General features: G+C 39.5%; 12 protein-coding genes across 21 annotated transcripts; 4 read left to right on the top strand and 8 right to left on the bottom strand.

Moving 5' to 3' along the window:
• Positions 1 to 539: 539 nt before the first annotated feature.
• On the bottom strand, positions 540 to 4,807 carry rdh1 (retinol dehydrogenase 1). Its single transcript, XM_058654080.1, has 6 exons — positions 4,705 to 4,807; positions 4,259 to 4,294; positions 3,841 to 4,171; positions 2,831 to 3,089; positions 1,108 to 1,271; positions 540 to 1,010 (listed from the first exon to the last, which is right to left on the bottom strand). Exons 1-6 carry the CDS (start codon positions 4,705 to 4,707, stop codon positions 784 to 786), a joined length of 1,020 nt encoding a protein of 339 aa, XP_058510063.1. The 5' UTR covers positions 4,708 to 4,807; the 3' UTR covers positions 540 to 783.
• A 2,244-nt stretch (positions 4,808 to 7,051) lies between these two features.
• On the top strand, positions 7,052 to 17,431 carry LOC131448107 (bile salt export pump-like). Of its 2 annotated transcripts, XM_058620226.1 has the most exons (28): positions 7,053 to 7,155; positions 8,791 to 8,883; positions 9,000 to 9,015; positions 9,123 to 9,168; positions 9,328 to 9,572; positions 9,658 to 9,742; positions 9,855 to 9,988; positions 10,074 to 10,245; positions 10,333 to 10,457; positions 10,572 to 10,746; positions 11,196 to 11,309; positions 11,433 to 11,543; positions 11,631 to 11,756; positions 11,846 to 12,049; positions 12,131 to 12,301; positions 12,403 to 12,592; positions 12,928 to 13,000; positions 13,103 to 13,208; positions 13,300 to 13,464; positions 13,560 to 13,664; positions 13,966 to 14,127; positions 14,230 to 14,433; positions 14,750 to 14,991; positions 15,088 to 15,244; positions 15,330 to 15,527; positions 15,625 to 15,831; positions 16,066 to 16,212; positions 16,399 to 17,431. In XM_058620226.1, exons 2-28 carry the CDS (start codon positions 8,832 to 8,834, stop codon positions 16,597 to 16,599), a joined length of 3,933 nt encoding a protein of 1,310 aa, XP_058476209.1. In that variant the 5' UTR covers positions 7,053 to 7,155; positions 8,791 to 8,831; the 3' UTR covers positions 16,600 to 17,431. The 2 variants fall into 2 exon arrangements, with proteins under 2 accessions (XP_058476218.1, XP_058476209.1); XM_058620235.1 differs by lacking the exons at positions 15,088 to 15,244; positions 15,330 to 15,527; positions 15,625 to 15,831; positions 16,066 to 16,212; positions 16,399 to 17,431 and having other exon boundaries at positions 7,052 to 7,155; positions 14,230 to 14,253; positions 14,360 to 14,433; positions 14,750 to 14,838.
• Positions 17,432 to 17,673: 242 nt separating this feature from the next.
• On the top strand, positions 17,674 to 21,454 carry spc25 (SPC25 component of NDC80 kinetochore complex). 3 transcript variants are annotated; one of them, XM_058620260.1, is made up of 7 exons: positions 17,674 to 17,827; positions 18,717 to 18,888; positions 19,275 to 19,340; positions 19,498 to 19,644; positions 19,740 to 19,865; positions 20,100 to 20,198; positions 20,787 to 21,454. In XM_058620260.1, exons 2-7 carry the CDS (start codon positions 18,738 to 18,740, stop codon positions 20,909 to 20,911), a joined length of 714 nt encoding a protein of 237 aa, XP_058476243.1. In that variant the 5' UTR covers positions 17,674 to 17,827; positions 18,717 to 18,737; the 3' UTR covers positions 20,912 to 21,454. The 3 variants fall into 3 exon arrangements, with proteins under 3 accessions (XP_058476243.1, XP_058476252.1, XP_058476260.1); XM_058620269.1 differs by having other exon boundaries at positions 17,763 to 17,862; XM_058620277.1 differs by lacking the exon at positions 17,674 to 17,827 and adding an exon at positions 17,884 to 18,019.
• A 299-nt stretch (positions 21,455 to 21,753) lies between these two features.
• On the bottom strand, positions 21,754 to 27,444 carry nostrin (nitric oxide synthase trafficking). Its single transcript, XM_058620248.1, has 16 exons — positions 27,355 to 27,444; positions 27,096 to 27,181; positions 26,886 to 26,969; positions 26,659 to 26,721; positions 26,466 to 26,547; positions 26,301 to 26,363; positions 25,446 to 25,544; positions 25,220 to 25,345; positions 24,744 to 24,842; positions 24,518 to 24,643; positions 24,079 to 24,187; positions 23,857 to 23,945; positions 23,157 to 23,282; positions 22,169 to 22,409; positions 21,973 to 22,065; positions 21,754 to 21,890 (listed from the first exon to the last, which is right to left on the bottom strand). Exons 1-16 carry the CDS (start codon positions 27,379 to 27,381, stop codon positions 21,754 to 21,756), a joined length of 1,650 nt encoding a protein of 549 aa, XP_058476231.1. The 5' UTR covers positions 27,382 to 27,444.
• A 698-nt stretch (positions 27,445 to 28,142) lies between these two features.
• Positions 28,143 to 45,577, bottom strand: cers6 (ceramide synthase 6). Its single transcript, XM_058653500.1, has 11 exons — positions 44,789 to 45,577; positions 43,201 to 43,306; positions 42,979 to 43,109; positions 38,194 to 38,251; positions 36,049 to 36,099; positions 35,832 to 35,924; positions 33,419 to 33,547; positions 33,089 to 33,195; positions 31,174 to 31,330; positions 30,977 to 31,000; positions 28,143 to 29,189 (listed from the first exon to the last, which is right to left on the bottom strand). Exons 1-11 carry the CDS (start codon positions 44,956 to 44,958, stop codon positions 29,031 to 29,033), a joined length of 1,185 nt encoding a protein of 394 aa, XP_058509483.1. The 5' UTR covers positions 44,959 to 45,577; the 3' UTR covers positions 28,143 to 29,030.
• A 1,479-nt stretch (positions 45,578 to 47,056) lies between these two features.
• On the top strand, positions 47,057 to 72,659 carry stk39 (serine threonine kinase 39). Of its 3 annotated transcripts, none has more exons than XM_058622719.1 (19): positions 47,057 to 47,879; positions 52,088 to 52,200; positions 52,419 to 52,527; positions 53,452 to 53,590; positions 53,866 to 53,921; positions 54,231 to 54,340; positions 54,881 to 54,982; positions 55,231 to 55,364; positions 55,474 to 55,522; positions 55,854 to 55,919; positions 58,216 to 58,290; positions 58,941 to 59,063; positions 60,180 to 60,209; positions 60,549 to 60,623; positions 61,471 to 61,532; positions 67,511 to 67,563; positions 67,763 to 67,831; positions 67,977 to 68,041; positions 70,855 to 72,659. In XM_058622719.1, exons 1-19 carry the CDS (start codon positions 47,498 to 47,500, stop codon positions 70,927 to 70,929), a joined length of 1,887 nt encoding a protein of 628 aa, XP_058478702.1. In that variant the 5' UTR covers positions 47,057 to 47,497; the 3' UTR covers positions 70,930 to 72,659. The 3 variants fall into 3 exon arrangements, with proteins under 3 accessions (XP_058478702.1, XP_058478701.1, XP_058478703.1); XM_058622718.1 differs by having other exon boundaries at positions 60,519 to 60,623; XM_058622720.1 differs by lacking the exon at positions 58,216 to 58,290 and having other exon boundaries at positions 47,060 to 47,879; positions 60,519 to 60,623.
• Positions 72,660 to 72,972: 313 nt separating this feature from the next.
• b3galt1b (UDP-Gal:betaGlcNAc beta 1,3-galactosyltransferase, polypeptide 1b) lies at positions 72,973 to 124,306 on the bottom strand. The gene is made up of 3 exons (XM_058654783.1): positions 124,216 to 124,306; positions 123,768 to 123,945; positions 72,973 to 75,862 (listed from the first exon to the last, which is right to left on the bottom strand). Exon 3 carries the CDS (start codon positions 75,632 to 75,634, stop codon positions 74,654 to 74,656), a length of 981 nt encoding a protein of 326 aa, XP_058510766.1. The 5' UTR covers positions 75,635 to 75,862; positions 123,768 to 123,945; positions 124,216 to 124,306; the 3' UTR covers positions 72,973 to 74,653.
• Positions 124,307 to 125,230: 924 nt separating this feature from the next.
• xirp2b (xin actin binding repeat containing 2b) lies at positions 125,231 to 141,664 on the bottom strand. The gene is made up of 9 exons (XM_058612479.1): positions 141,504 to 141,664; positions 139,218 to 139,384; positions 138,515 to 138,637; positions 137,937 to 138,026; positions 137,637 to 137,694; positions 137,462 to 137,553; positions 127,733 to 137,162; positions 126,709 to 126,839; positions 125,231 to 126,617 (listed from the first exon to the last, which is right to left on the bottom strand). The coding sequence occupies exons 2-8, from the start codon at positions 139,266 to 139,268 to the stop codon at positions 126,748 to 126,750; spliced, it is 9,936 nt and encodes a 3,311-aa protein (XP_058468462.1). The 5' UTR covers positions 139,269 to 139,384; positions 141,504 to 141,664; the 3' UTR covers positions 125,231 to 126,617; positions 126,709 to 126,747.
• A 14,050-nt stretch (positions 141,665 to 155,714) lies between these two features.
• On the top strand, positions 155,715 to 175,777 carry csrnp3 (cysteine-serine-rich nuclear protein 3). 3 transcript variants are annotated; one of them, XM_058623082.1, is made up of 7 exons: positions 155,716 to 156,110; positions 156,965 to 157,008; positions 165,583 to 166,003; positions 168,972 to 169,145; positions 172,539 to 172,798; positions 172,925 to 173,221; positions 173,493 to 175,777. In XM_058623082.1, exons 4-7 carry the CDS (start codon positions 168,995 to 168,997, stop codon positions 174,618 to 174,620), a joined length of 1,836 nt encoding a protein of 611 aa, XP_058479065.1. In that variant the 5' UTR covers positions 155,716 to 156,110; positions 156,965 to 157,008; positions 165,583 to 166,003; positions 168,972 to 168,994; the 3' UTR covers positions 174,621 to 175,777. The 3 variants fall into 3 exon arrangements, with proteins under 3 accessions (XP_058479063.1, XP_058479065.1, XP_058479062.1); XM_058623079.1 differs by having other exon boundaries at positions 165,580 to 166,003; XM_058623080.1 differs by lacking the exon at positions 165,583 to 166,003 and having other exon boundaries at positions 155,715 to 156,110.
• Positions 175,778 to 177,741: 1,964 nt separating this feature from the next.
• Positions 177,742 to 185,710, bottom strand: galnt3 (UDP-N-acetyl-alpha-D-galactosamine:polypeptide N-acetylgalactosaminyltransferase 3 (GalNAc-T3)). Its single transcript, XM_058622835.1, has 12 exons — positions 185,642 to 185,710; positions 184,870 to 185,150; positions 183,776 to 184,312; positions 182,910 to 183,082; positions 182,339 to 182,488; positions 181,911 to 182,145; positions 181,666 to 181,783; positions 181,376 to 181,576; positions 178,944 to 179,075; positions 178,612 to 178,713; positions 178,344 to 178,496; positions 177,742 to 178,243 (listed from the first exon to the last, which is right to left on the bottom strand). The coding sequence occupies exons 3-12, from the start codon at positions 184,270 to 184,272 to the stop codon at positions 178,130 to 178,132; spliced, it is 1,875 nt and encodes a 624-aa protein (XP_058478818.1). The 5' UTR covers positions 184,273 to 184,312; positions 184,870 to 185,150; positions 185,642 to 185,710; the 3' UTR covers positions 177,742 to 178,129.
• Positions 185,711 to 186,330: 620 nt separating this feature from the next.
• ttc21b (tetratricopeptide repeat domain 21B) lies at positions 186,331 to 199,704 on the bottom strand. The gene is made up of 29 exons (XM_058622834.1): positions 199,525 to 199,704; positions 199,058 to 199,187; positions 197,835 to 197,945; positions 197,574 to 197,740; positions 197,358 to 197,480; positions 196,736 to 196,893; positions 196,149 to 196,233; positions 195,884 to 195,982; positions 195,592 to 195,784; positions 195,411 to 195,508; positions 195,042 to 195,242; positions 194,779 to 194,908; positions 194,525 to 194,682; positions 193,908 to 194,132; positions 193,585 to 193,823; positions 193,190 to 193,262; positions 192,188 to 192,298; positions 191,969 to 192,107; positions 191,745 to 191,851; positions 190,145 to 190,333; positions 189,813 to 189,923; positions 189,636 to 189,717; positions 189,354 to 189,504; positions 189,123 to 189,284; positions 188,843 to 189,038; positions 188,259 to 188,483; positions 187,076 to 187,196; positions 186,919 to 186,986; positions 186,331 to 186,835 (listed from the first exon to the last, which is right to left on the bottom strand). Exons 1-29 carry the CDS (start codon positions 199,546 to 199,548, stop codon positions 186,758 to 186,760), a joined length of 3,954 nt encoding a protein of 1,317 aa, XP_058478817.1. The 5' UTR covers positions 199,549 to 199,704; the 3' UTR covers positions 186,331 to 186,757.
• Positions 199,705 to 204,732: 5,028 nt separating this feature from the next.
• Positions 204,733 to 228,639, bottom strand: scn1laa (sodium channel, voltage-gated, type I-like, alpha). 3 transcript variants are annotated; one of them, XM_058622831.1, is made up of 27 exons: positions 228,297 to 228,639; positions 223,070 to 223,383; positions 221,475 to 221,593; positions 221,199 to 221,288; positions 220,977 to 221,105; positions 219,500 to 219,591; positions 218,612 to 218,824; positions 218,450 to 218,513; positions 218,186 to 218,327; positions 216,314 to 216,520; positions 215,667 to 215,936; positions 214,679 to 215,050; positions 213,965 to 214,097; positions 213,644 to 213,882; positions 213,378 to 213,551; positions 212,939 to 213,295; positions 212,305 to 212,784; positions 210,976 to 211,108; positions 210,526 to 210,680; positions 209,676 to 209,849; positions 209,455 to 209,577; positions 208,474 to 208,743; positions 208,299 to 208,355; positions 207,673 to 207,810; positions 207,484 to 207,588; positions 207,106 to 207,376; positions 204,733 to 207,010 (listed from the first exon to the last, which is right to left on the bottom strand). In XM_058622831.1, exons 2-27 carry the CDS (start codon positions 223,328 to 223,330, stop codon positions 205,818 to 205,820), a joined length of 5,961 nt encoding a protein of 1,986 aa, XP_058478814.1. In that variant the 5' UTR covers positions 223,331 to 223,383; positions 228,297 to 228,639; the 3' UTR covers positions 204,733 to 205,817. The 3 variants fall into 3 exon arrangements, with proteins under 3 accessions (XP_058478814.1, XP_058478815.1, XP_058478816.1); XM_058622832.1 differs by lacking the exon at positions 228,297 to 228,639 and adding an exon at positions 227,489 to 227,568; XM_058622833.1 differs by lacking the exon at positions 214,679 to 215,050 and having other exon boundaries at positions 228,297 to 228,635.
• Between the last annotated feature and the right edge of the window lie 798 nt (positions 228,640 to 229,437).

Raw genomic sequence — 229,437 nt, 5'->3', positions numbered from 1 at the left:
TTTATGGCCTCTAAATAAGAGGTGTTCACTTTGACAGGAAGAAAGGCTAGAAGGGACCCAGTTAGTTTAGGTTTAAAGTCACGTAAAGTTCATGTCACTTTTGGTGTGGGTTTGATTTTCACTTCCCCTTTTATTTTGGTAAATGTCATGTCTTCCTGTCGCGTAGTTTCCTCAGTTGTTTTGACACATCGCCCCTAATTACCTCATGCACTTCACCTGGTGATCCTTTAGTAATCAATCGCACCTGCCCTTGATTCCCTCTTCCCTATATAGTGTCTGTCTCGTGCGTTTGGGTCCGCAGGTTGCAGACCCCTGTACTATACTGTAGGTCTACACCTGCCTCATTAAATTATGCCTGTTTTGCTTTAGATCAAGCATGTCCAAAGTCCAGCCAATCATTTTATACTATACTACACAGCTTTGGTTTTTTTAATGTGTCATTTATGCCCAGGGACGGACTGGGACTCAAGCGGCCCTGGCGTTTTCACCCTGACCAGACCAGATGTTTCCCTCATGAATGATAATCAAGTCATTTCATGTAATGTTCTAAATGAATGGATTTATTGATTCACATATCATACATAAACAAGAAACAAACATAGATTACGCAGCCTTTTTTTTATGATTCCAAGCTGGAGCCATGAATATGCTTATGTTGAAATGAATCTGAGATAAACAACCATAGACATGAATCATCATCCACTGCAGTATTACCAGTTTAAATGCAATTAAACGGCCCACCCAACACTGAAATCCTGGTGCCGTCCCTGTTACAAGTGTCTGCTACGTGTTTGTTTCACCTGTAGGTGGCGGAAGAATCACTTTTATGATAAAGTCTGAAATGAATGAAGGGCAGTAGGACAGAGGAATCCAGAGAAGCTTGGCATCCCAGCCTGCACTGTAACGTGTGCGAGGGAAACACGCTGTCAGCGCGTGCTGCATGCACCAGGTCACCTTGGAGATATCTGGACTGCACAAGACACCCAAGGAGAAGTTCTGAGCTTTCACATCTGAAGGGGGACGAGAAGAAACACATGAGACAAAGCGTTACCAAAAAAAAAGAGAAAAGAAAAAATGACACACAAATGAAATCAAAGTTCCACTGACAGTCTTCGAGGTACGTGGCTCCATATGAGGCTTTCACATCTTGAGGAAGGAGAGACCACAGTCGCCTCAAGTCAGCTTCAATCAGGTCCTGCTGCGTCACAGCTGTCTTAAAGAAACCGGGCTCAATGATGCTGACTTTGACACGAAAGGGCTTCATGTCTTTCCTACAGAGAAAGTTGCAGACAGTTACTGTATGTTTCCAGAAACATTTTAACATCTGTCAACAACTTCATTTCATGTTAAAGAGCCAGTGTGTAAGAAGGAGAGACTGCACAGTGCAGGGCCAGCTCAGATTTTCTTTGCATACATTTGGCTCATCCTTGCTTCTTACAGATGTCAAGAATCCACGCACTTGTCTTTCTTGGAAAGAAATTGTGCAAACCCTGGATGCCCAACCAGTAGATCTCTGACTAATTTAAAACTTTAAATAAACTTTAATATTTAATCAACCCTTTGGTCATATTTTCGCTGTACTGCGCCAACTCCACGCCCCCCCTCACTGTTGTGGCTGTCAGTGTCAGGTAGTTTGGAATCTCTGCCCGAGCCAGAACTCCCGTCTGTGCACTGAAGGTCTGGACTGGGAGCCCTAAAAAGTCACCACTGTGTTGCATTCATTGACGCTCGTAAAAAAAAAACCAGATTGTGCACGGGCTTGAGTCAGTTTGGATTGTTTTTTTTGTCATCTGTCACAGCTCCACACTGTCCCAGTGCTAGAGCACCAAGGTAGAAAAATATATACATTTCCATGTCAAGTATATCTTGATTTAAAAAAAGGTTGGTCACCCCGGACTCTCTCTCTCTCTCTATTCTACCTGCTGTTTCCCTTTTTGTTGGTTTCTGCATCAGATTTCTGTGGATGTTGTGCGTCCTTCTTTGTTTGTGTAGTAATCTCAGTTTCAGGTGAGCAGTCATGAGCTTTTTTTAATCAATGATTCTGGGTTGTCGGTTGATTTTTTTGGGGACGCCTGAGAAGATAAGATTGCCACGTTTGCAAGTCCGGAATAGTTTCTTTCATCATCTCTGTCCTTTCTTTTCGATTTTCTGCTAATCAGCCCCCTAAATGTCACACACTGGGCCTTTAAGTTGACTTTAAGGTTTGTAGCTGAATGCAGTGTCATAAATGGTGGTTCATATTATAATGAAAGTGACACTTTTGTCTCTCGTGGGTTATTAGTCATCTTAGAGCTAATAGTTGCTTTAAAAATAATGAAATAATTCTATAAAACATATTCAAAAATGTAATTGTGTGATTTCATGGATATGACACTTGAGCAGTTCTACAAAACTCTAAAATATCTCTAACTTCCAATCAGTTTGGAGCCCAAAGATATTTGACAAGACAAACACAACTGTTGTCTTAAGGAATGGTATGTTGTGTTGCCTCTAAAGTCCTCGCAGTATTTGTGTATGTATTACTTTAGTGCCTCTTTGCCTGAGGCTGTCAGAAAAGGCTTCCACAACCTTTTTTCTTTTTTCCATAAACATAATTCGATAAAACACATTGGACTACATAAGAATATATTACTGATTGAGTCATTTCATGGATATGAGACTTGAGCTGTTCTACAAAACACGAATATCCCTAACTTCCACGCAGTTGGGCCCCAAACAGTTTGGAGCCCAAAGGTATTTAACTCAACAAAAACAACTGTTGTCTAAAGGTGTTTATGTTTGTCGTTTGTTGTCCTCGCAGTATGTATGTATCACTTTAGTGCCTCTTTACCTGAGGCTGTCAGAAAAGGCTTCCACTCCATGTTTGGACAGGCTGTAGCCTCCACCGGTGAGGGCCAGTCTGCCCAGAATACTGGCCACATTCACCACCCTGCCCTGGGCTTTCTTTAGCAGAGGCAGACTCTGGAGAGTCACATCGACGACACCAATCAGGTTCACATTCAACACCTTGGTGAAATCCTCTATACACAGCCAATCTATTGGGCCGATGGGTGTGGACCTGCCAGCATTGTTCACCAACCCCCACAGACCTGCAGCGAGAAGAGGCAGGGAAACAATCAGCTGTCACTCTAAGTTGAATACATTATTTTAATGACTTTTCTTTATCTTTAGGTTAAATTACTCAACTGCTCAAATACAAACCTAAACTAAAAGAAGATAAACTCAATATTCCACATTGGTTTCACAATTGTTACATCAGGCCTTGGATTAGGGGAATGGTTAGATTAACACGGTGGGTGTTCAGCTACTTTACCAGAATCTGTATCAAAGGCTGAAAAAATACCATCACCTCTTCAATTCATAGCATTTCACATACTGTACATATTATTACATTTGATGTAGATAATGGCTCCCTTTTCGCCCCTGTGGATAAATGCATACATACTGTGCTGTGTGTGCATTTTATTTTTGCACAAAAGTGAAGAAGCCTCTTGGAGGAGAGAAGAAACATCTTCAAGAAACCTCAAGCGTGTTCATACCTTCACAGATATGTGGTTGTAGTTAAAACAATGATTTTTTTTCCTCGCATGTGTGATTAAGAAAATAATTCAAACTTTCAGGTTTGGAGAAGCACATAAATGGTGGCGTCTTATTTGAAATGATTCTTGTAAAACTCTTGTTTAAATTCTGAGAGTGGGAGAATGATGAGTTGATGATATGGTGCAGGTTGCCTTATCTCCCCAAGTGCCTCGCTCTGACTGGCACCCTATCTAAGTGTGTGTATGTGTGTGTGTGTGTGTGTGTGTGTGTGTGTGTGTGTGTGTGTGCGGCCCAGCTTGCCTCGCTCTCCAACCTCCCTGCTCACAAACTCCACTGCCCTCTTGATGCTCGCACTGTCTGTAACATTCAGCTGGATGGTCTTCAGTCTGGAGGAGGCCGCCGCAGACAAATCTGCTGCACCTTTCTCTGTCAGACAAGCGGCTATGACGCGGAAACCTTTGGCGTCCAGCTGTCGGGCCAGCAGATTCCCAAAGCCGCTGTCACAGCCGGTGATGAACACATGCTTCTGGCTGAAGCCACAAACCTTGTAGGAGTCTCTGATGTACCAAATGATGCGAGCGATGGTGAGCGCAAGTAAAGCAGAGGTTAGCACCGGGTGAGACAGGAATACCTAAAACCCACAGTTAACATTTAATAATTATTATATTCTTTTCCATACAACTGGAGGAAATAGAAGGGGAAAAAGACACTCACTGACCTCTGATAAATATATCATTAAATTATCAGTTGACACCTGAGAGGAGCAAAAAAAAAGAAGATGATGTTAAAACGTCAGAGCTTCCACACCGTTAAAGATTTACATGTAAATCCAGATGGTAATTCCATAATCAATATACATTAATGACCAGCAGCTTTCACTTCTCTACTGTATAACCTCTCCTCATGAACCTTTGTGAGATCTGCGGCATTAACACAGAAATGACAAATGTCTGCATTATTGTAATAATAATAATAATGATATATATACTGTAATACACCTTTTAACTGGTCGAGGATTTGAGTTCAGCTACGGTACAAGTTGTTTTATAAATGTCATCAGTCATGGTGCTTCCAATGAACACCAAACTAAAACTAGTAGTCATTTAAGCTGCGCAACTAACAACAACAACAACAGTAATAACACTAATAATGTCGCACACGTACCATCACTGCAGTGTGGAGTTGTTGGACGTGAGCCTGTCTTTGTCAGCACAGAAGGCACCACGAGAAATTATAACCGAGTTGCTGGGCGGACTGACTTTAACATACGGTCAGAGTCCATGGTGTCTATATCTGTTTACCTCATAACTGAGGCCACCCTTTCTCTTTTACCTCACATTACCTCTGTCACCATGTCTACAAGCCTGTTCTTCATTATTACACGTATACGTTCTGTCCTTAAAATGAAGTCAACTGCCAGGTATGTGACACATGTACATAAACAGAAAAGTACATGCTGTAAGGCTAAATTCAGGTTTAGTTTAATAGTGTCTTGGCGACTGAGTAGGTGGAAGTGGAGATAAATAAATTAAAAATTAAAAAATCACACACCGGAGACTTTGGTGCTTAATGATGAGGACAGATGAATTGGTGTTAATTCAGGTCCCTGAGTGAGTGAGAACGTTGAAACATTTGTGACCTTTGACCCATTTTGACTGATGCATTTTGTGTTTACATATTTTATTTTGTCAGCACTTTAATTGCTAAAGGTTTGCCTTTAATTAAAAACAATTCATGTGAGATTTGTGTCCCCTTGACCTTTTTGCACGACACAAGAAAGAACCCCAACCTTGTTAAAAAAGTAACTAGGTACCTTTTACTCTATTTTAAACAAGCTACTTTTAACTTTAAGGTGAGTAGATTTTTGGACATTTAAAACAAAATTACAATGATATACACAAATAAAATAGTCATGGTCCAACACAGCCACTCACTTTCTTCTCAAATTTATAAAACTTCAAAGGAAAAAGAAAAATATTCACATGGTTGTATATTTTCTTGGTTGCTTGATGGAAAGAGACGTGTGTGTGTGTATGTAGCCTCCTATTAATGCTTCCCCTGTACTTTGTAAATGTTTATCACCTTTTACAGCATAACTATCAGGTCACATGGGCCTATAGGTGTAACCGTGATAGACTCCCCTTTCACCTAATTTCAGCTGCTATTGCTTACACACTCAAAGGAAAACATGTCATGTGACCTTTATGTTACTTTACGATGCATTACAAAAAAAAACATAAAACAATAAAAAATGTATTAAAATATAAAATAAAAAAATGCATTAAAATAAGAATAAAAAAATACATAGAATTTCTTTTTTTATTTATCAACTATCACTGATTCACAAACAACATCTTTCAAGTGCACAATTTTTCAGCTCCTTTTGTAGCAAACGTTCTCTCTGGACAATCTGCGTCACAGAAATCCAGTCATTTTTCATAGTAGGTACAGAAAAAAACAGTGTTGTAATGTAACAAGGTACAAATACCTTGTTACTGTACTTAAGTACAGCAGTCACTTACCTGTACTTTACTGCGTTATTTATATTTCTGGCTACCTTTACTTTTACTCCACTACTTTTCCTCTAACTATCTTTGTTACCAAATAAAATCAGAAGAAGAGTCGGTCTGTATTTATATTGCGCTTTTCTAGTCTTGAGTGGCTGTGCACTACAGTTTTGCCATTCACACATTTCAACGTGGGGTTAAGTGTCTTGCTCAAGGGAACATAATAATAGACTAGCAGAGCCAGGAATTGAACCCACAACCAGTCCAGTTGAAAGACAAATCACCATACCACTGAGTTACCATGGCTCAATCCTTACTCCTCCCTTTTTTTTTTAAATACTTGTACTTTTACTTCTAAAACTTAAGTACATTTTATATCAGAAAATTACCTTAAGGACATACTTTTACTGAATAATATAATTTAAAAAAAGTGACTTGAACTTCATTTTCTGGTAAGATACTTGTACTTTTACTCAAGTTTCCCTTCTAGGTTCATTATACAAGACTGGGAAAAACACACAAAAAAACACTTTTTTCTTTGAGGGGTCGTGTACGAGGAGTACAGGAGTGCTGGATTATTTATGGATTATTTTTGTTCAGGACATTTCCCCAGCGAAATAAGAGGTTTGCGATATGAACTGATGACTCTTCCCTCTTACAGTCGTCAATTTCTAATAACTGTAATCATAACTTGTCTCGAGCAGGTAGAGAGAAGCAGCAATCTTGCCACCTAGTGCCATCTAGTGGCGATTGTCATAAAACCCCAGAGTTTCGGTACAGTTGTAGTTTTTTAAAATGTGATTATTTCACGATTTTACTAGCATCTTTTGCTACTGTTAGCATACGTTGTTGATAATATTAAAAAAAAAGGTTTGTTTTTATAGTTCTTAAAAAGCTTTCTCACCTTTGTGCTCGGTCGCCTGCAGTCTGCCCAGGAGGAGAAACGCCTGCTCTTAAACAAGAAGATGGTAAATATACCAAGAACAAACACAAATCATCTCCCATATACAAACCACTGGCAGCGCAAACCTCATAGTTTAAACCTCATAGTAGGAGCAGCTGCCAAGAGGAGGAACTGATTAATTGTTCATTCGTGTGTCTGCTGCTGGTGAGTACTACTGGTGTTCTTCTGTCGTTCATGTCATTGCAAACAGCATATGTGGGGATGAGAAAGGGCATCTTAATCTGCCAACAAAGCCTAATTTGGACTAAATTAGGGCTGAACAATCTCCGTTCTTCTCTCATTTGATGCGTGTGTCCTTATTGTATGTCTGCGTATATATTCCCCTCAGTGTGTGCAGTCTTGTATAAAGTACCTCAAAGGGACAATTGGTAAAAGTAAAAGTATCTTACCAGAAAATAACTTTGGTAGAAGTTAAAATCACTTTAATTTTTTTTTAAACAAATTGTAATACTTCTAATAATAATAATATTCCCTAAGTAAAAGTCTTAAAGTATATGACTATATGTACTTAAGTTGCAGAAGTGAAAGTATTAAAAAAGTGAGGAGTTATGACCATTACCAACTCTTTTCTGATTTTATTTGGTAGTAAAGATAGTGTTGTGGAGTAAAAGTAGCCTACGTACTGTAATTTATTTAGGAATTGTAGTGGAGTAAAAGTAAAAGTTGCTAGGAATATAAATAACAAAGTAAAGTTCAGATACGTGAATTACAGTAGCAAAGTGTTTGTACTCGTTGCATTACAACACTGAGTGTGTGTCTATCCCATGTCTGTCTCTTTGTGTATTTCCATTTAAATGTGTGTGTACATGTCTTTAGGATGCTGTTTGGACAATTTTGACCTTGAGAGGACATTGTGGATGGTCAACTGGCGTTTTGAGGGTTTAGGGTAAAGGTTAGAATTAGGCATTAAGTTGTGATGGTTAAGGTTAGGGTAAGGGGCTACGGAATGCATTAAGTCTATGAGAGTACACACAAATAATGCATAACCAGCATATGTGTGTGTGTGTGTGTAGCTGGTATTCCTTATGTTGTGGGGACCTAAATCGGTTTACACGGTCACATAACAATTTCCTTCGGGATAATAAAAGTATTCTGATTCTGATTCTGATTCTGATAACATAAATTTAAAATTAGGCTAAGGTCAGGGTTAGGTTAAAGGTAAGGTCGGTGTTAAGATTAGGCCAGTCTTAATGATGGTTAAGGTTAGAGTAAGTCTCCAGTAAATGTAAGTCAATGTATGTGTGTGTTAGGAGAGTAGAAAAAGACCTCGGCAGGCATCTGTCTGAATACTTTGAGTCTGGCAGACACTATTCAGAAACTCTGAAGTTAAACCAGCGATGTATATCACAAGTGAGTCACATCCCGAATTCTTGAAAACTTCATATTTGATTATGTCATACGTAGTACCTGCCTGGCTTGCTTGGAACCTCACCAGAGCAGGTACTAAAAAAAAGTACCTGGTACCAGGTACTATGCTAGTGGCAAGGTGACAAATGTGATGACAAATGTTTCCAGGGGACACAGAACATTGACATTTCATTCATAGCCCCGTTTATATGTGGCATCTGCTGTTATAATATACAGTATAGTACATTTTAAACTGCAGCAGAGGATTTTGTGGTTTCCAGTCAGTCACTTTGTGGCCTTCTACTGCTTACGAAGGATAAAAGTATATATGGACTAAAATAGGTCTACAAGGGGTTTATTTTTTGGAATTTTATTGAAATATTTAGCTCTCTACTGCTTAAATGTGTTAAAAGTGTTTACATTTTCCTGCAGTTGCTCGGTGAGACCTACCTGCCTGATTCAGGAAGGTGAATATGAAGAGGAAAGCCATCGGTCTTACCCCTATACCAGGGGAAAATGCAGAACGTGAGTTATCTTGTTTTCTGCACAACACTGACACATTATATACTGTAAGAATTTTGTATGAAAATATTTATAATTACATGCAACCCTAAATATCTTTGACCTTTTTTTTTTTTCAGTCAAGAATCAAGATGGGTAAGTTGTTGTTGGGAGATCTCGCATAACCCATAGTGTACTGTATGTCAGACCACAATATGTTTGCTGTTGCTATTTAGTCATTGTGTAATTTATATGTTTTCCAGAGATGAGAAGAAAAAAGAAAAAACGTCAGTTCCATTTTACAAGCTGGTAAATACAGTGATGTTGCTTATACTGTGTGAATACTGATTAGACTTTAACAGTATTGTGATCTAAATCTTGATTAATTTTCTCATATGTTAAAAGAAGTGATTCAACTCACCACTCCAGACTTCCGCTTTTCTGATCTTTATTGTTTTATGTTTCCAGTTTCAGTTTGCCACCAAAAAAGACATCGCAATGATGATTGTGGGGAGTTTGTGTGCCGTCCTACATGGTGCAGCCGCTCCTCTCATGTTAGTGGTGTTAGGCGCGCTGGCGGACACATTTGTGGCTTATGGTAATGAATTGAATGTACTCAGAGACTCAAACAAAGAATGCAGAAACAACACCATTTATTGGATAAATGGCTCTATGGTCTATGAACTAGACAGAAACAGTACTGTCCACTGTGGGTGAGTCATCAGTTTATTTTTTTAATATAATTGTTGTTACAGTATGCACGAGCTGTTGTTATAACCTGTTGTACTCTCTTGACAGGTTGAACATTGAGGCAGATATGGGCAAATTTGCAGTTTATTATGTAATATGTGGGATACTTGTGCAGATTCTCACTTATGGTCAGGTAAATAAGTTTGCTTTTCATATTCCGTTTTAACTGATGCCTCTCATTTGTAATTAGTTCTCATGACAGTGTAGAATAAACAAAATAACAAAAACATTTTTGTGCCAAATAGGTTATCTTGTGGTCGTCAGCAGCTGCAAGACAGATTGACTTTATCCGAAAGGTGTATTTCCGAAAAGTTTTGCAAATGGAGATTGGGTGGTTTGACTTAAACTCTGTTGGCGTACTAAACGCAAGGATTTCGGAGTAAGTTAACCTGCTGCTCATGTATCAATATATGGTTGAGAGAATGCTTTACATTAAATCAGGTTTCTGGTTTCTTCTTTTATAGAGACATTAACAAGATGAACAATGCCATGGGCAACCAGGTGTCCCTCTTCATTCAGAGGATGAGCGTATTTGTGTGTGGCTTTTTGGTTGGATTCATTGGCGGGTGGAAGCTGACTTTGGTGATGGTAGCCGTGAGCCCATTAATTGTTCTAGGCATTGGATTGCTATCTGTGGTAGGAGTCCAGTTGTAAATCACACCTTATGTTTGAACAAAAGAAAATTATTTGCTTTTAACGTTTTGTGTATTTTGGTTCCTGAAGGCTATGTCTATGCTGATTGATAAGGAAATGAAAGCCTATGCAAAGGCAGGGGCTGTGGCTAATGAGGTTCTGTCTACTGTCCGAACAATAGCAGCATTTGGTGGTGAAGAAAAAGCAAGTGAAAGGTATTTTTTTTATTTTTTTTTCATTTTAAGATCACAATAAGCTTTTGCAAATGATGATGCTGGGATATTGCTGATGTATTTTATAATAATGAAAACAATCTGAATAATCGACAGGTACGACAGGAACCTTGCAGATGCTCAGACCTGGGGGGTGAGAAAGGGCATAATCATAGCATCTTTCAATGGATACTTATGGATCATCATTTTTTTTTGCTATGCTCTGGCCTTGTGGTATGGATCTAAATTGGTTATTGACACCGGGGAGCTGTCTCCTGGTACCCTTCTTCAGGCATGTCAAATTAAATAAATTTGTCTTCTCATAGCTTATTCAGTTTAAATATTGTAAGGCCTGTACATAATCTGCAAGAACAGAGAAATGTGTTCTTTTTCTTGAGGTGGCAAGTACAAAGTTAGTTCTGGTGAGGACATTTTAGACTTCCTGAGAAACTCAAGCTCAGAACTCCTGGGAAGTTCTCATAGGGAATGATGTTTCTGCAGTAACCAATTTTCTGGCCACACAATAGTTGTCGAACACGACACAAGAAAAAAAAAAGTTGTTCTGCGCAGATGAACAAGCTGCATTAAATCCCAAACGAGGGCTCCAAAAAAAATAGTTAAGTCATTATTTTCTTGCAGTCCTGGGAATGAGAACAAATTCCTCTATTCTTGCGGAGCAGGTACAGGCCTTCAGAAACAGTGGCACTTGTTTAACTGTGTGGCTGTTGTGTTTGTTTGCAGGTATTTTTTGGTGTACTCAATGCAGCTATTAACCTGGGTGAAGGCATATCTTACCTGGAGGGTTTTGCTGCTGGTTGTACAGCTGCAAAGGTCATCTTTGACACAATTCATCGGGTAAAACCACTGATAGTCAGATACAGATTGCAGATACAATCCAAATTACAGTAGAACAAGAATATTTAAAGTGGCATAATGTTATTCACAATAAAATACATTTTTGTGCTGTTCTTTGCACAGGAACCAGAAATAGATTGTTTCTCAGAAGAAGGTCACAAATTAGACAAAGTAAAAGGTGACATTGAATTCCATAATGTCACTTTCCATTTCCCATCCCGGCCTAATGTCAAGGTAAAATTTCGAGCAGTTGATAGCAGCAGTTGATTAGTCCATCTCATTTTTCAAGGTTAAACTGATGAAAGTCAACTACTTTTTCAGATTATAAATGATCTGAGCATGCAGGTCAAATCAGGAGAAACCACTGCTTTTGTTGGACCAAGTGGCTCTGGGAAAAGCACCATAATCCAGCTCATCCAGAGATTTTATGACCCAGATGAAGGAATGGTAAGAATCAACTTCACCAAAGAAGACACATTACATTAGTTGAACATTTGAAACGTTCGGTGTTGCATCACATGGATTTTCATTCACAGGTGACTTTGGATGGCCATGACATCCGCACTTTAAACATAGGGTGGCTCCGTTCAATCATTGGTATTGTAGAGCAGGAGCCGGTGCTGTTTGCTACAACCATAGCTGAAAATATTAGGTATGGTCGACCTGGAGTTACCATGGAGGAAATTATCCAGGCAACGAAAAACGCTAATGCCTATAATTTCATTATGGAACTGCCACAGGTATGTTTCCATATTTAATAGCAACATAAAGGAATTCCAGTAAGAAGTCATAACAAGAGACAATAACTAAACATTCTGCAGAAGTTTAATACCTTGGTGGGTAAAGGTGGAGGCCAGATGAGTGGAGGACAGAAGCAGAGGATTGCTATAGCTCGAGCTCTGATCAGAAACCCCAAGATCCTTCTGCTTGATATGGCTACATCTGCCTTAGACAACGAGAGTGAAGCTGTTGTCCAGGAAGCACTAAATAAGGTGAGCAACACCATTAGTACGCCACATAACACAGCATGTTTCTTGACTTTATTACCACAGTGTGTTTTGTGGAATGACACCAATACCTACAATATCTACAGGTGCAAATGGGCAGAACAACAATTTCTATATCCCACCGTCTTTCCACAATTAAAACAGCAGATGTGATCATTGGTTTTGAGCATGGGCAGGCTGTGGAAAGGGGAACACACACTGAACTCTTGGAAAGAACAGGTGTTTACTACACCATGGCCACCCTGCAGAGCAAAGGCACTATGAGCAAAGTTCATGGTAAGATTTATGTGATTGCATTTCACATCCTCTGTCTGTGTTCACAAAAACAACATAACCGTTTTGGGGCTATTTTAAGTAAAGTGGGCCGTGAGTGTTTTTTTACGGGTTAAGTGGTCCTTGGTCTGAAAAAGTTTGAGAAACATTGGTCTAAACTCCTTGATCCTTAATCCTTGATGCCCTATGTCTACATATTCCTCCCAGTGCCAGAGGGAATTAATGATTGACAGAATCATTGCAGTTGAATGCACAGGCAGATCCTTAAGATGTACAGAAAGGACGCTTCAGTGACTTTTTAAATGGAATTAAAGATTTGTTATTTTTTTCCTTACCAGATGAAGTCAAACTAGTCCCTAAAGAGAGCTTTGAAATGAAAACGAGGAGTAGGAGCCATAGATCCAGAAAAGGGTACAGTAAATCCAGCTAATAAAGATCATGTCAGAGCAATGTAAGATCAAGTATTGTTTCAGCTTTAAGATAATGTGATTCTTCTTAATATTACTTTTGTAGGTCTGTGCGGCTGCGATCTCTAAGCTCACTGTCAACTGATTTTGTCCCTGATGTGATATCTGGGAACCTTGACGGCTTCTCATATCAGGAGCTTACATCAGAAAATGTACTTCTCTTATAGGTTTTATAATACACTTACTTTTTTCTACCAATTATCTTGAGAAAATTAAATGAACCTGATGCATATTTCTTAACAGGATGTTTTAAACGATGCAGATGAAGTAGAGAAGCCTGCCTCAGTAGCACGAATCTTTAAGTATAACCGACCAGAGTGGCTCTACTTACTGGTGGGCTCACTGGGAGCTGCAATTAATGGTGGTATCACCCCCATTTATTCGATGTTGTTCATTGAAATTACTGGTGTAAGTGCTGATTCCAATGCTTTCAACTAATTAACACAATTTTACCACTTTTGTCTCTTTTTAATGATTTGTTTTGATGATATTTGTGTTTTCAGACTTTTGTAATCCCTGACGTGAATGAACAAAGGCATCAAATCAACAACATATGTATTTGCCTTTGCCTTGTGGGTGTGGTTATACTCATCACTCAGCTAATGCAGGTTTGCATCATTATTCATATTTGGGACTTTTAGTGTACACTAGTAATGCAAGGGTCAACCCACCTCCCAAAGATGTCAGGTGGGTTCAGGTGGGTTCAGGTGGAAGAAAATACAGCAGGTGTGGGTGGTTCGGTCAAGTAGTTTTATAACAAGATAAATAGATATGTAAGAAGGTTCAGGCCATAATTAACATACAGTGTGGGTCATAAAAATCCCAGACTCATCTACACTAGTGAATACATATGGCAGAACAGAAGAGGTTACAATTTACATGTGGATTGACTCAGGTTAAATGTTCCAGAGAGTCTCTTTTTCGAAGTCTGGAGGAATACTGACCCGCCGCCTGAGGAAAATGGGCTTTCAGGCCATGTTGAGACAGGAGATTGGATGGTTTGATGATCCCAAAAATAGCACAGGAGTTCTGACCACCAGATTGGCTAACGATGCAACCATGATCCAGATGGTATGTATAACAATTTTACAGCCCTGTACCTCCATTTCACATTATTTGTAATACAGATTTGGCATCGTTTTTTTCCACATGTGTCTGGTGTAACTTCTGCAGGCAACAGGCTCTCAGGTTGGCATGGTACTGGACTCGATCACCAACATTGGAGTATCGTTAATTTTTTCGTTTTACTTCACCTGGAAGTTGACTTTGGTACTTCTGTGCTTCCTGCCGCTTATCGCATTAGGTGGGGTATTACAAGCTAAATTATTGACACGTTTTTCAAAAAGGGATAAAGAGACCATGGAAGAACTAGGGCAGGTAAGCAGCATCATTATATTATAATATTATAATATGAACATTTGTCGCTAAGGTTCATTGATAGTAGCACTGCAACTAAAAAGTATTTTGGTCGTCGACTAATGTGCTGATCTCTGTGTAGCGCATTGCTGTTACAAATAAATATTTGTGAGGTTTTATAATACAATGTGTCAACACTAAATCCTGTGTCAACAAAGTTTTATAATGTATGTTGTTGATTATGTTGACTGATCAATATTGATATCTTTATATTTCTGAATAAAACTATAATTATAGATGAAAGGCTACATTATAACACCTGCACTCTATTCCTCAGGTATCATGTGAAGCTTTTGCTAACATCAGAACTGTTGCAGGCTTGGGCAATGAGAGATTCTTTATAGAGTTATTTGAGCAGCAACTTATACTTCCATTTCAAACTGCCATGAAGAGGGGCCATATCTTTGGCTTCTGTTATGGTTTTTCTGAGATGGTTGTGCAATTGGCAAATGCCGCTGTATTTGGATACGGAGGCTATCTGGTGTACAGAGAGCATTTACACTTCATAATAGTTTTCAGGTTGGTAAGACTTTCATTTATAAGGGAAGTCAGACGTTCTTACATCCTATGTTGATATATATAATTTAACCTAGCAATCATATTTTATTCTCCTAGAGTGATTACATGCATACTGACTAGTGGGACAGCAATGACCAGAGCAATAACCCTCAGTCCAGATTACATCAAAGCCAAAGTTGCTGCTGCTCAGCTCTTCAAAGTAGTGGACAGAATTCCAAAAATCAGCATCAGACCTGAAGATGGAGAGAAATGGGTAATTGCATTCACTTAATTCACTTAAGATGAATATTCATTGCATATTCATTTATAATTTTTTTGAATTTCTTATTCATCTTTAGGAAAATTTCAGCGGTGGAATTGAGTTCCAAAATTGCATGTTTACCTATCCAACACGGCCAGATACCCAAGTGTTGAATGGCCTGACTGCGTCTGTGAAGCCTGGTCAGACTTTGGCATTTGTTGGATGCAGTGGTTGTGGTAAAAGCACCAGTATTCAACTCATGGAAAGGTTTTATGACCCAGACATGGGCCAAGTGGTGAGTATGCTGATTAAGAGAAACTGAAATGACTACAAAATAACAGTTATCTATGACAAAGCCATTAATGTTATGTTGATGATTTTTTTATTTTCAGTTGATTGATGGTCGCCCTTCTCAAGATATCAATGTGCCCTTCTTAAGAGCTCAGATTGGCATAGTGTCCCAAGAGCCAGTGCTGTTTGACTGCAGTGTGGCTGAGAACATACAATATGGTGATAACACACGCGTTGTGAGCATGGAAGAAGTTGTAGAAGCTGCTAAGAAAGCTTACCTTCATGACTTTGTGATGGCGTTACCAAATGTAAGTGTAAATACTCTACCACCACAATTTGATAATTTGATATGGCCCAAAGCTGTTCCAAGTTCAATTGTGATATTTCAATTTCTGCTATCAGGTAAAACCTAAAATAAGTGCATGGCCCATAATAGACAACTTATACAGATTTACTAGCATTACTACTGTGATAAAAGTGGCCCGAAGGATTGTAATTTCTAACCTTGTGACTTTTGGCTTTTTCCATTTACTAACTGGTAGACATATGAAACTCAAGTCGGTGCTCTGGGCTCCCAACTGTCCAGAGGAGAAAAACAACGTATTGCCATTGCCCGAGCCCTTGTCAGGAACCCCAAGATTCTGCTCTTAGACGAGGCTACCTCTGCCCTGGACACAGAGAGTGAAAAGGTGAAGTGTTTCTAAATTGATTATTAAACAGCATAAACATAAAGCAATGGTGGCCTATGCTGCGACAGGGGCAAAGGGCCTAAGTAAGTAATAAACATAAAGCAAATAAGACCATCTCCATATATTCGCATATGCATCAAAATGATTTACCTGAGAGTGGTTAAGATGATGCTTGTCTTCCCACAGGTTGTTCAGTCTGCTTTGGATAAGGCAAGAAAAGGACGAACCTGCATCGTTATCGCTCATCGATTGTCAACTATCCAGAATGCTGACTTGATTGCTGTGATGTCTAAAGGAGTTATTATAGAACAAGGCCCACATGAGCAACTCATGGCTGAGAGGGGCGCCTATTATAAACTGGTCACAACAGGGGCTCCTATCAGCTAGGAGCCTGCAGCTTCGTTTGAAGAGCATATGATGAAAACAAATTTTTTTTTGCATGCCATTACTGTATTGTCATGTTGAACTATTGCTTTTAAAGAGTCTTATGGGAATGGATTTGGAATGGATCAAATATGTGTTATTTATTTGATTTACCTTTTTAAATGAAAATGTGGTGTTTTCCCTAGCTTTCATTCAAAGTCAGTAAAAGAAATGTCTGAATATATTTAGCAGTTAATGTAGTTTTGTAATAACTAAAACTACATAACTATGCCCACTAATGTTTATGTTTTTGTATTATTGTAATGTTTTATACCTAAAAATAATGTACAGACAAAACATATTTAAAACACATGGCTCAGGATTTTTCAAGAACTATTGCTTTGTGAGAGAGGTGAGTTTTCTACATTTTTTAAGAACAACTGTGCTAAAAAGAGTTTTGCTCTAAAAAAAGTAATAGAACATCATATAGCTCTGTGATATGTGATACTGTGATATGTGATACTGTAAACTCAGTGCAAAGTTTCTAGACTAATCACGGTCCAAGGAAATTCAGTCGTGACACCTGTTTTGTATTTAATATTTCATTATTGCATGAACGTGTATGCCGTTTTTCTCTTTTATTCTCTTTTTTTTTTTTTTTACCACCTGAGGCTATTATACACTATACTATTCTACTCTTTGTGTAACGTGCTGGTCTGATTTGTCGGCAGTAGTCGGTACCAGAAGAATGCTGACCTGCCACCTGAGGAAAATGTATATATATGTATGTATATATGTTTATATATCTATGGTCGGTACAGTGTATAAATAAATAAAGCTTTCTTGATCGCTGCAAGTTATTGGCGTGGAGTAAATTATTGCCCCCTTGTGGACATACCTTAACAATACAGCCGTTTTACCGAACATGATTTGCTGATCCGTTTTGTCGCACTACTGGGTTTAATTTTGAATCAGCTTGAGGGAATTCATGAATATAAAATTTGTATTATATGATTGTTAGCTAGTCATTATAAGAACATGAGCTCTGTGAAAGAGCTGACCTGTATGCGGAAGCAAAACAACTAATCGTCATTTCCATTTCCGGCGACCAGACCCCGCCTCGCACTCACCCACATCGAAGGACCAACGAAGATACGCCTGAAGTTGGCCCCGCCTCTTGCACGCAGAGCGCCTGTTTTTTGAAAATAACGCCTGCCTCAAGTTGTAACACGGAAAGCAAAGTGGTGAAATTGTGAGTGTTGGGCTTTTGTATTACATCGACATAGGGTGAGATTGGTTAATTTAACGTCAGGTGTTGTTGTTTTATTTGCTGCGTACGTTACATAAACTGTAAAGAATATACAGCTATGTGCTAACGTTCCCTAGCTAACTTTAACGTCCCTGCTACTGCTGCTGACTGGGATTGTGTCCTTTTTTTATTTTGGTCAGTAACGTTCGAATACGAGTGTGCATGTTGAAGATAGCCCTTAACGTACAGGGTGGTGAGCTTGTATATAAGGTTAGGGTTAGTAAACTGGTCGTTTTGTTGTAGTTTTACCGGGGTAATTCCACAGACATTTTGACAGAGAAGTCGAAAGGAATCGATTAAGGTTGAGTTTCCTCAGTGTCAGTCTTCATGTTGCTGCCTAGCTGTCACACTGTCCATAGTGGTCACCCAACAACGCAATGACAAAACTGGTGAAGCCACCGTCTTGAGGAGAAAAGTTATTCTGCCTTCTTATGATGTTAAATGCTGTTTTTCTGACCAACGGTGTGACTGTCATGTGTTTGTGTGTGTGTGTGTGTGTGTGAAAGACGGGAAAACATGTTTATGCTGCTGTATACTAAAATATGTGACCTTTTCAAACACTTTTTCTGTTTTTCCACAAGGCTAATGTTTTTTTCTTTTTAAATCTCATGTGTGATTTTTCAAACGACAAATGTAAATTTGACATTACAGACTTGTACGCTTTACAAAGACAAATTATTTTTTTTTTTCACTTGAACACTATAAGCAAGTATACATGAACAAGGTTTATTAATAATCAGTTAAGTGTAGAAAATAAATTGGGTTGAGCATTGCCCAAATTGATACATATAAAGTGGGAATGATGGGTTATTTGTTTGTTTTATAATCACAGATTGTCTGACAGCTGGGCATCATGATGTCCATCACTGATCCAAATACGAGTGTCAACTTCACTGGTGCAGTGGAAGAAATCCATAACAAGCAGCTCAAAACGTACGAGGAGATAGTGGACACAACTACAGAGCTGTGCCAGTCCCATAGACAGTTTGTGAAGTCTGCAGTTGGTATGTTTGTTGTCCCTACTCTATATTTCATTTACCTTTTGTTTTGGTTCTGAGTTTGCTTAAATCATTCAGATATATAATCACCACTGTCCACTGTATTATGTGACCAGGTAGTCCCTTTGCAGATTGAGCTGTAGGTTTCCACAGGCAAATACAATTTGACAAAGTGTCAGGAATGGTTATTTAACTTTTGTCTTGTGGATCGTTTGTTAATTGTAACAGTGTCTGTATGTGAAACCAAATATGACTTCTAAGAAGGCTATAAGCTAGGTGATGATGTGCTTAGGAGTACGTTTTATCAATGATCAACTGTATGTATTCAAAGCTGCAAAAAGGAGCTCATTTGCATGGTTATTTATTGTTATATATTTTTTTCTTTCGTGCAGATACATGTTTAAAGAAATGTAAGGATGACAAGGTGCTGTTTGAGACAATACAGACATTCAACAAAGGTGAGTTGATGAACTCGGCCATAAAATATTGCATCTGTGTCTTACACTCACTTTTAACTCCATGTTTGACACATTATACAGCACTATACAGACTGTAATACAGCTTCAAAAGCTCAGTTGTTGATGACTTGGACTGATGCAAAGTTTGTCCCCTCAGATTTGCAACTGAAAAATGCGTCATTGAAAGAGAAACGTTGCGATATTTCTAAAGTGATATCTGAGATTCAGCAGAAGGAGATGCAGAAAGATGATATTATTCAGAAGATAGAACAACTTAAAGAGGAGCAAGCCAAGAGGAAAGAGTGTAAGTTATTTGGAAATGAATCTTAGATTGTAATTAAATCACTCAAGCATTTCAGTAATTGATGATGCACTTATTAATATTTTTTTCTTTTTCAGTAATTGAGTCTCAAAATAAAGCAAATAAAGCCAGACTGAGAAATCTCCAGAAAGCCAGACATGTCTTTCAGGATCATTTGGGGATGGAGATCCGAGCAGTCCTCTGCAAAACACAGCTGGTTAGAGGTACACAGACCACATCTTTTCATCTTCAGTATTTTGTATGCATAAAAATATGGATATTTTTGTGAATTTAAATATATCCCTAATAAAACACAATCACTGGTGTAGAAATATACTGTATTCCACTACACAAACACATTCACATTATTATTATACATTATTGTACCTTGTCCTGGCTCCTTTTTTTTTTTTTAAGTTAAAGTAAAAACTGACTTTAGAATTGTTTCCCCCATAAAGGTGAAAGAATGCAGTTTGTTTTCCGGAATATCAACCCGTCAGATCTGGACAGTGTCTTTGTTGTCACAATGGGCATTAAAGAAGATGGATCTTATGAGAGTAAGTTGAAATAGAAACATCTATACTCTATGCAGGAATAAGAAAAATAAATGTCTGCTCAGTATAATGAAATCATACCATTTATCAAATCAACTGGGGAAATTACAACACTTGTAATGCTGACCTTTTCATCTGTCAGTCAGCAACATTCACATTAGAAATAAAATCATGTTCCATGTGATTATATTACTTATTCAGATTTTTTTATTGGTGTCCCACACACTGTACCCTCTTAACAGCAATTGGAGCAACATTTATTAGAAACATGAGAAAGAAGCGCTGTATAAATGAGTGAAAAGTGAATATAAGGGCTGTCAGACTGCTATACTATTGGACACCATTAGTAATCTGCCTCTGTCACCATCAGTTATGTCGCTCCCTCTATAACATTTACTTTCCCATTAGAAACAATTAGTGTTGGTTTACATACGGGAATGTTAAAGAGTACAGTATTAGTACACATTAGTAATTCACTATTTTGGTCTTCTCAGGGGATTTGTCATGAAAAGAAAAACTAACCAAATTTCATCATTCAGCATTGTAGTTTGGTTCCATGAGATTTACCAAAGTCTTTTTTCCCCCCCACAGTTGTGTCTAGTGACCCAAAGCTTGAGTGTTTGCCCGTCTTGGAAAGTCGGCTTCGGGAGACCAATCACTTACCAGCGTTCTTGGCAAATGTTAGGAAGGAGTTTATCGCTCAGGCACGCAGCTAAGATTGAAACATTGGAAATGTAGCTGATTTCTTGTTGCAATGTGGACCAATATAAACGAGGACTGTATATTTAAACTTTGGTTCACATTCCTCTTATAAAACTAAAAATGTAAGTATGTTTTTAATTTGTATCGACAGCCCTACAAACAACACACAATCAATGCCACTGTAACGCATTATCAGGAGTAATGCATGTATATGTGGATATACAGTACACTTACAGGCAAAAATAAACAAGCCGTATTAAATATTCTGGTCTTCTAATCACATCATTAACTATCCAGTCTCATATTTTCAGAGCATGGTGATATTCTAAGCCACTTATTTAGATGGACAAAATTGCTCCCTCAACATGTTTTTCCAAAGTAAGGAGAAAAAAACAAAGCAATTTACATTGATGTAAACAGCTATTATTTATTTGTTACTAACTTTATTACTCATGTAAGTCAACCCTATCCCTGGACTCCATTTTAACTTGTGTTAATTCTATTCATCTATTACACATGTATTAAAATCTTGTAAAATGTCCAGCAGTTGGGCAGCACACAATGTATTAAATAATATTTCACCATTAAAAAGCCAAATATAAAGACAGAATTTATAAAATGTATGAATTCTATCATTATAAAATGACTGCAGAGACCAGTAACACAAATTGTACATCCTGTCAGTAGATAAGCACATGAAGTGAGTGATTATCAATCATTTTGGAAAAAAAAAAAATACATTACTATCATTATTCAGTTCATCGCAAATAATTTGTATTCATGTATGTTATGAGTCTTCCACTTTGTTTTTACATTGTTTTGTATGATATTTTTTGCTGTGCATGCATTGGTTAAGTCAGGTATCCGATGATGTGGCACTGCTTAGCCCAGACAGTTCCTCAACATAGGCTGATGGGAAATGTCCGGTCCGTCCATTTAGTTTACCAAACCACCACCCCTTCTCCTCTTTTTTGTAAATGTCCAAAATATCTCCTGTAAAATACAAACAAATCAGTATATCAGTCTGTATTCACCTCTGTAGTTTTAACTAATTTACCGCTCAGCAGCAACTTACCTTCTTTTAAAGTCAACTCATCATCTTGTTCAGGTTTGAAATTGTACAGGGCCTTGCATTTTCCTATACTGCAAAACACTTCTGTTGTTTGACCTATACAAAAAAATCATTATTTGTTATTGTGGTAAATTCATTGTAAATCTGCAGATGTGAGCAGAAATAAACACTTCTGTGTTTGTGTCTGGAAATATCTTACCTTCTTGATTATCATTGCCAGTGTGAGACGGGACTCTCTGCTCTGAAGCTTCTGTTTCATGTGTTGAATCCGTAGATGTGACCTGGTCACTGGCACTTTGTGGAGGCTCCACAGACGGTTGGGTCACAAACTGAGCAGGTCCTTTGTAAATGATGGAAGCTCTCAGTGACTGTCGGGACCTGAATGTTGTCCTCCTGAGTTTGACTTGACGAGTCAGTTGAACTACACTGTGCTCGCAGTCCTTTGAAAGAGTAACACTTTACAGGTTATGTTTTATCTAGCATTTAGATCATCAAAAATCTACCATTGAATGTATATCATTGGCTGATAGCATAAGGCATACCTTTTATTAACTGGATGCAAGTGGGGGTGGGATAAACAATTAATTAGACCACTTTAAAAGATAATTTACCACAGAATCAGGATATTTTACTTTAGGAACCAACAGCTAAACAGCAGTTGGAAGTTAATCTTTTAGTTTCCAAAGTGGCTTTATTCTAAGCATTTTAATCTGAAGGCTCACATTTGTGCTGTGTCCTGTTATTGTCCTTCTCTATTTTATGGACTAAAAGATTCAATAAACAATCAAATAAACAGATTGCAGAATCTCCTATAAGGACAATAATCGTCAGTTGCAGGAGTAGTCTGAATATAATTTGTAGCAAACCCGCTGAAAACATGTTGACCAATATGAAATATTGACAGTCTGTGTGTGTCTTAATAGTATTGATTAAAAGGTACTGGATCACGTCTGACGGAGCTGTGGTAGTAAATCATACGAAGAAGCTGAGAACCAATTATCTGATGTTCAGAACCCAGCAATTTAAATCACCTGACCTACTGTAGATCAATGGCACCACTTTAAATGCAGCCATTACATTAAGCTTACCATATGGCTGTTGCCGTTTCAAACCAGATGCATGACAATCGCAAACACCAATGGAAACCAAATATCACCACACACAAAGTAAAATAGATGTCGTCTTACCTTATCTTTCCATTTCACAATGCTGTCTCTAAATCGGTGAAAAGACTTAGGTTTTCCTTCTAATTCAGACAGTGATGACGAGAGTTTGTGAAATGTTGCCTCCAGGAGATCCAGTTTCAGTGAACACTAGAGGTAGAAAGCTGACATTAGCTGCGAGTCAAGCAAACCCCATTTATGATCAGTTTAAATATACGTCTGCACTGCATACACCACCCAGTCTACATTATTATGTGAGGCATTTCTGGGTCAAAATATCGATTTGGTGATATATCGTTGTCTATCCCTGTGCAATACAATAATCGATACAGCAGGGAAAATATCGATCAAGGCATTGCTACCTCATGTCTCCTCATGGTGGCACTGTTCAAATGAATGAGGGAAACTTGGGCAGAAGTTACCTGGCCGAAGAATAGGGGGTTCAGAGCAGGATAATGTCGGAGAAAGTTACTTTAAACAGATGCCCCGTCCACGTTCAATACATAGACTTAATGCACTTTGTGCTCTATGTTGTGAATAAACAGAGAAATCCTGCACATTTAGACAGATACCGTGATGTGTATGATTGTTTTGCAATATATTGATTATCACACAATCGTTGTATCGTGATATTATTGGTATCGTGGACCATGTATGTCATTCCCACCCCTAGTATAGGTTTGTCTCCATTTGAGCTGAATAAATCTTTTAGTGCAGTGTTTACCTCATCGAGCTGCTGTTCAGTTTCCTCAAGGTTCTTTTGGTTTGAGAATGAAGGATTTTCAGAGTACATTCTCATCAGTTTTTCAATTCCTGCAACAACAACAATGTCGAATGTGACCGTGAGAAGAAAATACCTAGTGCTGTGTGGATTGCAAGGTCGTACTGGATCTCAAATTATTAATATTGTGTCATTTGAATGAATAATTGACTGTATTCAACTCACCCTCACGGTCTTTCTTTGTTTTTGCAATGGTGTCCTCCAGACGCTGGAGTTTGAGTTTGATGGCCTCTCTTCGTCGCTCTTTGCCCATCAGTGATTTGCTGTCCTCCTCCTGTTTTACCAGAACACGTCATAATACGCATGAATCAATCACATCTGTAATTATAATCTTGGCGTTTACAAACACTTGCCCTGCAATCTGCACATTCACATAACCTTTATAAATTGGGTTGATTCCAATGAGATTATTATTGTATCTCCACTGTACAAGTGTGTATGGTTGTGTAATATTGTAAAAAAAACAAAAAAAAACTTTATACACATTAAAGCCCTCATAAAAGACGTCACATCAGCTGCTGACTTTAAATGACAAGTATATCTTTGCATGCGCAGCATATACAGCCTCGTCAAAAAGCCTTAAAGGAATACTTCATCGACTTACAAAATAATCAGCCATCAAAAACTCAAATTTGTTATCTGCAGCTGAGAATCTGTTCTCCTCCACCAGGGTCCGAATGTCTTTGTCCATGTCCACCCTTTGGACTAACAGTTCTATTTGTTTTTGGCCCTAGAGGAAGGACATAAATTAACAGCGTCCATCAAAGGCTTTTTAATATGTACAGTAATTGTGGGAGCGCGGCGTGACATGACATGTCAAGATGTCTCACGTGTTTGAGGGTCTGGCCAAAACCAGACATGTGGAGGCTGTATCTATTTAAGATGTTGCACAGAACTTCAATTCTCTCTTTCTCCAGCTCTTGTATGATCTGAAAAAAGCAGAACGTCGTCACGCTTTGAGGCTTGTTGTGTAGCATATTCAATCTTTGGTAAACAAGGTCATTGTGGCTGGACAGCCTACAAAGTAACTGCAAGATCATGGGTTAGAGCCAGAATCACAATGTCCTGCAGAAATGTCCTTGAACACAGTATGCTCCTGTGCACGTGTGTGTGTACCTCTGTTCCTCTCATACGTTCAGCACTTGAATGGCCGACTGACCTGGCGCTTATAAACCATTTTCTCCAACCAAAAGCTCACTGGTTATGACTCTGATCTCAAATGAGGTGTCCGTGAGCAAGCCTGAAACTTCCTGTTCTCTCAGAAAAAGAGGTAAAGCTCCTCCTAGAACTTTTTTTTTTCCATCACCTGGTAGCAGTTTTTCAGGGTGTTTTCCCACTTGAGTCTCATCTGATGTCCCTCCATGTTAATATTAAAGTACTCTTCATCCACCCGGGCCTGCATCTCCGCCGATTTAGTCAGTCTGTTAAGCATCTGTTGTCGAGAACAGGGAAAAAACTTTATTCTGACAGCCTCCCCCCCCCATTTATTCTATGTGAGAAAACACAGGGTAAAGCAGATCATGTAACTGTACCTTTTGCTTTTCCTTTTCTGTGCTAATGTGTTTGTTGTTCTCCACAAAGTTGAACAGAGCTTCATGTTCTCTCGTTAGTCCAACCAGTTTCTTCTTTATCTGATTTAGAAACGAGGAAACAGAAGCAAGTAAATCACAGAATTTTTACAGGCAAATAAACCAGACATGACTGAACCCTTCTCTAACCATGCCCACATATTAACATTTGAATCCAAATCCATATTTGAAACATTTCCGTTTATTAATTGTGGTGATATATCCTTTCTACATACAGATAAATACATCAGGGTTGACATAAGTACTATTATGTTCAAGCAACTTTGAACTGACAGACATGAAATATGACAAAATGACGTTCATTTATTTCATACTGTACTTCAATCCTTCAGTAAGTTCAACTTTTATTTAATATTTGCAAGTAAATATTAATTCAAGTGAAGACAAAAAATGATACGCGTGTATTTGTGTGCGAAAAACAAGTATGAAAATCAAAAGAAAGTATTTATTTGCCTTGTCATATGAGATGCATTCACAATTGTGTTGCTCCGAGACTTTATGAATGTAATAATACATTACAGTGGCTCGTGATCACTATGGTATGACAGGTTATAGAAACTGTTGTGAAGTGTTGTAACGGTTTAACACAACATAATGCATTATTGATTAAGTGTATGCTATTCCCTTTAATGCATCATGAATGCTTTGTACTGCATTATGTCGTTATTTATAGTCCATTATATATATATTGTATAAAGGTTACAATAACACAAACTGGTTTATGTTTGTCCCTGTTGCAGGTCCAGCTGTAAACAGCTGTTTATTTCTTGTGTCTGTGTGTTTTGGAAGAGCGTTCACCTTGAGCTGCTCACTCCAGTTTGCAGTAACAAGTTTTCCAGTCCTTTCAATGGCACTGTCAAGCTATTATAACATAGAAAAAAAGAGGCTTAAAGACACATTGAGGCTGGAGGCTACAACAGAGATAATAATAATAATGCTAAAAATAAATAAAGAATTACATACAGGCTTCTTCCTTTTACCGTGTTCATCTAAGACTTGACGTATTTCCAGAATTGCCTCTTGCTGAAATGCATTTCCTAATGATCTGGAATGAGAACAACAACGTCACAACGTCCCTTTTAAAAGCAAACCACCCTGACACTGGTTTAATGTGTGGACAGGCACATTTATGAGGTGAAGTCAGGCTGAAAACTACCTGTGGGCGTCTGCTCTTGAGTACATCTCATCTGACACATGACACCAGGCGCCGTAGGTGGAACTGAGCGGGGAGTCAGCAGGAAAATGTTAGAGCTGTGGACTAATGAGCGCGACACCTACCTGTGTTTCGCTCTTGTCTGAGAACACACATGCAGATGTGTCCACAGGAAGAGGTCACGTTCAACACAATACAGATAAAATATCATTCAGTACTGCGCCCCTTACTTGTTTGGCATTCCCTTTGAGGCCCTCATGAGTCTGCCAGCAAGTTTTTGTAGTCCTTTAGCATAAGTAAGGTCAAGCTCAGCCCTAGTAAACGTAAAAGGTGCAGCGTGGGGGCAGGAAAAACACGCACACACACACACACAAGTCAAACAGTAACTTATGTGGCCAGTAATATTTAGACTGAATGCTGTTGCTCTACCAAAAACCTACCTTTGCTGAAAAACTGTCATAAGTTCTTTGCAGAAGTACTCCCCATTTTTTGAAAATCTTTTCACGTTTTGATACAGCTGGTTATACTGGAAGACAGTGAGTATGACTCCATTAGTTGTTGGTTTGTTGTGCTATATAAAACTCAGAAGTTCAAAGTGATTAAAATGTCGATGTAACTGTAGTTGTGTCTCTGACAATATAATCCATTAAAAAAACATTACTCCAGTCAAGTCAAACATAATAAGAAAGAAATACTCACCGAGCAGCTGCTGATAGGATCCCTCATCTTAAGACTGTGGCTGTTTGTTGACTTTGGACCTGGAACTTTGACCACCTTACCCACGGAGTCACTAATGCGGAAATCACCTGAGCTTTAGTCAGTGTGCCGTGCAAAGGAAAATTCCAGTGAGGGAGAACAAAAAGGAAACCATAAATGTAAACTCAAGCCCCGGCGAAAGAGAGGGGAAGATAGAAACACAAAACAAGAGACCCATTCACACTCTCAACTTTCACTGCAGGCCTGTTACTGCATGGGGGCAAAATAAAATAGCTTTGCTTTTATTACTCACTGTGGAAAAAGGAGATAAACAAAAACGGCCACTTTCTAATGTATCCCCATTAACAAAGTGGCGTATGAACTAATTAGTAGTACTTTTAAAAATGGCCTTTGTTGTAAAACAGCTTTTGGGATGCAGTTAGAAACCCTGGTAATCTGAGATACCTGTGTTTAAACCAGCATCAAATTATGATTGTGTGCCACTTAGCTGGGAGATTAACTGTTAACACAACACTGACATGTGATAACCTGGAGCTGAGACTGCACATGCATGCAGAGGAGTTGTAGTGGAAAAAAGCAGGTGTGGCTTCGGTCTATTCCCATGTCCCAGTGTCCAAGTTCTTAAACTGAAACAGATAAATGGACTGTACCCATGATTTATTCATAGCACACATCTGTTTTTCAGAGTAACAAATGGATATGGTATTATTCAGTGCTAATTTGTGAAATCATTGTCTTTACGAAATTAGAGTCAGGCACCAGAGTTTGATCAAATCATTTGCAGTATTTATGTTTTTGTTTTTATTGAATAGTTCAAACAACTCATGTTTGCCTCATAGGAGAGAGCAAATGGAAAATGCTTACCAGAAACGTACCAGAATACTTAACAAAATGCTTCGAGAGAGAGAGAGAGAGAGAGAGAGAGAACAGCACCAAGCCATGTCTGATGCACACACATAATACTGTTATTGACATCTCATATAGTGTTGGAGTGGAGAATGTGTCGTGTTGTTGTTTCCCAAATGTGAGTAAACCTCATATATTACAATTCATCTAAGTGAAGACAAACTCGGTCGTCATTTCGGCAAATCTTTGGGAGTGTAGCATTAAAAAAGAAAAAAAAACCCGGTTCTTCAGCATTTCGCTAATAATAGTGACATGTGGGGAAAAAAAACAAATCTGCTTCCTGTCCGAGATTATTTCATCACTTATACTGACATTATAGTAGAATAGGTGTCCGACTAAACCGTCTGCAAACATATTTAGAAACAAAATAAATAACACAGAAAGAGACAAACATTGGGGAATCACACCCCTAGTATGCCAGACTATTGTATGTTAAATTAGCATGCTTACACCATAAAGTGGAATGCTGTCATTCAATTGGCTAAACAGAGAGTGGCTTGTACTGATATTAGTGCTTTAATATCTCACTGAAATTAGGCTTTGATGCAAATACACAGATGGAGGTTGCAAAGAAGGGCGATCGTAAAAGAATCAAACCGAGAACAAAACTACAATCACGTAATTGATGTATGCACTTTCAGTACCAGACCGGCGATGTTGTTCACGTGTCCACCCTACACTCAAATACGTACACGCACACAGATTGATGGACGGAGTCGGTAGAATGCTCCAGTGCTGTGATATAAGCTTAGTCAGTGTTCATCGGAGTACGGGACTCCGGTCAGGTAGCCGTTGGTCCCGTGATTTTTATTGGTCCCATTGGTGGCGCTGCTGTGGTGCTTCTGACTGGGTGGGGGGCTGTCATCCTCATCAGAGCTGGACTCAATGTCACTGCGGTCGTCTTTAGACACCTGTAGAAATGGGAAGGACGGTTAGAATTTTAATCGAAATTGCAATACTGGCTACTAGAATAGGGGTAGTCTTTCTGAAAAATCCTTCCCAACCTCAGTTTCCTCTGAGTTGAGAAATGTCTTCATTCTTTTCTTTGTTACGTGCCCACCAGTGACACTTGGTCCTGTTAGCAAAGATGGCGGACACTGTGTACATTCTGGAAATGAGGTCCGGTCCCCCTACAAGTGGCTCTAATAAGTGTGGAATTAGCCTTGCAGTTTCAAGCCTAAGACCAAGGCTCGACCCAAGTGTCACTGGTGGGCACGTAACAAAAAAAGAATGAAGATACAGTATTTCTAGACTCAGGAGAAACTGAGGTTGGGAAGCAAAATTTTTCAAAAAATACTACCCCTATTCTAGTAATACAAAGCTAAATGCAAAGTATTCCTTTAACACTCAAACTACCGGGAATGATGTACCTACTCGAAAGACCATAGAGGTCATTTTGACCTTTCATAGGTTAATATTTAATATAATTTCAATAAATAAAGTCCAATCTGAAAATGTTATATGAATATAGGTGATCGTAAACATGAGGAAACAAACGCAGCTGTTGATGGCTGAGGCTTTGAGGCTTTGAAGTAGAGCTAAGCTAACATAGATAAAACAACTCGTAATAGTCACAGTGATATGAGTCTTCAAAGGTTGAGGTCAGTATCATAAAATAGACATGTTACACCCTCTATAATGCATATGGTCAAATTGACCGCTATGGTAGTTAAATGTAGATATTACCAGAACGTTTTTGCATTTTGCCATTTTTATATATAACACTGTTAAAATGATAAATACACACATTTAGAAATGTTTCATGTGTTCAATTTCAACAAAGTTATCACCCTAAAAAAAATATGTTGTTCAAATGAGAATGAGAATAATTACACAAAGAATGACCATTCCCTCTCATTTCGCAATCAAAATAATCACAATTAGATATTTATTCTAAATGGTTCAGCCCTAATAGAGGTTAGATAGTTGTCATTGTCTGTGTTATGCGTGGCAGCGACTGTATGCATGACGGCGTTACAAATGTTGGTTATTTAACAACAAGCAGCAACAGCCATAAAATCAGTTTGCAACCTTACAATATTTTCAATTCATTAACACTGGACTTTACACATGTTACAATGCATTATTAAGATGCCACTATTTTATTCATCACTCATGAACACGTTTCAAAGACTCCATTTCAGGGAAATCAAGTCAACAACCATGCCGACTGTTATATGAGGCTGCACTTAAGCAGCGTGGTGATTTGAGCTAAATGCTAATGTCGGCAGACTAATGTGCTTTATTTACGGTTGTAGCGCGCTACCATTTACTAAATGGCACTAGGCACAAAGCACTGCGGAGGAGAATGTCACTAGTATTACATGTGTTTTAATGATAAACCAAAACAAATCAATCAATTCTCTGATGGTGGCATTGAACGGCAGATCTTCAAGATCAGTTATTAAGATCCTAAATGTTATGGAAATCTATTTTTAACATTTGCAGTGATATTTCAGATTGTGTCAACATGGGGAATCGATCATTGATAAGATTCAAGATTTGTCTATTTGTCAGATGAGATTGTACACGGTACATTGACGGTGAAATTTAAACTGCGACACACAATTCTGCTGAAAACAAGATAAAATCTTATTTAAATTTGAATTTAAATAAGTTAGAAATAAAGGTAAATGAAATAAAAAAAGGGAAGTAGATTAGAATATAAAGAAAACTGTAACCTATCAAGTCTACTTACATGTAAAGGATTCCATTTCCCCACCTTGAAGATCACATTTAGCAGAGACGACAGAGAGAGAGAGAGAGAGAGAGAGGAAAGTTAAAAGTGGCTGTGACACAGTATTTATAGATGTACAAGCAAAAAACCTTACCCCCAAAACATTAAACAAGGTTAGATGGTAACACACAGGACAGGATCGGTGTGTAATGACTCACCTTTCCTTTGGATATGGCTCGGCACGCTGTCTTCACTATGAGGTAGGACCAGAAGGAGTGAAGGAGCTGTAGCAGGATGAGCAGCAGGTTGAAGACCCACCAGGACGGGTAGGGCCCTACAATCTCCCAACTCTCAAACAAGGTGGTGTTTAAAATCCTTCCATAGCAACAGCAGGCAACAATGAAAGAGAGAGAGAGAGAGAGAGAGAATTAACTTTCCATTCAGAAAAACAAAGGATTAAGAGCACGTTCTTTAAATGGAGGAATTCACTATATGCACGGAGCGTCAGTTAACTTCCTTTCAGCTTTCACTAGGGGGAACTTGGTCTTTGCTAGGTAACATTAGTGATTAACACTCACAATATCTATCACTATTACCTTGTTTTTTTAGTGGTTGAATATAATTATCTCAACTTTAAACACGACGACGTCGGGATTGAACTGTAAATTTTGAGAATAAAGTTGGAATATCACGTCGACTTTAATCTTGACATTTCGTCTCCACGTGTCCATCAGAGAGCGACCACTCTGGAGAAGCTGCAACTGAATCACTGAAAGACGGTCAGGCTCAGACGTGGTTGGAATGTGTCGAGAGTTTCTGACCTGCTGAAACTCTTTTTCTTTGACTGGAAGCGGTAAAATATCGCAATATCCTAAATATCGTCTATCTCTTTAGTGACGTTACCGACCTCAGTCTTGGACTGACTGTCCGGATTCAGTGGCAGCTTCTTTGGAGCGGTCATTTCATGGACTCTCTTGGTAACTTCTCCGACTATAAAAAAACCCCCAAAAAAACTTCTCTGACTGTAGAACATCTCTGCATCCTTAAATGACATGATGCATAAATAGTATAAAAAGATGTGAGTATATGTTAAATAGTTTAAAGTTATAGTTCAATACATGCCGCTCCATAAATCCAAAGGTGCTGATGATATAATAATAATATTAATAATCATATTTTTAAGTATATGTGATAAATTTGTCAAGGGGCCAGTTCTCCCTAATGGCTGCCTGTGAATCATACTCCAGATTCTGTAGCCATGGCAACAGCTTTTACAGTAATGACAACTTCACCATCAGCATGGCCAGTGCTGACAAAAATCCAGTCATGTTACAGTGTGGAATCGACATCAGAGAACGAGGTGCCAGCTGAAACCTTTCAAACATAAATTGTTGCATAGACGAATCCCAAAGTGTTTCTTTAGATTACCCTTAACAATTAGAGACGACAAATTATAATCTGGATGCTGGAAATAGCATGTGTTGTGTTGTGTGCTGATCAAGTGTCATTGGTGGCTCAAAGAAAAACTGTGTCTGCCTGATTCAGAGATGAATCACCTCTCCCGTCACTTGTGAAAGGCGTGATAACACTGCTGCTGATGACTGTTGTACACTTTCAAGGCCTAAAACTGTTTAGTAGTAACGCTGCAATTATAATGATTAGAATTGTCTTTTACCAGCCACTGTAATTAAACATTTAGACCCCTAAAGATCTGGCTACAAAGAAAGCCATAACAAATAGTGTCCATCATCTTAGATGGATTAGCTACAATTAACGACTCAAAAAAAATGAAAAGCTGAAAGGCAAACACAATTGGAAAACAGTTTGATGTTAACCGTAAGGATCTGCTTTTCATTTGTTTATTTGCTTGGATTTCTGTCAGAGGTTAATGCTGCTGTATCCATAGTAACTATTTCTTAGCAACAAAATTCACAGAGATGTGTCTCAACTCCAAACTGTGGAAAGTAGTGGGGGGAAAAAAAAAGCACAGAGCCCTTCATTTCTGCTGAAATAACATATGCAGGACAAACAGACGTCTATTGCACAGATCCTTTCGCTGCGACTGCCTGTGAACACCACATCATTAAAACACAACGGTACAAAGGAGGTGCGGTAAATAAAAAAAACACTTACCACACAGGGTAAACCCCCAGTCTGGAACTTATGAAGAGAACTGCAAACATTGCAAACAGGAGGTTGCACAGAATCTGACATTTGGCATAGTTGGCCATCTTGGCAGCCTAGAAAAAAATAAATCAATAATTAATATTTTAAGCACTTATATAATTATAATTCTTGTGTTCAGTATTATAACCTTAAAGTATATGTCCAAAAAGCAATGTACCTGAATGATACTAACAGTTGTACAGTACTGGATAAAAAAAAAAAATACATATGTCCGTCCAAACACAACCAGTCAACCCTTGTATCCGTCATTTGAATCGTCTCAGCCGTCCTCCTCACCTCTATCAGCACGTCCGCCGCGTCATGCAGACACATGACCAGAGTTCCCACTCGTGCCATGTTGTTCACGTAGGAAAAGGTGATGAGTGAGATTGTTGCCACGTGGTGCAGGAACATGATCAAGAAGTCCTGGGGACACAGTTTGCCAGAGAAATGTCACACAACGTCATTGTCACTGCATGCAGGACAATCCCACAGCTTCTAGGACATTACAGGAATGTCATTTGGTAAAAGAAACGGAACGTGTGGAGTTTGAGTGTGTACTTGACACCAATGAAAACAGCACATTTTCACAATCACAAGGCAACTACTGCTCAATAACATAGAACAAATTTGTGGAACCGGATTGGAGCCTTTTGTAATTTCATGACCTTGAAATGCAACGTCCTTCAAAATAAAACATCTATTTTGGCCAGGCATGCTCATCATGTGCGTCTGAACATTATGACATGAGAGTGATTTATCGCAGCCGTCACAAAAATCACAATCCTCCGTGTCTGAGCAATACATTAAAAGTGTAATGTAACTGCTGCAACTGTATCGGATGTATCGGCACGATATCTGTATTGGCAGATATTGGCTTTAAAATGGGATATCAGCAAACACACCAAAATCTACCGATATGACTAATGACTACAACATTAGGCTGCTACTTCCTTGACTTCTATGATATTATTTTTTTTTTTAAGTTTATTTATTTTGCGGTAATCTGTCACGACATGTAGGCAAAATATTTTGTAAATGATTGACTATATGACCTCTGCAGTTGGGCGCAGGTCCAATATCCAAAAGTCCAATATCATGCATCCCTAGTTGCAACATATTTGTAAAAAAAATTGTAAAAAAAGTGATTTATTTAAAAGTAATTACAGATGTCAGATAAGAGTATTGGAATTAAAGTAATGCAAGTGTCAAATGGCAGCTAAAGCACACTTTTTCCACTTAATTAATAATCATTATCGGCAGTGCAGTTTTGGTCCGGACCATTTGCGTTTGCGCTTTCTATGAATGGGCCTAGAGGTGACTATGGGTGAATGAAACACTGCTCTAGCAAAACCTCAGCTGCTAGCTCCACGTCTCAGCTCAAAGCAACCACAACCAGTCCAACATAGCAAAAGAATGAGAAGGAGGACGAGAAGGAAAAGCAATGATGCAAGAAGATAGAGAATGAAAGCAAGGCAAGAGTGTGCAGGGACAACATACTGGAATTGGCAGGGGGTGCAGAGGACCTCCTCAGTGTAGTACTGTGCATGAAAAAACTGAAAGGAGAAACAAAAGCAGACAACATGCCAACAGTCAACAAAGAGATGACAGAGTGAAGGCATACACAGCATGGCATCATGGGGGCTGCTGTGAGTGCAGTGAGTGGAGTGTGTTTTTGAGAGGAGAGCTGAGCTGGGGATGGACTGGAGACAGGAGTGGGATTATGGCTGTAAGGCATGCAAATTGATATTTAATGAACCCTTAACTGAGTACGCGCAGCGCTTTACACCACTGGTCACATTCTCTCACACACACACACACACACACAGCTCCTATATATAGCGCTCCATTATGTTTCACTCACGCACCGGAACAATAGGGTTTAATTTTGGGGTTTAGCATCTTGTAAAAAGACACCGGAGAAGTCGCAGAAGAATCAGTGCAGGACAGCCTCCAGGTGCTGAGTTTCTAAAAGTGAGTTCAAGGCAAAATCAAGATGGACCTTTACATTTAATTTAGAGCACAAAAGTACATAGTATATTAGCAGTAAAACACTACTTAATAAATAATTTAACAGTAAGTTGTTATTTGTAACAAGTGGCGTGTGTATCTAACTATTAATCAGTTATTCGGTTATGGATTATTCTGTTCTACATTTGTCACTGTTACAGATTCAGTGCGTTACATTTTTATTTGGTAGAAACTGAAGATGAAATAATTACACTTTGTTATTTAATTTGTTGTTATATTTATATCAGGAGCTGGGTCAGCTCTTTGGACGCTGCCATTTTGGATCACCATTTAGCCCACAATGGACAAACTAAACAATCTTTTGAGTTTTAACGCTACTTTTTACACAATGTTCCTTGACGTATGGTAATAAAACTCAACACACTGTACTATTACAGACCTAATCTTAAACTGTTGATTTAACAAAATGAATGCTTATCGTCGCTATGGTTATGGCTATGGTCATGGAACGTACCAGTGAGATGATGCTGAGGCCAAAAGCACAAACTTCATAGAGTCATGGTGATGGTCAGAAAAGAGACGTTCAAACAACGCTAATGAAGCTTTGCAATTGCTTCTTTCAATGGCAAAAACAACACAAACATGGCTGTTTTCCACATAAATATGACTTAAAATGCCACATTTCCAGCTGTCAGCTGTTATTACAGATGTGTCTCGTGTGGCTTGCAATCATTCTTACCTTCCTCTTGATATCTGTAAATTGGGAAAAGAGTAGGGAGAGGTAGAACGACAGCTCCAGTATGTAATAGTAATGGATGTCCACAGTCAGTGGCTGAATGAACACACAAAAAGCAACAATGTTAAAAATAAACATTTGGGAGTTTTGGTATTGCAACACATGTGGCTGTGTAATGATAAGAGAGTGTGGGTGAAATGTGCTGTGTTGTGACATTTACCTGGTAAGGATAGTTGTACCAGCACTCTTTAGTGTTCCATAGCCAGGGAGTCTGCAGCAAATGAAATCAGCAAACATGAATCAATACGTTTGAATCCAATACACCCAGATTATAAAATAAAATATAAAACATCATCAATCATTAAACTGAGCTGAAACTCAGTGAAAGTGAAAACTCCACGGACAACAGTGAAAACGATGTCGAAGGGCCTGGGTTCGCGACCGGGTCTCCCACAGTCCACAGACATGCAGAGGTTAACTGGACACTCTAAACCAGGTGTGTCAAATGTACGGACCAGAACCTGTACAGCCCCCAGGATGGATTTGTGAAATACTCTATTTTTCAGTTCCAGACATCTGTAAATGGTTAAAGGAATACTTCCCTGATTTGCATTTAGCTTTGTAGCTATTACTAGAATAGGGGTAGTATTTTTAAAAAAAAATTGTGCTTCCCAACCTCAGTTTCCCCTGAGTTGAGAAATGTCCTGTTAGCATAACTGTTAGCAAAGATGGCGGGAACTGTTTACATTCTGAGGTCCCGCCCCCCCACGAGTGGGTCTAGAGCAGTGGTCACCAACGTGGTGCTATATACTACCCCTATTCTAGTAATACCGAGCTAAATGCAAATCAGTAAAGTATTCCTTTAACTAAGCCATCTTACTGTTTAAATTGCACCTATTTTTCTCAAGAAATTTCCAGTTGATCATAGTATGTTTTGTAAAATGATACTGAACTAGGTGTGAATGTGAGAGTGAATGGTTGTTTGTCTCTGTGTGTGGAGGATAAAGCAGTAGATAAACCCCAATGAAGGAATGAATGACTTTTATTATTATTGAAAACAAATAAAGCAACAGCAAAGATATTTAACACTACTACTACTACCACCTTTTAATAAAGCCTATAAAGACAATTTACTGTAGTATCAATGCGGTGTCATCCATACTATAGTTTATTTTCCTGTTATTACATGTTATGGATATAAACATATTATTGCCTTCATGAATTCTGGATCTGAATCAATGTTATTTAGCGATTATTTTATAGTGTGTAGCCAGAGTCAGGACATAGTGATATCAGGAGAGAAAAAGGGGGAATGATAACAGTGATACTGAAGAATACTTAGTGTATAAGCAAAGGGTAACTCATTGGTATGACTGTCTGTCTCTTGTACTCCTCCCTGGACATAATCTATTAATAAACTTCTTCCACAGAAAGAGGAGCCTGCATCACTGAAGGCAAATATTTAAATATTTTTTTCACGGAGCACTTTGTCACACAAATTCATACCTGTGAGTTTTCCCCCCCTCTTTTCTGCTATTTCCTATATTTTCCTTGCGATTTGACCACTCGTATACACTTTGTGTATAATATTACACTGATCCATCTTAACCACATATTTCAATTTCATATTGGCACAATGGCTATAATTTCTGGACTGTCATTACAAGAGCCAGTCATTCTTTGCGCTTAGTTTACCTTGAAAATAATGTATTTTAAAAGTACCGCGCTGTCATTGATGTGTGCTTGTTTTTTTGATTTACAAATGTGAAATAAGTCATGCAGTGTTTTCAATTAATGCGTCCAGCCATTTCCATTGTAACCTCACGTTCAGCTGGCTCTTTTACTTACATTACATTGTTGTGATTGGTATAATCTTGACTATACAGTATTTTTTCTATCTGTATTTGTGCTACTTTTTCTGAGTTTCGATAATGGGTGGATTTGATTGAGAAAAGCTCATGAAAAGCTATTTTGAACAGAGATCAATGGGAAGAATATGACTTTGTCAAACTGTTTATTTGAAAAAGTGTAAATCAGGCTTATGTGGCACATAGTGTAAAAGATCACATTCATGGCAAATCATTGACACATTAAATTTAATGGATAATATTATTATTTAACATTACATTTGCCAGCAACTTCTCCCTTCAGATCAATTATTATCCTGCACTTTTTACTCTTGGCGTTTTAATAAGCAAATGTAATCCCTTATACCATCATTTATTCTATTTTTAGCCCGCAGACTTAATTACCAGCCTATTCAGAAACCACAAGATTTTCATTCTCGCCATGCCTCAGTGACTCATGTCATCTTTAACCGTCACAGCAGAATACCAGTGCTTGTCTGTGTGTCTTTAACTGTTACCTTTTTAAGGAAACGAACTCCGTAGGTAAAAATGTACAGGTAGAATGTAAATCTCCACCTGAAATACAAAGAGGAAAAACACGTTAAAGTTATAAATGCAAGAATGGAAGGAGAAGCATTCAAATTCAAGGTTTTTTTTTTTTTTTTAGGTTACATAGAGAAATACAAACAAAGAACATTCCAGAATCCAACATTACCAGGTGAGGTGTGGGCTAAAGCCAACTGTACATGTGTGAAGCACTTATATAGATTGCTTCTTCGGTTCAGCACATTGCAGCATAATGTGGCAATGCCTGTGATCAGAATCCCCACATCTGCAGTCGAGGGTGAGTCACTAAAAATGGGACAGCGCTGACTTAACTGTGGTGAGGTCTGCAGAGGAATAAAAGATGCTCACACAGTGTCCTGCCCCAGCCTGCTCTGCTCTTTATATAATCCTGCACTGCATTTAGTGACCACAAGAACACAATGGCAGCTAAAGTGTTTATGAGCTCTGAGGCAGAGAAGACACGGCTCCAGTCGACACTCCAGTGATCAAAAACCTTCACAGTAGTTTATCTACACAACTCTGAAGTGTGGTTGGGAAACAAATTTGCAGTTAAGTCTGAGTAGGGGACTATTTTGTTGTGTGTTCTTGTGTACAGTACACTGTACTGTATGTGTAATATTTACATCTGAATACAGTGACAATGTGTAAAAGGAGAATCCTAAACAATCTGGTTTCTAATTGAAATCATGAAAAATCAATGTTAGAAACAATTAACATCCTAAGTTCTCAATATTGCATCTTTCTCCATCTTGTTTCAAATCTAAAACAAAATAAATATTGTTCTGAAGCTTGACTTAGAAATGATATCTATACTAGGGATGGGAATCGGTGCAATATTGGTTGGGACAGATAAAAATGCAAATATCTGATACAATCCAAAAATCCTATGTTAGTATATCGCATGCTTCACTATGCACGGACTGTAAACATGTAAATAAAAATCAGCAAAAGCATTTTAGCTGAGTCATGTTTGGGCTGTTTATTTCTTCACCTTTTTGGGAGAACAATATTTGTTACACAGTTGGAGAATTATGGTCTAAAATGACTGTATCGGACTCATATCGGTATCGGTAGATACTAAAGTTTGTGATAACAGTATTGGACACAGAAAATGCGGTAATCCCTAATCTAAACTCAAATCTCAATAATTACAACCCTTGCTGACCTATATGACCTTGAATTAAGCACATTTTGTGAGCCACAGCCTCCCAACTCAACAAGACACGCTCAAAAGAGTTTTCTTGTAATGCGAAATAAAACCAGTGAGTCCGTATTAGCTCCCCAGTTTATGAAGATCCCACAGAGCAAGAGCCTTTCACAAGGAAGCAGGCATTCTTTATTTAATACTGGGCAAATGTGGACACCGTCATTGGCTGCTTTTTGGTGCTTGATCAATAGAACTGTGCAACCAAATTGTCTGGACAATTCTACCTGACACGCAGTAAAATGTGTTGCATGGCAACTGCTGTTGAATCCCTTTGAAGTGCTGCCATATTTCTACAATCAGAACGACTCGCAGCAGCTTCTGCAAATACATCTTTTCTTTCTGAAATCGGATGATATGATTATTATTTTTTTTTTTTTGCCATTATGAGGTTTTTCCCCGATGTGGCGCTGATACAGAAGATGAAATTATTTTTAATTGAATTATCTAAGGGCCACTGTTTATTATCTGTACATGATGTGGCAGCATCTAGCCAATTACACGTGTACTTAATTACAGCTGGTTGGTAACAGCGGTTAAAAAGACTTACTGTAGGCTTATATTTTATGATGAACTCGCCCTCTATACATTGGAATCAAAACTCAACCGGTACAAAGCCCTGATACACCCATATTCCCTGTTCAATCAGAAGAAACACAGCTATCCTTTTTTCTTTATTTGTCTAATTTGGTTAAACTCCTAGGCATGATTAGCTACTTGTTTTAAAGTGGCATTTTATTGTCAACAAGCTATTTCTAGGGAGATGTCATTGACATTTCGGTTAGAATATTGGCAACAAATTAGAAGAATTTTTTCCTGCAGATGTTAAATTCATTTTTTTTTTTAGAATTTAAGCAGATTGTAATGAAAAGAGAAGGCAGTTTAAGAAAGCATAGACAAAATGACATTTGTTTTTAAGAAAAAGTGTTTTACGATGGCAACATATTTTAATAACGGTACAAATATTTCATCTTAACGTATCCTAGCCTAATATTTGCACTTGCAGCAGTTATGTCAGGTACAGTAAACCACTGTTCCCAGCCAATAAAAAAGAAGATAGAACCCTGCCAATCCCAGCTGTCATAGGGCAAAAGGTGGGGTACACCCTGGACAGGTCGCCAGTCCATCACAGGGTCACAAAGAGTCAAACAACAATCCACATTCACACCTACGGTCAATTTTAGAGTGTCCAATTTGCCTAATCCCCAAATTTGCATGTTTTTGGACTGTGGGAGGAAGCAGGAGTACCCGGAGCAAAACTAGTACTAGTGACATTGAATCTTAAAAATACCCCCATCTCTTTCTTTTTAGAAGCTGCCATTTGCATTGTTTGCTCATCATCATTTCTCCTTTCTCAGTGAAAGCAGAGCAGAGAAAGGAAGGGAGGAAAGTGAGATCATACAGTTAAGGAGTTATTGAAGCATAATCCTGCTCCAGTTTGTGTTAACCCAGGAAAACCAGACAGAAGAGGATTTTGCAGATAACACTACCCTGTTCCCCTTACTGTTTTTCTTGCTTAACTTAAAATATAATTGATCAACACATGCAGCTTCTGCCACTGTGGTGAAATAATAATAATAATCCAACATGTATCAAATTATCTTTTCGGTCTTTTTAGATGGTACAACTGCAGAAACATCTGTCTGCTGCAGGTTACTTGCTGAAAAAAGAAAAATCAATACTTGGATTTGCTGGAAAGGCTTTTTGCCGTACGTCCGGGGGAGGACGAGGACACAACAATGGCTGCTAAACAAACTTCATGCAGAGTCTCGGATATTACAGACCAAATGTGTTTGCTACATACTGTCTGCATAATGAACAGAGCAGACAACAGATCAGCCATCCTGACAACTGAGAGACAAAGAACGCTATCAGTCTGCGACAGCTGTGCACGAGAGCCTAATTAGAGCACAATCACTGCGTGGAGGACTGAAGCCAGCCCCCCATTTGGAAAACTGCATTGTAAGCAAACTCAGACAGACAACCTGAGCCAAACTACTGCAAAGCCCAGTGTCTTGTGCAGTCAATTACGCCGTATGCAGATAACAGCTTTGGCACAATTGTTGCTCTAACAGAACGAATGCCGGCTGAGCGCACCAAATAAAACCGCATTCTTAATTCCAGACGAGCACCAAACTGCTCTCTGCTTGTGTGTAAAGCCGGTGGACTGTTTCAGCTTCCTCTCAAAAGCTGCGATAGACGTCGAGTGGTCTAATCAGCCCAAACTGTACTCCTGAGTGAACAGCAGCCTCAGGCTGATCAGAAGCTGTGAGGCTCAGACTGCCAGACTCTGCTCTACTCGTGTCAGACATGACTCTGCTCTGACAGCCACGCTCACTTGACGGCCTTTAACATCACACTGCTAAGTAACTACAATCTCCCTGATGGCAAGTGCTCGGCTGCAGATTAGCCAGTTCTCTATAGCGCCCTGAGTGGGTTTTGTTGTTTCGCGCTGGGACACTTTTATCCCATAGCAGCACCAGCATGCATGTCGCAATCTTCAGAGACAATCACGGATGAATGAAAGTGATGATGCTTCATCATGGCAGCTAAATGACCATTCAATCGCTGATTAAATGGTTGTTGATTACTAATAAATACAATAAATATCACTGCAAATTCTGTGCATTTATATCTTTTTACAGTGTGTTACAATTGTCTTTGTATATATATACACATGGATCACCATATATGTTATATACAGTACTGTGCAAAAGTCTCAAGGCACCACCAACTTTGTTGTTTTTATGTCAAATTCTGTGATCGTTGGCATTTTGGATTGGAATGATGAGACTGAAAGTTAGTCTTATATATTCATACAACTAATACAACACATGTATTTAACCCTTAGTGCTCACACAGTACGGATCTGTGCCGCAGGTGCACCCTTATTTAATTGTTGTAGGAATAATACACGACTCCTTATGTGGACATCATGGGGGTGTGTGTTTTGCATAAGTCACAAAATAGTCCGTTTTAATTCTACTCCAGTTTTAACAGAGCCAGGGTCGTGACACTTGGACCTTTTTTCCCTAAAAATGTTATTTATTTTAAAACTGAATAAATGTTTCCCTCATTTTCTGGACATGTTTCAATAAAGTGATTGAGGAATAGTTATACTGTATGGTGATTTATATATCCCTTTAAAACCAACAAAGCTCCTAAAGTACAACATATTATCTTTGAGCTCCTGAGCAGCCACCGAGTTCCCCTCATTTCCCTACACTATGTAAATGAGAGTGAAACTTGCTGGGATGAAGGTAAACAACAGACCTGCTTTTACTAACGTCACTGTTGACTTACTAGTGAATGGTAATGCAGTATAGCCCGTTCAGATCTGTCTTCATTTGGCACAGAATTCCCAAACAACAATACGTTCACATTAACACAAGCAGACATGATTTGCTCTGTGGTCGATTCTTGCGTGAGGATCATAAATGTCAGCGTTAACGACATAAAGGGGTGGTGAAAGGGCTTGCAGCTAAGTAATGTAAGGTGTGCGCTGTGCTGTGTTTAATGTAATTTGCCTTACATGCTTTCACAGAATCGAGCGAGAGTGCTGGGCTTCTCCTGGTTGCGTCGCTGTCTGAACCAGCGCTGGATGGTCCGCACGTCCCAGTCGAGCTGCTTGGACAGGCCCTCCAGCCTCTTCTCATCTGGGTGCTGGCAGGACAAAAATAAATAGATATGTATGTGTGTTTGGATGAATTACAAAGGGGCATAACAGGAGGCCAATGAGAACAACATGCTCCACCTTGGTTATAGCGGTGAAAACCTTCTCGAGGATAGCGTTGGGTTGTGCTTTTTGAGGCCCGCTGGCTTGAATCTTCAGGCCCATCGCACATGGTCTTGCAATAAACCTGCACGTTTAAAAGATCAGAACACAACACTGTCATCAGCAGGGCGATTGTTTCATTACAAGAGGACGTCGAGAGTCAGGATGTAAATGTATAATTTCTCGGGGATGACTTGGTACCACCACTACAGATACCGATGTTACAACCCTGAGTATCTAACAATACAGATACTTTCTTACTGATGCATTTATCACCTGCACCACACATGCAGCCCTATCTCCTGTATTGGTCACATGATGCCTTGTTGCTTAGTGACACATTTATTAAGGTTTACAGATCATTTCTGGTTTAACTTTTTTATCTGATCCAGTACAGTACAGCTCATCTCCATTACTTTATTTGCAGGTGGTACGAGGACCCATGCAGTTCTCGCTACTTCTTTTGAGTCTACATGGACATAAGGGACATGGTTGCAACAGACAGGTCACTAGCGGGAGGACCACTTTTGGTTTATCGGTTGATATATTTGAGATATTTTTAGAGGGATAGCTAGCTTGACAGATAGACAGACAGAAACCTTATTAGTCCTAAATCTCCAGCAGGAGAGCACTATAGGAGTAAAATGCACAGTAAATGATAAAAAGAGATACTAAGATGTGATAATTATAAATGAGCCACTGTTGATTTGGACACAATCCGTATCGATATTGGTCAAAATCACTGGATCGGATATCGGACTATCTCTCTCTCTCTCTCTCTATATATATATATATATACATAAATGTAAATAAAAATCAGCAAAAGCATTTTAGCTGAGTCATGTTTGTGGGCTATTTACTTCTACTTTATGTCACACAGTTGGATAATTGAAATGGCTTAAAATGTGTTGTTAACAGCATTGGTCTGATATTGGTATCAGTAAGGTTGTGATATCGGTATCAGTATCGGACATAGGAGAAGTGGTATCGTGCCATGTTTGATTGCAGTGATATGAATGTGAAAAACTGGTTATTCAAGTAATCCAAAAATATGTACACACTTAACTTAATAGCAGGGTTCTTTACTGGAGGTAATTAAATAATATTATTTTTAAAAATGAGTGAAGGGCTTAGTGGAGAAGTTTAAATCACTGTCCCACATAATGCAGAACACTATTGTCCCACATAAAAATGCATGAGGAGGAGAAATGTTCTGACCATCATGACTGTGTGTTAGTCATGATGATGATTGTACAATCACAAGTGGGTCAGCAGCACACATTAGGATTAAAACTAGAAGCCTGTTGGGTTCGGACTGGGACCAGTACCGGGGGTTGGGACCGGTAAAGATGTGGAATCATGAATGTGCACTGACAGATGCATATAATGCAGACAGCGCGTATCGCTGCGGGCCTGCAGAGAGGATGACGATCAGCGCCGGTGATTTGTGCGATAAACAGAGATGCCATTGTTTAGGTAACAAACACGAGCCGCGGGATTGTGCTGCATAATTTCATCGACACAACAAACAGCCACCTGGATTATCTCGGCACTCACTCAGACCCACCTTTCAAAGACCAGCCGTATCATAAAGATGCAGAAAGCTAAAGGACACGCCAGATACAGATCCTCGGCTTGCGGGTACGTTGCCTCGTCAGTGTTTTTTAAGTCAGCCCATGTTACATTGTGCGGGAGCCAGAAGCGCTCGTTCCAAAACCACGCCAGAATACCGGCCATGTCCGCGGCACTGCAGACTCTCTGACCGGCTCCGAACACAAACGGATGTCCCGCTGAACCTCGGTGGTCTCTCGCCGCGCTCGGACCGCACAGACTCGGCTAAAGCTGGTGGTGATGGTGGTGGTGGTGGTGGACGTGGTGATGAGGATCCGTGTGTGAGACGCCGCCGTCCGTCCGTTTCGCCACAGCTCCTCCACTGTAGGGAAGTCGACTCAATCAGCTCCTCCGCAACTGATTGGTGCGTTGAAATGTCGCGCAGTGGAGTCGCCGTGTACGTTATCGCCGGCTTTAACACGCACGGTCTACGATGACACGGGTTTAGTACGAGCTCACTTTACGTGAAGAAGGAACGGGTGGTTTTTTTTATATATATATTATTATTTCCTTTTATTGCGTTTGTTGCACACAAACTATATCTCTTATATGGTGAGAGGAATCTCACAATAAACCACAAATCAGGGTGAAGGGTTCACTGTGACGGTTTTCTCTTCAAATGAGCGTTTGATAATTCCAGTAAAAACCAGGAAATCAGCACAAATAATATGGCAACAATGTGGGAACGGGCTTTGTCAGCGCACGGCTTGGTCAACTGCGCCACCTACTGACGGATGTGGTGTAGTACACAGTGGTGAATGCTGACCTTGTAACAGTACATGAATGGTACATGAATTAAGTGTCCCATGTAGGCTACTTCATTGAGATATATATACATATATATATATATATACATGTATATGTATATGTATATATACATATATATACAAACATGTATATGTAATTATTTATATATATATATATACATATGTTTTTTTTATTTGAAAATACTTTGAAAACAATTTGAAAATACTTTTATATTTTTAGATAGGTCGATAGTTACAGCACCAGCTAGCTTGACAGACATTAATCCCATAGCGAAATTCAATTCTCCAGCAGCAGAGGACAATAAATGCACAGTAAATAATAAAGAGATACTAAGATGTGATGATTTTAAATGAGCTACTGTTGATTTGGACACAATCCCATATAGTAATAAATGGGGATGAGCCAATTGGATATACAGTATCGCAAATTTGGATCCAAAATTGGATATCGGACAGATAAAAATGTAAAATCAGATACAATCCAAAAATACTATTCTCTAAATATCGCATGCTTTCACTATGCACAGACTGTAAAAATGAGAATAAAAATCAGCAAAAGCATTTTAGCTGAGTCATGTTAGGCCTGTTTATGTCTTCTTTTTTGGAGAGCAATATTTATGTTACACACATAAATGGTCTAAAATGACAAAAAAAGTGGTATTGTCTCATTACTAATTAAAATATGTGTACATACTACTGCTACGAATAATCACAATAATATACATTTATTATTATTATTATTGTATTTACTTCCAGCCTCTCACTTCCAGTCTCTTCAATTTCAAAGGTTTTATTGAAATGGGAAAAACACATTTACATTGTCAAAGCAAGTGTAAAAATAAAACAATATTGTGTGACAAAATGAAAACTAAAAAGAAAAAGAAAATATACAGTGCTTGACACATTTATAAGACCATCTGCCATAAAAATGAGAAAAAATAAATATTTTAGAAATCTTTGAAAAACTTGTCTAAAACAAAACATTTTTTTATAGTTATTTATTTGGCAAATAAAGTGAATTCACCTTTTTATATCCAAATTTGAGCCAACTCACTGGGCTTCTTCTCTGAGAAGTCAGAAATTGATCAAACATTCAACCACTAAAACTAATAAAACATTTTTTTCTGATCAGGAATGCAAATTAATATCTATAATTTGACATCTTAATCAAGAAATAATAATGTGCTTTACTATTTTTTTCCCTGTGTTTTTCTAAAACAGTACATTTTAAAATGGATCACAATAATAATTCTATTTTAGCATTAAAAATACATTGGTTAAAGAGCTTTTACATACTGGTGTCTTAACCATTACAGAAACTCTATCCTTGCTTCTCACTTTTTTTAATACCTTTACTTCTAAAAACGTACATCTTATATCAGAAAATTACTTTTGATACTTAAGTACAGTAAATGTCATATACTTTAAGACTTTTACTTTAAAAGTGACTTCAGTTTCTACCTAAGTCATTTTCTGGTAAGATTCTACTTTATACAACACTGCTATTAACAGATGAACCAGAAATCCTCTCATTATTCACATCATAAAAAAATGCAGTCAGATCACGTGTCTTCTCAAGTCGTGTAGAAATACGACGGCGCCATCTAGTGGCCAGTGTTCGCCCCCTCAGCTGCAGTGGTCCACCCTGCATGTGACAAGTTGAAATCGTCACAGATGTGTCACACACACACACAAAGCAGCGTGTCACTAAATCCAATTGTTGCTTGTCTTGTTTTTTTCTGTAACATTGTTAAATTAGTTGTGTAACACATGAACTAGTTTAAAAATGTAAGTCGCACGTTATATGTTTGTTTTTTCTTGGTTTTTTTCCCCCCTCTCGATGATCAATAACGATTCTAATCGATATCGCCATTCGGTGATTGACTCGTTCAGCTTGAATGTCACTGCGTTTGCACGTGCGTGTGCGTGCGCTCCGTTATTTTCCGGGTTGCGCTGAAGCTGCGCTGCCAGCTGACACTCTCACTGAGGAGGAGACACACACACACACACACACACACTATCTCTCTCTCTCTCTCTCTCTCTACACTCACTCCATCTCTCCCTCACTCTATCGTCCTCTCTCTCTGTGCGTGTGTGTGAGCGAGAGAGAGGCAGCTAACTCGCGCATCACCACCACCACCACTACCGTCATCATCCTCATCATCATCATCATGGCGGATCAAGGCGAATCTCAGGCTCCCGTCCACCACCCGCAGCCTGCGCCGCTGACAACTAGCTGGCCAATAACCAGGGAGTCGTACGAGCTGCAGGAAGTCATAGGTTAGTAACGAGAGAGAGAGAGAGCTGCGCGAGAGAGAGGCAGACACACACACACACACACACACACAGAGAGAGAGAAAGAGAGAGTGAGTGAGAGACTGGTATGGTTGAAACTCACGCGGCGGCGGTGGGTCATCAGCTGGGACTGACGACCAGGGCCTACCGGCTTTTTTAGCATGCAGCAGCCTCCCGCAAGTCTTTGCAATGCGGATGTTAGTGGAGACTACCGGTGTGTATGTGGGTGGGTGGGTGACAATCTGCAGTGCTGAACTGCAGTTGTTGACAATGTCACATTCCCACAGTGAGTCTAATAGTACACCGCTACTCTCTCTGTGTGTTTGTGTGTTTATGTGCGTGGGGCACGTGTCCAGTTCATTTGACAGTAGTGGTAAAAAAAGGGGGAAAAAAATCACAGGGGCTGTGGTCGTGTAAATGCTCGACTCGACCACACTGAGCTCGTGTAGTCATGCCTTGCAACAGGATGAATGAAGAGACTGAAGGGGCAACTTTTAAAAGTACAAGTAAATATTTTAACTGTATGTGAATACAGCCCATGGCTTTTAGATTTTCAGATCTGATCAATAAAATTAGATTAGATTAGATTAGATTAGGTTTTATTGATGCCACACTGGGGAAATTTTGTTCACATGTTGCAGCAGTGAAAGGACAGAGAATAGAAATACAACACAATCAAACATAATGAGAACAAAAACAAAAGAATAAATTACAACAAAAATTAACCTGGTTAAATGTTTTAAAATGTAATACTCTCTCTATAAAGTCGGCTGTTCAATCTTTGGGAAACTGATTTTCCGAACATGACAAGCAACTGTGTAGCCTCACTATTTAGGAGTGTAGGATATATACAAAAGAACACAAACACTGCACAGCATTAGAACCACTGTGTATTCTCTTCTCTGCCACCTCTGTTTTAAGCTATAAAACTATTGAGAACAACAAACATTATTAGAGTCATGTGCAACTACACAACGACACTGTTGAAGTGAAACAGAGCATTTATTGTCACTGCGCAGCAGGTATACAATGCAATTGCTGTGCGTCTCTGTGCACAACATGTACAATTGGACATACAGTATATACACACACACTACTTTCAGGATCCACACTGTCTTTGAGTTCTAAGTTCTTATGGCCCAGAGAAAGAAGCTTTTTAAGTTTAGGCACCTGTACTGTGGAAATGGAAGTTTCTGAATGAAAAATGTCCTTTTGATCAAATAATCGCCTCCACAATAACCTCTGTCAAAGTTGTGGCACACAAGCTCACACAAGTTCCTATTGTGTTGTTTGTATACTGCGTATACATGCTATCATGATTAATGTTTGGGTCTGTGTATGCCTGTGGTAGATTTATGGGAACCATTGACTTAATCCAGCAATGAAAACTTTGCCAGCATTTGGAAATTAATTTTTTTTAATCAACATCATTTTTTGTAATCAAGGTTTTTATTGAATTTTGTGTTTGAAAGCATCCCATCATACACATAACAATACACAAAACATTACCCCAATCATAACAATCAGTACAGGCTGGGCAAACGAAAAAAAATCAAATAAAGTTACATCACCAAAATGACTAATAATAAATTAGAGATAAATAAAAAGGGAGGAGTGGTGGTATTTTACTTGATTTTGACCTGCATTATTGACAACATACTTTCATTGTTGTAAATCACTGTGATTTAAAAGTATTATTCACGACAGAAATCTCAAATGTACTGAAAGTGCCAAAAAATGTGAACAAAAAAGAACATTTGGGGTAAACGCCTGTCGGCTGCAGATGAGCTGACAAGTCATATCGTCAGTGATAAGGAGCAGCACCACAGCTGTGTGAAGGAGGTAATGGAGACCCCCCCCCCCCCCCCCCCCTGTGTTCTCATAATCAGCTGGCAAGCACTCAGATCTTACGGCTTCTCTACGTCGTCTTATCTGTGAGTAACGCGTGCTTGTACAGTGTATTTTGCCGCTGCTGTGTCACAGCTTCTTGGTGTCAACACCTTTTGTGCAAGTAAACATTGTTGGAAACAAGTGCTGAGTCAGCTCATGTCATATTGACATAGCAATACTACAATGTAAATGCAGACTCACAAGAAGCACCTGGCCTGGTGAAGACATAAAAAGTCTTGTGTGTGTGATATTTCAGAGGGTTTATTGGCAGAAGTTAAACGAACTATCTATAGTCTGAATTTAGGGCTTTCTATGAACAGTTAGACTGATGACATTTACAAAAAAAATGCTGTTATTAACTTATCTTGACCAGAAACTTAAAAACTGATAATTTAGTTTCCGTAGAACAGGGGGCTGCAACCTTTAGGATGAGAAGAGCTATTTTTCATTTTTATGAAATTTAAGAACTGCAAAAAGAAAATTCGACATTTCATTGCTGTTTATACCCAACCTCTTAAAAAAAATAAATCACTGAATTATGTAGACCTAGTCCTTCCATTGTTTTTGGCAAATTAATGAAACTAAAATGAACCCAACTTTGAAATAAATGAAGCAATATTTAGATTGTATGTAGTTCATGCTTGAGAAAAAACGTATGTGGATCCAGATACTTCAAACACAAGTCTGTCAAGGCGGCTTTTTAATATTGCGTTTGACGTAGACATTAGGAGTGACACAAAGAATATTAAAACAGTTTTATTTGTCGCTTTGATTTCTAAATAAGAGGTGTTCACTTTGAAAGAAAAAAAAAATATTATTTTTTTAAAAGCTACTAGGGGCCACTGTAGAGGAGCTGAAGAGCCACATGTGGCTCCAGAGCCGCAGGTTGCAGACCCCTGCCGTAGAATGAGTCCTTTATACCACACAAGGAGTGGTTCGTCTTTCACACACAAGGTCAACCATGTTGTTTGTACATGTTTGTACAATAACACAGAATAGACGAGTCAAACACTGGTCCTAGGGCGGTCTTCTCCTGTTTTCATTTCTCACACACTTTAAGATGTGGTGTGTTTATTTTTATTTGCATTTAAAAAAAAAACATTGAGATCGAGATCTCATTGACAAGAGTTCAGTAGCACACGTCTTAATAAATATCACAAATACAAGAAACAGTTTATAAACAATGAATCACAATAAAACAGTGGTTTTAAAAAGTGCAAACAAATTGACAGTTAACCTTGTCGTCACTGACAGGATTTGGCATGCGTACTTCTCATTACCGTAACTCCTATAGACCGTTTGTGATATCTAGGAAATTCAAAAACTATCAGCTGAGATTGGCAGAGCACCCCCCACGACCCTCCTGTGGCAGATAAAGCGCTAGAAGACGGATGAATGGATACCGGAAAGCAGAGAACGAGAGCTTTGCGCCCATATACTTGTCATTACAGTAGCCCTCATGGTGTTTGTGGCGTCAGCTTAACGGTTGAATAACTGCCAGATACTGAAAATGAAAGTTATCCTTTGAAAAAGGGGCAGAAACACTCACTCATTGAACATTTTTTGACAATACTACAGCCACAAAATCAAAATAAATCCAGGCGGGCCTGATTATTATGATGGAGGAGGATTAAAGAGCAGGAATTGGGAACACAGTAACAATTTTAAGAACACAGGCACTGATCAATGAATTCCTGTTGTCAGATGTAAGGTACTTGTTTGCAAAATGCAACTTCACCCCTAGGTGGCATAAAATCCTGCATTTGGTCCATAAAATGTCAGAAAATGTTAAAAAATGTTGATCAGTGTTTCTCAAATCTGGAAATGATGATTTCTCAAATGTCTCGCTTTGTCCACAAACCAAAAAATTGCAATGTTTTAATGATTTCTCTGTTATATGGAGCAAAGAAACCAGACAATAATCACATTTAAGAAGCTGAGAACTTGTTTAAACACTCAAACTGACTCATCGATGATCAAAATAATTGACATTAATTTAGTACTTAATGTACTAACTTCAAGTCATGGCACCCTCATGATCGACTCATGGCCCTGGTATTGTCTCTCTATCACTGCTGCTTATTATTAGGAGAAAACTATTCTGCTCGCTTCATAATGTAATAACAGTTCAGAAGTTGTGTCGTCATGCACTCAGCATTTTGTTATATTACCGGCCAGTTGTTATTGTTACATTATCAGCTCTCGCAGGGCTGATGTTGACTTTAAGAGTCGTCTTCCAGCTGTGTTTGTCCCTCTTTGTTAGTGTCCACTTTGCCATTGCTCTGTTGTGGTTGTGATTCCAGGCAGCGGGGCCACAGCTGTGGTGCAGGCAGCCCTCTGTACCCCCAGACAGGAGCGTGTTGCCATAAAGAGAATCAACCTGGAAAAATGCCAGACCAGCATGGACGAGCTATTGGTGAGTACAACAAATGTGGGCTATTTTCTCAGTGTGTGTTCCCTCTGCCTCTAATCCTTATTGTTATTGTTCTCTTTGTTCTTGTTGAGACACATACACTGTAAATACACTGATGTTGCTATGTCGTCGTGAGAGTTTCTTACTTGAAGGGGAAACAAAGGTCATGACTATAAAGCTACGATGACCTAATCTCCTGTGATGTGTCTCTCGCACAACAGAAAGAAATTCAAGCCATGAGCCAGTGCAACCATCCGAATATTGTCACCTACTACACCTCCTTTGTGGTAAAGGATGAACTCTGGTTAGTCATGAAGCTTCTGAGCGGAGGTAAGCGTCACCGTCCAAGCTGCACCGAACTGAATCCCACCTCTCTGGTTTAATAATACATGAATTCTCAGTGAATGTGACGATACACACGAAATTACCTTTTTTTTTTGTTACCTAATGCATATGGCTAACCCTGCCGTACAAAATAGAATTAAATCATCAAGCAGACAAGTTAAGATAAGATAAGTTCTTTATTTGCAGTCTCGCAGTGGGGACATTTACATTTTCGCAGCAGCAAAGACACTAAAGAAAGAGATTATAAATAAGAAACAGGCATTTCCAAGAAAGTAGAATACAGAATGATATTAACAATATGGCTATATAATTTAATTTGCTGCTTCCTATCTTGTCCAGGACTGCCTTTAAAAAGTATTTTCCTGGTTAAATAAAGGTTAAATGAAATAAATAAATTAAATCAACATGTATTGTATATCAGAGGTTCTTAGTTTTTGGCCAAATGGCAATTTCAAATGAGAAAGTCGTGTTGTCATATTTAATATAATGCTTGGACAACCAAGCACACATTTTAGTCTCTGTTTGCACAACTAATGTCAACTCTAAGACCACAGAAAGCTGTTTTTCACTGCAGTATTTTGACTTTACTTGCCATTTTGGTTAAAGCAGCAGCAGCAGCAGCGGCAGCACACTGTTGGCTGTACGCCGTGCTAAATAACACCTGACGTTCCTTTGGACATCTTTATGATTGTCACTTGTAAGATGTTGAGTGATGTTAATCAATGTCCGGATTGAGTGTTTGAGGGAAAACTAACAATTATCACACGTTGTTAATAGATTGTGCCTCGTCATAGATATTGATCATGTAATGTTTCAGTGGAACACTGGGGGGATGATTTGTGTTGGGCATTTAAAATGTTCAAAATGAACGGATTGTCTTGTTTGTCTGCTGTGTCTGTCCTCTTTAAGGCTCCATGCTGGACATAATCAAGCACACAAGCAAAGACGAGGACAAAAGACGAGCCCTCGATGAGCCTATTATTGCTACTATATTAAAAGAAGTGCTGGAGGGTCTGGACTATCTGCACAGAAATGGACAGATCCACAGGTAACGCACGCTCACACGCTTGTTCAAATTGAAAATTAGAGCAAAAACAAATACGCGAACCGTTAAATGCAGTAAGTGCAATTATCGACCACCAGCTCACATGCTGTGTTCTGTCAACGTTCCTGGATTTCAAGGTCATTGAGAGGCAGGCCCTCAGGCAGAGAGATCCAGATAGTAATGGGGGGGCTGTGGGATTCGTTCACACGAACAGAAGAATCAATGCTGCACCACAGGTCTTTGATGTTTTCACTCTGTTTGTGTTTTGTTGACCTCAGGGATGTGAAAGCTGGAAACATACTTCTGGGAGAAGATGGATCTGTTCAGATTGCAGGTGCGTAGAACATGTCACAGTCTCCTTCAGTCTCTAGTTCAAAACTAATATCATAAAAAACACACACATGCACTGATTAAAGGAAAACTAAGCAATTATACTTCCTGAATAATAATAATAATAGAGCTGCACATTCAGTCCCTTTGTTGATGATTGAGTGTAATAGTACAGTTTACTGGACTGAGTAAAATGATACAATAATGACTTCCATTGTTCAATTTTAGAGATTATCTAAATCAATCTGCATGCCGATTCCTTCCAACACATTCCATAGATTTGAACCATGCATTACTTATGATTGTTTTTAAGATTTTGGCGTGAGTGCATTCCTAGCTGCAGGAGGCGATATGACTAGACACAAAGTACGGAAGACCTTTGTTGGCACACCATGTTGGATGGCACCGGAGGTGATGGAACAAGTGAGTCACTGAGTCTATCCTGTGTCACCTCTAAATTAAAGGAATACTTCACCGACTTGCATTTAGCTTTGTATTACTAGAATAGGGGTAGTATTTTTGCCAGAGTTGAGAAATATCTTCATTCTTTTCTTTGTTATGTGCCCACAAGTGACTCTTGGTCCTGTTAGCGTAACTGTTAGCAAAGATGGCGGACACTGTTTACATTCTGGGAACGAGGTCCCGTCCCCCTACAAGTGGGTCTAAAAAGTGCGGAATTAGCGTTGCAGTTTCAAGCCTAGGACAAAGGCTCGGACCAAGTGTCACTGGTGGGCACATAACAAAAAAAAACTCAGGGGAAACTGAGGTTGGGAAGCACAATTTTTCAAAAATACTACCCTATTCTAGTAATACAAAGCTAAATGCAAATCGGTGAAGTATGCCTTTAAATGTTAACTGTAGGAGACATTGTAAATTGTTCTATTTCATTTCAGTTTGTTAACTGTTTGCATTGTAAGTTTATGACATTAGAAGAGTTTATTCCTCCAATTCTGTGTGATTCAGGTACGAGGCTATGATTTCAAAGCAGATATATGGAGCTTTGGAATTACAGCGATAGAGTTAGCAACAGGCTCTGCACCCTATCATCGCTACCCTCCTATGAAGGTGAGTCTTCTGCATTTGTGAGTTGGTTGTTCTGTTAGTCTGGTGCTTTCACGAGCAGAAAACAACAATCAGTGTACATTAACTTCACTGAACTGTCTCTGCAAAGAAAAAACTATGTATTTAGCAGATATTTCTGCTTTTGCTGAAATCGACACAGTTTCCTGCGTCGAGTTTCTTTTCCTCAATCACTCGTATGTGTTGTGCTGCGTTGTGTGGGTGGTTCTGACCATTTTCCCCCGTCTTTTCAGGTTTTAATGCTTACCCTACAGAATGACCCACCCGCTCTAGAGACAGGTGTAGAGGACAAGGAAATGCTCAAAAAGTATGGCAAATCGTTTAGAAAGCTTATAACTATGTGCCTTCAGAAGGATCCTGCCAAAAGGTTTGCTCCACTTTCCATTCCATTCCATTCACATTATCCAGTGAGGAAAGCTGATGTAATAAAAATCACACGATTAACATTCAACAACCATGCTCTACTTTATCTCCAGGCCTACATCTGCAGAGCTTTTGAAGTGTAAATTCTTCCAGAAGGCTAAGGTATTTGTTTTATGTCAGATATCTGACTTACCATCTTTTCTTTTATTTTGTTTTTAAGTGTTATTATGGTTATATAAAATGAGTTACATTAGAACAAGTCCTCAAGGACATGTATTATTGTGGCAGAAAATAAAGAAAACATAAATCTTTTTATGTCATTGTCTATGTTCTGTGATAATTTATCATTTAAAATTTCTCCCAACCGAGTAGAATATTTTTAGGATGATTATTCAGATTTTTATGGCTCATTAATAGGTCACGGTTACATTCACCATTTATTATTGGTAGTTAGATTTTATTTAAATGTTTTTCTTTTCTCTCTCTCTCAAAGAACAAAGAACATCTGGTTGAAAAGCTTTTGTGTTGTGCACCAAAGATTTCTCAGCGAGCTAAGAAGGTATGTTTACACAAACCTCTCCTGTAAAATAACTCAGGTTATTGACTAAACATGAGAAATATTTTTGGCAGCGGGCGTGGATTGACCGAAGTATCTCTTTCCAACAGAGTGTTGCATTTAGAGTCAACAGTAGCTACTCACTGGAACTTTATTTGGCATCTCAAAAATCAAATATTAACACATTAATAGGGTCAAATGGTATAGATATAGTACTGTGTCGGTGTGCGTGTGACACAGAGAAACAGGATTTAATTCATTGTTAAGGGCAGGTTAAATGAAATGAGCACACACACACACACACTTTGCTCAGTTGCCCACAATTTATTGGGAGGAAGTGCAGTTTTCAGGTTTCAGCTGACACTGGCTGCACATGAAAGTCCGCGTGGATGTCCACAACAGAAATGGGAGCAGAGGATCATTTCCGAAAGGCACATTGGCCCCACAGTGTGATGGAAATTCACTGACCTGGTCCAGTGTAAATGGAGGGCATGGTGGATAGCCGGGCCTGTGAGTGTGTGTGACGTTAACATTACGCACAAACAGGGCAGAGTATCAATAAGGAGGGAGGCAACTGTTGAGGGAGTGGCAGGGTTTTGTTTAGGTCTGTTGATAACTCGTGGTAACTGTAGGTATGTGTCTTTAGCTGTAATAACAATTTCTAAACATCTGCACGGATTTTTGTCGGTTTTGTCAATACCGCATATTGCAGCTTCCACTTTCCCCAAATTGGAATGGATTAACAGTCACCTCCAAAAGATACTGCACAAGATTGGGGTCTGAGGTGACTCAACAGTATTTATGATTTTGCATAGAAAAGTCAACGTTCCGTGTGTGTGTCTAAATAAATAGTGTACAAAGTCAGGTAAAGTCAGATTCACTTGATACTGTCAGTGGATGAAATACATGAGCCACTGTAAGTCTTTGTAAGTTTTTGCTGATTTGACCTGCAGAGACAAACACTTTCTGCCACCTATCTATTTGAATTATTATTCAGTACAGTTTTATTCTGGTGTTTAAAAGTCTCCTCTCTTTACTCAACCACCTCACCGTATTTCCTTTGCCCTTTTGCACACGTCTCCTCCTTGGTTTTTGTTCTGTTCCTGTTCTGTTTTTTTTTTTTTTTTCTCTTCCCTGTGTGGTTTTCTGTGGTCACAGTAAACACACCATGCAATTCTGCTTCAAGGTAACATGCACTATAGGGGTCAAACAGGCGAGACTCGAGGCCAAATTGCTTATACAATACCTTCCTCTTTAAACAGGACTTAAAAGGGACTCTCCTTGAAATGACTCCAGTGAATGAGAAGGGGATGGCAGATCCTCCCGTCAGCTGTCACCAATATAGTAATTTGAACTTTAATCTAATGAAAAGAGAGAGAAATTCAAGAGTGATTTCCTTCATATAAAGAAGGACATTGTAGGGAAGGAGAAAATTCTTTCTTCCACACGCAACAAATGAGGCTACCAACAGTAATATGCTGTAGAGTCAAATAAACAGGTTATGTTAGGGTTTATCCCAGAAGCTGCAGTATCAGTCTGGTGAACAGTAACAGTTCAACTAAAGGTCACAGGCGTTTAGAATCTTCCCATCCTTGTGTCGACGTGAGACATCTGTGTTTAGATTTGTTTGTTGTGTTTTTGTATTTCAGAATCTGTATTTTAATAGCAGTGAGTATTTTACACTTGTCGGTGAATTTATTGTTTGTGCATCGTTTGCAGAAACGCTTACCTTTGAGGACAAATATACATTATTTTGAATAGAATTAAAGGCTTTTGTTATATCAGAATATATATTAATGGTCATACAATGAGAACAGTGGGCACAGGTAAGGTGAGTCACCAGCAGAGGGCGCCCTGACACCCACTGTTGAGCTTCCGCATGAGCTAATTTGAGGGTTTATTGATGAAAGATTAGATGTTAATGGGTAACAACCAAGGTGGCAGTGTGGTCTTAAATTGATGCATAAAAAAATGAGGGTAAATTGTAAAATTCTTAATTGATATTGGCTTTTAATTTGTGCTCCCCTGCACAAATGCTGACCGAATACTGATTAAGTTCTGCACAGATGCTTTTCTAGAGCCTTTTCTTAGCTGAATGTGCAATAATATACTGATGTGGCACATTCTTAGGTAATGAGGTCGATATTCATTGTCACATAATATACATTTGCATCGGGGTCATTTTGACAGTTGCATTTTTTTGTGTTCCCTGCATTAGCGTCTGTGAGTGCATGTTGATGTTGTCTGTGTGGTCTCGTGTGGCTGCACAGCACTTTGATCTGTGTCTGTTTTGCTGAAGGACCCTGGACTCAAATGGGAGAGCCTTTGTTTTGTGTCAGGCTCGGAAAATAAACCTGACACCACCACCAGACGGGTAGTGCTTCTTTAACTTTGACCTTGTCTAGAGCTGAGGACTTTATTGGAGGCTGGATTGAGTGGCTCACAGCAGTTGTGAGCTGCTGCCGCCTCTGTCTGTAACACTGCAGTGCTCTCATGTCTCACCCTCACTCTGCTACTCGTCTTCTCATGCTGCTTGTCTCACACACTCTGCCAGACTGTAGAGCTGCAGCCGCTTATATGCTTCCTCAGTGACTCTGCCTTATTCGTCTGCTTCATTATGCTGGTTACATTTTGCAGTTTAACCAAGTTTGAATTGTATTAATATCTCTTCTGTGTGGTTTTTTTTCCTTCTACTCTATTGTACTCATTGTGCTATACCCAGCCTAAAACTATGATACCAGGACACTGACATTTATTAACTCATATTAGTCCAACATTTTGACATAGACTACAACGTCTTCACCAGGCAAACAGGTTTATTACAGATGTGAGTTAAATGTATGCCAACATACAGCCATTATACTTTTAGGAACATCTATAATGTAAAGAAATAAAAAGACAAAAGGCATGCTTTTACATCTGAGCAGTGTCTCATGGGTAGAGCACGGTGTACAGTACAAATGCAACTGACTAACACGGTGTCTTTAATGTTACTGTGCCGGCTGTGCGTTGTCATCGCTCCAGGTGAGGAGAGTCCCAGGCTCCAGTGGTCACCTGCACAAAACGGAGGACGGAGACTGGGAGTGGAGCGACGATGAACTGGACGAGGGCAGCGAGGAGGGCAAGGCGGCAATAATTCAGGGGAGGGTAGGTGACGCGACGCCAAGACCTTGCATGTATCCTCAAATACACAGGAGTTTCATTATGGATGCATGTCATGTCTAACGTGCAAATCAAATAGCCATGCACGGCAACTTTCCCACCGTGTTTGACCCTGTGCATACCCTGCTTCCCTAATCATTTAGCTGTTTAGATAGCAGGTGGCAGATGCTATGTCTCTAAGAGGTGTCTGTAATGAGCGGGAAGAAAGCTGCAAGGATGTGAGGCTGGAGGAAGTAGACTGATCCGAGTAAAGGGCTTTTAAATGAACGATGAGATAAATAACAGTCAGTCAGTAAGATTTCATTTGTGTGATAGACTGCCGTGACCTCTCTCCAGGGTGTGCACCGCTTTTCACCCTATGTTAGCTGGAAGCAGATCCGTGGAGGATAAAGTGGTAGATGAATGAACAGTAGGTGATATCATGGGGGGATTAGTTGCACAATGTTGACCATCTGCATCCCCAGATCTACTGCTGTGGCAGTAGAGTTGTTGTTGTTTAGTCGAATAAGTAAAGTCTAGTGTAGTCTGACTTGTTGATATTTAAGCTGAATGATGTTTATGCCCCGACCATGGATCTAAAATATCAGCAACCTGTCTGTGCTGTGTTGATAAATCCATGTTGCTGCCTGTGCATTACACTGATATGTAGTGGAGCCTTTTTTCTCTGTCAGTTTCATATTGGATATGTTGGATAATGTTCTGTGTATTATAAACTTAAATTTTTTTTTTACTATGTTGTAGCTTTTATACTTCTTAGAATAATGCCACATTTATGATTCAAGTACCAACACATGCGAATATTCACTGAAGAGGGAGAGTAGTGTAGTGTCAGGCTGGATACTCAAACTGTATTCTTTTGATATTATAATAATATACTGGATGGTTGTTCCTGAAACACCACCTGCCCTCCATTTAAAAACATCACCTTTTGCTTAAAGTATTTCTACAGGGTTATATTTTCAGTTTAATTTCAGTGATTCACAGCTCGTTCCTTTCACCAGTTAAATTATTTTCTCATAAAGGTAAAACATAATGTGTATCTGGATGATTTTGGCAAAAAAATGATATTGATATGATTACGTTATGTATTTTCCCCTGCAGTCACGAAGGGTCAAAGATGAGGCCGAAGATGTAAGTTAGTTCTTCTTCTAATACACACTACAATTTATTGTGTAATTACAGTTGAACGTATCCTCTCGTTTGTGTCTTTATGATTTCTAACTCTGTACAATTTGATCATTTAAAATTAACTTGCCCACCTGACCTTGGTAATCAGTGTTTATTTCACACAAAAAACCCAAACCTGTTATCCAGTTTAATCAACACTGTTGTAACCTGTCAAACAAAGCCGGCATTGATTTTTTAGTGTTTGCAAGCTGAGCTTTTACCAAGAATGCAATAGCATTTTTGCAATTACGCCTCTCCTTTTATTCCTCCAAGGAGGAGGAGGAGGTGGTGGATGAGGAGGAGGAGGAGGAGGAGGAGGAGGAGGAGGAGCACACCAACAATGTTCCCATTGAAGGGTTGTCTATTCACCATCCCGAGGTGAGGGACTCAGCAGCAGCTCTAATTTGTCACGGTTGACCTTGAAACCACATGATAGTTTGTGTGTTTATGTAAAATGATGTTACTGCAGATGTTTGTGTCTGTGCTCCAGACATTACATATGCTGTGAGCGCCGAAATCTGTTTATGAAAGTCTGTAGACGAGACACAGAGTCCCTTTATGAGGACTTGTCTTTCTTATGTGGACATACAGCCAGTCCTTATGATGTAAAAGAGTACATTTTAAATTAAGGGGCCTTAAGGTCAGGGTTAGATAATTAATAGTTATGGTTAGAGCGTGTCCTCACAAAATGAATATAATTCAGTGTAATGTTCCCTGAATTCACGGAGACGTTGCTTTGTGTGTGTGTGCACATGTGAATGTCCAGGAGAGATGTTCTCATCAGCAATAACTCAGAGTTAATGATCGTCTGTCTGACTTTGCAGTTCAGGGCCTGGGTGTTTCTCGTCCATAGCCTCTCTGCAACCCATTTTCTCAGGCTACTGTCATTTTTGAAAATGAGGCAAAGCTTATTTGAGCTGCAGTCCTGTGCTCCCACCTGGCAGGAATCCACTCTGACAGCGGCTCAGCAGACATTTCTCATCATTCTCTGCTTTAGGAAGACAAATTTGTCGCGTGGTATTGAGAATGTTGAAGCAGAATGTGTAAATGCATTCTTCCCTTTCTTTACCCTTTACACATTTTCCACGTCTGCGATACATAGACACAGTTTATACTGCCCTGTGTACAAAGCTTCTACCCCCCCTTTTTCACAGAGAGTGTTTTTGTCTGATGTTTCCATCTATAATGCAAACTTCCTCATCATCAGTTCTGTTTTTTTATGCAGGTTGAACCGTATGAGGATACACCATACATTCAGGGTGCTGTTAACATGGTTCTACGGCTAAGGTGAGACCTGATGTCAGTCTAGTTTCCTTCATCATCATCATCATATGCCAACACTGACCTGCCAAAACAACTGACCTGGATCTCTCCAGAATCAAAAGCAGTTTAGAAATCACTATGTCTTTACCTGGTGCTTTACTTCCCAGCTGCTAATGGACATAATGATCTCTGCCTGCAACAGAGATCTGCCTTTGTCACGAATCTGTTCATGACACTTTCTCACCGGCCCTTTTATTCGGAGGAGAGTGGCTCTGCTCTGTCGTCTGGTTTTCTCTCTCTCTTGCATAGGTGTCATCATTTTGATTTGATTCGCAGTGTGCATGATCAGAATACATGTGTTTTTCTTTACCATTGTTTTTCTTTGCTTTTGGAATAACAATCTAGATAGTTTTTTTTTTACTAAGGTGGTGGAGGCTTGAAGTAGTGAAAATCTCATATAAGACACTGCATAGATCTAAGTGTGTGGGGTTTCTATGTCACTGTGTGTGTTTTAAACACCGGTGGTGTTTGAGCCTGTGAACTTTGCAACAACATTTACTTTTACTTGAGCTTGAGTTGTGTGTACTGATCCAGCCTCTGTCGACAAGAAACGCTGCCAAGTGTATCAAACGTAGCTGTTGCGGTCTCTGTTTTTGCTGTGACGTATTGTTAGGCTCTGGTGTTGGACATGCAGCGTTGTATAGATTGTGTTTAAATCTACTTGTGTTTAAAACTGTAATGGTAGAAGGTCTGTTTTGAAGTGCTCAGTGTCTTCACCAAGGACACTTCAGCATACTTACTATCTGTCTTCTATAAAGTAGTTAAAGATAGGTATCTTACCTGAAAATGACTTTGGTAGAAATTGAAGTCACTACTTAAGTAAAATTCTTAACATATATGACATTTACTGTACTTAAGTATCAAAAGTGATTTTCTGATATCAAATTTACAGAAGTTTTAGAAATAAAAGTATTAAAATAGTGAGGAATTATGATTAAACCATGGTGGTTCAGTGGTAGGGCAAGTTGTCTTTCAACTGGAAGGCTGTTGGTTCAATTCCTGGCTCTGCTAGTCTATATGTGTCCTTAAGCAAGACACTTAACCCCATGTTGAAACGTGTGAATGGGTGAATTGCAAAACTATAGTGTAATGCAGCTCATCGAGACTAGAAAAGTGCTATATAAATAAATACAGACTATTACCAACTCTTCTTCTTCTGATTATATTTGATAGTAAAGAGGAACAAAGATAGTTAGAGGAAATGTAGTGGAGTGAAAGTAAAAGTTGCTAGAAATATAAATAACAAAGTAAAGTACAGATATGTGCATTGCATTTTGTACTCAAGTACAGTAAAGAAGTATTTGCACTTTGTTACATTACATCACTGCATACTAGAGGAGCAAACTCTCAACTTTGTGGTTAGAATGCGTCTCCTTAGCTCTGCCCACAGCCATGAGAAGAGCGTTGGCACTTGTCACGTCTCTGCCACCTGCTTTGTGATTCCAGACAGGCTGTTTATGAACATTATAATGAGCTGGTGGAAGCTTGTGATTCAACAACAGCATGACCTTTGAGGACGAGTTGTTCTCCTCTCTCATCGACATTATATATAATCAAGGAAGTGCAGATTCATAACTGCTGAATAATTTACTCCCGCAGAGGTTCATTCAGTGAGAATAAAAAAGTAGGCGCAGCGAACTGGTCCACACTGTTGAAAGTCTGCCTGTGCTCCCTGATGGGCTCGTTGGAGAGAACTCTTTGTTGAGCAAACATGTGAAGGTCCCTCCCCAGGCAGTCAGCTCGCACCAGGAGATGACTAACTGGTTTGTGTCTGGTGAAGACTTATTTCCAACTGTGGCATGAAATTCATTAGATAGAGCACTTTGACGGTTTGACCTTGTAGGCGGTTTAGACGGGACGTTTTCTTTGAATTTGTGGTTTTTCCAGCTCAAACTCAACAGACAGACTCAATATGTCATTAGTAGTAGAGTTGCCACATACGTAGGCTTTATTGCATCTGTGGTAAATGGGTAATTGCTGTCCTATATGGATGTCCTGGGGGGTGTGTTTATAGGTCACATATTCAGGCTTTAAAGAATGTATATTTTTTTGTCTTCTTATGTGTTGTTGAGTCACAGCTAAGATTCACTTTATATCAAATTTTTTAGTAGTGATATAAAGTAGCGATAATTGTGCAGAAGTCACAAATTAGACTGTTTTTCTTTTCTTTTTGTTCATAATAATGAGCCAAGTGAACTTTGAACTGTGACATATTTCCAAATTTCACAAATTCAATCTCATTTTAAGTGGAAAAAAAGCAGCCGGAGTGCTCTGTGTTCTAAAGGTTAACATAAAAATACTGGTATCTATGTAACATTAGAGCAAGCGTGTATGAATCTGTCTTTACCAGAGAATCGTATCCACTGTGTTAAATCTAAGCAGCACTAGGCTGTCAGGTCATCTCTGTGGTTGACAGCTCGCACATTCAGTACGAGACGCACAAATATGTGATGGACGCCTTCTTAACTAAACCCCAAAAGCTTAACAGTATATTATTCCCCACAGAAACGCAAGGCTTTGAAATCCTCTTATATTATCTGGTAGATTACCAAGACCTTTCACTATACCCTCATCTTTGACATACTCTTCAGTATCCAAGCTCCCTCTCTCACCATCTGAACAGCAGCATTTAACTTTACTTTTGAATTTCAACTTTGAACAATGTGTGCATTTTAATCCTCCTGTCTGACTTCTTGTCTCATTTCTAATCTTCATGTTTTACTGGTGAGCAGGATTAGTTTTACGGTATGTTGTAAAGTGAAGAAAAATAAGATTACGGACTAGTATTAGTATTATTATTATAATAATAACATATCTATGTTAAAGTTGGTACATTTTGGTTAATTTGTATGTAGTATAAGACAACATTACTTTGTTTTTAAAGGACATCTGTAAAGCAATTACCAATTTCTTTTTTTATTATTATGTTTTACATAATTAACATTTCCAATAGTGTGAATGGGCCCTAACTCATTTGGGCGCACTCAAAGCAATTATGAGCCAAACCCTTTAATCTTCAATGACAGGAGTCTGATCAGTGGTGTGTCACAGCCAAATATTTAGAAGCCGTAATCAACCAGTGTCTTTTCGGTCGTCGTCGTCAAGAGCCTGAATCTTATCGGTTGTCAGCAGCAAGTGTTTCACTAAACCACGGAAATGTTGGCAAAGTACACGATCGTGAATGTGACACTTTGTCAAGGTTTAAAGACTTAAAGATACTTAATCCATGAATGTAATTTAGTTTGAGAGAAACACAAACACGCAGCAAATTGGTCTCCTTACTAAACTAATAAAGGAAATGAAGGTGATTAGTTTGAGTTTATGATATGGTTGTGTCAACAGTTTGGTTGGAACTGGTTCAATCTTTTTTTAACAGAGGCACTGAGGTCTCCCCGAGAACAGCACTGTCAGCAGTTTAAAGGGGAAGTAATGACTTGCATAATATGCCCGACGATTGGTGCAATGTCATTCGAGCCAAAGTGGCACAAATGCAGACTGATTTCACTGACTGGAGCCCAGATGTGACATTTCTCCAAGTTCTTGTTAATAAAGGGCATCTGTAGAAAAAGTGAAATGTCAGGTTCCCGCTCCTGAAACGCGTCCCTGTGAAGTTTTTGAAAACATCAATCTCTATCTGTGATATCAGCAATGTGGTTTCAACGTGAGATTATTTGAGGCCCGAAGCGCGTTTGTCATCTGCTCTTATCCTTTCAGTTGTTGTGGAGCCAAACAAGTCCAACATTTGTCAGATCCCATCCACCTCCACACAGGCATGTCAACTATAGCCCATAGATGTCACCAGTCTGTCACCAGTCTGTCACCAGCTCTCCCCCTCGGGATTCTTATACGGACTATTTTTAGGGTTGTTGACTTGTATTTGGACAAAACTGGAATGTGGCGTGTCGTTGCCTTTCACACAAAACTTCGGAAACTCCAAGATGTTGGTAGGAAAGCCACTTGTAGGTTAGTCCAAGATGCATTTAATTCAAATTCATTAAAAACAATACTTAGGGGTAGAAATAATGACTTAAAATTCTGCAGACAACATTATTTTCCTGTCATTTATATTAAGCCCCACTGTTTTTGTTTCATGATGTGACTGCCTGAAGTACTTGTATTTCTCTTGTGGATTCAGGTGTTTGCAATGCCTTTTATGAACTTTATATATTATTCCACTCATGACAGTGAATTCTATTATATGACTTATATTCTCATTATGGCTGTCGATAGATTAAAAAAACCGAAGTGACTGTTTCTCGGATAATTTCCGGCTTTCATGTCAGAGGTCAGCGCGCAGCAGAAGTAAACAAACTTGCGTTAATTGCGTTAATCTATTTCATGGCGTGATTCTCGGCTGTATTAATCGCAACGAAGCGTCATACATGCCTGCCATGTTCAAAAAAAACATTGACATCATCAGTAACAAATCGCTCTCAAGGTGAATCAACCACTCACCATTATGTTTGTTTAAGAACATCTGTAAAAGTGAAGCCTCCATTTTCCAGTGGGACTATGCGTCATACATCATCTCCCATACGCACACGTTCGCTCACACTGTGCCAGAAACAAACCTCGGCATTTGGCGTCGGTGTGTGAAAATGTTGATATTGAACTGAAAGCATAATATCCTCAGAGTGTTTTATAATAAGGTTCTGTTAACTCTCCCACAAACGTGATATACTTTATACCTGATCCCACACGGTCCTGATGTAATCTGTTGCTTTCTTATCACCCACTGCTGCCTGTCTGTCTGTGGAGAGTGGTGCTGTTTACGTCCATCTGCGTCATCAGAAAATCTATTAAATTTCTTACTGCATGAACTCCAGTTTCTCTCCTAACAAACTCGGTATGTAATATCTTTTTGTGCTTTGAATGATGGGTCTAATCTCACCTGAAATGAGGGCAGCTGTGTTCTTTATTGAGTCACATTGTAAACCTGCTCCCACCATAGTTCTCTTGGGTGACGGCACAAAGGTGTCCTACCTTTTCCCAGAAACCAGCGATTCCACTTGTGTCCTACACACACACACATTTTAAAGATATGTTCATTTTTACATTTAAGCATTTAGCAGACGCTTTTATCCAAAGCAACTTACAAAAGGGAAAGAAAGAAGCAATGTCCCGTGAGAGGGAGTGCTGTCCAACTGAATATCGGCACCACATCTTATAAAATATCTGCATCAATAGTTATTGGTTGAATATTAGAGGCAACAATTCCACAAGCAGACAGACTTGACTGTTGCCTATAGCAACATAAACAATGAGCATCTCCTGTAGGCTTCACCTTACAGCAGGTTATGCCCGCTACTGTGAATCGTGCACATTTATTTGTACATTTCTATTAATTGTGCAAGCTGGGAGTAAAAGTGTTTGCTGATAGTTGCTTTGGAGGCTTGTCGTTCATCACTTCCTGCTCTCAGTAGATGGTCGCCGCTAACTTTTTTTTAAATGAACGTGAACATCTGCAAGACGGAGCACATTTTTGAATGTAGTCTATATTTGTTTGTGTCTTTCACGGCGCATTACAAGTCATCATACTTCAGAACACGATAGAGCTCTCTACTGGTTCAGCATCATCCAGCTCCAGCAGAAGCTGGTGAAAATAATGTCTCTGCAGCTGAAGTGGTGGATGATTGAGAGCAAAGCAGAAACATTAGTTATTTATCCTGCTGTTTGTTATCATGTTTGCCAGGAAATGGTGACATGTTCATTTGAAGTCTTTAGCTTTTTTTTGCTGCCCCCAAGTGGCCAAAATCAACAAACATTTTGAAGGTGTGGATAGAATATCAATAACTTGACTCTCATTCTAATCCACATTTTGCCGAGCTCACCGTTGTGATCCTGCGGTATACATATGATGAAGAGAGCTGCAACAGATTTAAAGCTGACATTTTTGAGTACTTTTTTTTGTGCAATTACACCCACTCATCTTCTGCTTTTAGGAACTCTCGAAAGGAGCTGAATGACATCCGCTTTGAATTCACTCCAGGACGTGGTAAGAGAGATCAGCGTGGATTGATTTGTGTGCTATTCCCATTGTAACAACATTTACAGGCTTTCGAGACTTGTGTTGTGTATAATGAGTCAAGGCGGTATTTGCAGTGGGAACGCTCACGACAGTGTCTAATTCAGTTTATGACCTGATAAGTGGATTCTTACATACCCATTCATTTTTTTCATTATTCCCTCACAAGACACTGCTGATGGCGTTTCCCAGGAACTTTTCTCTGCCGGTCTGGTCAACGGGCATGATGTGGTCATCGGTAATGTTACACTTCTTTATTCACGTAAACTGCGTTGTCCGAAGACATACAGTAATTTAGCCTTAAAGACTTTACTTATAGAGTGTTATGTACAGAGTTGTGCACATTCTAGGATTTGTTTTGATGTTTTTTTTACTGTTCATAGTTGCTGCCAACCTTCAGAAGATAGTAGACGACCCAACTACCTACAAAGTATTGACCTTTAAGCTGGTGAGTCTTCAGTTGACTGATGGTTGACGACATATTTCTTGCCTGGAAATAAACTTGTAGGACGAAAGCTGCCACCAAGGGACAAAGAATTTATTTACGGCTGTTCTGTTGGTTCAGCAGACATTAACTGAGTGGCTGGCTCAAACTAAATGTGTACATTTCAACAGAAAAGGGGTATTTTTGACCCTCAGGTCCATATGACTGACAGCGTGCACTGCACATATTTTGTGAAGAAACAGCCTCAGCAGATAGGATTTGTGCAGGTGTCACTGAATTGTTGCTGTTTAAACCTTTAGTAATATTGATGAATTAATGAAAGTCGAAGGGCTCCTTGAATCAAGGTCCGTCTTAAGGGGCTCACCCCTCTAATTTATATTTATTATTACTATAATAATAGAAATTAAACTTTTAGAATAATAGCTTTTTTTCTCGTGTATATACCATATGATTTTTCTTGTTGATCTTACTATTCTGTGGCCTCTGTCAAGCAATACTATCAGACCCAGACGGATTGAGGAGAAGAAGAAGAAGCATTTATCCAGTCACAATTCTTTACAAGTGCAGAATTTACCTTTTAAACTGTTCACGCACGCTTCTTGTGAGTCAAACTCACACCAACCTATTTGCAGTTACCGGCTTTACTAGTGCAATGTTGAATGTCTATTTCTCTTAAATGAATCACCTGCCGTGCGCACTGCAGGAATACCGGCGGGGGGACACGAGATTTAAATACAGCAATACAGAGAAACACACACGGAGAGAGTTGTGTGGAACCAGGATTTTATTAACAACGGTTTATACGTAACAAATGGTTTTTTTATTTTTATTATTCAACACCTATACACTACATAAAAATGTACTTTAGTGCTGATCAGGTCTGCATCAGAAAAATCGGCCCTGTGAAACTAGTTTCTATTGTTCCTTTTCTTTGTGATATTCGTGGAAATACTAAATAAGTGACTGACAATGGTTTCTCACTCGAAGCATCAATCATTACTGACACTGCATGTATTTATCTTCACCTTGTACTTACAGTCACTGGTCACCAGTGATCCTTTAGTCATCTATAATCACAGCAGAGGAGTGGCTAACAGTAACTGCACATTACATATACATGTATACCACTTCAAGAGGTCGCCTTTGCAAAATTATTAGAGTAAAAAATTGTATTAGTGGGGGAAAAAAATCAGGCAGTAATATTAACCTTATTGGATTTGACAAAAACATGTCAACTATAGGTTTTACTGACCTTTCTGTTGTTGTGGGTAAACAAACAAACAGAGCTTTGCAGACCGACCTCTCTGCCATGTGGGAGGTAAATAACATGTCAGAGTGTGGGCAGTTCTGAGAAATACCATGTTCATATGTAAGCATTGCATACATTTCAGCAGTGATTCACTGCAGGGCGTAAAAACCCTCACTGAGGCTCTGCTGTTTCTCTCCAGCAGAAGAGTTACAAGTGCAGTGTGACAGGAAACCAGGAAGTGACAATAATTACCCTCGGTCGGGGAGCAATTCATGACATCTTGTGCAGACAATTTATAGCGTGGGTGGCACCCGAGCAGCTTTACGGCTTACAAAGAACACCGACCTGTTTTAATAAGAGTCCCACCATGTTGATCAGACAGCGGCAGGACTTGCAGATCCCCAGAGAGATGGAGTGCAGGGGTGAATCGATGGAGGATGGCAGGTTAAGTCCACCGTTTTCTGCAGAATTGCTGAACGAAAAACGAACAGTGAACACCGACAAATCTTTTTTAGCCGGTATAAAAATTGGAGACTCAGCTGTCAGTAGAATAAATACTGTGCTTTATCAGTGGGAGCTGTGATTATTTAACAACTTTCTCCAAAACAGTGGAAATAAATATACTGCCTTCATGGCATTTACTCCCTTAAGCTGTCCACTGTTTTAAACTCTGGCTTAAGGGATTTGCTCCCATTGAGCCACAAGAGCATTAGTGTGGTCGTGTGGACCGATGCTGGCAGATAAGGCATCATTTTCATTTTTCTGTTTTATCTCAAAGGTGTTAAATGGGCTTAATCTGTATTTATATAGCACTTTTTGGTGACCACTCAAAGCTGCTTTACACCACAGTTTTACCATTCAGCCACTCACTCACTCACACACCTGCCAGCACAGGCGTCAGCAGCAACGTCAGGGTTAAGTTGCCCGGGAATCAAACCCACAACCTTCGAGTTGAAAGAAGACTCGCCGAGCTACCCCAAGTTCAGCCAGTTATGTCCAGAACTACATTTGTACACATTTAAACTGTTGTGTAACTTGTTCCTGGAACTAGTGGGCCAAACTAAACCAGGTTATATCGATGTTTACAAACTGAAAAGAGATTAGGTTGAAGTAGTTTTTATTTAATTGTGTTTAATGTTGGAGGCAGGCACTTTTCTAGCTACATTTTGGCATTGCTCTTAAACTTGCTGGGCCTTTGTGTGATTCTTTAAGCTCTTCACTATCCCTTTGTGTTTGTACCTGTCCACCAAAATGGCATGTGAGTAGATGAGGCATAATTCCTCCTAATACTAGTCAGTGTGGCATCAAAAATAATTCTGATGTTGAGGAAGCACAAGCACAAACCCAGATTGTTGTCATAGTTATGAGAATAATGCAGAGAGACTTTATTTTGTGAATTATTGAGTGCACTAGCGGTTGCCCAGTTCCCCAGGTAATCCAGAGTTTGACACTACATCTGTTGTGGAGATTTTGCAGCATTAGCTTTGGTGATGATGACATTCCCAGTGTCCGGATGCAATGTAATGTTGCCCCACTGACACACTCAGTGTTTTCCCTTCTTGCTCAGGCGTCCGGCTGTGATGACACGGAGATCCCCGACGAGGTGAAGCTCATCGGCTTTGCACAGCTAAGTGTCAGCTGATGCTCTCTTTATGCCTGAACCAGGTGAGACCGTTCAGGGCAGACTGTGGAGAACGCGACCGCTTCCTGCAACAATCTCCCAAACACCCTTCCTTAAAAAAAAAATACTCTCTTCTTCCTCCTCCTCCTCCTCCTCCTTCACTCCTTTTCACCTTCCCTGAGGCTAAAACTTGGCACAGACTTCCCTGCTCACTGAACCCCCCCCCGCCCCCCCAATTTTACCTTAACAACATTCCACCGCACAGCACACAAGAGCAGGATCAGGATACAGCCTAGGAACCTAAAGATGTACTCAGGTGGTGAAAGATGTATTAAGATGTAGCTTTGAATGTTCTATTTATTTTTTATTTAGTTTTATTTTATATCCCATTACCTCTGTGTTCCACAAAGCTCTATTTATTGAAAATCAGAAGATATTTTTAATTTTACTGCTGTTTTGTTGCCTTTCTGCATGGAGTATGCATGTTCTCCTCGCGTGTGCGTGGGTTTTCTCCGGGTTCTCCGGTTTCCTCCCACAGTCCAAAAACATGCATATTTGGGGATTAGGTAAATTGGACACTCTAAAATTGACCGTATGTGTGAGAGTGAGCGTGGATGGTTGTTTGTCTCCTTGTGGCCCTGTGATGGACTGGCGACCTGTCCAGGGTGTGACTCTGCCTTTCGCCCTATGTCAGCTGGGATTGGCACCAGCGTCCCCCCCCGCGACCCTCATATGGAGGGTAAAGCAGTAGAAGATGAGTGATTGAGTGAGTGGTGTTTTGTTGTCACAATGAAAACAAATTTACTTTCACTCGCAACCCATGGACCCATTCATTTGTGATTGTCTGAGGTCTGTGTCACAATGTAAGATTTATTTAATCTAAAGAGGGCAAGCACACTTACATCATAACATAATGAATGTCTAAAAAGAAAAATAATTGTATTTCTTTGTCGAGATGTCTTTTACATTGAGAGGAAGAGAACCATTTGCTTTTAAGTGTGCATTAAAAAAAAAACGAGACCTGGATGTTACTGTGTATAATTTGTGTTAATGCTTCAAAATGCTAGAGGTGCCTTGTTCATTTTTCTGTGCCTAAGGAAGTAGTTAGTGATTGAGACCACACAAAGAAGAAAACCTGATTTCCATTTCAATACATTTATCACAGTCCACATAAAGTATCTTAATGAGACAAGCTACAACGCAGTTTTGGACTGAGTGTGTGTGACCCCAGACTCGAGAGTTGAGACAAACTAACGTGTGTGCTCTTGTCACCAGATGCATAAAATGTACCAGAAAACTTTGCTCATGTAATCCACTCTCTGTTTGACGTAGTTTCAGATTTCAGGCTACTAGACTAAACCACGACCGCTGAATCTCCTCACTCTGTCCTGCTGCACAACAAATCTCTTCTTTCTTTCTTTCTTTCTTTCTTTCTTTCTTTCTTTCTTTTTTGTTTTGTTCCCCAAAAATGTAGTAGTTACTAAACATGTACTGTACAACAAAGCATCTTGAGGATGAAACCAAAAGGGTGACGAGCCATGTGTTTGTTCAAACAAGTCAGATTTATTTAAGTATTAAGGTGGTTCATATGAACTTGTACTAAATTCTTTATTTTATGAAGTAATTTATTGTGTTTTCTATGTACAGTATGTGTACCATTTTAGCATATTATCCCTGTTCACTCTCTATAATCAGCCCATGTCAAATTTCTGATGAGGAGCTACAAATAAACTATTGCTATTATTTAAGAAGTTTGGAGTTTGGTGTTTTTTTAATATTAGTCAACGTAGAGTTAACCTGGTGTGGTCATGGTTTTGTTGTGCATGCAATATTCATTTGTGGCTTAAGTCTTATGTCTCCCTGTGCTACTTTTATATTACATTATAGTATCTCTAAATACCCTACACCCTACTCTAAGACTGTGGCGGCAACAGCGTACTCACTAAAATAAGCAAATATCATCTGCAAATTAAGGGACAACAAGTATAAAAGCAGTTGTTTAACTTTTTTTTAATATAAAATGTATTTATATTTTTGTATAACTTTTCATACAATATGCAACAACAACCCTTTGCAGGATAGATGTTTTCACAGTAGCTGTCACTATAGCTTAATCAAACTTGAAAAGGAAGGTTTTTGGACATGAATTCTTTTTAAACATTTTTTTTATTTTTATTATCTTTTGAGAAACAAAAATGTTGCCATCAGAAGCAGTGATTCCATGATTGCTATTACACCAAATGCATATCGTGATCCTACATCCAGTTTTACTGTAGCAGTGCAGATTAACGCATACATACAATTGTGACACCGAGGTTCGCTCTCAGAGGAACTGATGATCAGAAAATAATATCTGCAGACGTTCAACACAACCAACAGTAGCAGCTGGGCTAATGAGGAGCTGGTGGCTGAGAACAATAAAACAAAAAAAACAACAACAATATAAAAGAGAAAACACAGCAGAGGCAGGGTAATGCGTATAAATAAGTAAATATAAACATCAGGCAAATTCATGAAAAAGACCATGTGGTGAATCCAGCCATCTGTACCAAATACTAAGGGAAATTATTGATTTAATCTGTTCAGAGATTAATTATATACTATAATTTTCTGCCTCTTAATTAATATTTATTCATAACAAAGTGCAAAAAGGTGAGAGAGCAGCATTGGTGCAACACTAGTTTTATCTTATCAGATTAACATTTGTATTCTCATTAAATTGTAAATAATACTTGTTATAAAATGTGTAATATTATAGCTGTAATCATTGATACTGTGTTGTTTCCCGCACAGTAATACCCTTCTGGCTCACGCCGTACAGTAATATCAGGTGCTGAGTCATGGCGATTCAGTGTCTTGCCAAAGGACACTTTGCTGTTGTTAGCGAGAGAGCTTGAACCAAGGTCATCGCCGTGACTAAAACACTGTCGCTCCCCATTAGGCCACACTACTTAAAGGTCCAGTGTGTAAGAATTAGTGACATCTAATGAGGTGACAATACAGAGGGGACAAAAGGAGGACTCCTCCACTAATGGCACTTTCCTTGCTAAATGTTGTCGATAAATGCATGTTTTTTAGCATTTTTTTAAAGTTTTTAACTGATCTACAGTTCGGCATTGTTCCGTTGGATTCTTCTGTTGGACGTCGCGCTCATGACTCTTCCAGTGATTACACTTTCTGTCAATCAGTGGCCGACAGCTTGTCGACGTCACACTCAGTATCGGCCTGGCTTGCTGACGTGCAGAGCAGGTCCTAAAAAAAGTACCAGGTACTATCGTTACTGGAAAAACAAAAGCACATCAGGCCGATGTAGTCCACTCGTATCAGAAAGGATATAAACACTCCCTTCAAGTGAATGTAAAAGTCTTATTCTATGGCTACAAAAACCAAGAGTTTTAAAAGTGATTATACGCGTATACAACCATGGGTAGTATATTCATATTTAACCAGTAAACTCTCCTACATTTTACACACTAGACCTTTAATGCTCAATGCTGATAGATTTTGACTTTTTAACTACAGTATATGTGAGCGTAATGCACTTTACAAGCCCCATGCATTCACTAACAATCATGAGGTGCAATCAGCAGAAACAGACAGCTGTGGGTAGCGATGGGAACGTCTATCATGTAACGGAGACTTGGAGCAGCCCTCAATGGTTTACATTAATCAGTTCAACAAGGAACAAAGGCAAGAAAAAAAAAAATATATATATATGTATATTGTTCAGTTGTCCTTATGTCCACTAACATCTCAGGTGCTTCTTGCTGGTCATATCATTCCAAATGCGGTGAATCTCCTCCGGCGAGATCTGGTGGACCGTGATGACGCGTCGATACCTGCACAGACTGTAGGCCATTTTCCAGTGATTGAAGCCACTGTTCTGAAAAGGGTGTATATCCAGTTTACGCAAACACAATCCCACATACACGTCCTCCAGGTGCAACAGTCTCGTGTGAAGGGAAGTCTTGAAGATTAGCTCAGCCACGTCTGCCGAGAACACGTAGCCAGTGCCCGAACAGAAAGGTGGGTACTTATTGTCAGGATACAAGTCCCTGGACATGTACCACTTACTGCGCATGTCCCTAATGGGTCCATTGTTGATCACGTAGCCGGTGAAATATCGTCTTCTTGGTTTCGTGGTGGGCTTCAGGAGCTTGTAGATCAGGTTGTCCATGTTGACAAAGATGTCACTGTCTGTCTTCATGACATACTGTGCTTTGGGGCAGAAGGTAGCCACCCAGCGCATGCCCATCATGGTCTTGAGAGTGAGGTTGTGGTAAGAATCGATGAAGTTCTCGACCACAATGTCGTGAAAAATCTGACTCTCCTGCTCCACCATGCGGTTCAGGACGGAGTCGGTGTTCCAGCCGAGTAGGAAGATGGTGAGGACGCGAATGTCACTGAAGGTGCTCTCATCCCCCCAGGTTTCCCGGATGGCTTGCCTTGCATCAAACTCCTTGTGCGTGGTGCTGATGAGGATGACCAGGAAGGGAGTGACACTCTCGCACTTCTTGGGTTCGTTGATCACAAATTCGTAGGCGTGTGGGTTGAGGGGGCGGGCGCGGATGTTGCTGAAGGTGATATTTTTGTGGGGCTTGCGTACGGACACAGACATGTGGCCGAGGTAAGTGGACGTCGAACGAGGTATACTCAAGTACCAGAGAGCGCTCGCCCAGCAGACCACCGTCAGCAGGTATAAACATGACACCTTTAAGGGCATCATGCTGCATGTAGGTGAATTGTGACGAGTTGGATCTTATAGGGATTTCTTTCCATTAGCAATGTTTCACCCAGCAATGCAGCATTAAGCTGCTCCGGCGTGCAGTTTGACATTAATTGAGAGTAATATATTACTTTAGAGAGAAGCGATGCTGTTTCTGTTTCAAGGCAAAGGGCTTTAGAAGTGAATGTCCAGTTTGTCTTGGTGACACAGCAGGTTCTCCATTTACATCTGAAAGAGAGAGAGAAGGAATAAACCATGAATAGCCATGTCCGAAAATCATATTTCCCAGTTCAGTTAGTAGTGGCAACTCAAAATATGAACAGAAGCCATCTTAAACGTTGCTATCAGCAAGTCAAACAAACCATTAAAATGCTACTCTGATGACACAACAAATCAAACCACAGTCAGTGAGGAAACACAGAGAATGAATCGGTGTCTGAATATCAGAAATCCTCGCAGGGTCTTTTCTAACACTAAACTGTTCACTCAGAGTGAAATCTACAGTGAGAAAGAAAAGAACAGAAGGGAAATCGATATCTAATAAATTTCACCACTGAATGAAGCACGAGTGGGAAAGACCGGTGCCATCAGCCGTCTAGAACAAAAGCCAGACACATTTCTTTTATTCATTTGCAGAGGTTTAGTTATTATTCATGTGAGGATTGTCTGCATAGTGTCTAATCCCGGTATGGTTTGTAACGGGCCTGTATCAGTACTGTACATTCATTCATTCAGCTTAGTTTTCTTATCCCTCTCACTTTGAATGACAACAGAGAACATTTACAGTTTACTAAGGATGAGCTCTTCATAATGAATCTTTAATGAAATCTTATAAGGGAAACACAATAACTACAGTGATGTATTACTACAGCTTCAGGAGTTTTGGCTCCTGATTGGATAAAGTGCTGTGGAATACTCAAAAAGTGTCTCCTTACTGACCAAAAGAGTGATAGCTGTAGTTAATTAACATGTAGTTCAACAAAAGGATTTACAATAACTTTAACTAAAAGCACCAATAACATCGTGTAATACACTCGTGCCTATAGCCTCATAACATATACAGTAAAATGTTAACATTATTTCACTCTAAAAGTGAGTAAAATGAAGCCAAAGACACTGATTACTGTTTTTGTTACACATTCACATTGGTAATAAAGGGATAGTCCATGTTGTTTTTGAAGAGCAATATGAGTTACTGACATGCTAAATGACACAGGTTTTAGTCACGAAACAAAATACTATATATATGCCTATATATGGAAACTGCTCACTCTCCCTCAACATAGTCCACGGATACTTTTTTCAATATCGTCCCTAGTGTAACTTATATCACTTATATTTATCATAACTATCAACAGTGAGCGCTAATATCTGGCTTCCGGGCCGATCTATGGAAATGATGGCACATGATACCTCATACAGCCACACTTAAAAAAAACCCTAAACAAATCCCTTAAAAACCTTGGCAAAGTGAGTCGTAGCTAAAGCTGTCAAATATGTGTTGACAGTATTACAATCATGGCACAAAGGGAACACTAAGCCCTGATATGCTTCTCCCCTGAGGTTTTCCCTCTCCCCTCCGTTTGTTCAGTGCTGCACCGCTGGAACTTCTGCCTGTTCCTGAGCTGACAGACGTTTGGCATGTCTACTTTCTGAGCAGCCCATTCTGCAGCGTGCACACACTGACATTTTTGTCAGTGCTTCAGCACAGGTGGCTGAGCACCGAGTGTTAGCACTCAGATCATGTATCCAGGCTGTCTCTGACTTCTCTTTTCATCCTGGGAAGACAGATCACATGGTGCACTTCACAAGGGAATGGCCATAATGCAATGAATATCTACATTTGCATCTTCAAAGCTGAAGAGAAGTGACTGTGAATAGCTTCTACTCGGAGCAGACAAACCCAGCCATAATGACGGGAATTGAATTCCGTTTAGAGACCTGAAGTGCCACGATCTGTAGACTAGCAATTTTGTACACAAAGGTACTTGGTTGGACGACACACTGTGCCCTTAAGATACATACTGTATACAGTTCCTTTTTTTGTAGAGGTTGGCATGCAGACTATATGATGAACACTTATTGTGCATTGTGACTACATATGTAATGTTTTATTGTGGCAGCTTCAGAAATTATTGGAAACTGTTTTTTTTATACAGAACCATTTTCCCACCAAGTGCGAATTTCTAGTAGCAACACTTGAGTCCAATTTAAGACTTTCACAGACAAAAAAATACAGAAAGAAATAAAGAATAAAGAAAAATACTGTTTTCATTAAAACACAGTTTTTTTCACAGTAATTTTAGAAATGTTTCTGCAATAGTTTAACAACATAATATTATGTAAGTCAATTATTCAACCACAGCAGTTAACTCTATGTTTATTATAAATTATTCACAGCAGGTCATATTCAACATGAATTAGTGGGACAAGCACAGGTTTGATCAGGTAAAATAAACTCAAGCTTCTTCTTTTTTTTGCAAATTTTTAATCCACATGTAGATTCTTCAGCGTTGCAGTGCAAGCATCTCTTGTTGTTCTTCCGCGTTTCTTCTTCATGATATTATTCCACTTCCTCCAAAAGTTTGTCCCATAACTCCTCCCGGAGCTTTGAGAAAACACTCACTATGACATTTTTGCCAAATTTTGGACGACACCAAAATCGGATCTTGGGATTTTAGGTGATTTTATGCGACATACTATACTATGACTTTTTTTGACCAATTTTAGACGACATACTATACTATGACTTTTTTGAGGTGATTTTCGAAGACATACTATACTATGACTTTTTTTGACCAATTTTGGACGACATACTATACTATGACTTTTTTTGACCAATTTTGGACGGCATACTATACTATGACTTTTTTGACTGATTTTGGACGACATACTATACTATGACTTTTTTTGACCAATTTTGGACGGCATACTATACTATGACTTTTTTGGGTGATTTTGGACAACATACTATACTATGACTTTTTTGACCGATTTTAGACGACATACTATACTATGACTTTTTTAGGTGATTTTATACGACATACTATACTATGACTTTTTTTGACCAATTTTGGACGGCATACTATACTATGACTTTTTTAGGTGATTTTCGAAGACATACTATACTATGACTTTTTTGACTGATTTTGGACGACATACTATACTATGACTTTTTTGACCAATTTTGGACGGCATACTATACTATGACTTTTTTAGGTGATTTTGGACAACATACTATACTATGACTTTTTTTGACCAATTTTGGACGGCATACTATACTATGACTTTTTTAGGTGATTTTGGACGACATACTATACTATGACTTTTTTTGACCAATTTTGGACGACATACTATACTATGACTTTTTTGACCGATTTTGGACGACATACTATACTATTGACTTTTTTGACCGATTTTGGACGACATACTATACTATGACTTTTTTTGACCAATTTTAGACGACATACCCTACTATGACTTTTTTAGGTGATTTTATACGACATACTATACTATGACTTATTTCATCAATTTTTGACGACATACTATACCATGACTTTTTTGACCACTTTTGGACGACATACTATACTATGACTTTTTTTGACCGATTTTGGTTGACATACTATACTATGACTTTTTTTGACCGATTTTGGACGGCATACTATACTATGACTTTTTTTGACCAATTTTGGACGGCATACTATACTATGACTTTTTCAGGTGATTTTCGAAGACATACTATACTATGACTTTTTTTGACTGATTTTGGACGACATACTATACTATGACTTTTTTTGACCAATTTTGGACGGCATACTATACTATGACTTTTTTAGGTGATTTTGGACAACATTACATTACATTACATTACATGTCATTTAGCAGACGCTTTTATCCAAAGCGACTTACAATGGAATCAAGTACAATTAGCCAGGGGTGGAATCGAACTTGCGACCATGATGTCTTTGGTACACAAGGTAGGGTCTTAACCACTGAGCCACTCCACCCCCTACAACATACTATACTATGACTTTTTTGACCGATTTTAGACGACATACTATACTATGACTTTTTTAGGTGATTTTATACGACATACTATATACTATGACTTTTTTGACTGATTTTGGACGACATACTATACTATGACTTTTTTTGACCAATTTTGGACGGCATACTATACTATGACTTTTTTAGGTGATTTTGGACGACATACTATACTATGACTTTTTTTGACCAATTTTGGACGACATACTATACTATGACTTTTTTGACCGATTTTGGACGACATACTATACTATTGACTTTTTTGACCGATTTTGGACGACATACTATACTATGACTTTTTTTGACCAATTTTAGACGACATACCCTACTATGACTTTTTTAGGTGATTTTATACGACATACTATACTATGACTTATTTCATCGATTTTGGACGACATACTATACCATGACTTTTTTGACCACTTTTGGACGACATACTATACTATGACTTTTTTTGACCGATTTTGGTTGACATACTATACTATGACTTTTTTTGACCGATTTTGGACGGCATACTATACTATGACTTTTTTTGACCAATTTTGGACGGCATACTATACTATGACTTTTTCAGGTGATTTTCGAAGACATACTATACTATGACTTTTTTGACTGATTTTGGACGACATACTATACTATGACTTTTTTGACCAATTTTGGACGGCATACTATACTATGACTTTTTTAGGTGATTTTGGACAACATACTATACTATGACTTTTTTGACCGATTTTAGACGACATACTATACTATGACTTTTTTGACTGATTTTGGACGACATACTATACTATGACTTTTTTTGACCAATTTTGGACGGCATACTATACTATGACTTTTTTAGGTGATTTTGGACAACATACTATACTATGACTTTTTTGACCGATTTTAGACGACATACTATACTATGACTTTTTTAGGTGATTTTATACGACATACTATATACTATGACTTTTTTGACTGATTTTGGACGACATACTATACTATGACTTTTTTTGACCAATTTTGGACGGCATACTATACTATGACTTTTTTAGGTGATTTTGGACGACATACTATACTATGACTTTTTTTGACCAATTTTGGACGACATACTATACAATGACTTTTTTGACCGATTTTGGACGACATACTATACTATTGACTTTTTTGACCGATTTTGGACGACATACTATACTATGACTTTTTTTGACCAATTTTAGACGACATACCCTACTATGACTTTTTTAGGTGATTTTATACGACATACTATACTATGACTTATTTCATCGATTTTGGACGACATACTATACCATGACTTTTTTGACCACTTTTGGACGACATACTATACTATGACTTTTTTTGACCGATTTTGGACGGCATACTATACTATGACTTTTTTAGGTGATTTTGGACAACATACTATACTATGACTTTTTTGACCGATTTTAGACGACATACTTTACTATGACTTTTTTAGGTGATTTTATACGACATACTATACTATGACTTTTTTGACTGATTTTGGACGACATACTATACTATGACTTTTTTTGACCAATTTTGGACGGCATACTATACTATGACTTTTTTAGGTGATTTTGGACAACATACTATACTATGACTTTTTTGACCGATTTTAGACGACATACTTTACTATGACTTTTTTAGGTGATTTTGGACGGCATACTATACTATGACTTTTTTGACTGATTTTGGACGACATACTATACTATGACTTTTTTTGACCAATTTTGGACGGCATACTATACTATGACTTTTTTAGGTGATTTTGGACAACATACTATACTATGACTTTTTTGACCGATTTTAGACGACATACTATACTATGACTTTTTTGACTGATTTTGGACGACATACTATACTATGACTTTTTTTGACCAATTTTGGACGGCATACTATACTATGACTTTTTTGACTGATTTTGGACGACATACTATACTATGACTTTTTTTGACCAATTTTGGACGGCATACTATACTATGACTTTTTTAGGTGATTTTGGACAACATACTATACTATGACTTTTTTGACCGATTTTAGACGACATACTATACTATGACTTTTTTGACTGATTTTGGACGACATACTATACTATGACTTTTTTGACTGATGTTGGACGACATACTATACTATGACTTTTTTTGACCAATTTTGGACCGATTTTGGACGACATACTATACTATGACTTTTTTATGTGATTTTCGAAGACATACTATTCTATGACTTATTTCATCGATTTTGGACGACATACTATACTATGACTTTTTGACCGATTTTGGACGACATACTATACTATGACTTTTTTTTACCGATTTTGGACGACATACTATAGTATGACTGTTTTTGACCAATTTTAGACGACATACTATACTATGACTTTTTAGGTGATTTTGGACGACTTACTATACTATGACTTTTTGACCGATTTTGGACAACATACTATACTATTGACTTTTTTGACCGATTTTGGACGACATACTATACTATGACTTTTTTTGACCAATTTTAGACGACATACTATACTATGACTTTTTTAGGTGATTTTATACGACATACTATACTATGACTTTTTTGAATGATTTTTGACGACATACTTTACTATGACTTATTTCATCGATTTTGGACGACATACTATAATAGTATGACTTTTTTGATCGATTTTGGACGGCATACTATACTATGACTTTTTTAGGTGATTTTGGACAACATACTATACTATGACTTTTTTAGGTGATTTTGGACGACATACTGTACTATGACTTTTTTGACCAATTTTGGACGACATACTATACTATGACTTTTTTTGACCGATTTTGGACGACATACTATACTATGACTTTTTTGATCGATTTTGGACGACATACTATACTATGACTTTTTTAGGTGATTTTCGAAGACATACTGTACTATGACTTATTTGACCGATTCTGGACGACATACTATAGTATGACTTTTTTTGACCAATTTTAGACGACATACTATACTATGACTTTTTTTGACCAATTTTAGACGACATACTATAGTATGACTTTTTTTGACCAATTTTAGACGACATACTATACTATGACTTTTTAGGTGATTTTGGACGACTTACTATACTATGACTTTTTTGACCGATTTTGGACAACATACTATACTATTGACTTTTTTGACCGATTTTGGACGACATACTATACTATGACTTTTTTTGACCAATTTTAGACGACATACTATACTATGACTTTTTTAGGTGATTTTATACGACATACTATACTATGACTTTTTTGAACGATTTTTGACGACATACTTTACTATGACTTATTTCATCGATTTTGGACGACATACTATAATAGTATGACTTTTTTGATCGATTTTGGACGGCATACTATACTATGACTTTTTTAGGTGATTTTGGACAACATACTATACTATGACTTTTTTAGGTGATTTTGGACGACATACTGTACTATGACTTTTTTGACCAATTTTGGACGACATACTATACTATGACTTTTTTTGACCGATTTTGGACGACATACTATACTATGACTTTTTTGATCGATTTTGGACGACATACTATACTATGACTTTTTTAGGTGATTTTCGAAGACATACTGTACTATGACTTATTTGACCGATTCTGGACGACATACTATAGTATGACTTTTTTTGACCAATTTTAGACGACATACTATACTATGACTTTTTTTGACCAATTTTAGACGACGTACTATACTATGACTTTTTTAGGTGATTTTATACGACATACTTTACTATGACTATTTTGAGGTGATTTTCGAAGACATACTATACTACGACATTTTTCATCGATTTTGGACGACATACTATAGTATGACTTTTTTTGACCAATTTTAGACGACATACTATACTATGACTTTTTTGACCCATTTTGGACAACATACTATAATAGTATGACTTTTTTGATCGATTTTGGACGGCATACTATACTATGACTTTTTTAGGTGATTTTGGACCACATACTATACTATGACTTTTTTAGGTGATTTTGGACGACATACTGTACTATGACTTTTTTGACCAATTTTGGACGACATACTATACTATGACTTTTTTTGACCGATTTTGGACGACATACTATACTATGACTTTTTTGATCGATTTTGGACGGCATACTATACTATGACTTTTTTAGGTGATTTTGGACGACATACTATACTATGACTTTTTTGACCAATTTTGGACGACATACTATACTATGACTTTTTTAGGTGATTTTGGACGACATACTGTACTATGACTTTTTTGACCAATTTTGGACGACATACTATACTATGACTTTTTTTGACCGATTTTGGACGACATACTATACTATGACTTTTTGGTGTCATTTAGGAGGACATCTCATACAGTTGATCTAAGTTGTTAGTGTAGTGGTTAGTGCTCATGCCTTGGGATCAAGAAAGTCAGGGTTCAAACCCTCGTTGGAACATGTTCCTTTTGTATGCATTTTGGACAACATACTATACTATACTATGACTTTTTTTGACCGATTTTGGACGACATACTATACTATGACTTTTTTATGTGATGTTCGAAGACATACTATATGATGACTTATTTCATCGATTTTGGACGACATACTATACTATGACTTTTTTGACGGATTTTGGACGACATATTAGACTATGACTTCTTTGACCGATTTTGGATGACATATTATAGTATGACTTTTTTTGACCAACTTTAGACGACATACTGTACTATGACTTTTTTTGACCGATTTTGGTTGACATACTATACTATGACTTTTTTGACCGATTTTGGACGACATACTATACTATGACTTCTTTGACCGATTTTGGATGAGATACTATAGTATGACTTTTTTTGACCAACTTTAGACGACATACTATACTATGACTTTTTTAGGTGATTTTATATGACATACTATACTATGACTTTTTTAGGTGATTTTATACGACATACTATACTATGACTTTTTTGACCGATTTTGGACGACATACTATACTATGACTTTTTTAGGTGATTTTCGAAGACATACTATACTATGACTTTTTTGACTGATTTTGGACGACATACTATACTATGACTTCTTTGACTGATTTTGGATGAGATACTATAGTATGACTTTTTTTGACCGATTTTGGACGACATACTATACTATGACTTCTTTGACCGATTTTGGATGAGATACTATAGTATGACTTTTTTTGACCAACTTTAGACGACATACTATACTATGACTTTTTTAGGTGATTTTATATGACATACTATACTATGACTTTTTTAGGTGATTTTATACGACATACTATATACTATGACTTTTTTGACCGATTTTGGACGACATACTATACTATGACTTTTTTAGGTGATTTTCGAAGACATACTATACTATGACTTTTTTGACTGATTTTGGACGACATACTATACTATGACTTTTTTTGACCAATTTTGGACGGCATACTTTACTATGACTTTTTTAGGTGATTTTGGACGACATACTATACTATGACTTTTTTGACCGATTTTGGACGACTTACTATACTATTGACTTTTTTGATCGATTTTGGACGACATACTATACTATGACTTTTTTGACCGATTTTGGACGACATACTATACTATGACTTCTTTGACCGATTTTGGATGAGATACTATAGTATGACTTTTTTTGACCAACTTTAGACGACATACTATACTATGACTTTTTTAGGTGATTTTATATGACATACTATACTATGACTTTTTTAGGTGATTTTATACGACATACTATATACTATGACTTTTTTGACCGATTTTGGACGACATACTATACTATGACTTTTTTAGGTGATTTTCGAAGACATACTATACTATGACTTTTTTGACTGATTTTGGACGACATACTATACTATGACTTTTTTGACCGATTTTGGACGACATACTATACTATGACTTCTTTGACCGATTTTGGATGAGATACTATAGTATGACTTTTTTTGACCAACTTTAGACGACATACTATACTATGACTTTTTTAGGTGATTTTATATGACATACTATACTATGACTTTTTTAGGTGATTTTATACGACATACTATACTATGACTTTTTTGACCGATTTTGGACGACATACTATACTATGACTTTTTTAGGTGATTTTCGAAGACATACTATACTATGACTTTTTGACTGATTTTGGACGACATACTATACTATGACTTTTTTAGGTGATTTTCGAAGACATACTATACTATGACTTTTTTGACTGATTTTGGACGACATACTATACTATGACTTTTTTTGACCAATTTTGGACGGCATACTTTACTATGACTTTTTTAGGTGATTTTATAAGACATACTATACTATGACTTTTTTGACTGATTTTGGACGACATACTATACTATGACTTCTTTGACCGATTTTGGATGAGATACTATAGTATGACTTTTTTTGACCAACTTTAGACGACATACTATACTATGACTTTTTTAGGTGATTTTATATGACATACTATACTATGACTTTTTTAGGTGATTTTATACGACATACTATACTATGACTTTTTTGACCGATTTTGGACGACATACTATACTATGACTTTTTTAGGTGATTTTCGAAGACATACTATACTATGACTTTTTGACTGATTTTGGACGACATACTATACTATGACTTTTTTAGGTGATTTTCGAAGACATACTATACTATGACTTTTTGACTGATTTTGGACGACATACTATACTATGACTTTTTTAGGTGATTTTCTAAGACATACTATACTATGAATTTTTGACTGATTTTGGACGACATACTATACTATGACTTTTTTTGACCAATTTTGGACGGCATACTTTACTATGACTTTTTTAGGTGATTTTGGACGACATACTATACCATGACTTTTTTGACCGATTTGGACGACTTACTATACTATTGACTTTTTTGATCGATTTTGGACGACATACTATACTATGACTTTTTTGACCGATTTTGGACGACATACTATACTATGACTTTTTTTGACCGATTTTGGACGACATACTATACTATGACTTTTTTGATCGATTTTGGACGACATACTATACTATGACTTTTTTAGGTGATTTTATACGGCATACTATACTATGACTATTTTGAGGTGATTTTCGAAGACATACTATACTATGACTTTTTTCATCGATTTTGGACGACATACTATAGTATGACTTTTTTTGACCAATTTTAGACGACATACTATACTATAACTTTTTTGATCGATTTTGGACAGCATACTATACTATGACTTTTTTTGGCCGATTTTGGATGACATACTATACAATGACTTTTTTAGGTGATTTTATACGACATACTATACTATGACTTTTTGGTGTCATTTAGGAGGACATCTCATACAGTTGATCTGAGTTGTTAGTGTAGTGGTTAGCGCTCATGCCTTGGGATCAAGAAAGTCAGGTTTCGAACCCTGGTTGGAACATGTGCCTTTTGTATGCATTTTGGACGACATATTAGACTATGACTTCTTTGACCGATTTTGGATGACATACTATAGTATGACTTTTTTTGACCAACTTTAGATGACATACTATACTATGACTTTTTTATGTGATTTTATATGACAGACTATACTATGACTTTTTTAGGTGATTTTATACGACATACTATACTATGACTTTTTTGATCGATTTTGGACGGCATACTATACTATGACTTTTTTTGCTGATTTTGGACGACATACTGTAGTATGACTTTTTTGACCGATTTTGGACGACATACTATACTATGACTTTTTTTGACCAATTTTTGACGACATATATTAAGAATTTTTTAGGTGATTTTCGAAGACATACTATACTATGACTTTTGTGAATGATTTTTGACAACATACTATACTATGACTTATTTGATAGATTTTGGACGACATACTATAGTATGACTTTTTTAGGTGATTTTCGAAGACATACTATACTGTGACTTTTTTGACTGATTTTGGACGACATACTATACTATGACTTTTTTTGACCAATTTTGGACGGCATACTATACTATGACTTTTTTAGGTGATTTTGGACGACATACTATACGATGACTTTTTTGACCGATTTTGGACGACATACTATGCTATTGACTTTTTTGACCGATTTTGGATGACATACTATACTATGACTTTTTTGACCGATTTTGGACGACATACTATACTATGACTTCTTTGACCGATTTTGGATGAGATACTATAGTATGACTTTTTTTGACCAACTTTAGACGACATACTATACTATGACTTTTTTAGGTGATTTTATATGACATACTATACTATGACTTTTTTAGGTGATTTTATACGACATACTATACTAGGACTTTTTTGACCGATTTTGGACAACATACGATACTATGACTTTTTTAGGTGATTTTCGAAGACATACTATACTATGACTTTTTTGACTGATTTTGGACGACATACTATACTATGACTTTTTTTGACTGATTTTGGACGACATACTATACTATGACTTTTTTTGACCAATTTTGGACGGCATACTTTACTATGACTTTTTTAGGTGATTTTGGACGACATACTATACTATGACTTTTTTGACCGATTTTGGACGACATACTATACTATTGACTTTTTTGACGACTTACTATACTATGACTTTTTTGACCGATTTTGGACGACATACTATACTATTGACTTTTTTGATCGATTTTGGACGACATACTATACTATGACTTTATTGACCGATTTTGGACGACATACTATGCTATGACTTTTTTTGACCGATTTTGGACGACATACTATACTATGACTTTTTTGATCGATTTTGGACGACTTACTATACTATGACTTTTTTGACCGATTTTGGACGACATACTATACTATGACTTTTTTTGAACATTTTGGACGACATACTATACTACGAATTATTTAGGTGATTTTGGACAACATACTATACTATGACTTTTTTGACCGATTTTGGACGACATACTATACCATGACTTTTTTTGACCAATTTTAGACGACATACTATACTATGACTTTTTTAGGTAATTTATTACGACATACTATACTATGACGTTCTGGTGTCATTTAGGAAGACATCTCATATAGTTGATCTAAGTTGTTAGTGTAGTGGTTACCACTCATGCCTTCGAAGCAAGAAAGTTAGGGTTGGAACATGTGCCTTTCGTATGCATTTTGGACGACATACTATACTATGACTTTTTTGATCGATTTTGGACGACATACTATACTATGACTCTTTGACCGATTTTGGACGACATACTATACTATGACTTTTTTGACCGATTTTGGACGACATACAATACAATGACTTTTTTGACCGATATCATAATATAGTATGCCGTCTAAAATCGGTCAAAAAAGTCATAGTATAGTATGTCGTCCAAAATCGGTCAAAAAAGTCAAGTATAGTTTTTCATCCAAAATGCATATGAAAGAAACATGTTCCAACCAGGGTTTGAACCCTGACTTTCTTGATCCGAAGGCATGAGCACTAACCACTACACTAACAACTTAGATCAAGTGTATGAGATGTCCTCCTAAATGACACCAAAAAGTCATAGTATAGTATGTCGTCCAAAATCGGTCAAAAAAGTCATCGTATAGTATGTCTTCCAAAACTACCTAAAAAAGCCATAGTATAGTATGTCGTCCAAAATCGGTCAAAAAAGTCATAGTATAGTATGTCTTCGAAAATCCCCTACAAAAGTCATAGTATAGTTTGTCGTCCAAAATGACCTAAAACCAGTCGGTCAAAAAAGTCATAGGTATGTATGTCGTCCAAAATCGGTCAAAAAAGTCATAGTATAGTATGTTGTCCAAAATTGATCAAAAAAGTCATAGTATAGTATGTTGTCCAAAATCGGTCAAAAAAGTCATCGTATGTAAAGTTGTCCAAAATCGGTCCAAAAAGTCATCGTATAGTTTGTCGTCCAAAATCGTTCAAAAAAAGTCATAGTATAGTATGTTGTCCAAAATTGATCCAAAAAGTCATAGTAAAGTATGTCGTCCAAAAACATTCAAAAAAGTCATAGTATAGTAAGTCGTCGAAAATCGGTCAGAAAAGTCATAGTACAGTATGTTGTCCAAAATTGATCCAAAAAGTCATAGTATAGTATGTCGTCCAAAATCTGTCAAAAAAGTCATAGTAAAGTATGTCGTCCAAAAACATTCAAAAAAGTCATAGTATAGTAAGTCATCGAAAATCGGTCAAAAAAGTCATCGTATTTAACGTCGTCCAAAATCGGTCAAAAAAGTCATTGTATAGTATGTCTTCGAAAATTACCTAAAAAAGTCATAGTATAGTATGTCGTCCAAAATCACCTAAAAATGTCATAGTAAAGTATGCCGTCCAAAATTGGTCAAAAAAAGTCATAGTATAGTATGTCGTCCAAAATCAGTCAAAAAAGTCATAGTATATAGTATGTTGTCCAAAATCGGTCAAAAACAGTCATAGTATAGTATGTCGTTGAAAATCAGTCAATAAAGTCATAGTATAGTATGTTGTCCAAAATTGATCCAAAAAGTCATAGTAAAGTATGTCGTCCAAAAACATTTAAAAAAGTCATAGTATAGTAAGTCGTCGAAAATCAGTCAAAAAAGTCATTGTATAGTATGTCTTCGAAAATTACCAAAAAAGTCATAGTATAGTATGTCGTCCAAAATCGATCAAAAAAGTCATAGTATAGTATGTCTTCGAAAATCCCCTACAAAAGTCATAGTATAGTTTGTCGTCCAAAATCGTTCAAAAAAAGTCATAGTATAGTATGTTGTCCAAAATTGATCCAAAAAGTCATAGTAAAGTATGTCGTCCAAAAACATTCAAAAAAGTCATAGTATAGTAAGTCGTCCAAAATCGGTCAAAAAAGTCATTGTATAGTATGTCTTCGAAAATTACCTAAAAAAGTCATAGTATAGTATGTCGTCCAAAATCACCTAAAAATGTCATAGTATAGTATGTTGTCCAAAATCGGTCAAAAAAGTCATAGGTATGTATGTCGTCCAAAATCGGTCAAAAAAGTCATAGTATAGTATTTCGTCCAAAATCGGTCAAAAAAGTCATCATATGTAATGTTGTCCAAAATCGGTCAAAAAAGTCATAGGTATGTATGTCGTCCAAAATCGGTCAAAAAAGTCATAGTATAGTATTTCGTCCAAAATCGGTCAAAAAAGTAATCGTATGTAATGTTGTCCAAAATCGGTCCAAAAAGTCATTGTATAGTATGTCTTCGAAAATTACCTAAAAAAGTCATAGTATAGTATGTCGTCCAAAATCACCTAAAAATGTCATAGTATAGTATGTTGTCCAAAATCGGTCAAAAAAGTCATAGTATAGTATGTTGTCCAAAATCAGTCAAAAAAGTCATAGTATAGTATGTTGTCCAAAATCGGTCAAAAACAGTCATAGTATATAGTATGTCGTTCAAAATCGGTCAATAAAGTCATAGTATAGTATGTTGTCCAAAATTGATCCAAAAAGTCATAGTATAGTATGTCGTCCAAAATCTGTCAAAAAAGTCATAGAAAAGTATGTCGCCCAAAAACATTCAAAAAAGTCATAGTATAGTATGTCGTCCAAAAACATTCAAAAAAGTCATAGTATAGTAAGTCGTCGAAAATCGGTCAAAAAAGTCATTGTATAGTATGTCTTCGAAAATTACCTAAAAAAGTCATAGTATAGTATGTCGTCCAAAATCACCTAAAAATGTCTTAGTATAGTATGTTGTCCAAAATCGGTCAAAAAAGTCATAGTATAGTATGTCGTCCAAAATCGGTCAAAAAAGTCATTGTATAGTATGTCTTCGAAAATTACCTAAAAAAGTCATAGTATAGTATGTCGTCCAAAATCACCTAAAAATGTCATAGTATAGTATGTTGTCCAAAATCGGTCAAAAAAGTCATAGTATAGTATGTTGTCCAAAATCAGTCAAAAAAGTCATAGTATATAGTATGTTGTCCAAAATCGGTCAAAAACAGTCATAGTATAGTATGTCATCCAAAATCGTTCAAAAAAGTCATAGTATAGTATGTCGTTCAAAATCAGTCAATAAAGTCATAGTATAGTATGTTGTCCAAAATTGATCCAAAAACTCATAGTATAGTATGTCGTCCAAAATCTGTCCAAAAAGTCATAGTAAAGTATGTCGTCCAAAATCTGTCCAAAAAGTCATAGTAAAGTATGTCGTCCAAAAACATTCAAAAAAGTCATAGTATAGTAAGTCGTTGAAAATCAGTCAAAAAAGTCATTGTATAGTATGTCTTCGAAAATTACCAAAAAAGTCATAGTATAGTATGTTGTCCAAAATCGGTCAAAAAAGTCATAGTATAGTATGTCGTTCAAAATCGGTCAAAAAAATTCATAGTATAGTATGTCGTCCAAAATCGGTCAAAAAATTCATAGTATAGTATGTCGTCCAAAATCGATCAAAAAAGTCATAGTATAGTATGTCGTCCAAAATCGGTCAAAAAAGTCATAGTATAGTATATCGTTCATAATCGGTCAAAAACAGTCATAGTATATAGTATGTCGTTCAAAATCGGTCAATAAAGTCATAGTATAGTATGTTGTCCAAAATTTATCCAAAAAGTCATAGTATAGTATGTCGTCCAATATCTGTCAAAAAAGTCATAGTAAAGTATGTCGTCCAAAAACATTCAAAAAAGTCATAGTATAGTAAGTCGTCGAAAATCGGTCAAAAAGTCATCGTATGTAACGTCGTCCAAAATCGGTAAATAGTATGTCTTCGAAAATTACCTAAAAATGTCATAGTATAGTATGTTGTCCAAAATCGGTCAAAAAAGTCATAGTATAGTATGTCGTTCAAAATCGGTCAAAAAAGTCATAGTATAGTATGTCGTTTAAAATCGGTCAAAAAAAGTCATAGTATAGTATGTCGTCTGAAATCGGTCAAAAAAGTCATAGTATAGTATGTCATTTAAAATCGGTCAAAAAAAGTCATAGTATAGTATGTCGTCTAAAATCGGTCAAAAAAGTCATAGTATAGTATGTTGTCCAAAATCGGTCAAAAAAAGTCATAGTATAGGAGGTCATCCAAAAAGTCACTAAACTGTCATAGTTTAGTTTGTCGTCCAAAAAGTCACTAAAATGTCATTGTTAGATGACTCATTTTAATTAAACAGAGCATTTGTAAGTCTAAAAAGCTAAAACCTTCAATTTTTAAAGGTTCAATCCACCCAAAATCGGCAGCAAGAAACAGGAACGCTCGAAATTTCGCTGCAGAATTTTATAGTTTTGTATTGCTATTATTTTAGAGTTCATTTGATGTATTCATTCTTTTTTTTGCATTTGTGTTTGGTTTACAATTATCTTCTGTCATATTCTTGTAAAAAAATTGCTCTGCCTTTGTGGATGGACAAACATTGTCTGCATTCGAAGGAACCAACGATTCATGTGACATTGGGGAGAGCCAACATCGTGGTGCCGTGACACGTTTTGACAACATCGGCACGACAATTCCAGCCTTTGGATTGAGACACAGCTAATGAAAACAAAAACCTACACGCCCACCAAGTGCATGCAGTGTCTGTGTACATGTACACATGTTTAAATACTCAATAGCCAACACAAGCTGGTAGCAAAGCGCTCACTGTGTCCCATATTATGCCGAAAAGAGCATATCTACAAGACAGGACTGAGACAATGTTTATGTGACAGTTCATTTGCTCTGTAAAAAACAACCTCCTGTGACGTCATACATCGCTGGATGAAAGAGACTATTCACTTTGTCCTTGACTCTGATTGAAACAGAAGAAAGTTAATATCTATCATTAATTAGTTGGGAATGAGCTGACGATGCTTTATGCATAAGCAAAACTGGGAGCAGAAGACATTACTTACATTTAATGTCCTTTTGCTGTGTTGTCTGCAAAACACCAGTGCTAACAAAACATATTTTAATATATTGTTTATTATGAAGTAATAAAACCAGCTGATAAACTAAATCACTACTCTGTGTAATGAAAATGACTTCGGATTTAGTTTGTGGATTACACAGAGATATTGATGGGTGTATCCAAGTGGAAAACAAACAGGTGACAGTGATACAGTATATGAGTTTTAAAATAATGATATGACTGAAAAATAAAGTAAAATGAGTGAGAGAAAATGGGAACAGGGCTGAGTGATAGAACTGTGTAAAAGTCTAATTTAAAGAGACACTGATCAGCAGTTTCCAAAGCAAGAAAATATGTCAATGTAAAGATTTCCTACAGAAAATCTGCCACCCACTGTACTTTTTAAATAGTTAAATAGCAAAAACAACAACAGAAAAATAGAATTAAAGGCAATTGTTCAAGTGGAGTTATCATCAATCACTTTTAGTTGGTGATACTTATTCGCAAACCATCCGGAGGCTAGTGTGCAAGCAAACGCAGTCGGTTTCAACTTTAAAAAACTTTATTTAAAGCCACTCTATTGCTGTCAAAGAAGCTGGACATCAGTGAAAAGTGCATATTGCTGTGGTAAAAAAAATGTTCCCCACAACTTTAATGTTTGTATGTGTGGGAGCTGCTTGGCTCCATGTGACGGTCGCCTGATGTGACAGACCTTTGCAGAGCTTTTAGTTGCCACCAGAGTGGACGTCACACAGAGAGAGCCACCCAGATTTGCCCGGTGACCGGCCGAGCGGACATCACACAGCTCTATAAAGGGGAGAAGCAGGTGTACATGATATCACGCCTCTAAACACCAGACCTTTAGGACATGAAGCGCACTACATAAGCACAACGGGGAGGGGGAATGAAATAGGGAAATAATTAGCCCATACTCCCAACAGAGACCCGATTTATCATGATTTATTACATAGCAAGAGGTAAAGTTGCACAGGGAACAGAGCACAAAGACAGCCATTCATCAAGACATGACGGGTTTTTTTTTTCTCTGAGCCTGTGGGTTGACTCTTTGGTGGACTGCTTTCTAAAAAGGGCTATTACACTCTTCTCTGCACACAACAAAAATCTTTTTGATTCATACCCCCGTCTATGTGTATTGACAGGTCTCTAAAACGTTTTTCCAGCCACAACGTATCTGAACTAATAGATTGCCAGATTAAATTAAGTGCTTCATATAAAGCTTATTGTATATTGGAGAGAGCCTGCGCCCAAAACCTGAATTGATTACCTTGGCTTTCATCTGACACAACACTCTTATTCTCCTAATCACACAAAACTCACTAATGGGAGAACTTGAGATCACAATATTTAACTTCATGAGCTACTGCTGCATGATGTCTGAATGCACATGGAGTTATTATAGTCTTTATAGTCATTTCAAACATATCACTGCGCTGGACACACACATGCAGTGTGATGCGTGGACAAAAACATATGAAATACTGAAGCACGGCAAACGATAAAGTCATCAGCGCTGCGACTCGAAGCCACATTTGTGATTTCAAACAGCTGCAATGTTCTGTGACCTTGGAAATGTGTTCAAAACCTATTCAAAGAAGCCTTATTTGCTTGAGCCTCTCTGTATTTCATGATGCATTTCAGCTTGTCCCAGATTAAAAAACATAAATCAGACAAAGGACCGAAACGAAAAAAGACAAATTTCCCAACTATATCGCCTGATTCCTTGAACACAAACAGATCTATAAAGCTTCCCCATCACTCCGTCTGTGTAAACGCTCTACTCTTGTGTGATTGGGAAACACAGATGGCTTCCATATGTCATCTCATCAAACACACAATTTTAAATAATTTAGCGCCGCTCCCTTTTTAACAGCCCGGGTAGATAAACTGTGTATTGCACACATTCATTTTCTCTGAGCTGTGACCAGGGCCGTTGCTAGAATTTACTGGGGCACAGGCCCCCCCATGATTCAACGCCATTTACTAAACTCCATTTTTTATGCAAGAAGCACTGGGAGGTAAACATATAGAGCTATTCTTTATGACAATATTTACCTTCAACACACTCGACATGAGTCACAGCCCAAACGCATACATTGTTTATGCAAATAGCACCAAAACATAAACCTCCTCACATTTGCATATGGCTCTTCGACGCCTCTGCAGTGGCTTCCTGTAGCTTTGAAAAAAAAAAAAAATGTGTTTATCTTTATTTTCTTTTTTTCTTTCATTATTTCTTTCAAAGTGAACACAATTAAAGTGGTTTAATGTTTCGTCCAATAAAATATGCACCACGTCCTATGTCTACGTCGAATGTGGTATTGAAATGAAACCCCAGCACTTAAATCAAGTAGCATGAACTATATAAAATCCATGATTTGATACCAGATATAAAAATATAGATATAAAAAGAACATTGATATAGACTAGTATAATAAAAAGTATCGGTTTGTCTTTGCTCGACACATTCTCGACATTTTCTTGCTCCCTCACAAACATTAAGGAACATATTGTCATTTACATATTTTAGGCTTGAGGCTTGATCTGAATGTGTTCAGCTATTATACAGCAAGTCAAACAGTCTATACAGGCAGTTAAACGAGTGACGCTATAATAAACTGTGGTCGATTGAGAAATATAAAAAGTGAGATTGGCTGTTTATTCCACAGGGAGAGCTGAAATCCCCTGAGTACTGTCTTGTCTTGAGGGAAATTACTGAGTTAATAAATGTTGATACTCTACATACAGTTACTGTGAATCACTCATTCGATTTTTAATGCATATACATTAAATACAGAATTAGCTTCAACGTGAGGTGATAGCAGCAAGAGCAGGCTTTTGTTTACCAAAATGTCACTGAATTAGAGACCAGTTTATTCATACCCATACAGTGTAAGGGCAGCACATGACTAATTGACTCTCTCTCTGAAGTAAACGATAGTTTAGTGCTTAGTACCGTAGTTACCCGACAGTTTGTGCTATCGGACAAATACCAACGGTTTCTGAAAGCTGAGAAGTTGCACGTCAAAGCCAACGTGTGGTTATTACGGTAATTTCACTCACACTGTTGCAGGAAGCTGGCGAATCAGCGTCTTCTGCACCAGAGAAGAAAGAGTTGGAAAAGGCCTGCACATTTTTTGGCCTGTTTTTGGACATTGTGAGAATAACTCAAGGAAATGTTACTTAAAACATGTTGTATATTGTTCAAATTTCAAATTTAACACACACAATCTGGTGTTCATGTACAATTACAGTGTTCTTTTGAATAAAACTTTGATTTTCCTTCATTTTAAATTGTTAATACACCACTGCAGTAGATTGTAAATAACTGCCAGATATTGAAAGTTATTTTGGAAAAATGGACATAAGCACTTACTCACCAGACATTTTCTGGTCCTTTTATGGTTAAAATAAGCAAGTTCTTATGATACCACATCTCATAGATCATGTTGACAACCAAATAATGTGTTTATCTTGAGTCCAAAAATGACAACACTTCAGTTATCACAAGAATGGGACGTGGGGACTGATGGACAATCTGAATACATCATGTCTCTGGCTACAGATGTAGTGGAGTGCAGTGGAGGCGTAGCGCTCAGACAGATGTGACTAACCGAACTAAAAAAAATAAAATGTCCAGTTATGAAACCAGTCATGAAAGGTTTGCAAAACTTTCAAAACATTTATCCAGTGTGTGTCGAGACGTTTGAGGTACGGTGTGTCTTCTAGAATTTGCAAAACACAAAAGGTAAATTTAAGAGTGTGGGATGTCATGAATAATCAACATTTCTGATCACTTGATGGTATCTGCACATTGTCAAAAACGTTCACACACAAATGTGATTTGGTTGTGTTTCTATGGCTATGTCACATGACCTAGTTGAATGATGTCATCATTAAAATCCAAAAAAAATACAACGTAGCCTTAAGTTTCTACCTTAAAGTGGCCGTAAAGTGGACTTCACTATGAATCATAGAGAAACTGCAAATATACTATAACAGATATAAACAAACACAACAATAGACCTAAATTCATGTGGGGAAATAATATCTCTTATTGTCTTTGTTATTTGTTTAAGGAATTATAGTCAATTGTAATTTCATTTAATTTATCTTCTCATATTTACATTTATTTTTTTTATTCATTTTAGATTAAATCTATTTTAATCATACGATTTAAATTCTGCAACTAGAAAAACAAAACAGAAGAAATGACTTAGGGTTTGTAATATTTTCCCACAGGGGTACTAGGTGCTTGTTCCTCAGTCTTTTTCCAAAAATATTTGATTGTTCCTAAGCATTATATTATTATCCTCCGGCAAACCCCACTTCTATGAGACTCTACTGAACTTACTAACGAGCAGAATATTCAAGGGAATCTCACCCTGAGACACTGAAATGATTGTTGCATATTTTAAGCCTGGGTACAGCACAGTCTGCAAATAAATAATAAGCTTTGTCTGAAACAATAAGACTCATTTGCAGGTTTCACTAGGAGATGACAGGCAGGCAGGAGGCCCGTGCCAGGGGAGTAATAATGGCGACAGGTGTACAAGTGTGCAGACATACATCCTAACTCAATTGTTACTGTGGGGATTGGTTGCAGCTTTTTTTCTGCCAGCAAATGTTGCTGAAAAACATTATCCGTAGACAGCAGAGTGAGCCGAAAGCAGAGCTGCAGACAAACAAGAAGCCAGAACCTGCTGCGACGACAACGAGCATTCTTTTAAACCACAACAGACGCTGCCCAGTGTCCGCTGTCCTTTCTCTTCCATCTTCCTAAAGTGTTGCACGCTGCACGCTGAATAAAGATGTTCAACTTTGGTGCCAGTGAGGACGTGACCTACTTCCCCACCTCCTCCAGTTTTGATGAGCTACTTTGGGAAAGCGTAAATAACGAGAGCTACACTCTAAAGCCTGGGACATTGAGTCAATGACCTTCCATAGCCCTCAACTGGCCAGTGTTCCAGCTGATTCAGCGTGATGGATCGCTGTGATTGGCCGCTACGCTCCGGCCAATCGGGACACGTTGAAGGCACACAGACATGATGAAGCAAATAAATGACATCTACATCAAGAGTGAATCCGGAATTTCATCTGACGTGTGTAAAGCACGAGTGATGGATCACTGTTACAAACCGCTGCCTTGATGGATATCGAATGTTACAGCCCGAGATACAGAAGCTGGACAAAATGTTAAAGATTATGTGAAGCAAATTCAGCATTTCTTGTCTTCACACATTATATATTAGAGATGGGAATTGGTATTGGTCAGTATTGGCATCAGTCCGATACTGGTGAGTCTTTATGACTTCTCTTCTTTTCACACTTAGCTTCCTACTAAATGGTTGTTGTTCCGTTCGTATTGTTAAGAAATGATTTAAGTTGGACAGCAAGGCCTTAGTGTGGTACATAAACAAATGATGGACATTATATCACTCATGACACCATGTAGACATGGAAATGAATCGTGACATAAAACCAAATGATGCTAGACTAAACTAGACAAGTCTAAAAATGGCAAGCCCCAACTGCGTTAAAAGACAAAAAGATTGAGAAATCAAATCGTGACCTTGAAATCAAAAATAATTGAATCGATGATTTGGAAAACGGTGACACCCCTAGTTGTTAACAGCTTCATAGTATAAATGGTCTAAAATCACTGTATTTGACTAATATAGGTATCGGTAGATACTGGAGTTTGTGATATTGGTCTCAGACACAAAAAGTGGTATACGTCCCATCTTTATTATAGAAAATAGTGGCTGAGAACATGTGAAAAAAATGTAGGCTTGTCTTTTTCCCGTTGTATTTACATAATTATTTACTCAACAAAAACTCTCAGTCCCTTTAACTGCGGTCACCCGTTCACTTGTAAGTCTTTGTCCTGCAACTGTGTCTTATTAGGATGTAAAAACCTCACAGAAAAGCTCTGACACTTTGTCTAAATTTCCTAAAAGATGACGAAATAAAGACGGCTGATGTCAGTTTCCTCCCGAGCTGATGCAGAGTCAAGTTGAGCAAAACTGTGCTGGATGTTGCTGCATCATCCTTACAAACTGGCTCTGCGTGATGCATGAAGCGCTCCAGTTCCACGTATATTTCCTTTCAAAATAAATAAACAATATTGATCATCAGCCCAAGCCTACAGTGCCCACTTGAGTGGGTAAACCAGAAGAGTGTGTGAGTGTGAAGCTGAATTTTACATGATTTATAACCTCATTTTTAAACACTTGGCAACCTTTTAATCCTTCAAATTTGGTGGTTAGTTTCCTGTGGGGTGACAAAGTCAGAAGTGATATTTTTTTATCACTTTACTGGGACTTAAAGAGGTATAAAATGAAGCCTTTCCTTCAGTTCAACAGCCACAAAATGACAAAATGACCTAATAACTAACACTGATTTTCTAAGTTATGACACTGATGAGTATGAGCATGGATCACACCATTTTTCTCACGTAGCTCATCATATCCGAATGAAGTCCACTGCCACTGCGTCAACCAGCTCAACTGCTCTCTGTCTTAGAATGTGTTAGTGCCAACAGATCTCTGTTCAACTGCAGAAAACAGTGGATAATAGATCTGCTCATGGGCTGCTCATTCAAAACTGTGATACCAGTAACTTGGGAAATGTGCGGTGACACAGTAACGTCGTAGTAAGGAGAAGAAAATAAGTTGCAAAAAGAAAAACTGAAAAATATTCCTTTTGGTTGGTGTTTTTACTTTGAATTTCTCTAAAAATAACATTTCGACAAACAAAAAGGACCCTGCTTGAAAATTGAAGTATAAGAGAAGTATATATATATATATCCCATCATGCACTACATGTTTGTTTGTTCCTTAGAGGATTATTAAGGGCATGTGATGTTCCTGTTTGAGAAGAAGAAAATGTTCTCGATCTTTAAAAAGAAATTCAACCACATCTGCTAGTATTTTATGTAAAACAAAGCATGATGTTCAGAATCGGTGCGCCACACAGTAGGACTGCACAATTCATTGAAAATGAATCAAAATCACAACATGAACACCTGCAATATCCAAATAGACAGACGACGAGGAAATGCTCCAGTACAAATCTCGCTAAAATCACAATATCTGTATAAAACGACAAAAAAAACAATGATCATTTTGAATGATTTCACACAGTCATATCACACCGTTGCTCCTTCATTACTATGATCATCACTGTAGTTTATTTTGGCTCAATCCCTCTCCTACCATCCTCCTCCTGCCAAATATAACAACCACGGCATCAAATTAGTGTTAATCCACAGCTAAAAATAGTCTACAACAAATGGATTGTTTCAATTCATTAAATGATAAATCCCTCAGGTATTTTGACAATAAGTTTATTAATCATCCTTAAGATCTCCCTGGATAACGTTGTCACTGGAACACTTAAAGGTTGATGTATGAACAAAACATCATGCTCCGTGAAAGGAGGATGTTTAGAGCTCGTTGTTATGTAGATTATCTGCACGTACCATGCAAATGTTATTCTTTGAAAGTCAGGAAAGCACATAGAGTGATGTATTCAATGATACAGAGAGTGACCTGGATTTTTTTTTTTTTGGCATAAGCACACAGACAGAGGATGAATTAGATCGGGCACAGCTCAGCCCTGACATATCTGCCATGAGTGATCCGAGTGAGTGATAAAATGATTCACTCACACTTTTCCAATGTGAAAACAAAGTTTTCTGCAATCCTGGGAATGTGTCTCTCCACACAACCAAGACTCTCGACTCAAATTTCTCATTTCGTGGTTGCGTCTCCAGGGATGGACATAATGGATGCATAAAATGAGTTACTTAGCCATAAACCCCACTAATTAACACTCATATTCAGCACATAAACACTAAAACCACATTTTAATAGCTTGGGTTCACTACAAAAATATGTTCGGTATGCATGTCACGGTTCGGGGGAACGTGACTGTGATATGAACCAAACTGTGGATTTTGTGCGCCGTTCTATGCCAATTAATAACACAGATAGATATATGTTATACTCATTGATAGCTTACACCTGCTTAACAACTCCCTCATAGAGTATTTGCATGCGTAGCCATGGCAATACTGGTGCACAAACAGTGGATCACTCAAGTCGTTCACCTTAAAGATTCTCAGTGAAAGTTTACTGGGATCATTGGATGTTTGATGTGAAACTTCAAAAGCTCTTATTACCACTTCAAAAACAAAAAACGCCTACTGCCGCTCTAAAGACTGCGTATATGGAATATTTCACTAAGCAATCCAACCTCATCTGCTGCTTAATTCTACACGTTTCGGTGGAAATGTGTAATTTTAGTTTGACCATTCTATTATCAGGAGTTTCTCATATTGCGTCCTTCCCATTTCATCCACAAAAACCTTGCAGTATAAACTCTAACCTCAGACTTTAATATCCAATGTGGTTAAAGCACCAAATCACAACATACATGTACATCGCAAGGCAGAAACCTTTACAATATTAGAGAGAGAAGAGGTAACCCAACAACTCACACAATGAGCAAAAAAAATGAAGAAATCACTGACGGAACCGGACTCAAAAATGTGTGGCCATCTGCCTCGGCCGGTTGGGGTGAAAGGAAAAATGGGGGACAGAAAAGAGAAAGTGAAAGAGGGAGGTGAGGTAAAGACCAGGAGCAGATATCTAACAGCTGTGTCCAGTTATAGATAAATAAACACCTCTCTGAAACAAACAGGTAGGATTTATGGTCACATGTATGAAAGTTAACGGGTTTTAGCAAAGTGCACCAGATACATTCTGAAGTCTGATAGTCGAAAATTAAAAAGAAAAGTTGTTTGCTAATTACTTTATTTAACATGTCAATAAATATTTTCTTAATCACTCTATAATATAACAAATCCATATATCCAGCTGCTGGTTCTGAAACTATAGCGCATTATAGTGCATTCTAATTTTGTCAGACAAACGAGAAGATGCTTCTTTTTCTTTCTTTTTTCACTGTATGCATGAAAAATCCTCACCTCCTTCTCCACCGCAGAAGGAGCATGATAGAAGAAGATATATTGCGTCTAATCACATCTCATCAGTTGCACAGAGTCTGCTCGAAATGTCTTGATTTAATGAGAATGCTATGGAGCTTCTCCAGCCAACCATGTCACATCACAGAGCAGCCAGGTAGTCATTAGAGGGACAGATGGTGATGCAGCCCGATTAGTCTCCCTGCTGACCTATTTGAAGGTGTTTTGTGTCTTTGTGCCTCAGAGACAGAAATGTCTATAATCTGCATGATGCCTGTTACAGCATTGAGGTGTGGGAGATTGTGAATTACTCATGATTAAAAGCAAAAAGCGTTTCCTTTTTGCATAAAGCTGCACAACTCGCATTGCAAACATCCAAAAATGTTCCTTATAATTTGTTACTTTTAGCACAAAAATCAGCAACAGAGTCACGAGATGGACTACATGCCAAATAAAAATGTCAAAGCTGGATTGAACGAGAAAGTCGGGATGATTTTAGGTCGGTTTGCCACAAAAGGGATGTTCTGAAGGAAATATCAAATGTAGAGGCACGAGAGCGACAGGAAAGGCAAGAAACAGAGAATTCCACTTTCATCTGAAAACAGCATTTTTAGATGAAAACGATGTCAGCCCCGTGTGTGATCTGTACCCCAAAATTAATATTAATGTTACCATCCATTCACACACTGAATTACATGGGACCAACGACAATGTGAACGTGACATTTTACTCTTTCACAACTGATAGATGTATTTTTGTATAGTATACAACCTACCCTTGTTTCAACACATGTCAATTGCTGTAAGAAACATCTTTAAAATGAGGGAATTAATGATGTTAGAGTAACCAGCAACACACTTTACTGTTAAACAAACTGATCAACATTACTCCGTTTATCAACATATTTGACGAGGTGTCGGCAGCAAACAAGGGCTCATGCTGAGGGTCCTAAACTTCTCCAGTGTTTTGGTTGCTTTTGGGGTTTTAGAAATAAAGAAATCGAGAGTCATTGTTTACCCTATGTCATTTTTTGACCAGTGCTGACTCTTACAGCGCTGGTAACGGTCAACCAACAGTAAAATGAAATTTTGCGTTTTTAAAGCTCTTAATGGTTTGGCACCATCTCACCCCTTGGAACTTCTTTTTCTTCAGGCTCCATCTCGTGCTCTGAGGTCTAATAACATCTAATAACAGGCTGCTTCTAGATGTGCCAAAATCCCGCCACCATTGAACATTTTAAATCGCTTTTAAAGACCCACCTCTTGTCCTTGGCCTTCACTTCAGGATAAAAACAGTCAAGCCGGACACTTCTATGTAGCTTTTACCATTTTACTATTCTATTATGTCAACATTTTGTGTGCTGATGTCATCACGTTAGATAGTGGAAAGTAATAATTTAACATACTTTAAGCATATTTTAATATATTATCCGACAAAAAAAAAAAAAATCCAATTATTCACTTTCTGATTTAAAAAAGGGAGAAAAACAACCAAACTATTTAAATTCTGTGTGTTTCACTCATTGTCAGTCGGGGTGACACTTCCCACGCCCCTGGTCAGGAAGTGAATGTGGGTAAAAGTTCACTATATCAACCACAGAGTTTTCAAAAAAACTATATTCTGGCCACCAAACACCAAACATCTTAGTAGTTAAAAAAAATCCAGAAATGTAAAAGTTTGTCCATGTGGGGACAGAACAAAGGTCAAACATATTAGTGCAGGTAAAGCCGCTTCAGCTGAGTATTATTGCTAAGTTTGTTTCTTATTGGCAACATGGACACAGAAACCCAAGGTTTAAAACTGTCATTGCTGCTGGCGGTTTGACTGCACTGAAGCAGATCTCTGATGTCGTGCCTTCTGCTGCTGCCCTCTAATTTATGAATGTATTTTGCAGCTGAACAGAATTCTGTACAGATATAAACAGCATTTAATGCCAATATCCTCTCCTCTCCTTCCCAGATAAGTATGTACAAAATTATGCCTTAACACTGCTTCTGCATAAAGGTCAGAACGTGTCATAAGTGTCAGTTTTTTTTTTGTTTTTTTTTTGTTTGTTTTTAATACAGTGCTCAAAGTTGTTGTTGTTTTGCACTGTTTCCTGCTTAGTTTGGTCTGCTTGTGGAGAGCGAGAAGGTCAGAGTCTAGAAACCAACATATGCACATTCTCATGATAAACTATTTCTCATGTGAGTCAGTTAAAGTGAATGTTTTAAACTCTGCACGGCCGAACACTGACTATTTAGACACATTGAACAACACTGAGAAGCCTTTCTAACGAATCTTGAGTTTGAGCTGCCAGTGTTCATCAGAATGTCCTCGCAATCGATAAATAATAACAGGAGTTTAGTGGTAAATCCTCATAAGTGGTGTCTCTGTTCATGTAATGGACTGAAACAAATGCTCCTGTTCTCCCCACAAAACCCACGAAATTCACAACACTGTATGAAGACGGACGACACGAGTGTCTTGAAACCACACTTGAATACTGAAGGAGCTCAAACTGAGGATGTTAACTTGCAAACCACAGTTTTAGTGCAGCATTACTTACAAGACCTCGAAGTATGCAGAGACAATAAATGTCACCTTGTTGTGGGCAAATTATCTTGAAATGCATATGGATGAGCCAAGACAATACAAATTGTTTTCAGTGCTGATTTTGTGAGGATTCTTTTTTTTCCTTTGTGGTTTTGTTGTTGTTTTCCTCTCTGCCTTTTCATGCATGGTGTGTGTGTGTGTGTGTGTGTTTGTGAGGATGTGTGGCTGGCATCTCCTCTGGCAACTAACAAGGCACACCTGGTTCCACTGCCTTATCAACCTCCATTAAAAAAGCCTGGTCATCGCTGCTGTGTGATTCTTATCTTTGAGGATTTTCTTTCTTGTCCGTTTTCTTTCTCTTTTTGTAATTATTGGTTTCTTGTTTTTTTTTCTTGTCACACCTCCAGTCTTTTGTGTTCCTCGTGCCAATTCCTCAGCAAGCAAACCAGCCCCTGTCGCCTGCCAATAAACGTCCTGTCTCTCTGATTGTGCATGCCCTGATTTTTGTTATTTTGTTGTTTTTGTTAACAAATAATTTACATTTTACATTTTTGTTGCTCCAATGATCCAAGCACTCTTGCCTTTGCAGCAAGAAGACCCGGGTTCACCACCCGATCGCAACAAAGGCGTCGGGTTTGTGTGTGCATGGGTTTGCTCCGGGTTCTCGAGTTTCCTCCCACAGTTCAAAAACATGCTGATTTGGGAATTAAACAAATTGGACACTCTGGGTCTAGGTGTGAGAATTTAATTGTCACTTCATAACAAATGCATTAACTTCGGCGAAGTCAAAAACCAAAATCGAGTCGAAGCTGCAGCAGCAAACAGTGTTAGGATCAAACAATAGGCCGACAATTCACTTCCACCACAAGCAGGATTGATCTGATAAGAAGGGTATTGACAAAGTCCACAAAGCTGCTAATCAAACACTTTTGTATCAACTTTTGTAAAAATGTCTTTGTAATCACTACAGCCAGTCTCCTTCCTTCTCCACTGCTGCGGGAAAATCACTTTGTGGTTACAGGCGGTAAGAATTACCTGAATGAAAGGTCAGTCCTGTGTCTCTGAAACTGGCTGCACTTCAGGGAGCTTTGCAATTTTAGGTGTCAGAGGGAAACGAGATTGAACCCATGGCTGGAGTGACCAATTTGTGACCAAAATCAAATGTACTGTTCCACATAGAAACGAACGGCGACGAAATATCGCCTGTCGGGACATAATGGCTGCAACGCACACAGAAGGAAGATTACTGAAGTCAGCTGATCAATAAGCTATCGATCGAGAAGTGTGAATATAATCAAACAGATTTTTCAGCATCAAAAACTGAATCACTGAAAAAACTCACTGTCATGCCATCATATTTTCATTTGTATGCACATAGTGCACCTGTGCTTTATTGTTGTGCTCAACATTTCATGGAATGTGCACATGGTATGTATTTATACACCGACTGCATTTAAATATCACATTTTTCATTGTCAACAACGAGTTATATTTACACACTATTCATTCAGCAAAAAAAAAGTTATTTATACAGTGCACCAACCATGGTTTTAATGAGGTTCTCGTCTTTAGGTTAACATGGGGTCTGTCTGTAAATGTGCACTTTATGGAGCCTGGCATTGATGTATCGGCAGAGTACAGGCGGCTGTGCCACCTGCACATGTGACAGGAAGTAATTAAAGCTTCCATTACACAAAGTTAATCTCTGTACACCATTAACACATCCCACAGCTTTTCCTCTTGTCTCTACTGAGCACATGGCTGCAGTGAAACGTAAATAGCTGAGCACGACCCTGCAGTCACATATTCCCCTCGATGGTAACATCAGCATTAATGGTCATTATACAGCGGGGTCTGGCATTATCTGACAGGCTGTAGCTCCTCGACCCCAAAGACACCTCTCCTCTGTCTGAATCCTATTATCCCCGCCCCGACTTCCCCTTTTACCCAGTGGCAGTGTGAAGAGCACCTCCGAACCTTCTTCTGAAGCACTCTCACCGTGACACATGCTTGTGACCCACACTTACACTCAAGATGTGCTACACTTTAAATGTCTGTATAAAGAACATCACTGTGAACACAGAGCTCGGTGTAACAGCATGGCCACACAGACACAATCACACAGCACATAAAATGCAAGCCAGCGTTTTATTTTGTGATCGCATACACACACAAACACTATTATACTGTGCGTATGAGGCACAGGCTCGCTTCTCCCGAAGCCCTGTCATGAAACATGCATTCACGATCAACACGATGGGATCCATCCACACGACAACACGACAGGGAAAGGAAAAACCTATTCCCTTTGCGCCTTGCAGCTGTCTATTCTAGTTTCTATTCTCCCCCTCTTTTCATCATTTTGCTTTATGTGTGAATGGTTGCATCATACAACAAGCAGGGTATGCATTTGTGCAAGTATGATGCAGAGATGCCAGCAGAGGTGCTTGAAAGACTCAGCAGGACTAGAGGCAAGCAGTGGGGAAGGATATTGGAAAGCATTGGGCTCCTTTTACAGGTTGTCTAGGCTGCACTGATACAGTTTCTGTCAAGTGAAAAAGACAACAAAATAAACTGTTATATATCAAGTCAGACAGGGCAAGTCATCTTAGTTTAAAAACACAGATAAATTGCAGTTAAATAACCAGATAGACTTTCTGTATGCACTTGTTCAAGGCAAATTTGGCCCTATCCTGGGACACGGACATCACAAAAATCTGATATCCAAATGAATTCACAATGTCAATCTGATGAATATCATAGAACAGATATGATGCTATATTTTGTGTCATCTCTTCCATCATAAAATAAAAAAAAAAAACCCAGCAACGCCTATACAATGTAAAATAAAATCAATACTATCTTCATTCTTTGTGATGCGGCAGCAAAGTGATTTATGTCTACATTATCAGAGAAATAGCTCGAGCAATCTGAGCTGTTGTTCAAGGTGCATTCAGTCCAATGGACACAGTAGCTTAAGATGATGAATGAAAGCCACGGTGGAAAAAGACGTGGTAAATGTTGCACCAAATCCATGTGTTCGACTTCATTTTCTCAGTATTGAGGCACAAATGTGCACAAAGGCTTCAAATCACATTGGAAGTGACAAAACCCATTGAACGGATCCAGGCAAATCTTGTGTGTTTTGGCCTAGTTGGCGTTTAGGAACCTTTCCAGCTGTTGATATTTGGCGCTCCCAGCTGTTCGGGGACTGCAGTTATTACGCTTTAAGTTAAAAGTGCACATGCAGTTATAATCTGCATCCACTGAAGGTTTTGGCTGGTGGCCTTAAGTCTGCTAAGTGGTGTGCAAATATGGAAACTAAATTACCATAACACCACATTCCTAGTGGCAGTAAAAAAAAAACAAATATGTTAATGCACGGAGCCAGCCACTGAGATTAAACTTCAATCAGTAAAGCCATGACAATAACCTATAAATATAGAAATCATGAACTTCATTTCAGTGCATTTGATGAGTTGCACAGAATGATAATAGTGCCTGATGTCTTCACATTAACCAATCTTAGTTTATAAAACTCAAAACAGGGCTATAGCCAGCAGCTATTTCTGAAGCGTCACAGAAACACTGAAAACAGGACGATAAGCTCCTCTGCAGCTCACCGATGATCCCGAGTTGCATGATACATTGATTAAACTATTAATTTTTGTTGTCTCCACTGTTCCCCGAAGATTAAATGTAATGACTTTGATAATCATCTGACTCCTCCTCTGGCATCACTATCTGCTGTGTATGACTTAAAACAAGCCAATAAAAAAAAAAAAACTAATGACACTCTCAGTCATTTGAAGTCATTTTTAGCTCAAAGCTCCACAAAGCCAAACGGAACTACAATAGCTGAACACTATAGCCTTCGTTAAAGCTCCCCTGTGCACCTTCCACCACATAAACAAATCCTTATACTCTCTGTTCGTGTGGAAAGTCTGGATGCGGCGGGTACCTGACTTGACAGAGAAAATCTATATCCATCATGGCAGGGGGAAAGTTACATACTTTTCAAAAAGGAAACTACTTTGAAACTACTGGCAAGAAACAAATGACATGCAGAAATGCCATTCATCAAGAGTGCTGCTGGTTATTGTGGCTTAAAAATAGAGCAACTAACACGCGCACCACTGTGCAGAAGATCCACACCTCGAATCCTAACCGTGCGAGAGCAAAGCACGTTTCCAGATAAAAATAATGGCTCACTATTGTACTCCGCTGTTAAGAAACCTGCATGGACACATTTCCTTGTGTCTCTCTGCATGACTTTGTGTTCTTTGTTTACTAGAACATTCTTTACTTGAAAATACACTGCCATTTGTTTCCATTTGGCAGTTTGGCTGCACGTCCGCGCTCACCCACAGGAACAAGCTAAAATACACTTCTGTTGTGCACAAAGAATCTAAGGTTCCTCCGGGGAAGCTGTGCCGCTGAAACCCAGCATATGGTACTGTATTTATGAAGTATTCAGCTGATAATTGTGTAACGCCTGCTTTGATATACTCTTTGTCCTGAGCTGTTATTATACCATCAACATCAAACACTATTGTCCAGCTTAGAACTACAGTAGATATTTAATCACAAACGAAACAATATCCTCGGAACAGAGATAACATAAAATAAAAGGATCGTCTGTTTAGTTTATTTAGATTGTGGGGCAATGTTAAGCCAAAGCAGCTGGGCTTCCAGCTTCTCTGGCGTTGTTATGTATAATGGCTCCTCCTCATTAATACTGCACATGAGTGGGTACAGACTTTGCATGTAATAGAAGTTTTCCTTTTAAATAAACTGACACAAGTGCGCATGCATTGTCTGTTAACATACATATCTTACACGTGATGCTTAAATTTAACAACCGTTGTTTAGTAGAAGATTAATGAGTTGGTGGGTCAAACTTTACACGCATGCCTGCCTCTTTTACTTAACTTCCCCTTATACGCTCTTACTTACTCGTGCATCCATTTATTCATTGTTTTTCTTGACATCTAGTTAATAATCTGTCGATCACCTTCTTTGGCTTTTTTTTTTCAGCTCAGCCACATTTACTGTTACTGGGCTAGGCTATATGACAAAAACATCATCACATTTTTTTTATAAGTCAATATTACAGAGGTGAAGAAAAAGCGTGGCCACGTGTTACTAAGGCGTGGGAACGAGTTACTTATGTCATGGTCACAGGTTACTAAGGCGTGGGAACTAGTTACTTATGTCGTGGCCACAGGTTACTAAGGCGTGGGAACGAGTTACTTATGTCATGGTCACAGGTTACTAAGGCGTGGGAACGAGTTACTTATGTCGTGGCCACAGGTTACTAAGGCGTGGGAACGAGTTACTTATGTCATGGCCACAGGTTACTAAGGCTTGGGAACTAGTTACTTATATCGTGGCCACTGGTTACTAAGGCTTGGGAACTAGTTACTTATGTCGTGGCCACAGATTACTAAGGCTTGGTAACTAGTTACTTATGTCGTGGCCACAGGTTACTAAGGCGTGGGAACTAGTTACTTATGTCGTGGCCACAGGTTACTAAGGCGTGGGAACGCGTTACTTATGTCATGGTCACAGGTTACTAAGGCGTGGGAACGAGTTACTTATGTCATGGTCACAGGTTACTAAGGAGTGGGAACGAGTTACTTATGTCATGGTCACAGGTTACTAAGGAGTGGGAACTAGTTACTTATGTAGTGGCCACAGGTTACTAAGGCGTGGGAACGAGTTACTTATGTAGTGGCCACAGGTTACTAAGGCGTGGGAACGCGTTACTTATGTCATGGTCACAGGTTACTAAGGAGTGGGAACGAGTTACTTATGTCATGGTCACAGGTTACTAAGGAGTGGAAACTAGTTACTTATGTCATGGTCACAGGTTACTAAGGAGTGGAAACTAGTTACTTATGTCGTGGCCACAGGTTACTAAGGAGTGGGAACGCGTTACTTATGTCATGGTCACAGGTTACTAAGGAGTGGGAACGAGTTACTTTTAATTGTGTTTTTCTTCTATATTATTATATAAACTCTTTGGTATTTTATTTGTTTTACCACAGACAGGCAAGGAACCATATATGGTACCTTCATGGACCTTGATTTTCTACATGAAACACGTAACAAAAGGGGAAAAAGTCTTGTTATATCCTCCAATAACACTCTAGGGTTGACATTTTTAATTGTGTAAAGTGTTAAGGGTTAAAACCTATAAATATGATGAACTGAAATATTCATTTTACAATTTGACGGACACAAAACCACAGAGCACATCTCAAAAAGACATGAGCCAACACAAGTAAGTTATGATTATACAATTAAGCTTTCATGATTCATCTAAAGTGCTGCTATATACATTGTCCGTAACAGTCTCATTATGCAGATAATAATTGGTGCTGACAGTCAGTGGTGAATAAAACAGAACTGCAGAGTAATTACAGAACTAGATTCATCATAGTTACTGTCTGTAATTATGCCTTGGCAGTTTTAATGTCATTCAGTGATAAGGCAGACTGGAGTGACTGTGCACGACGCTGCAGAAAATCTAAAAGGAATTTTTTTTTTTTTTTTTTTCAACACATGCACCGTGTCCTGTCAGTCAATTTCTACAGCATGAAAATTGGCTCCTCTGTGTATGCTGCCATGTGTGAAATGAAAAATTATCACAAAACTTTTCTGGCATTTTTCAACATCAAAATCACTGACGTCTCACCGGTTTGCTTAAATCTTATTCTCTGAGTAGTAAATAGATGCTATCGCTATATCTCCCCTTAACCTCATAATATGGTTTATTGCGAACCGTGTGTGTCTGTGAACCAGAAAACAACCATAAAACAAAAGAAGTGGGTAATCCAGAGAGGGGAGCGGCTGATGTTTGGTTTTGGGTGAATGCTTTATTACGTATCTTCAAGGCCAAACTGCAATTAAACAAAGCAGACGAAAAACAAACCCACAAACAGCACTGTGTTCTGACAAAAACACACTCTATTGTGTTGTAAATGGATCTCTTCAGCTTTGTTTACTTTGATCTGCTTGTTCCAATAACAAGGGTGCAGACATTCAGGTTGATACCGCTGTATTTAAAATACTGCTGAATCAAACGTTTGTCTCTAAGGACTTTATGACTTCAGTCAGAAAGAATAAGGGCCCGGCTCATGCGCAGTATACCACCATTAAACGTTTGCAGACCTTGATGCTGTAACTCACTGAAGCCTTAAGAGTCTTTGGTGGTTCATGATGGCATTTCAATGAAATTACACTTCCTTTGACAAGACTGTGAGGTACAGGCAGTGTTAACATGGGCTGTGATAAACTTGTTCATCTATTCATTCATCCAAACCCTCAAGCCAGCTTTTCGTGTGTGGCAGAACTGGTGCTTTAACCCCTTACCACCTAAGGGCACAAAAGGGCCAGAAAATGTCCTGTAACTAAGTGCTTTTGCCCATTTTTCAATTATTTATTTTAATTTGCTGCATGTTAAAATGTTAAATTTGAAATTTGAACAGTATAAAACATATTTACAATAACATTTGTCTTTGTCTCTCAATGTGCAAAAACAAGCCATGAAATGGAAACAGGCGTTCTTCCAACTCTCTCTCCTCTATGGCAACAAAGACGCTGATCGCCGGCGAACTGCAACAGCGCGAGCGAAATTACCGTAATAACCACACGTTGGCTTTGATGTGTAACTTCTCAGATTTCAGAAACCACAGGAATTTTTTAAGATAGCACAAACCGTCGCGTAATTACGGTAATGCAAAGTGCGCTTGTGCAAACGCGTTTTCAGCGGTATGATCGCTGTTAAAGGGTTCATGTAACTCCTAAATGATAGGTAAGAAAAAGTTGGAAGCTTCTTCCTATTATTCATTATCTGTGCATTGTTTTTGTTTTTTTACGTCAAAGAAGCCAATAATCTCACTAATAAATCAGGCACAGGGGTGAACCGAGTATATTGCATGAAACACGTTTAACAAATATTTAAGATCCCTGACAATAAAATCCTCTGTTTAAGGACCAATAATGTCATTTTGCCTTCTCACTGGTACTCGATTCTGCTGCATATAACAAACCTGTTAAGAAAGATATATTTAACTTAATTTTTCTTTACCATTTACTAACTGTATTTATTATTATTTTTTTTTTTTTAATGCACATGATGACATTGCTATTTGTAGATGGGCTAATATACAGTACAGTAAGCAAGTGTCAGTATATGGGAGACTTTGGAGCAGAAAGCTTTACTGTACAAGCTGTTACAAGCACAACAAACATATCTTTTATAGCTACCCTGAAACGTCGCCTTTCTACAAAGCGATTACGGAGGAAAACGAGGGCGCCGTAGGTAATCATGCGGAATACAAAGGGAAGAAAGGATTTGAGTCTTTGAGCACTTCACTTAGACACCTTTATCGTGCACCGTGTCTCTGTCTGACATCATTAGCGAGAGGACCCTCACAAGAAAAGATGGCAGGAAACAAGTGGAAGCATTGTGTATGTACAGCTCCTTCACTTTGCCACGGAGATTTGCTTCACACAAACTGGTGGTATGCGCTGTGACACACTAACATAATCGTAGCAAAAAAAGCACAGGGCACTGATTTTCCTGCTGCACACTATGACTCCATAACATCATGGGCAGGCAGGTCCACACTAATGAGCAGGAGCGGGTGAATGCAATTTGTCCTCGTCCTGCTTTATCCCTTGGACTGGCTCATACGCTCAAGCAGAGCAAACAAGCTCTGAGAGAGGCCTCTTTCTTCAACTGACTAGTATGTGTTTTATACTGTAATTATAAAGTTATCCAGCATATAAAGCAGAAAAAAAGAAGACACGATTGGCGCTTTTCAACTATACAGTTCCAGGTCGACTCTACTTGGTTTGGTATCGTTTTCCATTAATGACGTCATTTTTTTTACACAAACTAGTGACTTGTTAGTTGTAAAGCAGTTGTTTTTTCGGCGTACTGAATCATTAGACTCAGGTAATTAAAAAGATTTGTTGATGTTGATTGTAGATTCTACATGGAACCACTGCACCATAAGACATTTACATCTACTAAAAAACGAATTCAGTTAAGTAACACATCTTAAAGGGAATACTTGACACTATTTTGTGCACAATTTTGTGGAAAAATTATTATTATTACATGTTATTTGTTTTTTTTTTTTAGCCATAGAATTTTTCGAACAACCTCAAAATGCTTTTGTCAACGAGCTGGCGCTTCGATTTCAAATAAATTGAAGTGACCTCAGTATTTACGACAGAAGGGCTGGCAGAGGATTCAGTGTGCGGCGCTGATCGAAACATAAACTACGCATCAGAGGATAAAAACAAAAAGTCTCTTTCGCCAACATTTTAAGATCACACAGGCACCCATTCAGATTAATATACAATGCAGGGAAGAAAAACACAACATAGATTATCTAAAAGAATATTACTGCTATTCATCTCACTGGTATATTGTTGTCTCCTGAATTGCAGAGAGAACACTGTCCAGTGACACAAAGCAATCCAAGGTTTCACTCATGTAATGAGTTGGCCTTATATAGTCGTGATGTAACATGCGTTTGATTGTGCTCTACTGCACGAGAGGTCACACGACACTGAGTTTCCACCGAGCGGTACAATCCACAGTTGGATTTGGAAAGGTAAACCCTGACTTCGCTTTTTCTACTTTTCACCATGGGGTGTGAAGATGATGCCAGACGTGATGCCAGACGGTGATCGCTGCGTCAGCTACCGTATGTAAATAGCTGGGCATCATACCAGCTGGACACAGTTTAACCCGCCAATAAATTCAATGAAGAAGATGAACATGACACATAAAACGTTACTCTTTAACGTTACTGGTTAAAAAGAACAACAAAGCTGCTTAAATCATAAAAATTGTGTGTTTTGAGGATTCCCCAATTTAGGATTTTCTTGGTTGATCATTGGTCGTAATTTTAAGGCCATTTTGTCACGTAATTTGAATGTAAATGAATTGAAAGGCAACAAAAAGGTTTCAGTTCCAAGTCCGAGAAAACACTGTTAACACTGTTCTGCACTACAGATATATACAAAACCAGATTGTTTCCTGTCACAACAATGATATATAAAGAGCAATTGAAATAATTTGCTATGCATGTGTCATTTATCCACTGATATCTTGAGGAAGGCTGTGGATAATATTATTGGGTGTTTTTGTGCAAAAGTGAAAATAAATGCATTGTACAATGTTCTGACTTTTGGTACTTTTTTGTTTTTTCCTGTCAAATTATTTTCAAAAAAAACAAACTATTCTCCCTAGTGACCTTCGGCTTACTCATGCTATTTTACATTTTAATGTGTTGAATATGTTAAGAGATCTGTCAAAGTTGTTTTTCTGCTTCCTGCAGTAGGAGAGTGGCCTGTATCGAAGGTTTTATAAAAACACCACAGGCTGGTGTGAAAATCAAGCCCCGCAACAAGCGACTAAGCTGTGACTCAAAATATTCTGCTTACAAAAGACATTTTCATTTAAAGCCCATTTAAGCGAGATGCATTTTCACACAAATGGTGTCTCCAGAAATGACCCCAGTTCAGCTTTTTAAGCAACTGTCTGCTTTCTTAATAATACTCACCATTGCAATTATATTTTGTAAAAATCTGGTACAGTGCTTTGTGTTTTATCATAATTAAGTAATACCGTTATATACAAGCATGAAAGACTTTAGAATTCTGTCTGTCAACCAACTTCATAACATTCTTTTGATTGAATTTTCTCATTCAACGCACCGTGTTGGTAAGACGTTTTCCATCTTTCTGTCACACCACTGAACATCTGCTCTTTCCGACTTGCAGAGAATTTGACCTTGACGTCTTGTGAAGGAGAACATTTCCTGGTTAAGGCCAATGAAAGTCGGAGAGCAAATTCACACCATACAAGGAGTACAAGGTTTTCATGAAGCAAAAAAAAAACCTTTCAGTACTAACTTCCCCACAGGTCTCCAGATGCATGTTGAAATAACAAGTGAAAAAACCCAGTGACAGCTCTGGTGCTTCAGGATATACAGAATTCAAAACAGAACCAAACAGAGAAATTAGAGTCCGAAATTGTTGCACTAAACCCATCGTGCCATATGTTGCAGGGCTAAAGTACTTGTATATTTTCTGCAGAGAAATATCAATTCCAGGAAGGCTGTTCTTGTTATACACAAGCCTCCAGTACAGAGTCACCTTCACAGACTGTCCTGTTGCTCTGGACATCTAAAAAAAAAAAAAAAAAGAGCCAGGAGAACACACACATGTCTCTCACTATGTTCTCTGCTCAGTGAACTGCCCTGGCTCATGTAAAAAGGACTCAGAAGTGGATTACTGTGATCACAATCTCGGGACCCATCAGATATATATCGTCTGGTGATGAATTAGCCTCTTGGGCCAAAAGCCAATATTTTTCGGGCCTTTTGGTGAAGACGGGACACCCTAGCCAAGACCTCTGTGTTGGGTTTGTTGTATACTGTTTACAAGTCAATAAACAACGTGAGATGCCAGAATGGAGTCGCAGTCGAGACAACTTTTACAACCTGATTCTTTTGGCTAATGTCTATTAACAGCTATCTGCATGTGAATGTAGATAAATAAAAAAATGAAACTATTGGTCAAACACAAAAACAGAACGCTCCTGAGGCTAAAAATCTCCTCTCTCACCTACAGATTCTGCATATTCACATGCAGAATCTGTTGATAGAGATTACTCCGATTACACTGCAGCATATACACGTAGGCACTCACATAAAGGTAGGGTGTGAGATCATTTTCTGGAGCATTTTTTTTAGTACATTGCTTAAAATCCTCTTCACAACCAATTAATTAATGCATTGTCACACAAATGAAAAACGCCAGTCAGCCTGTGGCACGGACAGGCCTGTAAAAACACCATCCAATCATATTGAACAGCCCAAACAAATTAATTGGATCGTGATGCATCGATCAAACTGCCATCTGCCCTCCCTCCCCCCTCCCCCCCTATGCGCGTGCCCCTATCTTCATGCACTAAATCCTTGCTAAATCCAAGGAGACAGTTGCAGCAACGTCATGACAGAAAAGGTGCCAACAACAGGTGTTGGTCGCAAACAAAAAAAAGTTTTTTGGGAAAAGCTACTGCCAAGAAAAAGGCTGATACAGAGCGATCCAAGACCAGAGTGAACATCGGTGATGTGGTGGCAACAACTGAAATCCCAGAAAGGACTGCAAAAGGATGCCATGGCGGCGCTGTTTCTACTGGACCGGTAGACAGAAGACGCCACGCCAAAAGGACATGAATCCACAGCTTACCCAGTTGCTCTTGAGTCACACTCAGCCAGAGATGAAACAGCTATCAAATGTGCAATGCAGATGAAAGCTTTTAAGACACAAAAACTACAGGTGAAGAAAAGGACCTCGACAGACGACCACCCTGTCTGGTGAACTTCTCAAATTAGATCATTTCGTTTCAACCTACCCCATTGTTAGAGCGGCACTTAACTATAAGAACAATCTGCTCTGCACGTTCTGCTACTCAGCTGTATCTCAGTACCATTTTTCTTTAGTTGCTCATATTACAGTTATGCCTGCATTATGCATGAGGTCCTGCTACAGCTTGTCTTGTCCTGCACTGTGCATCAACCAAGCTCAAAAGGTTTTATGGCCAAAAACCAACTCATCAGGCCAACTCATTCGACAGTTTTGGGGCAGCGACTGAAAATGCTTGTTCACCTCTAAGCTTCCTCTTGGTCTTAGGGGCGACTAACAGTGACTCATGTGAATCAGTCTCTTGAACTTAGTTGTAAAACACACTTTGCATGCATACATTTTGCATTTATATAAGTCGATCATACAATATTATCCATCCACAGCTTTACAGTCTCTCTCGCTGTGTAACAACCCGAGCAAACGTACGTGCTCGACGGCACTTTGATTCACTTTTAATGGAGAAAGGTTTTTGCATTTTACCTCAATAGAGCAATTTGTCATTGCTGAATGTACTAGGCAGTTTTGGAAGAATTCCGAAATGTCTGACCATGAGAGGAAGAAAAAAGAACCCTGATTTGAGCTGAGGTTGGAGACCGTTCAAGACTAGGACACTGCTCAGCTGAGACAGACTGTCATTCAGAGAGCATAAAAGATTACAGATCACAGTCTCCAGCTATGGTAGACTGGGGTACCTGACTAAACCAACTCTACTACATCCATCCATCTTCTACTGCTTGATTCTGTGCCAATCCCAGCTGACAAAGGGTGGTAGGCGGGGGAGTGCCCAATTTACCTAATCCCCATATTGCATGTTTTTGGACTGTGGGAAGAAGCCGGAGAAAACCCACGCACACACGGGGAGAGAACATGCAAACTCCATGCAGAAAGGCCAGAAAACAAAACCTGTTAACATAAAGGTATTATTTACTGTGCGCAATCATATAATAAAATACCGGCATGAACTCCATCTAATTACACTCAAGGCACTTTCACTTAATGTTGCATCACTGTAGTAGCTCAGCTCTCGCTGTTACACTCAGTTCAGTCAAGGTAAATAAGAGAACAGCATTATCAGTAAGAGCAACATCTGATTATGCCTCCAGCAAATTAACTGCTGACATCCCGTTAATCTACATTTTATTTTAAAGACAAACAAACAGATTGTATAACGAGACAAGCAAGTTGAACAAGAGGCTCCATGAGCCCTTAATATATACAGTATATGTATTTATATATAATATATAAATAAAGGCTGTTATCTTGAACTATTTCTGCGTTGTAGTTCGTACGAGCTTCGACTTTAATGAAAAGAGTCACAATGAGTTAGCTCGTGTCAGGAGCAGCAGCGGCGTCATTAAGGCAGCCTTTTTAAACTTTTCCTTTTTGCCTTTTCAGGGATACAGGCCTGTGCAGAACTTGTCCAAAGCCATTTTTGTCAGAGCAACAAAAAATGGTTAAGTCTGACGGTCACTGGGGAAATCAAGTCAAACTTCAAGAGCCCCTTGTTCAGACCCATTGCTCTAATAAAGTAGCCTGAAACTAGTCATGGGCTGGAATTGTTCCTCAATGCCTCCCAGTTAAATGTATTTCTTCAGCCTCAGACTTTGTACACAGGGGAAAATAGGCAAGAGGAAAAATGCCCTGCTCTCTTTGTGATAATGATGTTTTTTTTCACATCACTTCTTGAATTAATGTGACCATGATTGCCCGCATGCTTGACTCAGTGCTGTATGGGTCCAATAAACTTGTCAATATTGTCATTATATAAGCAAATCATTCATTCAGCCTTTCTGAATGTGCAATTCCAGATTACGCTTTTATATCAGGCCGATACTGTTGTAAATTAATATAAAAGGGCAAGAGAAGAGAGAGAGTGTTAAAATATCTATGCAATGGAACATATTTTTTTAGCCCAAGGCAAAAGCCATGAAAAGCAAAATATAAATACAGAAATTCAAACTGTGATGTCTTATACTGTTTGCACTGAAATCTCGTTATTAAAAAGAAAAAAAAAGAAAATGGAATTACCACCTTTTAATGATTTGTTATACATTTCTTCACATGCGTGGGATGGATGAGCATTCAGATGAACCTGTACGTACAATTAAAAACATTCACCACTTTAAAAGACTGAATATATGATCCAGAATGATAAGACTGGGATTATAATTGGACGGAAACACACAAAGAGGACATTTGAAAGTAGAATACATAAATAAATAATTATAATACATGATAAAAAGGGCCAGCATTGTGCATAATTACATGCAGCATTGTAGCTACATTTTTACCATCAAGTCTTTCCAATACAACCAGCAAAAATGAAGCAGCACACTGCACTAGTCATGTGACGTACTCCACAATCCTTCACCCTCCTCTGGTGGTCTATTTACCACTGCAGCATCCACCCACATGGCTCATGGCATCTCTGTGTGATCATTATGGGAGTGATGATACCGCAGCCTGGACAACAAACTCTGACTATGTTCCGGTGCAGGAATTACGTTTCAACGACGATGGTCATTTAGTTTCAGTGGAGCACAGAAATGTACAATAGCTTCTCTTTTTCCACAGAAGCACTGTAACTGTAATAAGGTAATATGTCAGACTCTCTATGAGCAGAACAGCAGTTTGGGTTTGACCATATCCAGTAAATAGTGATCGCCCGAGGTTCATCAAAATGAAAGTGACCTACAGCTGCAGGATAACACTTTAATAGAGTAGAGGACCTTAACGTGGGCACTAAGAGCAAAATCTGTTCAATGCAACATGAACAAGGTAAAGAGGTTTACAGAAATGTCAGAACAAGGGAATGTTAGCCATGTTAGGGTGTAAGACATTTAGGAGAACAAGTGCTCGCGTGTTCAAGAGGTTCATGGAGACAGAGTGAGACTCTGCTCCTGCTCTGGTAATGTTTGGCAGCTCCATCGACCATCAGGAAACAACACATGAGAACAGTCTCGGTTGTGAATGTTGTATGTGCAGGGATGGCCATACTAAACTATGCTCCCAGCAGTGGTGGTTGCTGATCTTTGAAACAGGGGATCAAGCTCATTTCAGGCCCAGTTATTTATACATAAATGCTGACATAAATCCTGCAAACAGACAACTGGAACAACGAAAGGCGATAATTATGTAAAACTGAGATGCTATAATAGTGTTTTTATGTACAAACGAGATGGAAAACACAACCACCAGCTATTTGTCTACAGACTTCCCTCGCAAAGTCCACACAGGCAGAAAAGTCCGCACCCGCTCACTGCTCCACTGACTCCGAGAGAAGCTGAGCTTCCCTGGAAGTGACAATTTTGCCACATTTGTCCTATCACCACTGACCTCACCGCAGTGGAAAAAAACCCTATTCTGTGTCGTCCCATAGAGAATTAGTGACGCATTCTAATCGCGTTCTAGCACAAGTTTAATATTGAAGTGTAAATACAACACAGTACATATTTGATGACAGCTGAGCTTCCCTTGCTGTCTTAGATTGCTCTAAGTCAGCACTGTTTCCCAGAAAAGCAGAGTGGCAAAGATGAGAGCCTGTATGACTCCAGGTTGATGGATGCAAAGTAGACCACAGACGTCTGTATGCAATCATTATTGATTTAAATTTGATTCAGATGGACATAGATAGCAGTGGAGGTGATGAGCAGCGAAGCGGCATGTGCCCATTTAGGCAGACAGACTGCACTCTGAGCCATCTTTAAGGGTTTCACGTCATATGAAGCGAGGATCATCAGACGGACATAATAGTAGTTATCAAGTGAATAAAAAGACAAACATATGCTCTGCCAAGAGCTGGGTGACATGCTGAATCAGGTAAGGACTGACGTATAGTGCAAAGGGAACATATTACAAATGCAAGAGGGTCAGAAAGTCTTAGATGTTGATATGAGACGAGACCTTTTTCCAAAGCATCACCACCAGATAAGCAGAGAAGACCACTTCTCGTCTTCTCTGCTTATCTAGTTAACCTGTCACCTTTGATTTGTCTTCTTTTTTCCCCACCCCAAACTCTATCCTCCTCCACTCCATCGTACCATTCTTCTCACATGTCTGGAACAAAAGACTGAACCCTCACAACAACCTCTCCGTTTCTAGCGTTCCACTCTTGTCCTCTGTCAACCTCACTTGTTTAATGGTACTCTTTCTTTTTCGGGACTATGGAAGCATGTGCAAAGTCAGCTTGATGAACACCACCCTTCCTGCTGTACATATGTGTTATTGCACCTGTTAAATGTGCATGAGTGACATTAAATCTTTAAAAGGGAAAGAATATTCTTCAAAGAGCATTTTTTTTTTTGCATTGGGATATACAAACATGACAACCTTATTTGTTTTGAATGGCTCCTAGCTTCAAATGCTTATTTTAAAATTGCTTTGGAGAATGTGTGAGAAGGCAAGGGAGAAATAGCCACATGTTATTATCTAGCCTAGCACAAGCTGATCTAGACAAGTAAATACTATGCTATTGTCTTGACTTGATACATCAGTGTTTATAGCCTAAACAGATGTACCACACGAATAAAAATAAAAAAATAATTCCCAGTGGTTTGCAAGAAATTGTCATATATAAAGTGCCTGTGTTACTTAATTTTAAAATCTACTAAAAAACATGTCAACAACGTCAAGCGACTGTTTTGTCTCAGATCTCAAAAAATGATTCAGTCTCTTTTATTTGCCTCCCATAAACGACTCATTTCAAAACCAGCGCTCAACACACAGACACCTGAGCAAAGTCTACATCAATGCTGTGAGCGTAAACCCGGAGTAACAACACCGACAAAGCAATGCAGCACATTTAAACCAGGCATTAAGGGTTCAGACTCTGTAGACTAATTACCCGTAGCAGAAACGTGATTAGGAGGAGCAGTCACACTGAGCAGGACACAGACAGAGTCGCAGTTCCGCTGTGAGCAAGATCAGCAGCAAACAAACAAACACAGAGAGGCGGTCTGGCACACATCTCTTCTCACTGTACTGACAAATGGACAAGTAATGGGAAAAATCATGTTGTTAGACGAGGAAGGGGTTGGTGTTTGGGGCAGATAATGATCTGAAATGTCCCAGCAACGGCAACAAGAAGAAACACATGTCCTCAAGACACCTAGCTCCCTCTGAGCCAAATTTGTACTTTTTAGATTATGTTCATCCAATTTATTTTTCTGCATGAGGCAAAACAGCATCTTACCAAAGATATGGAAACTAAAGCGAGAAATAAAAGTCTACAAGACACATTAACATCCCAGTAAGTAACTAAACATCTCGTCTCGTGTTCTCCTGCTGCATGTTTTAACCCAAACTTCCACCTCCATTCTGACACCATGACATTATCGAACCTTCTTCCCTCACAGAAATGTTCTTGTTAGGAATGAACTGATCGAACTGGTCAAAATCCCAGGATTGTATATCTGTGTAAAAACATAACTCTAGCACAATCAGTTGACCCTAACTATCACAAAAATGCTCCACTGAATGGCTGATTTAGTTCGGCTGCAACTACGTCAGCACAGATGTCTTGAACAGCTTGGTAAAAAAGACTGTATTAGGCAGATCTCCATATCAGTGGATACGCACGTTTGTGATGTTACTATCAGATACAAAAACGTGGTATTGAGCCATTCGCTGTTTGTGTAGTGGCCACTGCCTGAAACACTTTTTCAGATGTCAGATGATGTTTTTGATTTCATTTGGTAAGTCTGACTACCTGGGCAACAATATGGACCTACAACCAATAACACCTATCATTATTATTATTACTAGTATTATTATTATTATTGTTATTTATCCTTTATTTAGCCAGGAAGGTCCCATTGAGATACAAGATCTCTTCTTCCAGGGATTGCAGCATAGATAGTACAGCTAGTTACAGAGACAAAGACAATTCCAGATATACAAAGGTTAAAAGGAGGTAATTAAAAGAGTGTAAAAGAGAGAGAGAGAGATCATAAACTAAAGTAACAGAAGTATACAGGCCTTACCAACAAGAGCCACAATCCGAGCACCTCAAAAAGGTTATGCAAAACAACAACATGTTTCTTTCATGACGTCCATAAAGCAGCTCATTTCATGTCCATGGTGCATATCATTATATTATTATTATTATTATTATCATAAAGAATCATCCTACAAGCTGTCACCTAGATCTAAAGAGGCATTCTGGTCATTCTGTTGAAGGATGTAAAAGGGCTTTTATTTTTTTATTTATTTTCGACAATAAAATAATACAATAATAAAATGAAACTCACCAATATCTCACAAATCAAACCTTTTCATAGAGGTGGTCACTTTCAAAGTTCGATGGTCTGCACCACCCATCCATGTCCTACTGGACAACCTATACGCATGTCCAGGCGTGGGTGCAGAGGTGACATCCTTCATCCAAACAGGACGGAGATCAGTGAGTGAGCCAAAGTAGCTGCATCACTGTGGAGCCAGACAGACAGGTGAGCTATTACCGAAACGAAGTAAACTAAAGCTGTGATTAGAGCTCGCAGCAGCCGGGTCAGCCGGATGAGCTCACGGTAAATTTAAAAAGGGCAGATGATCATCTGGTATGACGCGAAACACCGCAGAAATCACAACATAAAAGTAGGAACGCGTCTACACAGGGTGGCTATCACGTTCTGTCATATAAGTGAGAATCAAGCTGCATGATTTGCAGGGAAGGAGAAAGAGCAGCGTTGTTGCGCCTACCTCACGCCGTGTCTCGTTCCATTCATCACACTCTAGACTTGTGGTCCTGATGAGGCGCTTTCAGCTCTGCTCCAGCTGCATCCTCCTCCAGCTCAGCACTGTTTTTAGACCAGCGAGCAGGAAACATGATGGTAGTGGAACTGAGCTGACGTGGCGCCTGACGACACACGGAGGGCCAATCACAATTTAATCCGATAGATTTCTAACCAATCCGCTTAAGGAGAGAAAGTGCCGAACGCGTGAACCCAGCGGCAGCACGGTAGATTGTCGCTGTGAGAGAATCTCCAGTCAACTCCTACAAATTGTACACTAAAACTCACACATAGCTCCACACACCCACGGGGAAAATAGCTGAAAGAACCAAACAGCTGTGCATTTATTCAGTGGTTTGTTTATTTACAGCTTATTTTATAGATTTAAATGAATGCATCTCCTCTTAAACATGTTCAGATGAAGGGGGAAGGTTTTAGTTAGAAAATGTAATAGAAAGCATAAAACAAAGACACATAATTATCTGATTATTATACATATGCAAAGTCTGGTTTTATAACAAATTCAATCATAAAATATAACGTTTCTATCGTTTTGCAGAAACCTGTATGTTTCCAGTTAGATGATAAGTGACTGATCATTGAATCATTTAAGTACTGTAAAATTCAATTAACCCCAGTGTGATTTCCTCTGCTGCTGTTTTTTAATGTTGCTTTTTAAGTTGCCTTTGCCTACGATCAGTTGCCTGGTGAAAGCATCCTGCAATCTGAGCTCCAAACCCCCCCCCCCCCCCCGCAGAGGTGGGGTTAGCTTCAAAAGGAGATTATAGAGGCAGTGTGAAAGGGATCTGCTGACCTGACCCTCTCTGCTGCAGGTGAATTCTATCAGATTCACCCCCCTGACAACCCTTGTGTTTAATATGGATGAACGCATGCAACACAGCCACAGATTCCCATTCAGATACAGTGCACTACTGCAAATACTGAAAACGGGCCATTTGCTTTCAAAGAGACAAAGGAAACAATACAATTCCACATTTTATTGCTCTTAGATCAGCAATAAAGAAAGTAAACCAGCCTGACAATGTGGCAAAATCAGGAATTCTCTTGTATAAAGCAAGGTATGACCATCTTATCTAAAAAATACAATTATCCATTGCAAAATAGTTGTTTTTTCAAAATAGGAAACAAATGTCCAAAACAAACATGATTATCACCAATCCACTTGTTTATATTATATACTTTCAATATTATAAATAAAATAATTCCAATGTGCTTTTAGTAGTCTGCACACCAGGTGCTAAAAAAAAAGGTAAATGTAAAAATGTTTATCTGTTGAAAAATAAAAGTCCTGACAAAAATAATACATCAGAAGAACAGCACCTCCATGTAATAGCCAAAAATGGACTGAATTGTACAATAAACCAATTAATGTGAGGAAAAACAACAGTGGTGAAAAGGAAAATGGGTCATAATACATGTGACTTTGATAGACTACCTACATTTCTGTGTGGGGTTTGTGAGCTTTAAATAGTCACTTTTACTTCATTTTATCGTTTTCTTTTTAATTTGACATTCATTTGACTTTATTTTCTCTCTTTCCCTGGAAAACTGTAGTTTTACAAGGCAAATGACAAATGTTCTATCAGTTGAAAGGTTTTTTTTCCAGATTAGATTTAATTATGACTAAAAATACTAAAAAGAAATTCACTGAATGGAAAATTACACATAATAACCCTATCAATTAAAAGCGCACCATCTCACGTCTACTTCCATTTTCCACACCTTCTCCACATCTTTCTGTCTAACACTTAACTTTTACAACCTGCCTTTTCCACACCATTTACAATAGCTTACGCTCATTTCTTACATTACTTGTTCCCAGTTTAAATCACTTAACTACATGACCTTCATCAAACGCTTCCTTAAATGCACCTATACAGGACATTTCTTTTTTAGTATTTCTCATGTCCATTCACTGTCGTGTGCTTTTTCTTTGCATTTCTTTGACTATAGAGAATATTTCAAAGGACACTTCTGGGAACAGCCTTTCTGTGTTGCTGTTTGGGTGACGTGGGGGAGTTGTCTGCAGGGGGCCACTGTGGTTTAGTGACCTGGATGTCTTCTTCTATTTTAAAGGCTTTCTTTGGGGGATCAGCCTGTGGAGGCCAGACTACAGATATTTTGTTACATTTTGTCATTTCGTTTTCACCGCTGTGTGTTTTGTCTACTGAACTTATGCTGCTCATGGAATATCTCCATTCAAGTTTCTCATCTGAGAGGATAGGACCTCCACTTCCTGAGGGAGGATTTTGCCCAAGTCCATTATCGTAGTTCCCTTTGGACTTGAGAAGTTGTTTGTAATGGTGCAGGCAGTAGAAGTGTCCATGGAGAGAGACATAATTTCCTAGGCTACGGAAAAAAAGGAAAAATCCTGTAAGAATACATCATTAATAAAAAATAATCTAGTGCGAACAATTACTTGAATGAGCACCATATTTACCTTAATTTAGTTTTGCAGTGCTCACAGCAGAAACAGGATTTATGGTACTTTTTTTTGTCCACTATCAGAGCATCCATTGGATAAGTTCTCTTCCGACATACTGCGCAGAGCTCCGACTTCGGAACTCGAACCTATTAGAAAGAAATCAAATACAAAATGTGGACTTTGTTTTTCTTTTTGGTTGCCGCACAATGCAACAATGAGCTACATCATTTATTTCTGTTTTCATGATTGTTAATCTCACTAATACAAAGCAGTACAGAATGTTTGCATTCAAAAGGTTCCATGGCATGCTCATGCATTTGTTTAATCGCTGACAGCTGTTGTCAGAGGGAATAGTTCATATCGTTTGTCAGGTTTTGGTATATTTACTTATGTACTCCAAATGCAGACACTCTAAAAGGTACATCATTACATGCTGGTTTCAGTCTGGTCAGCCAGTGGATAGCCCCTCATCATGATCACTAATTTTTTTGAGATTGACATCATCATGAACAGGGCCACATGGTGGTTAGCCTTGCAGCATAAAGACCCAGTACAAGGATAAAGGGATGATAAAGGATAAATTATCTTGAACACAAAATTAAAAAAAAAATATAAATAAAAATAATTGATGAACATATCTGATGCAGTTGTTATCAGATGATTATCAACGGTCACAAAAGAGAGGAGGATCATCTGTGTTCAATGTTGTTTGGCTTTCATTTGTATTTGCTTGAAAACTCCGTAAATTCAACATGCTGATGATGACGGCCATGAGATGTTTAAAAGCTTCAAAGAACAGGTTTTGTTTTTTGTTTTTAAAAGAGAGAATAGCATAGCTTTCATAAGCATGTTAATGTTCCCTTTTGCCGTTAATACAGTGTTCCACTTGTGCACAGCCTTGCAAGCATAGTTGAAAACCCATGGTGTTATTTCTTAGTACCTGAACGTTCATATTTTTACAAAAACATGAAATGCATTCAAACAAAACCCATCCACAGTCCATGCCACTTGTTTTGTTGTTTCATGCTGCAGTTTTTACCAGATGAGAAAGTCGTCTGTTGTGATATAACTTGCGATGTTGACTCCTCTGACACAGTGTAGCCAAGACTTTTGAAAACTGCCTCACTCTCTGACCAAGTCTGGTGGAAATTCCTCAGCAGCTTCTCAGTGGCATCTTCATCACACGTTTCTGTTCGCCTCACTGCCGAAGTTTTTTGTTTTACTGCATCGGCATAGGAGAAAGGCGCCTTTTGAGTTGAAACGCCCTCAGAGTGCATGGTCACAGCTGTCCTTGATCCAATGACCTGGTTACCAAACTCGTCAACATCTGAGAAATGTTCTGTGATTGATTTGGCTCCAGAGAAGGCTGATGGTTCTGCTGGCACAGCTTCTGCGTCATATTTCAATAGAGGGAGGGGTATGCTCTGCTGTGTGCCTCCCTTAGTCTCTTGGGGACTTTCCAGCTTTGAAGTGTCGACTGTTGTTTCACTCAGGCTTGACTTGGGCTCCTCCTGATCTTTTTCCTCCTCTCTGAATGAGAAACTTTGCTCACCCAGTTCAAAAACATTTTTAATTGCTTGGATGTCAAAAGTTGGCACTCCCTCTTCCAGGACATGTACTATCTCTTTGTCGCAATCTGTGCTTTCACTATCACTGTAAAGCCACTCTGTGGGTGGGATAATCTCATTTTTGATATAAATTTTCTCTTGTGGAGATTCAAATATGTTTACTAGACCCGACAGGTCTGCCCTGGGAAGCTCATCCTTTTCCTTTTTCAGATTTTCTGCAACACCCCCCTCCAGGTCTGGGCCCAGTCGTTCAGGTATAGCAATAGGCTCCTTTCGCACGTAGGCCTTTTTAATTTCAGCCTTTTGAGCCTCTTCAAAAAACTCTCTCTTTTCCTTGACAGATGCAGCTGATGGCTCTGACATATCTGAATCGTCAATGAGATCTGGATCATTTTGAAACAACAGCGAGTGATTCTCAGACTTGCTCTGTGTCTCGCTTGCATTTAAACCTTGAACAATATTAGCTAGCTCTTCTCCTACATGTGCCTCAGATAAACTCACTTTGGGCTTTTCAAATGACATCCCCGGAAACTCCAAAACTTGGGACTCAATTTTGATTTGCCGATGGAATGACGCCGGTGATTCTACAATCTCTGATTTCTTCTCCGAGATCTGTTGTGGAGAGAGAAGGGGCGGCGGGGTGACACCACGTGAGAGCTTGGCCATTGTGTCTTTCAGTCGAGCCAAATTTTCTGCTCTGTCAAAAGTTGGGGAAGGTGTGATTCTTGTGAGGCGTGATGTTGGGGTGTCACACCTGCGTGGTGGTGGTGTGGGAGGTGTGGGGGGCCGGTGCAGCAGGGTTGGTGAAGGAGTTACCCTCTGGGGTGAGTCGGTTCTTCGTGTGGATTCAATGGTGATAAATGTCGGCGATGGTGAACGCATCCTCAGTAATGGTGAGAGTGCACGGAAGTCAAAAGGCTTGCACTGACTGACATCTTCCGTTCTTTTTTCTTGAGATGTATTTTTAATTATTTGGTTCTCAATTTTGGCAGAACCAATACTGATCTTGGATATTCTTGCTGTGGCTCCACCACAAATGCCCTTCTCAGAAACCGACTCACATTCATGCTTCTCCATTGTCTCATAATCTTCTAGCTTAGGCTCTGCTGCTGTCATCACATGTGAGATAATTTCTTGATTTTCATGTGCATCACTTTTCACCACAGCAGATCCCTCCAGCTCACATTTTCTCTCTGGACTTATAAGCCAATCTGGGACATTATTGAGCAGAGTCTTTAAATATTTTGAATCATGTATCTCTGTGAAGATTTCTTTCTGAAGCGGAGATTCCTTGAGTGTTCCTGTTGTGGCCAACTTATTTTGTTCTGACTCGTCTGCCACTGTGATTGGGACAGCCCTACTTTCTTGTTGTGGTTCCTCTGTGCTCTGTTGAATAACTGTCCTTGCTTTCTTCTTTTCCGATGTCTTCATGTGTTTTGGAACTCCCTTTTGTTCCTGGCAACTTTGCTGCCCTTTGCTTTCTGTGAAAGTGACTTCTTTCATGACTTGAATGTGCTCTTCTTTTCTACTTTTGTGAATTTGGGAAATTGCAACTGTGTTCTGAGTTTGATGGGATTTTTCAGGCATTACCGTCTTGATCTCTGTAGCCTCTAACTTTGATTCTATGGAAATGTCTTTACCTTTACCTGGCGGTGAACTCCCTTTAGACTTTTTCGACTTCTTTTTCTTCTTTGTGGGAGTTGGAGTTTCTTGTTGACTTTCACTTATAATATCAGTAACAGCAAGAGCTGAGGTAGTAGCAGGAGAGGCAGTAACTTTCTTAATCCTCTGTAACTCAGTTTTTACATCTTCAGATTCCCTGATCACTTTTGTATCAGTTGTTTTCACCTTTAGATCTTCTGAAACTGTCTGTTTTTCACTCTCACTGGACAGTTTGGCCTCTAGTTGCTTTTCTTGTTTGTTGTTCTTTTTCACCTTTTGATTTGGTTTGCCTGTTTTACCATCTGTGTTGGCAGCTGTCATTTGCATTGGCTGATCAGAAACTCTCTCCTGACTCGTTGTAGGAGAATGATCATTTTTCTTTTTGCTTTCACGCTGCGGTGATTTAGACTCCTTTACATTTTTATCTGAAATGGCATTTGCTTTTTTGGAGGACTGAAGGTTATTGGGTAATTTGGATGCTTTGTCTGCAGTCTTCTTGCTCTCAGACTGTGATGTGCTTAATTTTACATTCACTTCAGCATTGACAGATATTTCAGGTTTTACTATTTGATTGGACATTTTGTCTTCCTTTTTATCTTCAGCTCTGTTGGGGCCCTTTGTTGTCTGAATTTGTGAGTCTTTCTTTCTATCTGCAGTAATGTTTCCTGCATTTGCCACATCAGTGTTTGAGGTGTGAACTTTATCAGTAATGACAGATGCACCAGACTGTTTGAAGGAATCTGTTTTCTGTAGTGTTGTATGCACGTGCTGTCTCACAGATGAGGCAGATGATGTCTTTTGAATCGAGATAACTTTAGACATCTCATTGGAGACAATTTCCTGTGAAGCAGTAGACATAATCGAAGAATCTGTGAACATTTTCTCATGACTGGCACCGTCGTGGGTGGTACTAACAGCATGCTTGGATAAATCATATAGTAGTGAGTCTGAATCAACATTGAAAGCTGTAATGTCAGCTCTTTGCTGTGTGATTTCTGCTATATTGTTGTTGGAAAGCATTTCAAGAGCAGCTGTAACTGAGTCATGTATATAAGTGGGAGTTGGAGTGGTTGGGGGGGTGTTTTCCTCTTTCTGCTTCCGGAATTTTTCTTCTGCTTTAATCAGAGGAGTGGTAAATTTACTCATTTTCCCTCTCATGAAGGGAGGGGGAGAGGGTGGAGGGGTGAATTTTACAGGTGAGAAGTAAACTTTCTTTAATGGCTGTGGTGACTCAGGCAGTGGAGGGATTTTACATGAAACAGTCTTTGAATGTGTTGTTGTCATCTCTGATTGGTTTTGGTTTATTTCAACTACTTTAGCTGATGTTGCTTTCATCTGTTGTGTCTTACTGAATTCCACTTTAGTCTCCAGTTTGGGGACAGGGTGTAAAGCAGGAGCCTTCACTTTCTTGACTGTCATCTTTTTTGCTTTTGCTGGATGAATTGCCTGTGCTGGCAGACTCTCCAATTCTTGTTGAGATGGAGGAGGTGGGAGGAAGTCCTCCTCACTGGTAAGTGGTGGGGGAGGAGGAGGAGGAGGAAGGTGATCAATGTCAGAATCAACAGTGGGAGGAGGGGGAGGGGGAGGAGGAGGAGGAAGCTCAGTATCTACGACAGGTGGAGGTGGGAGAGGCAGGTCAGGCTCTGGTACTTGTGATTGTAAAATGTAAACATCAGTTTTCACTTTGGTTTTCTTCATTCCCTTTGAACTAGATTTCAGATTACGAAACTCTGTTTTTACTGTTTTAATGTCATGTTTTTGGGTTATGGTTTTATGCTCCACCACTGTTGTTGATTGTTGAGAAGACTGCACCACCGTACTTGACTTGACTCCAGCAGTTTGAGTTTCATTCAAGGATTTATTTACTTTTGATGTCTCAACTGATTTAGCTGTTTTTATCTTTTGTATGTTCCTCTGTGTATCAACGTTGAGATTTTTAACAGGAGGGCTTTGTTTAACGCGAACTCTTCTGTGTGATCCAAGTCTGACTTTGGGAGTTTCACGCTGTGCTGTCTCCATAAGTGATTTAATAGTGCCTTTAACATCACCCTTTATCACTTCTTCTTTCCCAAGCTGGGTTTGCTCCTGTGTCTCATATAATGATTTGATTGACATCTTGACATCACCCTTCACTTCACCCTCGAGGCTTGGGCTCCTCCTCTGCATCGTTGGTGAAGATGGAGGCTCCATGAAGAGTTGAATTGTTCCTCTGACGTCTCCCTGCACATCTATTTCCTGCTGACACGTTATTCTTTCATTAGAAGCATCTTGTAGGTTTTGCATTGCTGTGTGAATATCACCCCTTACAATTTCCTCCTTTTCAACTTCCCTCACTGCTTGCTTTGCCAGCTCCAGAGATTTCAGCGAGGCCTTCACATCTCCAGCAACTAATTCCTCAACATCAACTTTAACTTTTGATGTTGCTGATTTCTCAAGAGATCTCAGAGTCCCCTTGATATTTCCCGGTATGATATCTGGCTTCTCCACATCTTTGGAACGCTTCTGACACTTCTCCAGACATAGTAGAGTTTTTGGTATATTGCCCTTTATCACCTCCTCTTTCTCCACAACAACTGTCTGATTTGCTGATTGAGAGAGTGAATTCAGAGCAGCTCTTAAATCTCCCCTGACAATCTCCTCCTTTTGTCTATCAAATGAGACAGTTGGCTCTGACATGAAGACTTTAACTGTGTTGTGAACATCACCAGGTATCACATCCTCTACTGTGCGCTCAATTTGCATTTGATTATGACTGAGGATGAGTTTTGTACCCTTGATGTCCCCTCCAACAATCTTTTCTTTTTCTACTATGTCAGCTGATGTATCATCAGGTCCTAAATGAAGCTGTTTGAGATACTCCATTGCACCAGATTCAATGCATGTGGAGTAAAAGTTGACATTTCCTTTTTCAGCGTCATCCACCTTTATTTTCACTGCCTGGCCTGTCTTGTCTGCACTGGACAGTCTCTGTAGAGCCCGCTTTATATCACCTCTCACAATGTCTTCTTTTTCAAGAGTAATATTCTGTTGCTGATTGAGAAGAGAATAAATTGTCATCTGTACATCTCCTTTTTCATCCTCTTGGATGAGTATTCCATGTTTTGCCAAACTGTCCGCACTGAAAAGGTTGTTAATGGCTTCCTGAATATCACCTCTTAATATTTCCTCCCTTTCAACACTGCTGTCTCTATCTTGATTGAATAGCTGCTGCACAGTTGTGCTAATATTACCCTTCTCCTCTGAATCTATGACTATCTGCTGCTCATTTCTTTCCTGTCTGTTTAGTAGATTCATCATAATAGTCTGTAGATCTCCCCTGATGACTTCCTCTCGCTGAATCTCTGGGGCCTGCGTATTCATAAGCTGAAATTTTGCCATCCTAACATCACCAATTTCATCACTTTCAATGAGTATTCCCTTTGACGTCACCATTTTCTGACTATAAAGCTCCTCAAGCGTTCCCTTGACACTCTTGCCGAGAATTTCAGTTTTTTCCATTTTTGTCTCATTAAAGTCATCAAATGGTGTAGTTTCAAAGAGACATCTTGTTGTCTTAACATCCGCTTTGGGAATCTCCTCTTGAGTGACAACAGTTTCCTCATTCTCGTCTGCCTCTTTGATGTGGTCAAGGGGATTTTTCTCGAAAAGCCAGACTGAATTTTTGACATCTCCCTTTGCGACCTCTTCCTTTTTAACAGATTCAATCAGATTTTCAGAGCTCATGCTTCTTATTTTATCAATAGACTGTGTTTCAAATCGCCATTTTGCAGTCCTAACATCACCTTTTTGTATTTCACTCACATTAACTGTTCTAACAGAATCCTGTGACAAGGCATCCGACTCAAAACGGTGTTTATTCATTCTTACATTTCCTCCTTGAATGTCATCAACAGTTTTTATCAAAGTCTTCTTCTCTTCAGCAATCCTATCAAGAGGTTGTGTCTCAAATTTCCACTTGGCAGAGGAGACGTCTCCTTTTTGCACATCCTGTTGTGTGACAGATTTGATTATATAAACCTCGTCTGTGTCCTTGATAGCATCAAGAGGCTTGGTTTCAAACAACCAACGGGTTCCCACTACATCTCCTCTTGTTACCTCTTCACTTGTGACGGTGGTAACCTCATGGTAATGGCCCTCTTTGTCCTGAATAGCATAAAGGGGCTGAGTTTCAAACATCATGGTATAATTTCTGACATCCCCCATCTCATCTTTATCACAAACAATTCTTTGCATTTTCATCAGCTCTGTGTCTGTCTCCTCGTGGATTTTATCCAATGAGTATGTCTCAAAAATTAAACGGCCCTTGTCTACATCTCCTCCTTGTACATCATTTACTGTGCGACTGCTCTTAGATTCCTCTTGAATATCATGTATTGTATCGATGGATTGGTTTTCAAAGAGCCATTTGCAGGTGCCCACATTTCCTTTTTGCATTTCCTCGGTCTGCACTCTTTTGAGCTTTTGCATCACTTCCTCAGATGTGGAAGTCATGATATCAGATGTTTGGTTTTCAAAAACATACTTCATCCTTGACACATCTCCTGATGCAATGTCTATCTGTGTGACCCGCTTAAAAGAGTCCGACTCCTCTCCCGTGAGGTTCTCCAGTTTCTCTGTCTCAAAGAGAAAACAAGCCGTTCTTACATCCTTTCCTGTAATGTCCTCTTGATTCACTGTGCATGTCTTCAGTACTGTCTCTGACTCATCATGGATCATATCAAGTGCTTGTGTTTCAAAGAGCCATGTGCAGGTTTTGACATCGCCCTTGCTCATTTCTTTAGATTCACTGTCACCCTTTATTTCGACTCTTTCATTTAGATCCTCCATCGGTTTAGTCTCAAATAGCCACTTACAGGTTTTCACATCGCCCCTCATGATATCGTGATTTGTACATGTGACCACATTTTCTTCATCTTCAATATTGCTGAAGTATTTAATTGCATCAAGTGGCTGTGTTTCAAACAACCACTTTGCAGTTTTAACATCACCAGATTCTATTTCTTGTTTGGAGATGCCCTTGATAATTTGGTATTTAGTCATGCTTTCATCAAACTGGTCTATTGGCCGTGTTTCAAACATCCACTTGCAGGTTGTCACATCTCCTTTAACCACCTCTTCACGCCGCACTGTTCTCACCTCATGGATATGGCCCGAGCTGTCTTCCATAGCATAAAGTTGAGTAGACTCAAATAGGTTTTTATTTGATTTCACAGAGCCAGATTTTACACCCTCTATGAGAATCTTTTGAGATTCATCTCTCGTGGTTAAATCTGTGCTCTCAAAGATTTGCTTGTAGTTTGAGACGTCCACTTTATCAATTTCTTCCAAGTCGATTGTTCGAATGACTTCTTTCTTTCTTTGAATGCCAACCAGGGGTTGGCATTCAAATCGCCATTTCTGATGTCTGACATCACCTTTTTCCTCATCTAGTGCTACTGATTTTTTAAGTTTGCCCACCTCTGCAAGTTCTTTCAGCTCATCAGTTGGAATTGTTTCAAAATAATTTCTGGCTGATCTCACATTACCTGCAATGATTTCCTCTTTCTGCGAAGACCGTGTATTTGAATCATCTTTTAAGGTATCCATTGGTTGTGTCTCAAATACCCAGCAATTCTTACGGACATCTGCCCTGCAGCTTGTGCCATCCTCCTGTGTGAGGTCTTCCTCAATATTCACAGTTCGTGTAATCTCTTTCTTCTCATCTCTTATGTACTCTAGAGGTTGACTCTCAAAGCGCCACTTTTGGTGACGCACATCCCCTTTTACTTCTTCATTTACTGTTGCCTTTTTAAGTTTTCCAACCTCAGGACAGTTCTTTCTGGCTACTTGAGGGCTGCTTTCAAAAAAATTCCGTGCAGATCTAACATTGCCTCCAATAATTTCTTCAAGACACTGAGATCTGGTGTTGGACTCATCCTTCAGAGAATCTATTGTTTGAGTTTCAAACACAAGGCAATGTTTGCGCACATCAGCTCCAGTTATCTCCTTTTTCTCCATTTCTGAGCATTCCCATTCACTGAGAGAATTTAATGTCTTTATCTCAAACAGCCACCTGCCCCAGTCTCCCTTGTTGCTGTCCTCCATGGAAAGACTACATACAAGTTTTAAAGGCGTAGGTTCTCTGTTTGCCATGTCCAGGGGTTGAGTATCGAAAAGCCAACGTGAGCCAATAGAGTTTTCCAGTTCAGTTTCAATTTTGCGCACAGACTTTATCTCTAACATCTGGCTTGATTGACCCATAAGGATGCATTTAAACTGAGTGTCAAAAGTACTTGTCACAGTTTTCACATCTTCATTAATTTCCTCCAACACAGCCCGTAGACTCAGCAGGTGGCTCTCATCAATGGTCTCAGTGTGTCCAAGGCTTTCCATGTATTTGCTGTCAATCATGTAAATGGTGGCATTTTCATCCTCTTCAGTGAACACAATCTCTTTTGTTAGATCCTCCTCCTTGTGGATTTTGTTGAGAGTATCCATAGTTTGGGTTTCAAACAACCATGCTGCAGCACGGACATCTCCTTTGTCTAATTTGTTAGATTTATTTTTATATTCTGTTGAGTTGGGGTTTTGTGAGCCCAGCTCCTTAATCGGCTTTGTCTCAAACATCCAAGCTGTGTGTCTCACATCTTTGCCAAGAATTATTTCCTGTTGAATTTTCTTGACATCATCATCATCATCGGGTGTTTCATTTCTGATCGTGTCCAGCGCCTTATTCTCAAACCTCCAACGCAATGCCTGCACCTCACCAGGAAGAACGTCTTCCCATTCCCCATATTCGTCATCATTCATCTCATCAGGACTTCCACCGTCATCCTCATACACGTACTCCTTGCTCTCAAACTGGTTGCTCTCAGTTTCATTGCTGTAATCTTTCTCAATATTCTTACGAACCTCAGGATGAATGTGTTTGTAAAGACGTTTCAGCTCATTCATACTCCTCTGCTTGAAGTGAGCATCTCTGTTGACAGGGTATATGGGATTTGGCATCTCTGGAGGCTCAGGTGAGTAACGGCTGTCTGGAATATCGTGATCTTCTAATGGCATCTGTAGTAAATCGGGGGGCGGGGGTGGAAGATAGTCAGAATCCTCGGCAGGTGGGGGTGGGAAGTCCGCATAATCCATCACTGCAGCTGTTGTGTCTTTTGATTCAGTACCAGATGCTTCATAGACCTCACAAGTGACAACATTGTTTTGTGTCACATTTGAGGACCACTTACTTCGATTGATGTCACGTCCGATCTTATAAGGAACAAAAATTATATCAATGGGTAAATAAAAATGAATTCATTAAAAAAAAAAAACTGAGTTTCAGAGAGATATGTACACTACTATTCACCTTGTTATTTTTATTATTTATGTATTGTGTTTGTTAAAATAATTAACATTAGTTTGGCTGCACTAAACATATACACCAGTTGATCTTCTGTTGTTTTTCTACAACATAAATTGTTTTAATTTATATTTATTACTTAAATACCTGAAATGGAATATCCACTATTTGTGCTGCTGCCTTTCTCAATGAAACGGAAAAAGCTTACCTTAACTGTTTTTTGTGGGGCAGCCTCTTCTATTGTTCTTTCAAACCGATCCCTCAGTTCTTTTGTAGTGTACCTGGGAAACTCATCCTCTTCTAAAAATCAGCATAGACAAAATAATAAAGAGAGGCCTTTCTCTTTCTTGATGCAAAGACAAACAAACAAAAAATCAAGCTACCTGTTTCATGTTGATGGTTTTCATAACCAGATGCTAGGTTACTGTTGCTGTAGGATACCTGGTGTATTTCAAGAAGAAAGAATAAAGGAAATAAGGAATTGTTAGCCAGTAGAAAGATTGAACTTGTCAGCCGTACACAGAGTTCTTAATTTCTGCCAAAGTGTCAACAAATACTACACAAACATTAATTACACCAATTGAATTGATTGCAATCTGTTACAGTTTTTGTTCAACAAGGCAAAGTGTTCAGCTCATTAGCAAAGCCTGTCTACACACAAAGTGACAGATTATATTCAGTACCATGGTTTCCTGGTTGAAGTCTAGATGCTGACTGCCTGGGACAACGTGACTGCTGCTGCTTGACACTGTCACCTCCGAGTTTGATGTTTCCTGTGACACAGGGAAATAATGTGTCTGTGTCACACAAAGCAGCACTCACAAAAAAAACCCATCATCCCCTGTCTTGTCTAGGTGTGTACTCCACCATCATGTACCACAGCAGCCAAAGCCTCATAGTACTGAACATGACTGAATACAATGTAGATGTGATGTTTGATTGCTCATTGCAGTTTGAAATGATTAACCACAGTTGGAAGCAGGATGACATAGCATATGATAAGCTGTTCTCACATTCAACCAAATCCTGAAATAGTGAATTATTTACTTTTGCTTTGTTCAGCTCTACAGAATGGAGCTTAGGTTGTTGTGACAAGAAGAACCGTTATATTGCAATGCAGATGAAAAGCTAAATGGAAGAGTGCAAATAGAAACAAGGTCAGGTAAAAAACAAACATAATTTAACATGTAACTTAACCAGTCTCTTTCATGCTTAGTATCAGCCTGATGAAGTGTTGTATACCGCCTTTGAACATGTGTACCTGCACAGTTCTGTGATGGAAATGGAACTGGGTTACATTTTGTGATGTTGTTCTTTCCTGGGTCTCAAATTGTTTCCTCACAATTCCCACAGGCAGGGAACAGACCTCTGACTCCTCCATGACCTAATGAAGCAGGAAATCACATTAGTGGTCTCAGATTCTACATGATCTGAAGTCACACAGATGCTTTGTGGGCTATTACTGTATATGTGATGTGCATGCAGCACAGGGGGCAGTCAAGCATGGTGCAGCTAATGCTACGTGTGGTTTGTTTTCTCTCACTGCAGATGAACAGATGCACACCTTCAATCATACATTCATATGTGAAATTTTCAAGTTGCGAGTGCCCTTTCAAAATAAACCTAAAACATATTTTATGCTTTATGTAACCTATATTCTGTCATGTGATGAAGGATTGTCTCATGTTTCCCCCTCTATTTATACATGTATTTGTAAGACTGCCGACCTCCTTTTTCCAGCTGCAAAACTGTCATCTCCTATGCTAATAACTGCATGACAGCACTAACAGTAATGGTGACACTTCGGCAAGATATTTAACCACATGACGACATACACACTAAAAACAAGCAAGCCAATATAACAAACAACAAAAGTATGCAAATGCTAGTTTCAGTGCAGGCAACTCTGGCAAGTACTGTAGCTACAGCTGAAAGAATACGTGTCCATGCACAAGCCAAAGTACCCCGCTGTGGATGGTGTTGTCGGCTCGCTTGGACACAGCTGCCTGGTACATGGCCTCGCTCACAGTTGGTCAGTGGGATGACCTCTGAGTCCACAGAGTGAATCCGGTTCCTCTGGTTGAAAAGCTTACAGGAGGTCCCGCCCTGGTTAAACCTGCGCTGCCAGCAGCTATCACACACATGACCAATACGCAATTAAAATGAATGGTTCTTATGTGAGCACACACTGTTTGGTGTTATAAAGAAATGCAATGAAAACATTGTGTCATAACTGTATATGTTTTATTGCTAGAATTGCTTACTATTTTAGAACAAATGCCTAGTGTAATGCAGATAAAGTAGGTCACATGGTTATTAGTTTACAATTGTGTTAAAATTAAATACGATTTTGAGATCTCTAGTCTCTAGTCTATATCTCAAGTTTATAGATATATTTAATTGGGCAACAAACTGAGAGCCACAGAGATGTTTTTATGGTGCTACCACAGTGCAGGTGGTGGTTTTGTCAGACATCACTTGTCCTCTGATGTAAGGTTAATGTAGGGGATTTATGAAAATGATGTTTTTAAATTTAAAGCTGTGCGAGTTGTGTACGAGATATTTGTTCAGTCATGATGTGCGATGGTAAGATTGTGGTTCGCACATTAACACTTGAAACTAAAGAAGACATGCTACTGGTGTTCGTCAGTCTCCTCGAGATGTCCACTTTGATTACACTGAGCTTTTGTGCACTTTTATCAGCGATATTATTCATCATTACTAAAGTGTGAGCTCCATTTACAATTAGACCGCAATGTTTCGTCAGATTTAGATGATCATTAAGGAAGTAGTTTTTGTCATGATTGAGATTTGCCTTTCAAGTTCAGACATATTTAGACTAAGTAAAAGTTTATGCCTGGAACAGCATGGACGAAAATTATGGTTTTGTTTATCTTACAATTTTTATGTGCTGCAAAAACAGTCAGTAAGATGATATCAACTTAAACCTAAAAAGGCATATGTTGTACTGTTGCAAATAAGAGAATTGGATTACATTTTTGATGTTTGAAAAAAAAGAAAAAGTATCTGTTTTCATTTGTTTATCTATTACTCTGTTCTGTGTGGAATTAACACTGTGTGAAACCACATTCAAACTAAAATCATGTAATATTTTGGCAGCAACGGGATTGGGTTAGTCACTGTAATTTATTTTTCAAGACAACACAACAAAAGTAAGTAGTAGGCTACACAAAAACCCAATCAAAACATCCCATTGTTTTTATAGTTGAATGTGATAAGCTATTAGATTTAACTAGAGTTTATACGCCTCTTTAAGTTGAAAACATACTTTAATGCTGCTTCATATCATGGCAAACACACCTTTGATGAGAGCTATTGGTGCATTATTTCCCCTACTGGCTGTTTTAGCTTCAATCAAATCTATTTTAACCTATTAGACAACTCCTAAATTTATACAGGTTTATTTCAGCAGTTACTTATGTCATTTAATCAAAATCTTAATTTCAGCTGTGAAATTTAACCAGTGGCAAACATGCAGTGCAGCAGATCTCAGTTCAGGTCTTGAGGGCATAGACTCACAGACTGTAAATTATTGTGGTAGGAACTAAAATGTGTAGCCAAAAGAAATCTGTCAACAGTCTGAGACTTCTCGTATGACACATTAGGTTGGGTTAAGAGCTCAAATAACAAGAAGGTGAAGTAATCTAGGCGCCATGCACCTGCAAAAATAAACCATGCCTATTTTAAACTTAACCTAGGAGGGTTGTGTTTCTCAGTGAAATAAAAAGGAAAACTAGAAGGCCAGGGTTTCCGTTTAAAAGGCTGTTAGATACCATGCATTGATAAACTTGAATTTGTGTGTATTTATACATATTTACTCTTTAGCTTTCTCATTTCATGGAAGTAGAGCAACATTATCCCTTGAGGTACTGTGTGTGGTTCAGACAGTTGAACAGCTCAGAACTCCATCTACTTGGAATTAGTGAATAGAATAAATCTTATGTCTCAAGCCAAAATTCAGTTAATTTAGTGTTTCGTTCACAGTTCATTTCCCAGCAGGCCTAATGTAAGATTTATTTGGTCCTTGTATTTTTTGTGGCTGTGCATTTGACATGAGGACGATGTTATTACATTTTTAGTAGAATCAAATATTTAGTGTCAGTCTTCCAGATAAGAAATTCTAAGCTGTATCACCACTACCCTTTTGCATGTAGAATTATTAATGTAAAAATACCAAAAACATATACATATTTATATGTTTTCAACAACACAGAGTATTTGTTACATACCAGGATATAGTGTTATCAAAAAATAAAAGCTCAGCAGGTAGAATCCCACAAGAAGGCCACTGCACCCCCGGCCTGCAGGGTCTTTCAGGTCCAAAAGCAAATCCCAGTCTGCGATGGAGACCAGCTCCAGAACTATGTGTTCATCTCTGTCCAACAAGCAGACAGTGACAGCTGATTTTATTTTAGACCCTCCGCCCACATCCAAAAAAATGCCTGGGTTGTTTTTTTTAGAGAGTGAGGCCTCAGTGCCACCCATGTCAAGTCCCCAGAAAATCTATATGGAAAGACTTCCTGTGACTCCTCTGCAGATGCTTGTGTACTAATAAGTCAAGTCACTCCGGTTTCATCATCACATCGTCCATCAGAGTGCACTGCATACCCCAGCAGCTGTTACCACCCAAGTTCACAAAACCAACAATCTCTCATTATTCACTTCCTCTGAAAAAATGGACGTTAGGCGGCAGCAAAGTTGACAGTGAATGTGTAGAAATGTGTTGGCCATGTGCTGTGCTTTGCATTTAGTCTGAAATGGGGTCAGTGATGTAATGGTATTTGTTAAAGAGGGGAGGGTAAAGGGGGCCGTAAATACTACAGGAGACACCTCTGAGTGTGGAGTAGCAAGCCAGCTCATCTTGTTTGGCCCCAGCTGGAGACAGCGGCGCCAGACTGACTCTGGTATCTCATGGAAGCTGGGCAAGTGTTTGGAGGGCAGCCATGCCTGCCAGGCATCTTCACAACCCTGTTCATCTGCAGCATGTGTAACTCATACCTGCATTTCCAAAGACCACCTATTCCAAAGCAACACTCTGGAATTCCTGTTCCCGCCAAACCACACAGTAGACTGACCAAAAGACCAAAGACCCAGTTCACCTGTTTTCCTGATCATCAAAAACTGATTAATGTGATCCTACTGTATCTAGTCTGGTCTATTAAGTCAAATGTCGACATATAAAAGAAAAGAATATTACAAATCCTCAAAATTCATGTTTTTCATGACGACTCAGCTTGAAGCCGGTTGTGATCCACAGTGCATTCCATTCATACAGTGAGGCTGAAAGGAAAGGAAATATTCCCCCTAGACAGAGAGTGAGAGAGAAGAAGAGGAAGATGGGGAGCATTGTTGACAGATAAAAGATGATTTCCATCAAATACCATTGGATTTTTTTAACAGTAGAAGAAACTTGCATATGGTGCAACACAAGAAGGACCAGTCTTGTCTGATATATGTAAGTATACAGACGTTTCATGCCACTTCAGAAAAAGAAACAGGCGTGAGCTTTTTTAAATCATCAATACACTTTGGTATGTTGAAGAAAATAACAATGATTTAAAATGAATAATTAAAGAGACCAATTTACAATGAAGGCCAACAGACTGGGTAACTAAATGCTCTTTGCGCTCTTGATACCTTTCAACATGCCCAAGAGCAAGGCATCAGCCTCTGGTTGCCCCCTCAAGAAACAAAATGGCTCATTGCTAAACAAAGTGTTTAATTCAGAGAGCCTGAAAGTGTGAATTTGTAATTTTTGCTCTGCAACAACAGATCCAGGCTGTGTCTATAAATATATGTGAGGTTTTTGTCATAGTGCCTGATTAAATAAGAGGGATGCCCTGAGGAGAAAACTGAGCTATTTACATTACAACATCTAATTAGGTTTCTGAAGAAACCAAGGAAATGACAAACCAAGGCCAGAAGACACATCTGCTGTATATACTCTGTGATGGCAGTATCGAAAATAAACATTTTTAGAGGCAATGAGAAGATTACAAGGAAATTATTTTGTAATCCAGTGACAGTTCTATTCTATTGATGAAGAGAAATTCTCTTTAAACACACATATCCTCTTTCAGTGAAGAAATCCTCAAAATGAAAACGTTAATGTCTCTAATTCTTTTAAGTAGATCAATCATCACAGAAATGTGCACTAATAAATAGATTTAAATTAAGTGACAGTTGATTGCTATCACCCCTCTGTTGCTGGATAAAATAATTTCAGTTGTGTTGTGTGGTTACATCCATAACTTGAGCCACAAAAAGAGAGCAAATATTTTAATACTCTTCATAAACTGTGAACAGTGGTTTCATTGTGATTCTCTCCCCAGCAGAGTCTTGGTGTAGAGATCACATCAGTGAGCACTGCATGTGGACCACAGGCAGATAGCACCATGGGGTGCATGACAATGAGCCACATCTCCGCCAGATGCCATTAGAAGTGAGGCTATGGATCACAAGAACTCTTGTAAGAATTTAGGGATTTAAAAAAACAAACTTAGCCTAACTTGTCAGGGTTTTTTTTTTGTTTGTTTTTAAATAGTGAACACTTGCCAGACATTATTATCTTTGTTTCTTAATGCTTTGGCTTTAAATCACACTGATCCACTGATATGTCATATTTTAAGATGTGGTATGAGGTAATCAAACATATGTGCACTGTGTCATCAGATAAAGAAGCAGCTACTTTAAGCTTCTTATTGACATGGCTCTGTGTGGTTGTCTCTGCTATACACGTTGTGCTTTTCACCACCTGGTAGAGCTTAGGTCAGCCTATATTATGCAAGTCAACCAAAAAACAAAATTTTTGGCATATGGAGGTTCCACAACAAGGGTAAAATAATACAATGTTGACTGGTATTACTAATGCAGACATACAAAACAAATATGTGAGGAAGGTATATGTACCTCCTCAGGAAGACCATTAGCTTTGACAAGTTGTCTCCTATGGTCCTCAGAATACATTACAAAGACCTAATGGCAGGCCTTTAGTAACCCACACCCAGAGGCTCACTAGTGCAATGATGACACTTCCCTCTGTTTGTCCTTACAGACTCAATGAACAATTCACAACCACTGGCACAATACAGTATTCATGCATTCATTGTCTACCGCTTTATCCTCCACATGATGGTTGCGGGGCCGCTGGATCACAAGACAGTATTTTACTTTTTAAAACCTATCACTTTTCCTCTGTAGCATCTTTGACAAAGACAGGAAGTTTACCCTTACTGAAGCTGCACTGTGATGTGACGTATATTTGGCACAGCAGTGATCATGCTTGTGCGTTGTAATTGTGTACATATACTGGAATGTTAATGTTGTTATGTTCACACTCTATGTCTGTTGCTGTATACTAACATTAGCAATTGGGCACTCAATACAAAGTAAAGCTTCAGTTTATGAAAAGTTAGCCAGTTTATATAATTCATCCTGACAGGAACACAGTCTGTTCCAAATGTCATTGCAGTTCCACATAAAAAGCTACTGAAGAAAAAGTCTGATGCGCAACTCTGGCTTTATCACCAGGGATTTAATTTAAAATCAATCAAGTCGGTGTCTGAAAGTAGCTGAGGTGTTTGGGGAACAAAGTTTATTTTCAAGTTAATTTATGAATAAATAATGTTTGTCTTCAAAATTAAAAAAGAAATACTACCACAACACTACTTAAATGATTAATATAGAGTGTGCACTACTTCTGCTGCTGCTGTTATTGCAGTTAACTGCTATGTTTATATGACATGATTCTGTGACGTTTTTCATTCCACTAGTTGCCATAGAGTCTTGGATAAACAGGGAATGATTTTCCCTGTTTGATTTTCAATGATTTTTTGTAAAACCTATTTACAACTAAGGCTTAGTACTGTAAAGGTCAGGAATCCTCATGACTAGCAACTATTAAGGGTTCAACACAAATGTTTTTACTGTACAATGTTCAAGTTGTAGAAAATGCTAACTAAACTAAAAACTAAACAGAATTTATGATAAAGTATCAGAAGATAATAATATTCACAATTCTTTATGCATTAGTAAGATAGCTTTGAGAATATAAACATTTAGCTACTAATCAGCATTGCAAGGCACAGAAAGGCCTTTTCTTTGATTTAAAAATTGTTTGCAAATTGAATAATCCCTGAGGGTGTTTTTTTCCAGCTGTTTGGGAAAATTGGGTTAAAGAAGCAAGACCGAAATCAGAATACTGCAAAAAGCCTGCAACATAAAACCGTACAAACCTCAAACACTTAGTGGGCTGAAATATCAATTCTGTAAGGGAAGAATTGCTAAACATGCATGTGAAAAACAAGAAACAGAATAGAGGGAAAAGATCCTTCAGATGTTTGCTTCAAAACATGTCTTTCTTAACTGTCTTTATCTATGCTCATTTCAAGACAGACACTGTGATCTTGCATCTCTCCCACAACCACTCACAAAAAAAATGCAGATGTTGTTGCTTGGGGACATGAATACATAAAATCTCACAGTGATGCCAACATGTCTATTTTTGACATTGTAGTGGTACTGTGCACAGATTGGATGCTCATTTTAGATCTGACATAGTTTTGAGTATTTACAAGGTAGATGAAGCTTTTGGACACTAAGTTTGTCCCTATTTTTAGTGAGGTGTTGGGTCAGTTGCTTCAGAAGAAATGTTGTTTGCAACAATATCATTGAATCACTGTGTACACACTACGTCCGTCAGGAAACCTCTTAGACATAATGCATTCCCTAGCCCCTTACCCTAACCTTAACCATCATTACTAAGTGCCTAACCCTAACCTAAACATAATTTCAACAATGACCCTAAAAGGCCCTAAAGAGGGAAGAAATACAAGAACACCACCCCACAAACACAGGTTTGTACAGCTATTCCTGTTTGGACACTGCATTGACTTCACTCATTTGGACAGTTCATTTGAAAGTGAAAATGTTTTTCTGTCTTTTTTTGGCATGGGGGTGGGGTGTCTTCATTTTGACAGACAGATGGACATGCTGGTCCACTGGGACTAAAAACCCACTGCTCAAGCCAATTTTCACCCATGTGGTTTGGTAAGTATCTTTTTGGACTGGATACGCTGCTCCCCTTCTTTCCAGTTTTTATGCCTATTAGCCTCCATGCTTCATTTGTCGACTAAGTCACACATTTAACAATTCCCTCCTAAACTAAACATCTCACAGGACTTTCTCACATTTTATTATTATAAGGAACTTAATCATACAAGAGTTTACATATTTTGTCCCTGCAGGATTATTTGCTCTTGCTAACTTCGTACCACAGAGCCAGACTGAGCACTGAGTGTTCATGCCTCATAAAGACACTGAGGGATTTCTGTGAAAGCTCCAATCTCTCCCTCCCAGCTGTCCAAAGCTGGCCTTCAGGAAATGCATAATTGGAGAATGCAGATGGACAGAATGGAAACAGCTCATGTGTAACTCTCTTGGAGAGGTGATGTGTGTTTATAATACAGCTCGCTCTCTCCTCTGGTATGTACTCATCATTTTTTGCATAATTGGCCTATTGTGCATTTCCTTTTCCCACTTTGATGTTTATCTCACCGTCTGGAAATAAATAACACGCACAAAAAAATGACTCAATCTGGCAAAAAATGTTCAAAAAAATGACAACGTTACAATGATGGCAAAATAATCAGACAGTTTATATTAGACTAAGGTCTTTAATGCACACAGGCAAGTGTGCTGTGGAGCAAAAGATCAATTCTTGCCGGTATTGTCTAACCACACATACAGGGACTCTGTGCTTTTAATCCTCCAGCCAGCCTTCAAAGCTGATACCACAGAACAAAAATGCAGGCAGCACTTTGTTCGTGTGCTCAGTAGGGCAAGAACTGCTTTTGCTCACACAAACACTGTCTGCGTTTGTGTGTGTATGTGTCCTTGGGTGTTTGAGTGTGATGTAACTTGATGTATGCTAATAAAACGGTGTGGCAGATCTGTTTTTCCTGACTGGAGTGAGGAACATGGAGATCTTACTTTGACACAAACACACACCTACACCTTAGGTGAGGTGACTGTCAATCAATATGCAAAAGGCATATCCAACATTAACTGAATAGAACAAGACAAAATTCACTGAGGATATACGAATCAATCAAAAACCTGCGATGACATCAATAAGGCTTCAGAACAACAAAAAGATTTTATCAGGTCTGTGTCTTGTCTTTTTTTTGATTGGGCTTACTATTTATTTCCCAGTGAGAGCATTCACTCTGAAATAAATATCTATTTTCTCACCTAGCTTTGTATCTCTCACAGAACTGCTTTGATTTTCTATCATTTAGCTTCGACATTTTGACATCAGTTAAGGTGGAAGCAACAGGTTTGAAAAAATTATAAATTTGTTTTACATAATTATCTACCAGTATTATATAGTATAATATTCTTTCATTATTAATTCTTCACAGAGATACTACTGTTTTACCGGGCAACCGGATAGAAGCTTACTGAATGGAGCACGTTTTTGAAATTAATAAAACCTTAATAGTGTGTGGATTTATAATTAAACAAGAACGATATGAAAAAAAGAGAAAATTCAAAGGTACATTGCAGCAGAATTGTAGACAATGGCTGGTGTATTGCCCTCTCACCTTCCTGCTGAACATGTGACTGGAATGCATGGAGGCATTTTAAATATTTTAACATGTGGACACCGGGGGCAAAGGGACTCACACTGGGATGACCTTTTTCAGAAACTAAAGAAAATCTTCACTAACCAGCTGCAGTGCTCAACACCTTCCCTCCCTCAGAAAATATAGTCATTACTGGTTACTACAGCAAAATAATGAAACAGTCAGGCCCTCTGTCTGACTTTTTATTTATAAATGACACAAACAAACAAAAGATGGAGAAGTCAAGTCAAGCACAAACCACTTATCACCTTAATTAGATATGTATCCAACAGATAATTATATGCTGTGACCTGATTTCTTTGGAAAAAATGTCCTCTTGAATGATTAAAATGACATTACATTACATTACAGAGTCTCTTAAGAAGGATTTTCTCTTTTCAGATACCACCACACTTTTATCAACTTAACTTCTATCTGCAGAAACAAATATTGCAACTTCCTTCCTTGAATCTGGGTCATCCTCACAGAGGAGGAACATCATTAAAATGGTATGGTAAGTGTGACTTTCCTATGATCATTATGAGGGACTGTGACAGATACTGTATGGCTCCTGACTGCCTCCACCCACTGCTGTCCATCAATTAGGGCGTCGAGTTTCTGTAAAATAATCAGCTGACTCTTTTGCCTGGATCTCTCCAGACTTTGGTTCTCAGCTTGAGAGACTGTGTAACCAACAAGCTGAAGACAAGAAGGAAAATATAATGGCAACAGGCCTGCATAGTAATCAAGAATAACCCAAAAGTGCCATTTCTAGTTAACATGTAAATAGTTTTGCTATATCTCATTAACAGTCTGTTAAATTAGATATTGAGACTATGACACAATTAATTAGAAAAAAACATAACCATCAACATTCATAGCAACATGGTGTATATTTATCCCCTGCTTGTCCTATGACATAGTCATGCCTGACACCCAATCTCGGCACCGAAAGCCACGACGGAAATTCAAAAAGAACCTAAAAATAACTGTCTCAAGTAACAAAAGACTAAGCACCATGACTCAAAGACGGGTGACCTACATTACTATCAGTAACATATTCAGTATCAAATGCATCCCAATGACAAAATAATATTTATGTCTATGAGTTTAAATAGTAGTTGTACCGGTAAATGTAAATGTGGAGCAAACTGAAAAACATTCCAGAAAGAAAATGAACATTACACTAATCATGGAATATACGAACCTCATTGCTGTCAAAATGAGAGATGGTATAGTTTGTTGTCTTTGTCGTGTCCCCTTATCTTATCTGAGCCCTGTCCTTCTTGTCAGCTCATTCACACTCATCAATCAAAATATCTATTTATGCAGCATTTTTATTCCATGTCCTTCTGGTTGTTGCAAAGTAGACTGACACACACACAGTATAAACACACATATATATATATATTTTCATTTTTACTCCAGCAAAAGGGTGATTTCTACTCTGTTAGTCATGATCTGACAGCATGCTGACCTATACTTAAGAAACAACAATGTTGGACACTCCAGACCTAAGCTGAGTCCTGATTTTGTCATTGACATGTCTCTGAAAGTTGTTGAGAAGAGGTGTCTCTACACTGGCTAATAAAGTTGCCGTAGTGATGTGAAATGAATTAGCTTAATTCCATGGGGCAAAAATGTGCTACACCCAATAATCCATTATGTGATTGAACCTCCCTGTGCTTGTTCAATTTTAGTCATCTTATCATTAAACCTTTTTTGTTTTTGTTTTGTTTTTTTAATTGTAATCACAGCCGCTATTTGAAAAGTTAAACCAGTTAAATGTTGACTAATAAAGAGAAAATCCATGTGGTCAAATGTGAAAAATAGATAATTTTAGTTATTGAAAAGAATACAATCAAAGAAGAGCTATCCAGCACATGCCTTTGAGGTCTAAATACATATCAGGGCTGTACAGACTAACAAAAATACATTTTCATAAAAAGTGACAATTTCAAACATTTTGTAAAGATTTGAGGGAGTGAATAACGTGTATTTTATTTTTTTTATAATAATATATGCCCCTACAAAAAAAAACAGGAGTTACGTCATAAAACTAAATTGTTTATCAAATACTGAGGCACCAGCTGCCTTGCAGCCCTAATGTGGAGGATAAAGCAATAGACAATGGATGGATGGATGAAATACTGAGTATTGAATGATACTGGATGATATAACCAGGTCCAGAATGTTAAGACACTATATAGGCCTAATGGCTATTGTGGCTTCAAAGTAGACATTATCTATATTAGAAAAGTGCTGCTCTTAAAAGCCTAATCACATAAACGCAAAGCTTTCGCAAAATACCTACACTCAAGCATCAACCAGCTGTAACCACTAAAACTAAACCAAACAAGGAGCAGAATATTTAATCAAAAACAGCATCGGAAGGACGTACTCACACTTCATTTAACAGTGGTAAACGTGAGGCTGTCAGATGTAAGGTTGAACTGCTGATAGGCCTCATTAATTAAAAGGGCAAGCCTTGACATATTCTCATTTAATGTAGCATTAAATTGTGTTTTACAAATAAGCAACGGCGAAATTATGGCATAAAAGTAGAGTAGTTGTACTGTAGATGCTTACTCCTACTCAGCAGTGGTTTAAGTAAAATCTCCATTAGGCTCCCTTACTAGATTGCTCATAGTGATTTATGTCAACTGAAATTGTTTACTAAAAACAAGCGCCCATTATGCAAAATCTACCAGGCTTAATTAATCTTTACTCCAATGAGAGTGTCATAGGCATTTTAAGTCACACATTGACCTAAAGAAGAAGCATATCACAATTGCAAGGATTTGGCTCATAAGGGATTAATGGCACAGATTTGCAGTGGACTCATTGATGTTGTTTTAGAACCATAATATGTTCATTTGGATGTGATTCAATTTAGTCATTTTACTACTTCTAGTAATTGTAGTCTACAGCAAGGCCTCCCAAAGAAAGCAGCCCCTGCAGCAGCTTTATAATAACATGATAATTAAAACATTATGGACAAAAACGTGGTCAGACAGCATCATCCTGTGGAGGAGGACCAGAGGCATCTTTATAGTCATTTACATTTATTTTCTCAGTAATTTGGTGAGTACATTTTCAAACATAAACTGTTTTTGCAGGTGGTAACTTCTATTTAATTAAGTAATTAAAATATAATGTATTCTGTTCTGCCTGCAGAAATACTCTGCCCTTGTAGGAACAACTTTAAAAGAGCCAGTCAAAAACAAAATCTTCTCATGATTTTTACGTGTGCCGAACAGCCACCCTGTGGTGAAATGCCATTACTACATTAACTATGACTGAAGGTCCCATGAATGCAGGGGTTCAATAAATTCATCTGCCAGATTAGCTCTGTTTGTGTATTGTGAGGCGTTGGACATAAAGACACCTGCAGTGTATGTATATTTAATACTGAGACAGGAATTGCTGGGGACTAATACTCCATGCTTAATATTGTAAGGTTCCTTTTGTACTATGTATAGTGCCACAACAATAATGTATGTTGTGATTTGGTTCTAAATTCAGAATTAAATCCATTGCTTAGAAGTCATGCATATATCTGTAACATCTCATACCTGTTGCCTGTGACCACAAATGCAAATGAGACACATTCATTAACAAGTCTTCCAGTCTGCTTTACTGCGCTATGCCTCACACGGTGTGACGTTCATCCACTACATTTAGTTTCATTATTCATGAACAAGAAACACTGGCTGCACACTGTCACAGGGGCTGAGTGATCTGACAAATGTTAGTCCAGCAGGCTAACATGCTGCATGGCTCATTTGATGTACAACATACTTGTTATCACAGACTACATGACGGCTTGCTATTGCACATGTACACACTTATTTGTTAGAGTTGTCATGGACCCCCTGTCATTCAACTTTATCAACAAGTCACAGGGTGATTGCTCCCACAGCAAATAATGCATTTCTGCATTTTGCTACACATGCTCATAGTGAACTGCTTGAAGCCGACTCATTGTTGTTTTCATTGTAAATCAAATAAAGGTGTAAAAGGGAGGTACTGCATATATTGTGTATTCATAGTGTGTTATTTTTCAGTTCCTTATATATTGTATACAGTTTTGAACACACACCTGTCTATCTTCTAAGATAGACAGGTGTCTATTAAGAAATACACAAGTTGATAACAATGTAATTAAGTGTACATTAAAGAAAATATGGTCCGTCAACAATGCTCATTTCTGTTGGTCATCATGTACTACTTCTCATAGACGATGTGAGAAATACTTTTGGTAACAAAGCCACAAATGACAATACATTAATCACTGTCACTTTTGAGTGCATGGTACTAGTTATGTTTTACAATTTAAAGCTTTGGCTGCTGGTGGTAGTTTATATAAACCTCTGATAACATTCTCTGACACCATTATGTGTTTCACACAGCCACACCAACTCACAGACATAAAAGAAAGATATTGTACTCACAGCTGGTGAAAGAGTAAATGTTGATCCACTCTCCAACACTGAGGTAGCTTTAATCCAGATGTGTTTAAAGTCCCTATTCAGACGAGGAACTTCAACTTAATTAGCAGGCAAGCTGGAGAGGGACACAAGAGCAGCTGTCTCACCCTCTGGGCCATCTCTTGATTGAATTTCCATTGCCATGCAATTGTATCGCCAGGTTACACTGACTAGTGGAGGGAGGGGACAAAGGTCATCACACTCAACAGGGTTCCACTTCCTTCGCTGCCTGACAGGCCTCCGTTTCTGTAAAGGTACAACATTGACAGACTGTGTATGAAAGCTTCGAACGTGCCTAAAAACAAGTTCAGACATTTCCCAGTAGACACATATACAATATACAATATAGGCCCATAAACTGTAATATCATTTGGAAATGATTTCTCTCAACATATTGAATCTAAACTTTTTCCTAAAAATGGGTCCAAAAAATGAATCGTGATTAGATTAGATAGATAGGTAGATAGGTGCACTGTGATGAGTTGTATGACGGACACTGGATACTGAACACAGTGAACCTGGCAGCAATAAATTATTCAGAAAGGCCAGAACAGTGTAAGAGGGGTAGTCTGCTCTCTTACCCATTCACAGTCGTCAGGTTACAGCTGCTTTCAACTGACAGGAGACCACTTTCCTTCACAGTTAACCCAGACTGAAGACACTAATTCCATAATTAAAGAAGGGAGTTGTGAATGACACATTTTTCATTATTAGTTTTTTGTTTCTCATTAGCACTAAGACAATGCTGAAATGTTACCACATTTAGGATTAGTAAAACAATAAAAATATTTTTAGAACCTGAAAATGAAGCCATTTGATGCCATTTGTGTTGTAGTGTCAAACCTCAGAGTCCTAATCCCTGAGTGTTTACTAATGTCCTGTAATGGAATGAGGGATAATCATTCAGAAATAGTTATGCAGTTTTGGTGTAGCTCTGTAATAGGATTTTAAGTATTTGTAACACATTATTAAAGCAAAAATTAAACAGGAAATTAACTATAAAAAGACACACAAGGAGAGAAACTACAAAAATTCAAAAATACAAAAATCTGTTAAAAAAATAAAAAACACGAACTGAAAAATGTCAGACCAAAAGTATTTAAAAACATTTAAATACTTTCACTCGTGTCGAGTAAAAGAGACACTTTGCTTTGGCTGCACTTTCTCTGAATATCATAGCAGTAACATTCATTTAGATATTTTCTTGTATACTAAACATGTTTACGAAACATATAACATCTAATACATCTGTCGATCCAGCAGCATCCCAATAATTAGTTATACCTACCAAACACTCATTTTGGAGATGGTCTGGGTCTACAAACTACCTACAGTTTGACAATATGGCCACAAGGTGGCAGTTTGTTCCACTGATTGCTTTTACTACCCTGACAAGTTGCACTGAACAGAGAGGACTGATGTTGAATATTTTATCTCATCTTAGAATATCAAACAAAGCTTTCCTGTTATAACTTTTCTCACCTCAGATCATTCTACGTTTGGCTTATTGAACTTACATAACACAACAGAGACTCATAAAATGTGATATGAGTCGTAGAGCTGTGGGTGTGAGCCAAGGCAGCTGTTTCTTTTTTATAATCCTCTCAACTTCATCTGGTTCGTTAACATTTGTGATATGTTTGAAAGCCACAATTATTCCAGAAACAGTGTGCAATTAAAAAATATGGATGAGTAGTGGTATGAAGTCTCTAAAAACTGTATATTTCACCATTTCAGACTTTATAGAAGTCAAAAGCAAAAAATCTATTTGCATTTCACAAAAAAAGGCATATTTCATGAACATTAATGTTAATGAACATTAGTGGGAAACACAAGATGTAAATATCCTGGATTATTGCAAGAAAGCTCATTTACATTTACTCTCTCCTGGCTGCCATGTATTCAGTGATAGCTAGTGTCCAGATTCCAGGTTAGTTCATGAAAATGTAAGTTTAGCAGCATGCATGGCACAGTCCATGTTAATAACATGTCTATCTCATGTAGCGTAACCTAAAGATACCCATGGTCCACTGTATTGGTAGAAATGTAATATACTACCAATTAGTAAGTTTGTAAATGTGTGTTATCTCTTTAAAACAAAAATATATACTTTAGGCAAGGACCACCATTTTGTGCCATCATGTTTCGACAGAACCCTGAATGGACAAACCAGTCAGAGCATTCATTTTCAGAGGTCACCATAGTTCCCTGATGTGTATTTGATGTCACTAATTCTTACAGACTTGTACTTTTTTTTAACAGGGTTACAATGTGTCCCCTTATTTTTTTGCTTTGTAAACTTTTCACACACCCACACACAAAATGAGAGCATTTAAAATATACAGTATAAACATTTAGGCAGGGTTTGCAAACATCATAACAGAGAGTCATTCGTGCAAGAAACAAGCAAGTCAAGTTGAGTCCCTCCTTTAAATCAAGTAAGTTTCAAGTCAAGTCGTATGAATATAGAAGATGATTTCCCCGACATTCCACATTTAAATATGCTAAAAAAGACAGTCATTTTGAACTGCTTGAGTTTTAACACAAACACTGTCTTACTCATACATTGTAAGAACTGCTTCATGGTCCCATACAACTGAATTGTTTACATGCAGTATATATATAATTAACATTTAAAAAATGAAATTAAATAACACTACAGAGCCTAACATGTTAAGACTATAGTGACATTAGGCCTACATTAAACCATGGAAACGTTTTTCAAATATTAGACTTAAAAAAACGGCAGTTATCATAACCAGTTTTTGACACACCAGGACGTTAATTAGCGTTAGCTTAAAATAACGACTAACTGACTTCCGGTCTTACCTTCAGTTTTGAAATTTCACCTGGAGGTGAACTTTGGGTAGCTCCTTTTGCCCAGTTTGTACGCAAGGCCGTCAAGTGTACATGCATAAATATTCCATAAGTCATCAACGTCACAAAGTCATTTCGAGTCATTTTACTCGAGTCTTTTGCCAACGCAAGTCAAGTCCACAAATTTGCGACTTAAGACAGACTCGAGTCAAGTCACGTGACTCGAGTCAGCGTCATAACATCTGTATGAGTAACCGTGCATATATCGATAGATGTAGTAGCATGTGTAAATATTACTGCAGCATCGTTACATGCACACACACATGCTGGGAAAAGTTCAGCCTGTCATTTACATTTATGATGTTTCACTTTGATGACTTTAAATACTCTTAAGTGTGATGTAATTAGGCATTTGCAAGTTCTTTGTTTGCTAACTGCTGGGCGCTATGCTACAAATCCATGCTAAAATATAAGCATCTCGGCCACTGTCGTCGCACGTGACGGTACAGTGTGATTTTGTGCAGAGGCTTCAGTGAGCAGTGGAGCAGTAGAGCAGACAGCAGCGGCTCTGTGGCTCCTTCCTAACTCTATGATTGGACAGAGCGAGTCACGTTGTCCGTGAAGCGGCTGTCAGTCTGATGCTGCACCATTGTTCCTGAGGAGCCGGAAGGTTTGCCTGTGAAAGGCACTGCTGTGTGTGCGTCAAACTGAGCCGGTTTGTCCACTAACTCGCCAGGAATCCGGTACCGCTGGCGTTTTTTTTGTGTGTGTGTATCTATAATTATACTTTGGTGCAGGAATTCCGCAGAGGAAGACAGTGACATGGTTTAGAGATTTTATCAAGTCCATTGAGAGAAAAAGGCGTCACTGAATTGCTGGATACATAATAGTAACGAAATGAATGGTGAGTATGAACCATTATATAGATGTTAGATGGGCCTGCATTTAACCACATGTATATTGGTTGCGTTATTACATACATGTGTTACATTTGTCTTTTCATGAATGCAGAATATACCTGGATATTTGTTTTGCCTGCTGCATTTATGTTGGGATGCTGCTATATAGACAGTCCATATGTCAAAACTCATCATTACACCTCAGGAGCCACTGTGTTGCAGACATCTGCTACTACTAGATAGAATTCTAACACAAGACCAAGTTTTCTTTGTTCCACCTCAGCCAGTGACAGTTTACTGCTCTGTGTGTGCATGTGTGATATGAGCCAGAGAGAACATGCATATTAGAACTCTTGTGCCTTTGTGTGTTGTATTTTGAGGGCACGTGTGTGCCACAAAGGCTGTTGTACCAGAGATCTCTTCGATTGGTCTATGGCCAACTGGCTGAGAGCCTGTCAATGCAGAGACCGCTAAGAGAGGAGAGCCAGGTTCCCTGCAGAGCCTCCAGCAGAACAGGGAGAAGAGAAGAACCCACTCCTCCACCTCCATGTTGTACAAGGAGAGAGTGGCTCAAAAAGAGATTAAAGATAAGACAGCACTGTCACTCATCCATAAGTCAGTGCTGTTACTGCAAAGTTTTCTGGATGCAAACATCCATTGCAGTGGCAACATGCATTAGGTAAACTACAAAATAACTACATTTTGTGCATCTTGTTATATATATACTGTACAAGCTGATCCAACAGATGATGGCATATAAATTAATTTCTGTGAGCCACTCTCTGACTCCTGGAATGCTGTAGCCGTGACATTTTCACCATAATAAATCGTTTAATGTATATTTCTCTATCCTCCACAGAAAAGAAGCTGGTCCCTGCAGTTTAACACAGTATTAAACAAAAGGTAAGAGCACATCTTCTGCTTCCAGTCTAAATAAAAAAAATTATAATTACTGCCAGTTTTCACAACACATTGACATACTGCATTCAGGCCTGTGAGATAAATGATGTATGCAAAGCTGGCACAACTGTTGCTACACTATCACAAAGGAACATCTGATAACAAGATATGATGTGATGTTAATGCAGACAACAGTGTTGAGTCGATGCAGACAGCGGCACTATTCTCTCTGGATTACACTAGTGATATGTTTATTCTTTCTAGAGTGTGTTGCACTACATACTTGATTTTTTTTTTGGTCTGTAAAACAATCACTAGTCTTTCAAAAACCACTGGAAACCACATGTCTGAAACACATTTTAAGGAAGACAGATCTAATACATTCACATTAATACATTTAAGATGCAATATTCCCATGAGAACATGTGCTTAAATATGACTGTATCATTATCCTCCCCTGCCTTCTTCATTGTTCCTCCTCCAGTGTCTTTTGTCACATAAAAAAAGGCAGCACCAATAGTCCATTGCTGTGCATGCACAAACACACAGCGATCCGAAAGGTGACGTGGGGGTGAGCGATGCGCGTGCACGTGTGTGTTTGGGTAGTGGGGACTGTGTATTTCTTCTCCTCAGTCCATCTGTTTCTATCACTTTTCATTTCCTCCCTCAGAGGAGCAATATTTAATTAGTACATGTGGCACATACTTAAAGGACACTGAAACATTAAGTATCTGTATTTACTTGTGAAAAGCAGCATCAATTAACTTATTTGAATAAGGGAGACGGTCACGCTGCTATTGCATACTGTAGATGGCCACAGCTTGATAACAGTAAATGTAGTCTGTTTATGATTCACAGGAAAGGTGTTATGGATTAACGGCACTAAAAAGATTCTCTCTGTGTGCAGCACCAGCAGGAGGCTGGTGTGGGTGAACTGTCTGGATGCAAAGGTTCACATACCAATTAATTCTTTACTTTGGGAGCAACAGCATGGCTTTAAGCTTGACCTGGTTTTGATCAGGATTTTTTAAGGTTTTTAACATTTCTCTCCTGCAAAGAATCACATTACAGTCCCACTAATATCCACCCATGCTACAGTGCAGAATTGTGTGTTTCAGCAGGGGTTTGCATGTTTTTAAATTTGGAAGCTTTTAATGTGACTGTTTTTCTGTCTTTGGCTCCTTCCTGGTGGAGCTCTGGGCTTTCACGGTTCAGGATTGTGCTCTCTTGAGATGTTGCCATGACACCTATTTGGAATCTTTTGTCTGTTGCCTACTAATTGTTGAGAGAGAAAAAAGAGATAATTTACTGATGGTTTTATATGAAATTCTGTAATTATGTTGTTTTTTGAAAGTATTGTACAGTCGACACTTCGTCTTTCTTTGGCACTTCCTCTGAACTATTATTAATATATAATCTATGACTATATAATCTTTTTTTTAAAGGCATTGAAAGCAGATTTTCTTTTCACAGTCCAAAATAAACAGTTCAATCATTTGATAGGTTAATCAGATTTAATCACCCATACACAGTATGGGTGATTCTATTTTATTACAGATGATATTTTAAGTACATTTTATAGCCTTTCACTGCCAGAGTTTGTTCAATGACACGTAACCTATTGTGTTGGAAGAGTTTAATTTGGTATTTGTTGACCAGTTTTACCAAATTGTATTGAAAAGGCTCTCCGGTTTACAAAAAGCCACATAAAAATTAAAGAGAAATGATCATTCTTCAAAGCCATTAAAAACAACACCTCTAAAATTAAACAAAATTAACCTTGGCACACTTGCTTACAAAATTGTGATTCATTACAGCAGTAGTCTGTGTCAGAACTCTAAAATAAATACTGATTTAGTCAGGAGAGGTTTATAAGAGGAATGGAAGTAAATGAGACAATCAAAAGTAATTCACATTATTGCGTACACTACAGTACTTGGCACTTAGAACCTGGCAGGAAATAGATCGCCATGGGAAGCGGGGGCTATGGCTGAGGAGCTGAAGGGCTGGAGGTGGTTAACGAAACTTGAAGGAACTAAAATGACAGTGTTTAGATCGAGAGAGCAGTTTTAAAGTTTGGCAGTTCCAAGTGACTGAATAAAGTAGTGTGTGTACGGTTGTGTTTGGGTGGAGAAAATAATGAGCTGGTGGAGCTGAGCTGTGTTTCAGACTTGGAAGACGTACACAGGAAGAGCTTGATTGTAACTGATACTATCCTGTTTTATAGTGTATATTTGGATTGTGTGATGTAATAATCCTAATTATCCTAATTAATTACAATTGTAATGATCTCACAAATACACAAGTTTGATAAAATATCTCAAATTGGGATTTTACTCGTTCATGAAACAATGTCAAACCAAGGCAATCCTAACGCACATCACACCTTGAATAATACCTCTTACATTAGGTGTGTATGTTTTTTTTAATTCACAATATTTCACCATACCCTGCAATCACATGCAGAGTTGGCCTACTTCATGAATTTTTCCAGTTAACAGTGCAAATGTTTTGCATATAAAAAAGGTACAATGCTGGCTATATATAAATGATAAGGCTTGTCTGCAGAATACGAGCCCCACATCCCACAGCTTTCTCAGCCTGTGTGCGAGATGAAAGCAGCCCCGTCTCTATGAAATGTTTTGGCAGCTCTGTTTCTGACGGCAAACTGGCTTCTGCGAACTTTCAGGTGGCATGGGAAAATAAAGTCATAAATAAAATACGGAGTGCTGAATTATTTAGGTGAGCTTTGTGATTGACACGAGGGTGAGAGAACCTGATTATGCCACTTCAATTACTGCAAATGGTAAATGGTCTGCATTGATGGAGCATATTTTTTTAGTCTCGGTGACCATTCAAAGCTGGTTTACACTACAACATGCAACATGGGGGACACGTTGAAATGTTGACTAGCGGAGCCAGGAATCGAACCCCTGACCTTCAAAATATTAGTCTGAACGTGGGGCTCGTCTGCTTTTGTGTGTCTGCGTACACTCTGTTTTTGATCACTGCTTTTAACAACAAAGATGGCTGAGATATAGTGTAGCTTTATGCCGTCAATTCACCTAATTATGGGGGTTCACAAGCTCTCAACAAGTTCCTACCTGAGTATTCTTATTCAAGTCAGTGTGTACACTGGGAACGAATAATCCTGTACTGCTAATGCTTTCACAGGATGTTACAATGAAATGGGTGCAGCCAGAAGTGTAGTACTGGAGTAGTGATCAGCGTTTGCTCTGTATGGACCCATGTGGTTAATAAGGAGCTGTGCTTCCTCTGTTGTTCTATGAGGAGGAAGAAAAGATCAATGATTCCCAGCACTTGGCTGCAGGATGGAGGCTGCAGCAGGCATCACCAGGCTGCAGCTCCTCCATGTGCTGAGTGCTGAGCAGTGGGTTTTACTCCCTCCCCCGTCTCTCTCCCTTTCTCTCTCTCTCTCTCGCTCTCTGCCTCTGCTACTCCCCGTCTTTCATGTGTGTGTGGAGCAGATCTGTCTGCAGCCTTAGGCAAGTGCAAGTTAACAAATGTACGGCGTGCATGTGAAGTCTCATTTGCATAAAACTGTGGATGTTGCTTTGTGTTTAATTGGGTACTGTTTTTTTTCCCCCGTGCATATATAATTCTCTCAAAGCTGACGGAGAAGGAAAATGACCATATTTGACAATTAATATTATTTATTTGCATAATTTGTCCATCTGACCTTTAGTGCAGCACAATGGGGAAAACAGCCGGAGCAAATGTTCAGTGTCTCTGTCACCGCACAAATTGTCAGGTGTTTTTCCCGGCGCTCCGTACCTGCCAGTTTCAAACAACGTGGAGGTAAATAGGTTTTAGACACAACACGGATGTGCCAAATGGCAACAATTCCATGAAGATAAACACCCTGGAATGTTGACCATTGGTCGTAATTCACATTTGCTCTGGGGTCCCTGCATGTTCTCTGAGGACAGGAAGCAAAAGGCTGCTTTTATAGTTGAACACGATGGTAGCACATACAGATTAAGGCAGACGCCCTCTGACCTCATGCTAGACATATTGTACTGTGGCCTTTTAATGTATTGTTTCATGAATGTGTTTTACCCTTTCCACAAAACAGTGTCAATGAGTATGTTAATAGTGCGTTTGAGCTCTCTTGGTGGCAGGAATCCTCCACTGACATCATCTGAAGCTGAATAATCATCCAGGCCGTAGCCTCTCCTCGGGGGAGTTCAGTTGAGACCTAGACTCTCTTTTCTCATCTTCTCATCTCTCTCGCTCTCTCTCTCTCTCTCTCTCTCCAACCCCCATTTCACTCTGCCTAGTCTCCCTCTTGCAAGGTTGCTGTTTATGTCTCAGGGTGACACTAGTGATGGATGAGTTCGAATACAACCTCAGACTGACTGCGCCGCTCAGGATCTTTTGTGGTTTCAGGGTTTTTCTCTTTGCGCCGCGATCCCATCAGTTGGTTCCACTGGAATGCTCCCTCAGTCTCTCGGAGGCTTCCAAGAAAAATTGTTTCTTAGTAAAAAAAAAAAAATAAGAAGAAGGAATTAATGAAAACATCCACTAAGCCATCTGCGGTGTATGAATGTGTTCCTCATCTCTGTGGAAACACTCGCAGTCTGTGATGGAGCTGCCATATTGAATGGCATAGGAATTTGGCAGGTGAAGATACTGAGCATGGAAGCAAATTTGCCAAAAGTCTATAACAAAACCCTGCTGGCAGTTGTTCAAAGATGAGTCTTGGAGAAATTGTGTCCGCAAAAAAAATGATATTCATATGCACAAAATCAGTGTATATGTAATATACGACAAAGCAGATGGTACGTTCATGAGCAGCTATACAAACAACTGTGTTTCATCGCACTTTGGTTTAGGAAGGACTAACCTAAGAGTGTCAAGGTGGTTTGATGCTGTTTTTGACCAAACTGTGTGTCTGTGTTGTTATTTAAACTCAGAATAATGCATTTTTGACCACCAGGGATCATACACACACTTGCGGCTACAGTTAATGTGTAAGCAAACAAGCTTAATCACACAAAACCATCTCACTGCCTCCAGTCACCTCACTATTTAAATCCTGTGTCCGTTGCCTATTGGCCGTTACATGACTAAATGCTATAATTTGTTCGCTAACACTGTTGTTTTGGCTCGCTGATAAATGCACGTGGCTTGGCTGAGTCAAGCCCTTCTGAAACAGGAGCTGTGTCAGTATGTTAAGATATTTTATGCAGGGAGCCAGTGAGAAGTCAACTTGCAAACTCTGACTCAAAAACTGAAGTACAAGGTTTGTGGAAGCCCACTGAAGATTTTTTAAAAAGCCTCTTCAAAGCCTCTTGATTTTTTTTTTCAAACAATAATCATAATTTATTGTAGATTATTATCTACCGACTGTACTACCTAGCGTCTAACAGTTGTTGGTGAAATTACCATAATGGTCCTTTCCATATATAGAACCACAGACTAATAGGCTGCATTAAGGGCACAGTGATGATAATCAAACATGGATCTGCTTTCATTGTTGGAGGCCTCACCTTAGTTTTGTAGGACCTGTTTGTAATATTTATCACGGCTGAAAAAATGTCTCGATTATTAATAGATTACTAAATTAATCGTCAACTATTGTGGTAATCGATTCATTGGTTTTCTGATTTTACAGCTTCTTAAATGTGATTTTTTCTTTGCTCCAAATAACAAAGAAATTCTTTTTAGTTTGTGGACAAAACAAGACGTCTGAGAACATCTTCATTTTTATGGACCAAACGAATAGCTACTGACTACTTGCAGGTTGTCCTGTTTATGCATATTTTGCATTGTCTAAAAATGCATAATTGGGGGCGCACTGGTAACTCACTGTGAAGAATACAGTCATGGCCATGCACCTACACTGTTGAAGGACCTGCCATCATCCTGTTTGTACATACTGTGAGATATCTGGTTTGGTGTTGAGATGGATCACGGCTATGAATAGAGTGGGTACAGTGAATTATCACCGGTTCGCTTAAGTCTCTACCATTAAAAGGTTGTGATTCATTGCCATGGCTGCTTCACAGTTGCTGTTATGTAGACATGCAGCCAGATGGTTCAGAATCAGATTTCCTGTGAGATCACTTAACCATATAAAATGGCCTTTACACTTTTACACTCAGTGTTGTGTCAAATATAAAATGCACTGGTGCGTTGTTGTTTTTTCTGGTATGGTAGACCAAATGTCAGCATATAGGCTCATAGACAAAAGTCAACAGCCTTTAAATGAATATACAGCTGTAGGAATAACGTTAATTCGAGGACCCTTCTATTCTCTCAATTTGTTTTCAATAAGGAAACTCTTTTGGAGGTGTAAATAAAACCATTTCCAATGTGTTCTTAATCTGTTATTGCAGGAGCTGTGAAGGTCCTTGAGCTGTGACATCAATCACCATATATCTACACAAACAAAATTAATTCTTTTTTTCCTCTTCTCCTCCTGCTCTTCATCAATTTCCTTGAGAAATACATTTTTAAAAAGCCCCTTGAAAGTCAGACCAAATATAGGTCACCGTCTCTGTGTAACAAATGCCATCTCTCCAGCTTATGTTTTGCATTTTTATGTAATAGAGCAGCATATATGTGACCGTAATGGATAAATCATTAAATGAATGCAGATGAGGCTGTCCAATTACACATTTCATTTAATATACTGGCCAAGGAAAAACAGCATGGTTCGAACAAAGAAAAAAACTTTCTATGAAATGTATTATCGTAGCACAGCCGATTAGATTGTATTGTCATCGCATACATTTGTGCTTTAATACTGGTTAGTCAAAATTATTATGACAACACTTTAGCCACAAGTGAAATAATATCACAATGTATTGAAATAGATGTCTCTAGAATGTCATTATGGGTTGTGTTTATTTTTGCATTTACATCAAGATGAAAATGGCAATAATAATAATAAGTTTATTGTGACATTCCACCTAAATCACACTGTGCCAAAGACATGCACATGACATTTTGGATTAGACAGAAGAGTAAGAGTCCCTGTGGGCATAGTCTGGTTGTCCTGTTGCTGCTGCAGTGTTGTGCTTGCTTGGTCCTGATGATTTAGCCATAATAATTGTGCACTCTGTGGACCTGCAAGTTTAGAGTAGAGCTATTTCAGCTACAACTACTAAAAGCTAGTTATCAGTTAGCAACCTTGTAAAATAAAGACATGGGGGGGGGGGAGATAAACATGAAGAGAGACGTCACCGATGTATAAATGCTTAGTTGCTATACTGTAAAGTGTCACTGTGGCTCAATAATGGAAGAGACGGCATAGATGCGGAACGAGGTTGAGTGAGGACAATGATGAGGATGCAGAATGTTGCAGAGTTAGTGGTGTGAAAGAAACAGCACAAACGGTTATATATATATATATATATATACATATGCATACACATATTAGATGTACTTTAGCTGTACTGCCTCAGACTCACTGCCTTCGTTTGACCACCACCCAGGACCCATTTATCTATTACTGTCACACTTCTCCTCGTCCACATCCATGTTCTCGTCACTGTCATCGTTTATCATGCCTCACTAATTGCCTTAATAAGGCAGGCCTACTACACTCCCGACTGCCTGACATGGAGGAGTATTACTCTACCAGTCACTGCATCGCTGGCACCGACACTGAACAATTATGTGACGGTGACTAAATAATGTATTTTTTTGGACCGATTAAGTGAAATTGTATAATAGAGGGTCATGGGCCCACTTGAGCCAATCCCAGCTGACACAGGGTGAAAGGTGGGGTCTACCCTGGACACATCACCAGTCTATCGCAGAGCCAGCACACAGAGACAAACAACCCATCGCTCTTTCACATTTATGGTCAATGTGTCCAATTAACCTGCATGTTTTTGGACTGTGGGAGGAAACCAGAGTATCTGAAGAAAACCCACGCGCACATGGGCAAAACAAAAACCCCGGTCAGACCGGGTCACAAACTCTGGGTTTCTTGCAGTAAGGCAACACGCCATGTGACGATGATATACTAATAATAACAATAATGTAGAACATAAACAGGAAGACCATAGTTGGAAATACTGACTCAGCGTTCTTGGCATAGGAATTATTGGGAGATCATGCACTACAGTCCTGACAAACCTTATTATTGTAAATGTAATTTGTTGCTGGACAACTGCCACTTTTCTGTCTCTGCAAGTCACTTAGGCTTTTATTTTGTGTTTTCATGCTCTTGTGATGAGTAGATGCCAAAACCCCCCCCCCCCCCCCACACCGTTTCCCCCATTCTCCCTTCTCTCTCCACCCCTTCTTCACCCCCCCTTTTCTATTCCCTTCTGAATCTCCTCCTCTCTCTCTCTACATCTATGTTATACCCCCCAGCTCTTTCACACTGTCCTGCATCTCACATACGCACCCCCTTATCCATTCATCCACTATTTCTCCCCTTTTCTGATCCCCCCCCCATACCCCTGCCTCCTCCTCCCCTATTCTGCCCCCTCCCCTCCCCAGCTCATGTTGGTAAAAATATCTGCAGACAGCAGGAGCAGAGGCACGCCTGACTCCCTCTCTCACTCTCCCTCTCTCTCTTCCTCTCTCTCTCAGCAGACATCCCACCCATGTGATCTCACAGGCTGCCTCTGCTCTGCTCTACTCCAGTCAGGCTCCTGCTTTTCAGCCGGCTGCAGCTAATGAGCCTTTGTGTGGCCAGAGAGAGAGAGAGAGAGAGAGAGAGAGAGGGAGAGAGGGGTAGTTAAAGTGAGAAAATCTGTCATCTTGCAACAATAAAGCATATGGTACCGACAGTGCAGACTGAGCTGGAAAATTACAAGTCACTCTCTCTCACACTCCTGCACCTTTTCTTCTCATGCCCGCGGAGCTGAGGGGTCGCTGCGAGTCAGTGGACTGAAACAACATGGGAACCTCTTCATTCATCATGTTTCACCTTTTTTGAATTGCTACGTTTTATGACTGTGTGGCTGCGCTGACTGTGAGAAGAGGTGAAAGGAGGGACAGTCTGCTGGTGCAGGTCAGTTGTTCCTGCGAGGGCCATCACACACACACACACACACACACACACACACACGCACACGCACACGCGCGCGCATGCAAACATGTGAGTAGTGTGTGCAGACTGATGTGTCATGACTTGCTCCAGATGCCACAGGCTTGTTGTCAGTACTTGGCATGACTGTTGTGCTGTCACATCATTATATTTTGACTGTGGGAATCTTATGAATGCCGCCGGTGGGGGGGTATACTGTGTACGACATTGTATACAGAATACTGTGAGCACTGTTGATTAAGAACAAGAGTTAGTCCACAGTTGATGGATGCACAGGCAAACACTGGGAGGGGCTTTCCAAGCCGGCTTTTGCTGCATTATTTTCTCTGGGATATTCTCTCTTGTGCCATACTGTACGTTGGCCAGCCGTGATTACTCGTGAAGACAAAGAAAGAGCTGTTGGAATGGCGCAACAACCTCTTTTTTTCCATTCTGCCATGATGAAAGCGGTTCACCCAAGAATACTCTCAGAGTTGTGGCTCATGATGCCGTGCAGTTATGTAAGGCCAGGTTTCAAAATTTAACTTTAAAATCTGGCTGGTAAATGGCACATGGAAATGAAGCAGCAATGCAGTTATCTGGGAAAAAAAAGGAACTGTGGTCAAATGATAAACAGCTGATGCTTACATTTGTGTTTTTATCATGCAAGAGCACTCACACACAATATGTGACACTGGAAACAGGTAAAGCAGTGGATGTGAGGGTACATTAGAATCTCCATGGAAACCACTTTTGGTATGAAAGCCCAGTGCAGCATCAGCTGATGGCTTAGCATATGAATACTGTTCCAACAATGATATCTAATTAGGAACCAGTTTTTTGGGGGAAACTGGCAAATTGTTGTACTTCAGGGAATTTCCTCTCTTGTTCTTGAACATTTGAAGTGAAGTGCCTGTCTCTGTTCTGTTGTGATGTGAGATTAGCGCCTTATGTTGATGCACATTTAAAACCCTACAGCACTAATTTGATATTATTTCATGTATTGTTGCCATTATGTCATGTCAAAATCTTTAAACAGAGAAAGTAGTTTGGTGTTTTCATGTTGGCTTAACAGCGTCCAGAAACGACAGCTTTTACTTCAAATGTTGGTTCCTCTCTCTCCTCCGCTTTCTCCCAAACGGATGCCTCACATTCTTTAGTTGAAGGCAGAGTTGTTGATGCTGGAGGTTCTCCAAATGCTGGTGGAGCTATGTCACCGCACTGAACAAGCACAGCCTCTGGGGAACAATGACTCGCTCGCTGCCAACACTGCTCCTCTCTGGGTTGCACCCCCTTTTTCCTCAGGCAGCATTTGCATCTGTAATGATTCAATAGCAGAGCCCAGATGAAACACTGACGCTGACTGTGAATGAAACTCCCCCACAAGCTGCTCTGGCAGATACACAGTGAGACTGGCTGAAGATGCATGTTCTGCGTTGTCTTTCAGTTTCCAAGAGAGAGAGAGAGAGAGAGAGGAGGCAGTGAGGGATGAGCTGCCAGTCATAGCCGTCCACAGTGAGCTGCAGCGGCACTGTCGCCACTAGGTTTATTTTATACTGTGACATGACGTTACAGCAGCACGATGCTCTGACATTTAACACATTTAAGCGCTTCTTTCTAGCAAGTTTTCTAATGTTGTGACTAATGATCGGCCGTAAATAGGTCGCAATATTTCAACTCCTTCACAATTGCAGCGGGGCAGCATTAATGGGGGGGATCAAAATATTATGACAGTTGCATCGCATAAATTAGTAGAGCCAGTTCCACTGTAGTGGTGATTAGTTTTAGTGTATTTGACTGATGACTCTGCTTTTGTTTATTTGTCTAATTGTATCATCAGTCAGAGAGCATTAGTGGCCCTTCTCTTGTGAAACTGAAGTGGTCTGCAACACTTGTGAACCAGGCTGCTTACAAAGTGCTGTAACCCTAACTATTTAGCATAGCGACACAGCGCTACATAATAAAGCCAAATATAAGTATGTTTCTTTTAATTAATTACTAATTATGACACTTTTAACAATAAAGGGTTTGCATCCTGCTAATGTTGAATTGGCTGTTACTTCTACGGTGCTCTAGAGTTGGAACTCACAGAGTGAGATGTGTTTTGGGGCCGCAAAATAAATTTGCTGACATTTATTGACTAACGCATGCATACAATTACATTTTGATTCATGTATCAATAATGTCATGTAATATTAGGTTAGGTGTTGTAGTTTGTAACAGCAGAATGTAAGATTTCTGCAAATGATAGTCTAAAAATGTTATGAAAAACTGCTCTATGTAGACGTCATTGTTCAGTGCATTTGTAGCAGATTACAAGGCAAATTATCGTCCGTCATGATATGGCTTTATTTACTCTGCTCTGTGGTTGGTGTGCGTGCGTTGTCCTCTTCCCTGTAGCAGGTATCTGCCCTAACAAACGCTTGTCTGCATGATCTGTGAAAGCTGCACACAAATCATCGCGTGGCTGTGAAGAGTGTAGCCGCACTTGACGAAAAAAAAAAAATAACACACGCATCAGTGTTGTGTTTTCACCTGTGCTAATATGCTGCCGATGCTGCTCTCACATTTTCAGCCAGTGGGGTTTTTTTTTAATCCATCACCTTCTGTGGATGTGGCAATCCAGTACAGACAACATTATGCATAATTGCAATCTGCATTTGCAGTGCAAGACAACCAAGTCTAGTCTGGGTTTTTTTTTCGTAATTAAAGACAGTGGAAGGATCATTCTGAAGACAGATGTAGTATGTAATTAGCAGCTTTCTCCTTCCATCTCAGCTCCTTTGTGCCAAGGTGATCACTCGCCCAGGAAACGCCTGGGAGCTGGGATAGTGGCGTGAGTGTGTGTGTTTGAAGCGGGTTGGTGTTTCATTACTAATTGAGTGTACTGAGGATTATGATGACCCTAAACTGGATATTAAGTAATGTGTGGCCCCTGTGCTGTTTCTTTCAGTTGCGGGTGCAGATGCTGCAGCCATGAGCGGAATACTGAAAAGAAAATTTGACGAGGTGGAAGCCTCCTCCTCCCCGTGCTCTTCCCTGCGGGAGTCTGATGATGAGGTCTCCTGCAGCGAGAGTGGGAATAGCAGCGACAGTGTCAACCCCTCCACCTCAGGACCTTTCACCCGTGAGTGCCTGTTGCCTTTTAATTCCATGCGCTGTGCTTAGTGCGTCTAACACGTGCTATTGACGGTGAGGTAAATATCGTCATTTCTCAGGGACAGGGATTTCTAATCAATTTTGTAGCACACAATCACGGCCAAGGTAAACACATCTTTATGTCTGTTGATATTAATGCATACCACTGTAGTAGGCATAACATGACTTGTTGGACTCCAAGTGAAGGACACACAGACATCAGTAAACTGTACAATACGTTTGTTGATGAAATAGGGGGGAGAACCTGATGGCGGTGCTTTATTTCCCTTTCAAAAACGAGATCACCACTTGCACTCGCTAAATTAGGGGTGATGCATGGTCGTGTAACAACTAGGGCTGGAGCGATCTGGTCTAAGAACATCACGTTGGCCATGTCTAGGTTTCACAAATAACAGCTGCAGATCAGTAAAAACAATAGTACAATATGGAGTACAGTGATATAGAGTAACTCAAAGAAATTCATTAAACTTACCAGTACAGAAGTTAAAAATAACAATAGGCTCAGGCAATTATTAAGACAGACAATTATTGGCTGTCAATTTTCTGCAGAAAGTAGAGAAGCACGATATTGGACTTTTTGCCAATATCCAAAATATTGGGAGTGCTTGGGCCAATAACCGAGATATATAGATATACTGTATTTTCCAACTGCAGAGGTTATTTAGTCTCTTCTGTAGTGAAATGAACATAATATCTTTTATACTCATGTCGCAGAAGATGTAGATATACATTTTCTTCATTAAGCAAATTAAATAAACAGAAAAAAAACAATAGTTTGACATAGAAGTCAAGCAGGTAGCAACCTATTAAGTCGAATGTTGTAGTCATTAGTCATACTGGCAGATCTTGGTGTGTTGCCTGATATCCCATAATACATTTTAAAGCCAAATATCTACCGACACCATTATGGCACTGATAATGGTTAGGGTTTTATGAAGGTCACAGCTCCAGCACACAACTCTGTGACGCTTACTGTACCACTTTTACATTTACATTTACTGTTCAAATGCCTCTAAAGAAATCCGCTATTGCTGATTCCACAGTTATCCCTGGCTCGCGTTAAAGACTGTGCTCTTAATCACGGATAAACCAAGCACAAAAACATGTCTCCACTGCACATTCAGAAGGAGACCGACGTCAGCTCTAATAAGTAACAAAGTCCTCATGGGATTCTTAATATCTATGAAACGAGACACGACGTGACTGTACTACATCACGCAGTTGTGCTGTGTTAATCCCTCGGTGGATTCTTGAAGCATTAAAAAAATGTTGCTGTACATGAAAAATCTCTGTAATGGGAGTCTTAAAGAGAAAAAAAAAGACTCAAGATAAAATGTTAACATTCGAAATGTGTATTTTTTTTTTTTACTTTAATATTCATTTAGTTTGTAAAAATACCACAGTGCTGCACCTCACCTCTGAAGAGCTTTGTTCAGCCTTTCTGTCCGTGCTGCACGATCGGCCGACTCTTTCAGGGCTATTAAGAAGTGGAATTAAAGAAAAAAATAGGGAGAAAGCACAAAAAAAAGAAGGGATTTTAAGTAATCAGTCAGCAATATAATTTGACACTTTATCTCAAAATCGCAATACGGCCTACTGCAATTCTCAAATCGCAGGAGGTGCAATATTTCCTAAAGCCAAAATGTGTGTGTGTGTGTGTGTCAAATTACCATTTCAGATTAAATATTACACACATTACATTCCACAGGCTGAAGACAACATCTTTGTTTCTCACAGATCTGCACAAATATCACACAGTAGTCATTTAAATGACGTTGTTCAAATGAAAATGAGAATCATTATGTAGAAATGACCGTTCCCTCTCATATCACAAATCACATTGCAATCGCAATGTTAGTCAGACTCATCGCAATTAGGTATTGGTTCAAAATTGTGTTTGTGTGTGCGTTGCATGCGCTCATATCGTGTGTGTGTGTGCATGCTCTGTATTTTTACAGTGTCTGTTAATCTGCGCTGGCATTTCAGATGGAAATTAGCTCGTAAATAAATCTGGCACAAAGCGTCTTGAGATTAATGTGCTTCTGTACATTGTCCCTGATACAAATCAATTGAATAAACTGAACTAAATCTGTTTTGGCGACACGGGTGCATGTGCACAGTTTGGCTACATGGATGTTTAGATTTTTTTTTAAAATCAGCTAATTAAGCAAAAAAAAAAAAAAGAAGAAAGAAAGATATTTTTGAGTTTTAATTAAAATATTAATCATAATGTCAAAGCAAACGTGTGCTTTAATGACGCCGTTTGATTTGTTTCTGTGACTGACGTGAGCGCCGGTGTCAAAGCCTTCTCCCTGCAGGGAGGGGGGCAGAGACATAAGTAGGGTGCTGTGTGTCCCTTGAGGTTTAACCCAACCTCCGTGTCAGCAGCAGCTGCTGGCAGCCGGGGGCTTGAGAAGGTCAGCAACAAGGACCATAAAGACCACACTCCTGTGAAGTGGCATGTACATGTACCGTGATTGACTATTATGGCAGCGAGATGAGACAATAAAGCGTGTTTTGGTTTTTTTCTTCCTACCATGTATACCATGCTGCAGTGTAGGAAGAGGAGGGAACACATTTGTTATCCCTTCCCCCCCCCCCAAAACAAAAGTGAAATTAAATTTTTTTTCTAATAAGATTTATATCGTCATCCTCAAAAAAAAAAAAAAAGCTGACTACAAGGATCTGTTTACTGCTTTGACGCCTCTACATTTGCTTTTGTAGCTAATGTAGCGCGGCTCTGTTTCGCAGCCCTCAGTCTGACAGCTCTACATCTGTAATGAAATGCATTGTCCCTCTTGCACAGGGTGGAGAGCTATTAGGGCCAGATGGTTTCTATTTGTCCTGTCTGTCTGATGGGGGGGGGGGGTGAATGCTGGGAACACTGCTTCTGTGAACCAGCACTCATCTCTGGGCCAGGCAGGAGATTTATTTATGCTGCACCACTGCCCTGCTCCCTGCTTCTCCCTCTTGTAGAGCTCTCCTTTAAAAAAAAAAAACTCACTTTACCTAGAGAACCACAGAGATGTGAAGTTCAAGATTTTCAGAGAGAGAATTTCTCATATTTCAGGCATGTGGGGACAACATTGACATTGTGGATTTTTTTTTTTATTTTTAACAATAAAATGTAATTTGGCTTTGCAGGCTATGAAACTGAAAAATTAAAGAATGTATGAATGATAGAAACAGCTGAGCTAAAGTGGTCTTGGCACTGCAGTGATCTACATTGTGAGGCTGTAATTCTTTCCATGAAGAATGAATGAATGAATGAATTGTCAAATAGAGTTAACGGCTAAGACGACGTGCAGGCGGAGCACGGCCGAGGTTTGTAACCACACTACCTGCTGCTTTTCCTTCGCAGCTAATTCAATATTGAAGAGAGAGAAGCGGCTGCGGACGAGGAGGGTGCATTTCGAAAACGTGACAGTTTACTACTTTGGCCGGCGGCAGGGCTTCACCAGCGTGCCCAGCCAGGGTGGCAGCACGCTTGGCATGTCCAACAGGCACAGCTGGGTCAGGCAGTACTCCCTGGGTGAGTTTGCCATGGAACAGGAGAGGATCCACAGGGACATGCTGAGAGATCACCTGAAGGAGGAGAAACTCAACTCAGTCAAACTCAAGGTAAAGGATTGGTGATCTTTATATAAGCAGCAGTCAATCGACATATGAGGGGGGGATTAGAAAAGACATTTCTTTGTTTCCTTACTGTCTAAAAATGAGTTGAGCGTGATCTCTTCTCGTTTTCAGCTGACGAAGAACGGCACAGTGGAGTCTGAAGAGGCCAACGCGCTCACGGCAGAGGACATTTCCGACGATGATATTGATTTGGACAACACCGAGGTGGACGAGTACTTCTTCCTGCAGCCGCTCACCACGAAAAAACGCAGGGCGCTGCTGCGCTCCTCTGGGGTGAGGAAGATTGACGTAGAGGAGAAACATGAACTGCGGGCCATCCGGATGTCCAGAGAGGACTGTGGCTGTGATTGCAGTGTCTTCTGTGACCCCGAGACCTGCGCCTGCAGCATTGCAGGGATCAAGTGCCAGGTAAATGTCATGACTCAAACGTTTTCTGTCACTGCTCCATTTTCTTATATGCATGCATTTCAAGTGGAGGAGCAGGGACTAGAGGCTTTGCTTTGTTGTGTTTGCGTCACTATAAACACTCACATGTGTGTTCTCCCTCAGGTGGACCGCATGTCATTTCCCTGCTCCATTTTCTTATATGCATGCATTTCAAGTGGAGGAGCAGGGACTAGAGGCTTTGTTTTGTTGTGTTTGAATCACTATAAACACTCACATGTGTGTTCTCCCTCAGGTGGACCGCATGTCATTTCCCTGCGGTTGCACAAAGGAGGGCTGCACCAATTCAACGGGGAGAGTGGAGTTTAACCCCATCCGAGTGCGGACCCATTTCTTGCACACCATAATGAAGCTTGAACTGGAGAAGAGTCGCGAGCAGCAGCAGGCGTCCCCCAACAATGGCTACTGCGGCGAAACTAACGACCTGGGAAGCGGAGACCCCCACATCCAGTCCCAGCACAGGTTGGAGTACTCTCTGTCCGACACTGTGCCACAGACGGCCAGTGTGCACCTGCAGAATGCAGACGAGTCGGAGGAGCCGCTGGACGACGACGAAGAGGACGACGACGACGACGAGGAGGAAGAGGAAAATGACGACGACGAGGAGGAGGACAGTAGCAGTGTCTGCAGCGGGTTGTCAGACTCCAGCACACAGAGCTTAGCCAACAGCGACTCTGAGGACGAGGATTATGAGGATGAAGAAAAGTCGGAGAACTTTGACGACGACATGGCGGCCGCCCCGGTGTCTCATACTGAGGTGGTGCCTTTGTCCTCAGTGCTGTGTTACAGCAACGGCTCCCATGACAACCACATGAATGGAAATACTTTTTTAATGAACTCCTCCTCAGCTGAGTACTATCAGCTCGGCAGCGCCAGCGCTGTCTCCGGTGGCCAGACCAGCCACTCCAGTGAACCCTATGGTGAACCTGTAGCATTCCAAGATCCAGTCAGCATGGCCGGTGTCGGCGCGGCCCAGGCGCCGTTCAACTCGACGGCCGAGCAGTACACGGACTACTCCACTCAAGCCGCAGAACGATACCCAGCCAGTCACCGTTTCCCCCTGACTAACGGTCACTCTGACCAGCCTTTGTCGCGCTACGCGCCCGGCCAGCAGGAGGAGGTGTCGCCCAAAGCGGCGGTCGTGGAGCAGCCAGAGAAGCAGAACCTGACACAGTTTCAAAACTACCTGAACAGTAACACCCAGAGTTCCAGCAGCGGCGGCAGCAGCCACAGCTCGCGTACGGCGGCCGAGCAGCCGCAGCAAGAGTCCAGTGTTAATAGAAACTCTGACCTGACCTTACTAGCAAACAGTACTAAGAACCTCCCTTTACCAGACCATTGCCCTGAGGTCACAGCCATTTAGTGAGTCACATCTTCTTAAGTGTTCTTTCAGTATTGTGTCTCTCCTGGAGCCTGACCAAGTGGTCTTTTAAAGGGAACATAGTCATGGCATTTTTATTTAATTATCTGACCTTAAATCTCAAAGCAATTTAAAAGCACCATAGTCCATTTCCATCTTTAACTATAAAGCCATAGAATTGAGAGGGGGGGGGGGGGTTTTAAGCCACTGTTTGCTCTAGAAGGTTTCAGGAAGTAGAGTGTGTGTGTGTGTGCGTGTGCCGAACTGCACAATGACAGGATAAGAAATGCATCACAAATATCAGTTATGTTATGCTGTGCGATGTACCTTGTAATTTCAGATGTAAAGTTCTAGTTTTAAGCAGATATCGTACTGTAAATGTTACTTTTCTATGTCTACTGTACGTGTCATATGTGCAAAAAAAAGGTTTAATTGTCAGTTTATTTATTGTTATAGAATTATGTGCATACTTATATATTGTACGTTTTGATAACGATGTGCATGCTGGGTTTTTTTTCTCTGTGACATGGGGCGGGGATTACTATTGTTTTATATCAAATGTGTTGTATACATAGTGTACATTTCTCTTCTTTTGTCACTAGTATATGCTTTCCTATGGTTTGGAAAAGCATGAAAAAAGCCTGAACTTTTCTTTTTCTTTTTCTTTGGAGTACAAGATCAACTGTAACAAAGTCGGGACATGTGGAAATCGATGTGCGGCGTATTGCACTCACGTGTCGTGGCCCAGTGGCACGCAGTTGGTTTTCGACGGATAAATACTTGAACTGTGGGAAAACCATTTCACTTCAACAAAAAAAAAAAAGTCTGATTAGCGAGTGTCGCTGAAAATGAAGAGTCTTTGAAGCATTGCATTGATGCAGGGATGTTGATAAAGTTGCACTTTTCATGTGTGTGATAAGCTCTACGAATCATCATAGATAACAGAGCGCTGTCTTCATAGCAGACCCTCGTTTGTAAGCGGTCTTGTTGACAAAGTATTACCCCCTAACTGATGTGCCAGTATTTCATGAATTAAGTGGTCGTGAGATTTCTGCTTTTGAACGCTGTCAAAAATATCGGAGATGTTCATTTATGTGGATCCAATGATGATTGTTGCTTTGTTCTGTTGAAATGTAACGTGCAATAGTTTGAGGGTTTCTCTTTTTCGGGGATTGCTTTTAAATAATTGTCTTTGACTTGCATTGCATTGTTTTTTTTGTTTTTTTGTTTTTTTTAATAGAATATGCCATACTTTTTAATAATTGTATATGGGAGAAGCAAATGTTCAGGGTTGACAATCAAAGCTCATCGTCCAACGTGATTCACGTCAGTATTTAACTGCGACACATTCTAACTCCTAAGTCCTATGAGCCATTGAGAATGACAGCCAGAAAAAAAAATCTGTTCACCAAAAACCTGTAAATAACCTTTCTCCACATCTTTATAAATATGCTGAGCAAGAGATTCGGAGACTGCAATAATTTAGTGGTTCAGTACTAAAATAATGTGTTGTCTTCAGTTCTCTACCTTGAGCTCTTTGCGCATGAATACAGGAATTTGTCCCTCTTCTGTGGTCGCAAGTGTCAGCTGTATCTTTATACTCTCGAGGGACAGTGCTGACGCTTTGGTGATCACGTCGTTCCATCCCGGTGGTGCAAAAGAAGTGAACAGAGTGCTTTCTGGCAATCAGTGGCATCAACACGGCCTATTATTACCCAACAGTTGTGCCAAAACATACAGTGTGTGAAGGCTGGACGCGATGACAGCAGCATCCATTTAGGGAATCCGTTTGAAATTTGATTTTACACTATTTATTATGAATGATATATTGAAATGCGTATTTATTGTGGTTTACAAAAGTCTGTATTGCGTAAAATTGCTTCACTATCTTGAAATTGTATTTTTTGTTTTTTTTTTGTTTTCATGCTGTGAGGTCGTGACTTGTAAAGCTTTATATGTGCCTGATTTATTTATTTCATATGGTTTCATATTCTGTGAAATGCTAATGTTTTGCACAAAATGGTACAATTTCTTTTTTTCTCCCAGTGTGTTGGTTTTTGTAACGGCAGCTTCACCCGCGTTTGCTTTATTTCTAACATATTTTGAAAATGTTTCATTAAAATTTGATGTACTGATCATAATTGTCTGCCTGATGTGACATTTACACATGCATCACGCTCACAGCGGCAGTGATGCTGTCGCCGATGTGCCGTGTTGTACATGGCTCTGATTCCTTAGCCCAAAGCGCCCTCTGCAGTCTGATAAAGCAATCGAACAAAGTGTCTCTAACCAACAGAATTTATTGAGCTCAAAATAACCTCTTAATACCAAGGCACATTTACAGAGCACCACGTTTCCATTTTTAGGAAAACACTCACACATATGACCTTTTCCTCAACCAGACAAACAAATTAATTTACAATATTCCAGATCCATTTTTAACACCAGTGCCTGCACCAGAAATTCATCTGTGGATTCTTGTTCACACATAGGAGCTTAGGAGTTGAGGGCATTTAAATATCAGGTGGCATTCATTTCACAATAGAAGTTTTCTTTAACACAAAAGCATTACAATTCTTTACTGCACGTATGAGAGATGCATTTCTGCAGTAACTTGAAGCTCTGCCGTGTGAACTGACTGCAACTCATATTTAAGGGTCAACTCACTTGTTTTAATTCTGTCATAAAAATCCAAAATGACTGTTTCTTTCTCTCAGTTTTCAGGACTTAAAGAGTTAAAATAAAAAAAAGTTGACCTCAGGAAATAATTAAATGTATCAAATTCAAACCCTGATTTGAAGACTCTTTCAATCACAGCACTGTTGCCGTCAAGAAAATTGCTAAAACGCCACCGTACCACCACCTGTTCCACCACCGTTCCCCCCCAAACCACTCTTTCCACCCGGAATAATATTACATTCAAGGTACAGGACCTTAACAAACAAAAACAGTCTCTCATCTCAAAAACAAAACAAACAAAAATGTCTTATAAAAGGACATCACACGCACGCCATAACCTGTGGTTTGTAGCCGTTCACTTCACATCGGTGTGAAACATCTTTGGGATCTTTAATATATGATTTTCATCCAGATTATTATTTTGTTTTTGGTTGGCGTAACATACTATGCGTTGGCTTTATTTACTGTAACCTAACACTGTGTGTTTGCGTGTGTGTGTTGAAGGCGAAAACATCTCGAACACAAAAGAGGAACTTGTCAACACAGTGCATCTTAACTGCTCTATGAAGCTCAGTTCAGTCTACGTGGGGCATCGTTTCAATGCTTCCTTCCAACAGTGAAACACTGCATTTGTCCCAAAGTCAAAACCTTCCAGCAGCAGCAGCAGCAGCAGCAGCAGCAGCAGTAGTTCAGTTCTTCTACATATAAAAAATAAATTAAAACTCCTTGTTATTGATCTAAAAAAAATGAGCTGCATACATTACGGTGTACTCAGTGACCTAGTATGCTTCTGCATACAAATAAGCTATTGGTAAAGTGGTCGTTTTCCACACTCAGACAAACGACCAGAGCTGGTATCTGTCTGAGGGATTACACACGGCGAGAGAGGGATGCATAAGACGGGCACTCAGACACATATTCAGTCCTGGAATGTAGAATAACTGGTTCTATATGAAGAGAAAACAAAGCACGGTTACTTTCGCAAACAGATATGAAGTGGACATCTGAAATAGTGCAGAGAGATGAACAACAAATGAACACACTTACATCCTTCAGTTCCCATTTTTGCTCTGGTCCTACGACCGTTTTCCTGCCCTTTAACTGGCATTCTTCCAGCTTCACCGCCACCACACCCCCATGCAAACACAGCTCCTTCTGGATGTTGTGTCTAATCTCTCGATGCGTGGAGTACTCGAAATACTACAGCAAAAAAAACAACAACACAGGATTAAACGACACAATGAATCGCTGTGGTTAAATTCAATCTGGTGTTCTGTCAGTCAGTGATAGGTGCCTTTTTCTTTTTCAACCTGACCTGGTTTCCTCCTTGTCCGTGACATGGGTACATGATCAGCTCTTTCCCCCCCTCATTGTTCTCTCCGGCGTCCAGACATGCGTCTTTGCCCACATTTTTCAACTGCAGAGAACGAGAGGAGAGAAGGCGAACGCCGCGAGAGGAAACACAGTGAAAAACCAACATCCAGTACAAGCTGTTCAAACAACTTTAGTCTCTGGAGTGTTTTTTTGGTGGTGTCAAATTGGAACCGCTCGGTGCCCTCTGGAGGTTCCTATGTGGAAAGCTACAGTGGCGAGACAGCTGTGAGGTTTGGAATGAGGGGAGCACCAGTGTGCGGTGTGCAGTCTTACAGAGCCAAAGCGAAGTGGGTTGAGATCGGGGATGAAGGCCTCTGGATAAACGTTCTTCAAATACCAGGAGAAGTCTTTGCACTGCAGCCGTGTCCGGAGCTCCAAGCGTTTGGAGGTATCTCCGAATGTCCTCTGTTGAAACGACGACAGCCAGGTTATTGTCAGTAACGAGTTAACGTGGTCTACAGGTTTCATGGATACTGGTTAGTTTTGCAAGGTTAAAGTATAGCGCAATAACTAGCTTGACTTACAGGAATACTTCGAGATATTACTAGAATAGGGGCAGTATTTTTGAAAAATTGTGCTTAGGCGTGAAACTGCAGCGCTAATTCCGCTCCGTTCCCAGAGTGTAAACAGTGTCGGCCATCTTTGCTAACAGTTATGCTAACAGGACCAAGTGTCACTGGTGGACACGTAACAAAGAAAAGAAGGAAGATATTTCTCAACTCAGTGGAAACTGAGGTTGGGAAGCACAATTTTTCAAAAATACTACCCCTATTCTAGTAATACAAAGCTAAATGCAAAAAATACTTTTCTTAATAAGAACCCATATTTTTTTTTCTATGTTATTCACACAAAAAGACAAGATACTGACAGCCTAATACATTTACAATCAAAACAAGCAATGCTTAGTGGTCTTAGTGGTAACTACACAGTGATCTTAGTGTCACAGGACCCCGATTCCAATCTCCAGCCAACTTTGAATTGAATTACTCACATGTTCTTATAACCAGGCCTGGTGTACAGTATTAACAGCCATAACGTACGATAAGACACAAACTAGGCGCTTTACAAGGTTCCCTCCCTAGATACCAAAGGCGCCAGGCATCTGGACCAGACACACTATCTCAATTCCTACTAACTCTATGTTTCTGGGACGCTGCTCGCCAGAATCTGCGAGGATGCCTTAATTGTTCAGATGTCCGGCATTGACTCGGTTCTCCTCGGGATCTGAGCTGTCCTCAATAAAATCTCTCCACTTAACTCGTCTGACACCAGAGGTTCCATCAATCGTCAATTCAGTTGCTCGACAATTTAACCCAGGGAAGGGGTCAAATTTAGACTTGATAAAGGAACTGTGGGGCTTAATTATATGGGCAGAATATCGAAAATATGATTTTTTTCACCCTACATATATTATGATTCGAGATGCAATATCACTTTTAATGTCAGGCTTCAGTTCAATATTTACTGTGGTACAGATTTAACACTATGACACTACATGAAATGCCATCAAATTATTACTACTATAGTCTCGTGCCAGGATGAGAACCTTTATGGATTTCACTTGGAAATGTAGAACAATCAAAAATGTGATGATTAAACTGATTTGCTAATTGCTAATTTGAGATTCAAAGGATTCATTGTTGGGCCAGACAGAAGGGCTGAATGATTTTGAATAAATATGTCATTGAAAAAGTCGGTCAGTATGTAATCCTCCACCTTTTGCGATTTGAAAATTGCTGAAAACCATACTGCGATTTAGTTGAAATTTCGATTGATTATTCAGACATCTAACAACTAAATAAATAAAAACCACTGTTAAGGAGGATAAACAACTAATGATTCACTTTACTTTCAACATTTAACCTGAAGTGAGTGATAGTGTTCTAATGACTCCTTTTTCTTCAACAAATTAACAGCAGATAAAGGAGGATTCCATCACTGCTCCTTTTAAAGTGAAGTGTTGACGATTTGCGGGCACCTAGCACCTGAAGAACGAGAGCTCTTATCATAATGACAAGGATGCTGCTCCCACAAGTGAACACTGACAGCTCTTACAGTGAGTTCCTTGGAAGCTGTTAATGACGGTGTGTCAGGTTTGAAGACAACAGAGAGAGAGGGGGCTGGCCCATTCTGCATGGTATAGCCCTCGGGGAACAGTTTATGGCACTAATGGGACCACATGTTGGGAAACGCTGAGAGTCTGTGTCATTTACTAGAGTGGACTTCCTTCAGGCCCCTTTTCTTGTGTTGTTATGCAGCGCTCAGCCCGTAATCTACTTCTCTCCGTTTTCAAGAATGTGTGTCATTTCTACAGAATTCCAATAGTGAATTGCTGACTGTGGGGGCCACACGGTCGGTGTAGTGGTGAGCGCTTTTGCCTTTGCCGCAAGAAGACCCGGGTTCGCAACCCAGTCGGAAAAAGGATGTTCTCCTGTGTGCGTGTGTGGGGGGGTTTTCTCCGGGTTCTCCGGTTTCCTCCCACAGTCCAAAAACATGCAATATGGGGATTAGGTAAACTGGACACTCTAAATTGACGATGTGAGCCATGAGTGTAAAAGTGTGGCCCTGCCATGGGGAGGATAAAGCGGTAGAAGACAGACGGATGTTATGATGGACTTCAACCTTTTTTCCACTCATCTACGTGTAACCGTGAGGTAAAGGAAAGAAAGACAACGCTTCAGAGAACCTTCAGATTCGGTACATACATCGTTTGCGATCTGCGCAGCTTGCTGGTGTCGCCGGTAGAAGATCTCCTTGTAGTCATCCATCCACACCTCGGCCAGTCGTACCTGGTTCCGAGCAATCACTTGTGTTCCCTTGGGGAAGGTGTGAGGGCTCTTGGTGCGGAAAACATGACCGACAATGGAGCAAGGGATGATCTCCAGCTGTCCTCCACACTGCCACACCTGCACGTTAATGAGTGCAATAACACAGTTAAACACTTGGCAGCTGCTGCAGTCCTGGACTGCTTCACCTAACGTTCGTCATATCTTACCCTAAAGGACATTTCAATATTCTCCCCACCCCAGATTTCCATTTCTTCATCGTAGCTTCCAATATGGTAGAAATATTCCTTTGAGATGGAGAAGAGTCCGCCAGCAAATGTGGGAGTCCTGAGGAGAAGTTGAATGAAAGGCTTTCAATTATTTCCAACAATACACTTTTCTTTTTCTTTTTTTTTTACTGAGCTGACATGGAGCTTTATTTATACACCAGTTTTGTTTGATTTTTTTTGCTCACTTGATCGGGTATGTTTCATCTTTCCTCCTCCGTCTCTCATGATCTGGAAGACTCTCCCAGCCAAAAGCCAGGCCCCAGTCAAAATTACCCCGGTTGTGGTTCTGGCCATATGGGGACGGCTTCATGAACTCAAAGGTATTCAGATCGATAGTTGTGATGTCAGGGCTGACGACCGCCGTGTAGTTCTCCGCAATCCTTGCAAGCAGAGGCTCCAGCCACCCATTAAAGCATTCACCTGTTCAAACACACACATATTCACACAGGACACTGCACGGTTAAATAAAGAACAATAAACAATAATCCACGGCAGCTATGTCTAGTTTTTCAAGAAGAGCAAACATCGCATTGTTGATCTATGGGTGTGTAAGTGAGGGTGCGGCCCACATGCGACTTGTGTGTGTGTGTTGCAAAGACACATGCTGACTAACAGTGGGCATCCAGAAAGGTGAGCGTGTCACCAGTGGCCACGGAGGCGCCGAGCAGCCGAGCAGTGATGAGTCCTTTCCTCTCTCGCTGGCGCACGACTTGCACAATGCTCAGCTGCCTCAAATACTCGTCCAGCCCGTCCTTCAGCGCATCTGGAAGTAGAAAATGTCCAGGTGTGAGTTGTGGGGGGTATTATGTATGAGCGAGTGCTTCATTAAGAATGAATGACTTCCAAAATAAAAAGGAAGATGTATAATATTCACAGCCTTCAGCGAGATGAAAGGGAACAAATGTGTTTTCCTAACATCTTCAGCAGGAGAACCGCAGGGAACCACATTCTCCGAAACCTCTCCCTTCTCTAGCATTTTGTTGCCTTCCTATACCCAAGTTACCTCTGAGGCACTGTTGAGAGTATTCACCCTCTCACTGCTTGCTGCGACCCACCTCATGGGCCACAGAAGGAGCAGGGAGCCCCTTCCTGTCCTGCACATTATCAAAAAGAGCTGCCCCAGCCAGAACGCACCATGAAATCAAAACCCAACAGAGGACACGGCAGTCCTGAAAGGCTTTTACCATCCACGCTGGCGTCGTCCACCAGGATGATCTCCTTGAGGAGAATGGCCGGGGAGGTGTGGAGGACACTGTACACCGTCCTCAGCAGGGTACTCCAAGCCTCATTGTGAAACACAATTATCACACTAGTGGTCGGCAGGGGGGGGCACCGCTTGAAGGTTTGCTCGATACATCTGCGGAAGGAGAAGGAGAAAGAGGAACACAAAGATGTGACTGTCCAGTACAGTTCCTGAGCAGCACAATAGTCTAGTTATTACATCGACACACTCTCCCCTGTGGGGTGTCCATTACAAATGTGACAGAGCATGTGTGGCAGCCTTTGAAAATACCTGCCACACCAGAGCGAGATAGACTTTATAAGTCCGATAGCCGTTACACGGACAGGCTCGGCCGGCGTCTGTGTCATGTACCGACTGTGTACTGACATGTACTTGGACTCGAGTGCGCGGATGTTTCTGTAATTAGCCAAACATAACTGTGCTTCTTCCTGCACTGGCCACAGTAACTGGGCAGGCGTGCTGAAACAAAGTCCCAGTCAGAACAATCATCGCTGTGGTTTCTGCCGGCAGATTTTTCCCACTTGTGCAAAGGCAAATATGTTGAAGTTGTTCGTGTTGGACGGCGAGTTTTGCCTTGCCCTGTTTATAATAAAAGAACTTGAGTGAGCGTTTAAGTTACTTTCTGGGACATGAATCTACGGTGTATTTCATTCGTACAAATACATGTTGTTGTAAATCCCAAATAGAGGGGAAATAAAGTTTTTAAAGAAATGAGTGGACTGTTTTTAGTCAAACATTTGCGAAATGATATTCAGTCTGACAGCTTTATCAAAAAAAAAAACATGGAGATGATACAGGCAGACATACTCTGGTGGTCTTGTGTCTGCACCCAGGTCTCTGCTTAAGGAGATGCGGTCACTGGCGAACAGGTTAAAGCAGTGCTTCTCTTCTCCCCGCTCCTTCTCCTTCTGCTCCTCTGGGCTCAGCGACTCCGTGTGGAAAGGTTTCCCCGAAGCTCCGGGAGCAAGAGGGTGCTGAGGTGGCCGCTCCAGGGCTGGCCTGAGCTCAGCGGCGGTGTAGTGACCTGGCAGACAGGACGCGGTGTCGGCCGTGTCCTGCTGACGCACGGGGGCTCTGATCTGCATCTTTGGCATGACGTCCTTGAAGTTATTGACAGCTCCCATCACCATGCCCAGCATGGAGTCCCGCTTCACTGCCATTTCCTTCAGCCAGGGCTCCTCCTGCTGGCTCGGGCTCCCCACCTCCCATTGTATGAAGAAGACAAACGTGACAAAGACGAGGGCCACGACCACCAGTTTAAGTGGGTGCAGTCGCCTCCGGAGCAGTCTGCGGAGAGCTGTCATTCCTTAATGGAGAGCAGGCGGCCTTGGGATTGAGATTCAGCTGGAATGAAAAACATTTCAGATTAGGGCCGTGGGTGATATGGCCAAAAAGAAATTTCATATCGTTCACTACATCAATAATTATTTTGGATATCATGTCAGATAATTCATTTTGCAGTGTTAAACTTATTTGTGAACAGAAAACAACAAACACTTTAGGAGCAATTATGGGTCGTGTGTCAAAGTGTGTTTACACATTATATTTATATTTTATAAATGATATAGTAATACACACTCATTTAGATAATGGGTGCTCATTATTGAGACAATATAGATAGACCTTTATTGTCATTAAAAATGAATTGTAATGACGTTTTAATTCATATTTGTCAGGGGGAAAAAACACTGACTCAAACTGTCTCCTGTTGTCATGTCATGAAACAAAATCTCCTTTTAATGTTTGGTCGCTGAAGTAAAAAAAACACAACTTCCTGATGAAACTACGAGTTGTTTACTCTTATCTGCACATCACATGTTTCAAATCGGCTCAAGAAATCAGCAAAGAGGATTCCTCCCTCTGGATTCCTCCCGAGGAAACAACAGAAAAAGCCCACGTACCATGAGTCGCTGAACCACACAGGTTATGGTTGAAAGTTTCTCTTAAAAATCTCCCTTCACAGTTCAACACATGGCATCCCTGCTTTGACTTGAGCTTCTCTCGTTTGTCGCCTGAACTACACACGAACTTTGCGCGTGGAGACAGAAAACAGATTCCGCCGTCTTCTTTCCCCACAAAACTTCCGTCTCGTTGGATCAAGGTGCGCTCCCCTCAGGTAGAAGGAGGAGACGTGGTGGCGCGCCTGCGCACTCCTAAGGACATCTGCGCGTCAAATCCATACCTGCAAGACAAACGAGACGGAGAGGAGACGTCGCCATGTGTCCAGTCAGTGTCCACTGTGGACAACTAAAGTGTTGTCCAGTGATAACTTACTAAATCAATCAAAAACAAACATGTGCCCGAAAAATCGCCGCTGAATCAAAAGAAATAATAATAATAGGTAATAAAAAATAAAAAAAAACCTCCGGATACACAGGCTGCAGTGTCCTGCGCTCAGGCTGTTCTCCGTGGAGCTGCTCACATTCAATAATGGTGTCATTAATGGGATTTGTTCAACTGGTCATTCACCGGGACAGTTGCTGGGTTACAAATAACGGAGGAACGCACTTTACCCCACACACAGCCCACCGCATCCAATCAGGCTCTATGAGAAAACAGCGCACAGACTTCTGGACAAAACTGAAAACGCACTTGCGGTTTTTTTGGGGGGGGAAAGAAGTTAAGCAACATTACGTTAGTAAAAAAGACAAATCTGTAAAGACGGGCACTCACCAGCGGATTCTGTGACTTGTCTAATACTACTTTAAATCCCCGGGTTGCATGCAGCGTGGATGCTTGAAGGAGCCACAGCGCGTGGAGCCAGCCTGCGCTCAGGCGCGCAGTGTGAAGCCTCTCTGCCCTTGATTTGCACTCTGAGTCCATTTGTATTAACTGTGTTCCACGGTACTTCCTATCCACGGCGGGTATCCCACTTTATTATGCCCTTCAACGTGTCCACTGTGTCCCACATTTTTCCCTGCTCACGCCTGGAAGTGAAGAATCTAATTATTCCAATTGTCTAGTCATGTCATGTCTTTTAAATCCAAGCAAGGGAAGGCAGTTTTATTTGTATGGCACATAATCACACACTAAGGGAATTCACAGGAAAACAAAGCAGAGATAAAACACAAAACAGAAAGAATCTGAAAGGATAAAGGGTATCATATGATTAAAATAATAATAATAAAAGCAAATAACAAAACATGATTTAAAAGATTCTTAAGATTTTCAAATCTGAGTGAGAGTTCTGCTTGGTTATAAAGAAATGTATTTTGGTCCTGGTCCATTAAGAGCTATAAAACAAGCAACAATATTTTAAAATTATAATTCGAAGAGACACTAGAAGCCAGTGTAGTGATAACTTATAAAGAAAGAAAAAAAAAAAATAGATAAATAAATAAAATCAGGCCAAAACCCCCCACCATATTTCTAAATAACTTTATTTTGTATACAAGCAAACAGTATTCACAAGAGAATGACACTTATTATCATACAAAAGAAACGGATATGCCATCATGTATAAAATTCAAAACAGGCTGTGTAACAGATTTCATAAATATACTCAAATGTTCTTCAGTGCGGCGCCTTTTGTGAGGAAAGAAAAACCTGCATGAGCCTGAAACCCCCTCCTCCTCCTCCTCCTCCTCCTCTATTCTGCACTCTGTGGTTTTCCTTCAGGAATGTCCGTGCCCCACTATTTATATACTCAAAAAAAATTTACATCATGTTTAAAGAGGGTTTCCCAAAGAAATAATACTAATATCTGCACATTCTTTAAACTCAGTGAACGCCAAACTACCTAATTAAATTTCAGTAAAGACACACACACACACACACACACATCCAGCACTAGGTTCTCAACGCAGACCGAGCTTTGTCCAGGATGTCCTTTCTCATTTTTGGATAGTTTGGGTGAGCAGCCAGGACCTGTGGATGAAAGCAACCGAGATTAATGGGATTAAAAACAGTTTAGAAGCTGTTGAAGCTGTAAACGCCCTCAGGTGTCTCACCTTATGACACACGTCGATGGCATCAACATGCCTCTTTGCTTTTAAGTAGTTGAAAGCAAGCTTGTATCCTGATTTAGAAAGACACATAAAAATGCATAGAGTAAGTCTCTTAATCCCTCTTTTTTTTCACTTCCAGAACAGAGTGGGTTTGACTCACCAATAGTCGGGTTAGTCCGATTTCCATATTTCCAAGCCAGTTCATAATTGAGTGCTGCATCACGGAATGCCTGCTCTTTTTCCATTATGTAGCCCAGATATTCATAGGCTTTACAGCACGACTGTGGAGAAAAATAAAAATATTATCACCAAGCATTTAAAACAAAAGAGGACTTCACAAATCTAAAGAGCGGTGACAATCGTTTTCTGAATTGAAGCTCTGGTGTGAACGTAGTACCTTAAATGTGTCCGTGTTTAAATAAAACTTTTTTAAAGGGTTTTTGCTTTATGGAGGCCGCCCGTCTTGTGCTGCCATGTTTCTGCGGCAGTCCAAATGGACATGTGGTTTCGTGCTTTGTGGAGTGGAAGCTTACGTCCGAGAACAGTACCTTCCACTTGGCAGGTGGAGTGTGAGCTGTGCCCGGTGGCTGCGTCAGCGAGACACGTAGCGTGATGTTGTACCGGTCAAACAACAAGACATCAAGCTTTGGATGAGAATAGACTGCGGGTGTTGAAGAAACGCCGGTCGCAAGGTGAGTGACGCTTCTGTGTCGCCCAATCAGCTGACTGTTGTGGGTTTAGCTCAACCCGTACTGTACTATTACTCTGGTACTCGAAGGGAACGGAAAAAATTGGCGCCAGTTATTTTGGTGCTATTCTTAAAGGAATACATCACTGATTTGCATTTAGCTTTGTAATACTAGAATAGGGGTAGTATTTTATGACCAGTGACACTTGGTCCTGTTAGCATAACTGTTAGCAAAGATGGCGGACACTGTTTACATTCTGGGAATGAGGTCCGTCCCCCTACGAGTGGGTCTAAAAAGTGCGGAATTAGCGTTGCAGTTTCAATCCTCGGACCAAGATTCACCGGTATTTATATATAAGATATTTCTCGACTCAGGGGAAAGGAGGTTGGGAAGTATTCAAAAATATTACCTCTCTTCTAGTAATACAAAGCTAAATGCAAATCGGTGAAGTATTCCTTTAATAGAAACGCAAAAAAATTACATACAGAAGTAAACTGTTGCACTCTGTGGAAACGACAGTTCCCTGTCGCGCTTGGGAAAGGGAGGGAAGAGTGAAGAAGTCCACTGTTTGCCACAATCTGAAGTCTCACCACTAGACGTCTTTAATTGCCTTGAATTTTCAAGAACCCACGCCGCCATTTTGTCAACACTGACCTTATTATGATTGAGGCATCTCTTTAAGAGGTCGCCGGCCATGTCGTACTTCCCCGAATGGATGTAGATGTCTGCCAAGAGCAGCCAGCTCTTTTCAAACTCATCTGCATCAACAATGCTCCAGTTCATTTTAGCGATGCGTTTGAGTTGGTTCCTGGCTCGGGGAGTTTGCTTAAGCATCATATAAGCTGTCGCCATGGCCAACAGCGCAGGGACGTGGTCTTTCTAAATCCAACCAAAGAATTTCGTTTAGACAGGCTTAATCTGAAAACACTGACCCCACCCCCCACCCCCCACCACACACACACACACACACACACACACTCAATGCCACTGTGTTTACTCCAAAACCACACTGACATAACTTTAATAGATGCAGTTGAATAAAATGCCTTTTTAAGAAAAAGAAAACTGAACTGCATTAAGTGTTTGATTCAGCCCACCGCAGTTGTCAGGTGTGCGGTTTAATATCAAATGGAATGACAGAAATTAAGAGAGTGTAAATATACCCTCTGGTGTGGGTTTATTGACACAAGAGCGGCCGGGGCGATATGAATCGTATGCACCATCTGGAGTTTAATTACCTCATTGTTTGCGATCTCTGTGAAAATACTGAGGGCTCTCTCCACGTTGGCCTTCTGCTTTGTCGCCATAATGCAGTAGTTCTGCAGGATGCTGAGCTGTGTGTGTCCGCCTGCTGTCTGAGGCTTTAACTCCTTCAGCAGTTTCTCTGCTGTTCTCACAGCGAGCTGTTCCGACTCCTGCTTCTCTGTGGAATTCCTGTAGCGGGACACAATTGAAAGCTAAAAGGTTAAAGTTGGTCGAAAAGTCTGTGGCGTTTACAGGTTTTCCACTGCTGCTCACCCAATTTCGCCGTCTAGATTCTCAAACACCTCCCCCCCCATGGTGTCATTGTCAGGGTTGAGGTAGATTTCGATCATGTTGTACACAGCGTTTTGGCCCCAGTCGTTGTCTTTCCGTGCTTTGTTGAAGTGTCTCAAGGCGTCATTGGGTTCCCCCGTGTACCTGACGAGAGAGCACAACTTTAGTCACATAATGCAAAGTACCAGAGGAAACGTTCTGAGCCACACTTACCAAAGATAAAGGCCTTTGCAGTAGTTGAACCCCGGGTCGAACTTAGTCCTCGAGGAATGTTTTTCTGCCATGTCAAAAAATCTGGGGATTTCCTCCAACTTCCCGGCTCTCCTCAACAAGTCAATAAGACGTGACAGGGTTGCGTAGTTGTCTGAAATAACAGTCGGGAGGTTCTCATGCATTTCCATTTTCAAGAAGGTCACACCGCCAATTCACAGTTGCACTCTGAGCACAGACTTGTGGCTTAAAAAAAATAGAAAGAGAAACGTGACTCTGTTGCACCTGGTTTGCGCTCCAGGAGTTGTTGAAAGTGGAAAACTGCCTGTTCATAGTCCTGCTTCCTGAACATAATGTCAGCCATCATCTGAGGACAAACACATGTGAGAAATTAGGGGCTATACACACCAGTTCCAAAGAAAAGGTCACGCACAATTGTGGTGGCAGGCGGACAGAACAAACCAGAGTTGCGTCTTCATTGAACTGGTCATTCTTCAGAATGACGCTGCACTGCTCCTGGCACGCATCGACCTCGTCCAGCGTGAGGTACAGGCGAGCCAACTCCAGCATGACCTATGAACAGGGAGCTCATTCATTTTAATTACGTTTGTGTGACATGATCCTTTGTGGAATAATGTATGGCAGTTTAACCTGCTTTTTTTTCTCTCTCTCTTAAACTATAAACAGCTAAGATCACGAAATGTTTCAGAAACACAGGGACGCGACACTAAAAGATGCCTGTGAGTCACAGCTGCAGTGAGTACACAGGACGTTTTTGATTCGGCGGCACTGACCTTTCGATCGGTCTCACAATACACAAGAGCTTCTTTGTAGAATTTGACTGCTCTCTCATAGCCCCTCTGACTTGTGTAGTGTTTAGCGATCTCGGCGCAGATCTCTGCAGCGAGCTGCTTCTGCATGGGGACAGCGTCGGGCTGCTCCAACTGCACTCGCTTCAGCACCTTGGCCTGCACATCCCGCGCCTACAGACGACAGATACACAGCCACGTAATGGAAGTGACATCAGTAAATATCATTATCACGTATTATACGCTGTATAAACAAGAAGATGCTTGCATCATTTTAACTGTGCTACTCAACCAAGAGTGAATTAAGTGAATCAAAGGCACTAAATGTATTTTTCGGATGTTTTTTTTCTTTAGCAGTTAAAGCTGCTGGCACTGAAAACCAACATGAACTGAGCTTCTGCAGTTAGAGACAGAGACGCTGCAGTGAAGAAGACATGCCTTCTCCTGCTGCAGCTTTGTCTCTCTCTCTCACACACACACACACACATAAGCACACGCACACAGTCTCTGGTTTCCATGACTTCGGAGGACATTACACTGACTTACATTCATTTTCTGGGGACTTACTCTAACCTTAACAATGACTGTTACTGGCCTAACCCTAACTGTAACCTTAACCTTTACCTAACCCTAACTGTAACCTTAACCTTTACCTAACCCTAACCCCCTACAACATGTCTTCACCTTAAAATTTAATTATTTATGATATGGGGACTTGCTTTTTTGTCCCCAAAAGGAGGACAGGTCTCCTTTATGTGACTGTGTAAACAGCTTTATGTCCTGGAACACACACACACACATTTGTGCAGCATCTGTAGTGAGGACAATCATGGATATAATGCATTACTTTGCCCCTTCTTACCCTAACCTTAACCATCACAACTAAGTCCCTAACCCTAACCCTTACCCTCACCTTAACCTAAACCAAATTCTAACCCCAACCCTAAAACCAAGTTTTAAGCCTGAAAAAGCTCTTTAAAGGAGTGACAGGATGCGAGGACCAGCCAAAACGTGCCCACTCCCTGAGGTTTCATTTTTTTGGTCCTCACAAAGATACACATATGACAACAGACACACACACAGAGGCTGTCTGCATGAGTCAGGACTGTTAGAATTAGGAGGAAAATGTTCGTGGATGCTTCTTGGCATTTTCAGCCACAGGGAAGGGCAGTGACATCAGATTTTCCCCACTTCTCAGGTGAGGCTGCAGAGGGCTTTTTTGAAAAGATGACGATAGATCCATAGTCCAACAGGTTGCTGCCACCTCACTTTGAAAATACCTTCGTCAGTCATGGCTTGAAACGCATCAGTCTGTGTGTGTGTGTGTGTGTAGCGTAAGGAATGTTGCCGGGCAACCCCGAAAACAAAACACTGCTATACTGAGAAACACAGAGAGAACAGCGTTGAGCTGATGGGCCTAATCAAGATTGCGTGAACTCAGTGAATTGACAGTGGTTTGAAGGTGACGGACATTTGTAAGTTACACACTACAGCTTTAGGGAAGAACAGTTAGTAATATTTGGAAAAAATCAATATATTTGACACAAACTGTAAAAAAGACAAGCCAATAACTGAAGTAACTTACTCTTTGAAGGGAGAGCAAAGCCTCTTCATTTTTGCCAACCTTATTTTGGACTTTCGCCAACAGGACCTGATAACGGCAATCATCTGAGAGCACCGGGAGTTCATTCACTGCACAACAAAAGTAAAACGAAATGTAAATACTAATATTTTGATTCGTTTTGACTCATGATTAACAATATTTGCTGGTACAGTTGGCATCACTTTGTCTGTGACACACTTAAGTACCTGGTTCATGGGTCAGAGCCTCATGCAGGACTTTCTCACAGCGCTCATACTGCTTCATCTTCAGCAGCAGCTCGGCCAGGTCATAACGCAGGAAGTTCTGCTGCTCGGTTTTCAAAGCAGCTTCATAGTAATTTATTGCCTGCGTAAAGAGCAGCCTGACATCAACACCGATTCATCTGCGCGGCCTTTGTTTATCTTTCCACGAACATACAAACAAACCTTGACGTAATTATGAGTCTTGACCAGGGCTTTTCCAATCTTGCTGGCTAAAGCGCCGTCTTTGGGGTTTTTCTTCAGAGCGTGCTCGTACACTTCAATGGCTTTCTCTGGCTGAGGATAAACAAATGACAATAAGTGGTGTCAGAACCTGTTTTTGTAAATGTTACTCAGCGCAGACACACCGTATTTCTTTCACAATGCTGTAAATATTTGGGTCCGCGGTGCATTAATTGCCGCTTGCTTGCTTCAAGTGGAGAGCCTGTGGTAAAATGGCTTTAAGATAACATATCTGACTGTCGAGTTATGCAACCAGAGCATGCGTCAACATGACTGACCTCAGGAGGAGGATTGGGTTGCTAGCCATAAAACCATGCAGGTAAGCAGACCTCCTCATCTCTGACTGGATGATGCAGCTGAAGGCATCTCTACAGTCAACAATACGTCACTCACATGCGGGGACGTTGTGTCCCTTTTTCCATTTTTCCATAACACTCACTTCAGCTTGGTGACCGGGTCCAGCTGTGTATGAATATGTGTAGTGTTTCCTTTAATAGTTTCATCCACGCTGCTTAGTCGATGTACATCTTTATTTTCTTTTATACCAATTATTGGGTAAAGGGGATGGGTCAAACAGCTCACTCATTTTTAAAGCCTCCATAAAATGTTGTGACATCTTTATTCCTCTAACCTCGGTACATTATTTCCAGCAGATTAACTTTTTCTTTCATATTTGAAAGCCTGTAAATCTTCTGGGTATAAAGGACACAAAGCTAAAATCTCATTTTCTCATAAGCAGACATGCATGCAAAATAATAAAATTACAAAACATTATGCAGATTAATTTGCATGTATACAGTACATAGATATATATAACTATAACTATATAACAGTGATTAGACAAACTACCACAAAGATTTAGTTTTTTGAAACATTAAAACCGCTCTTGACTGTCATAGGTAAAAGATAATATCAGAAAAAAACAAACATATATTCACCACTTACTTCTTGAATGTGCATGTAGGCATCTCCCAGTAAGAGATATGTGTGAGGACTGGGCATCTTCTCCACCATTTCTCTGGAGAGAACACAAAGATATGAGAGTTAGACAGCGTAGAAGTGTCCGTGGGCAAATGAGTAAAGAACATAACAGAGATGTGGCGTTTCACAGGGAATCTACTGTACTGAAACTAAGAAGGTTGTTCATGTCCTGGGAGTACAGTGTGAAAAGGAAAAAGGCTGGGGATGCAAGTTCTGGGTCTATATCAAGTCATATACAGTCGTATTTTGTCAGAATACATAGAAGCCAAACAAAGATGGAGGGGAGTAGAATATGGAGTGGGTCATTTTTAGATTAACTTTTTTCTTTTGCTCATTTTCCGTCTGAATTTTCGGCTCACCTGTAACAGCTCGCATACAGACGCTTCTCTTTCCTGTGATTCAGATATATGTCTGCCATTTTCTCCTTGGCCTGGATGTAATAGGGCTGCTCAGGCGTAATGTTTCTGAGCATACTCAGTGCCAGCGCGGTGTCGCCGCGAAGCAGGGCAAGGTCCGCGTTGGCAATAGTCACACGAAGCTCCTCAGGGGTTCCCGAGAACTCATTGATGGCATCTTGCATCACCTTTGCTGCTTCATGCTGAAATATCAAATTAAAACGTTAGCAAAAAAAAAGAAGAGTTCAAGGTCAGACATAGGTGGAAACCAAACAGGAACATCATACCTGTTCACCGTTGAGCCATAACGCTTCAGCTAACTCCAAGAACACAGAGACACAGTCAGCAGGGCTCAGCTCAATCTTCTTACTCTTGGACTTGGAGGAGGATCCAGCTCTGCGGACACCTGGGAGACTCATGGCCATCTGCAACGTCTGAATAGCCTCCGTCAGTTCACCCATTTTCTTCTTACTCTGGGCCTTGATCAGATGGTACAAAGGATGTTCCTGAATCTGAGAGGGGAGAAAAGTAATGATACAAATTCATATTTAATTCCTGTATGTGAAAAATGGCAATTTTGTAAGTATGTTATGAATAAATCTGCCTGATTAGAGTTAGAAATAATGTTCAACACAGAAACCATTTTTGACATGGCAGAGTGTTCACTAAAGGTACTGAGATTAACTTTTTAATATGACTTATTCTCAAAACACAGCAGCTTTTAATGAGCTGACACCTCACTATGTTAATCAAACACTTCTGTAGTTTTGGCATTTAACGATACATATTCTTTTCTTTCACCTAGATTCTTTGCTGTATTCTGTGTAGCTCAGGACAAGCTAAAAAAAAATAAAAGACTGAACACACACTTCCTCATAACATCAACCATATCAAAATATCTTACCTCGAATTTATGGCTGAGGCAGAGTTCAAGAGACTGGGAACACAACGTGAGGTTGCCCTGCAGCATGTGGATCTGTGCCATGAGTAGGTGAGCATCTGCATGGGAAGGACACTGCTCCAAGCAGTGGGTTAGACTGCTTTGAGCAGCCTCGGAGTCACCTGAATGAACAGGAACAGTGCAGTTTGAATCAGAAGCAAATGTAAAACAAAAAAAAAAGAAGAAGAAAAATTGCTATTATATAATGCACTTCTCACCGGACTGATATCTGACTTTGGCTAGCAGGAAGACCCCTTGAAGGAGGCCGGGCACTACCTTGACCACAGTATCCAAGAGAGAGGCACAGTGCTGGAGTTGGGGAGCAGGAGCCTGGCCTTGGACCGTAGGCTTAAACATTATCAGCAGAGGTGTTATTTGCTAGAAAGTTTCTAGAAACATTTTAAATGACGAGCCAAACACAAGCATTAGTGGGAACAGGATGCACGTCTGACCGAGGACACACTATGTGAGTATTTTGTACCTTGGTTGGACACAGTGCAAGATACTCTTTGACAATGTCCAAGAGGAAGTCGGGGTTGAGCTTCTCAAAGTACGCCACTCCCAGTGGCAGACCCTGCAGCGTGGAGAAGTGTGTGTCCACTGCATCGTTCAGAAGGTTGGTAATCTCCTCCTGTGGTCGGCGCTTTTTCGCCGCCAAAACAGCACGCAGGTACAATAGCTCCTAATAGAGTGGAATGAAACAGGAAGCTAAATACAGGGATATAATCATTGGGATAAATAAACAGCAGGAGGACACGACTATTCTGTGTATAGCCAATTTTGCTCAGGATTTTCATTGTAAAAAAATATGTAATATTCTTATATTCTAGCATTTATGGACAGTTTTTACCCCCGACTTTCCAATAGACTGTTGAATCTCTGTGAGAAATTCCAACTGTTGTTGAGCGTCCTCAAGTTGGCCCTCAATCAGCTGGCAACAAATTATGCCTGAGTGAGAGAGAATAAGATATTGTTAATATTGTCTTCACCACCCCTGAATAGTCAACTGATGAATCATTGTAACTTGTTACCAGTCAAAGCAGAAACACTGGTCTCATCCAAAGTCATGGCGGTCTTGTACCACTTCATAGCCTCCTTGATTCTGCCCTGAAGAACCATCTGATAGCCCAACTCCGTGGCTAAATCGGAGTCTCTTGATGTGATAGAGAAGGCTCTTTCCACCATCCTGAATGTCTGCTCAATCACTTTCTCATTTCGTCCACACTTGAAGGAAACGTAGCCAAAGTTAAAGACAATTTAAAAGATCCTTAATCTTTAGTGGTGAGAATTAAGAATAAGAGACAATACTGAAAATAGCCTTACGACACGAGTGAAGGCAAGAGACATTCTGTAGAAAAGCTCAGGGTTGTGGGGTTCCACGTTATCCAAGTTGCTAATGAGGTTTGAAAGCTGCTTTACTGACTGTTATGAGAAAAAAAGTAAAAACAGTTTCTGTAAATTGATTAGCACCACTTTGATACAGCTTAATCAAAACTCAAAAAAGTGGAATTCACAATTACTGCTCGGCTCCTGGTGAAATGCATCCGTAAGTGTTGAAAGCATAAACGTGAAAAGGGATGAACTTCACCTCAGTAATATCTCCATCTCTGCACAATGAGTGTAGCGCCAGCATCCGCACGGCCTCCAGGTTATTTTTATCCCTCTGTAAAAGCCTGAAACATAACACAGGGGGCTGTGAATGTAGTCCATTTCCTACACTTAATAAGCTTGGATTTCTCTGATTGATAGCAAGAGAACACATGACACTCCTCCAGTACTGTTGAACATCCAGTCAAATAAAATTACAACTAAAAGTAATTTATTCATAACTACCAAACAATGAGAAGTATCCTGTGTGATGGTTGAACCCTTGAAACTACAACTCCTTGGAGTAGTGATAGACTTTGGCATTTGGGCTCAAAGGCCTTTTTTATGCTGTGTGGCTGACTGTGGTGCAGAAGGGTGAGCACAAACAATGGCTTAGTCAGTATGCACGGGTTTGAGGCATCACGTTTGTGTTTCATTTGCACTTGAATGCTAAGCCATTTGCAAAGGCGGACTGTGTTTTTTTCCCCTCATATGCCTGCTGGTGATTACAAAAGGTTTTGCGCTTACTGATCACACCAGAGACATTGACTTGCACTTATCTGAGACCCTAAACCCCTCAAACATTACCTGTGTGCTGCCTCGATGGTTTGCTCCCAGTCTTGAAGGCAGAGCAGCAATTTCATCTTCTTGACGAGAGCAGGCACAAACTCGGGAAAACTGACAATGACTTGGTTGACCATCTCCAATGCTCCAGAGTAGTTCTGACGATATTCATAGTATTGTGCCTAAGACAGACCAAACAGAACTTAGTCTCTTATTGTTCAACATGTACAACGCTCCCATCTATCTTATTGTGACTCTGAGGATTCCAAGGCTATATTCAAAAATTCAAAATCATTTGCCGCCCGTGCAAACAGTTCATGTGGTGAGTGAATTAACTGAAGAGGAGAAATGTAAGAGCTAGAGTGATAGCAAGGATACAGTTACCACACTACAGCAATTACCGACACAACAAGAGAAAGCACTCACTGGTGGTTAACAAGGTGAACATTTGTTTAAAAAAACAAACAAAAAAAAACCAATGGCTTCCTTAGGTCACAACCTCCATCAGATTGACAAATGCTGGCTAAAACATACCCTCATTGGCGGGGATAATAAAACTGTATGAGTCATAGGAAATGGGAGAAACGATAGCGTCATAACATTTTCAGCTGGACAATTCATGGTGAATGTGTAGTTCCCATCTTACCTTTCCCATCAGGGCGAAAACATCCGCTTTCTCTTTAAGTCCCTCGTCAAAGTATTTTCCAGCCTTCCTGGCATAGGCGTCTTTGCCAGATGTGACATCTATCCAGGCTTTGAGGATTGTCCCCTGGACAACAAATGCCAGTGCTAATTTTAAGTCCTGCCATACACATACAGTAAATGCTTTGCATTTCTCAAGCGTGTGGTGTACATATCTCACCTCTCTGGAGCCATTGGAGAGTTTGATCATTCTCTCGGTGTACTCCCTTGCCTTATCATTTCGCCCCAGCAGCCAGAGAAACAGCCCAGCGTAGTAAAGGCTCTTGGGAGACGCACTTTTACGATCTTCTTTGACCTTAGCATCAAGTTGTTGAATGACTTCTCTGTCTGTAAATACGAAGACACTTGGTCAAATATTATTTACAAGTGTGTCCGTGTAATTTGAGCAGTGACTTGAACGAAGGGACTAGTGTTGGATTACCTGGGTTTGCCTTTCTTTTCTCAGCATAGACAAGAGCCATCAATGTGCAGAGAGCTACATCTCGGCTGTCTCTTAATGTGTCCAACTCTACCGTGGCTTCTTGAATTTGATCTGTAGTAAGAAAGTAACATAATGGCAAAGACAAAATCAAAACGTTTGCTCGATTTAATTAACACACTGTATGTTTAGAGATATTTTGAAAAATAGCTTTGTCTTATCCAAAGGTCTACACATTACATTGATGGAAGCTCTTGCTGCATCTTTTTGTGTCTGTGTTGTTATATTTGATGTAAAGACACCCTGAGTTTGCTTGTCTTCTTAAAAAAGGTTATTCTGGGCAAATTACTGTTATCTATTTTTACTTCTATTTTATGTTTTTTTTCTAAGTACCTTTTTCCATGTATTTTCGAGATATTTGTTTTTATGATCTCTTCTGTGCTATTCATCTAATAAGTAATGCATTTATAAGTAGTTTTGTTTATGATATGTTGTGTGTGTGTGTGTGTACAGCCTTGATACAGTTTTTTTTGTGTGTATCTGCCTTTTATATAGAGGCATAGCAAGCAGTTTTAACATTTACTCAGTAGACAGGATATTCACTACCGATATCTGTAATGTCATTCTTAATATTCACGGGAACTGTGGCTGCAACTCTGCTCCCCCACTGTTTCAGACATCTGCAATATCATTATGACTAGTCATAATTTAAGTTCAAGATATCTTTACTTATCCTTAATTGAAGATATCTACATTGTACCTTCTAGATATTTTTGAATGAAGTTGTAGATATCTTAAACTTGAATTATGACTAGTCATAATGACATTGTAGATAGTTGAAACTGGAATTAGGGAAATCTACAACTATCTACAACTGAATTGTAGTGATCCATATGGGAGTGTCAGACAGTGGTGTCCGGCTCTGCTCCTGGGCTCTTAATCTTTAGATCACAACTATTATGTGTTGTCTGTCTTCATGTCCATGCTTGTCTAGCTTTGTCGTGGTGATCCAACAGTGCCTAATGAAGATGTAAGAGTTTCAGAGCTGCTTTGGTTATTAAAGTCAATAGGAGCTTTGATATAATGTGTGCATCCTCATGTTTTCCTCTGGAATCCATGAAAGTTTTTTTTGGACGTGAGGAGGCTTCCTTTCTTCCCATTACAGACACAATCACCTGGCCAGAAAAGTCTAATGCCATTAGTTTGTGTGATTCTTTCAAGCTTACCCTGCATTAGGGAACCATATGCATGGAAAAAGCTGTAAATGGGATCATTGCTGAACTTCCTCTTGGCAGCCGCTGCAGCATTTACAGCGTGATTGAAGAACTTCTCATAGCAGTAGTACCGGATCAAAGCCTGTGAAGAAACATAGAGACATACAGTGCAGTCAGGACTGGCTAACGAGGTGAGCACAGACAAATCCCCGCCTCAGCCTCAGATGTTGCTTCATAAACACAACAATGTAGTAAACAAACCAAACACGCATTAGCGTGTGTTAGCTAGGTTTATCTGCTGAAATTCACATGGGGCATTTGTGGAATCGACTGCCGTTGAAAAGTCGCATTATCTCATTATATACAACAAGGTATACATATAGCAGTCAGGACTATTTACACTGTAAGTGTTATAATGCATTATAAATCAGAGCTGACTTGAGCACAGTGCTGTGTCACTAAAACGTATATCCACTTACCAACGTTGTCTCTTCGTCCTCCATTTTTGTTGAGGCGCTTTATGCCCGAATAGTAACCGACTCGAAGATAAAATAACGAACAACTCACACTTTCTACATTGTAATTTAGGATAACAACGATATTTATTATTATCGCCGTTTCCGTTGTGTATCCGCCATCTTGAATCAACTCTTTTAGCGTTGTCTGGTAACTTAGGAACGACTATACTTACGGTATTATTTTTGCCCCACAATTTGCATTTCAGGGACAACCTGAACGCCAACTGCTTGTTTACCACCGGCATCTTTTAGCACTTGTTTAGTAATCACACTCCCACCACTGTTCATTAATTCAAAAACATTTTGTTGGTGGAGTTTTTCAGCGTCGGCTGGTAAAGTATTTTGTACCTGTCAGTCTTTGAAGCCGGGCAGACTAAACCCATGCAACTGTAGTAATTCCGACCTAAAGCGCTAGGTGGCACAGTTACCCTTTTATAAAATGTGTTTACCACCAATCACCACTACTATTGATACCTTCACGAATAATAACACTGTATTAGTATCAATAATAATAATAGTTATTGTTTTGAGCAAACATACACAATGTTTTGAGTCTGCTAATTATAAAAAAATATAATATTTATGAATGATTTGTTTGTATTCAGCCAGTATTAGTTGCTGAAGTAACATTTTGATGGCTTAACAACAAAACTGATACTAACATAACGGATGCTTAAGGTCTTAAAATGAGCTATCATTTATCTATCTTTATATATATCTTCATACATATATATATATATGTAAAGATATATATATGTAAATTTGCAATCTTCTCTTAGCCATGTAACATGTACAATTTTATTGCTTTATTTCTCTACCATTCTTTTATCAAATATTCTTTTTTCACTGTCATCACTATCATATTTTAGTATATCTTTATCATTTTGGTAATGTAAGTGTTAGTGGTGTTTCATTTATTACTATTTACAGTAGCTCCTATACCTTGTGGCTAAAATCTTGTTTCGGCCTGGAAACAACCATTGGAGTTGCAATCACTCAATGGCAAGTGAAAGTGAAAAAAATGTGCATTTTATGGGTTTTAATTGGTTGCAGTGGCACTTAACGAGTATTCTGATGGGTAAATAACACGGGGTAGTCTATAATGTGCCAAATTAAAGCCTTGTGAATCAAATCAAATCTGAAGAATCTTGGTGTGAGTTGGTTGTATTGACCTTTCACAGGTATCTCAGTGGGTTAAAAACATTGCATGCCAGAGTGGCTTTAACTTACTTTGAATATATGGAAATAATTAAAGGGAGCTCAGTGACTTTGGTTACATTCACAAATGTTGCATTCATGTGGTCACAAGGCTTAGTGTTGGGTTTGCCTGTTTGTTTGTTTTCCAGAACTCCATAATTTTATACTTTGATAACTTTAAAATTTTGGATTTTTCTAGCCTTAGAATAAACATTTTATATTTACATATTAAGGCAATGGCCTTGCTTTACCGAGCCACCACAGTTCCCTGACACTTGCTGGAAACACAAAGATTATATCCACCCATCTCATCGTATTGTATTGCTATTATGTGATATCAACTATTGTTCATTTCAACCAAATAACAATATCCCTCCCCCCAGAAAAGGATGCAAGTTGTCACCTTTTGACACAGTGTTGAAGAGTGAATCACGTACATTGGAAACATACTTCCGTCTCGCCAGCTGTAAACTGTGGCTCAGTGTTATGCAACACGTTGCATTGACTGTATGAAGTATGAAATCCTGACGTCTACAGTGTTGAGTCCATGGCAGAAGCAGCCAGTGTCCATCATGGGTGCAACTGTTGCAGAAGAGACCTTTCCATGGCTTGTCAGATACTGTTTAGCACTGACTCTGGCACATAATCATTACTCTCTGCAGCACACATCAATGGAAGAGTAAATCAGGTTGGTATCGAGCTCGGAGCGTGTGCAGCAATGGTAAATGTCTGCTGTATTTAGCTCACAATTTATCTTACCATATAAACATGCATGATTCATAATATTTACTATTTTGTCTTTATTAATTTATCAATCCAAGTGAAATAAATTGCATTCTCAATAATACTGAAACTTAGCAGTTGCATGGGAGATAAGCAAGGTGTGGTACTTAGCAAAGAGCAATAAATACTGCATGTGTTGTTGCACTTACAAAGAATGCATCTAAAAACCTATTAGGGGAAATACTGTGGAATATCTACCCCTTGGGATATACTGCTATAGCATTCTAATGGCTATATCCATTGTGGTTTGTACAAGCCATTATTGATCAAAGAGCCATGCCCAATAATACAAGCAGCACACTTGAAAATGAACTCTTATTTCTGTTTTTCACGTGTTGCAATAAAATGAGTTGTTTGTACTACTTTTAATTTAAAATTGTCTTGCCGTAAATATATGTGTGGAACTTCTCACGGAGGAGCGTCGCCTGTGAACGGGGGGTGGTGTTTGTGATTGCGTGTGCGAGTGGAAAATGTAGTGGCTTAGATAAAAAGTGAGTGTGTGTGCATGTCTCTCTGCCAATAGAGTGTTTGTCTATTTGCACATGGGGAAGGTGGGTGGGTGGTGGGGGCGGGGCGGGGCGGGGGACTCACCACCTAATCTAATAGGATTTTCTTCCCATCTCTCTACAGCAAATAAAATTACAGAGCTGTTATAGTTAACGTTCTCAGATTTCTCTCAGAATTGTTTTTCATATGCTCCCCCATGCATGCCAGTGGCGAGAGCCCAGCCAAGTAGACATACTTTCACGTATAAAATGTCCACATACAGTATTATTGCCCACCTTGGCTCCTGGCTGGAGACAGCCAAGCAACTTCCAACCTTCCACTCTAACACATGCAGCCGGTCTGATGCTGTGCCGCTGAGTGTCCAGCAACAAGAATCTGCAGAATCACTCTTGATTTACTGGCATTAAAACAAAGCAGTCTGTAACTCCACCTGTTGCCATGACATAACGTCCACATACAGAGCTGGGCTGCTTTCACTCATTACTTTTCTCTTGAATCAGTGGATAAATGAGATTATTGGGCATCTTTTTTTCTTTTCTTTTTGTTTACATAATAAGAATCTCTTGACATTTTCATATAAACATTCACCCGTTTGTTTCCATTACAGGGATAGGAGTGATTTTTCCAAACACGCTGACATGTGGACATACATTGAGACGGGCCACGACTGCTGACTGACTTTGTCAGGAAAACAACATATGAGCCATGACGCGTCGTGAGTGGATGTGGCAGTAATTGATAATCACATCTTCTTTGTGAGACAGAATGGCAGGAATTATCAGCACTTTGCCTTCAGCCTCCTAAGGATGCAGCAGTCACAATAGGTAAAAGCAATGCTGGACTGTAATGAACATTTAGACTGCTGTTAATAATTAATAAAAATGTTCCACTCACTAAAGATGCTAATAGTTTCCGGCAGAAGCCACAAAGCCACTCAGAAGTCAGAGACCAGCTTCTTGTGCAAATGTTTGATCAACCAAAAAGCACACCAAAAATAAATATGATAAATATGGAGGGGGCTATAGTATGATTAATAATTATTATTTTTTTAGTTTTATTTTTTAACAAAGTTTTGTCACGTCACTCAAGATGATTTGCTTAAAGTCATACGTTCATGAGTGCCTTCGCTATCCCAAGAGACTCAAGAAATCAATATAAGACCATTAACAGTTTGAGTGCTCGTTACATTTTGTACAAGAAGTGGACACTGATAGCTTCAACATTTTACAGGTTCTGAAATGACACTAATGCTGACTGTGGTTTGGTAGATATCAGCACTGTAGCTAGTCATGGAGCTCATCACGATCGAGGATGATATTTAATGCCTGATCTACAGTACGTGTGTGGTTAGTTCTTAAGATGTTTTGAGATAACATCTGAAAGCCTGGTATCGTAACATTATGAACACTGCTCATCAACATAATTCAACTATAATGATACAATTATTGCCTGTCGCTCGCAATGAGGCCAGAGACCATACAGTAAGACAACGGCTAAGTGCTTTAGTATTTGATAAATTAATCATTATTACATAGGAATTGTAACCACTGACAACATAAGGAAATAAGCATGTGTCAATTTTCCAGTAAAAAAGAATAGAATAGAACGCATATTTGAACATTAATATTTGCTATGAATTTGTAATACATTTCAAACTTCTAAAATGCCATTTGGCATCACTACATCAAATATAGTACTAAAAAAAAAGTTAACATTTTAGACTAGGCTATAAAGCCAGAAAGGGAGACTTATTAAAAGTGACTCTTTTCACGGATACAATAAGAAACACAAGGGAAACAAAGCAAATGCATTATGTTGTCAAATATAAAAAAATAAAGCCTCTATGTCTCTGGTGCTCTTTCTGTCCATGGAAGGGGGGGGGGTGTCAAGAATCTAAAGAAGAAGGAAAATGTTATTTCACGCCAAGACAAATGAAGGACAGAACTGGTGACAGGCTCAAACCCCTGACAATGTTATTAATGATTAATGAAGCTCATGGGTCAAAAAGTAAACCAAACATAGGAGACAACACGTGGGCAATTAGTTCCATTAATATCTTTCTTATAATCCACCATTAACCCTATTTCACTCGGACCTCGTCATATAAATAAAAACATTCTAGGCATACTTGATGTACATGTTATCTTTATTCTTATGGCTTTCCAATAAAATGGGTTATAGCAGTCTTGCATGCAGTTTACTTATACACCACAAGCATTCTGTATTTGATTGATGGGCGATGTTCAAAGTCTGTTTAATCAAAACATTCTCTCATAATGCACAACGTACAGTGTAAGTATTGGAAGTTGTAATGACATGCAAAATATACTCATATTAATGGAGCTATACCTTTATAACATGGAACAACAGATGGAGCTTTTGGTTGGAGGTCATGGGAAGAAATAGCAAAAGTAACACACCTAAATGCCCTTGAAAAATGTAAACAGAAGTAGAAAACAGCCAAGGGCATATGAGATGTGTGACGCCATGTCCTTAAGATAATCATTCAGAATATTTCATGCCGTCTTTCATCCAATTTAGATATTTATAGTGATGAGGATTGAGAGGTAAGCTGTGTAAAAATATTTTACAAAGCCCACTAAAACATAAAACGTTAACTTTCTATTTCCAGATAACAGTATTCAGGTGACCTAGTCTTAATTGTCCTTAAAGAACAATTGAGCAGAACACGGAATACATCTGCTTTTATATCACATGGAATACAACTGCAATAATGTTCTACAAATTCCATAATTTCACAATCCTTGCAAAATACATCATCAAAAAAAAAAAAAAAAAGATGGGAAAAGTAGAGACCTGGAGGACAAATAGACAATTTTACCAATGATTTACCTCCTGCCAAGCAAACTGCCAAAGGTTTGTGGTTAAGCGAGATAACTTCTAACAGGTTCACTGAAAGTTTGTCAACAGCGAAGGCTTTTTTCTTAAAGATTCAACTTTCAGCACATTAATGATAAAAAAAAAAGAAAAAAGTATGTGCATAATAACCAAAATCATAAGAAAAATAGCACTCATTTACATGAATGATGAATGTGCAAAGTATTTCTGCTGCTCTGACACCGATACTCAAATATACCGTCCGTGAGTATGACTGGATTCATGTGGACCACAGACGAAGGCTATCGGCCATTTTGTGTAAAAACGTCCTGCAGGTCGGTTTCGTGAGGCTTGATGGACATGGAGCGAGCCAGACGGAAAACAGAACATGAACATGCACAATCACCAAGAAACCGTCCATGCAGGTCTGGGACAATTCCGACGGTGTCTCTAAGATTGCGAGCCTTAAAGCAATCCTTCTCACGCTAAAGATCACCCCCTGACAGAACGACCCTTTTGAAGAGTAAAAAAAGTGTATAAAAAGTCAATTAAATAAGCTAGGAGTTCTTAAAGTAATAAAACAGTGAGTGATATAACAGTAATCCGAGACACATGAAAGCAGAACTAGCTGCAGTAGAAGTCAAAGCGATAACTAACGTGTCTCTCAGAACACTTTGAGAAAAGTTGCCCATCATTACAAACAGTTCGCCTGGCTCTTGAACGCAGCCAAAGTTGTCCCTTTACAGCCTGAATGAGCAACTTTTACATTTAGGCACCTAAACCTCAAGTAAGCATGGTCACTTTGGCATAGATATCCACACTGAGGACGGAAGAGAGGCCAGAAGACGACTTAGTCACTTTTTAAATGTTGTAAACATTTTTTTTTTTGTCATTCATTAAAATGTCTTTGTTGCATCGCCAAGATTTGTTTATTCATCTTGGTCTCGGACATCTTTGCCCACAACCTCCTTTTCACTTTTGTCCTTTTCATATTTGTTTTTTCCATTTGTTGTCACACTGTTACATGACGACTGAGAGGCAGTTGAAGGTGCTAGTTCACTCTGATGAGTGTCTTGATTTTTTTTTAGATCGTCCTTGACGACAATCTCGTTGTCAATGAGTGCTTTATCCTTTTGGACGACATCATAGGATGTGTCTGAACGCTTGCCGGCCGCAATTGCCTTAATATAGTGCCTGAAAGCTCGCTGGATGACGACGGCTGACATGTCCTCCTGTTTGCGACGTAAGGTGGTAGTGATGGGCTCGTAGGACACCTTGGAAGGGTTGGAGGCCATGAAGCGCTCCTCCATCTGCCCCCTGAGGACATCCATCTCGCCACCCTCCCCTAAAACACGTTTAGTGAATGCGAACAGGATATCCAAGCAGTGAATGCGTTCGCCACTCACCATGGGTAGATCCATGGCGATCAGTTCAAGCCGGTTAGGCATGGCTATGCGTAACGGCGGCTCCAAAGCATCTGCAAATTCTGCCAGCTTGTTGTACTCCATGAACTGTGTCGCATGAGGATCAAACCTTTCCCATACCTCATAAAACATTTCGAAATCATCCTCGCTTAGTGGGTCCGCGCTCTCCTCGGTGGCCACGCTGAAGTTTTCCAGGATGACTGCAATGTACATATTCACCACAATCAGGAAACAGATGATGATGTAGCTAACAAAGAAAGCAATCGCCACAGGAGGGTTTCCACAGTCTCCTACAACAGAACTGCCAGGATGCTCCTTAGTAGGGTCACAATCATCTTTGTTTTTGTTGAGAAGGGGAGAAAGGAGGCCATCCCACCCTGCCGAGGTGGTGATCTGGAACAAGCAGATCATGCTGTTGCCAAACGTCTCAAAATTGAAGAGGTCATCAATGCCCGCCTCCCTTTTGACGTAAGCAAAGTTTGACATGGCAAAGATAGCGTAGATAAACATCACCAAGAAGAGCAGGAGACCAATGTTAAACAGGGCAGGAAGTGACATCATCAAAGCAAACAAAAGTGTGCGGATTCCTTTGGCGCTTTTAATCAGGCGGAGGACTCGGCCGATCCGAGCCAGTCGGATGACTCGGAACAGTGTCGGCGAAACGAAATACTTTTCTATCAGGTCAGCAAGAAACATACCTAAGGGAAGAAAGCAGCATATTTTAAACAAAACAAAACAAAACAAAAACTACATACAAAACATGTATACTGACAAACTGAATGATGAGACATACCAATGATGGAGAGAATGACGACGATGAAATCGAAGATATTCCAGCCGTTGGTGAAAAAGTAATGGCGGAGAGAGATCATCTTCAACAAACACTCTCCAGTGAAGATGGAAATGAATACGATGTTTATGTAGTAGAGAATGTCTTCCATTTCGTCTGACTGATCGTCGGTTTCCACCATCATTGCGACCATGTTGAGCCATATCAGAACCATTATTACAATATCAAACGCCTGTTTTGTTGTGAAGTCAAAGATGTACGCTTGAATCTTGTTCTGAAACAGGTATCAGTGTGGCAGAGGAACAGAAAATGAATTTCAGATGCCGCGACATTACTATAGATCAGTGATGCAAACTTGAAGTCATGAATACAGTGACATACTGATGGTCTCGGAATAGGTTTTTGTGGTTTCTTTGAGCCCAGCTTTTTCATGGCATTATAGTATTTCTTCTGTTCCTCAGTCATGAAGATGTCCTGACCTCCAAAGTAAAGAGGGCACGAGAGGAATGTTAAATCACAGGAAAAGTTTATATATATATAAATGTATTTGGCAGCCGATTTGATACTCATCTTTTTCTTCTGCTGATTGAAATTGTCTATGATGACACCAATAAAGAGATTCAGTGTGAAGAAGGCCCCAAATATGATGAACACAACAAAATACAGGTACATAATCAGGTTGATCTCATACTCAGGTTGCTCTTCTTGCTATAACGGTGACAGAAAGTGGACAAATTAATATCATTCAGTTGGTAGTTAGTACTCCACTACATGCAATTGTTTCTCATAATCTGCTTGTAAATGTTATTCTGGTTTTTTTGTCTTCTGCTTGTGTTTTAACTGTGTAAATGTGTAACTGTGTTGAGTGTTTGCTGCTGTCTATCTTGGCCAGGACTTCCTTGGAAAACAAGGGGATTTTCCTGGTTAAATAAATAAATGCAGGTGTGATTTTATAGTTCCCTAAATTCTGGAGGAAGCAAACAGTTCTTGAAAAGAGCTCTGGTGGAGCTAAACTAGACAAATAATCACACCAATAACTCATCAAACAGCTACGTGTTTCATAACTGAAACATTTCACATTAAGATTACTTAGCTTTCACAAAGCCCTGTACACTAGTGATGCAATGTGCCATGTCAATGTCACAATACGATGTTTCATTTAACAGAAAGAACAATAAATGAAAATGTGAAATTACATTTGCTTGCGAGTCCACGGCAGCAAACATGATTTCCATCCAGCCCTTGAATGTAGCCTTTACAGAAATAAACAACAGATATATTATACTATCCCTTTAATCATGAGAATCATTTCCAACCTTTCACAAATTTATCAAAATGCACGTTTGCAAACGAAACGATTAAATCGCTTACCACTTGCAGCAGTGCGAGATAACCGGCTCCAACATTGTCAAAGTTGATTTTGTGAAGTCTCCAGCGAGTCCCCGGCTGTGCTTTGCAATCCGTCACGTTTTTGACCAGTGACGTAGGGAGAGGCTCATCTGAGGTTTTGTTAGTACAGTAGTAGTACTTCCCCGCAAATAAGTTGACGCCCATGATGCTGAAGATGAGCCAGAATATGAGACATACCAGCAGCACATTGAAGATGGAAGGAATGGCGCCGAGCAGGGCGTTAACAACCACCTGCACGTCCACACACACACACACACACAAAGAAAAACAATGTGCAGAGCCCTCAGAATGTAGCCTGCAAGTGATACACAACACAGTATGCAATGGAAAGAGAAGGAAAATCACCATCGGCTCATCAGAGAGCTCTGATAAAAATGATGACTGCATGGTAAAGCCGGGGAAATAATTAAAATAAGGCATAGTTCAGTATGCTCCAGTATATGTCTACATGTTTTAAAGCCATGGTTCCCAACCTGGGGTCCAAGCCCCCCTTAGGAGGGCGCCAGAGATCACGTGGTGGGGTAACGTGTGAGGTTAATATATTTATATTTGTGCATCCCAATCAGACACTCTACTGGATAATTAGAAGTCAGTATCACCCAAATAAAAATTATAATTTTTCAATTTATTTATTAAGCTATTTATCACCAACACCTGAAAAGAAAACAAGGGGCCGGATACTGTGGATACTTTTCTCTGGACAGGGAAGCGAAATGGGGAACTTCAGCTAAATGAATTATGTTTGCTGTAGTATATATTTTACATATTACACCTTTAATAGCTGCAGGAACATGAAAGAAGAGGAATGCTTAACGCAGATGCGGCACATTTTGGGGGGCATCTGCTGCTGCTCTTCTGGATTAATCTGTGTCAGTGCAGTGAGCCAACAGAAGGCAGTGCACCATGACCTAGAATAGATTGAGGAAACCAATCCTTACTTACCCTCATGCCCTCAAACCGCGACAACGCTCTCAGAGGCCTCAAAGCTCGCAGGGTTCTCAAAGACTTGATGGGACCGAGATCAGAATATCCCATAGCAGTGGCCACCAGGCTGACCAATGACACCTGGAATGAATGCACAGATGACAAGAAGCAGAACAGACAGATCATGTAACTGCAATGTTGTTTTTGGATGGGACAAAAAACCTGTGAGCAAAACCTACATCAACAATGAGGAAGTCCAACCAGCACCAGGCATTAGTGAAGTATTTGGCAAATCCATACGCCACCCACTTCAATAACATCTCGAGAATGAAGATGTAGGTGAAGATTTTGTCTGCAAACTCCAACACAGTTTTTATGGTCTTCCTCTTCTCAATGTAGACATCTTCAAATGCCTGAAAGTAAAAAAAAGGATGCAAATAAAAAAGGATGCAAATGTCATTTAGTGCTAATGTTTGGTTCGAGGTACGATGCTAACAAACTTAGCTGCTGTCATAAAGTCCATTTTTCTATTTGTCAGTGTTTGTGAGACATACTTCTGCCGAAGAGGTTAAATTCTTTCTTCTTAGGTTTGTAGAAGAGGCAAAGGAAGAACCCATGCCTTTTTAGGAAGAGATCAAATTTAGGGAGGTTGATAAAGGAATTTCCCTTTTCTCAACACTGTGGGATTTTCACAATATGAATTTTTTTTTAAAAAACACATTCATAAAACAGATGAAAGTTGGTATGAATCCAGAAAAATAGCTGGATTTTAGTGTTGGCATGTCTTGAGGTATCAATTTCTAGTTTTGGTATGTATCTGTAGTCATTTTCAGACATATACTCCACTGCGTTCTCACATGAGCTGACTTGGACATTAAGTGGAGATTACACATGGCAGCCTGCAAGAGAATTTTTTGGAGGATATCCGGAGCAACCTCTGCAGACATTTCGTTCACACATACAGCCCCTTTTGCAGAATCTCAGAAAACAGCTTATGTTGGTGCTGCTCAGTGATGGGAACTGTTGTTTCCCATTTGTTGAGGTAAATGTATAACGTTGTGTAACTGAATTATCCCCACAGAGACTGACCAGTGCTCCACTGCTGAGCAGGATCATGAAGATGATGAAGCTCTCAAACCAGTTGTGCTCCACTATCCGGAAACAGGTCTTTCTTAGCGTCCACCACACCTTCCACCATCCCACCTCCACATTCACCTGACAGCACTGGAACTTCTGCACGCAGTCTGCATCAAGACAAGAGAGAGATGGTGATTTAGTCATGACACCTGGTTAATGCTGCAGTGTGTAACTTTGGGGGACTTTTGTTGTTGTTGATGTTATTACTGTGCCCCTGTTTGGCCTTCGTGAACAGAAAGGATGTTTTCGAATCTGAAAACAGGTTCTGTGAATCCTGTTAAACTGCTGAACAACTCTGCAACACTTTTTTGAGCAGCAGAATTCGCGTGGAACTGATTGGCTTTGTTTGCACTGAAAGGTTATGGCAGGCTCAGCAGTGGCAGCAGCTGTGGCAGTGTTCACCTTCAGGAAAGCAGCCGTCAGGATCCATAGATTCTTCAAGTTCAAAGTCAATGGACTCTCTGCCTTCCCCGGGTGGCAAACCATCCACTGTGCTGCCCTCTGAGGAGCTGAGCTGCCCGTCGTCATCTGCAGTCTGTGGAAGAAATTTACATAAAGCTAGTCTTAGAAGAGAGGTACAACAGAGTCATTGCAAATGTAAACAAAAACAAAGAGAAGACACATTTAATGCACTCCATCTCGCGATTATTTATGTTACTTGGGACAACACTTATTATTATTGACATACAAATAGTTCAAGTTTGAATCAATACATATATACATATATACATATATATATAATTGAATAATAGCTATAACAACATTTTACAAATCTATTACATATCAACACAACTACTTTCTGTATGAAACATAAAAGGCCACATGTTCTCTCCTCCAGCCAGTTGTTGTATGGCTTTCTACAGGGTGTGTCTGCTAATAGCTGTTGATGAGAACAGCTCGAATGCCTTACTGGAGAATGCAGGAGCACTGATCTGTCCTGGGACCGGCTAATGCAGTGCAGAGAATGATGTAAGCATGTTACTGTGAGCACTGAAGTCAATGTGTTTGTGTTACCATCCGTACAGTCTCTGTCAGGAGGGCCTCATGCTAAATTAGCATTATGAAACCGAATATTATTATTATTATTATTATTATTATAATAACTATTTGTGAATTATGAAATATGAACATCACAAATTCATGGTGATTCACCGTGAAGATCATTTGTGAATTATAGGTATCCTTGTTGGAGGACGCATCGCAAATATATTTGGTATAACAATGCCATAAAGATTGAAAAATAAATTGTTTTAAAATAAAACTAAGGGAAGAATGTACTTTCACTGATTCAGTATAAAAACACAATGTAAATGAGCCGTGAAATATTTGGCAAGTGTTTTAAATTAAGTACATTAAGAAAAATATAACACTGCAACAATTTATGTGGGCACTTTTCCCCACTTTTCAGGGTAAGAGGAGGGTTTTCGCTCACCAGCACTCAGACTTAAATGGCACACACTGTACTGTAATCTGCATGCCAGTATTTCCTTACATAAGGCCTCTCCTCACTAAAGTGTCATGGTAAATGGGGTCTTTAAGGGAAACATCACGTTGCACGCTTATAGCTTTTTGTCACGTTTCAAAGCCACTACTGAAACACTAAAATCCTTAGTCATGCGTCGCACATTATGGACATTAGTCTGCCTGCGACGGACTTGGTTTCAAGGGTTTATTATCACTTACAGTCAAGGCGAAAAGATCGATCACACCAGTCCACAAGAGCATCCTCACCATATGGAATCCTGCTGGTTCAGAAGAGGCACTGCTGAAGTCCTCCGTGTTGAGGTTTTCAAAGTCAGACTCCCCCACAGCAATAGGAACCGTGATAGTCAGACTCGGATTGTTGATGAAAGACATTATAGAATCATCACTCTTGCTGCTGACTATATACTTGTCTCCAGTCTTGTCCACTCCAGTCACATCCCCATTGCCATTCTTTGGAAAGTCTTTGATGGTGTGGTCGGGGACACCGTTTGGTCCAAAAGGTTTCTGAAGCTCATCAAGCGATTTGTCCTCAGCCTTCCTTTTCTTCTTGTTCCGGAGACAGACACTGTTGCAGCTGCTGCGGAGTATGGACTTGGCAAAAGCGATTCCTCTGTGAATCCGGGCAATGGCAATCTTCAGATTGTTCGTATCCCTGTCATCCTCTGTCGCTGCCAGGTTGTCGGCACTAAAGGAACTCAGCAGCAAGGCCAGGAACAGGTTCAGCACCTGGTAGATAATAACAATGCTTAGCACAAGACTGATGATAACAACACATGCAGCTATAAATCTGTGTCTAGGGGCTTTTCTTACATCCCTCATTATCATTTTCTAAGAGTGTGTTAATGGACTCATGAAATGACAAAAAGAGATAGTGATGTACCACAAGGTTTCCAATAACCATGACCATCATGTAGACAATGATGCACATGGGCGTCCCAGCCACCTCCATACAGTCCCACATGGTCTCTATCCACTCTCCACAAAGCACTCGGAACACAATGAGGAATGAATGGAAGAAGTCACTCATGTGCCATCGGGGCAGAGTGCAGCTGGGTGAGATTTTACACACACAGTCATTGTATTTTTTTCCAAACAGCTGCATGCCCACCACGGCAAAGATAAAGACGATGATAGCCAGAACCAGGGTCAGGTTGCCCAAAGCCCCCACTGAATTGCCAATTATTTTGATTAGTGTGTTTAGAGTGGGCCATGATTTGGCCAACTTGAATACTCTCAGCTGTAAAGAGAAAACAAATTATATCATGTTTCCGCACTTAATACGCCGTCACGAATATTGGAAATGAGACATCTACACTCACCAGTCGGAACGATCTCAGAACAGACATGCCACCCACTTTTTCCAAACAAAGCTCCATCATGCTTAAACAGACAATGATTCCGTCAAAAATATTCCACCTCTCCTGGAAGTAATGGTATGGATCCAGCGCAATGATCTTGAGGACCATTTCCGCAGTGAATATACCAGTGAAAACCTTCATTAAAGACAGGAATTGGCCATTAATAAACACAATACCTATTTTGCTAAATAACATTGACGTTTACATACACACTACAGTCCACTGACCTGATTTCCCACTTTCAGCATAGAGGAGAAACGCCCAGTCATTGGATAATGCTCCATTGCCATAAACAACGTGTTAAGTACGATGCATATGGTGATGGTGAGGTCTGCAAACGGGTCCATCACAATTAGTTTAACCAGCTTCTTGATCTTCAGCCATGCTGGACAGCATTCCCAGATGAGGAAAGTGTGGGCAAACTTGTTCCAGCAAGCAGGACACTTCTGCCTCGACTCTTCAAGCTCTGATGCACAAATGGACAAAAAAACTAACATTAAATATCCATGATGCAAATATGTATGCCACGGTCGGTGCAGAATACCCACCCTCCATTGTGCTGGTAATGACACTAGCTGTGCTAAGAGCTCTCTGTCTGGCCTCTGGGCCATCAAGGAAGTCCATATACTCCTGGTTTGCTCCTCCACTGGCCTGTCTGTACTCTGCATCAGTGGTATCAGCCTGAAGGGTAGAGATGATAGTTACAGACCCAACTTTGTGAAAGAAAATAACAAAACACATTACAATGGGTGCACACCACTGTACTACTTGATTACATAAGGATATTTTTTTTTATACTATGAATGTCTCTGTGACAACTTGGCACGATAATGTCAGTCCTGGTCTCATGGTCAGAAGCCACAGCAGTCATAATGGGCTGGGAAACAAAGGTGCAATGGCAAAAAGCTGTTTTTATTTGTCTGAATGCACATTAGAACTAAATGCACCACTGCGAAGAATTACAATTACAATGGCCCCTGCATGAAAGGGCATCAGCAAAAACACTACAACACTAAATTAAACAAATAAACTGAATCGAATGGCTGCGTGGAACACAGAAATCAATTTAAACCATTGTGGTTTGAAAAGTGATTAGCACTAATGTCGAGTACAGTATCACCTATGTGATTTCTTGTTCTTAAAAGTGTGACTCAGACAAGAAAACGACAGACAGAGAGAGAGAGAGAGAGAGAAACAATGAAACCAAGGCTACAATATGCAAATAAAAACAGGGCCACCTGCACTTGACAACCCTTTCTTACATTGTCTGTGATGGAAGCCATATCCACTGTCACTTTAGGCAGGTGGCGCCTCACAGGTGATGATGGCAGAGAATTCCCACCCACCAGGGACACTACCCCATTACAGTCTACTGAGCTGTGCTTGATCCCGCTGGCTGGAAAAAGGAGATGTGACAAGAAGCTGCACTGGCTCATGCTGCTGCTTCGTCGCTCAAACGCTCGGGGAAGAAAAACAGAGCCTCGCTGATTCAGGTTGTCCTCAAAAATACTGTTCTCATCGTCGGCAAACTCATTCTCCGATCCTACGTCCTGTGTTTGGCTTCGAAAACTGAAAAGGCTGGTCCTGCTGTTCCGTCTCGGTGAGAACGGCGGTCCACGAAAACTCAGAAAGGACTAGAAAAGAAGTATACTCTTCAGTGGGTACACGACACGTGCTGTTTGTATAGAAGCATGGACGGGGATGACGACGACTGACTGAGCAAACGAAAAAGAAAGAGTGATTTCTGTGATGAAGCGAGGACAAAAGCAAAATGATGAGGATGGTGATGATGATGATGATGATAATAGATGGTGAGCAATTAAAAGACATTGCAAATTATCATGACTTACAATGATAAAGTGGATGATCATGATGAAGATTAAGATTAGGATGCTGATGAAGATCATCATCGTATTGATGACAAACGCTGTATGACGGAAAATGAAAAATGCATCTTGATGATGTTCATCCGTGACAAGAATAGAGGCTGATGAGGACAGTGAAGAAGATAACGATGTTGATGATGCTGGTGACGATACCGATGAAGATGATGATGATGATGATGATAGAAAATAAATTGTCATGGTGATAGCAGTTAATCAAAATATTGTATTAAGCCTAATTTCATGGCATGAATGGGATCACAAAATGAGTTAGCAACTCATGAAGGATGAGGAAAATGAGCAAAAAAGCGTGGTGAGCATTTACATGTACTGAATAGTGTTCGTGAACACAGTGATTGCAACGAACCTGATGTGCAGGGGAGCTTTTCATGTTGTAGTTGAGCAGGTTTGCATCCACAGAGAAGCGGCAGCGAGCCTTCTTTATACTGTCCTGCGACTCCGATTTGGGGAATTTCTCATCAGCCCCTTTGCCCTCCTCCTCCTTTCTTTTTTTCCGCCTGTTGCGTCTCTCCTTGGCACTTTTAGAACTGAGCTTGGAGGTTTCAGAGGAGCTCTCAGTGCCGCCAGCTTTGTCACTGGCCTGCCCAGTGTCAGTCGCAGCTACAGTTGCTGCTGCCTAAAAGAGAGGAAAGAGAGGTCAGCGGAGTTGAGCATTTGGAATAAATGTGTCCCATTGCTTTGCTTTTTTCTGACACTGTGGGGAACACATGTCCTGACTGCATTAGATATTCTATTGTCGATCAGTGACACATTTCTAATCTGTTTGCTATCAGTACGCGCGTATCTTTAAACGTTGCACCAAGCCAGAAAATGTTCAATTGCGCTACAAAAACCTAGACAAGAAGACAAAAGAGTGTTATTTGTAGAACGCATACACCAAACATACTGTATACTATGATGTATGAAATCCTAATTATATAAACAGCGTTGGTAAAAGGTGCCGTGAGTGCTATGATGTGAAAATAATAACATATATAGGCAGCCTCTGTGCACCTGATTATCCTCTTGCTGTTGTTTCAGCTGCTCCAGCATGGCCTGATACTCCTCCTCCTTCTCCTTAGCCTCTTTAATGGTGGCTTGGCTCTGCTCCTCGTAGGCCATGGCTACTACAGCCAAGATAAGGTTGATCAGGTAGAAGGAACCAAGGAATATCACCAGCACAAAGAACAACATGTACGGCTTCCCTGCTGCTCGCAACGTCTGGAAAAAACACAAACAATCTGGTCTGAGCAGATGATTTGTAATGACTCGTGCAAGCTCTAGTAAGCTATTTGTTTGGTAAACTATCTGTTTGTCCACCTGTTTGGTGTGCTCAGTATATCACACATACAGTACATAATTAAGCAGACATATATCATGCTATTGTCACCCTCAGGTCAGATTATGGTCAAGTGTCCAGGTCGTTACTGACAGTAAATGCAACTCAGTTTGTGAGATAACAAGGATTGGGGTAAATATGTGCAGTTATATCATGTTTCTATATCATATGCAGTCGACTCTTGGTTTGAATATGTTGTCTACCAAAGTCAAAACAAAACAAAACATTAAAATACCAATTATCACTGTTCCAAAATCTGACCATGCTGACACATAAACAGGGTAATAACACACACACACACACACAATATTTGCTCATTGGACTTCTGTTTGCTTTCCGTCTTCATGTTACAAAAGCTAAGCATTGGCCTTTTCATTGAGGGCATTCACACGGTGTTTGCCTGAGTCATAATGGGCCTCATCTTTGTTCATTTTGGCCAAGATGCACCTGCAATTCATCTCCAGTGTTGTTTGAACAAGCCGCTCAAAACGCTCTCCCATTAATACAATATTGTAATATGAGACTGCTTTGTCTTTGACATAGCCCCTCCTTAACACAGCAAGTACTGCCCGATTATGTATTCTGAAAAGCAGACTTAGACATAGACACAGCACCCCGTATGATGGATGAGTTAATACATGTTTTTAAAGGGTCACTTACAAACCAAAATAACCAAAGACTATTTGTCTACTCACTCTCACATTCACACCTATGGGCAATTTTTTTAATCGTCCAATCAACCTCTGCATGTTTTTTTTTTGGATTGTGGGAGAAAATACACATAATATCACTCAAGTTTACATCATTAGCTTCATCCCAAACACAGCTACACGGAACCATCAAGACTACTTCATGGAGCGACTTGACATTTAGATAAGGTTTATAAGCAGAAATTCAATACACAACCTATAAAACATGTTTGCGTAAGTGTAAGTGCTTTTAAAAAAAAAAAACTTGTTTGGTTTTCGTAGCCTTATATTTAGCCTTTTATATGGACTTTATGCAAGGGGCTTGCTTCATGGCGGCCACCATCTTGAACCGCAATGTTTCTACTGCAGCCTGAATGGATGTGCATTACTGTCCAGATGAGGAAGAAAAGCTCCACCCACACAGATTTAAAAATGTATGTTTTCAAAGAAACAGTATTATACATATTTGTTTAAATAATCTGTCAAACAAGTGTTATGTAAGCAGTAGAATTATTAAATGGCTTGAATCTTAACTTTAGCAGCAAAGAACATGCTCTCTATACTGTATATAACTAGTAAAGTCACATGGGTTAGCCTGGTGCACAGACATATTGGAAATGCTGTTATAGGAACTCAAAATCACCAGGAAGTTCAGTAAGTCTCACTCATTCAGGACTTTATGAGTTAAAATGAAGGTGTTAAAGGAACTTTCCTGAACATTTAATGGTCTTTTGACAACCTTGAATTCAGCTTGATAATAAAAAGAATAAACTGAAAAGCATTGCGGTAATATTGCAGTAATATTGGTATTATAATGTCTAGAAACCTTCTTCTATTCTTCCTTATTTCTCAGCCTACCTGTTGATAAAGGAATTCCCAGTAATCCTGTGTCATCAGTCTAAACAAAGAAAGGAAGGCCCAACCGAATGAGTCGAAGCTTGTGTAGCCATAGTCGGGGTTCTTTCCCACCCGAAGGCAAACGTAACCCTCTGGACACTGCCTGCAACAAAGACAAAGTCTGTAAAGCACTGAGGGCTATTCACGAGGGCACAATGCAATATATGCAACATACAAACATGTGTTGTCTATCCTGTGTGCAGAGCAGTCAAGGAATAAACATACCCAGCTTCACTGCCATTTCCACAGAGCAGTGGATCTCGCTTTCCTGGAAGTTTATAGTGATTTTCTGGTGGGAAGAGAAAGAAAATCACAGTTATACTCTTTAAGGGGAAGGTCGTGGTCATGACTATGTCGTCGCTTTACTCAAATGACACAAATACTCACCGCTATTGAGTATGAATTCAGTCAAGTTGAAGGCGTCTGTCCCAATATATGATGAAATGTTTCTTGGATTCTTTACACACTTTTGCTTTAAATGACCCATAAATAGTTGCAACCCTATAAGGGCAAAGACGCTTAAGCAGAAGACTGTAAGGATCATCACATTGGAAAGCTTCTTTACTGACTGGAACAACGCGCCAACGATGGTCTTCAGGCCTGCCGGATATAGTGTCATTTATTATTCTTTCATTTTTTTCCCCCTCAAATATCAATGACAGAAATTACAATTACAATATATCTTTAAAGCAAAATTATAAACATGGGGAAATAGTCATTTGCCAGCAACTTTTGTAAATATTTTGCTCTCAATTTTTTACAAAATGAAGGCTATTCATCAAGACACTCACAAAGTAGTAATTACATAGAGGAAAGTGACAGGAAATTAGGATCATGGACTTGTGTATGTGAAACAAATAAGCAGACACTCCTCTGGGACTGGATACATGATATTATGCCGTGATTATCCACAAGCAATGGAGAGCAAATGGCAGTTCAGAGTCTGGCATAGCTGTGCTAAATTTGCAGATTCTTAAAAAAAAGATAAGCAAATAATGGTACAGATCTCACAGAGTAAATATGCAAACGACTGTGTTAATGGCCTCTCACTTGAGATGAGGCCAATGTTTTGTCTCTGTGATTGTGGGATTGCTCAAACAACTCTGTGACATATCTGTGATAAGAAGGCAGACAGGTGGGGTCACGGAGCGTTTTGCATACATGACAGTAGCAAGAGGAAAGGTCATTGGAGGAGGAGGAGGAGGAGGAGGAGGAGGAGAGGAGGTTCAGGTGCAACGTGCAAGAGACTAACATGCACTTGCTCCCATGGCTTACCTGGTATAACTGAAATAGCTTTGAAAGCTCTCAGCACTCTGAAAATGCGAATAGCTGAAAAATTGCCTAGGTTTACAAACTCTGTTACATACCTGCAGGGAAACGTACAATTACTATGACATATCAACTTAGACAACACATGGATCATCAATGTCAACAGTGCAACTGTAAATGAGCAACATTAATGTACACTGCCTGGCTGGAAAAAAAGTGCCGCCAACTAATAAAGAGGGTCACACACACACACTGCTATTTTGTTGGACCGCCTTTAGCTTTCATTACGGCACTCATTCACTATGGCATTGTTTCCATAGGCTTCTGCAATGTCACAAGATTTATTTCCGTCCAGTGTTGCATTCATTTTTCACCAAGATCTTGTACTTATGATGAATACTTCACCGATTTGCTTTTAGCTTTGTATTACTAGAATAGGAGTTGTATTTTTGAAAAAGTGTGCTTCCCAATTGGAGAGTGGAGAAATATCTGCGTGCCCACCAGTGACACTTGGTCCGAGCCTTGAAACTGCAACACTAATTCCGCACTTTTAAGACCCACTCGTAGGGGGGCGGGAACTCATTCCCAGAATGTAAACAGTGTCCGCCATCTTTGCTAACAGTTACGCTAACAGGACCAAGTGTCACTGGTGGGCACGTAACAAAGAAAAGAAGGAGGATATTTCTCCACCCAGGGGAAACTGAGGTTGGGAAGCACAATTTTTTCAAAAATACTACCGCTATTCTAGAAAAAACAAGGCTAAATGCAAATCTGTGAAGTATTCCTTTAAGGTCTGGACTCTGTGGTGGCCAATCCATGTGTGAAAATGATGTTTCATGCTCCCTGAACTGCTCACTTTTTTTTGGCCAGGCAGTGTATATTTCAGGACACACAGAATCAGATGAGTATAGATTACATAGCAAGAGTAACGACTAACTACAGATGACAAGAGCTCATGACATTCTCCAGATGTTCTCCTGCCACAGGTCTCCTCAGTATAATCTTCAGTTAATGTCTGAGTGAGCTCATGTGAGAACGCAGCGGGAGAAAATCCGGAGAATGTCGGAACCAAATCTCTGGACATTACCTGGAGTTGATGGTGAATGGTGAGTTTTTATAAGTTTGGAACATGATAGGTTTTGGTGACAGTCTATGAAAAGAATAAACATCTGGCAAAGTAGTGGCTAAACATCTGCTTCTTCCTTTCTGCCATACAATCGCAAATAAGTGAGTGACTTATTTTTGTCAAGCTTCATCACTTTCTACAAACATTTAATAAAAAACTGTACATTTTTGAGGGAAGCTATCATTAGCCATCAATGACACATTTGGATTAACAGCGCGTGTCAATAGAAAGACGTACTGTATGTGGGACCGATTCAAATTATACATGAGTCAAAATATAGAATGACACTAGCTTCATCGTTTGATATGTGGAGACGCAGATGTATTTTTGCTTTAATTTGAAACTGAAAGTACTTACGCCAAAATAATGACAGAGAAATCCAGCCAGTTCCAGGGATCTCTCAGAAACGTGAACTTTCCGATACAGAACCCTTGAGCTAAAACTTTAATGAGGAATTCAGAGGTATAGATTGCAGTGAATGTGTACCTGTAGGAAAAATGAAATGTATCAAGTAATATACACGCCTTCCAAACTGTGAGTGATGTGTGTGGTTCAATGAGCAACACGGGGACAACTTACTCCACATTCTTTGCCCAGTCAGGCTGCCTACTCAGTGTCATGAACGCACAGTTGGCAAGGATGGTGCACATGATCACCACGTTGAACAATTTGCAGCTTAAAGTCAAGGAGGTCAATTACTTTGCTGTGGAGTAAACACCATTTGTATACATACACGTCTATCATATCTCAAACAACATAGTTAGAAACCAAAGATTTGCATTCGGAGATTTGGCGGCATGTCGACATCATGAATCACTTATCACTTATCAGATCGATATCTCAACGAAAGGATATGAGTGCACCAAAATCTTGATTGATATTTTTCTGAGAGGGTTGAAAGGACTCAGGAGGTACAAGGCAGGAGCGGCGTTGAAGCGGTAGATGGTCTTTCCTTTGTTTAATACTATAAAAGTCTGGGAGACAAAAGAGACGTAATTACTTTATATTTCAATTAGACTGACTTGCAATATCTAATTATAAATCACTAAACTACAAAATGTCATAATCTTGTAGTTTCTTACAATTGCTAACCAAAAGATTAGTCCTGTAGCTCCACTGATGTCACTAATCACATTTTCTGTAATCCTGATGCACCCCTTGTCTTCCTTTCATCTAATGGCAGGTTTCCACTAGCTCGACTGGACTCGCCTTGGCACGGCACGGCGCGGTTATTTTGCTTTTCCATTAGCGACAGTACCTGGTACTCTTTTAAGTAAAGTCAGTCAGCAAAAGGTTGGAGTGTAGATGCATTATGCCATCACACATTAAGGTGTATTTACAGAGATTTGTTGTTTCAAAATGAATTTGTAGTGCAGACTAAACTAACAGCTGTCCTTTTTACGAATTAAATTAAATTAAATTAAATTAAAATACTTGAGTAAAATAATGCATGTTTTGAGTAGGCTAATAATGTTTTAAGGGGATCATAACAATAGTTGTACATCTAGTTTGCACTAGAACCCTAGAAGCAGTCGTAACGTTTTGTATTTTCTTTTTTTTTATACAATATTTTGTTTGGTTTTTATCTTGACATTTTCCTGCGTTTTTTCACCTTATCCAGTTGAACTGGAAAGATATACAGTTTTTTTTAAATGTCTTTAATTAAACACATGGATACACATAAACATATTTACATTGTATACATAAAATAAAGACCTAAAAATAAACATGGGGAACGAAAAATATGTGCTTCCGGTATGCTCGCTTTTATTTTGAAAGGCTTTGAATCAACTTCCGGTCCTGACAGTGCAGGTCTGCAGCCAGACTGTCTTGGGTTAATCTCCAACATTTAGCAAGGAAATGTCTAAAATCTCATCATCTGAAAGTCAGCGATCGTGAGCGGTGTGCCGGCGGCAGACTGTGTCAGACAGAGTCTGTGCTCCGGTCATGCAGGATGTGCTGAAGTAATCTTTTTAATGAACTGATTCTAATGACACGTCGAACATCATAAACAACTGCTTTACAAGTCACTAGTCACTAGTTTGTGTGTGTCGTGTATAAAACAAAGTCACGGCGGTTTCATACAGACGTGCCGTGATGGAAAACCAATCAAAGAGTCGAGCCGAGCCGGGGAGAGGCGGTACTATATAGTGGAAAAACGCCATAAGACTCAAAGCCTCTAGCTAGGTGACATCACAGCAGTCATTACAGCTGTATGCGGTCCTGGACAAGAGAGTCTTCATTTCAGGGTATCTCTTCTCGTTATCCTCAAAAGGAGCATTAAACCACGCAAAATGCCTACTTAATTTAAATACACATATTCATTCTTCATTCTCTGAAACTGTAATGGAGATTAACAGTAGATTAAAAATCAAACTGCTCTTAATCATGATGGGATTTAATCAAAATCCATCCACTGGGTCTTTACACTTTAAGTGAAACCAACCTACTTTCTGATTACTGTAGAAGGGGTCCAGGTCCTCCAGCGGTGTCGACACCATGCCTTTAGGGATGTCCCTGTACAGGAGAGGGAGCGATTTGCCTGTTCCCAGGTCACGGCTGGCCTTGGGCACATTCTCATCATTGCGTTTTTTCTTCTCGCCTTTTGGTTTCTTGGCGTTCTCCTGAGCGATCCGTCTCTCAATGGCATTGAGGGACTCACGAGTAAAAGGACGGAAGCTGTCTGGACCTGGCGGTACAAGTTGTGCCATTTTTTCATCCTGCACCTTCAGAGTGAACGGCTAGCCTCCAACATGAGAAAGGCCTGAGGGGTGGACACAGATATAAAGCTTTGATTAGAGGTTGATATAATCCTTGTTCTGACGTGAAATATTATTTCACTGAAAACCAAAATGGACAATTAATGCAGCGAACCGTCTGTATTTCTGGCAACAAAGTCCTGCTGACAACGAGGAGGGTGGGTGCGGTTCAATTTCTTGGTCAGAGATCGTCATCTCAGGAAGTGGCACGATATAATGAGCCTCGAGATGACTGTCATGCACATAAATTCCTGCCAGCTGTGGTAAAATTAGATCTAATTATCTGCTGCTCTGAGGATAAAATTAAGATTTGATATGACAATGATCAATTTCAGGTAAGACTCTAGCTCCTCTCCTCCATCCCTCAAAGGGAAGAGCCTGTGCTTCTCTCAGTGCTCTGTCTCAGACTCTGAGAAGGAAAGATCCATTCTACTAATAGGCCTGACTGGTATGATGTGTTAGCCAGACCTATGCAGTATTAAATATGAATGCACTACAGACTGCAAGGCATCTCTGCCCTCTTTTGCCTGTGCTGAGTGTAACAGTGTAATAGAATACTTCCACACGTTGCACTGTGATGCAAGAAATCAATCGCAAACGCACTGATCAATCAGCTGCCCTCAGCAATGAGTTGCACATGTGTGTGATGTAATAGCAGCAACAGAGCGTTTCAAGACACGTCCGTCCACGTGATTTTCAAATCGAGCATACTTAGGCAGAGCATTTATGAGTACAGAAAGAAACAACCCCGGCCTAGTTGTATAGATATCCATCATCAGTGATCTGATTGCATGTGGATAAAGTGGACTGTTCACACCGGGCATTAAAATGTGTTCTGAATGCGTCTCTTGTGACCATGATCAGACTTGGCCTCCCCCGCCCTGGACTCAAATACATGCTGACGTCATGTCTGCTCGTGACTGTACTGACGTGTACTGTATGTGTACGTGACTGACGGACTCAGAAAAGAGAAAAAAACGATAAGGACAAGAGGAGCTCGAGTTGCTCAAAGCACTACTCATGCGGCTGTAACATGAAATAAGATTTTAACCATTACAAAAAAGAAAATAATGTGATGATCAATGTTAATATCACAGCTGTGGATAGTTTAAATTGCTTATGATAATGTAGTGGATCAGACAACGTCAGCTGCAGTCTCTAATCCGTAAATGTGTTTTTCGTGATCAGAACATTCAGGATGGACTGGGACTGGGAATAATCTGCCCATGACTGGATCACAAAGATTGTATGTAGGTGCCGATATTCTAAGGGAAGAGATTATGATATTGTACAAAATAGAATTTTATAGGATTACATTGTTCGGTGGACTTCACTATACAATATGGCAAAAAAAATTATATTATAACAGTAATGAAAAAAAAATCTGTCATTACTGATAATTGTTATAGTAATTGTCAAGTAATTTTAGGTGAATGTTAGAACCAGTTAATTGTGGCTTTAAATGTCTTGGTGGGCAGAAAACACTTACAAAAAAAACATAATAATCAAAAGTCAAAACAGTTTTATACACAGTAGATATATACAGTAGATGAACTCCCTTCTTGATGATGGTCACCTGGTCTGTAAGTTCTATAAGTGAAACTCTATTACATCACACTTAACAGTATACATGCTATGGAGGAGATGTTAATGCTCATGGAAGATACTGATAGTTTGAGCTAGAGAAAGCTGACTTTCACAAGGAATGTGCACTTTAGGCTGCTCTGTCTTCTAACAAGATGAATGCTGCTCTGATGTTCTACAGACATGAACTAAATAAGTCTATTGTGCCTCTACTTTAATGCATGTGGAGATTAACCTTGATAACAGCAGGCTGCTATTAAAAAAACTGATACACATCGTCTCCGCTGTCTAATTTGACTCTCCGAGTGGTTAGCGCTGTTGCCTTGCAACAAAAAGACCCCCGGTTCAACATGGGCTTTTCTGGATAGAAATCTGGCATATCCTCCCCGTGTATGATTAACTGAACACCTTAAATTCCCTGTAGGTGTGAATGTGAGAGAGTGAATGGTTGTTCGCCTCCGTATGTTTGCCCTGCGATGGACTGGCGACCTGTCCGGGATGTACCGCGCATTTCACCCTGTGTCAGCTGGGATCGGCTCCAGCGACCCACGACCCTCACGTGGAGGATAAAGCGGTAGACAATGAATAAATCAATGAATGTGACAGAAATCTATTGACCGAACTGCTGAGTGAGTCATATGCAGTACATAAGCCTTTGGTAACCAATATTCACACTTCTTATATGAATCATCTTATATTAAAATCAGTGTCAAATAGTGTGAGGATTCCACAAAAAACCCTTGTAAGTCCTCACAGAGTCCTCACAGAGTGTGTCACTTGTTGTGCAGACTGTAAAGCCCTTCGAGGCAATTGTGTTTGTGATGTTGGGATATATAAATAACTTGACTTGACTTGATTAAGGATGAGCTATGTTGCTTCAAAAGGTAGCCCATTTGAGAAATTCTATAATGCAGCTTGTAGAATGAAGACAGAAAAAATTGGAGAATACACCATCACTGTGGAAAACCACTTGCAGACTCAGGTATCAGCCCTTCGTGTGAGACCAGAGAGGGCGAACCGTCGTGAATTACACGTTAAAATACGTCACAGCAATCCTCCGAACATTATCTTTCGCACAATATATGAACCATTAAGGACCAGAGTTCAATATATTATTCAATAATAGGCTTTAAATTGTATTAGTGTTGAAGTCTTATTGTTTCAAATAAGATAATAAATGTGATAAGTCAATGTATCATGACGGTTTAGTGTCGCTCTTTGTTACAATGCACTATTATGTTTACATAATTCAGTAAGTGATGGAGCTCATATCTTTATTCTCCATCAAATGTATTGATAAAGTGAATACAGGGGAACAGCGCTGGTACAAGAGTAAGACAACTTCAGTAATTAGCTGTCGGCCAGTGATCTCAAAGTACCACCTGAGGGAATATTGAGCTCTCAAAGTAACACGTTTATCGACAGCGTTAAAATACAGAGGTGTGAATAGGCCGAGCGACGTCAGCTACGGACTCTTCACACGAGGAAGATTTATTCCCAGGAAGATAATCTGCACTCTCATCATCCTCCTCTTCCTCACATAATACTTCACACGCTGGTATAGTGGAATCAGATTAAGATAGAGTGAGAGATAAGGTGACTAAATTATCATTTAATTAATTATAATTCTTTTTGTTGTTACCCTGGTATATACAGTACAGTATTTCTGATTTTCCTCCAAGTACCACCATATGAAGCTCACGTATAGTACAGTTGAGAACCATAGGCGACTGCATTTGCTTGTGTTACAGCGACCTGATAACTCCTGAAAAACCTTGAATACAGGTTCACCCAGTGAGGTCAAGCGGCAGCGATTAACCTCCAAAGAGACATGCATCATTCTCACTCTGTTCCCAACTCACACACAACTTGAGATATGAGCCAACACTTTGAAACTTCAAATAGCCCCACTTCAATTTATCTGCAACCTGTCGGCATCGTGGCCTTGCCTAAAACCGTAACCTAAAATGGCTTCGTTCGTTTCCACCGACTCTCACGGTCTGGTATTTGTTGTTCAAAATCAATGGATCTGGCCCCTGCTGTGTGTGTCAAACACTGCTGACATAAAGAGCCACTCCAGTATGAATAATAAATGTATAATGCTCATTTAAAAAACACACACCATGCATTTCATTTTTAAATATTATTGAATAAATAGCTGATTTTTGCAATAGTCTGCTGCCAAATTGTTCACGCTTTAATTTGATAATAAGAAATATGTTTCCCTTAGATTAACAGTAGCCTGCATTAAATGGAGGCAGTAGGTTTAGAAATTACTTCACATTATTTTTTTATTAATTAAGATAAAAGTTGTTCTGTACAGTATAGGTTAAAGGCGAGAGTACAGTATCATGTGCTGTAGCTCAGTATTAGACAACACCCAGCGGTTGTGTATCGCGAGTCCAACAGGCCAACAACTCCTGCAACGCCACAAACGGTGGAACGCTTACACGGCAACTGCATGGTTATTGGTATGACTATCCACTAATCAGTCGAATCTAAAACAATGCATTCTTTCAAACATACCTGTAAGCAGAGTGATCACACCTCAGTATCTGTAGGCTCCTGAGGGACCAACACACTCACGGCTCTTAAGTGCTCACAACTAATGCTTGCTGCCTCTTACAGACTAGACTCCAGGATCAGGATTGGATCTTGCTCATTCAGGGCGTTGGCAAAATAGCTGATGATACAGTCTTTTTGTGTGTGTGTGTGTGTATATGGGGGCTACAAATTGCCAGGCCACACTGAGTGTGTACAGTCTCTACAGAAGGCAAAAAGGACAGGATGATCCCTAATTGACAACAATCTAATAACAATGCTGGCAATTATATAAGCAGGAAGTCATCTAAGATGGAGTGTGGGCTAATAATTACTGTCACAGCCATTAACTTCTGTTATACATTGTGCCTCATAATTTGCACTCTCGTCTTTGCCAAGAACAATCAAGAGGTTTTTTTTTCCCCCTTTCCCTTCTCATATTAATATTTCCCAACACTGTTTATTAGTAAAATATTTAATGGTATGATAAAGTGTGATAGAGGAGGGTTAGATAGATAGATAGATAGATAGATAGATAGATAGATAGATATATAGATAGATAGGTAGGTAGGTAGGTAGGTAGGTAGATAGATAGATAGATAGATAGATAGATAGATAGATAGATAGATAGATAGATAGATAGATAGATAGATAGATAGATAGATAGATAGATAGATAGATAGATAGATAGATAGATTTTACAGACATTCATCAACAAAATAATTGTAGGCCAATATAATTTGAGAACAGCAAACACTCTGGTACAACTTTAACATAATGCTTTTAAACTCACCATCAGTTTTCCATCCTCGACAGGTGAACAACACTTTGGAAAAATACCGTGGATGAACTTCAGAGTAGGTAATGTTCTTTCCCCTTAGAATAAAGCCTGACGCTTGTCCCGGGCGCAGATCTGGTTATTTCCACGACTTCAACTGAGAGAGAGAGAGAGAGAGAGGGAGAGAGAGAGAGAGAGAGAGAGTTCCATCCGCCCACTGTGTGGTAGAGTCAATGAACTCTGCTCCGCGGATGATGTTCATGAGGAGGGATGTCAGAGATGGCGCGTCGGGCTCAGTTGCGGTGGATGGGCATTTCCGTGTGTAATTGCCAGGATGTTTGCAGTGAGGCATCATAAACTAAAAGCTTAAGCCACAATCATGCATCAAACTGTGTGTGTGTGTGTGTGTAAATGGCATTGGGTCAGAGGGGCGCCTATTTGATCATGTATCCCGGTTATGATACTAAGCTGCTGCAACCACATCTGTAATGCTTTAAAAGTACTTTGAAAGTTGGGCGAGTGACTTATTGCCTGAGATCCAACAACAACACCCATGAACGTGCGCGCGACGCCACCTGGTGGATACAGAGAGCGCTATAAAGTCAATTCTACGGAGTCTGAAGATGCAAAAGGTGTCCGTCCATCCATGCGTCGTCTACTGCTTTATCCTCCACATGAGGGTTGCTGGTGCCAATCCCAGCTGAAATAGCTGCAGTTTATACAGGAAATGAATGAAGAACCATTAACCACAACCATTTACAGTGAGTGAGCTTGTTAATGGTTGTGGATCACACAGTGTACAGAGGAGACTGACCATAAACATTTGCTGTGCTGGGAAAGTTGCATATAATTGCATTACAAATGTTGTTAAATGATAACTAGGTTGTTAAAGTGCATCCCTTCATAGCACTTATAATACAAAATCTAATTAAGCAGGGTTTCAGAATGGGTTTTAACTTACCCCTTTTCATATGTTTAGGTTACATATGGATGACTACAAATTACTTTGATGACATGCGTTTAATTCTACTGCTACACAAAGACTTTTTGTGAAGAGAAACGCACACAAAAAGTAAAATTTCTATTTTTAAACAAATATCCCTTCACAAAGGCATTTTTTTAATCAGCTTTACAGAATAATCCTATTAAATAAACC

Source organism: Solea solea, chromosome 2 (genome assembly GCF_958295425.1).
Source record: "Solea solea chromosome 2, fSolSol10.1, whole genome shotgun sequence".
Taxonomy (NCBI): Eukaryota; Metazoa; Chordata; class Actinopteri; order Pleuronectiformes; family Soleidae; genus Solea; species Solea solea.
The sequence above is the reverse complement of the archived record's forward strand: the minus strand, read 5'-3'. Positions and strand labels throughout refer to the sequence as shown.

What these genes read in the sequence shown, in the direction of transcription:
- galnt3 (XM_058622835.1), bottom strand. Translation starts at nt 184,272, where the DNA reads ATGACAGCTCTCCGCAGACTGCTCCGGAGGCGACTGCACCCACTTAAA. An exon ending in GCAGACACAAGACCACCAGA is followed by an intron (nt 183,083 to 183,775) that starts GTATGTCTGCCT and finishes CTCCTTCCGCAG; the next exon opens with ATGTATCGAGCAAACCTTCA. An exon ending in ACGGACAAGGAGGAAACCAG is followed by an intron (nt 178,497 to 178,611) that starts GTCAGGTTGAAA and finishes TTTTTGCTGTAG; the next exon opens with TATTTCGAGTACTCCACGCA.
- b3galt1b (XM_058654783.1), bottom strand. Translation starts at nt 75,634, where the DNA reads ATGATGCCCTTAAAGGTGTCATGTTTATACCTGCTGACGGTGGTCTGC.
- scn1laa (XM_058622831.1), bottom strand. Translation starts at nt 223,330, where the DNA reads ATGGCACAACTTGTACCGCCAGGTCCAGACAGCTTCCGTCCTTTTACT. An exon ending in AACAGCAAGAGGATAATCAG is followed by an intron (nt 215,937 to 216,313) that starts GTGCACAGAGGC and finishes CCTCTCTTTTAG; the next exon opens with GCAGCAGCAACTGTAGCTGC. An exon ending in TGCTGAAAGTGGGAAATCAG is followed by an intron (nt 213,552 to 213,643) that starts GTCAGTGGACTG and finishes TCTTTAATGAAG; the next exon opens with GTTTTCACTGGTATATTCAC.
- cers6 (XM_058653500.1), bottom strand. Translation starts at nt 44,958, where the DNA reads ATGGCCGGTATTCTGGCGTGGTTTTGGAACGAGCGCTTCTGGCTCCCG. An exon ending in GCTCGATTCTGTGAAAGCAT is followed by an intron (nt 38,252 to 42,978) that starts GTAAGGCAAATT and finishes TTTGTATTTCAG; the next exon opens with GTGGAGATTTACATTCTACC. An exon ending in TTACAGATATCAAGAGGAAG is followed by an intron (nt 33,548 to 35,831) that starts GTAAGAATGATT and finishes CTGTGTCCCCAG; the next exon opens with GACTTCTTGATCATGTTCCT.
- spc25 (XM_058620260.1), top strand. Translation starts at nt 18,738, where the DNA reads ATGATGTCCATCACTGATCCAAATACGAGTGTCAACTTCACTGGTGCA. An exon ending in GTTTGTGAAGTCTGCAGTTG is followed by an intron (nt 18,889 to 19,274) that starts GTATGTTTGTTG and finishes TCTTTCGTGCAG; the next exon opens with ATACATGTTTAAAGAAATGT. An exon ending in CAAAACACAGCTGGTTAGAG is followed by an intron (nt 19,866 to 20,099) that starts GTACACAGACCA and finishes TCCCCCATAAAG; the next exon opens with GTGAAAGAATGCAGTTTGTT.
- nostrin (XM_058620248.1), bottom strand. Translation starts at nt 27,381, where the DNA reads ATGAGGGATCCTATCAGCAGCTGCTCG. An exon ending in CAGAAAAGGAAAAGCAAAAG is followed by an intron (nt 25,346 to 25,445) that starts GTACAGTTACAT and finishes TCTCGACAACAG; the next exon opens with ATGCTTAACAGACTGACTAA. An exon ending in TTGTGAAATGGAAAGATAAG is followed by an intron (nt 22,410 to 23,156) that starts GTAAGACGACAT and finishes ACTCTTTCAAAG; the next exon opens with GACTGCGAGCACAGTGTAGT.
- ttc21b (XM_058622834.1), bottom strand. Translation starts at nt 199,548, where the DNA reads ATGGAGGACGAAGAGACAACGTTG. An exon ending in GAAAAGAAAGGCAAACCCAG is followed by an intron (nt 197,741 to 197,834) that starts GTAATCCAACAC and finishes TCGTATTTACAG; the next exon opens with ACAGAGAAGTCATTCAACAA. An exon ending in CAGAGATCGCAAACAATGAG is followed by an intron (nt 188,484 to 188,842) that starts GTAATTAAACTC and finishes GGTTGGATTTAG; the next exon opens with AAAGACCACGTCCCTGCGCT.
- stk39 (XM_058622718.1), top strand. Translation starts at nt 47,498, where the DNA reads ATGTCACTGCGTTTGCACGTGCGTGTGCGTGCGCTCCGTTATTTTCCG. An exon ending in AACATGGTTCTACGGCTAAG is followed by an intron (nt 61,533 to 67,510) that starts GTGAGACCTGAT and finishes TTCTGCTTTTAG; the next exon opens with GAACTCTCGAAAGGAGCTGA. An exon ending in TGAATTCACTCCAGGACGTG is followed by an intron (nt 67,564 to 67,762) that starts GTAAGAGAGATC and finishes TTCCCTCACAAG; the next exon opens with ACACTGCTGATGGCGTTTCC.
- rdh1 (XM_058654080.1), bottom strand. An exon ending in GCCTTTTCTGACAGCCTCAG is followed by an intron (nt 1,272 to 2,830) that starts GTAAAGAGGCAC and finishes CTTTCTCTGTAG; the next exon opens with GAAAGACATGAAGCCCTTTC. An exon ending in AGCCACGTACCTCGAAGACT is followed by an intron (nt 1,011 to 1,107) that starts GTCAGTGGAACT and finishes GTCCCCCTTCAG; the next exon opens with ATGTGAAAGCTCAGAACTTC.
- LOC131448107 (XM_058620226.1), top strand. Translation starts at nt 8,832, where the DNA reads ATGAAGAGGAAAGCCATCGGTCTTACCCCTATACCAGGGGAAAATGCA. An exon ending in AGCCATAGATCCAGAAAAGG is followed by an intron (nt 13,001 to 13,102) that starts GTACAGTAAATC and finishes TTACTTTTGTAG; the next exon opens with GTCTGTGCGGCTGCGATCTC. An exon ending in AGGAGCTTACATCAGAAAAT is followed by an intron (nt 13,209 to 13,299) that starts GTACTTCTCTTA and finishes ATTTCTTAACAG; the next exon opens with GATGTTTTAAACGATGCAGA.
- xirp2b (XM_058612479.1), bottom strand. Translation starts at nt 139,268, where the DNA reads ATGTACCAGGCAGCTGTGTCCAAGCGAGCCGACAACACCATCCACAGC. An exon ending in TCCATCACAGAACTGTGCAG is followed by an intron (nt 138,027 to 138,514) that starts GTACACATGTTC and finishes CCTGTGTCACAG; the next exon opens with GAAACATCAAACTCGGAGGT. An exon ending in ACAGACGACTTTCTCATCTG is followed by an intron (nt 126,840 to 127,732) that starts GTAAAAACTGCA and finishes TCTTTCTAATAG; the next exon opens with GTTCGAGTTCCGAAGTCGGA.
- csrnp3 (XM_058623080.1), top strand. Translation starts at nt 168,995, where the DNA reads ATGAGCGGAATACTGAAAAGAAAATTTGACGAGGTGGAAGCCTCCTCC. An exon ending in CACCTCAGGACCTTTCACCC is followed by an intron (nt 169,146 to 172,538) that starts GTGAGTGCCTGT and finishes TTTCCTTCGCAG; the next exon opens with CTAATTCAATATTGAAGAGA. An exon ending in TCAACTCAGTCAAACTCAAG is followed by an intron (nt 172,799 to 172,924) that starts GTAAAGGATTGG and finishes TCTCGTTTTCAG; the next exon opens with CTGACGAAGAACGGCACAGT.